Source organism: Triturus cristatus, chromosome 2_2 (assembly GCF_964204655.1).
Source record: "Triturus cristatus chromosome 2_2, aTriCri1.1, whole genome shotgun sequence".
Taxonomy (NCBI): Eukaryota; Metazoa; Chordata; class Amphibia; order Caudata; family Salamandridae; genus Triturus; species Triturus cristatus.
In genome coordinates this window covers 1,011,757,331-1,012,045,688 of record NC_140582.1, presented here as the reverse complement: position 1 = coordinate 1,012,045,688, position 288,358 = coordinate 1,011,757,331, and the positions used below count along the sequence as shown (strand labels likewise).

Here is a 288,358-nt window from a genome sequence, read left to right as displayed (position 1 = left end):
CCTGGGAGATGGACCGCCCTGACCGCCCCGCTGTGCCCCCTTGCTGAGTCCCTGACTGCCAGAGTCCGGGGGTGACACGGGAGAGAGGAGCTGTCGTTGGCTGCCCCACGCCCAGAGGAGCTGTGATCCGGGCCCCGGATGGCGGTGATTTCGAGGTGAGCCGGGACGGGTGAAGCTGGAGGGGCGCTTCTTGGGGGTGGCGAGGCCCCCGTCGGCGGGCAGGCCGGCCCGTGCGGAGAGACCCAGGCTGGTGGGACGGAGCTGTCGCGTTGTGGCTGCCTGCGTGGGAACCCCCCCTGTTGGCCCCCCCTGTTGCTTTCTCCTGGCGGACTCCCGGTGGGGTGACCGGGGGGTGCAGCGCTTGGAACACTCATCTCTTTTTGGCGCCAACCTGTGCGGACTGCTGTGGTGACTCCCCGCGGCCCTGAGTCACTGCCCTGGGACCATTGCCGGCGGGGAGAGGGACCCCCCCGTCGCGCCCGCTCTCCGGTGCCGCATCTTGCCCCCGGATCTGGGAGGGGGCTGGGCTGTCGGCCCTGGAGTCCCCTGCTGTCCTGGCCGGACGACGCCTCGGTGGCCCCCCGCGGCCAATCGTTGGATGTTGGATGGGCGTTCTAGCTTGAGGCTCCCGCCGTGGTGACGGCGCCCTGGTCCGGTCCCGACGAAGCGGCTGGGTGGTGCCCGTGCCCTTATCCTCGACCTCATCCCTTGTTGACCTGGTGCGGGGAAGTGCACCGTTCGCAGAGCGGGAGTCGCCGGCTGCCCTCCGGGGCCCCCTCACGGATCGGGCCTATATTCCCTCGGTCCGCCATGGGCAAGGAGAAAGGCCCCAAGCTGCTGGGCACGTCCCATCAGACGAGGATCGACCAGTTTGCCAGCTCGGACCCTCCGGGTGGGGGAGGGGCTCCGGCCACGAACAAAGACTTGGCCGTCATCCTTCAGGCCATTGATGCCTCCCGTACCTCCCTGGAGGGGATGGTTGGCGAGGTAAAGGTCGATGTTGCGCTCCTGCGGCAGGATCTCCGCAACGCCACGGCCCGCATTACGGAGGCAGAGTCCCGGATATCCACGGCGGAGGACGACATTCACCTGCTGCAAGACCAGGTCAGAGAACTCACAACCCATTCTAAAGAACTGCACAGGCGGGCAGAGGATGCCGAAAATCGTGCCCGTCGCAACAACTTTTGCCTGGTGGGCTTTCCGGAGGGAGTGGAATCTGGCCGCGCCGATGACTTCCTCGAGCAATGGTTCAAGTCCTGGATGCCGGAGAACGGGTTGTCGACCTGGTTTGTGGTGGAGAGGGTGCACCGGTCTCTGGCGGCCAAGCCTCCTGTCGGGGCTCCCCCGCGCCCGTTTATCCTGCGGGTCCTCAACTTTAGGGACAGAGACGCTATCCTGCAGGAGGCGCGAGTGCGTGGCCCCTTGACTTTTAACAACCACACCGTTATGGTCTTTCCGGACTACACCAGGGAGGTCCAGGAGCAGCGCCGCTCATACACAGAGGTGAAGCAAAAGCTGCGCTCCCTGGGTCTTCAGTACCAGCTCCAATTCCCGGCCCGCCTTCGTGTTGTCTTCCAGGACAAGACTCTGTTCTTTGATACCCCTCGGGCAGCCTGGACCTGGCTCACGGATGAAAAGCCTTTGCGCCAAACCGCGGCGACATTGTCCACTGCGGGGGCCCGGGGCAGGGAGGTACTTGGCGCCCGACGACCACGGCGCAGGAAACGCACGCAATCCCGGCTGCGCCGCGGAGGGGCGACGACCCGGACCCGGTCCGCCAATGCTCCTGAGAGACGTGTGAGAGACTCCTCGGCCTCCTCTGGGGCATCGTCTCATGTGGCTGGGGGACCCCGGCGCTGCCTGTCACCCAGGCCGGGGGGATCTCCCGCCCCCCTCACTATACAGTCTGACTTGTCTGACCTCTCTCGTAGTCCCACCATGTAACTTGTTGTCTGATCCAAATTTCCACGGGGAGAGGTGACAACCTTATTTGAGGGAGGGGAGGAGGGGGCTCTGCACTCCTACGTTTTCTCGCAAACACCTAGGACGCATCACTGAAATCCGTACTTCTGGAGGGGTCCACTACGCTCTTTACACCTGAGCATCTAGGCTTGGGGTCTTGTGACTGTTGGGTTGTTCGGGCGACAGATGCTTCCGTTCTGAAGTGTAGGGTGGGGGGTGGGGGTCTGGGGTTGGGGGCCTGTTGGCCGTTTCCTCTTGGGGAATTGCTTTGTTTGGGTTGGATTTGGTTTTATTTGGGCGTCTGTTACTGCACCACACTCGATACACTGTTGTGCCCCTCCCTGCACTCACCCGGGCGGGCCCCGCCGCTGCTTGCCCTCATGCACGGTCCATTGCCCCTCCCTGGTGCAGGACCCGTGGTCCTGGCTTCTTCTGGCCGCTTCCTCTCTGGCGTGCTCTGCTCCCATCGCTCCCATGGCTGATCTCCCCTCCAAGGCCCATATGCGCATTTTGTCATGGAACGTGAATGGTCTACTGGATAGACTCAAGCGCACTGCAGTTCTTAAATATGCTCAACGCAACGAGATCGACGTACTTCTTCTTCAGGAGACCCACCTGCTGGGCGAGAGGTGTCCCTTCCTGGCCAGATATGGGTACGACCGGGTGTGGCACTCGGGATTCTCTCGCGGATCTCGGGGGGTCGCCGTCCTGCTGCGCCGTTCTGTTCCCTTTGTCTTTACCCGGGTGGCCCATGACCCTCAGGGGATGGGGATCGCTGTCAGTGGCACGCTGGAAGGTCGACCGCTTACTTTTCTGTCGCTATACGCGCCGCCCACCGGGCTGGCCCAAGCATTATCCCATGCCGCGTCCCTGCTGGCCGCTCTCCCGCCGGGTGCTGTTGTTCTGGGTGGGGACTTCAACGCTGTCTCTGCCCCGCTGCTTGACTCAAATTTGTCGGAATGGTGCGGGTCCTCTACGCGCGTCCTCGTGCCCGAGGGCTAGTTAGCGGGGCGTTGTCGAAGCCGTTTCGGATCGGCCGGGGGACGCGGCAGGGGTACCCACTGTCGCCTCTCCTCTTTGCCCTTGCTATGGAGCCCCTTGCTGCCCTCGTCCGCGCGGACCCTCTTCTTCGGGGCTGGGAGTGGCCGGGCCTTGCGCCCGACAGGATAGCCCTTTATGCAGACGATGTGTTGTTGTACCTTGGCGACCCGGCGCGATCTGGTCCCCGTGCCCTCCATCTCTTGGGCCTTTTTGGCCGTGCGTCTGGCTTCTATTTAAACCCGCATAAATCGGTCCTTGTGCCTCTGCACCCCTCTCGGGAATGCTTTGACTGGCAGGACAGGATTCCCCTCCGCCGGCTGTCGTTTAAATACCTGGGTATCTGGGTCTCCCTGCTCCCGGAATTGAGCTGGGCCCTTAACGTGGCTCCCCTGGTCACAAACGCCAAGGCTGACCTGATGCGCTGGCAACCGCTCCCACTCAACCCGCTGGGGAGGGTGGCACTCTACAAAATGATGATCCTCCCCCGGTTCCTCTACGTATTACAAAATACCCCTGTGTCCTTTCCGAGGCCTTGGTTCCGCGAGATGGACGGGTTGGCGATTCGATTCCTCTGGGGCGGGGGGAGGCCACGGCTGGCTTTGTCGACGTGTCGTCTACCCACCTTTGATGGAGGGTTCGGTATGACCAACCTCTACCTCTACTATTTGGCCACTCGCCTTCTCGTCATTCACGATTGGTTCGGCGGGGGATGGTCCGACCCGGCCTACAGGGTGGAACTAGCCGATTTGGGTTTCCCCTGCATTTTGGATCGCCTATACGGAGCTCCCATCCCCGCTTCCTGCCCCGGAATCACTAGGGCGGTTTTCTTGGCCTGGCGAGCGGCGCTTCGCCATACCCGGTGGACAGGACGGCTGACTCGCGCCACTCCCCTTTGGCGCGGGGCGCTGTTGCGGGACGTTACTGCCTTGGAGGGCTTTCGGTAGTGGGACCTGCTCGGCATCTCCCAGCTGGGGGACGTCTGGCGGGGGGGGCGCATGTGCTCATACGCGGAGCTGCAGGAACGCTTCTCCCTTCACTCGTCACAATTTTATAAGTACCTCCAGCTGCGCCATGCCATACGCACCTATACTCCTCTAGATGTTCGATTGCCAGACCACAGTCCCCCGGAAGCTCAGGTCTTGCTGGGTAACCTGGGGAGGGGGGGTATTTCCCGTATACACCGCTCTCTTATTAACAATACCCCCGCGGTTCAGGACGGCCTGAGGGAGAGATGGGAGGGTTGGGTGGGACCCTTGGATGAGGTGGATTGGAGGGATGCCCTTATGGCCCCCCGGCTGGTGACGGCCTCCGCCAAGTTGCGGCTGATTCAAATATACTATCTCCACACTGCATACCTCACACCGGCGCGTCTACACCGCGCGGGCCTCTCTGTTGACGCATCTTGCCCCCGCTGTGGCTTTGATCCGGCCGACTTTATCCATATGGTGTGGTCCTGTCCGGACCTAGGAGATTACTGGAGGGGCATAGAGGCTGACCTCACGGAGGTGTTGGGCTGGGAGGTACCACACAACCCTAGACACAACCTGCTGGGCATCACAGATGGTCTACATGGCACCCGCGCAGAGAAGCTGTTTCTTATGACAGCGTTTATGGTGGCAAAAAGAGACATTACAGCGGCATGGAAACATCCACGGCCGCCTACTTTGGCTAAATGGAGTGCTGGTGTGGACTGGTGTGCGGCCCAGGAACGAACTCTCTATCAGGCGAGGGGCTGCCCCAAGAAATACCGTAGGGTATGGGGGAAATGGTTGGGCAATGTACTTTGATTGGGCGCTTTGGGGGGGCAGGGGCGGGGGACGGGGCTTCGGGTGGGGAGGAGGGGGACGTGATCTCACTCTGTGTGATTGTTCAGTGGTGGTTTGTCAGGCGCAATGTTTTCTTTTGCTGTGTTTTCAAAATCTCCAATAAAACTTGTTTATCAAAAAAAATACAACTGGTGAATTTCTGTGTTTTTTTTAGTTCAAAACGGTAATGTTGTCACCAACATATTCACCTAACTATAATGTTACTTTAACCTTTGGTTTTTTTCAGTGAACTTCCAAGGTTTAAAAAAAAAGGCAAAAGCAGATCTTTTTTATCATATCTAACTATAACATTACTTTAACCTTTGTTTATGTCAGTGAATTTCTAGTTTTTTTTCGTAACGTAAAGTAATTATTTTTTTCCCATACACTCAGCCATTCTATGGGGCCAAATATAATAAAAAAGGGAGGGAGGCCGCACTACCCCTCTCCCTGAGTCTTCTATATAGCCCCTACCCCAAGCCTTAGTAGACCCCGGGGGACCCCATCCATCGTGGGCAAATACAATAAAAAAAGAGGTGGGGTGCTGCTAGGCTCCCTCCGCAAGCCTTATTGGGCGATGTGGACCCCATCCCAGGGGGCCATACATTATATTTTTGAAAGTGAAGGGGGTCACGCAGCCCTCCTTCATGAGCCTTCTCAGGTCCCGGGGACCCCATGCCTCAGGGCCCAATGCACTTAAAAAGAGAAGGGGAGCATGGGGCCCAACTCCTGGGCTTTCTTAGGGACCTGAACCCTCGGGCCAGATGTGGATGTCCTGGTGCCCACCTGGGGCACCCACATACCATAGATTGAAGGCCACGGGGGCCCTTGCTGCCCCAGCCAGCTGCCTGTATGATGCGGGAGATGGCATTGCTCCCACCTGAAGGAAATAGCTATCTTTGCATGCTTCCATGGCATGGAAGCATGCGTTTTACTCCGCCTTCGCTTGATGGGTCACCCCAATACTTTCCATGCTCAAAGTAGGCAAAAGAGAGAGCTTTTTTAAAAACGTTTTGTGAAGAAGTGTCAAACGGCACCAAAGTTATTAGTAAATCAATAAAGGAATTTCCTATGGATACGCTGACCTAACTATAACTATCCAGTGGCAAACGCCACTGGTGTGGGTAATATATATTGGCCGTGCACAGCAGATGATGGGCACAAAGGCCAGACCCTGCGCTCAACCCACTAGCCATTCCCTGCTGCTCATGGCTATTGGGTGATAAAGCTGAGGCTTTGAGCCCTGCTGCCAGTGGCTGCTCCTCCGCTATGGCGGAGGAACGTTGCTCCACTGCTTTCAAGCAGTGCGAGAGGGGAAACATAACATGATAATAACTTCCAGTTATTATCATGTTATGTTTCCTTTGCGGGCAGGAGGTTGAATGGGGCTGCTCTGCTCACGGAGCAGGGCAGGGGCGGAGTGGTTTGCCACTCAAGTGCACAATGACTGCTTGGTCGGCCCTCTCGGGCCGTCCAAAGCAGTCAGGCATACTTCCCTGCTCCCCTGCTTCCCTGCTCTCGACACAGGCTGCATTGCAGCCTGCATGGAGAACATGCTCACCCCTACAGAACCTAGTTGAGCGCCATTTTACGGCGCTCTTACCAATCCCAACTCTGCATTGCAGTGTTGTGATTGGCTTAGGGGAGGAAGCCTGGATGCCTGCTTCCTGTTCCTGGAAGCTGACTCAGGAGAGCAGGAGACAGAAGACGTGGACCCGGCCTCGAGGTAATTAAAAAAATAATAATTTCTAAACCCTGTGAAACCCTGCGTCACACCCCCCTGTGACACCCCCTGCAAAGAGCCATGCAGGCTGCCCCTGCCTGCTGACGTCCAGAAATCCTGTCTCAGACTCTGTGAAGGCCACAACAAATCTTTTTTAATTTCAACTTAAGGAGAGGACCCTTTGGGGTCTACAGCCTGATATGGAGTGCTAGGGAAGGCTTCCTTGTATTGCTCCTTTCATTTCTTTAGAATCTGAGGACAGTGTACCAGCATCCTGCATTGGCAGACGCAACAGATTTTCTCTGTTGCAGCCTGCCTATCAGAGCCTAGCGGTCCTAGGACCGGCCTCTGGATCTCTAGTCTCAAAATGGATGATGAGAAAAAGGTCCTTCATCCAATAGGATTTGAATACTTTTTTCAATGAATCCATGGATGGTCACCAATAATAGGGATTCTAGAATGTTTGTTTGATGATGTCTGCTGGGGTTTTGAGATCTATTCTGACATCATTCACTGAATGGCCCCTTTAAATAACTTTAAATAACAATATTACAAATGGACAAATATGCAAAAGCACGGGAACTTTACTTAATTTGCTGCTACTTGTTAATTCTATGTTCTGCTGCTACTTGTTTTTATGCAATTTTTATGTGGAGTGTGTTATACTCCTTTTAATCTTTATCGGGACTCGCTTGGTCCTCGCCGGCCATTTTGAGTTCCCCACACGCTGACTGCGGTCAGCGCTCCACTCATTGCATGCCGCCCGGCCAAAGCCTTTACTTAATGGCCATAGGTCGGACGCGCAGTGGATGCGCTTATGGCGCACCAAAGGCTCGCCAAACGCAAGCCCATCTGCGCCCGTCCGAGACCGCACGGGACCAGGGGCCGCAAACTCTGCCCAAATATTAGTTCCTCCGGTACAGTTAATCCAATATTCAACTGAGCAACTGTTGAATCTTTGCGGTAAGCACCACCCTGATTGTAGTCTACTTCATCCTTTAGATGACATTATCACTCGTTCCTGTTGTAATTTTACCTTCTGCACAACACCCTCCATTAAATCAAATAGTGCAGTCATAGACAGTGCTCCCTTTCAGCAAGATCACTGCCTCTCCCAAGGCTGTAAATCCTCTAACAAAGTCTTTGACTTTTGGAACATTAATTGTCGATCCGTCCCCAAGCATAAGGAGGATATTTTTAATCTATTAAGCAGTGAACAACCAGACGCAATTTTTTTAACTGAAACATGGTTACACACAAGCTCAGGACCAGATGTGGCCACAGCCTTACCAGCTAATTATGCTATAGTCAGAAAAGACAAATTCTTTAATAAATCTTACTCATGCAAATTTGAGGATCTGCCTCTTGCTGGTTGTGAAGCAGCTTTATTCAAACTTACCCTGACTTCTCAATTTACTTTCTCTGGTGTGCTGGTTTATCGGCCCCCAGGACCGTCTGGTCCTTGGGCGTCGTCACTCCCAGACTTGATTGCCCCCTACCTACTTAAAATGGCTAACTTCACCATTTTAGATGATTTAAATCTTCATGTTGATAATACTGAGTGTACAACAAGCAGCGCATTGATCTCGGATCTGGCTGCAATGAATCTACTGCTTTGCAACAGTGCCCCGGCGCATATGGCAGGCCACTTATTAGATCCCATTTTTTCCAATTTATCTAACATTCAGTGCCCTCCTGCCCTTCCCTTATGTTGTTATGATCATTTTGTGGTCAAGTTTCACTGTACAGCCCCAGTGAATTTGTTTGCACCTGCATCTGGATCACAATCACAATCCAGAAACTGGGGAAAATTAGATATAGACGTTTTTAATCAAATCCTGTCCAACAGTGCTCCTATTATTGATTCAATGTCGACTTCTTCTTTGAAATCAATATACAGTTGGATTTCTAATGCAATTGATGACTGCCTCCCACTTTCCATTAAAAAATTGTATAATCATCGTCCCCCCGCTCCTTGGTTTACGGAACAACTAAAAAACGAAAAAAGCAAATGCAAAGCATTGGAAAGATGTTGGAGGAAAAAGTATTCATCTGAATCTAAAATGACAAATAAAATCGCTCTAAAAAACATACCAAGCTCTATGTAAACTAGCTCGAGCGGAATATGTTTCCTCCACTATTTCCAATGTACAGAATTGTTCACGTACTCTGTTTACAATGGTTAAAAAATTAACTGGTTCAGACACACAGCCCACTTCTCCTATTCTAGATGAATTACAATGCAACACTCTTGCTAATTTTTTTATAAATAAAGTGGAACAAATATACTTGGCACTTGATAAAATTAGGCCAACGGCTTCTATTCAGTCAGTTTCCTCCCCTGAGCTCACTTCTACGGCCGAATCCTCCACAAAATTGGAAACGTGGGCACCTCTTAATATTAATTCTTTAAAAAAAATCTTAGGCAGCATTAAATCAGGGTCTCCCTGTGATCTTCTTCCAGCTCCAGTACTTCAGCAACTTGAGTTGTCATCCATGAAAATTGTTATGTAGCTACTTAACGCTTCGCTCCAAGAGGCCATGGTTCCGCCTGACTGGAAACATGCCATGGTCCTCCCACTTTTGAAAAAGGCTAATGCTGATCCTGCCCAGTCCTCCAATTTTAGGCCTATTTCCCTTCTTCCGATTGTTTAAAAAATCTTGGAAAAACATGTAAATTTACAATTAACTAAGTTTATTGAATCTTCTAACTTCTTCCATTCTTCTCAGTCCGGCTTCAGAGCAGGTTTTTCGACCGAGACGACTCTTCTTGGTGTTACTGAAATGCTACAGCAACGTCTAGATACAGCTAACACAGTGGCCCTCATATTGCTAGACTTGAGTGCTTCATTTGACACGGTGTCTCACACCGTGCTAATTAAATCTTTGCAGTCTATTGGCATTACCGGTACAGCACTTGGCTGGCTGTCTTCTTTCTTATCCAAGCGGACCTTTCAAGTTTTTTCATCTAGGGCTATTTCTAAAATCCATTATTCTCCTTATGGGGTACCTCAAGGGTCGATTCTAAGTCCTCTTCTGTTTAATGTATATGTACAACCTTTGGCAACGATTGCAGAAGAGGCTGGGTTGTCTCTTTTTTCTTACGCCGACGACACCCAAATAATTTTTTCCCTTTCTGCGGAAAAGTTGCCGGGACCTTCAACTCTTCAAGTGGGTTTGAGTAACATTGCATCTTGGATGCAAACCAATCTACTCAAACTCAATGGTGAAAAAACTGAGGTCCTTATTCTAGGGAAAAATAAAGACTTTTGGGGCCCCCAACATTGGCCCAGCGTAATGGGTCCTCTACCTTTGCTCACATCTCAAGTCCGCAACCTGGGATTTATCATTGATAATAAATTATCCATGAAGCAACAAGTGGTAAAAACTGCAACCACCTGCTTCACCATTTTAAAATGGTTGAAGAAAATCATCTGGATGCTCCCTAGTGCTACCCAAAAGACCGTAGTCCAGGCACTCGTAATATCTAGACTGGACTATGGGAATATTCTTTATTTGGGAGCAAATAGGGATGTGTTACGTAACCTTCAGGTGGTGCAGAACTCCGCCGCCAGATTGCTTTGTAAAATCCCAAGAACGTCTTCTACCTCTATGCCTTGAGAGATCTGCACTGGCTTAGAGTTGAAAATCAGGCCAAGTTCAAAGCCCTGAACTATATGTTTAAGATCAAGGCAGGCACTGCTCCTCAATACCTGCAAAATCTAGTCCGTCCCTACCAGCCCTCTCGCCTGTTGCGCTCCACGACTCAGGAAAATTTGTGGTTCCTACGGTCAAACTCACAAGAATGAGTGGTCGCTCTTTTTCCTATCTTGGCCCACTCTTATGGAATTCTCTCCCCACAGTGATTCGCAAAGAAACACTCTACACGAATTTCCGTAACCTACTAAAAACCTGGTTGTTTAATCAATAATCTCTAATTTCTTTGGTTCCTTCAGGTCTGCGCTGGGAAACCCTTTTTGTGTAGCTGTGCGCATTATAAAATATTTTAACATAACATAACATGGTAAACATCAAGTCTGCGTTAATATAGCAATTCACTGTAATGTGCACCTCCATTAAGAGTAGACAAAGCTTCTGATGCTGACAGATAACCGTGACATTATTATTTATGTTTTCTTTAGAAATAGATTTTACTTTGACTAACTACCATATTAATTTACATACAACTATAATGCGTCTAGTTCAAGTCTGAGAGAACTGAAGAGCTTCTGGACAATAATGTGCAGAATTAAAAGATATATGCTCCAACCTGGAGCAGCATAGATTTCACTGCTTGGCCTCGAGATCCTCAGTTCCACATTAACAACATATATGGGATGTATGTTCAAACCACGCATACATTTACAACGTGGTTTGAACCACGAATGCGTCTTTACAATGCATTCCTTGACCATGCAAGTTATTACAACAACTTGCCTTGGGTTAAGCACTGGACTTTGGAGTAGTATAATTTACTATTCCAACTCCAGTCTGCGCAACAGTAGGGAAAGTGTTGGACTTAAAGTCCAACATCAGTACAAAAACGCTTTCCCTAAGGCAGGTCATAGTAACGACTTGCGTGGTAAAGAAATGGGTTGTAAAGACGCATTCGTGGTTCAGACGTGTTGTAAAGGCACAGCATGGTTCGAGCCGCGTTGTAAAGGCTGTTTCTCCATATATATGACTCATCACCAATCACGTAGGCTGTGTGCCACTCAGAACAAAGAAGACATGGATACAGTTCATCCTAGTATGTCCCAGTGAATACAGAACTATTCAGAAGACTGGCTATGTCCATGCAGTGCCCCAAACAGAACTAATGAATTTCAAAGTAGTGGGAAGTCCGAGAAAGAAGTTCAACTTCGAGGTACACGTCAAACAATTGAATAGCTACAAGATGGGATGGAAATACCAATACATTTCATTGCACACAGCAGATTGAAAAAACATTGGCAAAGCCTATGGGTCTGGGTTTTATGTACTAACACATGTAAACACAGGCATTCACAAATGCTATCTACATGTGTTACATATATGAATGCAGTTTATCACATAAAGTCTGCACTATTGGCTTTGTCAATGAAGGGTAAAAAGTGCCAAAAAAGAATTGCTTTAAGTTCAGAAGGACATAAAGAATTGAATGTGAAAAACAGAGCCATGACTGGGCATGCTATCCAAATGTAAAAGAGTCCCTCATGTATTCCAATGGAAGCACTTCCTGAAAGGGTGGAACGGGATACCAACTAGCCAATAGAATTAGGTGAGAGAGTTATACTCATCTGGCGCCAAAGCCCATTCTATGTAATTATAAAGCACAGGCAAAAACATGTCTTGCAGACTTGTGTTGTGAAGGCAGACCTAAAACGGAATTGCTCATTACTTTTTATTTTTTTATTTTTAACAGAGTCTCATTATTATGAAAAAAGATTTCTCTGGGTAACCTTGCTAACGTTGGAACTTCGATTTCACTGGCTAACCTTGGAAAAGGAGAGTTACTTGAGCCCTGAGTGAATTGAATAAAGAGAAGAAAAGGGACACAGACTGCGGAGCCCATTAAAACCTCTGATCCCAAAAACAGAACAATAGAGTTACTTCTCGTAAGACTCATAAACGCCATTTAGGGGGTCGGCAGAGTGACTGACAGCTACGATGTGCACCGTGGGCTTTCTGCAGCCCCCAACGCGAATGTAAAACATACAAATTCAGCAGTGCAATGGAAGCTCTCCTGAAAAAATGCACATTTTTAAAACGAGAATTTAAACTCTTCTTTAAAAATCTTCAAAATGACAACTTGCTGAAAACATTTTCAATTCTCACCCTAGTATTACTTATTGTTTGAAAGAACCGTTGGGAAAGACTTTTGTCTTTTGACTTTCTGAACTTTGAAGGTGTGTTTTGTGTGTGCACCAATCGATACTTTTTACTTGCCCCTTTAGGCTCTCTCATCACAATTCTTTATTTGTTTGATGAGCTTGAGTAAGTCAAACAGTGCTGTTTGCTCAGAGACGTAATACAAAGCACATACCTGGCACAGGTGGGTAGTTTCAAGTTAAGAATCTAATGTCAGTTGGTAAACAGTAGCATTACTTTGTTGTAAGAGCAGAGCAAAGTTTAGTATTGGTTTTATGGAGAGGCAAACTATATCTTTACTTGTATTTCATGGGCACCTACAATAGCAGCTCACATGGTCATGAGTATAACTGGTGGAATGGGCCCCAGGTTTCACCAAATATGCAACTGATTAAAGTTTAACTTTTCACACGGCAACATTCCCATGGCACAAAAGTGGCTACAGAATGTTTGTGTGGGAGATGGGATCCTACACGCTTTATTGAGGTGCGAGTTCATTTTAATTTTACTGTGCGCTTGGCTCAGTGAGTTGTAATATTTCGGTCTGCACTTTTGTACTGTTTTGGTATATTGCTGCCCTGGTTAATCTTTGATTTAAGAAGTTACATGCGTGCCAAAGGAGTCGATGTTGTGCTCCAGGTTCATGTGTGTGGGAAGTATGATTGTTTTTTTAAGACTATGTTCAATTAAGTGGAAAGTAAAGGCGAATATACGTTCAGAAAATCAACCCTTGACCAGGAAGGAGCTAGTGGTTTCTTAATACAAATGCCATACATTCCATTTTATATCTTACTGTTGGCAATTAAAGCAAGTGCTATCATTTTAATGCATGGACAGTGAAGCATTCATTCATTGATGGGAAGGTATATTGATACTCTTTATGCAAATAGCTGCTGCCACCTTGCAATGTAACTGGCAAACCTAAGTGTGGAAATGTGACGTTGCTGTAGGTGCAAGGGATGCTACAAGCGCCATTGCATCACACTTGGATACAGGCACACGGAGCAGGCAGGGCGAGAGCTTGCTGGTGCCTTGTTCAATTCCCCAGCAGAGTTTTCAGCATTTTGTTTGAACTATCACATTGCTGTCATCAGTCTGGCACGGAGCAGCACGGTGGAAAGCTGAGGTGAGGAAAGATTCACCAAAATTGATTGGTAGAAGTTCCCCCTTTCTCCGATGCAAGCTCATGAGATCGGATAATTATCCGCAATGAAATAACGAAGCAACGCCATTTCAATCAAGGAAGGTCAATGTACCTGTGAAATTCCCCAACTTGGGAGGACTTAAAACTAGTGAATAGGCATACCACCCTATCCATATTTCTTGAGTGTAGTAGGGACATATATATATTTTTGGTCCTGATGAGTAAAGCAGTGGGGCCTGCTTACGAAACATGTTGACCCAGTAGGGAGTATCTAATTGGTATACACCCCCTACGCAACCCCATTTTTTAACCATTCTCAGCTAGGGAATTTAATAAAGTTTGTTTTTTCCACTAGCTAGAGGATTTTTAATTTTTTGCATATTTCACTCACTAACCCTATCTCACTCACCATCACTTTACACATAGTTTTTCTTCCTTCACCTAACAACAGTGCTCCCATATATCTATTGGTTGAAGCACGCCCCGCCCCGTAGAGGGACGGGAAGACCCCCATGATGAAGCATGACACTATGGGAATTCATAGTGTGTGAGGGGTATTTTAAAAAAACATCAAGTGCCTTTATCTGAAATCACGGAAGGCACTGCTTTATTTGTTTATTCACTATTTAAAATAATAAAATACAAAAATATATTTCTATATCACATTGAGTAGAACCACCTTGTTTAGTTGTATAAGAGTAGCACCTTGCGTATGAAGACCTGACTGAAACCCAAGCGGGGAGGAGATAGAACAAAAAAGGCTAATCTAAGGTATCGAAAACCTTGGTAGCATCGAGTAAAGCAGCCACTGCCGGAAGCAATGGGTTAATCTGATGCAGGATGGAGAAGATAGTTCGTAGGTTATGACAAGTGGCGCGGCCGGGAATGAAACCAGATTGGTCTGGGCGGGTGATGAGTTGGCATGATTGGGAGTAAGCGGGAGGCGAGCAACTTGGCAAAGATTTTATTGTCTGTGTTGATAATTGAAAGGGGCTGATAGAAATCCCTCAGCTCAGGGGGTTTGTCCGGCTTGAGAAGTAGTGTTAAGGAAGCCTCAAGCGGCGATGGTGGAACTGTCCCGATTCAACGGATTCATTATACATAGCGGCAAGATGTGGGCTCAGTATAGGGGTGAAAGCCTTATAAAAGGAGGCCGGCAGACCGTCGGAACCAAGGGCCTTGTCACCCAGCATGCTATTTATGGCAGCTAAAATCTCCTCCCTAGAGAAGGGCTCATCCAAGTATTCCCGATGCATATTTCCAAGCCAGAGGAGTTGCAGAGTGTCGAAGTATTGGTCAAGTACATCGCGAGGCGGGACCGAACCGGCTGTGTAGAGTTGTGTATAGAATGCGATGAAGAGCGCTTTGATGTCTTATGGGGAGGTGGTGCGAGATGGCCCACCATCTTGCAGGGCAGTAATGTACGATGCTGCGCGAGGCCGACTAAGAAGATTAGCCAAAGTTTTACCGGGGCGATCACCCTCACCAAATCGGCATGCTCTTGCCTCTCTTCCGAGAAAGGCCAGCTCTCTATTAGCCTCATCGGAGAATTCAGTGAGCTTCTCGCGTATCTGAGCAAGTGTATCAACGTTTGGGTAATGGGCTAGGGAGGCGACCAACGATTTGATCTCCCCTTCAATCTTGTCCAGAGTACCACGGATGGAGCGCAAGACCCCGGATTGCTTAGCGATACGCTCCTCGCGAATAACTGCCTTGAAGCCTTCCCAGAGCATGGACGGGGAATCTACAGAACCCTCATTGAGCTCAAAGTAATTCACAATAGCGGTCTGTATCTCATCACAAAATACCGAGTCACGAAGTGCGTTAAGCGGGAGCCGCCACGTGAATGTGCGGCAAGGAGAATGAGGAAACCGGAGCGATAAGCTGACGGGAGCGTGGTCAGAAAGAGTGCGTGCCATATGGTCTACTGAGGTCATCCAAACTAATGCGTCAGGGGTGGTGATCCATAAATCCAGCCGGGACCAGCACCCCCTAGATCCCGTGACACACGTACCCTCATACGCCACTGGGTGAAAATGGTGCAATGCGTCGTATAGTGAGTTGTCCAAGAGGATGGAATTAAGAAGTGAGGTCACGCGTGGGTGGGAATAATGAGTACCGGACCAGTCTAGAGCGGCGGATAAAGTCACATTAAAATCGCCCCCCCAGAGGAGAACAGCAGGGCCAAGAGATGATATGCGGTGCCAGACTTGAGCAAAGAAATCTGGGTCATTGCAGTTGGGACCATTTATTGCCGCAAGTATCAGAGGCTGGGCCCGCAGGGTGCCTTGAAGTATAACAAAACGCCCGCCGGGGTCGGTAAACACCTGAGAAGTCTGCCATGGGAGCCCCCTGCACAGTGGTGTGGGCACCCCCCGGGAATAATTAGAGTAAAAGGAGGAGTGGATTTCGCCCCAATGGCGGTAGAGGAGTCTAGTAGCAGTGAGGTGCGTCAGATGGGTCTCCTGCAACTGCAAAAAAGCATATGTCCACCCTATGACGAGTGAAATGGGCGTGTACCAAGCATGCCTTACGGTAGTCATTCAGCCCACGGACGTTCCAGGTCCAAAGTGTAGTGTAAGTCATGGTGCTGGAGTCGAGGGAGGGACGTCTGGGAGCAGTGGCATGATGGGCAGAAGCTGCGTGTGTGGCCGAAAAGCGATGCAATGGGAGATGTGAGAGAAGAGCAGTGCACTAAATAAGGGAACATTTTGACAAAATATAGGCAGACCTATTTTGCAATCTCTGGAATAGACCGATGATACAAACAGAACTGGCCCCTTATCCAGAAGGAGCTCAACCTGAAGAGGAAACCTGATTACAGAGAGGACATAGGTAATCGACTGTGCAAAAAGAAACAACAAGGCTTCAGAAGGATAGATAATCGGATGGGTTTCAAGTAATGCGGCATGCGTTGGCGCCCACTCGAGTGTACGTAGTGTATGTGGAGGATAACAGTGCGAAACGGTGCAACAGGCAGAGGGATGACCCTAAACCCCCAGGCAGACACAAGGCCTTTAGAATACTTGATACAGGTTGCCTGTGCACACATGAAAAATAGAGGCAGAGCAAATATTGCAAATCCAGAATATAGATATGTAAAAACACAACAGTCACAGTAGTCCAATGTTGTATTTTGTTCTTTGTTTAATGCTGATCAGATGCCCAGCCAACACGTGTTTCGTCAGGGTGATGGACCCACAACTTCTTCAGGGCTAAGAGGGCTGATGGGCTAGGAGGGGATAAAATCTCTCCACCGGTTGTACTTCCGTCCCGGCTGATGAGGGTGAGTGACTCCAAAGAACAGAGCATCAGAGAGTATGGTGGTCGGGGCGTGGCTTGGCGCCCAACAGATATGGCGGCACACCGGTGAAGCTCTCCGGTGGGTCTTGGAGTTGCAATGCTTCCAGACCGTTCCGCGAGTCATTGAAGACAACTGCGGACAGATGAAGGTCGGGTGAGAGATGTGAGACCCTCGGCGCCCTCCTTCGTACCCAGCAAGCAACTTTATTTTCAAGGGCTTTGCTCCGAATCAGTCGCGTATTTTCACGGCTGCCATTTTGAATTGTTGCCGCGATCGCGGACATAATATAATTGGGGCCGATTTTTGTACAAAATATTTTTTGGTGCATCCAGTGTACCCTAGCACCCGAGCCTTGCATGATTCCTCTTCAAGGCATTAAGGTATGATGTTGCATAGTGCTGTTGCGAGATTATTAAGAGATTTGTGGAGAATGTGTTTGGCGGCCATTTTGTGATTTCCTGCGAGCCCTCACAGAGAATACCTGCCTCTATTACCACACTGCTGACTGGAAGTAAGCACTATGTATCAACTAAGACTTACAGTAATTGTTTTTTGATGCACACTGCATTCTCCAGCATCGGGGAATTGCATGATTTTTCTTCAGAATATTGGGGTACGATGTAATATATTGCTGTTAAAAGATTACTTAGGGATCTGTGAAGAAATGTGTTTGGCTGCCATTTGGTGATCTTCAGCGAGCCCTCTTAGAGAATACTTTTCTTCATTTTCTCACTGCTGACTGGAGGAGGGAGTGTTCGGTCAGCGTTATATGGGCAGAACAAAGGCAATCCGTCCTTCTTCATCCAAGAAGCATATCTTTATAAAAAATTCAAAAATGTTCACCACATTTTCTAAATTTGAGGCCTCTCTCTTATCCATGCCTCAGCACTTAAAAACAAATATGGATCCTTCCTCTGGAACTCCGGGGAAATCTGTTACTAAGCGTCTTAAAAAAGACCCTCCCTCACCACCTAAGTCAATCTCGCCTGTATCTATGGAACTGTTGCTTGAGGCAATCAGGGCCCTTCGACCCTTTATGGAAGAGACTAACACCAAGCTGCAAATCTTAACGGATAATTGGTCTCAACTAGACATGAGGGTCTCTGCAATCGAGAATACAGTTTCTTCCTCAAAAGAGACATGCGTAAATGTTTCTCAATTACATTCTCAGGTTTCTACACTTCAGAAACAGGTTGAGGATCTCGAAAATTGTAACAGACGGAACAACTTCCGTATCTACGGCCTGGGAGAAGGACTTGAAGGTTCAGACTCACTTACCTTCTTTAAATCATTTCTCCCTAAACTACTTCACATGCCAGAAGGAACTATACTCAACATTCAACGAGCTGGGACGTGCTCCATCTCACGTTACTCCCTCACAAAGACCAAGAGGAGTCATCTTATACTTCTTGGAATATACAGATTTGTTGAAAGTACTCTCAGCGGTCAAAGCTTCTCCAAGAATTACATGGTCAAGCTCGTCTTTATTTTTCTCACAGGACTATGCTAAAGCTACTGCTAATAGACGTAAGGCTTTCCTTAGCATGAGAGCTGATCTACGTTCCATGGGAGCCCGATATGGCCTTTTTCATCCGTGCATCTTCAAAGTTACGTACAATAACAGAACAACGACGTACGAAGATCCGACACGCTTACAAAGCTTCATAAACTCTTGCAAAACAGATGATATGGATTTTTCTAGGTCCTCTTCTTCTTTCATCACTTGATAAATGTTATTTCTTTCTTAGGTTGTTCAGACTCTATTTTCTTCTCCAAAGTATCCCGCTACTTAAGAAATGATTCTCTACAGTTTTTGTTATACTTACTGTTCTCACAAAGTTACACTTTATGTCAAAGTTGTTTAATTCTATTGTTGGTATTCCTGTTATCGATTGATCCAATATATGTTCCAATTGTATGTTCTAATAATTATCCTAATCCTTATTATTTGTCGTCTTCACAGATTTTCTACCCCCATATCGTGGTTTCTCCTCGATCCTCTGTTTGGCTGACACCGGATGTGTTGTCTATTCCATGTGGTTCCACCCCCCCCACCCGTGTATCCCTGAGTCTCCTTTTTGTAGGTATGTTATCTTCTTGCATTTTCTTAGGTTTGTTCTCCGTCATGTCTTTTGTTTTTTGTCTTGCTTTGTTAGTTCGTATTTTTTCTTTTGCCTGTGTCTCCTGTTTCTTCACTTCTTCTTATCTTTCCATTCTTATCATTATTTCGGTCATTACAACTATGAATATTTTTATTTCTTCACCCTCTTATTACCTATCTACCTGGTTTTTCCTTTTTCTTATTCTCGTATTCGATTCTCATTCTTCGCTTTGGCTATTTGATCTGTTTGTTTTTCTTTACTCTGATATCAAATTAATCACTTACCTCTTAATTTCCTTCTTTCACATTCCACATTGTTGTTACAATGAATTGGACTTCTGTTTTACATTTTTAGTTCAATTTGTTTTTAATTACTTATGTCATTAAAATTCTCCCATCAAACGGCAAAGAATCCTGACCCACTTTGCCAAATTAGATGCTGACATTGTATTTTTGCAAGAAACTCACCTCTCGGATGCTGAATCGTTCGTTCCCAACAAACCACATAAGTCTTTTGTTCATGCTATCACTCAGCATAAACTCCTGGATGCTTGGCGTCTTTGTAATCCGACCACTAGAGAGTCCACTTTTTATTCCCCATCCCATCATACTCAATCAAGAATTGATTATATATTTGTCTCTCATACCATTTCGCAAACTCTTACAAATGCAGAGATTGGTCCCATTTTATTGTCAGATCATGCTCCCGTCTCAATTGGCCTTGACATTCTACCTAAAGTTACAGGTCCCAGAAGATGGCGTTTTAATAATGCTCTCCTCTTAGATCCAAAATTTACTGCTTCCTTCACTACCTTTTTTAACGAGTTTTCTTAGGTGAATCAGACCCACTCCATGCCCTTCTCAACTTTATGGGATGCATTCAAAGCCTCAGCGAGAGATTTCATAATAGGCTTTGTTGCAAAGAAACAAAAAAATTCCCGTAAATTCACTAAGGATCTCCTTCAGGATATTAAAAGACTGGAGCACTCTTATTACACTACACACTCGAAGGATTGTCTTACAGCTCTCATAAATGCCAAAATGCAATTTAATAAAAAGTCAATGAAGGATGCCTCATTATATTTGTTAAAGTCCAGCGCAAAATTTTATGGGGGTAAAAATAAAGCAGGGAAAATATTGGCCAATTACTTAAAAATCAAGCATAACAAGCTAAATATTGAATCTATCTATGATGATAAATCAGATTTAACATTTAAAGATGCTGACATTTTGAATGAATTCTCTCTCTTTTACAAATCACTATATGCTTCCGAAACACAACCCTCTGATCACTCCCTACTGCACTTTTTCTCTAATATCCAAAAACCTCAACATACTCTACCGGACCTATCTTCCCTGGAGTTAGATCTGACGCACTAAGAATTATTAAACGCTCTTCAACACCTTAAAAAAGACAAAGCACTGGGACCGGATGGTTTCACCGTAGAATTTTATCAACACTTCTCTAAACTTGTAATGCCCAAGTTACATTCCCTAATAAATTCCTTTAGCACATTAGGTGGCTCCTCGGGTTCTTTCTCAGAAGCACATATCTGCCTCATCCGCAAAGAAGGTAAAGACCCCAAATATTGTAAAAATTATAGGCCCATATCCTTGGTTAACATCGACTACAAAATCTTCTCCAAAGCATTAGCTATACGATTAGCTTCCTACTTACCTGATTTGTTGGGAAAAGAACAATCTGGATTCGTCAAGGGTAGATTCATAACTGATAATACACGACTCCTTTTCAACATATTATCTAAATCTTTCCATCTAAATCAATCCCTTGCGGCGAAAGCATTAGATGCAGAAAAGGCGTTTGATAGAGTCGAGTGGACTTATTTGTTTTACACCCTCAAAGGGTTTGGTTTTGGTCCTAAATTTACATCCTTAATCTCTCTTCTCTATTCCAACACTTGTGCGGCTGTCTGCGCCAATGGTTTGGTTTCTCCATTCTTTGATTTAGGGGAGGAGTACGTCAAGGATCCCTCTTTCCCCTTTCCTTTTTAATTTAGCTTTGAAACCTTTTCTCTCTAAATTACGTCGAAACCCAAATTTACACATTGTTTTCAAACATTAAATTCCCATATTAAACTTGCAGCTTACGCTGATGATATCTTGCTTTTTTTGTCAAAACCAAGTGACACAATCCCGGCCTTTTTGGCGGAAGTACAAGCCTACTCGAATATCTCTGGTTACAAATTGAACAACGATAAATGTGAGATTTTACCCTTAACTAAGTACACTTTTAAGTCGGATTTCAGTGCTTCCAACTTTACTTGGAGCCCTAACCACATTAAGTATCTAGGATTGCACGTTACTTCTTCAATATCGGACATAGTAGCATTATGCATGAATAAATGCATACAAAAGATTTCGGATTTATCCACTAAATGGCATCCCCTCTATTTATCCTGGTGGGGCCGCCTTGACACTATAAAGATGATGTTGTCGCCTATAATTCTTTACACCATTTCTAACATCCCGGTCCCTATTCCTACTAAAATCTTAAAGAAAATTAACTCCACCCTTTCTTCCTTCATATGGAATAATAAGAAGTCCCGAATGTCTCTACTTAAACTCATTCACCCTAAAACAGAAGGTGGGGTTAACTTTCCTGACTTTCAGGCGTATCAGAAAGCATTCCTCTTACGTCAAGCCTCACTTTGGTTGCTTGATCCTACAGAAGACTGTCCTTTATGGACTATAACTGAGTGTCTTTTTTTATCCCCATTTTCCTTTTATGAATATCTTTCCATCTCACGCAAACCACAGACCTTGTCCACTCCCATAATCAAACTGACCTCTAAACTCCTGGAACCTGCATTCCTCCCTGCACATAGTACTATTGATTCCTTCCTCAACTCAACAATTTGGCATAACAAAAACCTGACTATTCGTAATAAACCATTCTATTGGAAGACTTGGCGACAAAAAGGTTTAATATGGATCCATCAGTTATTCTTACAATTGGATTTTTTACCTTTTTCATCACTTAGTCAATTATTTAAAATCTGCCTGCCTCATTTATTTTTAAATACAATCTACTTAAGAAAGCCGTGATGGATAAATACACCCAATTATCTGCCATATCTACTGCTTCCAATATCTCGGATCCTTCCTCACAACTTCACACTTTGTTAAAAACTACACCCAAAGCTTCCACTATATACAGTTATCTACAAGGTAAAGACACTGTTAGGCAGAAATCCAAAGTAGAAGAGGCATGGGAACGAGATCTTATGTTATCCTGGCCAGTGTCTTTATGGAATAACTTATGGACCAAAATAAGTAAATCATCCAGAGCAGCTAACATAATGCAAACGTTGTTTTTTGTTTATAATAGACTTTTATTAACACCGAATGCTTTAAGCAAAAGATTTGTGACTGTGCCAGATGCCTGTTGGACATGTTCCTCTCCAAATGCTGACTTATTTCATATGTTATTCTCCTGTATACAATTTCTGGAAACAAGTATGGTCTCAAATTAACCTAATGTTTGGAACTAAACTTTCTTTTTCCGTTACTCATGTTTTCTTAGGAAGTCTCTCATCTTGCTGGGAGAATGTTACACTAAGGTGCCGATTCCGATCCGTTAAAAAAACCGTCCGACTCGTATCCGTCTTTTTTTATGTACGAATTGTACAAGTACCGTACAAACTGCGAAGTACGATTCGTACGTGAAAAATACATAAGAATTGCGTCGGGAAAATGGTCCGAGAGGGAGCCGTAAAATTTTACGTCCGAATAGCGTCGGGAAAAGGGAGGGTCCGATAGGGAGGGACCGATAGGGAGCCGGAAATTTTTACATGCAAATCGTAAAACAGAAGTCCGAGCGCACTAGTACGATCCGTACTGCCCGTCCGAATACACAACCGCATGTAAAAGGCCCCGTACGGAGTGAACGCTGTAGCCTTCATGTACACGGGTAAACTTGTGCCCGAATACGAGTAGTACAGCCCCCCTCACCCCGCACATGTCAGCATCGTACCCCCGTACGTCAGCACCATACCCCCCTCCGCACCGTACCCCAACACCGTAGCCCAGCCCGTACCAGTACGCGCCGCACCCCAACACCGTAGCACAGCCCCGCACCTGTACGCGCCGCACCCCAACACCGTAGCACAGCGCGCACCTGTACGCACCGTACCCCAACACCGTAGCACAGCCCGCACCAGTACGTGCCGCACCCCAACACCGTAGCCCAGCCCGCACCAGTACGCACCGCACCCCAACACCGTAGCATAGCCCGCACCTGTACGCACCGTACCCCAACACTGTAGCACAGCCCGCACCAGAACGCGCCGCACCCCAACACCGTAGCCCAGCCCGCACCAGTACGCGCCGCACCCCAACACCGTAGCACAGCCCCGCACCTGTACGTGCCGCACCCCAACACCGTAGCACATCCCGCACCTGTACGCACCGTACCCCAACACCGTAGCACAGCCCGCACCAGTACGCGCCGTACCCCAACACCGTAGCACAGCCCATACCTCTACGTGCCGCACCCCAACACCGTAGCACAGCCCCGCACCTGTACGCGCCGCACCCCAACACCGTAGCACAGCCTGCACCTGTACGCACCGTACCCCAACACCCTAGCACAGCCCGCACCTGTACACACCGTACCCCAACACCGTAGCACAGCCCCGCACCTGTACGCATCATACCCCAACACCCTAGCATAGCCCGCACCAGTACGCGCCGCACCCCAACACCGTAGCACAGCCTGCACCTGTACGCATCATACCCCAACACCCTAGCATAGCCCGCACCTGTACGCGCTGCACCCCAACACCGTAGCACAGCCTGCACCTGTACGCACCGTACCCCAACAGCCTAGCACAGCCTGCACCTGTACGCACCGTACCCCAACACCGTAGCACAGCCCGCACCTGTACGCACCGTACCCCAACACCGTAGCCCAGCCCGCACTTGTACGCACCGTACTCCAACACCGTAGCACAGCCCGCACCTGTACGAGCCGCACCCCAACCCCGTACCCCAGCACCCTCACCCAGCATCGCGTATGTACGGACCGTACCTACGCGAAAAAGACTCGTACAGAACCAGGACACAGTAAAACAGCACAAGGAGGGTCAATTCGACTCGCACAACACCACAAAACCCGTCAACATGACAAAATACATCTCTATGACTGACCTGCCACATCCAAACTGCCAAACAGAGGACCAAATCACAACCACCTCTTATAACACACCCACCACAAATTCAAACACAGCCACACCCAAAAATTGGACCAATAAAAAGGGCCCACACACACAACCCATGAGCCATTGCAACAGACCCACTGCTCACAGACACCACAGACAAACAACTGCACCTTACTCACACCTAAACTACACCTTCAGTTACACACCTTCACACAACCTCCTTCACAAACACCCCCTCTTCACCTTCACACACACACCCTCACATTCACACCCACAACCATCTACACCCACACCCCACACCATGCCCACTGACAAGAATCCAAAGTTCACTACGGCGCAGCTGGAGCTCCTTGTCAACGAAGTCATCAGAGTCGAGCCACAGCTGTTTGGAACATTGGTCCAAAAAACCAGCCTGTGGCAGAAGATCGTCGATAAGGTGAATGCTGTTGCGCCCATCCGAAGGACCAGGCATGAATGCCAAGCCAGGTGGTACGATCTGCGCAGGGCAGTCAAGAAGAAGATGAATGAGGAATACGCCCAGAGTAACATCACTGGAGGCGGGCTGCCCCGCAGACCCGTATATTACCATCCCTGGGAGGAGAAGGTGATGGCCATGCTTTCGCCAGTGGGAGTACATGGAGTCGAAGGAGTCGCAGAGCCTGGTGAGTACACAAACAACTCACGTAACATGGGGGGAATGGCATCCACACCCCAACTACAACAAATGCACACACCTACCCCCAAGCCCTCACCGCACACAACCACACCCTAAAAACCACGCTCATGCCACTAACGTCTCCATGCCCCATTCACAAATAAAGGCAATGCCATGTCCCAGGCCACACCAACCACAAACCCAAGACTGGATGTCCGGGATGCTGAGAGGGTTGGGCCCACACAACACATTGTGCAACTCAGAACCAGACACCAATGCCCACAGCTCATATGGCCTAGGTACATACCCATGCACCATGCCCAATGTACAGGGACTGGCAAAGTAATGACAAGGTAGCTGACACTTGGCCCTGCTGTAGGCAGCACAAGGCCCTCCTGTGACCACTGTACACTCAAACAACTCCACTAGCTCACATACCCAGCACAGGAACTCACACACACTGTCATGCCAGCATGCACCATGAGGGGACAGACACATCACCTGGGAGACCCAATGACAAATCACACTACACACAACAGGCCTGGTCACACCCCCCCCTCACACAAGCACACACCCCCGGGGCAGGCAACGGATTTACCCACTCTCACAATTGACATGTGACACAACAAGACCAATCCATAGCCAAATAAGCATCCCAGCAAAAAAACTACTGGCAAACACTCAGGAGCACATACCAAATTGTCCCCCGCAACATACCCATCCCCAAGTGTACATTGAGAGGAATGCTAGGCACATCCAACCACCTGGAGGAACTGTGACTACTTGAATATGTATGAAACATGGATGTGGCATGAAACAGCATTAACATTGTCTCTCTCTCACACACAGGGCAACGTCATCGACCTCTCCCCAACAATGGGGGGGAAAAATCACAGTCCCAGGCTCAGCGTGAAGATGACCCCACCGGCAGCGACGACTCTCACCACTCCGTGGATGACCCCGACCAACCTGGCCCCTCTGGTGCCCAAGCCCCTGCAGCACCTGCGTCAGGTACATCTGTGCGAACCACCACCCCCATTCCTGCCACATCCCAGGAGACACCCAGGAGCCCTGCTCGCACCGAACACAGCCAGTCTGACCAGGAGGGACAAGGTTCTCCGGGCACCCAGGAGGAGGCAGACGACCACGCTAATGCCATCCCTCAGGGGTCCCGTAGACCCGATGTGCCCACAACGGCAGGCCCGGCTCGTGTGGGCAGGGGTGGTGGGAGTGGAGGCAGGCGGAGGCGAGAACCTGACCAGCCAGCTGAGGGAACCGGTATAGCACACATGCGCCACATCCTGGACACATACCGGCGTGATACCAGGGGCATCAGCCAGGTAGTGGCGAGCCTCAACGAGATTAAGAACCTGCAGGCCGAGCAACATGCCAGTCAACAACAACACCAAGGACGGATGGAGGCAAGACTGGCTGAGCTCCTGGCGGTGCAAACGGACATGAGCCGGTCACTCCGTCGGATTGCCGACAACATGGGCAACCCTCCCTGTACACCAGGCGAAGACCAGCACCAGCCACAGGGAGGGAGGAGGAGGATTCCTCCGACGGAGCATCACAGACATCGTCAAGGCCTGCATCTGAGGGTCCCTGAAGGAAGGTGGGTCGTCCACGGAAAAGACCGTGAGAGTCAGCGGACCATCCACATCTCCCAGATCACCTGGCCTGGCACCTGGCCCTCTGGCGCAACAGCACCACCTCACCCAATGACATTCTCTGCCACATGGACTTGCTGGTCACAGTCTGACCAATGATGACCAACACTGTGGTCTGGACTCTGATGACTCCAACTGACAAGGATGCCATCTCCCCCTGTGAACTTTGGATTCTATGCACCCGGTAGAGCACCTTACTTCATCCACCAAAAGACTTACCCCACCAAAAATAAATACTTAAGTTTGTCATGAGATGTTGCTGTCATTTGGCATTATTCACCAACATATGTGTGTGTAAATGTCAAACTATGCCTGAGTGTTGAACTAACTCCACACATCCATACCCTGGGAACGGAGTCTGGTACAGGACACACATGGGTCACAATGTATCATTCAATGCAGACATGGAGCACAATACTCACCTGTGATGGCCTCAAGCTACTGAGGGGGTGCTAGGGAAACTGTGAGGACACACCTATTTGGAAGAGTAACAGTAAGGCATAGAGGTCATGCCTCATTTGGAGGTTCCCGGGGAGGGAGTCCCAGGTATGTGTACCCAGGTGGGAGAACTATGCCCTGCATGCAGGAGTACGGTGGATCAGAAGAATGGTGGCCAGGTCAAGGTTGGATGCATGGAGATGGCACTACGGGGTCTCGGATGACAGTGGTACAGGGTTGGTTTTGGGTCAGGGTTGTGGCCTGCCTCCTGAGTGTGGGTGAGGAGTCTGAAGGTCATCCTGCAGCACACAGTGATCACTTGCAGCTATCTCTGCTGGACGGTGATGTGGCTGGGGCGCGGGATGTTGACGCTGATGTGTGCAGATGCAGCCTGGATGTGGACAAGTGTCCCTGGATTTTGGATGTGGCTGCACCGTAGAAGGCAGGGCAGTATTTGACACGGATGTTGTCGTGGACCTGGGGGATGGTCCGTCTTACCTTGGAGTGGATCTATCTGGGGATCATGTGCATAATGCTGAGGGTGTTGCAGTGTGAGGTACAGATGCTGGTGATTACCATGGCAAATTAGAGCAAGCAATCCATGAAGCACAACATCTTGTGTGCGTGGACACTGGGTGCCTGTGGGTGGGACACAAGCAGTTGAGCCAGCTGTAAGGGGACAATCCTCAGATGTTGACCTCAGTCCTGTACAAGTCCAGCCTCAGGTGGCTGCTGTTCTGCCATTCATCTATGGATCCCCTGCAATCTTGAATATTGGAACTGGAAATGTCTGCGTCCTTGGTGAGGGTGAGGAGCGCCTGGCTGTCAATGGCATACGAGTTGATGATGAGGGCGTGTGCGCATGTGATGGTGGATAGGGGGGTCCTGGACACCTTGTAGATTGACATGCTGAAAGATGATACCTGTGCCACGTGCCTCACGACGAAAGCATACTACATGCAGAAGCCTTGAGTCCCACTCCCATGGCCTTGCAGGGGTACAGATCCGGTGGGGAGTAGGAGGGACATGACCTGGTGGGTGTGACAGGTCCTGGAAGGCGTGGCAGCGCTGTGTAGGCAGTCGGAGTTGCACACTCATCATGCAAAGGTGTTGTGTGTGCTCTCAGTGCATTCCTGAGAGCAGGCGGGAGATGTGTGGATGGACCTTGCTTGGAGGGTGGCTGCAACATCACACTGTAGTGTGATGTGGGTCATGCAAGGACATGAGGGTCGTGCAATGTGCACGTTGCATGTGCAGACGGGCCAGCCTTTGGTACCGCGTGGCAGCAACTGTGGCACAGACAAGCCGAAGACAGCCAAATTAATGTGTTGAGGGAGGAAGGGAGGAGCACCTTTGATGTGTGTGCGTTGCCAAATCTGGAAACTACGTGTGCCCTTGCTGCAGTGGCTGCAACAGCAGGCGGCATGTCCTGGGAATTATGCCACAATATCCACACAAAGACTAGGATGTCAGAAAGGACTACTGCAACAGGTGTATGTCAAGGAAGGAGTAACCGGTTTGCAATGGCACACCCAGAAACAAAGGATGCACAATCACCAAAGATGACTGACACTGGATCATGAAACTGAAGGCCGAGCTGCGCACAGGAAACACACCACAGAAGGTGTTGACGGCCCGTGGGGGGACTAACATGCCAAAACACATACACAGCCATGGACATCATGCACAATAGAGAATCAAATACATGAAGAACAGCATGCAGGTTGCTAATCTACACATAGACTCATATGCACAATCCTTGACAACCATGCCAGAGATGCCGCATGCACAGTGGCAAGAGACCTGCATTGACAGAGCTGAGGCACCTTGGAGGCTGAGGAACACCTTTATTACTCAGGATCACACCTATGCAAAAGCATCAACAGTAACAGACTCACAGGTCTATTGGATTAACATGTGGGACCTACACCGGACACCCCCTTAGCACCACAGATGCTGAAAATCCATTGTACTGGCACACAAGTGAAGGGGTTGAGCCAAACAGCCCCTGCTGCACACGGAGAGGCTGCAATTCCCCATTGAGCATCATATGGGGATGCCCCGCAATATGTCCACCCGTAGCCTCCCGTATATTTCTGAGGGAAGTTGTACACACATTGATGCCTTCATCACAAACCACAATCCCATTACAGATGACTGTCACGAAGTGTGACTATCAATTCATGAGAGTCATGCCACATGTCATGTACCCCATGGTGAGTCGACATGTATGCATAGTAACATAACCTGCACAGGAGCAGTGCCCACACATTACAAAACAACTACCACACCCAAAAAGCCTTGCTGCAATCCTTACCCAAAGTAGAATTTTCACCATGTCCGTGCATGTAACGCTGATTCAGCATACGTTGCATTACTCATGAGGAATAGCAGGAGCACAACGATGCCACGAGCAAACAGCATGCGCAAATACCTGGGGATGAGAGACACACAAGAAGTCAGGAAAAACATAGTCATCCGCATGCATGGTCATGTACTCCACATGAATAAGGTTGACACCATGCCAGTTGTCAATTGAGTGTGTCAGCTAAAATGTGTGGAATGACATCAGCACTCGAGTGACACATCAGCACACACCTCAAAGTCACTTAGCTTACAGTCAGCTGGACACACACATTGCAACACATGCCACACAAGGCTCAAAGCGTGCACACTCAGACCCAGGGACTCACTATTATGAGAAGAAGTTGCGTATGAGCTGACTCCGGATGTCCTCCTCCTCCTCCTCCTCACTTTCCTCGTGACCAAGGCCGTCATCCTCCACGGGTGGATGTTCCTGCTCATCGGGATCCAGGATGAGTGACACAGCTTTCTCCACTGCCATGTTGTGCAGCATACAGCACACGAGGAAGATTTTGCAGAACTTCACCGGTGCATATGGGAGGGACCCGCCGGTCTTGTGGAGGCACCGGAATCGGCTCTTCAGGAGGCCAAAGGTCCTCTCAATCACTCGCCTGGTCTGCCCATGGGCGTTGTTGAAACGGTGATCTGCAGCTGTTCTCGGGTTGCGGAGAGGCGTCACCAGCCATGGCATGTTGGGATAGCCAGAGTCCCCTACATGGAAACATCATGTAAAGAAGTGGATCAGGAGATGCCGTCACATACAAAGATAACGCTGAATACTGGACAAATTGAGTCTACTCACCAACAAGACATGCTCGTTCGTTGTGCAGCTGCAGCATCATTTCTGGCACCCTGCTACGCCTCATGATGTAGGCATCGTGTGCTGACCCTGGAAAATGTGCACAGACATGGGAAATCAGCATGTTAGCAAGACACACCGCAAGGGCATTAATGGAGTGGCAATGTTTACGGTTACGGAAGGCTACCTCCTGTGCCTGTGGTGGTACCAAAGCCACATGTGTCCCATCAATGGACCCAATTACATGGGGCATCCCTCCCAGGGCATAGAACTCACCCTTGATACCTGTCAACTGTTCACGAGTTGGAAAATGGATGAATTCATCCAGGTGCTCCAACATGGCTTCCAAAACATCATGCAGGACACGGCTGAACATGGTCTGAGACATGCCACCCACATCAGCAATGGTCAATTGAAACGTACCGGTGGCAAAGAAATGTAGGGCTGCCATCACCTTCATCTTGGGGGTCAGCGCAGTCGTATAACTGTGTCGCGGTTGCAGGTGTGGTGCCAGCCTGATTGTCAGGTCCACAATTAGCCATTGGGGGAATCGGTAGCGGCGTATGCAGTCACGTTCCCTCATGGCAGCCAAGTCTGGCATTGGTCAGGGGAGAGGCGGTGCCCTGCAAAAAATAGGAAGGAATAACGAAGATTGAGTACATTACTACACCAATGTCAATGAACTGAGCACATGTTCAACAGCTAATACACATATGCCACATACAGAGTCTGGTCTGTGCAATACATCCTGCACACGTATGCCAGCCAGGTGCTACTCCTACCAAGAGCCAGCTACAAACATGGATTGTCAAGGTCTACATGAAATGCCATGAAAGTAGCTGTGGGCCAGTGTGAGTGAACAGCCAGACACATTACAGGAGTGACATATATCCACATATGTGCATTTGAAGGATGTCATCTCATACAGACAGCTGCTGGCAAGCTAGACGCACAGGTCACATGTAATGGAAAAGAACAGCCCACACACCTTGCCATGAAGGGGTACATGTCAAATATGATCACACAGACATTGAGACTACGCAGATATGTCCTAAGCTCGCAAGTCCCTGTTAGATGCATACAGACACACGTCACGTGTTATTCCACATGTGTCCTGGTGTGCGTAATAGTGTGACGTGGCCATCTACACACAGATGCAGCTACAGCAGATGCCGTTGACGGAACACCAACAGCAAGATCATGGGAACACATGACATAGTCACATCGTGGCACGCTGGTAGTGAGATGTCAGGTGTCATCATCCGTGTACCTGGCATCAGGGGACATTTGCGGGTGTTGGGGACTGTGCCATCCAGGTGATGCAGTGCTTGACAAGTTTGAAATACATGCACACATGTAAAAGGTGTGAAGGGGAAGTGCGCCACATGGTGCCCCATCACACATGACATGTGTACACAGGTCATCACACAACTATTGGGTTAAAACATGAGGAGACATGTGCCAGCTCACAGCCTGACACACCTAGGCCCTACACATGATGCACTGCACTGACAAAGACTTGATGTCCATCCTTGTGTGAGTCATACACCTCCATTCCTTTCCTGTGTGCCTCCTATCACCAGTTTAAGCTGTGAAATGCACCGTAGACACACTCTGAGGGCGTGTGTACGGTCGTATCACAATATGGGGTTTGGGTAGGAGTCCTATCCTCCCGTAGCACTAGGGTAGTGTTGCCGTAGGCGTACGCCATAGTGGTACGGGACGTACATAGCCGGGACAGAGCCGTATCTCTATGGCGTACGCCTACGGCAACACTACCATAGTGCTACAGGCCCTACACACGCGGGTACGGCCCGTAGCACTAGGGTAGTGTTGCCGTAGGCGTACGCCATAGAGATACGGCTCGTACCCGCGTATGTACGGCCCATAGCACTATGGCGTACGCCTATGGCAACACTACCCTAGTGCTACGGGCCCTACACACGCGGGTATGGCCCGTAGCACTAGGGTAGTGTTGCCTTAGGCGTACGCCATAGAGATAGGGCTCGTACCCGCGTATGTACGGCCCGTAGCACTATGGCGTACGCCTACGGCAACACTACCCTAGTGCTACGGGCCGTACCCGCGTGTGTAGGGCCTGTAGCACTAGGGTAGTGTTGCCGTAGGCGTATGCCACAGAGATACGGGCTGTACATACGCGGGTACGAGCCCCATCTCTATGGCGTACGCCTATGGCAACACTACCGAAGTGATACGGGCCCTACACACGCGGGTACGGACCGTATCACTGGAGTAGTGGTGCCTTAGGGGTACGTGTGGAACGCACCGTACCTGTGTGTGGATAGTGAAATTAAATAGGGGACACATGAGGGACAAGTATAAGGGCCTAAATGCATGCTGGTTGTCATGGAGACTGAGTTTCCAGTTCAAATTTTTGCATCAGGTGACCAGCAAAAGTCGGTTGGAGACAATATACTATGTTGCAAAGTGGTTGTTGACTTGACATCATGCTCAAATTTTGAACCATGCAAAGGCCCTCACTGGGGTAGGTTTAAAGGGATTGGAGGAAACGTAGGATGCAAATGAGATTGACCAATCACTCTGTACTCCTGTAAATGAAACAGCCCAGCAAGGGAGATATAAGGCAGCCAGGACCCATGAGAGAGCACTTGCCTGCACAACCTTTCATTCCACACCACTGCTGCTGCTCGTGAATCCTCTGGCACCATGTCCAGGTCTGTGGAGAGGGCCCAGCCATTCACCCAAGAGGAGAATGAGGCGTTGCTGGATGTCATCCTCCCACAGTACCCCTGCCTATATGGGAGACCAGGGGAGCAGGTGAGTGCTGACTCCACTAGCTGTGACTGTGCCCCTTTTTTGTGTCTGTCACTTCTGGCATTGTGTCCATGTGTGACAGACATGCAATGTTGTTCATGGTGGGTCCCAGGGGGGGGGAATGCCTTATGTCTCCCATGCAGAGCCTGATGTGGTTCATATCTGCACTCCTCACTTGCATTGTGCTTACTGTGACAATCACTGCATGGTGCATGCCACATTCAGCCTGGCTAATCCCCTTGGGAATGTTGTTTCCATAGTCCTGATGTGATTCTGTGTTCCACCCAGTGTGACAGGTGACTGTACCCACAGATGTGTGTGAGTTGAGTGTACCTGTGGTGATAGTGTCCAAATGATGTGTACGGCCCCTGGACATTGGTGTGTGTGTGTGTGTAAGTCCCCTGTCATGTGGGTGAGTGTCTATGTGGAGTGTTGCACCCCAGCTGCATGGAGGATGCATATGCCCTACCCATCTGATGTGAGCAGGTAGCCGTGCTGTGTGTCTGACGTGCTGAGCTAGGCCCACACCTGTGACTCCCCCCAGTCAAGTGGCACATGTGCAGAGTGATGTTTGTACCCACAGTTGCCAATGGCAGGTGATTGTCCTGTGCCTGTGTGTGTCTGTGTACTCCACTGAGGTTGCATCAGTGGCCTGGGGCATGTGACTGCTTTGAGGTGCTGCCCATTCTCCTGGTGTTGCTTGCTCCCTGAGTTGGGGTGGTGATAATGTGTTAGGTGTCTGGAAAATGTTGTAGTGTGCTGCTCATGGGGAGGGCCCTGGTATCTGCGTGCCATCACAAGGTCTCTGTAAATAGTCTTTGGTCATGTAAGCTCTTACTGTATGGTGACATTGTCCCAAGGAGTGTTCCTTCCTCTGTGGCACCTGACTTCTTCCCTGCAGGGTGTTTCCCAATTGTTGTGCTGACCTGTGTCTACAGTTCCTTGCTGTGTGAGGGATCCCTTCAACTTTGCCCATGAGTGCTCAGCAATGTCTCCGCCTGCATCGTCTGTGCAATCCTTGGTAGTCACTGTACTTGTGTATGGAGTATGTTGCCATGGCTTAATGTGGACATGGTCCCTTTTCCGCACTATGCATGTGTGTACTCCCAGCCTAGCACACATGTGTTACTTGTTCTGCAGGGTATTTGGGCACCTGACTGACAATTGTGGGCATTGTATCTGTGGGTACTCCACCCTTTTCCTTCCATGGGAGGCAACAACTTGTTGGCTGCCCCAGCACCTGTACATTCCTATCAGTCCTGGAATGTGGGTGACAGTGTGTGTTCCCTTAGGCTTTCTTAGTTTAGTGGGGTTTCACATGAGGATACAGTCTTGTTGCATGATCTCAGTGTGTGTATTGTGCTGCCACCGCAAGGGGTGGGTATGCATGTGTAATTTGTCATCACACCCACATGTGGTGTGTCATGCAGTGGGGGAAGGACATCCATCCTCATGGGAGTGGGACACTGCTGTCAGTGATGTGTTGTCATGGCACTATCAACATAGTCGCACATTGTGGATGCCTTCATGCACCCATGGAGTTTTGCTAATGGGAGGATGATGTACACACCCCCATGTCTCTGTCCACTGATGGGAGGCCTCTGCACCCACTCCTCATATGTCTGGGCACTGCTGGAAGTCCTCTGCACCCACCCCTCATATGTCTGGGCACTGCTGGGAGTGATAGGCACCCACCCCTCATATGTCTGGGCACTGCTGGCGGTCCTCTGCACCCACCCCTCATATGTCTGGGCACTGCTGGGAGTCCTTTGCACCCACCCCTCATATGTCTGGGCACTGCTGGGAGTGATAGGCACCCACCCGTCATATGTCTGGGCACTGCTGGGAGTGATAGGCACCCACCCCTCATATGTCTGGGCACTGCTGGGGGTCCTCTGCACCCACCCCTCATATGTCTGGGCACTGCTGGGAGTCCTCTGCATCCACCCCTCATATGTCTGGGCACTGCTGGGAGTGATAGGCACCCACCCCTCATATGTCTGGGCACTGCTGGGGGTCCTCTGCACCCACCCCTCATATGTCTGGGCGCTGCTGGGAGTGATAGGCACCCACCCCTCATATGTCTGGGCACTGCTGGGGGTCCTCTGAACCCACCCCTCATATGTCTGGGCACTGCTGGGAGTCCTCTGCACCCACCCCTCATATGTCTGGGCACTGCTGGGGGTCCTCTGAACCCACCCCTCATATGTCTGGGCACTGCTGGGAGTCCTCTGCACCCACCCCTCATATGTCTGGGCACTGCTGGGAGTGATAGGCACCCACCCCTCATATGTCTGGGCACTGCTGGGAGTGATAGGCACACACCCCTATGTCTCTGTCCACTGATGTGGATCGTAGCACGACACCCACCCACCCGCCCACACGCTCTGAAGCCCTGGGTACGGGCCGTACCACCATTGTTGGGGTGCCGTAGGGGTATGGTCCGTACCCAGGCCTACAGAGCGTGGGTACGGGTCGCACCACGCGTACCCCTACGTCACCCCAACAATGGTGGTACGGCCCGTACCCAGGCCTGAAGAGCGTGGGTACGGGTCGCACCACGCGTACCCCTACGTCACCCCAACAATGGTGGTACGGCCCGTACCCAGGCCTGAAGAGCGTGGGTACGGGCCGTACCACCATTGTTGGTGTGACGTAGGGGTACGCGTGGTGCGACCCGTACCCACGCTCTTCAGGCCTGGGTACGGGCCATACCACCATTGTTGGGGTGCCGTAGGGGTACGGCCCGTACCCAGGCCTACAGAGTGTGGGTACGGGTCGTACCACGCGTACCCCTAAGTCACCCCAACAATGGTGGTACGGCCCGTACCCAGGCCTGAGGAGCGTGGGTACGGGCCGTACCACCATTGTTGGTGTGATGTAGGGGTACGCGTGGTGCGACCCATACCCACGCTCTTCAGGCCTGGGTACGGGCCGTACCACCATTGTTGGGGTGCCGTAGGGGTAAAGCCCGTACCCAGGCCTACAGAGCGTGGGTACGGGTCGTACCACGCGTACCCCTACGTCATCCCAACAATGGTGGTACGGCTCGTACCCAGGCCTGAAGAGCGTGGGTACGGGCCGTAACACCATTGTTGGTGTGACGTAGGGGTACGCGTGGTGCGACCCGTAGCCACGCTCTTCAGGCCTGGATACGGGCCGTACCATCATTGTTGGGGTGCCATAGGGGTACGTGTGGTGCGACCCGTACCCACGCTCTTCAGGCCTGGGTACGGGCCGTACCCCCAATGTTGGGGTGACGTAGGGGTAGGCGTGGTACGAACCATACCCACGCTTTTAAGGCGTGGGTACGGTGCGTACCACAATTGTTGTGGTGACGGGACACGTCCAAGTCCACTTCCGTTGTGGCGGGACACAGGCCTTGGTGGACACGCCCCCCCTCCCAAGTGACCAGTCCCTGGAGGTACGGTATGTACAGGGCATGTATACATTTTGCCTTGGGTGGGGGTTATGTTTCCTGCCCCTGCCCCCCACCTTTGCCCCTGGGTGTTGTTCTGACCTTCTGCGGCATCTGCGTCGGTTCCTGTGCACCAGGTCGTAGGCTATGAGGGCCGGGATGACACGTAGGATGGGGTCCATGGCTGTCCGTCGGGTACAGGTGCTCCTTCCTCGCGTCGTCCTCAATTTACCTGCAGTTTTTGGCTCCCGTAAAAAATGCTACGTGCGGAGTGACGTAGGCACGAATCGTACTTGCTGGTTCGTAAAACGCTGCCTGACTCCGTCCGGACGTCACGTACGCGGTGTCCCAGATCGGAATTGTGGGTATATTTTTGCCGGTCGGTGTTTTGTACGAATCGTACGGAAATGGTATTTCTGTACGAATCGTACTTGCGGGTTTGTAAGGTGGTTTTCCCGGGTACGAGTCGGACGGAGAAAACGCTCCGTACGACGGTTCGTACCCGGGTTTTACAGGATCGGAATCGGCACCTTAATGTTAGAATTATTGATTTGTTAATAGTGTTTGCATTTCTGAAAATCACTGTAAATTGGAAGAATTTCACAAACATTTCTTATAAGGCAGGGTGGTATGCTGTTTGCCATAATCACAGGTTGGACGCCTCCTTTGTATATCCCATACATATGGCAACAAAACGTCTGGATTTGTGGTCACCTGTTACACTATACCTGGATGCATCGGCCAGCCGATGTTCCCAGCTACAACCATCTCAGCAAGAAGTTTTAAAACCCCCTTGAATCCCCCAAACGTTCCTAGAATATTTGTTATTCTACTGTTTTTTATGATCCACTTTTATCGTTTTAATCTTATTATTGTATTCATAAGTCCGATTCGGTTATCTTTATTGCAACAAATTCTATTGTAATGACATGAATTTAACATTGTGAACTATGTATTGACACCTTTATTTCTATCAATAAAACTTTTTTTTTTTACTTAAAAGAGAGTATGGTGGTCAGTACCATCAATGAATATACTGGTAGCACGTTTAAGGATGCAGCGAGTACACCGACAGAATTCTCGGACCTGCAGGAAGGCAGGAGCTCAACCTGAAGACGAAACCTGATTACAGAGAGGACATAGGCTATCGACTGTGCAAAAACAAACAACAAGGCTTCAGAAGGAAGCCATGAACGTCCAACCCCAAATTTCCATCCCCAGGAGCCCACCTAAAAAACCAAAAACCCCAGGAGCACCACCAAACCCCTTCACACACCAACCCCCCAATCAGGCTGAGGTACCACCCAGACCCACCCCTGGAATCCACAACTTGGAGAGGGAGAATCCGTAACCATGATGGGAATTATCCCATGGGGGCATGGCGGAGCCCGGCATACACCCCTGCCTAAGAGACAGGGTGGTCAAGCCACAAGCGTGCACAGGCGTAGGAGAGACCTTTAAAGGATAAAAGAACGGAATGTCAGAGACAAATAGACTGATAGTGATGCCACAAAGGGGCACCTGAGCCAGAAATCTATATCAGAATTACAGACCAGGAAAACAAACCATTCACAAGACATGACCACAAAGGACACAGAATAAGTCAGTCATTATCACTGAGGTTATCATCAGCAGTAACTTGGGAAGTGGCCGGTGAGGAACGGTGAGACTTGTCAAGTTTTTTAGCGAACACCAGTGCCTCCCTAGGGTCCGGAAAGATGAGAGTCTTAGTGCCTGTTTGACACGCAGTTTAGCTGGGTACGCTAGCGAGTAGGGAATCTCAAGTTTCTGTAGGATCCGTTTAGCCGGTAAGAACTAGGTTCTCCCCTGGTGGCAAATGTCCCCCTTTTCCCTGGCCACCCGGAGGATGGTGTCGCGGTCCCTGAAGTTCAATATTTTGGCAATGATGGGACGTGCCGGCAAGCCAGGGGCCGGACGAGGGCCAAGGGAGCGATGAGCGTGCTCAACAATGAAAACCGGTGAGAGGACGTCACCGAATAGCTCCCGAGCCAGCTGTTGCACGAAGTCCTCCATGCGAGAGATATTGGTCGACTCGAGCACTCCAGTGATGTGAAGATTAGATCGCGCTTCCAAATCCTCGTTTTTGTTGCGGATAACAGCAAGTAGCTTGTCCATCTGTAGCAGTTTCTGGCGGTCTTGGGTGGCGGCGTCCTCTGCGTCAGACACCCTGGTCTCAACATGAAGGAGCCGGGCATCGTGGAAGTCTACTCGGGCCTTCACCGTGTCCAGGCGGGCCGACAATTGGTCCAGTTGTGTCGCTATAGTGGTGACTGTGGATTTAACATCAATGGTGGATTGCGCCATTTCAGATGTGGCCAGGGGGTCGCTACCGTCCGCTCCGGCAACCTCCTGGCGCATTTGGTGGCGCTGGTCAAAGGCGATCTTGGGCTGCTTGGAGTCGGTTCTGCCCATGGCCATGAATGCAGGCAGAGGGAGCAGCCCAACGGCAGGAGGGGAGGCCGCGAGCAGAAAAGGGGGAACAGGTGCAGTCAGCTGGCGGAAGCCCAGGACTCAGAGGGCATGCTAGTGGGAGAGGAAGGGATCTGGTGGGCTATCAGTCCGGAACCAGGCGGCCCCCGCGGTCCGGCAGCCGGCCAACTAAAGTGAGGGCGGAGCGGTCGAGTCCGGCTCATGGTGGGTGGGTCGAGGCGATTAGCCCCAGGCGGCAGGTACAACAACGAAACCAGTGCTCACTCAGATGTGGATGCGTCCAGGAATATGCCAGTGAACCACGGCACAGCAGGGATGAGGAACACGAGGCAGGGTGGCAGGCTGCTGAGCCAACAGGAAGAGAGGTGGCCAGGCAGACACTGGGCTGAAGGCAGGTCGGGGAGCTCTACCGGTTCAAGGTCCAGAGGTGCGTTGCAGATCAGCAGCATGGTCCAACCGGCGTCTGATGCAGGGGGAGAGCCCGGCGCCGCCGGGAGTGTGTGCCGATCCACACGAAAGGAGGCAGCGGGCCGCGCGGGCCAGCAGGGGTCCAGGCGATAGGCAACGAGTGGGGCCTCAGCACCAAGCCGACCCCAAGGGATCACCGCAGCGGGGCCACAGAGGTCTTCAGGGCCAAAGTCAGGAGCTTGCAGTTGCCGTCACTGGGGAGCTGGAGGTCGCGACAGGCGGGGGGGCGCCCGCAGAGGGCGGGTCCAGGGCACCTCACCAGGCCTGATGGCCGAGGCATAAACCCGGGACGCCAAAGGAGGAGTGGGGGCTCCCGGGAGTACGTAGGCTGGGCCGGGCGGTCCGACGAGCACGCCCCCAGCCTCGCCGCGAATCGCCCCCGCAGTAGCAGACCTACCGGCAATAATGTCCGCAGGGAAGAGACGCTGCTTCAGGCGATGGTCTGGTCCAGGTCAGAGTCGCACCGTCGGCTCCGGGAGGGCCCGGCCTCGCACAGTGGCAGATCTCGACTCAGCTGCGACCCAGGAAGATGGGAAAGGTCTCAAATCACGCCTTCTGAGCAGGTGAGTAGCGATGGCGCTGGTATAAGTTGGCGATTAGTGAAATGCCTGCAGGATTTTGAAGGATGTTGGGCTTGGTCGGCAGAGCCCACTCAGAGTGTGGCCATTTTGCAGCCGGCTAAGCCACGCCCCCATAGTTTAACATATGTGACAGCTCATTCTGATCAATGACAACAACCTTTCTTGATAGGAAGTTGAAAAATCCTACAATTTCTACCACTCCTAATCATTAGATCATGAGCAGGTTTCGAAAAAGGCCTAAGGGGGTAGCAGAAGTCTGGGGCATCTTCAGAGCCGTGTATCCAGGCCTGGTGACTCAGTGGACCAATGCATTCTCTGCATGGATCTGTGTTTAAGGTTCACCTAGCATTTCACCCTTCGAGGTCCTTAAAATGAGCACCAGTTATTATTGACAGCTTCTTTGTTGTGTAAGACCTCTCTTAAATTCTGTTCCCCTGAAAAGCTCACCCTAGCACAAGGGTAGACGACCCATGAGAGAACCAGGCACAACATTGCCTGACCTCCCTTAGGCCCACTCCCCACATTGTGTATATAAACTAAATACTCTTGTTGCCCTTCTATCTGGTCATCCATGGATACGTAAAAGAAAATGAATTAATATTTGGCTTCACACCAACCTCGGTGTATGCCTTCATCTACCAGGAGTCCTGCCATCATGTTCCACCAAGCCCTTGGCCTCCCAACCAGGGTGGCTCCTCCGTAATGGTGGAGTAGCGTCGCCCCACAGCCAGCGCCAGCAGATGATAAATAAAATGATAATAACACAATTTTATTATCATTTTATTTATGCTGTCTCTCTGAGCCCCACAATAAGTATAGGGCGGGGTGGGGCTGGGCAGGTCAGGGAGGAGTAGTAGTGTGCACTTATAAGTAGGCATGTGTGTTTGGCCTGCCATCCTAGGCCGACCAAACATACATGAGCACTTATGTTTCTCCAGCCCAGCTGTGTTACACAGTCGGTTGGAGAAAAGCCACAGGCTCCAATTCACTGTCTGAGCGGCAAACGAGGCCGCTCAGACCAATCCTGGTGCTACTCACATGCTATGAGAGCAGCGTCTGGATTGGGAGCGGAGCCTGTGCCCTGAGAGCCCATCCCCTTCCGGCCCGATGAGAGGAGCAGTGAGGCGGCCATCCGCAGGAGCAGAGCACAGTGCCAGCAGAGCACAGTGGCAGGTAAGTCTTTTCTTTTTTTTCTTTTATATTATTTCTACTTCCCCCAACCCCCGCCCTCCCCCAGAGGCCACCCTACCACTTTAGATAGGCGTCGGCCGCCACTGCTTTCAACCTGAGTGCTGTGGTCTCAAAATATGAAAACCCGCTTGTTAAGATAGAAAAGGTTCTTCAGAACAGGTGATGATTCAAGCAGTCTTTATTAAGTCAGGGATAAAGACCACCAGTCCAGACGCAGGTCAGGTTACAACTGACTCTAGCAGACTCTATATTCTAAATGGAATATTCAAGTTACGAGGTAACATAACAAAGGGTTAAATTAAAGTGGTAATGTTCAACCACAACACATCTCCCTCCCATGAAAGGAAAAATACAATAATAGGAGAAAAACATACAAAAGATAAACTTGAATGAATAAAACAAGGATCAATATTGTAATCCAAACTAAACTTACTTTAACTCAAAGGAACTCACATAAAATACTTGAAACAATAGAAAAGTACAATTTACCAATGTGAGTACTACATCATAAGATAATCACGATGCCAAACAGGAGGAGACCTTGATCTTCTAGTAGTGTGTCCCCCAGAACAAATCCCACCAAATACATTATTAGATCGAGCAACAGGACCAGAGGCTTGGTCACTTGACAAACTTGGTAATGAAGAATGATTATAAGCAGTCTTAAAAGACCTGGTTTTACCACCATTCCACTTGACCAACCTGGACATAGTCCAAACATATCCAGAATTAAGACGTACACCATTTTTTCTTACTTCCACAATCACAAATGGACCCATAAACCTGGAAAGACCCTTTGTTAGCAAACCTGGTCTTCAGACCAAAACTCTATCTCCGACAGACCACCCTTTTTTACATATTCTATTTTTACAATCATATCTGACTTTATACTTCCCTTGATGAATTAATCTTCTATACTGTATTCTCTCTTTAGATTGGCACACACTTACACTCCTCCTTTACCAAGCTGGATTCAACTTATCATGAGGTTTTCTCCCTCTCAAGATAGAAAAGGTTGACATCAAAGTTACATTATTAGGAGTATTGCGATGAGACCAACATGTCTCCCTGAGCAAGGATTTTAGAGAAGATTGGGTCTGCAAAGCTCTCTGAGTACAATTCTTCACAATTTTGATCATGCGTTCTGCTAAACCATTAGCTTGTGGCAAATACAATGCAGTTTTATAATGTTTGATAGACAAATCTTTAAGAAAAGTACACATTTCTTGAGAAACAAATTGTACCCCGTTATCAGTAATGAGACACTTAGGAATACCTTCCCTGGAAAATTCCTCTGTAAGGAATTCAATCACGGTTCGAGTATTAACCATGGGCACACATTTGGTTACAACCCATTTGGAAGTATAATCTACCAACAACAGTACATAACGTTCATCCTGTCGCATCAGATCAAAAGGTCCAGCAATATCTAAACCCAACTTAACCCAGGGTTCAGTGGGAATTTCCACAGGAGAAAGAGGAGCTACATAAGTTTTCTTACTTTTATCATTGTTGGAACATTCCCAACAATCTTTAACAACTTCTTCCACTTGACGATCCATACCAATACCCACCAATACCATTCACGGACCCTAGCCTTGGTCAGATTCCTACCTAAATGTCCTTCGTGTGCTAAGTTAATTAATTTACTCCAAAGACTGCGAGGAGGTATAATTCTCTCACCTCTGAGTAATTTCTCATCACTTATGCATAACTCATCTTTCACCTGCAAGAAAGATTTGTAAGTGTTTGGCACCTCTTGGTCCGAAGGCCATCCTTTGACAATCCAATCTTTAAGTACATCCCATTCCTTGTCTTCTCGACAAGCTTGAGCCCATTCATCAGCATGAACAGCAGATTCACAGACCCATGCTACCAAAGAGTCTTCAACTTCATCTCCAACACCATCTAATGGCATCCTAGATAAACAATCAGCTGGTAAATTGTTTGAGCCTGGAACATATTCAACTCTAAAGTTAAACTCAGATAGTCCTTCCATCCATCTTTTGATGCGAGGGGACAGATTTTCAGCCTCTCTACAAGAAAATATCTGACAAAGTGGTCGATGATCTGTTTTAACCAGTATAGGTATACCCCATAAGAAAAACTTAAAATGATGGATGGCCCAATATACTGCCAAAGCTTCACGCTCTACAACGGAATATCTCTCCTCAGCACCTCTCAAAGAATGTGAGGCAATTGCTACTATTTTAGTTTCTCCATCAACAACTTGAGACAATACCGCTCCTAGTCCACTCATACTTGCATCTGTAGTCAAAATGGTCTTTTTGCAAGCATCAAAATGTCCAAGTGTGGGCATTTTGCCAATAATTTCCTTGATGCTGTTAAAAGAAATTGCACATTCTTGAGACCATTCAAACCTAGTATTTTTTTTTAACAACGATCTTAACGGTAGAGACAAGCTAGCAAAATTTGGAACAAATTTTGAGCAAAATTCAGCAAGCCCCAAAAAGGATCGCACTTGGTCCTTATCTGAAGGTACAGGTGCTTTAACTACACATTCAGGTAGGTCTAGTTTTGGACTGATCCCCTCTCCTGAAATTGTATGCCCAAGATAGTTCACAGAGGTTACACAAAATTTACATTTTTCTTTCTTGATTACAAGCCCTGAACTTTGCAATCGAGAAAGAACCTCTCTCAAATGTTTGTCATGTTCCTTCTTATCACAACCATAAATTAACATGTCATCTTGAAATACTAATACTTTATGTAAACCTTCCAGAACTTTACACATGACTCTCTGAAAGCAAGCAGCTGCCGAGGCTAAACCAAAAGGCATGCGGATAATAAATCTGTAAGCCCCCATGGGTGTGACAAAAGAAGTCAGATACTTGGAATCCGGATGGAGCTTCACTTGGTGGTATGCCGACGATAAATCCATCACGCTGAAAATTTTTGCATCTTTTATTAGTGCCAGAGTCTCTGAAATATTTGGTAGGGGTTGTCTATCCACCCAGATGTGTTTATTAAGTTCCCTCAAGTCCACACACATCCTAACACTCTTTCCACCATCTTTGGGCACTAAAACCACCGGAGCCAACCATTCCGAACGGATGTATGTCGTTACAACGCACACTTTTACAACGCATGCACTTACAACGCATTTTTTACAACGCACAATCCATTACAACGCATGACATTACAACGCAGGACACTACAACGCATTTCTAAAAACTACCTTTACAACGCATTTCCATTACAACGCATACTACCTTTACAACGCATACCATTACAACGCATAATATTAAATTGCATTTAAGGTAAGTATTAGATAGTATAGGGGTAAAAATTACTATTCTAACTCCAGGGGGTGCAACAGTAGGGTAAATGTTGGATAGTGTAGGGGTAAAAATTACTATTCTAACTCCAGGGGGTGCAACAGTAGGGTAAGTGTTGGATAGTATAGGGGTAAAAATTACTATTCTAACTCCAGGGGGTGCAACAGTAGGGTAAGTGTTGGATAGTATAGGGGTAAAAATTACTATTCTAACTCCAGGGGGTGCAACAGTAGGGTAAGTGTTGGATAGTATAGGGGTAAAAATTACTATTCTAACTCCAGGGGGTGCAACAGTAGGGTAAGTGTTGGATAGTATAGGGGTAAAAATTACTATTCTAACTCCAGGGGGTGCAACAGTAGAGTAAGTGTTGGATAGTATAGGGGTAAAAATTACTATTCTAACTCCAGGGGGTGCAACAGTAGGGTAAGTGTTGGATAGTATAGGGGTAAAAATTACTATTCTAACTCCAGGGGGTGCAACAGTAGGGTAAGTGTTGGATAGTATAGGGGTAAAAATTACTATATTATGCATTGTAATGGTATGCGTTGTAATGGTAGTATGCGTTGTAATGGAATGCGTTGTAAAGGTAGTTTTTAAAAATGCGTTGTAGTGTCATGCGTTGTAATGTCATGCGTTGTAATGGATTGTGCGTTGTAAAAAATGCGTTGTAAGTGTAGTGCGTTGTAAAAGTTGCGTTGTAAAGGTTGTTCCCCATTCCGAACTCTCTATCTCCTCTATGACACCAGCTTGAAGGAGTTTTTTGATTTCACGTTCTAAGGGCTCCATCATTAAATGTGGTACTCTCCTCGCTTTTGAGACAAAAGTTTGAGCTCCGTGCTTCAGAACAATCTTGTGTTCAAAATTCTTCAATAAACCCGAATTATCACTGAAAACCGAAGGAAACTCTGTACAAATGTCGTCAGATAACTGACAGGTAGACAGCAATAACACTTTTTCAGGCGAGTTAGGATTCAAAGTGATACCCATATCTCTCTGATGTCTCCACCCCAACAAGTTATCTCCTCTTCTTGCCACATAAACTTTACCTACTGTTTCTCTGTCCTTAAATTGAATTTTCATCACAACATAACCTAAAACATCAATCTTTTTACCACCATAACCAACTGGGTTAATGTCAGGTGGGGAAAGCTCTAAATTTTCCTTGTCAAATAATATTTCCCAATTCTTATCTCCTACCATTGTATAAGGCGACCCAGAGTCAGCTAAAACTGGTAATTGTTTTCCTCCAACAATGATGTTACAGACAGGCATCTCCAAGGTATCACCGTCCACTACACCATCTTCTTCTTTAACACTTAACAAAAAATTTCCCTGTTCCTCAACACAGTGCACGACTTGAGTCTTAACACAACAACACATACGTGCATAGTGTCCCTTTTTGCCACAGTTTTTACACATTGCAAATCTTGCAAAACAACTTTGACTATTTGATAGATGTCCTTCACTTCCACACCTAAAGCACTTGAAACCATTTGGAAAACGCCCTGTATTTTGGTATTCATTATTGCTAAATTTCTTACGTCCAGCAGCACTGTTTTGTTTCTTAACATCACTAACCTTGTCGCATGCACTATTTTCAACATTGCTTTTGTTGTCATCATCTTTTTTTATTTCATTGACAACCACTTCTTCATTAGACACTGCGTCATTCTTAACATCTTTCATTTCACGTAGCCACATATTAGGGTTTTCTAGGCTTTCAACAATAGCTATTGTTTCTTTGAGATCAGGATTTTTAGCTAAAAGTTTTTGTTGAACTTTCACGTCATTAGTAAATCTTACAATCTTATCCCTTATTAAAGAATCTGTAAGTTGTTCAAAATTACATGTGCGAGCTAAAGTTTTTAAGGTCGCAACATAGTTTCCAATTTTCTCCAATTTGCCTTCAACTCTAGTGAAGAATTTATGTCTTTCTAGAACAACATTTATCCTGGCTCCAAAATGCTTCTCTAACATCATAACCGACATATCATAAACATTCTCAGTTTCACCTTCACCACACCCCAAAACAATCTCATCTAGGCTTTCATAGACATGTCTACCCTCAATTCCAAGGTTGTGTAAAAGAATTGCCTGTTTCCTAAGAGCAGAGAATTTTTCACCACCAATGGCCAACAAATATGAATCAAATAATAATTTCCATCTACTCCAAGGAAGAGTAGGGTCACCTTTGTCTGAGAGAAACTGTGGAGGTTGGGACATGTTAGACGATGACATAATAAGTATGCACAAGAAAGGTAAACTACCAACAAATAAATAAACTGCAAAAGTTGTATACACAGCAGCAATCAATGTCACATTAAAGTAGGTGGAAACATAGGAGTAAGAATCTTTATAATGGTACGTAGTTACCCACTATAATGTTTAGAGGATTCAAGATTTTACCGAAGAATTATGGCATGCATAGTCAGGAAGTTTTAAATCCACGAAAAGGTGTGCGCATCACCGCGCATCTCCAATGGTGAATAATCAATGAAGGAATTAGATGTGCACTTCACCACGCTTCACCGCGCTTGTTGTTCGTGCAAAATTGTAATTTGGTGTGCGCGTCACCGCGCATGTGCAGAGGAGTAGTGGACTTCAAATGGTGAAGAGCGCAATGCTGTGGAGGCTAAACCCATGGTGTGTGCGTCACCGCGCATGAGCACATTACAAGGAAAACAAATGTACCCCGGAAGCAGAGAGTGGCTTTATCAATGCGTAGCACTTCCTGAGAAGCTCTTGTCGCGTTGCGTCACGCCTCCTCAAACAGCCGTACGTCCCAGAGGCTGCTAGACAACAACGCTCGCCAAGAGCAGCAGAGATCTGGTGATCACGAGAGGCCACGCCATTTGAAACGATGCAGGTAACGGTCAATCTTGAGAAAATCCGATTTTTAGTAAATATAAGTACCGCGAAGACATAGTTTCTTGAGATTGACTTACAGTTTCTATGATGAAGTTATTCCTTGAAAAATAAATGTTTCGTCAAAGCTGCTAACGTTTACTCTTGAATCCGATCCGATTCAATCCGAATCCGTGGGTTCCTCAGGGAACTGGTGGTCGATGCTCGAATACCTGTTTTCCCAATCGTCGCCAATGTTAAGATAGAAAAGGTTCTTCACAACAGGTGATGATTGAAGCAGTCTTTATTAAGTCAAGGATAAAGACCACCAGTCCAGACGCAGGTCAGGTTACAACTGACTCTAGCAGACTCTATATTCTAAATGGAATATTCAAGTTACTACGTAACATAATAAAGGGTTAAATTAAAGTGGTAATGTTCAACCACAACAGTGCTGACAGCCAACTTGGAGAGAAATATCTTGGTTGCTGTGGGTCTTCACAGACACAGGGCTGATAAGAATGTGGCAGAGTCAGAGTGGTACCCATGTTTCCCTGCCTCTTTGCAGCCTCTGGATTCTTGAGGGAGCCAGGCAAAAGAGGGTGAGATGACAGACCATCATCTTCTGGTCCACTGCTTTGCTTTAGTTTCTGTAGATTTGGATGAGGCAGTGAAAGAGTCAGAAGTGACTGCTTCCCTGACCAATGCCACAGCAGTGACAAACAACTTTACTTTTTCACGTTTGCGTCATTACTGTAGCCTAATAGCAGTCAGCAATCCCATTCGCATGCCCATTGCTTCCTTCAGAATGAAGGCCCAGATGTACAAACATTAGGAATACCGATTTCCTGATTGCGATTCTCTCTGAATAGCAATTAGGAAATCAATATTCCTAATGCATGAAACTCATTGACTTTCATTTAGGGTCTCCTTGTGGGTCGACAATGGACCTACCTCATGAATACTAATGAGGCAGGTCGCAGTTTACGACTCATTAGAACTCACAGCCATCACAGGGGATGGCGGCCTGCTGGGGTCATCAGACCACCATGTCTGTGATTGCTTTTTTAATAAAGCAATTTTTTTTTCAAATGCAGCCCCCTGTCCTTAAAGGAAAATAGTATGCATTTCAAAAGAAATAATGAAACCTTGAAGTTTATTTTTTTAAGAACAATGGACCACTGCCTGCTCTCAAAACTGTTATGATTTACATTCTCAAAGGGGAAGGGGTCTCTATGCAAATTTATTACCACCAGTTTTAAAATGGTGATAAAGTATTACTGTTTTGCAACCGGAATTCAGTCGCAAAACAGTAACTCTTGCCCGTGCTAAGCAATGACCTGAACAAAAAAGATAGGTTTATGGCAAAGTCATGAGTCAAAGTCATGAGATCCTGGCTAGAAGGACATTGTAAATAAATGAATGAATGAGACAATGGCTGGATTTTTGCAGAGGAAGAGGCAGAAAAACTGTAGCAAACGTGATAAAACAGGTAACAATGTAGGTATTTAAAGGGCATGCATTACTACTTCATTCAACATATTATATGTATTTACTTGTTGTTGCAATGTAATCTTGTGTGCCCTGTGCACCTCTATTTTCTGCTGAGTGGTACTGGTGGTAACTGATTCTGACTCTGTCTAACCAGGCCCTCGGCCAGTACTATGTTGAAAACGCAGTAACAACATACACATTCATTAGGGTACACTATGTGGAGGGTACACCAATAATTGGTATGACCTACCCTAGAAGTCCCTAGTAGATAACAGGGCAGGGGGATTAAAACTACCTTTAAGTCCTTAGTATATAATAGGGCATAGCTTTTTAGAGACCAGCAGCCTTTGTTGCACTCGCACGTGTGCACTGCTGAGAGCCTGAGGTAATTTTAAAAGCAGCCGTACATTACACACCTGTTTTTAAATGTAAATCAACTGCAAACTCGACTTTGGTATCAGGGGCACTTAAAAAGTGATAATCTACATTATGTTTACACATTAAGTACCCCCAGGGTGTTCCCTAGGTGTCCCCGGGATGGGGGGGGAGGTGATATAATTATAAGCAGGGTCCTTATAAAAGATGTTATATTTGCCCTGTGGATAGAGAAATTGCACATTTCACTTCCCCCATTGTAGTTAAGTGCCTCCCAAAATCGACTTTGGTACTAGGCGCACTAGGGAGTGTAGAGCAACATGTGTTTTGATTATTCAGAACTCCCAAGGTCTCCCGTAGGTGTCCCAGGGGTGCCGGGTCCTGTAACTATAAGTAGGGGCCTAATAAAATATGTTTTATATGCTCTGATGATGGAAAAATTTAACATTGCAGTTTCCCCGTTGTAGATGCCTAGCCCTATAGAATAACATGGCAATATTTTATGAATGCATAAATATTGCTACAAATTAAATAAAATACCATTCAATGACTTAGGAAAATAGTATTGATGAATCCAACAGTATGCCATTGTTGAAATTATCCTAAAATATACAGAATTTTTTTTATAAGCTTTTCTTGTCTGTAAGCCAAAATTCAGCCTTTTTGTTGTGTTCCCTGTCAGGGTTAACAGGATTAGCCAGGCTGCTTTGATGAAGTGATAAGTGCCTTATCCACGTAGAGGCTATCTGTTGGAGCGAGTTCTGCTACACAGGAATGCCAGAGCAGGGAGGAAGGGTCGCGAAGTATGAAGCTTCAAAGGAGGAGTAGGACAGGAAGGGAATGTCAGTTCCTTTTACCCCTATCCCGTAAGTAAGGAATCAGCAGATTTTAGGTGGAGGAGAGCTGTGGAAAAGAGACATACTGGAGGTTGGTTTAGCTAGTTCTTGCTCCTCTGCTGAGATTTCAGCTATACTGAATTTCGTAGGAATATCGCTTTCTGGGAGAAGACTATGCCACACTTTGGAGAAAGTGGTCATGAGAACGCTGTCGGATTGATAGGCTTGGATGTACTTTCCCGTACACCTGGAAGAATACACAAAATTACTTCTGTGGAAACTATTTTTATCAAATTTTGGATGTCTGGAATACTTGCAGAACTTTCTGAATTCTTTTACTGGTCGATTTGGGAGCGATTTTAAAATCACTAATACATCGAGTGAGGCCCGAGGAAGTCGGTGGCCAAGTGAGAAACACAAAAGAAAGACGTGTTGGGTACATCTATATACGTGAAGAAATCTTTTGGAACTGAATAAAAGATGCAAAGAATAACAACAGTGTTTTGTGGATAAATGACACTACTGGACATTATTGATTGGAAAACTGTATATATTGCTCTCAGGACTTCCTGATAAAATTAGGGTGGTGGCTACCCTATTTCCTTTGTAGCACCAAGGGTACAACCGTTGAACCTTATATTGGGTACTCACTTGATCTGCGCAAGTATACAACCAGCCACAATTCTGTATGTGGTTGATACTTGTGACCCTCTGGGATTGACTGCCAGCAACGGAACTGTGGCCTTGAATGGACTAAAGACTTTTATCCCTGTGTTTGCATCACAAACAAGAAACATTTGGATTGCATTGCCTGCTCCTTCCATGACTACCTCACAAAGGGGCATATGTATGAAAGCAAAAATTAGTCGCAAACGCTGCGAATCGCAAAAAACAGCGTTTGCGACTGATTTTTCGCAATTTCATATGTATGACACACATCCACACTGAAAACTAAGAAATCGCTAAATTAGCGATTTCTTAGGCTGCGAAACATGAAAACTGCGATTTTACTTGCGAATACTAAATTAGCGATTTTTTAACTTAGCGAAAATCGCTAAAAAGTAATCGCAAATTAAGAATTCGCTAACACATGTATGAAAAGTCGCAAATTGCGATTTCAATAAATTCGCAATTTAAGAAATCGCTATTAACACCAATTGCATGCAGGTGGTAAACTGGTGCAAGGTACTTAAACCACCCCACAATGCAACAGACCAACCCACAATGGCAGCAATGTTCGTGATAGCCAGGAGGCTGCGTATTCGGGCCCTTGCACAGAGGAGAATGAGACAGGAACGTATATTCAGGCTGCGCATCACTCTGTTCCAGCACACTGAAGAGGACATCTATGACAAGTACAGACTGCACCCACAGACCATAATGGACCTGATTGAGGAGCTGAAACCCTACTTGGAGCACCCTACACGCAGGACACAAACAATTCCCACACATGTGCAGGTCCTGTGCTCCCTGCACCTCCTGGCGTCAGGGAGTTTTCAACGGGTAATAGCGGAGGTTGGTGGGGTGTCACAGAGTGCACTTTTGCGCTTCTTACATGCCTTTCTAGTTGCAATGCTACAGAGGCTTTCACATCACATTTACTTCCCCACCACCCAACAGGCATTACAGCAAACAAAACTGGACTTCTACCAGATTGCACGTTTCCCCCACGTCATTGGCTGCATCGATGGGACCCATGTGGCCATCACACCCCCATCAGCAACTGAATATGTCTACAGAAATCGGAAATGCTACCATTCCCTCAATATACAGATTGTGTGCAACGCAAAGTATATCATCACTGACATCGTACCAAAATACCCCGGCAGTACACATGACTCTTTCATCTTCAGACACAGTGGAATACACAGACGTCTGAGTGCTGGGGAGTTTGGGGAGGGATACCTGCTAGGTAAATACATGGCACACATCAATACATCCACTACATCACTTGAGGGGGGGGGCATTGACTTACCTATTGTGTCTGTCCCTGCAGGTGACAGTGCCTATGCAGTGCGGGACTTCATCTTGACCCCATATCTGGATCCTGCAAATGCAAGTGAGAGGAGCTACAACAGGGCACACAGATCTACACGCTGCGTCATTGAGCGTACCTTTGGAATCCTGATGAGCCGCTTCAGGTGCCTGCATAAAAGTGGAGGCGCACTGCAATACAGCCCTGAGACCTGCTGTAAAATCATGGCAAGCTGTGCAATGCTACATAACATGGCAATAAGGAAAGGCACCACAATTGATGTGAGCGATACAGACACATCGGATGACGAGCGCCCTGCTCCCCCTGCCAGACCTGCAGCAGGAGTTGGGGCAGCTGCTGGACGCCAGAGACGGACTGAGATCACACAAAACTACTTCTAGGTGAGTAATGATGAAATGAGACAAAAAAGCTAGATAATGTGTGCAGTGTTTAATCACACTTCACAATAAGGGAAATTGTAGCTGTCCCCTGCACATGTTACGCACACAGTGCAGGTAAGGCACAAGTAACTATGCAAACAGCATTGTAGGGTTCAGTCACCCGTGTTGCAGTAAGTGTCACCACACATGTTCACCTCCTTCGGTGACGTCCAGGCTGAGTGCCCCCCATGGTGTTCCCTTGGCCTGCACCCTGTCTGGCACTGCGTCGTCTGTTCCCTGGCAATGTAAGAGTGATGCTGCTCCTACTGGAGGTGTCTTCACTCTCGGCAGCGGCCATGAGGGCACTGCCACCTGCGTTGGCCGTCTGCAGCTGCTCCACAGCAGTGGTTACCTGTGCAAGTCCTCGGGCAATATCCTGGCAGCAGTGCGCCATTTCGACCTGCATAGTGACGCTTCTGCGTGTGAGGGTGCTGGTGGTGGTGCAGAGGCGGTTCACGGCCTTTGTATAGTTGTTGAGGCGTGCATTGGCACGTCGGCCAGCCCTATCACTGGCGGCTTGGTTGTGCCGCAAAGTGTCGCATAGCTCACGGATCGCCCCTGCCAAGGCCATGAAGCCCTCCCCCATGTTCTTGTGGTTCTTGTGTATGCGGCATAGCTGCCTGTTGATTGACCTCATTGCTTTGCTTTGCAGGCGCTGTTCCTGCAGCATGCTATGTTCCAGCCCTGAGAAGACGGATCCTTCGCCTTCAGTCGCAGTGCTGCTCCTGGGCCTTGACCTGCGTGTGTCATGTGGTCTACTCCTTGGCCTTTCTGTGTCCTGAATGTGCATGTGTGACACACCCTGACTCCCCTCTCTCCTGTCACTGTCATCCCCTGTGGCAGGTAATTCGTCCTCAAATGGAGGCAGTGGGGGCACATGTGCGCGTTTCCTGTGCTGGATTGGATTCTGCTCTGGTGTCCTCAGGCTGTGCAGACTCCTCTCCCTCTGCGCTGTCTTCCCGTGCCCTGGATTGTGCTGTGGATGTAAAGGGGACTACATGAGTTTGTGTCTTGGTCTGCATTTGGCAATCAATAAAGTTCCTACAGTTTGTTTTGGCTAACCTCTGACACTGTATCATTCACTTATCCCCAACCCACATGTTGCATTAAATTTCCTTTGTCTCATGGACACACTGTCAGACATAGTACTACGAGTCCCATGATGCATTGCTGGGTGTGCTGTAAGACTTGGACTGGAATGACATTTTGGGAGGTTACTATGTGCATTTGGGGAAAGTGTGCATGGGATGGGGATGAGTGCAGATTGATTTTGCATGCATCTTACCTTGGCTGTTGGATGCAGGGTCGGGGCTGTCTATGTCAGCCACACCACCAACGCTCTCAGGCAGGAGAGTTGACTACACAAGCTCCTTGTGGGGAGTTGGCTGCTCTGCTGTGGATGGTCCTCCTCCAGTCTGATTTGCGTCCTTCAGTCTGGCTGCCACCCTCTCCTTGGACCTCTGGCGCATGTCGTACCACCGCTTGCGCAGTTCTTCAATGGTACGAGTGGTCACCCCCACTGCATTCACCTTATTTTGGATGTCCAGCCAAATTTTCCTTTTCCTCGCCTCTGGGACACGCAGTGCCTTCTTGCCAAAAAGGAGCTCATGGCTGCACACCATCTCCTCAATGAGGACCTCCTGCTCCTTTTCTGAGAACTTATGCTTTCTCTTCCTCTTCTCTGCATCCTTGCCCTCCTGTTGTTTGTGGGAAGCCATTGCTGGTTGCTCTCTCCTGGGATGCCTCCTCTCACTCTCCAAGCCGCCTCTGGGTGTTGCTCAGGTGAGCAGGTGCAGGAAATCACTCCAGTTTCCTGTTTGTGATGTCATCAGGCTGCACCTGGATTGCAGATTCCCGTTTTTGCGATTACTTAATTAGCGAATTTCGCTATTAAGAAATCGCAAATGGGGTTTCTGAGAATATTTTGCGATTTTTAAGAAATCGCGAAATATTTGCGATTTATTTTTTACATCCCGTTTAGCGAATCTCAATTTGCTAATCGCAAAATATCGCAAATTGTGATTCGCTAAACGGAAGTATGATACATATGCCCCATAGTTCTCAAAGGGGAAGCAGTCCAACGGGGTCAGCTTCCTCTTTGTGAATTATTTATCACCTCCTTTGAGGTGTTTGAAACCTTTCAGTGGTTTGGGACCACAACTGCATCACAAACCATTGACACATGTCATTGTGAATCGCAAATAGGAGGGGTTGCCCCTTTCATGCTTGCAAAGCCCCTTTTGTGATTTGACAAGGCTTCTCTAAATCATACATGGGAGGTTAACACTTTGTAAAAAAAAACATGTTGCTGGCGCAAACCCTGGGATTTTGAGAATTACAGTGTTCAGAACCACAAAATGGTATTGTATAGATTGGCCACAGGTGAATCTATCCAGTATTTGCATGACTCTGAGATAATATATAGTGCGTTTCCACCTGACAAATAATATTCCCACTCTTCAAAATACCTAATTGCAAACCATTCTTCATCAGTAATAGTGTACTTTAGCAGTACTGGTATCATATTTTCATAGAAATAAGATACCGGGTGAATCTGTTCAGCATTCAGATCTCTCTAAGATAACTCCGCCGCCAAAGGTATGATAAGAAGCATTTGCCTCCACAATAAAAGCGCATTCTAAATTAGGGTGTTGCAAAATAGGGACAATGTAAAGGCCTGGTCCATTTCTTTTTGTCAACGAAAGACTACTCCTTTACATAATAATTTAGTAATCAGTTGTACAATTTCAGAAAACCGATGAATAAACCATCTCTACAAATTTGAAAAACCCAAATAGCTCTGAAATGCCTTCACTGTGATAGGCAGAGCCACTGAACAATTGTTGAAACCTTCTGAGTTCCCTCTAGTGTAATTATCTACCCCACAAGTTTACAATAGTAGTATGGAAAACACATGTATTTATCCTGGCAGAGTTCATTATCTCTTAATTGCTGGAAGGCAGCTGGAACATTTTGTGTGTTTCTCTATGGAATCTGAAAAAATAAAAATATCATCTAAGTAAACAATACTGAACTCATTTATAAATCCTCACAACATTCATCAACAAGATATTGAAATGATATAGGGGCATTGTAAAGTCCAAAAGCTGATACTCAACCAACCTAAACTTGTAGCAAGACGTGGGCTTCAATTCATCTAAGTTTGTGGACTCTGACAAAATTCGAAGTTTGTAAATATCTTCTCATTATGGAGCTGATCTAGTAGGATTGAGATCACTATTAATCAATCATTGTGATCCTAATGGAGGCTCTATGATCAATATGGGTTCCTAATTCACCCCTTTTTCAGGCATGAAAATCAATGGAGAAGAAGCAGGTGATTATGAGTGTATACATTACCTGTTGGATTTCCTGTTATTAGTGTTGAAGGTATTCAGTGTCTGATTCAGGAATGCCGTCCAAAATAAGATCAAAAACTGATTCAAGACATCTGTTTATTAAAGATTGCAGGAATCTGTTAGCATGAGCTGAAAGCCATTTTGCACTTGGCAGCCATTTTAGTTAGCTATGTGCTAGCCATTTTCTTTCTCCCTCTTCCAGAACTTCGCACATGCTCAGAAAGGCCTAGCTAGTAGAATGCACCTGCTCTTATGTTATAACTATCAGGCTATTCTTGCTGAATATCTCTCCTCCCACTTTGTTGAGCAATCAAATTCTGTATAGCTATATTAGTCAGTAAGTATTCTTGTATGTGCCAGGACCTCCCCTTGGTTTTATGATGACTAATGTAACCTATGCATATATAATGCCCCTGTTCTCTGTACTCCTTAGAATGCCTCCTACAGTGACTTGAGGGTATTGTGTGACGCAATCTCCCTCATGTGAGGTTTAATAAATGCATTGTTTTTATATTACAGCTTCTGTGCCAATCTCTTCTTTGTTGGTTTAAAAGGACCAGGTGTATCAGTGAAACCCCTGAGAAGGTTTATATTTCTTCAATTGGCGCTCAACATGGACCTCATCAGAGAAGTGTCTATCCAAGGGAGTGGTCTTGATGGGAGACAGGAATCTACTGAGGAGAACAGAACAGGACTCTATTAAGGAGGTATCCTGCACAGAGATTCTCTGTCTCTGCAGCCCAGTATATTCCTGGTCTTCCTGATTTGACTCCTCCAAATGTTTACCGCTCCTGACTGAGAACCTTTTTGGCGGGAGTATTCTAAAAACGACCGTTAGGTCACTCAGAACTTAGCACTGAGAGGTTGGAGATTTTGTGCTTGGTAAGGTCGTTTGTTGCGACGCTTTTTGGAATTATATGGAAATTGGCCAATATTTGGAATTTGGAAATATGTAAATTGCAATTTATGTAGGAAGGTAATGAGAAACTTTTGAAAACTTGATTGGCACACTTTGAGTTAAGTGCTACTTTGTGTATAATATTGTATATGCTGCAATATTCTTGGCATACCTGTTCTTAGCACACATTGTAGAATGTGTTGCTTTCTTGGAGGTACCATTATGGAACTTGTATGGAATCAGCCGGCTCCCCTAGAGGGGATACCTAAATAGGTTTAGGTATAAAACGTATTTCTTCCTTGGTGACTAGTACGCCAAGGAACTAAATATGTACATAAAAAGGATCCTGGTCTGCGAACTTAGTAACGTTCATAAGTGGTGATATGCAGAGCGTTTTTTGGTGTTCTGCCAGCCAAAACTAGCAAATTTGGTGTATTTTGGCTTCTTGAAAATGGAACAGTCTTTTGGGCTGTTTTTGAACTTCTTTTGAGAGCTTTTCTTGTAAATATGACTTACAATTAATATTTACAAATGGTTTGGTTTCAGTACGGTCTGTGGGCTGTCTTTTGTTTCTGTCCTAAATGTTGATTTGTGGGTTAATTGTGTGTTTAAATGTCTATGTGGTTTTTCATTGGTGGTACTTGTGTGAGTAAGTAGCGATTGCGCTCTATGTGTAAGAATGGCTAGCCTTAAGCGCGCTCTATTGCGTGTTCTGAGTGTATGACCCCCTTCTGAAAATGTCTTGGATGAGCTCAATGTGTTTTTTTTGTCATCATTCTCTTATGCAAAATATCATTACAATAAAATATATTTTAAAATAATCCAGCAATGAATTATGTAATATATGCTAAATAACTGCACGCTATCATTAAAATTGACAGAGTAAGACACTATACATGTGTGCAAATTGCCACAATGCTAAAGATAAAATTAGAATTAACAATCAATAGGAATAAAATAGGCATCATAGAAAGGAAGAAAAAACGAAATTGTGGGCTTTACAATAATTTGGACTAAGATACAAAGTGTCACAGCATTTATCCTTATGTATTAGGTATTAAAAGGCTTTCACATTATTTGAGTGAGTTGGTTGTTGTTGAACTAAACACACATTACAGAACAATAGATTTGTGCTGGCTTGAAAGGCGTGAGAATTCGACGCCTGCTGATCACAAGCAACAGCTGTGTCAATAGCACATGGCTATTTCTGACTGCAGGCTACAGAGGGGAAAATGCTGAGTCACCTAGATTTTAAGTCAGTGTAAACTTGGTATAAAGGCTTGCATTAGAGACTGCTGTTTTAAAAGTTAGAAATACAGTTTCATTATTTTGGATAACAGAGAAAAGAGAAGAAGGGATTTCCTTTCTTTTTTTTTTTTTTTTGGTGGGTAAAAAAGCTTTATTGTGCAGAGAAAAAGGGTACAAGCACGGGCCTACAACCTCCTGGGCCGGCCGCTAGTATTCAGAGATGTTCAAGCAGTTCAAAAAACAATGACTGGCCCACAGGGGCTCCGCTAAATTACAGGAGATCAGACTGCACATAAGGGACGTCAGGATACACCCTTTTTTAGAATAAATAAATAAATAAATAAATAAATAAATAAAAAACCAAAAAGCAAGGCGAGAAACATTGAAAGGGCGTCTAACCACAGCAGAGGAACTCCACACCCGACCACCATAGGGTGGTCAATAAAAAGGGGGTCTGAGAGGGAGGGGGGGGGCCACGGGAAAACCAAACCTATACACAGATGAACAAGGGATTTCCTTTCTTAATGCCTTTTTACATAAGCACATCCGTGGTTTTGATGTTAAATAATAACTGTCCTTAAAAGTGGCGCAGACTTTCATGTTTCAAGTAAGGCTTCTGTGCTTAGCATTATAAATGAATGTGTTTAAATATGATAGGAAAGGAATGGCACTTGCTTTTCATATGTGCAACCATAAAAAGGGTTGGAGTTATTAAAAAACATAATAAAAAGGGGAATTGTGATTATATAAAATACATGTTATTAAAAATAAGTGCATTAAATTTGTTTTTTAATCTTTATAATGCCTAATAATAGTACTGTGAACTCCTAGCATTAAAGTTGAATTTAAGCACCATTTACAGCAATGGGGGGGGAATTAAAATGGAAAATGTCACTTTACCCAGGCGTACAATACTCATTTTTATAAGGGTGTACCTTTTACATTTCTGATCCCCCATCTCTGGGATATGACAAATATGCCAAAAAATTGTAGGACATTCATTTTTTAGGTGCCCCAAACATCAATGTCGAAATTGGGCAAAATTCACCTTTTAAAAGCAGTTCTGCCACTCAGAGCAGCTTTCAAACTGATCCCAGGCTTCAGTAAATGCACACATTTAAGTATAACACAAATAGCTGACCTCTACACTGCTAGACAAGCACTCCGCACACTGCTTACAAATATAAATAAATATAAAAACCCAGCAGAAATTATTCGCTTACCTCTGAATTACTGGAAAACAGGAATACCAGGACTGCCTTTCAGCTGTGATTCTTCATAGTCACTTTCAATTGAAAAACCGCATGGAACGCCTTGCACACAAAATAGGACAGCTGGTAAAGGGTTAAAGGTCGAGTTTTACATTTAGAAGCCTAGCAGGGCTCAGAGCAAGGTTTGCTTTGACACTTCGACCTCTGAAACATTTTGAAAGACGAGATGGCAGCACAGGGAGAGAAAGAGAAGTTTTGCTTACTTTTTTGGGAAAAATCTAGTTTTTATGCACTCATATGAACAGAAGGCAATATAATGGTATATGTGAGCTCTGATTCAAAGTATAGCCCTTCCATGTATATAAAAATAATGTTTTTAGTTTGAACATTACTGTGCAAGGGCTGGGATAATGGGATTTAGTTTGCATTCATGCGCCCTCATGTTACACTTGTACATTTGCTAAAGGAATTGGTGGTTGGGTATTCATGTTTTTTTAGCTAGCTCAATGTGCTATTTACCTCCTATAACTTTGTTTATACCCAGTTGCTACAAATAGGGGTTGATAGTGTCGACAGAAGTAAAACCTGTTTCAGGTTTTCCTATTGTCGAAATAAATGGGGGAAGGAGGCTAGCTCCTCTACAAATTAAGGGTAGGCAAATTTATGTTTTCTCTCTCTTTTTCTCACTTTTGTTTGAGCCTGTCTAAATTGTCTAAGAAATAGCCATGAGACATTTAATTGGCTATTCAGTAATACTGTTTTAAAAATTGTTAGCATTAATAAAATGAATAAATAAATATGCTATGTAACTGCCCATCTTGTCTGATGAAATTATGAAAGGATGAGTAGTCTAGATCGCTGTTCCCTTATTTGATCTTTAAGGGGAACTAGATGTGGGTAGTTTTTGTTCTAAAATTCTCAGGCGATAACACCATTATTGTTTATGTTATTCTTATGCTACATACAGTTTTGCAAGGGCATTGCTAGTCTTTTATTAGCTAGTCTGTGTAAATAAACTGACAGTCCTTACTAGAGCTGATGTTACATAGTTTGGATCGTGAAAAGTAGAATGCAGGAAAGACGCCCATGTGATCCTTAGCAAACATTTTTGAGGAAAATATTGTTTTATAGGAGTTTGTTTGTCTCAACATGTTCTGCTGGAGAAATGTATGTACCCACTAAGTTGAGGTTTTTAGTTCTTTATGTAATAGGAATCCCTGTTAAATTTGCAGTTTTAGATTTTCTTGCTGCACCTATAACATGAGAGCATGGTCATAAGCGTACAATGTAGGTGCTTTTATAAAGAGAAATCATGTTAGAAGTATCTGCAGTCCTGTACAAGTAATGCAAAGTCTATGAGTAAAAGTGTAGAACATTTCCTTTTTTCTTGAGGGTCTTCAGATGAATATTATAGGAATACACAAATGTAAGGATTTAGAGTATGTCTGTATTGTTTTTCTCTTTTCCTCAGAAGTTAGTAAATGAACACTGACTTCCTTAGCTGCTTCAAATAGAGTAATAGGTCCAGGGTTTTTTTACTCTCAGATAGATGAAGTGGTTCTTGGGTGCCTTGCTAATATATGAGGCGCACCAGGACTTGGAAGTATTTTGAGAATATCCTCTCTGTTGATAGATTATTTCTATGCCTTGTCTAAAGACCTTTTTTTCTGTCCACCAATAGATATTTGCTGCCTTACAACCATTGCCAGAGGGGCCCGGACATCAGATCCAGCCTGAGGAGTCAGCACCAGTCCAGCTTGAAGTCAAGGTGAATGTAACCAGCACAGGCATTGCTGGCAACTAGGATCTCAGTGAAGGTAGAAGGCCGAAAGCACTGGGATGTGAAGTGTGTACCCCTGCCACTGTCTTGGGCGAAAGACGGGGTCACAAATCAGAAAGCAGAAATCGTGGATCAAGTTTTTGATGCCCAGCTGAGAGTCATAGACCAACCAGAACGGCAAGGAAGTTTTTGCTTGAGGTGACCCCCTTTGAAATAAGCGTTGCTTTAGGTATACCGCATCACGCTCCTAAATGCTGGCGGTAAAGTCTGCGTCTTTGTTTGTTGATCAAGAGATACCTGGGCACACTGGATACAATCTGTGGACCCAACGAAAGAGCAGTGCGCCAGCAGAGCAATACAGGAGTTAGGGAAGGACTTGAGTTCAGGGTACAGGTGCTGTGCCTTTGGTGCCTGTTAGATTGAAGTGAAGAAAACTGGTTCACTGCCTGAGACACTGAACAGGATCGCTGAGGGCATTTGCCCCAGAAGGTGATTGCCCTATCCTGAAAGAAGAAACCTTTCCCTTGAAACTGGGCTGTGATTCCTGATTTGCGAGTTGTGCAGCTCCACGGTGGGAACAACAAGAGCCTGCCTGTGAGGCTCAAAACAGACACAGGGAGAAGACTCCCCTCTGGCTGGTTGTACAGCGGCTTCAATTTCCCTAAGGACTTCTTTTTTTTTAATAATGTACCCTTTTGGACGTCCCATTTTTGAGGAGGAGCAGCCCATTGCGGCTCCTCATCCTAATTCTCATGGCCCTGTGTGGTCCTCCCGGTCCCCTAGAACCAGGATTGTTTTTGTAATAATAATTCTGACTGCTTTAATATTTGCATCAGGAATAATGTTTATTCTGCGAGACAAAAGTTCATCAGAGCAGTTGACAAATGTTACTTTACCCTTTCCTTGACTATAATGATTGATACTCGAGCCCTCATAAAAAGAACACTGGAAAAGTCTATTGAAAAGGTTTTTTACATAGAATTGGACTAGATGGTTCTAGGATTTGATTTCTGCTTAGGGTTGAAAAATATTGGTAGTCATGTTTGTGATAATAGTCATTACTCTCTCCGGCCCAATGACCCAATGCTCTGTTCCCCTTGTACTCCTGCTTATACCTTATATATGCCTACTTAACAATATTTAGAATGAGAAATGCCCACCTAGCAATGGATTAGAATATTGATGACTTTATGAGAATAAATGTGCAAAATATTTTCTATGTTCCTACTAGATCATAAGAATGTATTTAGCTCATACTAAAAGGACTATCTGTTAAAGATTGCAGGAATCTGTTAGCATGAGCTGAAAGCCATTTTGCACTTGGCAGCCAATTTGCTATGTGCTAGCCATTTGCTTTCTCCCTCTTCCAGAACTTCGCACATGCTCAGAAAGGCCTATCTAGTAGAATGCACCTGCTCTTATGTTATAACTATCAGGATATTCTTGCTGATGTAAGGAGAAATATCTCTCCTCCCACTTTGTTGAGCAAGCAATACTCTGTATAGCCATTTTAGTCAGTACGTATTCTTGTATGTGCCAGGACCGCCCCTTGGTTTTATGCTGACTAATGTAACCTATGCATATATAAGGCCCCTGTTCTCTGTACTCCTTAGAATGCCTCCTACAGTGACTTGAGGGTACTGTGTGACGCAATCTCCCTCATGTGAGGTTTAATAAATGCATTGTTTTTATATTACAGCTTCTGTGCCAATCTCTTCTTTGTTGGTTTAAAAGGACCAGGTGTATCAGTGAAACCCCTGAGAAGGTTTATATTTCTTCATCTGAGGCTACTGAATAAATTAATAACTGAAAAAGGGCAGGAGCATTGCACAACCCAATTCATATTACTCAATATCCAAAATGTCTAAATAGTGCATGAAGAAACATGCATGACTGCACAGCGAGGAGAACTCCATCGTTTCTTAAGCACATTCAAACTTCAGTTCATTCTTGACATGACTCTTGACACATACGTAACAAGTATTAAGTGTACCACAGTGGCACCTGGTAGAGGTGCAAAGTGACAGTGGCTCCAGTGTTGCCGTTTCACTGTGAATGTTCAACTAGCTCCTAGAGGTAAGTGCAGTACAGTCCAGTGAAGGAAAGTTGTTTGGTGGTCCCACTGTTTTCTAATTCCTACTCTGAATGAATTCAATAAATGCAAGGTGGCTGGTGACAATAAATGCTGTATATGGGCAACTGATTACACTGTTACACAGCAGCACCTCAAGAAGCACTCATCGCATAATTTCATTGTGAACCTGATGAGCAGATATTTTGGTTTCTGCTGGTGCCTTCTATGGTACTAGGGTGCTTGATTTTACAGATTAGTCAGACAAACGAGAGTGGGTTGTTGAGTGTTAGTGAAAGCTGTTCATCCTCTGATAACTACAAAAAAAGGACTTTATGACAAGAAATAGAAGTGAAAAGGGAGAGATCCAAACTTTGTTCAGGTGGACTGACAAAAAGAGCCTTACAAAAGAAGAAAGAATAGCACAGGCATCTGTGAAATCAGATAAGTGAATTTTCTAAAGTTCTCCTTGTACTGTAGTTTCTGTGGCTAAGTATACATCACCTTGGAGAAGAGATTGGGGGAGGACACGTAGGAGAAGAATGGGGCCCAGAGTTCATAAAAGGACTAGGGGTGAATGTCTCTCTCTGCCTTCAAAAGAAAATAGCCATATGGAATTATAGATGGGTAACTGTTAATAACGGAGATAGTTTTCTCCTAGAGGTCTTGAGGGATGTCAGATGGACAACAACAAGGTGTCTATGGTGTCATTGAGAATCCAGAGGTGAAAAACGTCCCCAATATTCACCTTTACCATCTGTAATTTTATGTTATGTATGGCTCAGTCTGTTCCTATTCTCCTGCTCTAATGAGCAAAGTAAAGATAGATGAGTTACAGTGGAGTTACAGGGGAGTCAGTCATTACGAGTTCTGCCACCCTGTCCTACTACATACAAAAATAAACCCCTACTTGACATCCTGCTACCCTCCCCACTAACCTTCTGCAATACCCTCCCCACACCTTCATAAACAAAACTGCATATCCTACCACCCTCCAACTTTGTCCTCTTGTCCCACATATATATCTATATTTAAAAAATCACCTCTCTTGGACTGAGGAACGCAATGCAGCGATTTGCACCGTGTTACGTTACTCTTGATTTATCAAGCCACTCGACAATGCAATGGGCCTTGCGTGGCTTGATAAATTGCATCATAAGCTTTGTGTAATTTTTATACCCCGTTGTGTGGCACAAAAGCAAAGCAAGCCCTTGCTTGATAAGTATACCCCTTAATGTGGTCATCTGCTCTGCTACTTACCTCTCTGCACTGAAACTGATGACAGACAACGCCAGAAGCTACACCATAAACTAATGAGTTTCAACTTTCTCTAGCCATATATTATAAACGTATAAGAAGGATTTTGAAAAAATATTTTATGCATGTAAGGCCCATAATGTAGGAAGCACAAACTGAAAGATCAAAGTAAAACTAATGAAACTAGAGAAAGCGCAGTGTGAGAGCAACAAACTATTGCAACCCTAAAAAAAGCACAAAATCAATCTCATTATAAAGTATGAAGTTAAAACTAAAGTCAAACAGTAATGTTTGAGTATAAAACTTGATTACGAGTAATGTGGACACTCTGGGTAGCTGGAATTACCGTTGCTGATCAGAATATTTGCATTGAATTTGTGCAGTTTCATGTTAAATACCACAGAATGGACTATGGAGGACCGCTTTTCACTGCCTATATTTTGCTCAAAATTATTTCTTCAAGAGGTTTAAAGACCGCGTTTACCACCTATTGTGAAGTGAATCCAAGGGTTCCTGTTTGTGCCAGAGTGGGAGGTGATCGGAAATGTCTGGGAGTGAAGGGAAAAATGTTACCTGGCAGGGTTGAGTATTACATGCTCCTCAATGCTTTAGCTGAGATTTGGTGGGGCCAAGAGGCAGGTCTGGGCAGCAATGTAGGCCTTTTGGAATTAGGGCCTAAGTGTATTGTGCATAACCAGATGTCCTAGGCCTATTTTAAATCATTTATTGAAAACAATGATAGAGCGCAGATTTTCTCTGTCATTTGTAGGGTTGCATTATAATCATGGGTAGTCCGCACCTGCATATAATCTTTTATAATGTTAACATTTGTGCCATTAGATCATGTATTGTAATAAACGTGCAAGGTGAAGTGATAGGTATATTTTCGTATAACGTGGAGAAATCAGCATTTCAATTATGTAGGATTAGATGTAAACCTTAATGTGAAGAATTGTACATGTGACTAATGAACTTTATAATTCGTATGCTTATGTAACGCATTGATTCAAATGTGCTCAGTAACCATGATCATGTATACGTGTTTTTTATGAATTTACATGCTGTTCTTATGTTCGACGAATTCTGTAGGCCCAACGTGTATTTATTCCTGGTGCTCTCATGATAGGTTTGCTAGTAGAATTCATGTGTATGCAGAACTTGTTCTTTCTCACGTTTTCCATAGCAGGTGGAGAAATGCATCTTTGTTAGTTAGAATAATGTCTTTGTTTTAGGAGTTAGGCTTAGGGAGAAGGAGATACATTGAACGGCAATGCTGATAATGTGGGATGGTGTTTTTCTCACCGGAGAGAGCCTAGGAATCAAGGTCATCGAGCCAAGGCCTGGGAGCATCTCTGTCGCATGGAAAGTTGCCTATGAGGAGGTGTCTTGCGTAGATGGGGTGATGTTGGCCAGCATTGTGGGAAATCTTGTACAAATTCTTGTATTGAGTTAGGGACAGAGTCCGGGGACTTCTGCCTTTCTTTGAGACGAGAGAGCCTCTTGGAACGAGCTCTGTAGCTTTATGCTACTTGACCCATTCAACTTGAATGGTCTTCTTAGGAAACCTTCACGTGCTGACACCTTTTTCAGAACTTGGGAATGCTAAGTAGGAATGGCACGTTAGCAATAGTTTAGGGACAGACTAATGCATTTTACCTACAAACCACCAATGAAGGGGACTCTTGACATTGGAGCTGTTATTTTCTGTGTCCTGATTCTAGAATTAGTTATTCTGTGCATGCTGCATCGTCCGAGCTTCACCCGTAGGTTTGGCTTTGTATTAGTTTCAATGTATTTCTACACCCTCGTTTTGCGGTGTTTGTATGTCCAGCTGTTTGTGGCTTTCTAATAAACTTACTAAACTTTGGCTTGAGAGTCTGTGATTCTTTGGTGTCATTGTTAATTGAAACACCGATGAGTAAACTGACAAACGATTCTTTCTCCCCTCTACACTTTCAAGCAGACAAAAAGGGACATCTGCCAGGGGTTCCAGAGTAAGTCTAGAACGTAGAACCCAGCTCCTTCAACAACATTTGCAATATTTACAACAATTTGAAATCATACTGTGTTGTTCAGCAAATGCAAACATTTCGAGCACAAAAACATTGAGTAAAGAAAATATGATTCTTTGGAGTTTGGTAAAGACAATGGATTCAACAAAAAGTCTCTGCAACCTATTAATAATTAATTGATCAACTATCATATCGTGTCCAAGTAACTTTTAATAGAATACAGACGACGATCTTCTGTTAGTCGAGTTGGGACTTTGCAACTGTGTTTTGCAGTGTCAGTGAGTAAAATAGAACCCCTTGAAAAAGAGGGGTTGTGTGAGGAAAAAAAAGGAGCATCAAGGGAAGAATTGTAAGATTAACAGTGGCCTCTGATTCTCATCAGTGGCAGGGCCGTACTGGCCGTATTTTGCATGGCAGCCATGGCCCATGCAGGTGAGAGCGGTGGGGGGGAATTCAACAGACGACAAGAGGGAAAATTAAATAAATAATTCATTTTCCTTTGTCGTCTGTCGAAATCCCCCCCCCCCCCCACCCGGCTTCACCGCTCTTACCTGCATGAGCCACAGCCGATGCATCGTGCCTTTTCCAGGGAGGCTGGAAGGGTGAGAGACGATTTTGGAGCGATAGGGGCTGGTTTTGTTACTGGGGGTCAATTTTATAGCGGTGCTGTAACGAAAGCAGTAAGCAAGCGTTTACAGCCTCCTAGGGCCAGGCAGGGGGGTTGGCCCGAGAATATTGCCAGGGCTGCTTTGGGTCGCCAGTCCGGTCATCATCAGTGGTATTGCTCATGGAAGACATAAAGCTATCAGAGACGTAACTACCTGTATGTCCTTGAACGTCTGTCAAACTTTCTCCAAGGCGTGTCCCTGCTAAAGAATGGTGGCGTCACCGCCATATGTTGCATGAACTTAAACAATTAGCTTCAACTTCAATGTGCAAATGGCATGATGTATGAATGAATATTAAAATTTGCAACTCACCTTGTGTACATTTATTTACTTTCATGTACTAATGTTATGTTATGTTAATATAACTTATTAAGCGCACGAATACCCGGAGGTGTCTTGGTGCTAAACCTGAACGTAAGCCCTGAGGAGTGAGCAAGAATTTTTTTAATTTAAAAATAGCCATGTTTTAAGACACCACAGGGGGTGTAGAGAGTGGTTATTCATGAATAAAAATGCCTATTAAAATACATGAGCACCACAAATGTTTGGATTTATGGGCTTTCTCAAACTTATGGAATGCACCTTCTCACCCAGGATCAGTGGCGGCTCCTCCAAAAAGGCGCCGTCCCACTGATTTTGGCAGTGCAAAGAAGGGCAAATAAAATGATAATAACTTGCTGTTATTATCATTTTATTTGTTCCTGCTGCTTGGCAGCTTTGTGGGCGGGGCTGATCTGCTCTCAGAGCAGGGAGGAGGAGTGTTGGGCACTCTGTAAAGTGCGCAATGGCCATTTGGCCGGCCAAATAGTCATGCGCACTTTGCATGTTCTCCACCCAGGCTGCATTAAAGCCCGAGTGTAGAACATATCCAGGCACCCATTATTTGGCTGAGCACCGAACCACAGCGCTCAGACCAATCACAACGTTGTGATTGGCTATGGAGAGCTTGGGAGCCCGGATGCTTTCTGCTTGCACAGAAGCCAGGAAGAAGACCAAGGAGAGGCGGCAGCAGCTGGCCAGCCGGCCTGCCAGCAGGTAAGTTAATATTTATTTTATTTGCCAACTACCCCTCCTCCTTTTCTCCCCATCCCTCCCCACTGCTGCTTCCTGGGAGCAGCCGCCACTGTCCAGGATACAATCTGACTTTCACTCATGTCAAGGGTGGAGTAAATCAGTAATCACAGTAGGATTGGAGGTGAACAACAAAGGTGGTTGTAGAGGAAGAAGAAAAAAAAGTTAGCATTTGTACCTTTAGTAGGCATTTACAAAGGTATGAATTTGCACCGTGTACGTTTATGGCTCTGTAAATGGTTACAAATGTGGATACTACTGGAAAGCTGTGACTGTTAGAGCTTCTCAGGATCACTCTGGCAGTTGTTTGTGAGTTTCCCAAAAAATAAATGTTCTTCAAAGGCAAGTGTGAACATGGGAAACAACCTTTACAACACAGTCATTACATCGCACTACCTTTACAACGCAGTCATTACAATGCAACATCCTTTACATCGCATGCCATTACAAAGCAGCCATTACATCGCATGTCACTACGACGCATGTCATTACAACGCATGTCACTACAATGCATGCCATTACAATGCAATATAAGGTAAGTAATGGGGAACAGTAATTTATACCCCTCCCCTATCCAACACTTACCCTACTGTTGCACTCACTGGAGTGGGAATAGTAATTTTTACCCCCTACACTATCCAACACTTACCCTACTGTTGCACTCACGGGAGTGGGAATAGTATTTTTTACCCCTACACTATCCAACACTTACCGTGCTGTTGCCCTAAAAGTAATATGCGTTGTAATGGAATGTGTTGTAAATGTAGTTTCTGAAAATGCGTTGTAATGGTATGCGTGTAAAAACATGCGTTGTAATGGATGTTGCGATGTAAAAACTGCGTTGTAAAGGCATGCGTTGTAAATGTATGCGTTGTATCGTCATACATCCTGTGAACAAATGGATGTTTTGTCTATATGGCCCAACGGCTTTTCCACCACACTAAATCATAATTTCTTTCTCATTCGCTTCGTCGTTTAACTCTGCCCATTGTAGTTCAGCAGTCCTTACTTTATGTCTACGTCGACACAAAGGTTTGGGGCATCAAAGGGTTTAGAATGTATTTTCTTGGTGGCATCTGTTTCTCTATTACTTTTATTCCTTGCGCTGAACTACCACTGGTAGAGCCCAGCTATGCCACAACCAACATCTGTAGAATATCCAGTTGGTTAATGGGTAAGAATGTTAGGCAGCGGCGTTATGAAAAATGATTGGTCCTTCTTGCAGAATTTGAAGAGGGGCCACTAACTCTCCTATATCTCAACGATATTTGTTAGTCTTGGGGCAGAATGGGGCCTCCTGAAGTGTTTAGGGCCCCTAAAGGGTTGGGGAGCCCCTGCATTGCATGGGCTTGTGCTATGCCCCTGACACTGGGGCTGTTTGTGGTTGTGGTACAGCATCTGAGCTTACATTGGTAAAGACTTAGCATTCCCATTTGTGCATGACTGTGGATTCTTTACTAGCAATGAGCAACTCTTCGATTGCCCAGGAATTTTCTACTACATCCCAACAGGTCATCAATGTGAACAGGAAGATTCTACATGTGTTGCTTTTTATTTCAGCCGTATTACAGAGCTGTCTCTGAAGCAACTCATCATTCTTCAACTTTCTATAGATTTCTTGGCTAAACCATAGAGCTTGTGTGAAGGATCTTGTGGGATATGTTTTTACGCCTTGCAAATGGTACAGAGCTTTTTGTTATCCTTTCTCTCACCATTCAATCAAATTCCAAGAGCCTCTTTAATCTTGCAATCTCTTTTCACACTCTGGCTTGCTATGGGTTGTTCATGGTTTTGTATTGGTGTAATTACCTTGCACATCGTAAGTTGTTCCAAATTACAGTGCTTCAGTTCTATACTCCATTGAGGACCCTGGTTCTGTGCCACAGGCTATGCACATCTGTCTACTCAAAGGATTCAGGAAGAACTTATAATTCGATGAAATCATCTGTAGTGTTTGCCCATGTGAGATTACATAATGCTGTGGGGGTGGAGGACTTGCACAGGCAGCCTGCACTTGTTTCACTGCCAATGCCAATGTGTGTGGCAGAGTTCACACTTGGGAAATTATGCTATGTTGCAGTGATGGACTTGTGACAGTGACAGGCCATTTGATTCTTTGACATAGATGTGTGCGTGGCACGTTTCACCCTTGGGAGTTGCAATGGTGGACTTGTGAAGGTGGCAGCTCACTTGCAACCCTGACAATGCCAACCTGTGTCCAGTTGGTGAAAGGTGGGTTATTAGTAGTGGTATGTAGGCACCCACCACTGGCAATAAGGCCACCGACCCAGTCTTCCCTTGGTAACTTGGCTGCGAGCAGGTATGCTTAACCTAGGAGACAGATATGTAAAGCATTTAAAATCAACAATCCAGTAAATAGGTAAGACACAACATACAATAACAATCCCACACCAATTTATAAAAATAGGAAATATTTTTATCTTTAAAATAACACCAAAACGACAAAAATCCAATGTAGGGATCTGGAAATATGAATTTTTAAAGAATAAACACTTTCTAGCAATTAGTCCACTTATAGAACTTTTTTCCAAAGTTGCTCCAAACTTCTCCAAACTTCTGGAACTTCTTCCTGCAGTTCCCTGAGAGGGTCCAACGACTCCAAAACACAATTCAAGGGTCTGAAAGCTCCAGGATGGTCTTTGAAAGTTTGGGACCACAATTCCCACAATTTACCTGGCCAAAACCCTTAAAAGTCAACTGGATGCACTCTAGGCAGGGGACCCTTGGTGGAGTTGATGCAGGTGATCTCTGGTAACCTGTAGCTTGCGGGGAGTCCACTTTTTAATCCTTTTGAAGCAAGGTACATCCACAGGGCTGTAATTCCATATTGTGCTACGGCACAGTTAAAAATGCAGTCAGAATGCAGGGTCGGGTGGGGCAAATCAACTTTCCAGCATGGCATTCCTGCTTCCTCTCTTAGTTTCAAGTAGCAGATCTGAGATGCTCTGCACAACTCACATATTTATTCAGTGTTCTCTGACGTCAAGCAAGGGAGCACCGCTGTCCAATGAGGTGCAAGTGAACACCCAAAGCATGACCACTTCCTCCAGTGTGGCATAGTCTTGTCCCAGAAAGCACTATTCTTCCAAAATTCATGATATCTGAAATATCAGTAGAGCATAAAGAGCTAACCAAAGTAACTCTCAGTATGGCTCATTTCCATAGCTCGCCACCTCCTAAAATCTGTAGATTCCTTCCTTAAGCCTCCTATCTGGATGGGTTAGAGGGGATGGGGGTAGATGGACTTGGCATTCCCTGCCTGTCCTGTTCCTCCTTTGAAGCCTCATGCTTTACGAGCCCTACCCCTGCTCTGGCACTCCTGTGTAGCAGAACTCTCTCCAGCAGATAGCCGCTTACCTGGTGAGCCACTTATCACTTCACCAAAGCAGCCTGGCTAATCCTGTTAACTCTGACCAATCAGGGAAGACTGCAGGGAGGCTTGGCTTACAGACAAGAAAGTCTTATAACTTTTTTTCTGTACAATTTAGGATAAATTCAACAGTGACATATTGCTGGATTTATCGATTCCATTCTCATAAGAATTATATTTTAATTCAATTCCGAGCAATATTTATGCATTCATAAATTCTTGCAATGTTCTCCTATGTGGCTAGGCAACTACAATGGGGGAAATTAAATGTTCAGTTTTTCCATCACCAGGGCATATGAAACATCTTTTATAAGGGGCCTGCTTATAGTTACACGACCCTCTATTCCTGGAACACCTATGGGAGACGTTAAGGGCCCTGAATATGGAAAGATAGTGTAGATCCTCACTCCACAGTGCTTATAGCACCAAACTCGATTTTGAGAAGCCCTTTACTACAATGGGGGAAGTGAAATGTGCAATTTCTCTATCCCCAGGGTATATACAACATCTTTTTTAAGGACCCTGCTTATAATTACATGACCCACCCCTGGGACACCTAGGGGAGACCATGGGGGTACCTTATGTGTAAACATAATGTAGATTATCACTTTTAAAGTGGCCCTACCACCAAAGTCAAGTTTGCAGTTAATTTACTTTTGAAAACAGTGCTGTAATGCAGGGCTGCTTTTAAAATTACCTCATGCACTTAGCAGAGCACACATACAAGTGCGGAAAGGTCTGCTGGCCTCTAAACTGCTATGCCCTATTATATTCTAGGGACTTATAGGTAGGTAGTTTTAATACCCCTGCCCTATTATCTACTAGGTCATGCTAATTGGAAGTGTACCCTAATACATAGTGTACCCTAATGCATGTGTGTGGGTTTTTTTTCAACATAGCATTAGCCCTGGGCCTGGTTAGACAGAGCCCAGGGATAGTCAGAGTCAGTTACCACCAATATCAGTCAGCAAAAAATGAGGGGTGCACAGGGCACACAGGATGACTTTGCAACATAGCCTCCCCTTTAAACGAAAGGTGATGGGTCACTAACCCACACTAACCTACACCCTGGTAGTCCTCATCAGCTACGTGGGAAAACCTGGAATGTCCACCAGCATTGGCAAGGGCAACTCCAGGTCTGTTCTCCACTGTGAAGTCCATTCCCTGTAGGGAAAAAGACAACAAAAGCTTGGGATTCTCCCCCCTCATCTGCATGAGCCATCTGAGAGGTCTGTGATCAGTTTGAACAGGAAAGTGAATACCAAACAAGTACGGTGTCAGCTTTTTCAGGGACCAAAACCACAGCAAAGGCCTCCCTCTTGATGGCACTCAATATTTGCTCTCTAGGGAGAAGTTGCCTGCTAATGAAGGCAACTGACTGATCAAGGTGCTCCTCATTCACCTGTGCCAATACTGCCCCCAATCCCTTGTTCTGAAGCATATGTCTGAACAACAAATTCCTTGGTGTAGTCAGGGGCCAGTAACACTGGTGCTGAACACATAGTAGCTTTCAGAGTGTCAAATGCCCTCTAACACTCCGGGGTCCAAGCAACTTTCTTTGGCCTCTTCTTAGAAGTGAGTTCGCTCAGGGGAGACACAATAGTCCCGTACTTCTGAACAATTTTCTATAGTACCCAGTCAGACCAAGGAATGCCCTGACCTGGATCTAGGTAGTAGGAGCTGCCCAATCTTAATATATAAAAATAAAAACTGGACACCGAACATGTTTTTTTCATTCAAAAGAGCAGGCTCCCAGTGAACATGACACTGACATTATACTCTTTAGCAGGTTTTCATCCCTCAGTTTTTTTGTAGGTCCCTACAAGGTTTTCATTTTAATATGTAAAATAGGACCTCCAAAATAACTGAGAAATGAAGCCCGCCCCAGCGTGTTATGATAGTGTCATGGGCTTTGGGGGCCAGTTTTTGGGTAAAACAAACACGCTTAGTGCCTGGTCTTCATTTCACCTGGATATGATTAAAATACTCTCTTTTACCACTAAGAGACAGCTGAATAAGGATAAAATATATAAATACGTGTTGGTAAAAGTATAGGCGCTAGTCAATAAATGTCTATATAGGGTCTTTGGGAGCCCATCTTTTGAATGAGATGAATACATGCATTGTTGCATGTGGTAATCTAAATATGGATGTCACCAAAATAAGTTATTTAAGTTCAGTGATGTAGCTGAATGGGGGCAATACATACAGATAATGATGGGCAGAAACATATATGCTTACTCCCAAATCAGTGCATAAATACACCACAGAATGTTGCAGAACGATACCGGATGTAAAGATTGGGCTCTATTTCTCCTAGGAGGTGCCAGATATATGAATTATATAAGAGCGTATGAATATGGAGTTGCATATTGTTTTGTATTTATGGACTATGATGATACTTACTCTTTTTTCAGGACCGTAAAAGGTCTATAGCCACACGAGATGGGATCATTATAAGATAGGTACTCATTGGATGTCTAACCAGAAAGAAGCGAGATCTTGTTGCATCTGTATTTAGATTTGTAAAACGCATAATGCCCATAGGCGTCAAAGCGCTGCCAACGGAAAGATGCTGGAGAAAGAAGATGCAATTATAAAAGGAAGAATAGCAAAGTTTTCATCTGGTGTTAAAATATAATTGACTCAGGTATCTATAAAGTGCAATAACTGAGTATTTTTTTTTTTAAATAATATATGGAACTTTTTAGGAATGTATGTATGAACATGTACGTAACGAGTTTAGACTCAGAATGCATAATACAGGGCATTGTGATTTAATTGTGAATGGTGTGGACAATGGTTTTGTTCTCTCTGTAAATCGAAAAAAGAAGCTTGAAATGCTTTTCCACATAATTCCAAATTAAATATAAATGTATTTACACAAATAGGTTGAACTATTCTTTGTGGGGTTCTTTTTAAATGTATTTTGTAATTGTGTAGTGATGTGAGTGTTTTGTATTTTTTATGTTGATTTTAAAATATGTATATGTTATATATATATATTTAGTAGCCCTGAAGAAGTGCCTTCGAGGGATGAAATGCAGTGGCTACAGTGAAAAGAAGTTTCAAAAATAAATTTGAATAAAGAAAGAACTTTTATAAACAAATGTGAGGAGTCCTGGAATCATATGACAATGAATTTCTTCTTGTTTTGTTGATCTGAGTTTTACAGATACCATTTGATAAATTGTGTTTTACATAGAAGAGCATAGGGGTGCTGAATTTTATGGGTTTTTACATACCTCATATATGTGAAAAATATGACAATGTAAACTCTTCACTCTGTAACATAGGTGTGCCCAGCAAAATGTGCATGAGGGACACAGATATTCAGATTTTCGCTTATACCATTGAATATGTAAGTTACTGTCACTTTGACTCCTTGTTTTATTAATTATATTTTACATAGTAGATATAGAGCTTGCTTCAAGAAGCAATAAAGTGCTTCACATCTCAAACATGAGATGCGGTGCACAAACTAAGAAGCTGTATGTGCCTGGTTAATATAAGATTACAGCAACTAGGATTTAATGAGAGAGGGGCCAGATCTAGACACCACAGTGCACAGATATCACAGATATCACATTTAACACCACACAACATCTGTTTATGGTTTAAGGCACATGGACATAACATGATTTGACCAGAATCCTACTCTTTCTATTTGGCAAGGTCTGAGTGAAAACACCGATCTGTGCTCTCCTTTGCATGTGCATACCCTCATAATGAGGCATGTATTAACCCTTACGGCCCAACATTTGCCCCAAGTCTGTAAGATGGAGCCATAATACTGAAGAACAGTCTTGGTCTAAAACCAATTTTAGAATCTGAAGGCCATCTTCAAAGCAGAGAACTAACTATGGGAAATCTCGGAGCTACTTCTATTGAAGATGAGTGAGTGCATGGAAGGTTTCTACACTTTGCAATTATTTTCTTTCTCTCCATTAGCTTATATACTTACTTCTTTCTTGTGTAGTGGGAGATGGATACCGATGAAGAAGACATTTTATCATCCATATAAATATATATTTGTGTCAAAGAAAGAACCACGTGATATAATTGTTGCCTCCCACACATAAAATAGACAATTAAAGAGGAACATGCCAATTCACACAAAACCACAAATAGTAAAGGATGGTTGAATGTTGAAGTCTAAATAAGGTTCAGAGTACATATTGATATTTTCTTTCCATTGGTAAGATGTTTAAAGAAAATAAACCTTTATTTTAGCATCAGAACATTTGTAGTCAACATTACTAGCGGTTAGATCTGCCACCTTTGGAAAATGGAGATCCAGGTTCAAATCCAGGCCTTGACACTTGATTCATCATGGTTCTGGGCGAATTATTAAGGGCGTGATTAGGAGTTCGGTGGTCTTACCGCCATATTGCCAAAGTGGCGGTGCCAAGAAGACCACCATGGTGGTGGTCTCCTACCAACTGTATTACGCTGTCACCGCTGGCCCAGCAGCGGTGTTTCTGATGGCGGAGAATATTTTTTCTAATGTGTGTTCATGCAGGTATGTATTTTTAGACTACACAAGTGTTAAATGTACACGTATGCATGACACGTGAAAAAATACCTAGCACGAGTACTTTCTCATTGCCGGAGTCCGAACCATATGTGCTTAGTCCCGTCAATGAATAAAAAGTGCAAAACAGATTTACCTGAATTTCGGCACCAACAGGGTCGTTTTCTTCAGGGTCAAGCTACTGCTGTGAAGGAGGGCCTTGGAGGAAGGGATCCATGTGGAAGACTGAAGGGAAGAAAAGGAAATGAGTGAGTTTGCACCCCATTTCCTTCGATTCTGCAGACTCAAAGCAGGCGGTCTCATCACCACAGTCAGCTTGACAGAAAGCCAACTCGTAAGTCAGTTGATGGTGACCATGTCTCTACCGCCCTCTGGCAGCTGCCTTTCCCCTACCGCCGTTGCGGCGGTCTGTGAATGGCTGGCGGCATAGGTGGGACTCCGGCAGTCTTTCCTTCAACGGAACGCCAACATCCTAATTCGGTGGGCAGTGGTGAATCCAACGCTATTTTGACGTTAGTTCCCTTACCGCCAAACTCATAATCAAGCCCTTAACCCCTCTATGCCTAAAAATGTGAAATGTAATATCTATCAAATTTATTTTTGTAACCTCCACTTTATGTACATGATATAGATCCTTTCACAAACCCTCGTATAATGTACAGCACTCTGTTTCTTCCTAGATAGGTTTGTGCTACATTCTTTGTTTCTTTTACGGTGACTAACCCATAATGATTTAAATAGAAGAACTTCAAGACTGATGGACATCTTTTTAGTTTCAGATCACAATGTTCCACCGTCAATATCAACAGTCCCATCCTTAAAAATGGAGAACTTCAAAATGGATGGATCGCCAGTACCACTGCAGATCACTGTAGCATCAGCCGCAATGTGGAAGGTTTTTCACTTCACAGTCGTACTTCACAGTCGTAATTCAGGCTATTCTGGACAGGCGCCACCTTTTTTGTCATTCGGTTTCATAGCAAAATAATCAACAGACTCGTAACACGTTGAAGCCATCTGTTGAAACATATAAGGATTATTGGTTAATTTAAGTGATAATATACATGGGTATTTGTATACAATACATCAGCTTCATATATGATCGCATTAGATCGCGAAAGTCTTTTATTTTTCAGGATCATGAAAATCAGTTTCACCACTAGCAGTGTCAATCAATCAATCAATCAAGCATTTGTATAGCGCGCTACTCACCCGGAGGGTCTCAAGGCGCTTGGGGGAGGGGGGTCCGCCACTGCTCGAACAGCCAGGTCTTGAGTTGCTTCCTGAAGGAGAGGTAGTCTTGGGTCAGGCGGAGGTGGATGGGGAGGGAGTTCCATGTCTTGGCAGCCAGGTAGGAGAAGGATCTTCCTCCTGTTGTGGCTCTTCGGATGCGGGGGACGGCGGCGAGGGCGTGGCTGGTTGATCGAAGCTGGCGGGTGGGAGTGTAGAATGTCAAGCGGTCGTTGAGGTATCTTGGGCCTTGGTTGTGGAGAGCTTTGTGTGCGTGGGTGAGGAGTCGGAACGTGATTCTCTTGCTGACGGGGAGCCAGTGCAGGTTTCTCAGGTGTACGGAGATGTGGCTGTGTCGGAGAATGTCCAGGATGAGGCGTGCTGAGGCGTTCTGGATGCGCTGGAGTCGTTTCTGGAGTTTGGCTGTGGTTCCGGCGTAGAGGGAGTTGCCGTAGTCCAGTCGGCTGGTGACGAGGGCCTGGGTGACCGTCTTCCTGGTTTCGGTGGGGATCCACCGGAAGATCTTACGTAGCATGCGTAGGATGTTGAAGCATGATGCGGAGACGGCGTTGACTTGTCTGGTCATGGAGAGGGAGGAGTCCAGGACGAAGCCCAGGTTGCGTGCGTGGTCTGTTGGTTTGGGTGCGCTGCCAAGGGCAGGGGGCCACCAGGAGTCGTCCCAGGCGGAGGGTGATGATCCCAGGATGAGGACTTCCGTCTTATATGAGTTCAGTTTCAGGCGGCTGTTCGTCATCCACTCGGCTACGTCTTTCATCCCTTCGTGTAGGTTGGTTCTGGTGGTGGCGGGGTCGTTGGTGAGGGAGAGGATCAGCTGGGTGTCGTCGGCGTAGGAGATGATGTTGAGGTTGTGTTGGCGTGCGATGGCTGCGAGGGGGCTCATGTAGACGTTGAAGAGGGTGGGGCTGAGTGATGATCCTTGTGGTACGCCGCAGATGACTTCGGTGGCCTCGGATCTGAACGGGGGTAGGCGGACTCTCTGTGTTCTTCCGGCGAGGAAGGAGATGATCCATTCCAGTGCCTTCTCCTGGATACCGATGTTGTTGAGGCGCTGCGCTAGGGTGCGGTGGCAGACCGTGTCGAACGCCGCGGAGAGGTCCAGGAGGATGAGGGCCGTTGTTTCCCCGTTGTCGAGCAAAGCTCGGATGTCGTCGGTGGCTGCGATGAGGGCGGTCTCGGTGCTGTGGTTGGCTCGGAAGCCGGACTGCGAGTGGTCGAGGGCTCCGTTCGTCTCGAGGAAGGCGGCCAGTTGTCTGTTGACGGTTTTCTCGATGACTTTGGCCGGAAAAGGAAGGAGCGAGATGGGGCGGTAGTTTTTGAGGTCGGTGGGGTCCGCTGATGGTTTCTTCAGTAGGGCGCTGAGTTCGGCGTGCTTCCAGCTCTCTGGGAAGGTGGCGGTGTCGAAGGAGGCGTTGATGATGTCCCGCAGGTGGGGTGCGATGACGGAGTCGGCCTTGTTGAAGACGTGGTGAGGGCAGGGGTCGGTTGGAGATCCTGAGTGGATGGAGTTCATCGTGCGGATGGTGTCTTCGGTGTTGACTGGGGTCCAGGCGCGGAGGTTGGTGGTGGGGGGCGTTGTTCCGGTCGTAGGGTGCGTTGGCTGTGTGCTGAAACTGTTGTGTATGTCTGCGATCTTGCTGTGGAAGAACGAGGCGAGCGAGTTGCAGAGGTCTTGCGAGGGCGTGATGTCATCGTTTCCGGCGCTGGGGTTCGAGAGCTCTTTGACGATGTTGAAGAGTTCCTTGCTGTTGCGGGCTTTGTTGTCCAGTCGTTCCTTGAATGTGGATTTCTTGGTGGCGTGGATCAGCTGGTGATGTCTTCGAGTGGCGAGCTTGAGGGTGGTCATGTTGTCTGTAGTTGGGTCTCTGCGCCAGGCTTTCTCGAGGGCCCGGCAGTTCTTCTTGGAGCTCTTGAGTTCGTCGGCAAACCAAGATGCTTTCTTGGTGCCGGGTCTGGCTGGGGGGGTCTTCAGTGGAGCGAGGTCGTCTGCGCAGTTGCTGATCCATTTCGTGAGGTTGTTGGTGGCTTGGTTGGGGTTTGCTGATCTGGTGGGGGGTTCTGGCTCAGGGATGTGGTGAGCTGGTCGGCAGTGATCTTGTTCCAGCTTCTGTGGGGGACCAGTTGCGGGTGGTGGTGAGTCGTGGTCCTTCTGAAGCTGAAGTGGACGCAGCTGTGGTCTGTCCAGTGGAGTCCGGTGGCATGGCTGAAGGTGATGTCCTTGCTGGAGGAGAAGACGGGGTCGAGCGTGTGGCCGGCGTAGTGGGTGGGGGTGGTCACCAGTTGCTTGAGTCCGAGGTTGGCGAGGTTGTCCAACAGGGTGGTGGTGTTGCGGTCATTGTTGTTCTCCAGGTGGAAGTTGAGGTCCCCGAGGAGGATGCAGTCAGCGGAGGGGAGGGCGTGCGGGCTGATGAAGTCGCCGATGTCTTCGCTGAATTGTGTGCGAGGTCCCGGGGGTCTGTAGATGAGGGTGCCTCTGAGGGTGGTCTTGGGGTCGGTGTGGATCTGGAAGTGCAGGTGTTCGGCGGCTGTGAGGGTGTCTTCGGAGTTGGTCGTGATGCGGATGGTGTTCTTGTGGACGATGGCGATGCCTCCTCCATTCTGGTTGGCGCGGTCCCTCCGGGTGATCTTGTATCCATCCAGGATGGCGATGGCGATGTCAGGTGCTGTGGAGGCGTTCATCCAGGTTTCCGTGAGGAAGGCAACGTCTGGGCATGTGGCGTCGAGCAGGTTCCAGAGTTCCACTGCATGCCTGTGGACGGAGCGGGTGTTGAGCAGGATGCACTTCAGGTGCTTCAGGTGGTTGCTGTTGGTGCTTGGCTTGGCGGGTGCGGTACGGGTCCGGATGCAGGAGATCTTGCAGGATTGGCAGGTGAAGGGTCCGTGGGTGTGTCTTGGGGTGGCTCTGCAGCAGCCGGGGCTCCGGCCGGTGTTGAGTGCGATTAGAGTGGCGGCGTTGTGGGTCTTGCGGGTGGGCTGGTATCTGCGGGGGCCAGGGGGTCTGGCGCTGGGCGCGGGCCAGGCGCGGACGGGTGCAGACGGGCTTGCCTTAGGCGCGCCTTCGGCGCGCCAGCGGCGCGCCCACTGCGCGGCCTCCTTATGAGTGGGAGAGAGAGGGAGGAGCAGCTGGGAGGTGGGAGCGGGGCGGCCAATGGGGTGCGGGGGGCGGAGCTACGGGACGCGCCGGCCAATAGGGTGCGAGGGGGCGGAGCTATGGGACGCGGCGGCGGGAAACGGGCGGCGAGGGGGAGACGCGGGGAATGACAGAAGAAAAAAGGGACACAATCTGGGCACCAAAGGAGAGGGGGACAATCAAGGCAGCAAAATACACAGGTACAGTGGGGGAGAATCACTCACTCGTGGGTACAGAAGAGAAGGAGGGCACAGTCACTCTAACGCAGGCAGACACAATGCAGCAGCGGTCAGTGGTCACACAGGAGGCTGCGTGGCGGTGAGGGGAGCGACCTGCCTGGTAAACAGGGTCAGAGGTCGCTCTCTCAACCGCTGCGCGGCCTCCATATGAGTGGGAGAGGGAGGGAGGAGCTGCTGGGAGGTGGGAGCGGGGCGGCCAATGGGGTGCGAGGGGGCGGAGCTACGGGACGCGGCGGCCAATAGGGTGCGAGGGGGCGGAGCTACGGGACGCGGCGGCGGGAAACGGGCGGCGAGGGGGAGACGCGGGGAATGACAGAAGAGAAAAGGGACACAATCTGGGCACCAAAGGAGAGGGGGACAATCAAGGCAGCAAAATACACAGGTACAGTGGGGGAGAATCACTCACTCGTAGGTACAGAAGAGAAGGAGGGCACAGTCACTCTAACGCAGGCAGACACAATGCAGCAGCGGTCAGTGGTCACACAGGGGGCTGCGTGGCGGTGAGGGGAGCGACCTGCCTGGTAAACAGGGTCAGAGGTCGCTCTCTCTACCGCTGCGCGGCCTCCATATGAGTGGGAGAGGGAGGGAGGAGCAGCTGGGAGGTGGGAGCGGGGCGGCCAATGGGGTGCGAGGGGGCGGAGCTACGGGACGCGGCGGCCAATAGGGTGCGAGGGGGGCGGAGCTACGGGACGCGGCGGTGGGAAACGGGCGGCGAGGGGGAGACGCGGGGAATGACAGAAGAAAAAAGGGACACAATCTGGGCACCAAAGGAGAGGGGGACAATAAAGGCAGCAAAATACACAGGTACAGTGGGGGAGAATCACTCACTCGTGGGTACAGAAGAGAAGGAGGGCACAGTCACTCTAACGCAGGCAGACACAATGCAGTAGCAGTCAGTGGTCACACAGGGGCCTGCGTGGCGGTGAGGGGAGCGACCTGCCTGGTAAACAGGGTCAGAGGTCGCTCTCTCTACCGCTGCGCGGCCTCCATATGAGTGGGAGAGGGAGGGAGGAGCAGCTGGGAGGTGGGAGCGGGGCGGGCAATGGGGTGCGAAGGGGGCGAAGCTACGGGACGCGGCGGCCAATAGGGTGTGAGGGGGGCGGAGCTACGGGACGCGGCAGCGGGAAACGGGCGCGAGGGGGAGACGCGGGGAATGACAGAAGAAAAAAGGGACACAATCTGGGCACCAAAGGAGAGGGGGACAATCAAGGCATCAAAATACACAGGTACAGTGGGGGAGAATCACTCACTCGTGGGTACAGAAGAGAAGGAGGGCACAGTCACTCTAACGCAGGCAGACACAATGCAGCAGCGGTCAGTGGTCACACAGGGGGCTGCGTGGAGGTGAGGGGAGCGACCTGCCTGGTAAACAGGGTCAGAGGTCGCTCTCTCTAGGGTAGGGGCTAATCATTTTGTGGCCCTTTATAAGGGGTAGGAGAGGGTACTGTGGATTAAGTAATACATTACAATATATTATCACTATTCTATACAAAATGAGGTTTCCGATAAGTCTGAATTATGTACAATTTCCTATGTGGTTTTCCTGAGGACTAATATTACAAAGCCGTGGTCAGTGGTTCTGGTGCACGTGCATCGACAATGATGCAACTCACCACGGCAGACCATGTCACCAAACAATTATGACAGCACATAATTATGAACATATGTATGAGGTTTCAATATGTTATAGCCAAATTTGCGATAAGAGACTTCACTCTTAAATCATGCCAAGCCTATTTTTTAAAACATTTTTATTGAGTTTAACAACGTATTCCATTGTAGCATATTCACTGCAAGGTCACACCTTTTATACAGCATAATAACGACTATTGATATCCAATACACTTAACTGACATGACTAACATTGCTGTGCACCCTCTAGTATGCTATTGTTTGACAAGTGGTTGCTGTAGGAAAGGAAGGGTCACCAGGAGAGCTCCCTTTTGCCCTAGCAAAGAGAGGGAACTTTTAGACTACGATTAGTGAACACTTGACCTTAAGTGTTGTATGGGTGTTATGTTATGTGTATTTGTATAGCGTACAACTCATCCAGTAGGGAACCCTGGCAGTGAAGAAAGAGCTGAATGGGCTGGGCCATGGTCGGGGCTAGGTAAAGAGCCAGATCTTCAGTTTCCTGTAGGATTCAAGAACTGTGAGGCCATAACAGCTTTATGGATGAAGTTACACCTGTAGATGCCAATTCTTTATTTTCCTGTGCACGGTATTCCAAGTGCCCCATATTACCATGTATGCCCTATGCTTTATCTTCTGAAATAATTTCTTCCCAGGCTCTTTTATGAACTTGCTTACTCAACCCTTTATAGTTTTCCTTACGCACTGTCTCCAATTTAATCTGAAATAAATGCATTACAGACTTGATCCAGTTCTGCACCCTTGGGCCCTCTGGCGCTAACCCACATTTACCTAGGACCAATGCCAGGCTTAACAATCTATTTAGCATTTTCTTGGGTTCCAGAAATGAGGCAGTATTTTGGGATGAGGAGGGCCAATCTATTTAGAGTACCTTCTCTAATGCCTGTTACTTTGCCCCAGTAAACCTCTAGTATCAGACAGGGCCACATCATGTGGAAGAAGCCAGCGTCAAGTGCATGAAAGCGTGGGTATCATCTGTCTGATTATGAGGCCTATTCTCTTGGGGATCAGGCACGGCCTATCCAAGAAGAACTGCTGTCATTTGAATTGTGCGCTACTAGAAACCCTAATAGGGTGTTGCAGTGCTCTTTCCCATTCACTCAGTGATGTCTACTTCCAGGTCTTGAGTCCACTTTGATCATAATTGACTGAGTTCCCCATCTAGATCATCCTGAAAGACCCTGTACAAATGTGTGATTGCTTTCTTTTTTGACCCTATGCCCCTCATAGCTTGGAGTGTGCTACTCTGATTTAACTCTAATGTGACCGTGTGCCCCCATAGATTTTGCATTGCCCTAATAAGTTGTTCCATATGTTAGGAATAGCCCTAAAAGTATTGAGTACATTTCTGTACTTCTAGTGAAGGTTTTCAATACCCCATCTCGTATAGGTCTCTGACGTTTGCTATGCTGTATTGCCCGCAGTTCTGTATCTTGCTCTTCATCCCTTTTATCAAGATTCTGAATGGAATATTAGGCGAGTAGTAATATTATGGGGCTGATTAAGACTGCGGTGGTCCATTGGACCACCGTAGTCACGTGGCGGTCTGTAGACTGCCAGACTGGCGGCCCACCCACTGCATTCCGAATTTGGCAGTTGGACCACCACTGGACCGCTGCAACTGCTGGGGATTCGTGATATGGTGGCGGTGGCGCAGCAGTCAGGCAGAGTAATATGTTGGCGGTGCCGCTGCGGCACCGCCAAGCATATTACAAGTTGCCTTTTCGCCAGTCTTTCCATGGAAGTGAGCACAAGTTCCTGCATGACATGGTGCATTTCTTTCCATGCATGAACTTGCTGCAGCAGTCCCAGGGTGGTGACTTTCTATGGCTGTGTTTTGAGCCTTAGAAAGGCACCGCCATCGGACTGCCTCAGCATCGCCAGCCCGACCTGGATTCAAGTCTGAATCCAGCGGGCAGTCTCACCACTCATTTGGCAGTCCTTCCCTCTGCAGGAGGGCTGCCAAACTCATAATTAGGCCCCCTGTCTAGGACAGGGGTCTCCAACTTTTTCTGTAGTGAGAGCTACTTCTGATCAAGGAAAACCATCATGAAGGTCAAGCAACTCGCTCTTTGTTACCTGACACCACGATGTCCTGTTTCATTCACTTTAAGACAAATGTCCATAGAGAAAGATACTATGGCTTGAAGAAAAATACTTTGACTAGGTGTGTCAGTGAGATGATGGTGTTTGGGGATATATGAACATGTGTGCGTATGAATGTAATATATGTGCATGGGTGACTGAGAACCTGTATTGTATGTACTTTTGGCACAGGACATGATTTAAAATGCAGAAAATTCTTCTGCAAAAATGTTCATTATGGGACATTTTCTGAACTTTAACTTTCTCCCATTTAAAATAATGGCTGTATATTTCAGTTATAAATATGGCACCGTGTCATCCACCCACCGGGATCAAGATGCCTGCTGTGTCTAAAGGCGACGCTTTGAAACAGGAAAACATTGAACTGAAGAGTTAACTTTATGTTTCTCTTGATTCCATAAAAATCATAATCCAAAACTCCCATTTCAAAATGTTACGTTTACAAATAGCAGGCATCTTTCACCCAATGGCCTGTGGACACAGTGCCATATTTATAACAGAAAAATACAGCCTTTTGATTGAATGGGGGAATGTAAAGTGAAAAAACATGCTTCAGAAAACATTAAGATGCAATTGGCCCTATTGACAGTGGAGAAAAACATTAAAACTTAGAGCCTGATTAAGATCATGGCTGTCAGACCACCAGGCCATAGCATCAGTGGTCAGGAGATCCCAGTCAAGTCAGCAGCGTCCCGACTGCTGTATTATGACATGACCGCCGCAAAGGTGGCGGTCTGTCAGCAGCAGCATACTCAGGCTCACTATGTGAGCCTGAAGGCAATGCTGCAGCAGTGCAGCATTTGCACTGTTGTATGCGCACTGTTACCATGCACCGTGTAATGCATGGCACAAAGTGCACGCATGGAAGTGCCAGCAAAGAGGGGCACAATTTGAGCCCCCAGGCATCCCTCCCCCAGGCTGAATTGCAGGGAAAGGGGCCCCAAACAGGGACCATCCAAGTCCCTGCCATGAACAGCCCACCGGAAAGATAAGTCATGAGCTGCACGGCGGTGTAGCACCACCACAGACCACCGCTGCTGCATGGCGGTGTAGCACCACCACAGACCACCGCTGGCCGAACCACAGCTTGTCGGAATCCAGAATCCAGGTGGAGTCGGCAGTCTTGTGGATGGATGGTGTCGGTCCAACTGCCAAACTTGTGATTTGGAGGTTGGACCGGCGAGGTCGCGACGGTCAATCCACTAACTGACACTAGAGGGCGATCAAACCATCAGGGTTGTAATGAGGCCCTTAATCTTTAAAAACAATATTTTTCTTCACTATGATTCTCGCATTTAAAAAGAAAAAAATGTATTTTTCAGTTACAAATATGGCACAGTGTCTACTGGCCACCAGGAGCAAGAGACCTGGGACCACATGTATCAAAGGGTTTTGCCCATTCTGTGTCTATGGGGGAATGCGTTGATACATACGGCCCTTGATGTTTGTAAATGCAACACTTTGAGATGGGAAAATATTAAAATGAAGAGTTAACTTAATCATAAAGTTAACTTTGCTTTTTTCTTTTTAAGAGCATTTAGAAATATAATTGTATTCTTATGTTCCAATATTGAGTAGAAAAGGACTTTTATTAAAGAGTTAAATACCTCAGTGTTTCAATTCTTCAGTTCATTTTTAAACAAGCACAGGGTCACATTTCCCTTTTCAAGTTAAGGGAAGGCTGTATTTATTTTAAATTATTATTATCAGGCTACAGATAGCAGAGCCTTACAATGAGCCAGGCTGGGGCACATAGGTGAAGTAGTGAAGCACTGAGGTATTTAACTCTTTGATAAAAGTCCTTTTCAACTCAATATTGGAACATGAGAACAACATTATTTTTCTGAATGCTCTCAAAGGGAGAAAATAAAAATTAGAGTTAGCTTTGTGATTAAGTTAACTCTTCAGTTCGCTTTTCTCCCATTTCATAGTGTCGCATTAAAAACATCTGGGGGCATATGTATCAAGCCCTTTTTCCGTTCGCAAACGGGCCGATTCTCAGAATCGGCCCGTTTGCGAACAGGAAAAGGCCTTTTGGGATGTATCATCCCAAAAGGGCATCGCAAATTAGAGAATCGCAATATGCCCCTGGGGGCATATGTATCAAGTTCCGTTTTTGCAATTCTCAAATAGCGATTTTTAGGGAATCGCTATTTGAGAATTGCAAATCGGGATGTAATAAAAAATTTGCAACTGTTTTGCGATTTCTTAGCATTCCTTAAATGCGATTAGCAAATTGCTAATCACAATTAAGGAATACCTTCCCATTCATTCCTATGGGCCAGGAGGCCCATAGGAATGAATGAGAAGACATTCTCAATTAGCGATTCGCAATTAGAGAATCGCAAATTGAGAATAATTTCAAGGGTGCAAGGGTGTCATAAGGACACCCTGATGCACCCCTGAAATGAGCATGTGTGCACATGTGGCGCACATACATGCCCTAAGGTCATGTATGTGCGCCACATGGCACTTTGAGAGATACCAAAAAGTACATCTTTCAAAGAAATCGCAAATTACCACCAACTTGAAGTTGGTGGTAATTTGCGATTTCTTAAGGAGAAATCGCACAACTTGGGTGCTTGTTACATTGCATTTAAGGAATCGCAATTTGCAATTCCTTAAATGCAATCGCAAAATAGAGAATCGCAAATTTGCGATTCTCTAATTTGCGATGCCCTTTTGGGATGATACATCCCAAAAGGCCTTTTCCCGTTCGCAAACGGGCCGATTCTCAGAATCGGCCCGTTTGCGAACGGGAAAAGGGCTTGATACATGTGCCCCCTGGTCTCTTAGTGGCCAGTAGAAACCGTGCCATATTTATAACTGAAAAATATAGTGCAGAAAAATATTTTTATGAAACATGAAGGGCCTCATTACGAACCTGGCGGTCGGATTCCCACCCAAGTGTCGGTGCGGGTCCGACCGCCAAATCTCGGCGGTCCGACCACCCGATCACAAGTTTGCCAATTTGACCGCCACCACCCATCCACAAGACCGCCGACTCTGCCAGGATTCTGGATCCTTACGGGCCGCAGTTCAGCAAGAGCTGGTCAGTGGTGGTGGTGCACAGCCGTGTAGATCGCGACGTGACTTTCCAACGGGCTGTTCATGGTTGGGACCCCACCATGAAAGGTCCAGCAGAAATGCAGGGAAAGGCATCCTAAACAAGGCCCCGGGTGTTTCAGCTCGGTAGGGGCATGAGAGCACATGTTGTGCCCTCCTTTGCTGGCACTCTTGCGTGTGCATTGTGTGCTATGCATTACATAGTGCATGGTAACAGTGCTCACATAACAGTGCAGGCGCTGCACTGCCGCGGCAAAGCATTCAGGCTCAAATATGTGAGCCTGAGCATGCTGCTGCTGATAGACCAGCAGTCATGTAATAATATGGCATTTGGGATGCCGCCAGCTTGACAGCGATCTCCTGACTGCCAACACTATGGTTTGACTGTCTGACTGCCATGATCGTAATTGGGCCCTAAGTCTTAATGTTTTTCTCCCTTGTCAGTTGAGCCAATTACGTCTTAATATTTTAAGAAGAATGTTTTTCATTTTAAATTACTACCATTTAAACAAATGGCTGTATTTTTCTGTGATAAATATGGCACTGTGCCTACAGGCCACTGGGTGATAGATGCCTGCAGTTTGTAAATGTGATACTTTGAAATGGGAGTTTTGAATGATGCATCTTGCTACCAGTGGCGGGATGACATGGTGCCATATCTATAACTGAAAAATACAGCCATTATTTTAAGTGGGAGAAATGTATTTAAATTGCAGAAAAATATTCCATATAATGAACATTTTTGCAGAGTACTTTTCTTCACTTTAGATTAAGTTATGTCCTGTGCCACAAGTACATACAACATAGGCTCTCAGTCGCCCATACATATATGTGCCATTCATACACACACATGTTCACCTATCCCCAAAGACCACACTCTCACTGTCATAGATGGCATTTGTCTTAAGTGAATGAAACTGGACATGGTGGTGTCTGGTAACAAAGTACAAGTTGCTTGGCCTTCAGTACCTAGGGAGGGGGCGCTGACCTCAGCGGCGGCTGTGCTTAGCAATAACTTACAATTTCAAAACACCTTCTACAGAGTTCCCTGAGCATCAAGCTTTCAGGCAGCAATAAAAATGTCAAGATAACTCTTGTGACTAAAGTTCCTGTTAGAGAGAGGGATCGGGATTTTGTCTAGTGGCATAAAGTATTGCAGAGGGTTAATATCCCTGCTTTAAAGAACATGTACCGTGCAGACCATAAATCTATATTTTTTATAGATAGTTGAGTGGGTTACTGCTTTTGTCACTTAGGGCCAGATGTACGACCAGTATAAATTGCGACTCGCAATTTGCGCTAGATTGCGACTCGCAAATTTGGAGTCACAATTTACAATGTGCAACAGTGTAAGAGACCCTGATGCGATTCCCAATTGGGTCGCAAAATGCGAGCCTCATGAATATTAATGAGGCACTCGCAATTTGCAAACCCATTGGAAATGGCTGGCCCTCCCAGGGCTCGCTCAGCAGACCTCCATGGCTGGGACTGCTTTTCAATGAAGCAGTTTTTTTTTAATGCAGGCCGTTTTCCTTTAAGGAAAACGGGATGCATTTAAAAACAAAAATGATAAGTTTTTGTCTAATTGTTTTAGGGCAGGTAATCAATCAATCAATCGAAGTTTATAAAGCGCAGCTACTCACCCGTTAGGGTCTCAAGGCACTGGGGAGGGAGGGGGAGTGTAGCGTGTGCCGGTGAGGTGGATTAAAAAAGCCAAGTCTTCAATTCCTTTGTGAAGCTGGGGAGGCAGGTGGTTTGTCTGATGTGGATGGGTAGGTCATTCCAGGCGGTGGCTGCGAGGTAGGAGAAGGAGCGTCCTCCTGTTCTGGTTTTCCTGATGCGGGGTACTTCTGTGAGAGAGAGTTGGGCTGAGCGTTGGGCCCTGTGGGGTACGTGGAGGTTTAATTGCTGGTTCAGGTAGGCTGGTCCAGTGTTGTGGAGGGCTTTGTGTGCGTGGGTGAGGATCTTGAAAGTGATTCTTTTCTCTATGGGGAGCCAGTGCAGTGTAAATAGGTTTTGCAAAATGTGGCAGTGTCGGGGTAGGTCAAGGATCAGTCTGGCGGCGGCGTTCTGGATGTTTTGCAATTTGCGAGTGAGTTTTTTGTTGATTCCAGCGTAGAGTGCATTGCCGTAGTCCAGTCTGCTGGTGATAAGGGCGTGTGTGATGGTCTTTCTATGTTCAAGGGGGATCCATTTGAAGGTCTTGCGTAGGAGGAGGAGGGTGCGGAAGCAGGCGGAGGTGACTGAGTTGATGTGATGGTTCATGCTGAGGTCGCGGTCCAGGATGATTCCGAGGTTGCGGGCTTGGTTGGCGGGAGGTGAACGGGTTCCTGAGGTTGGGAGGCCACCAGGAGTTGCTCCATGCATTGGGTTGAGGGCCCTTGATGAGTACTTCTGCCTTGTCTGTGTTGAAGGCAGCTGTCTCGCATCCGGTCGGCGACTGCTTTTATTCCTTTGTGGAATTTGTGTCTGGCCTTGTCGGGTTCGTTGGGACCGCCATGAAAAGGCTCTAGGAAATGGACATCGTTATCCTGACGGCACCGCCTCCATTCAGGATCAGGATTCCGACCACTGCCCCATCGTATTAGTAGATCCTGGGGAGTGCGGCAATTGTCCACTGAGATTGAAGGGTTGGACCTCCTGCATCCTAATGCAGCGGTCAGCCTGAAGGGCTGTTTGTCAGTGGGACTGCTACCGATGGCCTGTAGGTGGCGGTCCCACTGGCATTGTGATGTGCCCCCTAGTTACTAACTAAGGGCCCCATTATGATGCCAAGTGGACGAGCGTCCCACTATCATCGTGTTAGAAACGGGACCGCCTGACAAGGAGCTGGCGGTCCCGCTTCCCTAATTAGGATGTGACCGCCTTCACGACGGTCGGAAAGTGCATATTTCGTATTACCGCTTGTGCTGCTGGCTGCAGCACAAGCCACATTAGGAAATAGGCAGTTTTTAAAAATCCCTGCACCGTGTGGCAGGCACCATGCTGAGCCTGCCACACAATACAGGGATGTTGGTGCCCCCCAGGCCACATAGAGCAGGGCCAGGTGGGAAGGGGACCCTTCTGGGGGACCACAAAGTCATTTTATGCCTGCCTTTTCAGGGCGATCGGACTGCCATGATAGGGCAGGTAGAAAGCAAAATCGTGTTCCTGATGGCAGAGCCGAGGTTGGCTATGGCGCCATTTGGGGATTACTTTTCCGACCGCCGCCCCTAGGGTCTCCGTGAGCCCATCAGAAGCAGAGCAGAATTCCACCGTGTCCCTCCGACCACCAGCATCGTAATACAGCATTCTGATGGAAACCTCTGATGAAGGAAGGAATGCCGCTGTCGGATAGCTTTCCGCACAACATCATAATGAGGCCCAAAGTAACTAATAAACCTTAACAAAGGTAAACACTACCATAACTTAAGGATTTTTAAATAAATATTAAACAATATATTTTTACACATCAGTATAGAAAACATAGAAATAATGTAGAAAAAATTAAATAAAAAAAATTAGTTTAATAATTAATTAAAAGTCAACACATCAACAATCACAAAGCACATTAGAAATAAACACAAAATTAAACCAACTAAATCCAATACATGGAAATGTAAAATAATACATTACAATAACAGCAAATACACAGATAATAAAATATAATATGTCCCTGACACAACACAAATAAATAAATAAAATAAACGTACAATTCTGTAGCTGTAGATCTCTATCCATATCCACGTTCTCAAAATAGAATACCCAAAAAAGATAAATTGTAGTTCAAAAACGCCCAAAAATATGTAAAAATAAAAACATTCAAGGCAAACCCATGGTAGTAATCTAAAGTCAGGCGAAACCATAAAACCATGAATAATCAAAAAAGAAATAAAAAATAAAATATTGGTTAGCTAGAAACCAAATTAATTTCCTTTTTAAAAACACGCAAAAGCCACAGGTCCACAGGAAACATCTGATCCGTAAACCTGTAAAAAAGAGACTACGCACCCACACAAACCGCTATGTTCAAAAACAACATGAACATAACCTTAGAAATGTAAAAAAAACGCAAATTGTAACATTACAATATCTAAAATAACACTACACTACTACCAAGCCCTAGGTAGGCCTAACGCATAACACATCTAAACAGGAGAAAATAAACTACAATTAAACCTTAAAATCAAATGTGACTCTGTATCTCACTTTACTAACTCTACCTACGTTCTACCTATCCCTAAAATCCTTTAAAAAAAACGTATTAGAGGGTATTACCTTATCCAATAGTCAGGAGCAGGTAATCGCAACGAGCTTCCACCAAATCTGATGAAAAGTGACACAAATAGACCACAAAAGTAGACTTAGGTCTTTAGACTGCCGTACCATTGCTGGTGGTCTAACCGCTGCCTCCTCGTTGGTCTGATAATTCGGCGGTTGGCCCAATTATGAGGAGGGCAGTCGGACTGCCACAACACTACTGCAACCGGCAGGATGGGGCAGCAGCATTAGGGAAAGCGGCACCGATGTCGACAAAGCCGTTCTGATTACGATCTGGATTTTCGCTGACATTTTGCCATGAAAAGGTCAGCGGAAAGGCAACATAAGGATTCCCAAACAGGGTACTGGGTGATTTTGCCCATTGCGCATTGTGGCTGGAGGCATCTGTTGTGCCCCCTATGTCTGCACTGTTGTGCGCACACTGTGTGCCATGCATGACATGCGGCATGGCAACAGTGCGCACATGACCGTGCAGGTGCTGCAGTGGCCTGGTCGTAATAAGGCCTCTAGCGTAAAAAATTTGTCACTAAATGAAAACAAAAAAAAGACTATCGTCCTGTAAAAAACAATGGAACGTAACAACATTTTTTTATCAAATGTTTAAAAAATATGCAACAATATTAAAATATGCCAATAAATGTATAATGAAAATGTAAATACGTAAAGTATAACATATTAATGTAATATAGTACGGTTTATAATATATTAAAAAAATTATATCAAGCTTGTTCTAAAATTAAAAATGCATGTATTACAAATTTATATGGTTTAAAAAACGTACCATATTCAGCAAAATGCTGAAAAGTACAAATATGTGAAACAATGTAAAGAACTATATAACATGTTTTGTGTTTTAAACAAATTTCAGAAATATCTATATGTTAAAAAAAGTTAGAAAAATATATAAAATGTTATGTGTGACAATAAAAATCAACAATATTTTGAAACAATTAACAATACTTTTTACGGTACAAACATATATGTGTATAAAACACTAAAGTCAATTACATAAAGTATAAAAATGTTAATATAAAACTAAAAAATGGTGTCATTTACTATGCTATTAAAAAATTCAATACTAATGATGCATGACACTAAAGGGGTGACATTTTACTGTTCCCACTTCTATCTACATCACATAGGGGACGATTCTGAGAAACCGGACCTACTGCTCCTGACCGAAACTTGGTACTGTGACACCTCCCTCCCCGTTCTCCTGGCCACCCTACCCTCCACCTATGTGGCCCTTCGAGCCGACCGGCCGGCGGGCAAGGCAGGCGGTGGGGTTGCCCTGATCGCTCGGTCGGAGTTGAACTACCAACCACTTCCCTCACCTCACATTCCCCCTGCTGACTTCCTGGTAGCCCGCTCTCTTTCATTTTCCCCCCCTATTACCTGCCTATTAATGTACCGGCCTCCCCAGCCCTCGCCCTCATTTTTGCCGGCCTTTCAAGACCTATTGGCCAACTTGACGGTCAACTATGCCTCGGTCTTGGTGCTAGGGGACTTCAATTACTGGCCCTCTGACCCACTCGAGTGCTCAGCCTCAAAAGAGTTTACAGATTGCCTATCAACCCTTAATTTCGTGTCGCACATATCTGCCCCCACTCACTCCCATGGACACACATTGGACCAGGTCTGGTCCCTCAACCTCCCCGTGGCCTCGGCCACTGTTTCGCCGTGCCCTTGGTCCGACCATGCCCTCATTTCCTTCTCTATTCCTCGCAACGTGACGCCTAAAATTCCGTATGCCAAAAACACCTGGGCACGGAACTGGAATAGATTGGATTACCCCTCCTTGACCTCCATGTTCTGCGACTCTACTCCTACTCTTACTGGCTTAACATCTACCTCTCAAGCCAAGGCCATTAACACCTGGCTGGCGGATGGCTGCGACTCTGCGGCGCCCCTACGCCGCATCTCCGTCCGCCGACCAAAGGACTCTAATAGATGGTTCAACGACCACCTAAAAGCTCTCAAACTGAGCGCCCGTCAGGCAGAAAGGCATTGGAGGAAAAACTACGATCCCCTATTAAAAACCCACTTCTCATCAGCTCTGGACAAATATAAATCAGCAATCCTGGCTGCTAAGTCCGCCTACTTTTCGTCTAAAATTACATCTGCCGAAAATAAACCCAGGGTAATCTTCGAGATAGTGAATGACCTGGCATTCTCAGACCGAACCTCGCCCATTATTCCTCCCTCCCAACTTCTCTGCGACCAGCTTAATACCTATTTTTTGGCCAAAATAGCAACCATCAAGCTTAATATCCCTCCACCCTCCTCTGCCTTCGTCGATCCCGCCCCCCCTCCCCTCCCCCACCTTCTTACCTCTATCCCCCCCCTCACGCAGGACTCTTTTCTGGAGATACTCCCTAAAGTGAAGTCGGGATCTCCTGCGGACGTCTGCCCAGCACGAGTCCTGCAGCAAATATACTCCAGCTGCCCTGACCCCCCCATTGCCTTCCTCAACAGCTCCCTGGCACAGGGCGTAGTGCCCTATTCGCTTAAAGCAGCTACCATAGTGCCCATCCTGAAGAAAGCTGGCGCTGACTCTTCTATCTCGGCTAACTATCGCCCCATCTCCCTGCTACCCTTCCTGGGCAAGGTGATGGAACGCCATGTTACCGCGGTGCTCAGCGCCCATGTGGAGGCAAACGGGGGACTGGCTTCCCGCCAAGCCGGATTCCGTCCCAGGCATTCGACCGAGTCAGTCGTGGTCTCAGTCTTGGACAAACTCAGAAAGGGTTTGGACGAAAATAAACACCAGGCACTGGTCCTCCTTGATCTTTCCGCCGCCTTTGACACGGTGGACCACACCATCCTACTCACCCGTGTCAAGGCGGCCGGTATCGGGGGATCAGCTCTGATCTGGCTCTCCTCCTTTCTGAGGGAACGCACTCAGGCGGTCCGGTTAGGCGACTTCACGGCCACTCCCCTTCCTGTCACTTGCGGTGTTCCCCAGGGATCCTCGCTCTCCCCCTTACTTTTCAACCTTTACATCTTTCCTCTCATCTTTGCACTACAGCAGCTGGAGGTCACCGTCTATAACTACGCGGATGACCTCCAGCTCATCTTTGATCTGTCCCCCTCTCCTCTCTCGGTCTCCAATTTCCAGTCAATCCTGACATTCATCAGTGACTGGATGAACCACAACCATCTTAAGCTGAACCCGGATAAAACCGAGCTGGTTCTCACCGGTGGTTCATCCAGTCCCTGGAACTCTCTCTTCTGGCCCCCTTCTCTTGGCCCTGCACCGACCCCCTCCACCACAGTCAAAACACTTGGTGTCAAAATAAACAACCAACTCACTCTCCACTCACAAATCAGTTCTGTGGTGTCCTCCTGCTTCTTTTCTCTTCGCACTATCCGCACTGTCTCCCGCTTCTTTTCCCCCCAGGCACTTAAGATTATTATGGCCGCACTCGTGATATCAAAATTGGACTACGCAAACGCTCTTTATCACGGTATCCCCGCTTCCAGCTTGCGTAGACTCCAGATCGTCCAGAATCAAGCAGCTCGGCTTGTGTTCGGCCTCCCTCGTTATCACCACTCCACCCCCCTTCTTAGAGAGCTTCACTGGCTCCCCATAAAGGAACGGGCCCTATTCAAGATCGGGTGCATGGTCTTCCAGGCCCGCCAGGGCTCCGCCCCTGCCTTCATCTCCTCACTAATCAAGTCCTATTTACCCACAAGAGAACTTCGATCTTCCTCCAGGTCCCTCCTCCAGATCCCTCGCTTCACTCGCAAAAAGTGGGGCGGGGCTAATTTCTCCACCCTAGCTCCAACCTTCTGGAACTCACTCCCTGACCACCTCCGGTCTGCCACCCAGTATCTCCCCTTTCGCAGAGATCTGAAAACGTTCCTTTTTAACCAAGCCTTCCCCATTTAAACCCTTTCAAATTTCCCTTTCTTCTTTTCCTGGTCTTCTTGTTTTCACCTCAGTTTCCGATCTCCCCAGCGCCAAGAAACCGCAAGGTGTATGCTGCGCTTTACAAGTATTTTAAATTAGAAATTAGAAATTAAAGGGGTGACATTTACTATTCCCACTACAATCAAAGCAATTTAGAGGAAGGTGCTGGATACTAAAGGGATGATATATACTATTTCTACTCCAATCTAAGGGGGCCATTACGATGGCGGGCAGACCTGAATCCGTCCGCCATCGTTGCGGTGGTTGGGACCGCCCGCCAGTCATGCGGCTGTCCCAGCAACCAAATTACGATGTGTCCACCAGTATGGCGGCCGCATCCAGGGGCTTTACTATTGCGGATGGTGCTGCTGGCTGCAGCACCGTTAACAATGGTAAGTGTATTTCCCTGCACTACGTGGCAGGCACCACGCGGTGCCTGCCACTTAGTCCTGGGAAATGTCGGGGGTACCATGGGTACCCCCCAGTGCATCCCCCAACACAGAGGGGGCCCGCAACAGGCGCCCGAATCCAAACTCCGCCAGCCTTTCCATGGCGGTTTCACTGCCATGTATGTATGTATGTATGGATACTTATATAGCGCACGACTACCCGGAGGCCTCTCGGCGCTTGTACGAATATCGCTGTGGAACCCATCCTGGCTTTCCCTGTGAGGCGTCCACTCCTGGGCACCCCCAAGGTGGAGGCCAGGCATCCTTAGCGTTGTGGGGGCCGTTGTGGAGATTAAGCAAGCTAATGCCCAGAGTTGCAGAGTGGGACTCCATGATTGGAATGGCACCGATGCGAGAATTATCAGGTCCGTGGAATTTTTTGAGCCCAAGACCCGCCGAGGCGGGGAATTGAACCCTGGTCCCGGGCTAGACCTCTACATCAGGGTCTGCCGCTCTAATCATTGAGCCACACTTCTCCACTCCACTTCGCCATGAATAGGCTGGCTGAAGCCAGCATTGTAATCTGGCTGACAGTGCCTGCTAGGCACCGCCACCATTTTGCAGGTCCTGTCCGCTCTGCCAGGCAATCGCAACGATTGCCTCTGGCGGAAACGTGGTGGGCGCCCGCCACCCTTGCAGAATGATTCCCCCCGCCATCGTAGTATGATGGGGGGAAAGTGGCAGTCAGATGGTGGAGGGCCCGCCACCGCACGGTTGGCGGTGGCGGTGGCGGGCCTTCCGCCATCGTAATCGGGCCCTAAGCCATTTAGTGGTAGGTATTGGACACTTAAATTTTGATAGTTACTATTCCTACTCCAATCTAAGACATTTAGGCTCCAATTACGAATCTGATGTTGCTCGGAACACCAGAGTCATGGTGGGGTGGTTGTGGCTGTCTTCCCACCACAACATAACCTTAGTGGTCCTTCTGCCCTTGGACCGCTGACACCGCCGGGGAACTGCCGTTCGCTGACAGTGGCGCGGTGGTCCAGAAGCCCCAAAATGCTTGGTAGGATCGCTGTGCTCCCGCCAAGCATATTAAGTGTTTCCTCTCCGCTAGGGTTCTCATTGCAGTTCTACCACCATGAAAACCCTGGCGGAGAGGTAACAAAGTGTGCCCTAAGGGCCCTCTTGTGCCTCATGTCCTGTGTATGCACACAGGGGGGCACATCATGTGCCCCCCTTTGTACATGCACAGATGATCTTGCATGACATGGACATTTTAGTCCATGCCGTGCAGGAACTGTTTTTGCAGTGCCCATTGCAGTGCCTATTGCGCTGGCAAAACTCGCAATCGGGCCATTAAGAGGATGGTTTGGGACACTTAAGGAGTGACATTTACTATTACTACTCCAACCCCCTCATTTAGGGGAAAAGTCTGGACTCTAAAGGGTTGACGTTTACTATTACCATTCCCAATCTTATCCATTTAATGATAGGTGATGGACACCATAGAGATGACAATTATCATTCTCCCTCCTATCTAAGCTATTTAGGGGAAGGTTATGAACATTAAAGGGTGAAATTTACTATTCCAACTCCAGTCTAAAATATTAGGGGAAAATGTTGGATAAAAGTGAATACATTACCTATTCACACTCTAATGCAAAACACTAAACATAACACATTATTTGTTTAACACTCCAAATAAAATTATGATAATATTAAGTAAATAATATTACATACAAAATATTAAAAGTCAAACATTTTGTATTAAAAAATAAATGTAGAAATATTTTTAACAAATGTAAAACATACAGTAATAATATATGTACTTCAAAAATATTTTTTATTTATTGAATACAATATATACATATATAATCAGTTAACATAACACATACAAAATAATTCAATAAAAAACTCAACAAATAACAGAATATATAAATAAAAGACAATCAATTTACAGAAAAAATTGGTTCTTTAAAATTATAAATAATGACAATTTAATTTTCAAATACTAATTTAAAAAACATAATTTACCATTAAACCTATAAATTATTTAAAAAAAATCTTCTTCAACACACTTCAGAATAATATCACTCATATAAGAAACATATATTTTACGTTTATAATGAGATATAAAAAAAGTATTCGTAAAAAATAAAAAAGATAAAAATTGTGAATGAACATAATATAAACGTTTATAAATATTTAATAAATATAAATAGTAGTAAATCATTTGTTTAATATTTAGATGCTTTTACAAACTTACAAAAATATACAAAATGTAAACATTTTAAGTAATATAAACAACCACTGGAAGGTCAAGTTTCTGAAGTGTCGCTAATAAACAATGCCAGGGAGTCAGAGGACTTTTCGGCATCTAGCAGAGCAACTGCAGCTTGAACATCTGGGATATCCTATTCAGTATGGTAAACAATGTGCACAGGTTAATAGAAGTGGATCAATGTGGAATAAACCTGGATTGGAGGGGAGAGATAATGGTTTAATGATGAAGAGAGAGTCTAGTGGCAAGTATTTTCGCAAGGAATTTATCATCAAAATTCAGTAGCGATAGTGGGCGGCAGGATTGGTAAGCCTTGGGGTCCTTGCCAGGTTTCACCAAAATTACTACAATCACCTCCCACAAGGTAGGGAGGAGAGTACCCATCTCCAGCACATTGGCATACAGTTCCAGAAGATGGGGTGCAAGCAAATGTTTATACGTTTTATAAAATGTTACCGTCAGTCTATCGGAGCCGGGGACTTTAGACTCATCAATGGAGTCTATAGCAAAGACAATTTCTTCCACTGTTGTTGATTCACTAAGAAATTGCTGTTGTGGGGATGACAGCCAGACCATTGCCTCCTCGGAAAGGTAATCGGCAAGTGCGTGGTCTGCCCCTGCGCATCGGAAGGTATAAAGTCCAGTATAGTAACGCAGCAATTCTGCCAGAACTTCATCATTATACGAGGTCTGAGTACCGTCTGCATGGGTACAATTTGGAATGTAGTCTCTGCCCCTCTGTGGACAAAGCAGTCTTGCCAGTGTAAGACCAGGGCGCTTGCCCTCACCATACTGTCGTTCCCTGGCATACTTCACATGGAAGTTCACCTCCTATCTGCAAGGTCATAAATCTCTTCCAACATTTGAGCCTGGAGCTGTAATTGAGCATTATTGAATCCCTAGGCCACGGCGACGTCCATCTGCTGAAGAGCAGACTTAACCAACACCAGGGAATGGCAGATAGCACGAAGTATACAGCACTTTTAGCTATTGTTACACCATGGATATAGACCTTAAAGGCTTCCCAAAGTTTGGCTTGGGTGGAGATGGTGCCTTCGTTGAGCGCAAAGTATTCAGTTATAGCAGATAAGAGTTTGTGCCGAAAGCCTAATAGGGAAATCTCCGAATATACTCCACCCCCCTCCTCCCTGGGAATGGAAAGGTTAACATTATGTACACAAGGGCATGATCTGACAACGTACGGGGGAGGCAGTTCATTTTACCCAGCCATGGCCGGAGCGATTTCAATAGGATCCAATAATCTAAAAGTACTGTGTGATGCCGAGATGAAGGTAAGCCCCAGGTTTACCGCATGCCGATGTTGCCATGCCTCCCTAAGGGAGTATGCGGTACATATATCCTGTAACACCTTAAGTGCATGGGGTTGACCACCCAGGCTGCTCCCCGTTGAGTCGAAAGCAGGACTAATGCATAAATTAGGTGACCCCGCCCCCTTCATGATGAGATTTACATCCACCCTTTCCAGTACAGACAGTAACTCTTGGAAAAAGTCCAGCGAATCTACATTCAGTGCATATACATTTAATAACAGCACCTTCTGGCCCGCTAGGTTGCCCGTGACCACTACATACCTTCCCTCCCTATCACTGATGTAGTCTATAAGCGTAAAGAGAACTGAACGATGTATTAAAATACAAGCCTCTCAGGAGTATTTGCTGTGGGTGGAAAATAATCGATGTGGGCCCAAAGTGGAAGCGTAGGACAAGGACGAACTAGAAGAGAGAGATGTTTCTCCTGTAAAAACGTTACCTTCACTCTATGCGGGACTAGGTATTGTAGTACTAGCTTGCCCTTTCCGGGGTTATTGATCCCCTTAACATTCCAAGTCAAAAATTGAACCATCACGCCTTGGTCGTCACATTATGAGATATGGGCTTGCCTTTTGGTCTCCATGTAGAACCTATGCACTCACAAGTCAAGATTATCCTTCCAATGTGGTATACAATCATATCTGCCATAAACAATCCTAGCCCGATTTCCACCCCCGCCCATCTCAGGCAAAAAGGCACCCAGTGAATTCCCACATTATACCAAAACAAAAAGAAACAAACATTGCAAACAAATACCCATAGCATTGTACACCTTGGAGGGTGGGCAACGCCTCGACAGGCAATCCCCAGTGTATATTCTGAACAGCAATTATAGTACCAGATAAAGAATCACATGAGAACAACATTGGAACCATCAATTAACTGGAATAACCATGGTGGTGGAATATAACATGACAGTATATAATTGCAAAATATCCACTAAGCAAATAAGCAGATATCCTAGTGTTGAACCTCCCGCTGGGTAGTCCCCACAGGTATTCTGTGGGGAATAAGTCTGAACTGTTCATAGCATGGAGGTCCGGGGGTGAGCATCCAGGAGAGTTACCAGTGTCTGGTCGGCGTTCCCTGGCATATTTTTTTACAGAAGATTTGAATATCCGTGGCGGAGTTGAATAAACGCGGTTTACCCTGCACATTCACCTGTGAGAATCCCAAAGTGCAATTTTCTTTTTGAAAATAATAAAATAATATCTCCCTAGCCATGGGAGCCTCCCATGGAAGAAGAACGCTTTGAGCACTATTGGATGTCACCTAATTGACAAGTTTTTCCTGGAAGTGACAGGCACTGAAAATTGGCTGTATGTCTGCCCATCTGAATTAGGTGGGCGGACATATAGTTAAACCTCTGATGGCTCGACAGAGTGAGGTCCGCTGGAGAGGTTTGAACACATTGAAGACGGAGTAGTTTCCGCTGTTGTCAAACCAATTGTCAGCCCGAATTTTAATCGGGCAGGCGCACTATAATGTTGGTGGGGAGTGGACTTCGGGGTTCCCTCTCTGCCAACATTAAAATCGGGACCTTAGTTTCTTGGTGGTTTACAGTCGATGCTGTGCAGGAACTGTTTCTGTTTTTTCCCATTGTGGTGCCCATTTTCAGGGCAGCGCCATGGGAAAGTAAAAAAAAAAGCCCACCAGGCACGAGAAACACTTCTTATCTAGTGGGTGGCATGACCACGGGGTTGGTGGTGCATCTGCAGGGCGTACCCAGCACCGCACTGCCAACTCGTAATCAGGCTCTTAGTGATTGGCTACGGAAGGGTGTTTACCTTCTGCACAACATCAGCATAGCCCTGTTTAAAGAAGGCTCCTCATTTAAATGAAATCAAACCTGGCCAATATAACCTCCACAGAAAAAAGTGAAGAACCAGGGAGTAGAGGTTTTGGAGATTTATTTCTTAAGGAACTTTTTGAGTTTGTGTGCACCTTAAACTCCATTCACAGTGTTGGCAGTAAAATGCTCAGAGTTTCTAAGATAGTATTTTTTCTACATTCGGAGCATCAGAGGGGTGTTCCGCAACTGTTAGTGCTTCTTATCCCGCACATCAAAAGGCAGCTTCCTCCAGACTAACCTGCCAGACTTTTCCCCCCAGAGGGCCAGATACCCCCAGAAGTTCCTATCATGAGATCTGGAACTGAATACTTACAGATTGGTGCACTTTAAGATCTCACTTCAACCCATGTAAAGAAAGCAGACTTCCCCTTTTCAGGGCACTTAAATACTTGAAATCATTGGATTTTGCATTTGGTTGGTGCTTACCACACAGATAAGAAGCCTGTCTCAACTCTACTCACGACCCCATTCCTAACGTTCAGGTGTCTAGTGCAGATTATAGGCTTTAGACAAATGCATCTCCTGGTTTCATCAGTTCTTTCCCCCTGTCATTAGTCTGCCTCCTCCTAACCATGTGTGGTCAGCCATTTCAAAATGGAATGGGATGCGCCTCCTACAAGATATCACGTTACAGGGGATTTTCTCGCCATGGTAGACCTCAAAGATGCCTACTTGACAGTTTCCATTTGACTTCCATGCAATTTCCTCTTTCAGTATTAATGGATGGGCAACGTCGGATAGTTTACTTGACTTCTCAAAGACTACATTAACCTCACTGGTGTTTTTCTGAGTTGATACTGCTCCCAACTGGTTTAGTTCCCACAGGATTCGCCTGTACGATATCTTTCTCAAGGCTCAGTACCTCTCTACTGCAGGTGGCCACAGGCCAGTATGGATTGCAAGGGATACATAGCAAGTTTATTTTGTAAAGTGGACACATTGCTTAAAGCAAATTCTGAAATCACTTACCCATTCTGCTGAGCTTGATGAAGAGTCAGTATCTCTTCGCTCACCGTTGTCTTCTAAATGGAATTCATGTATTTCAATCTCTTCAAATTGTGCTTCCTCTGTAATCCTTCTAGCTGGAATGGTAAAGTTAATATGTTTATTTAGAACCACATTCATACAACGTGTATGAGCGGAGTATGCGTTCGAAAAGCTAGTGCCCCAGTGAATTGCTTTTAATATTTAATAATATTTTTAATCTCCTAATACCATGAATGACTGGACAATTAATATCATCTGACATTAATCAGATGCTCCCTAGCTACATTTGTGCTATATAAGTGCCCCTACTTACATATGTGGACGTAATAGAGCGTAGCATGACGTAACATAAAACATAAGATAACATATAACATAACATAACCACTTCATAATGCAAAAGGATGTTTGATTTGCATATTGTGTGTTAGGATTTGGTTTAAGGAACTGATTTGGAGCCATTGGTATATATAGGAATAGAGACAAAGGGCTTGAGTAAGCCTAGGCAGGCTATCCTCCAAACCATTGTGGGCATTGCTGCGGCTGCCTTAACGAGCCAAGGCGTGTCCGGGCCACGACATGCAAAGTTTTCTTCTGGGTCAGCATTTTCTTTTAACCAAGGCAGTTCCCGTGACCATGGCTTTGGTATCATCAGCAAAAAAAATGAGTAACAGCCAGTTCACCTGCAATATCTGTATAAATGACTATCTGGGCTTTTTTTTTTCATTTTCAGGAGTTTTCTTGGAGCACCTGGTGGACATTTGTTTATAGGTTCCTGACCAGGTCCACCATAGTGTTCATGAAGGACCCAGACAGGAATAAAAAATAACGATATGGTGTTGGAAGTGCCACCATAAAAGGACTGCCCTTCTGATGCCATGTCAGCCTCCAGATGTCACACACTGCGAAGGTTTTTCCCAATGAGGTGCTGTCTGCAGCTCCACCATCAGGACAACAATTACCCCCAACCTCTGAACGAGGCTGAGATGTAAGGGATAGGCAGAGTGGATGGCCTCCATTTGTTTTTGCAGACGTCCCATTGCCATAGGAGTACCTTAGAAGACCCTTTCGGTTTTGAACCTTGAGGTGGTCGGAGTGGTTGTGACATTCCTCAATCAGCATATGCGACAGAGGATATGCCCTGTCAGGAACAGACGGGGAAGACCAAGATATCTCAACAGAGGAGACAACAGCCCTAAATGTCCTGTGCTATTGGTTTCAAACTACCTTGCAAAAAGAGGGGAATCTTCGGAACACATGTTGCCTGTATTTATACCAATTCTACGTGTATTTACATTAATTTGTGAGGAATGTAATGACTTAATGAACTGGATGAATACAATTTCTTGAAATAAGGAATTTATTTGGATTGAAACTCAAATGGAATGAGACTATTCGTCTGTGAGGATACTATAAATTTTGCAACGCACCATTAAGGTTTTGGTGCAGGAGGAAAGAAGGCGCGGAGCTAACAATCCTTTTACCTTACTATTTGATATTGCATAGTGGTTGTACTGTTTATGTGATGCTGTACACTGCAACTTTATCCATGGACATAGTTTATACAGGATTGCCTTGTCACCCCTTGGGGCTTGTCCTTAAACGTCAGCAAGGTGGAGGCATCTGGTGTTGCAAGAATGCATTGTTTGAAAGGTGGGGAGGCAGGGGAAACAGCATTAAATACTTATGATAAGAAAGATCCCAAGGACCTTTAGGAACCCATCAAAAACCCAGGACATCTACCCCCAGTCTATGGAACTGAAAGCCACATCCAATTGCTGAAGGTTTGTGCTACTCAAGGAAGGCCTTGGTTGTTCAGTGTCTGTGAGATAACTCAGCAGCTGGTCACTCCTGCTATTGTTGCTGTGTCATGCTAATAATGTGCGGTAAATTCTTACAGGATTCAAACACTGAAAAACTCTGAAAAGGTAAGAGTGTAGAGACATTTTCTATAGAAATTCTCTTTTCTGTAGGGGTTTTCTGAAGATAAATCTTTATATTTAAAAGCCATGATAACTAATCCCACTTGCAGCCATCCACTACTAATACTGATCTGGCCATGGCATCTGCAAAATAATTACCCTCCATCCTGCAGAATGTGGTGACAGGCACTCCAAGAGTCACATATCTCACATAAACTGATAGGTCCTAGACTATATGAGGGCCCCAAAAAGGACGAGGGGCCATTTGCACAGCAGGGACTCATGGTATGCCCCTTGCAACTACATTTGGTCATGAAATGTAACTATCTTGAAATACAAGGCTCCACACCGTGCGTTATTGGGCCTGATTCACAAAGGTATACTTGCACATTTGTGTAAGTTTACGCTTTTTCGGTATTCACAAAACTGCCTTTTAATAGTAAGTTTACGAGTGCAGAGGCTCCGCAGTTGTGGCAGAGAACTCCTGTGTGTGTGTGTAAGTTTACGCGTTTTCAGTGCAGAGACTCTGCAGTTGGGGCCGGAGAGCTCTGCACATAAAAAGTTAGAACTGGCCTATCTTTTTATGCGCGGGGTTCTCCACCCCAACTGCGGAGTTTTCGCACTCGTAAACATACTATTAAAAGGCAGTTTTGTGAATACTGAAGAAGCATAAACTAACACAAACATGTAAGTTTAACTTTGTGAATCAGGCGAATAACATTTATATTTAGGCCATAATTAGGCCTGGGCTGTGAACTTCGCTCCGTTCGCGGAGTTTGCAGAGTTTTCTGCACTCCGCAGTCCGCGGAGCTCGTGGAATGCAGAATACTCTGCTTTGCGATGTGCAGCAGAGTTTTTTCTCTGCTCACAATTGCGAACGGAACATTTGCGATCACGAACGGTAAGTTTGCACTGCACTCTGCCATTCGTGGAACTTCGCAGAGTATTTTGGTAACTTCGCGGAGTTCCACATAGCAAAACTCAGCTAACGGAGCCCAGGCCTAGCCATGATACTGTAAGCTTCCAAACTTTCTTTGCTCCAAGTTAAGGTAAATTAGTTCACTGTGGGTTGAGTTTGTTTGGCCATGGCTCAAAATGCACCTCTTGGTTGGTGATATAGCTATAGCTACATATTTCACTTCATCTTTTAACTGTTTTGGGTGACCACTGGGAGTTTGATTCATTATAATTGTGCTGGTGAAGTTTTACAAAGGTGACAGGGTATATAACTTTGGGATCTTTTTAAAAGTCTGGCGCCTTTGCAAAACATTTGGCTGTGGGTAAAAATCTATTCAAAACATTTTTGCAAAAGAATTGTCCCATCTAAAACTAACTTTTTGTGGGAAAATTCTTTCACTCAAAGTTGGATTTTACGAGGAGTAATGAATATTTATTTAATAACCTACTATTTATGTTTTTTTCACGCAAAGCTTCAGAAAGCTTGCAGAGTTTTGAAAGACCCTCCTGCTGAGTAGTGAAACCTTCTCATAATGGATACTCTAGTAACCACTCAGTAGGCTAAACATCGGGTTTATCTCATCGTTAGATCCTAAGACATCTTTAATTGTGCCTGTGACCTAGCCTCAACGCTCACAATTAGATTAATGCAAAGCCTTGTTTGTTAATTTAAAATTAAAGTTACCTAAGGCCAGGCAAGGCAGCGACTGACCCAATAGACTCTGGGCGTGCCTTAGTGCTCCACATGACTCAGGGGCAAGACATGTTAATGCTCTCCTACTAGGCAAGGGAGTTCCTGAGTGGTTGAATATCCGAGGAAGGTAGTGGGAGTCCATATCCTAGGGAATGAGAGTTACAATGGGGAGTGTACTTATACTTGTATTCCCTGTGAGTTACAGCCATTATAATTTGAATATTTGTTTTGTTGAATCTCTTGGTTTCATTATCATAAATTAGGGAGATTTCCAGAATGAAATAACATTTATAAAATTAAATCTAATATACTCTCCAGCATCTACTTTGTATTTAAAAGGATCATTTCCACTACTCTGCTTGTTTCCTCTGCATAGGGTTAGAACCAAAGTAAGAAGCATCCTTTCCAGTATGGGGTCTGATGAAGTGGTTAATCCATGTTTGATTTTACTATGCACGTAGTCAGCATTGACAATGTTCCCATGAGCCATGTCATGACTCTGGGTTATGTTTAGTATTGGAAAAAGAAATGAGAAACAACAAGGATTTTTAAAACTTTGACTCAAGCCAAAAACATCTAAATCACTGTTAGTGAAATCAAAAGATCAGCAAGGAGACATTGACATTCAAAGATTACACTTTTGCTACACCCTGAATTCCCCAAAAATTGCAAAAAATGCAAACTTAACAACATCAGTAGAAGAAATCCTGGAGTAGTACGGGGCTGTAAAAGACAAATACCCTTTTTAGGAGTTGGGTAGATGGGTCGGTATACCCTACCTGGTCAGCGAAAGCCCACCTGTCCAACTTTGAAATAGCTTTCCCTCCCTGCCTGGTGGGGATCACTAAGCCTAAAGTGAGGCCACTGGTGAAGTGGATGCACTGATGATTGAGGTAAGTCTCAAAAGGGGACATATTTTTTTGACCCAGTTCAGATTTTGTTTCTATTTCAAAAACAAGCAAATAAAGCAAACCTTTTATTTTGAGAAACAAATAATCAATGATAGGCAGGGAGCTTTTTCCCTGCCCATCGGGCTCATTCCCTGCTGAGACTGCAATGAATGCACATAGCAATCCGTAGCAGAGACAATTAGTGTTCATTGCCACACTAAATAGGGCGGGCAAACTTCACTATGTCCTGTCAGTCAAGTCAATGATTTGTGATGGCGGAGCCACCTAACCCTCCACAGGTGCGAATCTAAGTGTTCTGGGGCAACTGCAGGTTTGGTGAGGCGAGTGAAGTGCCAATTTATGGTTGAGCAGCTGCTTCTTTCAACTATAAATGAGGGCCATAACCAGGGGAGTAGCTTAGTCGTTGAGATTTAGTAAGTAAGTGTTTTATATAGCGTGCGATCACTGAGGTATCGTGGTCCCAGAGGAGCCCTAAAAAAACAGTTATCCAACAAAGATTAATTAGAAGAGGTGGCAAGTCAAGTATTTAATTGAGGGGTGAATCTCAAATTTCCAAACTAAAAAAGTGGGAAAAACCAATAAAGACGTAGCAGTTGACTCTTGGGACCTCAAACCCAACTACACAGCCAACAATGCATTTATTTGGGGGGGCATCACACCCCAAACGCCCTAGCCTGAAGCTACACCCCTGGCCATAACATGCTCTAGATAAAAACCCTGGCTCAGATGGCAATGCACGAAGGTGGCATTCATTCATCCACAAAGACTTTTTTCCAGCTTTAGTGTTCTGCACAGCATATATTTAGGAAAATGTAATTGCCCTCAAAACACCTCATGGGCCAGTTATTTGAGAAAAATAAACAATTGATTAAGACCCTGACAGGGATTAACAATATAAAAAAAAGATTACCACAATCATGCTATGAGCCAAGTGTACATATACATAAAATATTTAAAAAAAGATTTTAAAAATGTAAATACATTTCATAATACAAATTAATTTTGTGGAAACCTTATAAAATGTACCAATTCATCTGTGTTTGTTAAATTAAAAATATAAAGGAGTTATATAATGACGATGCACTTCTGAGACTGTGGGATTAATATTAAGTATATGACTTAATTCTTGAATTTCCAATGCAAAGGCAACCATTGTAAGCTAGTTTCTTAATGTGTGGCCCCTTTAAGAAGATCAGGACCTCTTTGCCAACTAAGTAGCACCTGTTTTAGGTTATCAACAAGATATATCTTCACTGTGGAAGCTGAGATATTCATCTAAAAGGCAAGTAGATAATTTGAAAGTATTTAAAATTGCCAAATGTACAATCCCAAGATTATAGGAACCCTGTATCTAAAATTGCTATTGCTGCTGTTCAAAAAGTAATCGCCGAAAGACTTCAAAAGGTTAAAAATATTTCTTATATCAAATGTGTCCTCCAAACTGGAAACTTCAATAATTTGACATGAACCATCTCTAATCAATACATTCTGCATCCTATTATCATGCTTCTCAACAGCTGTATTTGAAAGACTTCAAACTGAAGCAATAGGGCTATAAAAGACAACACAAAAGATTGTGGTTTGTAGCACACTGTTGTGGGCCTACAGGCGTAGTCTGGGTATGAAAATAAAGAGTTTGGGGTCTACTAAGGAGTGTTCTAAGTAACATGGATTGGAAACCTCTGCAAATCCCTTGCTGAACAATGGAGTGTATTGGGGTATCCAGCAGTGCAATGAGAAGTTATGTGCTAAGGAAAGTCATTGACAAGCAGAGGGAGTTGGACTCAGAAAGTTCATTGGAATGGATGGAAGAACTTTCCCATAAGAGCGAGCATTAGAAGACGTAGGAACGGATGGATAAGTCAACAGAGTTAGGAACACACGAGAAGAGAAAAGCCATTAAATAAGCTATGTTAAGGTTCCATGTTGTATTCTTTTTTTGTTGATATAGACTTAAGTTTGGGGAAGTGACCTGAAATGAATACAGGCTATATTGGAAGCTATGCAAGCTCAGTCCATACTTGCAAATAGTGTAAATTAATTGATAATGGTTTCAACTCCACAGCAAAAGCTATAGGCATAATACTTCTTAACAGTCCAGACATGCATAATGTTGCTGCAAGAACACCATTTGAAATCAGATAGATGCACAGATTGAAACCTAGGATCTTCCCAACACAGCTACATTCTGCAACAAGCAACAAACGTGTGATGTAGGGGTATTCAGATATTAAGATGCTCTAACAGGACATCTGACAGATATAATAATCTGGGGATGTAGATGGAGTGGTGCTTAATCATGATAATCTTGATATAAGCTCTATCAATATTTTATCTAGTTATGCATTGGTAAGATTATCAGGGGTTAAATAGTCCCTGTCATGAGTGAAATCAAGTAATGGATGCTAAAGAAAATAAATCTGGGGAAGAGAGTGACCACAAGAGTAGCCTTGGTGAATTCTAAGAATGTTTGAGAAATATGGACTTGCATGATGTATGGAGTCTGAGTATATAAGTCTTATATAACAGACTGTTAAACCAAGGCTTCCTAGTTTCCAGCCTGGAATAACAAACATAACCCTACTGGAGAAAATACCAAATTAAACATTTTTGAAGCATTAAAGATTTAGATATACACCTCATTGCGTAATAACCAAGTGGAAAGGAACGAGGGCAGATTTTCTTTTTATCTTTAGTGGAATGTATGCAGCCAGATAGTAAAATGGCTTGACTCCCTCTCTTGTTGTGTCTATTGTAGGTACATGTAAAGGTTTTTTGATGCTGGTATAAGCACACTGTGTTGCACAGGCTTAACAGGTTTGGATTAAAGAAAAATAGACCAGTGTGCCATTTGTACAGCCATCACCCCTTAGCTGCTGAGATTTTTCCTGCCCCTGTGCTAATCCATTTTATTTATGTTTCGGGCACTTTGTGCTTCATAACCTTTTTCCACAAGAGGTATCCATGCCACATTTGTGTCCTTTTTCCCTCATGCTGGGTATTCTAGAGGTAACCAGGGTTTGTGGAGTCCTCTGGAGGAAACCAGTAAAATAGCCAAAAGATAGCATAACTATTTTTTGAAAAAATGGGGAAAAGTCCTGTGCAAGAAAACCAATGTTGGCATCAACATACCTTTACCCTCAGACCCTTCTGTTCACAGGGATATATAGTGTTGGTTGATTGTCCAAAATCATGCATTTCCCAGAGCCAAAAACTTATCTGGCAGTTCTTTGTGAACCGGCCATGCAGCAATTCATATGGTAAAGTGTAATGAACAAAAAAATGGGTATGCAGGAAATCTATGTATTTTTTAAATGCACATTTGATATTGGGATACTTATACTATGAATATTAATCAGATGGCATTTGGAAAAATGTGTTCTTTATTGTGCACATTTATTTGGAAGGCAAAAATGGAGAATAATCCAATTAGTAATAACAAATGTTCTTTGATTCTGTGTTCCCAAACTTATTCCGATAAAGTGGTACCCCACTCTTGTGCCTGGCCTAAATGTAACATTGAGACATCACATTTTTGGCATGAAAAACGACCCCTTTTGGCGATGTGGGTAGCTGCAGAATTTAGGCCCAGACTCGGCCACTACCCAGGCAATCCTACTAAACCTAGACATGTTGCAAAACAAGTCACCTAGGTGACTCCTGGGTGGTGTTACGTACATGGTTACCACTATGTATTTTTTCTTAGTCACAGTGCCCTGCATCCTCAAACCTTGGCTAAAATCACACATTTTCCCCACATTTCTGTGAGGGGAAAGTTTGAGAAAAAATGCCTACCACTCAGTGTTTTCACATTTCTCCTGATTGAAACAATAGCCAACTTGTGTTGCTGGACATAGGACTCACAGAGATAAGGCCACCAAAGCGTGTTGTGGAGATATCAATTTCCTGGCATGAAAACCAACACTTTTTTGTGAAGTGGGGGGCTGTGGAATTTGTGCCTGAGCTTATCTCCCACATAGAAAAACATACCAAACCCCACATTTTCTGGAAATTGAACACACAGGGAGTCTAAGATGGTGTGCATGGATCCCACTGCGTTTTCGTACCTAGAATGCTTGCAAACTTCAAACTTGGGCTAACTCAACATATGTTTTCACATCTCTGTGAGGAAAACATCAGGATTCTGCATAGATACACAGAATTACTACTACCCAGCGTTCCCACACTTCTCTTGATAAAACTGTGTGGCTGGCCTAGTGCATGTAACAGAAATGGAACAAACCAGGGACCGTGCGAGTCTTGCATGCTAGGGCCATTGACTGGTATCAGGGTTTTTTTGTTGTAACGTCAGCATGCACAGCGTGCTGCACTACTCTACTGTTCTGACTTTGATTTTCAAAAAGAAAATGGTTGATTTTCTTTTGCGGTGCAGAGAATGACCTTATACTACAGAGGTAGTGTGCGGAGGACGTCAACGGGTTGTCCTCTGCACTAAGGGGATAAAGGCTACAATTTCTGAGACCGGAATTCTGAGATAGCTTGCCTATCTTTTAGAAATTCTTGACTTGACTCACAAAGGTAAACTTTTACTTCTGTGTAAATTTATGTTTGTTTTGGAATTCACAGAACTGCATTATAATAGCAAGTTTACGAGTGCTGCGCCTCTGCAATCGGGAAGCAGAACTCTGCACATAAAAAAAAGACAGCATGCTTAGCTTTTTTTTTGCAGAGTTTTCCGCCCCAACTGTGGAGACTCCGCACTCGCAAACATACTATTAAAATGCAGTTTTGGGGAAATTTCAAAATAAAGGTAACCTTAAACAAAAGGGAATCAGGCCCATACATAAAAGCTGGTTTTTGAACTGGGAATGTGCTGCCATGTTTAGTATCATCTGCAGGCCACGGATAAGCTATTTCATAAGTCTCAAACAGAGATAATACTCATACTCAAAACTTGACAATACTGTAGTATTTACAAATGCTTATATTCTTTGTCACAGGAACAGGAGAAAGATTTTCTTGAAAACCCATTGCAGTTTGCTTACTAGAGGTGCCAAAAATAGTTTACTGTCAAGTAAAAATCTAAAGCATAATATTCTACAGTTCCGTAGGGATTATGTGTTGTCAAGCTTCAATCGGTTGTCAGCCATCCAACTGTTGTGTTTCGCTTTAGATGTCTGTACATAGGTTTCCCTGAATCACGTCCTTATATAGGCACAATTCGCATTGCCCTTATTTAGGCATAGAATCCTAGTCCTTATTTGGGCATTAGCCATGCAATCCAAATACAGGCATGGTCACCTACATCCGTCCATCCCCACGTCACAACGAGTTCTTAGAAACCAGACCCTTAAGCCATTGGGACTTTCCCTAGCTAGGATTATTGATTTCTGCAAGAACTCATCTATTATGCATGAACTACTATTCCTTAGGGGTTCATTCATGACGTCCTCCTCTGCCCGACTTTACGTCAATGCAAGCATTCCTAAGTATCTTCCCGGTATAAATATACCTTCCCTTACCATGGCAAACCACGGCTCGGCTACACAGCTCGATACGGCTCGCCACGGCAAGTTCGGAAGAATTCGAGTCCCCGCCTGAAGCACTGACTAGACGCTGTCATCCCTGCTCGCAGAGAATCCAGCTTCCAGTGTTCTGACTCCCTTCACGGGGTGTTAGAGTTTGAGATTCGGAAGGAGATTCCAACTTCTCTCATTCTAAGGTATGGAGCTGACAAGAACCTAGAGGGACTCTTGGCATATAAACTTTGTATATACTATACTATAGAAAACAGCACCTACTTCTTACCTTGTACTATACTTAGGTTAGGTACACTGGGGTAGAACGATTTAGAAGCATCAGACGAGTATTCACTTTTTAGCCTGTGTTATTTATGTGTGTGTATATGAATATATGTCATAGCTAAAAGACAATGCTATTGCAGTATTATTTCTTCTTACTGCTTACGCTGTGCGTATTATATCTTGCTTACTGTCTAACGATTGTAACAGCTCATATCTCTTACACAAGAAACAATTCTGTTCAATAAATCCTTTTATTGAAACGCCTATCTATTTATTTCTGTGTAACTCTGAAGAAACTAAGCATGCATGATTGACTGAGTGAAACTGCTATCAATTGTTTCCACGATTCTGAGAAACATTCCGATTCTAAGGGAAACAAAGTTGTTATGTTTATGCGGTTGTCAGAAACTACTCCCTTCTTGTTTATTCGAGAAGTTTCTTGAGACCTCTGAGTTAGCTGGTACACAAGTAATTAAGTTTAATGTACTCGATAGAGGCATACTGACCTTAGTCCTATGCCACAACTATAGTCTATATTATTCCAATGCACAGAGCCTATAAGGGAAATAGGAACTACACTACATGGTGCCCAACGTTTGGTAAGGCACTAATTTAATGCTAGATACTGAAGTAACTCAGTCGTGCTTTTCTCAGAGACCCCTATTCATAGTACTCCATAAGACGTCTGGAGTGGGTAGGGTTAATATCCGCCATAGCTGAGTAGGAGGAGAATCCAATGTATTAGCGGTTTGGTTTGTTCAACGTTGAAGGATGCAGTATTCCAAAATATTGGCCACCTTATCTTTGTTCCCTTGAAACTTGTTCTACATTTTTCAAAAACAATGTCCCAAAACGGGAAAACAGAGGCTACGGCTGATCCAGTCGTAACAGCTTTTAATACTACAGGTTTAAATGAAACCGATGAGGGTGTTATAAACATCCCTCCAAACTTAAGGAGAGCCATCACTCTAAAACTTATAAAACATGGCCTAACACCAAGAGGTGGTACAGCAGTTTTTGTGATAGAGGCACATGAATCTTTTCAGACAGAGGTGTTCTATTCATGGATTGCATTCCCAGAATCAAATCCAGTAACACATGTGTTTCACTTCTTTAAAGAAGATGAACCACCTGAGGAATACGTTCCCTTCGAGGATATTGAAATTCCACTCACATACCAGGAGCATCAGCTCTGGTTTAAATGTGCCCAAAAAAAATTACAATCACATTACCAGGCTCGGTCCACTAGGTAGACCAGGAGCAACATGGCCGATTTTAGCCGGCTACACACCTCATCCTGACATTGAAGCAATGTCAGACGAGGCATTACTTAATCAAATACAAGAATTAATAGAATTACACAGTTAAACCACAACTGTCTGAAGGTCCTGAGAAGGATTCAAATAAACACAATCCTACATCTTCTAAAAAGAAGTGGGAAAATAACAATCAACATTCAAAAGAAAAACGTTCTCAATCCCGAGCTAGGTCTCCTCAAAAGGAGCCCTCTGAAAGGAGGTATAACCTCAGGAATAGGGATAATTGAAAAAACCTGACAGGTATCAAGATACTAATACATGTTGCTCTTGTACCTTTCAGATATCGTCACAGACATCCAAAAGAAGAGGACGGTCAGATCACAAAGAAGAACGCGTGAAGTCCAAAGACGAACAACACGTTCAGAAAAACAAACCGAAACCTCAATTCTCTAAGAAAAAAGTAGCAGGTCTGAAGATCAGACATGCCGAAAATTCTGAGAACACAACTCAAGACCGGAGAATGGGCTCAGACAATGCTGGACAGTGCAGCAGAAGTAACAATAGCTCGCCAGAACCTGAAGGAACTTCTGGAGATAGTGGACTTGAATGAATATATCACAGTTGAGACTGTAGACACTAGGGTTAGTTCTCCACAAAAGTTATATGAAATAACACTCCGGATGGAGGGAGACATACCAAGAAAAGTGAGAACACTCTTTTGGGAAAAAATTTCAAGGGGTTATGACATACTTCTAGCAGAAAGGGACTGACCACCTGAATTTTTTAGGGAGTGCCCACATGGCGAAGACATCATTATGCCGGCTTTCTCCAACCACGTTCCTATAAATCTAAAATATACATATGCCAGGAAATGGGCTGTAGCCCAGGCCCCAGCATTATACAAAAATCATGTAGGATGGGATGAGGACTCACCTCACCATAAAATCCAGTTAAAAAATCAACCTACTGCACAAAGGCAGTACCCAATTAAGCAAGAAGCTAAAAAACAGGTCAGCGAGATCTTAGATCAACTTGAATACCAAGGGGTGATTGAAACATGCACCTCATCAATGAACAATCCTTTGTTTCCTGTCTCCAAACCAGACAATACATATCATCTAGTTTTGGATTACAGACACCTGAACACTTGTTATAAGACATTTGCAGTGCAAAATGCACACAGTACAGCATTAATGAATACCATTTGTCAAAACATAGCACCTGAAAGTAGGTATTTGACAGCTTTCTCAATAATGAGTACCCACCATCACTTTTGTCGACTCCCACAAGGGTTCACGAACAGCCCGGGGTTATTCTCAGCACGAGTAACAGAGTTACTACAAATGTATGATGACAAGGCATTGTCATATGTCGATGATATCTATCTGACAGACAATGACCTGGATAGGCACTTGAACTGGGTAAATACCATTATACTGGGATTTGCCTCTGAGGGCAACAAATTCAATTTAAAAAAAAATCAAGAATTGCCCATCTCGATGTCCTTTTCCTAGGATATGAACTTTCAAGTGAAGGCAAAAGCCTGGCAGCTAACTTTTTAGAAAGGTGTGCGCTGCTCCAACCTCCAAATACGCTGAAAAACTTACAGTCGATTATAGGCTTCTTAACTCTTGGAAGAACTTACATTCTATATTATGCGGAAAGGGTTAAACCTCTCTACGAATTAATCAAACCTGATTTTAAAATCAAACATTGGACACAGGAACACACAGATATCCTGCGTTCACTTCAAACTGACATGTTAGCAACAAATCACTTACAAACACGCGTAAATACACTCAATTTAGTGATCCGAATAATTTCGGGTCAATGCGGATTCACATACTTAACTTTTAATGAAGGTGAAAAAATACCAATGGCATAGAAATCACATTTGTATACAAAAGCCGAAATGCGATTCACTTCGACAGAAGAAATTCTGACAGCAGTTCAAACAGCTGTAGCAAAAGAAAGAGCTCTAGCTCAGGGGAAACGCATTATTGTAGTGACTCCGGTACCAGCCTTAGAGGCAGTTACAAAAGCGAGCATTCCAAATGCAAAAGTATTACATCCAAGATTGATACAATGGGTTAATTCTCTTGCTGCAACAGATGTTGAATAAGTTTTTGATCCTAATTTAAAAACACAAGCATTCCTGCAATACGAACACGAATGTTCTCTGCCTATTGAGATTCTCCCTCTTGACCAGTATGAATTTATAATTTATACTGAGCACAACCCGCTACGGAAAGTAAGCAAGCTTACAGTGCAGCATGCGCGATCGTTAAAGGTCGTATGCGCAATGGTAAATTCCGACCAATGTTCACTAGAACACAATCTCTATGTGATTGTACAGCTCAGCGAGCTGAACTACAAGCATTCAAATTGGCACTTAAAAATACGGATCGCGAATTCCCTACACTTATAGTGTGCGATTCCTTTGGCTGTAATAATGAATATTTACAGAATTGGCTTCAAAATGGTTTCAAAGATGCAAAATGTGTCACAATAAAGCATAAAATGCTTTGGGAACAAATAGTTCAGTTGCGAAACGGACTACAAAACATTCACGGGATACACACGCTGAGTCTTCAACGTGATGGCGTTCACGTTGCAGGGAATTCATTGGCTGACGAAGCCATGAAGGGGGCTGTGCAAACGGCTTCCGTAGCTGCGATCACTCGTTCAAAAACGAAAATAGACAGTGAGATATTGTTGGCTGTCAATGCTTCAAGCAAAGGCAGTGGTGCAGCGTTACCGAAAAAATTTACACTCAAATACTCGTATATAATTGATGAGAACAACGTTCCGTTTGCTAAAATCCCTGGAGTGGGGGATAGAGTAATTCCAAACATGGAACGTAGATTAGGACTAATCCTAGCAGCACATGAAGGGATAGCCTCTGCCCATGCAGGTGTTTCCGCCACAGTATCGTTATTAAAACAGAGATATTGGTGCCCCGGCATTAGGAAACAGACCAAAAACTATGTTTTGGAATGTGAAATATGCCAAAAGATGAAAGTCTCTACAGTAAAACGTCCTGCGCAGACACCCTTGTTAATCTCAGATAAACCTTTAGCTTGTGTTTACCTGGATCACTGTGGTCCCTTGCAAAGGGATGGTAACTATAAATATATCATGGTCACAGTGGATTTGTGCTCAAGGTTCCTATGGATGTGGCCTCAGCGCTCGGCTGATGCTCGAACTGTTATGAAATATTTGCGAGTCTTTATTGGCACATATGCAATCGGCATGCTACACTCTGACCAGGGCCCTGCGTTTAGCTCTCGGACTTACAAAGAAGCCATGGCCAGTTTGGGCGTTGCATTGCGCTACTCCTCTCCATTCCATCCTGAGGGAAATTCTGTTGTGGAAAGGAAAAACCGGGACATAAAGAGGTCTATAACAGCTATAGTATTAGGTTCGGGTGATGGGTGGGTCAAACATCTTTATGGGGTCCAATGCTCATTAAACAATTTTCCAAGAAGTTCTCTAGGGGGGGTCACTCCATATGAGGTCATATCTGGGACAAAAATGTGGGTTCCTGATCTCGAATGTAAAGGCACAGTGGTGGAAAATAAACCATTTGATATCATAGATCGTTTGGCTGTTTTACAGGACTTAAATTAACTAAGATCGAAACAAAACAACGTGTTCCTGAAGCCAACCACAACTGGGCAAAATCCAGCCGTCCCAGCGAGGCCTGTCTGGATCCCAAAGCTTGGGGATCCAGTCAGAGAGAAGATTGCAGACAAGAAGGAATTTGGACCTTCTTACAGACAACCAGTACCTGTCCTAGCCGTCCACAGGACAAGAACAGCACTTCTGCCGCCCCTTGCTGGTAAAAAGGATAAAAGATTTGTGTTGATCGACCTCATCAAACCACACTATGTGGCCAATACTAAGCAGTAGGCCATGTGGGCTCCGACCAAGTAGCAGACGCACTCTTCTAGCTACTATACAAGAGGTTCAAACTGAACGACTCATGACCATTGATAGTTCAACAGTATGAAATGAAGGACTAAGCAACAATGCTATGGGACACATTCCTCTTGAAACCCAAATAACAGTTCATCCTGATATACCTGTCTACACCAACGTAACACGTGATCAACTCGTTCCAGCGAATTCAACAAATCCTGATGCAATTTCAACCATTGACAAAACTGCCTCTGGCTACTTCAATAACTTTGATACGTTTTCTGAGGATCCAAGCAGCCTGAAACAACGCCAGAAAAAAGAACTTTCAAAGAACAAGAACAAGATTTCTTTCATCACGTAAAAAAGACTTATCTAGTTTCACCATGGATTGAACTATGGATTACATCTGGAATATTTTTCTTTCTGCTTTGGCTAGCTTTAGTAATGACTCTGGGCATGCTGATAAATGGAAGATATATTCACTTGGACACAGAAATTAAAAAGGTAAACTTACTTGTGAAACCACACGAATCATCTCATCGTGAAGCAAGAGACTTGTCCGCAGTGAATATCACAGCAGTTCCTATACAAGATGGTATAGTTTGGGCCAAAACGGATTATGATATATTCGGCCCGTCGGAGCTCTTGAAGATTCCACACATATTTAAAATTTCTTTAAGTGACTTTATTACCTCTAGTACCTATTCTGATGATTGGGACTTTGAGACTGTTAATAACATGATGTTTGATCTAGAAAGATCTGCTGCATTCTTTAACTACGAATACTTAGAGGGTTCAACAGATTATGAAAAGCTTTTTTGTAATAACCACTATGGTCATCATTTCTTGCACAAATCTGCAACACCTAGAAATGTATTTATGTATAACCAATGGGAACATTGTCCTACACCACCAAAGGGTAGCGCAAAAACGTTTGCGATTAAGTTTCCATATTTTTCAGGGTACAATACATCCAATCCAGAAACGTTTTACTTTAAAAATGTGAGCAAAACAGGAACAAAAAATATGTTAACCAATACGAAACAGATTTATTCTGCAGCCTTTCTTGCCCAACTGTCTAGACAAGGTTTTGATTTTTGGAAAAACACAATTGACACAAAATCTGTCTGGGGTACAAAAGATTAGCAAGTGCAGGGAATTGAAGCTTTGTTTAGAGCCTGCATCCTCCCACAGCAAATAATGTTTTTGAATGGCACTGTCCAACAAACGTCTTGCCTTGGGTTAGCCAAGATCAAAGACATGAACACACCTTCTGTACCAACTCCAGGTAGTAAACTGAACAGGGAGCGGTGACAGTAGACACACTTTTACAAAACAACAGATCAGATTCCGAATGGAAAAAATGGTTGCTCTGGCCCACAGACACAAACAACTGTCAAGAAAGATTCCTAAAGAAAATGCAGGGTTTTACTATCAATAGGCCAGACCCACGTTATGTTCAAAGACAGCATTCAGTGGTAGTAACAACATACAGTGTAGGAAAATTATGCCTTGATTGGCTACAGACATCTACACTAGAGGATGTGAAACAACACTTATCTTTACTTAAAGAAGACGCAAACCTTAGGGATTTCTTGCTAGGTCCAAGAAAACCGTGTCAAGAACGTTTCATATATGCCATCATCTATGCTGCTTATAATGAAATATGGAAGGTTACCCAAGCATACGCCGCAGAAAGAATACGAGAAATTGATCGTATTAATTTAGAGAAATATCTCGTTGTGGTCGACAATGGGTTAACGACTCTGTCATCCAGGATATATTCATTGGGCAACATTGTATCCTCTGCTATAGACATTGTGGAACAAGATTTGGTCCTGCTGCGACAAGGCCGGTCTCAATTACGTTCTATTCTGTTATTAGGCTGGACGCTACAAAACTTGCGTGCAGGCTATGTGCCTTGGCGTTTCATCAACACGTCGTCTCTGTTTTCAGAATACAATCTCACTGATAAACAGATCAAACTGGCACAAAGGGGAACAAAGTATACAGTGCTGAGCACTGAAAAACTGGAAAAATTGCCATTTACGGTAGCAGAAAAACCGGCTACAGAATGGATCATTCATGGCAAAATAACTCTGCCTGTTTCAAACTTTCCATTTTCAGTATTGCCTCAAACATATACCAGCAGGCAAATATGAAAGGTTGGGTAAAGAATACATCAAGACATCCTGGGATTTACCTTACACACACAGATGTTGGAGTGGGGGGGTGAAGTGTTTCTTAGCGGTACACACTGTGAAAATGCACTGAGCGGTTCACTCATATGTCGGGACATTAGTTTACACGGGGCCTGTAGCAGTTCTACTACAAATTTGTTCTGCCACCTGCAAGGTTCACCAGCCGCTGTGATTAATCCAACGTTTGGCCAACTTTCAAATGGGAGTTACCTCATGTTGAATGATCAGAGCTGTTGTGGCATGTTGCCAGGTATCCCATATCCAGTAACGGTTAGTTCCAGGGTCACTTGCTGTATGCATGTCTTGTTCCCCCAAATAGACACAGTCAGGGAGTCGCCTTTATGGCCTTCACTGAACATCTCTTCTAAACGAATTGATACTTTAAGCAGAATAAAAGCCATTCTTTTACAACAAACCGTGGCTTTGACCTCGGCCAAAGAAACATATGATCTACAAGTTGCTAGGACTTCGGCTGAGATACAGGCTCTGTTAAGGACAAACTGCCCTACGCACTTCAGAGAAATGTTGGGACGTATCTTAAACATGTCTCATACGAGCGGTATTGTGCATGTATTTAAGACCGTATGTTCAGGACTGTTAACACCTTTTCAAGCAGTCCCCGGAATCATTACAAACTTCGTGCACTCGGTGTTTGGTGGCCTGCCGCTAATTCTAGCACTCGTTGCAGGAATCCTATTTTTATTCCTACTACTACGCTATGGCAAGCCAATCCACCAGCGTCACTCCTGGCGACTTAGAGAAAGCTCTCCTGGAGAGGAAGTGTCGTAAGCGCATAGTACAGCTATTGGGTTTACCTCGTCTTCGAGAACTAAATACCACATGGTTTCTGTCATTCAGACCAATCTGGCAAGATTGCATCTTACCTGTTCTACGCTGCCTGCTTTGCGGTGAAGAATATGTGCTAGACATCTGTCTAACACTCCCATCAGTCATCGATTCTCTACTGGACCCGATAACGGCCCATGCTCTGTGTTGTCCCCAGAGGCATTCATTGACGCATTCATTGAGGCATTCATTAAGATCTCACAGACACAACATGCTACTGCTGATGACGGCATTCATTGAGATCTCACAGACACAACATGCTACTGCTGAGGTACAAGATGGATCAACAGGCACATGTGTAACATCAGTAACGAACACTGCTACAGACGATGAGTAACATCTATGTGCAGTTAGTCTTCTAAACAAGGTAATCGACCTATCACCGACAACGGTAGACGATTTTTTGTCTACAGGAATTGAGGATTTCAGGTTTTCACCGGCATCTTACACTGACTTTTTATTTTGCTCACAGTGTACCGGATAATCTATGAATTTGGCCTGCATTTTTCAAAACAAAAGACACATTTTGAAATTCTTTTTTTTTATGGCTAAAACAACTCTGCTTACAATAGAACTATTCATAGAGAACAGACTTCTTTGAATCCTTCCAGGGACACATTGTCACCTTTACTTCGCATTTATGTAATCATGACATTAAATGGCTCTGAACTATTTTTCATTTCTGTAAAAATGGACCATTTCATTGTATATGTGTATATTTCTGTGCATACATTTAGCATTAAGCATCCATTGTAAACATATGCTTCAGATGGAAACGTTACTTTAAATATGTACAGCACCTTTTGCATTCCATGTTTACCTGAGAGTTTTTAACATGAACTTATTTTTTAGTATGCTTTTACAAAAGTTTTAGCGAACATGTGATACTCAATTTTATTTGTTTAGCATGTTTAGCATTTAGTAATAATGATCATTCGTCGATGGAGTGGGTGTTGTGTTTCGCTTTAGATACCCGTACATAGGTTTCCCTGAATCATATCCTTATATAGGCACAATTCGCATTGCCCTTATTTAGGCATAGAATCCTAGTCCTTATTTAGGCATTAGCCATGTAATCCAAATACAGGCATGGTCACCTACATCCGTCCATCCCCACGTCACAACGAGTTCTTAGAAACCAGACCCTGAAGCCATTGGGACTTTCCTTAGCAAGGATTATTGATTTCTCCAAGAACTCATCTATTATGCATGAACTACTATTCCTTAGGGGTTCATTCATGACGTCCTCCTCTGCCCGACTTTACGTCAATGCAAGCATTCCTAAGTACCTTCCAGGTATAAATATACCTTCCCTTACCATGGCAAACCACGGCTCGGCTCACAGCTCGATATAGCTCGCCAGGGCAAGTTTGGAAGAATTAGAGTCCCCGTCTGACGCACTGACCAGATGCTATCATCCCTGCTCGCAGAGAATCCAGCTTCCAGTGTTCTGACTCCCTTCGCGGGGTGTTAGAGTTCTAAGGTATGGAGCTGACAAGAACCTAGAGGGACTCTTGGCATATCTAATTAGTGTATACTATACTATAGAAAACAGCACCTACTTCTTACCTTGTACTACACTTAGGTTAGGTACACTGGGGTAGAACGATTTAGAAGCATCAGAAGAGTATTCACTTTTGCGGTATTTATGTATGAATATATGTCATAGCTAAAAGACAATGCTATTGCAGTATTATTTCTTCTTACTGCTTACGCTGTGCGCATTATATCTTGCTTACTGTCTAACGATTGTAACAGCTCATATCTCTTACATGAGAAACAATACTGTTCAATAAATTCTTTTATTGAAACGCCTGTCTATTTATTTCTGTGTAACTCTGAAGAAACTAAGCATGCACGATTGACTGAGTGAAACTGCTATCTATTGTTTCCACGATTTTGAGACACGTTCCGATTCTAAGGGAAACAAAGTTGTCATGTTTATGCGGTTGTCAGAAACTACTCCCTTCTGGTTTATTCGAGAAGTTTCTAGTGACCTCTGAGTTAGCTGGTACACAAGTAATTAAGTTTAATGTACTTGATAGAGGCATACTGACCTCAGTCCTATGCCTCAACTATAGTGTATATTATTCCGATGCCCAGAGCCTATAAGGGAAATAGGAACTACACTGCTTGCAACATCTGCTACAGTTCCTAAATCCATCTTCAATGCGACCCATGTAGCCTAGTTACAGTTTGGGTTATGTTCACGAATGGTTCAACCTAATTTGATGTCATCCAGTACTGAGAATAGGTCTGCCTTCAGGCCTTTTCTTTCTTGAACCTAGTTGTGCAATGTACTGGCACATGTGTGGGTCATAGCTGGTTGTCTGCTGTCTTCTTGTGTGGATAGTAGCTAGATTGATCAATAGTTTGCAGAATACTGTAGCCTAGTGAAAAGAAGCTACTTACAAGGCACATGTGAGTAAATGAGAGTTGGAGGAGCGGAAAACATTGCGAAGCTGGCTGGCAGCTCCCTCTTGGAGTTACCATATTACTTGAAGGAAATATATCTACTTTACTCACATGTGCCTCGTGAGTAGCTTCATTTCACTGGCATCTTAACTCCAGGAGGGAGCTGCCAGCCAGCTCCGCAACAACCTCTGCTCCTCCAACTCTCAAGCCTAACCTACATTTTAACCAGCCCCCACATTCCAATGGAATCTCAACACGAAAACATGTAGTGTATCTGGAGAACCCAGAACAAACCCAGATACAACACCTAGACTTTGATTATTTATTAAAAGCATAACAGCAGCTACTATGAAAAAGATCAAACAGATCTGAAGGAAAAAAATCATACACTAGTTCTGCCTGTTTAGCTTTTGTATGTGGCAGACATTTAATTTGGATCCTGCTTTTAGTTATATCAATAATATGTTGACTTTTGTTACTAACATGGAGGAAACCTTTATTGGTAGTGGAAAGAGTGTTAAAATACTGATTTGTGACAGACATATTTTTGCATGTTTTCCTGAACATCCTGATTCATTGTCGAAAATAAATGCAATAAACCTTTGCAAACAGCTTGACTTTTAGGAATAAAATTTTCTACCAGCATGGGCTGTTTGGAAGGCGAACCAATGTATTCACAATTTGCAAGACTTCCTTCAATGTGTTCCAGAGATTGAGTAAAGAGAATTGGCAATATTGAGATCTTTTAATCTTTGTTACTTTGTGAATTCTATTATATGCCGTTTGTGTAGAGGAGAGGGACTCATTTTTTTCCCAAAGGGAGAATCTCCTGGGATCAGGCTGCAGGTAGGATATTGGATGGATCACAGTGTCTGATTATGTCCGTTTGACAGTGGACCTGTAATTGCCTGAGCCAAAGACGAGAAGGAGATTGCTGGGCCAGTATATCATTGACGATGTTGCAACAGGTTAGGTATGCACATTTACAATGGGTGCTCGAAGACCATGACCAGTGATCTTTTAAAAACAGTTATTATGGGTAAGACATTGTGCATTGCTTCAAACCATTACTTACCCCACTATTGATTGATAGATCAGAGAAATTACTCCTTGTATTAAAGCAGTATTTCTGCTAAGTTAAACATAAAATAGATCACTCTAATAAAGACCAGTAACAAAACACTATTGTTCACACTGTCATATAAAGAGTACACATTTAAAGCTTTCCATCAGGAATTGTGTACTGTTAAAAGGCAAAGATAGTAAGTCAAGAAGAATAGCTGATGAATGGCAACCTAATAGGGGTCACAGTAGAAAAGAGCATACTGTTTATACAGTGATTAAAGAGGTATTCAGCCTGAGGATGACAAAGAGACTCAAACTTTGTAAGACTCCATGACCAGCCAGCCTTAAGGGGACATTCATAAATATTATGCATAACTGTAGTGGATTCATAAAGCTCTTTCAGCTTTCAGGGCCTGATTTAGAGTTTGAAAATGCAAAGCAGCTTCCAAAAAATGGCAACTGCCTCATCGCCCAACTTTATGGTTCCCCGTCACATTTAGAGGTAGGGGAACTGCAGGGTTTACACTGGCAGATCTTTAGCTGGCTATACAAGTAGAAACCCACCCAAAATAGTGGTCACAGTAGTGGTTGTCCTGAACTATTTAGGATGGTCTGACACTCAATGGATTTTCCTGCATGGAACCACAGTTTTAAGCATGGCAGGGATAACACAGAATGGTCCTGAAAAATAGGAAGAAAACCTTCTGTGCATCAGGGCTATCTATTGTTTTATTGAATCAACCTACAGTTTGCTCCCTCAGTGGAAACCCTTATATGACAAAATTGCTCATAAAATCTCAAGTGATATAATGCTGTAACAAGCTCCACAACCCACCAGAATACAGGCATGGAACCCATTAAACCCCAGAGTGTTAGAGTACAGCAACTAAGGAGGGAAGCATGGAAAACACTATGAGAGACACAAAGAGGCAAAGCAAATGGCTACTGGGGAACCTATATTGAGGGAACTGAAAATGGGGAAAACAACAAAGGGTATGAAATGCCTTGTCACAAAGTCATGGAAGCGAGATGCCGGAAGCAACTCACAAGGCATTACCTGGCAAAGGTATACTCTACAAGATCCCTTAGTGTTCTGGCTCTGGCAACCCTGCTCTGGAAGTGAATCAGGCTGAGGCAAAGGTCCCGCCTTATTGTGTTCCTGAATGGCTAGCCATCACAGGCCCGTTTTCCACAAACTCCAGGCTTCTTCTCTGCTAATTCTAGAGGCAAGACAAGTGTGATGTGGATGTGAGGGACTGGCATTGGTAATATATGTCACTCGTGTTCCTTGCTTCATCCTGAGCTTGAGATCTGACAAGGGCCTGCTACATGAAGTAGGAAAATCAAACTATGGCCACGATGCACTGGGATAAGGTTCACTGTATGACATGGCCACTTATTTTCAGTTTTACGGAAAAATGTTTCCTGAGTGTGGTCAAAATAGCATGGTGCCTGCTCAGCAAACTGATTTTTTTTTTTTTTTCCAAAACCTTTATTGATCATGAAGAAATAGTACACAGCTGTACGCCTACATCCTGAATGAACAGGCCGGCAGCGACAACATGCAGTAGAAGCATCAAGAAGCGCAGGTTGAAAAGCATCAACTGGGTTACACAGCATGTCGCCTACAACCCAGACGGGCCGGCCGCGTAGTATTGGAATTTGAGCTGTTTAAGTATGCAGTAGTAAGCAATCATAGCAGCAAGAGGTATTCAAGCATGAGAAACATGAGGTTTCTTTCAACTGTAGTAACTAACCAAAAAGTGCAACATGAACTGTGCCCTCCCAGAAGATATCCTCCATACCCAGTATGAGGCATATAAGGCAGTGCGGCGCAGGGCTGTGAGGGCAATACATCCCACTATGGAGTGCAGTCAGTAACCGGAGCGGTGACGCCCTACGCCCCAAAGCCCCATCAAGTGATCTGGGAGGATATGGCAATGTCCCAAGTAGAGAACATGACATGATGCTACTTCCTGTAGTGCCGTGCATTCTATGCCGTCGTGGGGGTAGACTCCACCCCCACCTGGTCCCGGGGGGGACGATAGGCCCGCAGCTCTCCCCACCCGTGTAGCATGTGGATGGTGGGTGATCCCACGGGATGTGTATAGCCCTGCCGGGTGTACCAAGAACGCATGCGCATTATGTATGTGAAGCTAAAGGAGTGCGGGAGGGGAGGGGATCAATCAGTTTCAGTTGCTAATGGAATAGGTGCTGGAGCTAGCGTGGTGGACCGGCCCTCTACTGCCCCGTCATCATTCGCGCCGGTCGTGGATGCGTCTGGGACCTGCGCCCGTAGGAGATACGCAGTAAGGGGACCCCAAAGGTCCCTGGGGCGCGATTTGTGAGGTAAAAGGTCCGAATAACTGTGCAGTTGTTCCTGCCAAGTTGTCATCGTATCCAGCCAAGTTTTGAATTTAGGCGCTCGCCCTCGCCCCCATCTGCATGCGACTTGGCGCTTTGCCAACAGAAGTCCCAGCGCGAAAAATGTCCGGTGCGTCTTAACAGCGGGGTTGGAGTGGCCCAGCAGGGCAATCTTAGGACAAGGCGCAGTGCTTACCCCAATCATTTCAGAGAGAGCCGCAAACACCTCCACCCAATAGGCGGCTACGGCCTGGCACGACCATGCCAGGTGCATGAAGTCCGCCCCTGGCCTCCTGCACCGTAGGCAGCGATCATTGTGCCGGAGTCCGAAGCGGTGCAATTTGGCCGGGGTAAAGTAGAGGCGATGCAGAAATTTAAAGTGAACCAGTCGAAGGCGGGCATTACCTGTCACCGCGTTGGTATGAGAGCAACTCTCTTCCCACTGAGCATCCGACAGTGGTTCCCCCAGATCGCTGTCCCAGTCAGTGCGCGCTCGGAGAGGGGGGGGGGGACGGAGCCGCCTGCGCGTGGTTATATAACATGGAGACCACATGTGTCGGAGTTCCTTTCTGCAGCCGGGCATGGAGGGGCGCCACGGTATCCGGCTCAGGCGGAAAGTCGGGCGTGACCGCCTTGATATTTTGCCGGATCCGAATGTAAAGAAAGGTATCCATAACCGAAGGAGTATTGTCCCCGAAGAAGTGTGTCGCCGTGCGAAAACTCCCCTGGTGGTATAGATCCCCCCAAGTGTGAATCGCAAGTTTTGTGAGCATTTTACGGCCGATCTCCTCACGGGTAACACTCAATCTGGGATCATGTACCAAAGCCATGCGAGGAGAGTATAGGAATTTCACTTCCATATGCTCCGCCAATCGCTTCCAGGCACTGACAGTGCAGTCGACCGTGGTGGGGTCCCTATGTTCTATTCGGGCTGTCATGTATAAATATCCGGAAGGTTGTTCCGGCCTCATATATCCATCTTCAACTGCCAGGTGCGCCATAAAGGGAGGGGGGTGGAACCAATAGGCGGCGAAGTGACCCTGTGCGCAGTCTTAGTATCGTTGAAAGTTGGGTACATCAAGCCCCCCTTGGTGATAAGGTAACATAAGGGTCCGCAGCCCAAGCCGGGCCTGTTTCCCCCCCCAGACAAGTCGTGACAACTGGGAGTTGAGGGCACGGAAGAAATATGCGCCAGGGCTGTATGGTATATTTGTGAAAAGGTACAGCAATTTGGGAAGGACCACCATCTTAATCAGCGAGATCCGACCCGCCATTGACAGCGGGAGACGGATCCACTGAGTGACTTTGTCCGTGAGTTTGTCTATAACAGTCCCGTAGTTGGCTCTAATCAGGGCTTCCCGATTTCTGGTCACTTGAATGCCCAGGTATTTTATCTCATCTGGTTCCCACACCAGGGGGTAATCCAGAGGGAACTGCGTAGTTTTGTCAGTCAAGGGGAACAGGGCCGACTTCGTCCAGTTTATTTGAATCCCCGAGATGGCGCCGAATTTAGTGACCTCACGCAGCAGAGGGTTCAGATGTTCACGCGGTTTATGCACATAAAGAGTCATGTCATCCGCATATAGTGCAATGAGTAGTTGGCGCTCTGGATAGATGAGAGATCGGTGTTTGTGATGCTGCCGAAGTTTGGCCGCCAATGGCTCTATGGCGAGTGCGAACAGAACCGGGGAGAGGGGACACCCCTGCCGGGTACCCCTGTGGATCGCAAAGGGGGGGGAGCGGGCACCATTGAGCAGAACCATTGCTCGAGGTTGGCAGTACAACAGCTGGTTCCAATCCAGGAAATTGAATGGCATGCCCATCCATTCCAGCAAGGCCAGAAGGTAATCCCACTCAAGGGAATCGAACGCCTTAGTGGCGTCGAGAAAGACCGCGGCCGCCTCGCTCGCAGGGTCAATATCCTGTATCACCGCCTGTAGCGTGCGCAAGTTGTGGGAAGTTGCACGATTGGGAACAAACCCGGCCTGGTCCGGGAGGACGAGGCGCTCCATCAGAAGGTTAAGGCGTGTGGCTAGGACCTTCGCTAATATTTTAACGTCCGTATTTAACAGTGAAAGGGGCCTGTATGAGTCACAATGTTCTGGCGGTTTACCAGGTTTTAACAGAGACGTTATGAGGGCTTCTCGCATTGTGGCAGGCAGGGAACCCTCCTCTAATGCAGAGTAGTACACCTGCTGTAGAATGGGGGCCAGTACATGCTTGAAGGCTTCGTAGAAGTCAATCGGTAACCCGTCCGATCCCGGCGCCTTTCCCGACTTCATGGACATTATTGCATCCGTTATTTCATCTAGTTCCAGTTCATGATGGAGGAACTGCTGCTGGGATGGGCCCAACCATGCAAGCGCAGTGTCGTCGAGGTACTCATGCAATACAATCGGTGTGGTCCTGTGGGAGGTGTAAAGTTTAGTGTAGTGGTTTGTGAGGACTCTGAGTTGGTCAGCAAGATCCCGCTGCGGGGTGCCATGCTCATCTAGCAAGGAAGTAACGTAGTTACTGTATCTAGGGGGGCGAACTGCGGTGGCCAATGCCCTGCCAGGCCTGTCACCCTCGCCATACACTCGAGAGACAAAGGGTCTCCCCAGAAACTTGCATTCTTTGGCTGCATCCTCCGTGTATTCATTTAGCTTCTCTCGAATCTGCGCCGCAGTGCTAGACCCCCGCCTGTTCCGCTCCATTTCGCTCTCTAACTTTCGGAGTTCAGCCTCTAGCCTGCGTAAATCTCCGCGCAGAGACTTAAGGACACCTCCCCCCTTAGCTATGCACCAACCTCTCACGGTAACTTTAAACGCCTCCCAGACTGTAGTGAGGCTGGATACGGAATCAATATTACGCTCAAAAAAGTCTTTTATGTCTTGCTCTAGTTCCGCCTGAAACACTGAATCTGTGAGGTGCGCAGGATTTAGTCACCAACTCAGGTACGGGGAGACCTCAAGGGGAATACGTAGGGACAGCAGGACTGGAGAGTGATCAGAGAATGTGCGAGCAAGATGAAGCGCTCCGCCCATCCATGGAGAGAGGCCTGACGACAGGAATACGTAATCAATACGTGCCCAAGTGGAATGTACTGCGGAGTAGTGGGTGCCCTGCCGGAGCGAGGGGTGGTAGTGCCTTCAAGCATCGACTAAGTGGTGCTCGTCCACTATGTTTAACAACGCACGCTGTGTGTGTGTGTAATGCGACGCCTGCGAGTGTGACCTGTCTATCTCAGGTTTGAGTGCAGTGTTGAAATCCCCCCCCAGTAGGATGTGGGATATACCTAGGGACTGAATCTTACCCCACATAGTGAGGAGCGCGGACGGGTCATCCGTATTGGGGCCATAGTAACAAGCAAACAGTATTGTATGTGAGTGCAATGTCCCCCAAGCCATGCAGTACCGCCCTCCAGAGTCCACTTCGGTTCCCGCCAGTGTAAACCCCATCCCTCGTCTCACTAGAATGGTCATTCCTCTTGCGTAACTCGAGTAAGACGAGAACACCCTACTAGTAGCCCACCGTGATGCAAATGGGGTGGCTACCCCCGGTTGTAAGTGCGTCTCTTGGAGCATGGCTACGGACACTCCCTGCCTAGACAGGTAGCTCAGGACTTGCCTCTTCTTTCTTGGGTTGTTTAACCCGCGTACGTTCCATGAGATCAACTGAAAGTTCAGCGCAGGGCGCGTGTCAGCTAAGTCCCCCATTCACCCGGATAAAGGCATATGTGGCATGTTCTCATAACTTGTAATTGCACGTAGCACTCAGTATCGGATTCCAAACCAAAACCCCAGTTAACTACCCCACCCACCCGACTTCTCGCACCTTGTACTGAGAAGTCAAAAAACCCAGATCAAAGTCGGTGTATCCGCCCACCCACGCCGGCAACCCCAACTGGCCGGGTACACACTGCCCACCCATCCCCTACCCCCCCATCAAACCCAACCCAACAAACAGAAAAAATACAGTAACCACCCCTGCCTTGATGAGGAAAGGGGTGTATTGGGGTGCGCCCATTGGGGGATCGAACTCTAGGGGCGCCAGACCTGCCAACCACCTCCCTACTTACACCCACAGGAACCCAGACTTACACCAGGCCCTCAGTGTGGGACGGAGGTGGGCGACCGGGCACAGAATATAACAGCGACCAAGTCAAGTGTCATTTTCGTGAAAAAAGAGAGGTACCTCACCAGGAATGACGGTGGCCCATTCGGGCAAGTGCAGCCATGGCAGCAAAGTGAGTCAGGGGGGGCGTCCCCTCGACACGTTCAGTCCTGTTGTTCCATCGGTGAGGGCGATCGAGAGAGCCGCGGCCCCGCGCCCTCTTTGGCTGAGTCCCTCCTATGCCGTTTGAGGAAGTCCTCCACCTGTTGCGGCTGCTGGAAAAACAGTTGTTTGCCCTGGTGCGAGACCTTCAGTTTCGCAGGGTATAGCATTGCATATGGAATCTCCCGGGCCTGCAGTTTCTTTTTAACCCCAGCAAATTTCCGACGGGCTTCCTGCACAGATGCAGTGAAATCAGGGAAGAATGACAGCGTAGTGTTGCAGTATCGCACTGTTCCCATCTCCCGCGAGCGTCTGAGCACCACATCCCGGTCCCGATAATTAAGGAAGTGCGCAATGATGGGCCGCGGCTCTGCGCCAGGGGGGGGGGGGCGGGCAGCAAGGGACCTGTGGGCTCTCTCCACGATGAAGTGTGGGGAGAAGGACTCCCGTCCGAACAGTTCAGCCACCAGGTTCTCAATGAAGACCTCCATTTTCCCGATGTTGGTGGTCTCCGCCAGGCCCAGGATGCGGACGTTGTTGCGACGGGACCTCGCTTCTAGGTCGTCATTCTTATCTGCAATTATCTTGAGGAGACGGTCCATTTGGGTTACATGCCGGTCTGTAGATGTGGCGCCGTCTTCCAATGTGGAGATCCTGTCCTCAGTCTCTTTTATGCGGGCATCTTGATGTTCCAGTTTGGCCACCACGCCATCCAGCCTGGTAGTGATGGTGTCAATCTTGGAATCTATGGTCGTCAGGCTTTGTTTCAATCCCAGCAGGAGAGATTTCCAGTCCTCGTCTGGAGGGCTGGCGGCGGAGGGGCCACGCTCGGATGCCGTCGCGGGGGCTTTCTTGGTGTCAAACGGTAACTTGGACTGCCGTGCGTCGTTGCGCCCCATGACGCCAGGAAGACGATCCAGCCCAGCACACCCCGCAGACAGTTCGGGCGAGGAGAGGGGCCGCACCACCTCGACCGACGAGGGTTCCGCCCAGGTCCAGCCGCAGCCGCGTGGGTAGATAGGGCCGGTGCAGCTCCCAGGCTCACCTCGAGGAATGCGGAACCGAGGAAGGCGGCCCCACCGGCCGGCCCAGGGGCACCTCACACGCGGCTGGTCAACCAGGGAGGGCGGGGGTGACTCCACTGCCAGCAGGTCAGCCCCGGCTCATCTGCACGCCACCAGAGGACGGGGGGGGACGATCCGGACGAGGCAGCAGCCCCAGGGCTCCGTAGGTCGCAGCAAGCGCCCGCAGGGTAACGGGGGACGTCCGGGGCGCAATCTGCCCGACCCAGGCGGCCCCCCAGAGAGGCCCACAGCAGCAGGGCTCGGCGCGGTCGATAGTCCGCAGGTCAAGGTCCTCAACTTGCAGCGCAAGGCCGGGTGAAGGTCTCCGCACAAACCCCGTCCCCGGAGGCGCAAACCTCCACCTCTCCGCAGCTCTCGCTGCCGAGGCGGGGGCAGCAGTTGTTCCAGCTTCACAGTCCGCCTCGCCGGTCAGGGGGGGGATAGCGTGCGTCGCTCAGGCCGCAAGTCCCCGGCCTCTCCCAGCGTGTCCCCGCAGCCAGGTGCCAGGCCTCAGGCAAGTGTCTCTCCGCCCGGGGAAGCCAGAGGGGATAGGACGGCCCCTAAGCCTGTTTCAGTATATCGAGGCGAGTCCAGTGTGCTGGCGAGAGTAGTAGCCTGCAAGCCCGAGTCCCGGGCGCAGGCCCCATCAGGCGGAGGACGAGCGGGCGAAAGGCCCCCCAGAGCGTCCCGATCCCAGAGGCGTCCCCGCCTACCTCTCGCAGACTTCTCAGCCCAAGCAGGGACAGCCGCTGGTCGTCCGGCGCCAAGTTCAGCCTCGCTGGTCGGAGCTCTCTAGCGTCGCGCAGGCCTCGCAGCACCGGGCTCTCGTAAAGCGCGTCTCCCACAATGTACCGGCCGCAGACGAGCACTCCCCCCCGGCCGGGGGAACAACAGCGGATATCTCGGCACTCCGGCAGGCTCTACAGACGTGGCGGGCATCGGGGCGTCGCGCAGGGCACAGCGGAAACAGCCATGAGGGTGAGGCAAAGGATAGCGCGGTCAGGATATCGGAAAGGATTGTGAAAGCGCCCGGTCCGGCGGGAGCCTCACTCTTGTGCGGCCATCTTGGTTTGGCGCCCTCTAGCGCCCCCCCTCAGCAAACTGATTTGTCTACAATGCATCCTTACCTCTAGATGCACTGTAATTAGTGAGAACCAGGTAGGCAAGTAGGGATCTAAAAGTATGGTTACCTGGCAGTCAGGTTCTAATTGAGACACTTAGGTCAGTGATTCTTAACCTTTTGACTTCTGGAGGTCTTCACTTAATGAATACTGAAATTTGGGGACCCCCAATAAATCATTGTTGGAATCCGGAGCCCCTCACTGAGTCATTACTGGAACCAGTGACCACGGCTAAAGGAATTCAATTGATTTGAACTTCAAAACAATACACAAAAATACAGAAAGAAGCATTCATGAGACAAATACACAAATTATCAAATATTTTATTTTAATGGGAAGGTTGGGTTTTTCTAAATTCAACTGAAGCCACCCATCGTTGATAAAATATCCTGTTCAATGCATGTGCACTGCTCCCACAAATCAATCTGGGGACACCAACTTTGTTGTTAGCCTCCAATTTCAAATCCCTTAACATTTATCAAACTTCTAAAAATGTTCAATGTACATTTTGCTTCTTTATTAATATACACTTTCATATTCTGTTAATATTAGTTAATTTTCTAAGCAGCCGTGGATCCCCACGTAGGTGTCATGGACCTCCATGGGTTCCTGGACCACAGGTTAAAGAACCGGTGCCTTAAACTATCTTTTCTCCTCAAGCCAGTGAGGCATTTCAGTGCTGGGTCAAGGTATTTCATTTTCTCTAATCTAAAATAACTGGATAACTATTTGAAATTGGGCAGCCTATATATTCTGAATAGACTTTGATACATCCTAACATCATAAAGCACACCTTCTAAAGAAGTCTTTTACTGGGTTGTAAATATTTTGTAAGAATTGCTTTTATTAATTAGGCTTCTAATATTGGATCAGGTGAGGCAGGGAAAGCTTATACCTTTGACCATTTTACATACTGTTGTTCTTCGTAAAATATTTCAAAGATGCACACATTTTTTTTTTATTTTAAACCTGAATTGAGATAGGCCGGCTTGGACGTCATGTTATTTCAGTTTGATGGAAATTCCATATTAATTCTTGTCACATTTATGTTTGGTGGTATTGAGATGTATACCTTTGACTTACAGTTATTAAAACATTGTTAATTTAGTTTTTTTGAAGGTTTGTTTTTAGTCTTTTATTTTTTTAGTATTAAATCAGTTTTTATTGACAAAACACATGACAGGAAAAGATACAGTGCGTCGTTGCCTACAACCCACTGGGCCGGTGACCTCACGAGCAACGAATATTAAAAAAATGGAGCTTATGGGTCATGAGACAACGAAACAGGCAATTAACACAGCATGTCGGCTACAACTCGATCCTGGGCCAGCCGCGTTCAGATTCATGGAGCAAGCAGGAAACATATTGCGTCATGAAAGAAACCCAAAATTGGTCTGTAGCACCACTTGTATGTATACACATGCCCATGCTATAGGGACACACCGTAGCTTGTTTGAAGCGGGTTTGTCTGCTTTTAAACAAATCAAAAAAGGAAAGAAAGGGACAAGAGAACAAACCAAGTGACTAAACATGCAAACCCAGACCCTCCCCCACCCCTACCCCTCCTCTCTCTCAGTGAGTCCCGTACGTGCAAACAAACCCCTATAACCTCGCAAAAAGAATGCTAGTCCCCCCATGAAAAAGCAGGTTCGGGAGGAGCCGCCCACCTTAAGTCTCCTCCTGGCTCTCAGGTATCAGCTTTAGAAGGCGTAGATAAGCAGGGCACATGAGCTCCCGGAACTCAGAGGATAAGATTGTGATGAAAGAAGCCCAGAACTTAGAATATTCAGACGTATCCCCATATGTAGCCATAGACAATCGCTCCATACCTAAAAGGGATCTTTCAGCCCGCAAATAAAACACGGTGTGCGGCATTCAGAGCCAAGGCGATTTGCTTACCCTTGACTGAGTGCAAAGGGAAGGTCAGCGCGTTGGGGAGTCCTAAGATGGTATAAGCCGAGAATCTCGGGATAGTAGTGTCAAAGGCCCTATCTATTTCATCAAGAATTTTATCCCAGTAACTGGTAAGCTTTGGACAGTGCCACAGCAAGTGAAGAAGGGTACCCGGGCTCCCGCACCCTCGCCAGCAGAGGCCATCACTCCGAGAGCCCCACTTAGAGATACGGGCCGGAGTATAGTACCAATAGGATTAAATTTTAAATGCCGTCTCTGTGGGACCCATAGAGTGTGCGAAGTGATGTGATCTATAAAAAACGTCCTCCCACTCTATCCGAAAGGGTGCGACCTATCTCTGTCTCCCACCTTCTCTGTCCTTTACTGAACGAGCTCCCTTAACTCCCTGCGCAAGGAAGGTGTATAGTTCAGAGATGAGCCTGCGGTCATCCTTTTTCAGAATAAGCCATTTTTCAAATGGTAGCACCTGTCTACCAACCAGGGGACGCACCAGACGGTATGTAATGCCCCCCGTCACCCAGTCAAAATCAAATTGGGTCTGTAAAGCATCCATAGTGGAGGGCTTCGCAGTGAGATTCAACACCTTTGCAAATTCATTTTAAACCCCAAGATCTGGCTGAAGGCTTGTAGATCCACAACTATGACTGGCACAGAGGTTAGCAGATGTGCCAGTGAAAAGATAACATTGTCGGCGTAGAGACTAATTAAGTGGCGGTCGGCCCCAAAGGGGATGCCCTGCGCCAGTTGATTGTCCCCGAGCCGCTGGGCAAAATGCTCCATATAAAGGGCAAAGAGCAGCGGCGAGAGAGGACAGCCTTGTCTGGTGACCCTTTCCACTGCAATGTCTCCCGAGAGTATGCCATTGACCCTAACCTGCGCTGTGGGGGCACTATAAATGCTCGCCACCCAGTTGCGAAACTTAGGCCCTATACCAAATCTTTCTAGGGTGGCAAATAGGTACGGCCAGTGCACCCGGTCAAAGGCCTTCTTGATGTCAACTGCCAGCAGAAGATCCTCCTCCCTTGACCTGTGCACCTTGACAATTAGATTACAAATTATTTAAGTGTTGTCCCCACACTGCCTACTCAGGATAAAACTGGACTGGTCCGGGTCTATCAAGCCGGGCGTGAGCGGATTAAGTCTGTGAGCCAAAATGTTTGAGAATAACTTTGCGTCTATATTGAGCAGAGAGATCAGTCGGTATGAGCTGCAGAACTCCGGGTCTTTCCCTGGTTTAGGGATGACGGAAATCTTCGCCTGGAGCATAGAAGCTGTAAGTGTTCCCGAGTCAGTAAAGGAATAAAAAAGTCAGGTAAGCATTGGAGCCAGCTCCGCGCAGTAGGTCTTATAGAAATGGGCACTAAACCCGTCCGGGCTAGGAGCTTTCATGAACTTCAACCGAGCAATAGCGGAGGCCACCTCATCAATTCAAATCGGAGCTTCCAAACCGTCCGCCTTCTTAGCCGGAAGAGGGGTAACCGCTGCCTGTGTAGATATTCGAGAGGATCAGCAAGGGTGGGGGACTCGGTGGAATAGAGGTTCACATAGAAAGTGCGAAAGGCCGCAGCAATATCCGGGTCCTCCGTTACCATCAATCCCTGGGCCCCCCGGACCGCTTTCACTGTTTGGGCCTGCTGCTGACTACAGAGGCAATGTGCCAACATACAGCCACCCCTGTTGGAGCCTACATAATATTTATGTTTCAATCGGAGCACTGCATATTCAGCCCTATCAAGGTTCAGGCGTTTCAGCTGGAGCCGTTCTTTCTCCAGCCGACGCCAAATTCAGGGAGCACCGATGCGTTTGTGGATGGCCTCGAGATCCTTCACCCGGTCCTCGAGATCCTGACGCTTGTCCAGCCTAGTTTTATTTTTGTGGGCCTCCTTAGCGATGAGAGCCCTCTGCACAACTAACTTAAACGCCTCCCACACGGAGGCCAAGGGCATGGTACCATTATCATCAAACGCTACACAGTCAGTCAGCGTACGACGGAGATCCTCTACCACTTACGGGGGCCGTAGGAGTGAGTCCCACAGCCGTCAGTGTGGCTGGGGCCGCTGTGCAGGAGGGAGGTGCAGCGTAAGGGTGATATGTGCGTAGTCTGATAAAGAGCGGGCCTCTATAGTAGAGGCCTGGGTGCAAGCCCACGCTGCCAGGGAGTCTAAAAAGTGGTCCAGACAAGTGTATATCTTATGGGCTGCAGAGTAGAAGGAGTAATCCCTGTCACTCGGGTGTAGGCAGCGCCATGCATCTCTAAGTTCACAGTCATCAAGCCACACCTTCCCATGCCCTGAAATAGCTCCCGCTCCACCCGATCGAGGCCAAGGGCGATCCAACCCTGCATCCATCAGCAGGTTCAGGTCTTCCCCCACCACCACCCGGGAGTCCGGTGTATGCAGCACCTCGGCTGTGGCATTCAACAGGAATTCCTCTTGATGTTCATTGGGGCGTAAAGTGAAGCAATTGTGATGCAGGTGGTTCCTACACGCAGTCGCAGCGCGAGAAGACTTCCCTTAATCTCCGCTACTGTACCCACCACAGAGCCTCAAAAGTGTTTGGAGAGCAGGATGGCCACCCCCCCCCCCTTCTTCTGCCTCCCCGAGGACCAGAACTGCACAGAAAACCCCCTATGTTACATGCAGTGTGTATCACTGTGGAGTAGATGAGTTTCTTGGAGTAGGCACACGTTTCCCTGTGTGTCTTCAAGCATGGAGAGCACTGCTTACCTTTTGGTGGGATTGTTAAGGCCTTTGTCATTAAAACTGACTACCCGGACTGCCATCAGTGGGAGGAGAGCCACCATATGCTATGACTAAGGCGACGGATCCTACAGAGGGGGGCGAGTCTCATAGAGGACAGAGTGTGTGCGTGTAGATGATCAGGCCCTATCAAAGGGACCCAGGCTGCAAGGCTCACTGGAGTTAGGACCCACCCTACCCTAGAACAAAACAACACAAACCCCATAACAATGAAACCATACAAAGTCCATCTCAAAAGCTGGGTAGTAATCATAGGGGACTGCCAAAGGAATGAGGGACATCACCAAAGAGAAGCAAAGCAATCTCTCCACCCCCGCCGGACCCACATAAGATGCTGAGACCACAAAGGCGCTTTACTCTCAATTGTTTGTGTCCAAAACTCCCCCTTCTGTGCCTGTCAGAGTCGAGCAGACCATTCTTTTATGATGGCGGCCGTGTCAGGACGAAGGCGAACTAGGTTTCAGCTGCCTCGGGGCCCGCGGCCTGAGGGCTTCTGTGTAGCCCGCTCCAAGGCATCTTGATGATAAGACAGATCTTCGAGGGACAGCTTCAGCACCTTACAGGCGTCGGACAAGGAAGGGACCTGGTGCAGTTTCCCATCGAGACGGAAGATTAGGCGAAAGGGGTGACCCCAGGCATAAGAAATATTTTGTGAACGAAGGTGATTTGTAATGGGGCCAAAGTCTCGTCTCTTCTGGAGGGTGCTGGCCGCTAGGTCCTGGAAGAGCTGAGGGCTGTGATCCCTGAAGTGGAGGGGCTGGCTGGAGCGAGCAGCTTGAAGGATTTCTTCCTTCACCGTGTAATTATGGACGCAGATCAAGATGTCCGCAGCGGGGCAATTCGACTGCAAAGGCAGACCCACCCGGTGACAGCGGTCTATCTTTACTGCAGACCCCGCCGAGGTGCCCAGAATAGTGCGGGTTAAGGTCCTGCACATAGCCTACCAGATCTTCTCCTTCTGCCCCTGTTGGAACCGTTCGGATGTGAATATTGTTCTTCCGAGACCTGTTCTATAGGTCTTCACAGTGCCTTTGGAGGTCTAGCTGCTGAACCCCTAGCTGCAGGACTTCTTGTTAGAGGTTGGCGATCTCCTCATCCCTCGCAGTTGCGGAATCCTCCAGCGCGGCAACCCACTCTCCCACCGCGTCTACATCTCTCCGAACTTCCTGGAGGTCCGCCTGCAGATCTGTTTTAATAGCCAAAATATCCCCCCTTTGCGAGGTAAACAGAGAATCCAAAAACTCCCTGGTGACTGCATCGTTTGGCCCTTCCCCAACGGGCATCGTACCAGTGCCCGGGCCCTCCCCTTATGCTTTCATTAGGAGCTCCCTCACTGATCTGTCTTTTTTGTTTTTGGCCATAGCCATCGTGGAGTAAGCAGGTCCAGCTGTCCAAGCGATGTGTAGGGCCACCAAAGAGGGGAGACGCTGTTGTCGGGCGGCCGCCGGTGGAATGGGGGGGGGACACCCCGACTCTTAGGAGAAGGACCGCCGTGGCATCGCTCTACGTGCGCTGTGCTTTATTCTCGCCACTGGGGGGGGGGCACTCAGCGATTGTCACTGCAGGGGATGACGGAAATCGGAGAGCCCCCCACGTCCCCCAGGGGCAGTCTGTGTACCAATGATAGCGAAGAGTAGACGTCGGGGGCCACTGGCGTAGCTTTCAGCCTGTCTCCCTGTCGACCATCGCCCCACATGAGAGAAGTGCTATCCAGGTGGCCCCTACTCCAACTAGTGTACAACCAGTATCAAGGGGCCAGGCTAAGCTCGCCTCCAGTTGCGCTGAGCTGCAGTGCTGTCGGAGCTCCTAGGCATAGTCACGCTCCGCTGGCCCCAATCAGTCCGCAATCCGAATGTGGGCACGTCAGAGGCCCCGTTAGGCCCAGAGACCACTGGTGGGAGAACTCATCGCTCCTTGAGCTCTCCATCGCACTGTGTTGTTGCAGTACAGGCCCCAATCACCTCTGGGGGCCGGGCAGGGGCTCCCAACGAGCCCACAGAAGGGCAACAACCACCACTCCTGTCGTGCCTGGAATGTGCCTGGCCCGCAGGCCCCGAGTAGGCCTCAGCCAAAGGTCAGACCCAATGTCCGGCCGGGGATCAGGAGTGTAAAAACAACAGCCGGCCCGGGGGCACTCACCGCATGCCACCAGGCATCAGGGCAGGCCTTGCGTGCTTCGTGGGGGGGGCCGCACCCAAGTCATCCTGCGGGTCCCCAGATGTGCGTGGACGTTCCAGCCGACACACGCCACACTACAAGATTGATTGCGTTGCTGGGCGATCACCCGCCGGCGGGTGCCCGGGGAAGACACAGCGGCGGGAGGAAGCACCCACAGTCCTGTATCTATGCTGGATGAAGGCTGGCCGTCCAGCAGGCCCGGCACCCCCTCACTCCCTGCCGAGGTCTCGGGCGATCAGCGGTCCCCCTCTCCACCGCCGCCAACCATCCAGGCACCTCACCGCACGCGGCCCCCAGGAGCGCTCTCCTCACCTCTGTGGGTCGGATCTGGAGGCCCAGCGGATCCCCAAGCTCACGTAGATGCCGGGGCCGGGTCAACCACACCTCAGGTCCAAGGCAAGGCCCAGCCAGCGACAAGGGCGGGGCGCCCGCACCGGAGCTTACCCCAAGGTCCACGGGAAACGCAGGCAGCCTGGCATCCCCCGGGGGCCCATCAGTGGAAGTGATGCAGTGCCGTCGCCCTCCACAGCTCCTCAGCTAGCCTTGCCACAGGTCTGGCCTCTTCCCGACACCGGCACCGGAGCCAAAGGTCAGTCGAGATCGCCCTAGCAGGCGGCCGGGGCAAAACAAGGCAGACCGGGATGTAGTGTCCTAGCGTGGACACGTTTTAGTGTTCCAATGTGTGTGTAATACACTATACACCCACCCACCACCTACGTCACTGGGTCAGGTGACGAGGGTAATAAAAAGGCCGAGCGCACGTGCTCGAGGCCATTACCCACTACCCCAACTATGTGTCTGGTGTCCATCATTCTACCCAGCATGCGGGCCTAGGGCCCAACATTACAATGGCGACGAGGCGGGTACTCTACCCCGCGTGTGCAGTCCCGATCTGCGCAACGCAAAAAAATAAAAAAATAAAACGAAGAGGGAGAGAGGACTGCCCCCAGTGAGGACACCCCCTCTGAATTAAGGCGCAATGCGCCGAGAAGCCTGCAGGGCGAGGCGGAGCCCGCAGCGTGTCCCGTAGCGACCGGGAGCCTGCCGCTGTGATTCCCGGTGAAGGAGGAGAAGAGTGGACCGATCGGAGCCCACCCACATCGGCCGTGGCGCCATGACCCTACAGGAGGAGGTCGGGTGCCCACCCCGACGACCCTGCCGCTGTGCCCGGAGGTGCCCTGAAGGAAGGCAAGCCGAGCGGAGCCCACCCACATCGGCTGCGACCCCCACAAGAGGCGTGTACCACGCGGTGCCCACCCGCGGAAAGAAGGAGGCCCGCCGGCCGAAGGTGAGCCCCGCGACGGGGAACACGGTGAAGACGAGGAGGTCGGGTGCCTACCCCGACCCCAGTGGTGCCTGCCGCTGACTACACCCCCTGTGACGACTGTTCGCCCGACGCGCCGCGCTGCGGAGCCCACCCGCATGGCCGCGTTGAAGCGCCCCGAGTGGTGAGGAGGTCGCAGCGGGTGCCCACCCCGCGCTGAAGAACCTGGTGTGCCCTCCGGCACGAAGGAAGCTCCTGGTCCGTGGCGAGAGGAGCGAGGTATCAGCACCCCCTTCCCGCGCGGCCCGCGAAGTGTGGAGACCGGCTGCGGGGAGGGGGCGGAATCAACGTAACAGTAAAAGCGGAGCCCACCCGCAGCACAATACACCGGTTCTACTCTTTCTCCCTCCCCCCGCCCGCGCAGGGAGGGAGATGCCCAGGGAACTGTAGGCGGCCAGCGCCGCTCACACTATTAAATAAATAAACGCCGGAAGCGGTGAGGAGCTCCGCGAGTGCACCCCTTCCTGCCGCGCGAGGACTGCAGGAAGCTGCCGCGGGCAGGGAGGGCGAAAGGAAAAGTGAAGAACGGCCGCCGCCGGCCATGTGGGTCATGCCCCCCACCTCGCAGGACACGAAAGAACTGCAGACAAGCGGCCAGCGCCGCCAAAAGTAAACTACAATTAGGTGCGCGAAGGCAATGACTACTGATATGCTCCCTGACAATGCCTGTGCCCCCTGCCTCTCAATAAATAAATGTAAAAAGACTTACCTGCTGTCAAGCCCCGTGTCCTGCACTCCACTGCTCTGCTGTGGCTCCAGCCCTTCTGCACTCTACCGAAGCCTGGAAAAGTGAAAGAACAAGGAAGAAAAGGTTAGCAGCAGAGAAGGTTGCTGCTGAATGGAGTGAAGAGCATACCTTGCACTGCCATCTAGTGGCCGGAGAGCAGTATTGCACCAGCTGCTGGAAAAAGAATAGAAAGGCTAGAGAAGAGGCAGCAAGGCACGTACTGCAAGGTCTGACTGATGCGCGATGGTGAGCGCACTGGAATGCGGCTAGGCGACGGTGGCGATACATCACTGAAGAGGTACGGTGCAGGAATGCGCCAGAAGCGCAGGAACGCGACAGAAGCGCAGGAAGCAAGTAAGCCGCAGGTAACGGGATACAGCGTCAGGAACCCGCAGAACAAGGAAGAACAAAAGGGTCAAGCCACATCCATCCCAGCGAGGATCGCGCTGTCGCCGCATCAAGTGGCGCGAACCCTCGAGTGAACTAAAAGACTCAGCGCAGATGTACCCCGGACGCGGAAGGTACACAGCAGCGCCTACAGGAGAGGAACCCCCTGAAGAGGATGGGCGCAGCAAGTAGTCGACACTGACGGGCAAGGATGCAGAGGCACACCCAGTGGCGCCAAGAAGCCACCACAACAAGAAACCACACGGCGCAAGGCGCAACGCGACACTGAAGATGTACCGCGACGGTACGAAGAGAAGCATGCACCAGCGCTCAACAATTCAGCAAACACAGGTAGTCACACGACGTGGCGCACCTCGTGAACACAGGTAGTCACACGACGTGACGCACATCGTGAAGCCGACCAGCCAAATGGTCGCACCATAAAGGCCAAGCCGACCAACTACATGGTCGCACCACAAAGCCAACCCGCCAGGGGTTGCACAAGGAGGTGACCGACGCACGGGTCAGTGAATATACGACCAGCCAAATGGTCGCACCACAAAGCCAACCCGCCAGGGTTGCACAAGGAGGTGACCGACGCACGGGTCAGTGAATCTACGAAACAAAGGTCTGACGGAAGACCGAAGGTATCCTGCCAGTGATCGGCAGCGCGGACTGTCAAGTGGTCCAAGAAGAACGAAGAGGACCAAGAGTATGGTCCCACGAACTTCAACAACCAAAGTAACTGGTGAAAAGGAGAAGACGAAAAGAAGGTCATGACCCTAACTCGGAATGCTGAGGAAGATGGAGAGAGTGCCCTCGGACGAGGACAAGACCAGGGGGAACACGTGCAGAGTGCGCGCGCTGCACGGAGAAGCCTGGCCAGACCAAGTGGAGAACAGAAACGGTCCAGAGTAGGTCGTGAAGCGAAGGGAAGAAGATATCGGAGTGGCACGTTTGCCACTACAAGAAAAGAAGGAAGATGACATCGGAGTGGCACGTCTGCCACTAAAAGGAAAAAGGGGAAAGAAAGAGATCTGAGTGGCACGGTTGCCACTGCAAGAAGAAGGAGAAGTCAGAGTGACTCGACACCCTCACGGAGATTAGAACCGAGGAAAGAGAGAGGAGTGTGGCAAGACTACTCACACCTCGAAGATAAGGAAGGCGACAAGTGCCAGAACATGGAGAGCAAGTCCTGAGTACACCCGTGGCACGGAGAGAAGACCATCTGCTTGGCGGTGCTTTCAGCGCACCTGGGATCTGCAGGGGTGAGCCGGCTGGACCGTTCGGAACATCCACCTTTGGGGTCACACGGTCACTGGACGACGCCAGCCATGGTGACTCAGGGGCAAAGGCCTCAGGGATGCCAGTGAGAGAGAGCATCCCCGCGACGAGAGATGGTCATCAGCCGCCCTTCAGCAAAGGTCCCAGGAGGGTGAAGACATCGCGCGCAAAGACAGGAGCCAACAGCTACCCTCCAGGTCTGACTGCGGAATCTGAGGTGAGACTCGTCGTCTCCTCCGCACCTGCACTTATCGGCATGGGAGTAACACGATACAGGACACTCAACCCAGGACAGATCTGATGGAGAGGGCCTCAGGGATATCCCGTGGCAGGGGAACACCTGCGAGAGGGGCATCATGGTGAGAGGGGTGTCTTGCAACCAATCCGTCTTTTGCCAAAACAGAATACACGCCACAGATGAAGAAGAGGACAGGACGGAAAGATGAACGGCAACAGCTAGCGGTGAACCACAAGAACTTTAACTGCGTTTGTCACCAGGGAAGTAAAGTGAAGAAAAGACTGTGAGTACAACTTCAAGGCAGAGTCGTCAACAGACTGGATCCATCGAGCACCCATGACTGGTGCCACAGTGAACTGGTGGTCTCCGCGACAAGAAGAACATCGTCTGGGACCCCAAGCAGCGGAGGCGTAAGAGACTCTGCGGAAGTTTTGGTCACTGTCTTAAATATGTATGGGTTTTCTTTCTCCCACAGGTTGAACTTAGACTTTGCGTTTTTGTCATTAAAAATTGGGAGGGATGTAGTGTCCTAGCGTGGACACGTTATAGTGTTCCAATGTGTGTGTAATACACTATACACCCACCCACCACCTACGTCACTGGGTCAGGTGACGAGGGTAATAAAAAGGCCGAGCGCACGTGCTCGAGGCCATTACCCACTACCCCAACTATGTGTCTGGTGTCCATCATTCTAGCCAGCATGCAGGCCTAGGGCCCAACATTACACGGGACTCTCCGCCGCCGCCAGCCAATTGCCCATAAGCCTCTGATGGGGATTAGAGTCTCAGGTGCGCCATAGATAATGATGTTGGGCCCAGCGGGAGCGGAGCTCAAGGAAAACGTGTCCACTCACTGCGCCATCTTGGCCACGCCCCGTCTTTTATTTTTTGGGTTACATTTTATAGTGACTCCTTCATTGTTTTTGCATTGCATAATGTTCATCTGTAAAGCTATTGCAGTGATTGGTGGCAATCTTAGTAAGAATAAAAAAGTCCTAAAATTGGCTGGTGTTATTAGATAAGTGGAATGTTCCTCTACAAGAGTAAAGCTAGGTACACTACTCTTGATGGAGATGATTCTGACAGACATGAAAAGAAAATGAGAGCAAATAACATGTTTTCCAATCAAAATTATAACTATATATACTTTATTTCAATATCGAAAAATTGGGAAGCAGAGACAGTGAAAAAATCTTAATTAATTTAGATAATAAACCTGTATATTGAAGCCAAGAAATAGCCTTTCAAATCAAAGGCACAAGCCACAAATCCATTGTAGTAATTTGTCTTCCGAAATGATTCTGTGGCTCCAGACACTTCTTGTGAACACATTAGTGTCCTTACCACCAAGTTAATTTAACTTCAATTATCTCCAGTTGTTCTTCTAATATAAGGGGTTCACAGGTTACAATACCTCAGAGAGAAACATGAATTATGAGTGTCTGGCTATAGAACCTACTAAATCCCAAACTAATTTGTTTCATAGGTGAAATTCTCTGGTCTCTCTATGATAATATGAAAATTATCAAGCAAAAGCTTCATGGACAGAATAAGAACCAATGAACTTATTTGGAAACCTTCCTTCCTTTCCAAAAAGGGGATACCTCAAAGTTTGTCACCATTTATTCAAGAGGCAAATCTTTGGCCTTTGTTCTAGATGTTATCTCAATGAGAAATGAATTAATTAGAAATCATTATTTTGACCTTGATTATTAGATATTTCAATGTTGAATTATGTCAGGTATAAGCTAAGCAAGGCAATGAGCAAGCAAGCAATACCTATATATTCATAGATAATACATCAAAACTCCTAATTTTCCTGATACAACTGGCATGACAAAGCTTATGGAAAAGCAAAATGCGTTTTTTATGCTGGGGGTGTATAGGTTGCGACCCACACTGTGGGATAATCATGACACCCAAAAAATAGCCAGACTGGTTTTCATCAGTTAAAGGATACAGATAGATAATAACAGATTACATTCCCTATGTAATATGATTTGTAAATGACTCTTATAATTTCAGTGCCAAATATTCTGACTTAGCTAGGGTGGTCCGGAAAGAGAAATATTTCTTCCAAAATATATGTCTAAAAGTATGCATTTTTTAGGTCAACACATGGAACTTGGCAGAAGTGTTATTTTTACCAAAAATATAATTTTAAACATTGTAGACACTGGCCCAAACAGTCACAGCCACCATGTTGAAAAATAGCCGCTGACATATATTTTTTATCAATAGCGCCTGAATGTATCAACAGAATTGACTTTTTAAAATTGTTTAGCAGTCACTTCTCTGTGAAAAGTTGACAACATTTTCAATATGAGGCAACATTGCATCTCAATATCATGCCAAAGTACTGATATAAGGAATTCACTGCCTTATAAGGGTTCAATTCTATGATTTGTGGCTTAATTACTCCATTGCAGGTCGGGACACTTACACAACAAAATAGTGGTATGACTGAGGTAATAGATTATTCATTTGTTGCGCTTTTCTAACAGAATTTCCAATAAGTAAGTCTGTTATAGTTTTAACAAGTATTCAAAACTCCAAATTCAATAAAAGAGAAATTAGTCAGACTTTTACCTGCCTGTATTGGATGAATCTATAAAGAGAAATTTTAGGTTAGTGGAATGTAATAGTGTAATATTTTTTTTATCAAAAACTAATAAACTACCATGTCCTGCTGATTATGCTGCTAGGGGCATGGCTGTAAGATATGAAACTATAGAGACAAATCTTCAGACTCTCGAGTCTTTAAGTTGCCTTCCTGAAGAAAATTAAGGCACTGGGATATTGAATGTTGGTAGTGGAAATAAAGCCACCCTCCTCCAGTTTAAAGCTAAATTCTACAGAAAGTACGATGTGCGCTACAATCAAAAAGAACTGGACTGAGTCCTCATTGTTGGAAGCAAAAAACTCAACAGAAGCATCCTTTGGAGACTAATATTCACAGATTTCAGAAAGTGATTTTGATGCCCCTTCCACCAATCAGTTTAGTAGGGGAAACAACGTTTGTAATCTTAACAACTTAGAAATGAAATGCTTTTTCTGTGATAATATATACCCTGAAAATCATAAATAAACATTATCTCTTGCGTCGCATTTTTAAAGTGGATACCTTTCTAAGGCAGTATAAACCATGCAATTTGGCTCACACTTTTCCTTTGTAAATTTAGTAAACAAGAAGCCAGAGAGGCAAAGGATGAACACAGTGCTTAATATTCAGGAGCACATTTGTAGAGCTTATAGTCTTCATTCAAACCAGTCTAGAATATGAAGAAAATACACCAGTTTTTAAACTTTGTGAACTTAAGCAACTCGACTGTAGAAGAATTGAGCAGCTAGGAGGAAACTGATTCAGTGTTCATTCCACAAGGTTAAAACACCAAATTCTAGCTAATGTGCATGAAATTGAAACATATACAGAATGTTGTGCTGTTTTAATAGTTGTAAACAAAGAAGCTGGACTCTCTCTGAGGCGAAACTGTGCTCTTGATGATGAATCAAGCAGTAATATTAGAACAAGCAGCAGCGATATTTCACTGAGGTATACTAAAACAAATCATCTTTTTCTGGCTCGTTCACAGAAGAATAGGAAGAACAATCCGTCCTTTCTACACTCCTAACTCCAACATCCATATTAATGTATGAGAATGGAATAATATTCGAGATAACTTATGGATCACAACCAAGTTTTACTATAGCACAACTAACCTCTTCCAATATCTTTAGCACAAGTGACATAATTTCAATTATTTTCTTCTCAAAAACAATATATAAGGATCTTAAAGACATCAGTGTCATAAACCGTGTCTGAGCTGAAATAGGCAACTCCACCTTTTGCCTCTTTCTTCCACCACCCAACACTTTCTGTCTTCTACTTACTTTTGCATGTTTTTTCATCCCTACTTTTGCCCTTTGTCATGATTCTCATATCTTTTTCCTACTCCTTCAATTTCTGCCTTTTCTGCCTTTTGCTCCTTCAGTCAAGGTCAACGTCCAATGATAAAAAATGAGTCCAGGCCCCCAAAAATGAGTGCTGGTGCCAACCACCTACACAAATTGCACCTTCACAAATTAAACACTGAGTCCAAGGATATGGAATGACGGCCGGGTGGGTGACTGGCTAGTTCTTGCTTCTGTGATTAGTGGAAGTGAACCTACTGCCATACTTGCTATGAGTTTTGTTAATTCTTCCCCAAATCTCTTTGCCTATGTTATCTAACTGTCCTGCTGACTTTTCTATCGAGGTCGTCTCTACTGCAAGAGCCAGATAAAGTTACTGAAGTGCTGACCAACTTTCAACTATGTCTTTTTATGCACCTTATTTATGTACTCATTACTATGTGCCAATGTGTTCAAAACTGCCTTTAATGCTCAATGAATTATTATAATTCATTGTTCATAAAAAGTGGCTAGAAATGCATCACATTATGATAAAGATGCCTTGAGGAACAACATAAAACTCTCTGCATAATTATGTTCTATTCTGGTCTCATCACTTTTTACTGCTCAGAGGTTCTGGTGAAACACCATTTGACACACATTTACTGGAAAAAATCTCAATGTTCCTGACGCTCTGTGCTGTAAGATGATTCATGGACTCTTAATTATGTCAATAGTAGAAAAATGATAATACTTTAAAAAATACTGCAAAATGTGCTGTGTTTCAAAAATCCCACCATATTGTGATATGTTTAAAAGATATTGTGATTGGTATCTCTCAACGGCAAGACCTCTTTCATGCTGTACTTGTTTCTTAGGCCATGCACCCAAAAACATTTACCCCTGCTTATGACCCAGTATAACAATGTACAGCTTGAGATTTCTGCAAATCCCTTGATATGACGGTGCCAGTAGTCGGCGCAGGCAGGCAGTGGTCAACGTGTAGGTGAGGGAAAAAGCTTAGCAATGGAGAGCTACTGCATGGGCAGTATAAATGCTCTCATCCTGAATCAGACATGGATATTAATATATTCTTGAGGCAATATGAGAGTCATGAAAAATGGCCACCACAGTGACTGAAACGTACATGAGCGCTCAGTTTTTAATTTCAAAATATCATTATTAACCATTATTACCTTTGTTTCTTGGCTTTTGCATCCTCTTGCAATAGAAACATACTGGTATTCCCAGGAGAAATATTAAAAGAATAGCCAATCTATTGTAATGCTTTTGTTCGCCATTTTCTGCAATTAAATTTTAAAGATACAATGAGAATTTCAATATTAGAATTTAAAATATAAAACAAACACATTGGAACTTATGTCATTCAAATGTTCAATTGAGTAATTTACAAAAAAATAAAATAAAAACAACAACATTCACATTAGCAAAGTATAATGAAATATATATATATATATATATTATCTACTGGCGGTCGCCAGTAGATAGTTATAGTTAGGACCGTGTTTCCATAGGAAATCTGAAAATTCTATTTTGAATAACTTTGGCGCCGGTTGACGAATCCTCGCGAAATTTTCAAAATAGGTGGGGCGCTCCGCTCCGCTCTTACCCTGAAAGTCTCAGGGGGATTCGTCAAGCGGGGGCTGAGAAAAAAGGGGGGTCCCAAAACACGTTTTCCCCATGCAATTTTCCATAGGGACTTTTAGTCCAAGGTACAGCCCGAACGGCTGAACAGAATTACTTGAAATTTGGCAGAGAGGTAGTCCTCAGGTCAGTGATGTGCCTTTTGCAGGTCTGGTGTCAATCTGTTCAGTAGTTCCTGAGAAAATAGCATTTAAAAGCATATAAATATCTATAGGCGCGCACCGTGCGCGTACGGTAAGCATACCGTACGCGCACGCTGCCGTGCACGAGCGTAATTCTGATTGGTGGTTACATGACAGTAAACATTCCAGTCGGTCGAAATCAGGAAGTGTCTGCCGCCATTTTGTGTGTCTCACACTGAAAAACAAAGGTAAAGAACGTGAAAAGGTGGCAAGGTAGAGAGTTGCAGACCCCCTAGCCTTTGTCAGGGGGTCCAAAAAGGACCCAGAAGTGTGAAAAACAATTTATTATTATTTTTTTTTAAATCGCGACGTACGCGTACCGTGCGCGTACGGTACGCGTACGGCGGAAAAAAATGAATAAAAAAAAATAGAATTAAAAATCAAAATTAAATGTTTAAATGTTGGTTGGCTCTAAAAAGAGCCATTGTGTTTATTGAGTGTTTTTTTGGTACCTACAAGTAAGTACCGATGCAGAGTCTAAAGTTCAAGAGGAAGACTCTGTTTCCTTCATCATTGAAATGTACACCATCTCCTCTATAAATGTCTTGCATGTTGTAACGCAAGTTGTTGTGGTATATATAACCCATACCATAGTCTCTGAGGAAAGCAGAAACAGACTTATTGACGTGCTTTCTTGCTTTGTCAATCTGCGGACAAAATTGGTTGGACCAGTTCCACTTTTGCCTTTGGCATATATTAGAATATACAAAGGCAGTTTGTGGAAAAAGTGACATCAATTGCACAAAGGTGTCCTTAACAAGCATTTCCAGACCTACCCCAGTTAAAGTGCCTAGGTCATTTCCACCACAGTGCACAATAATAAGGTTAGGCTGTGGGAGATGTAGAAAGGTTTTCACCAAAGGCATTAATTGGTGCCACTTTAACCCTCTCTGACCAATCCATTTAATGTCTACTTTGGCAAAGCAAGGTCTTTCACAATACCTCTTTTTTCTGCAAACTTTTCACTCCAGATGACATAGCTGTGACCTACAATCCAAAAAAAAAAAAGAACTGATTGGCTGATTCAAACCATTTTACACTTAAAACTAGGCTGTATGTTTAGATTTTTACAAGCATGTTTTGTATTGGCTTAGAAAAATGTGTACCCACAGAACATTACTTTGGATTTGCTGTTAGGTTTGAAAAGTCAAGCACTCTTGCTCTTTGGATTAGAAACATTGTGTGCTGAACTTCTGACCTCTCTGCTCACACCAGTGTTCCATGAGCTGTTGCTATGGTAGCAGGCAGAAGTCATGTTGGGGGAAGGGATCATTTGGAAAAGGGTTGAAATTTGCAACCAATAGAAATGTGTGATTCCATTTGAAAAAATGTGGGAAACACTGTGATTTGAAGTTAACATGTATATGTGTGAAAAAAGAGAGGGAAACATTGCCATTTACTGGTTCTGCTGAGAGGTGTACAGTTCAGAGATTCTGGCTCTGATAATCTGCTGTTTGAGTGCCACATTTCTTTCTGAACTAACTACTTTTAAAGGTGAGTTATGAATTTGAAAGGGAATGTATGTGGTGCATTTTGATATAAATAATAGAAATGTGATTGTTCTTTTAAAGCTGTTTTTCACATTTTGTGTTTTGGGAGATATTTAACTGTCTTGAACTTGTGAGATATTATTGAGAATGTCTTCACCATAAGTTAAGGTGTACTGGTATCACCCAGGAATAATGTTTTCTGCCTAGAGCACACCATGAGTCTGTGTGCACACAGGAATTGTTATCAGAGATTTAATTCGTGTTGCTCTTGCTCTGTTAGCCTTGCACTCGCAGGAAAGGGGCAGTTTGTTTTTTTGAACTGTGATGGTTAGCATTCAGCAGAAATCACTTTCTCACAAATAAGAGGCAAATGCAAACACATTTGAAAATAGCATGGTACATTTTCCTAGCACTTTAAAAGTTGTGTTTTACATTTTATGTTAAGGAAGATATTTAAGTGCCTTGAACATGTTAGATATTATGGAGTATGTCTTCACCATAAGTTAAGGTGTACTGGTATCACCCAGGAAAACTGTTTTCTGCCTACAATCACACTATGAGTCTGTGTGCACAAAGGAATTGTTGTCAGAGAATTAATTTGTGTTGGTCTGGTTCTGTAAGAATTGCATTCATAGGAAAGGCGCAGCTTGTTTTTTAGAACTGTGATGGTTTGTATTCAGCATAAAACAGCTGTTTGGGCATGTGCTATTTTCTGTTTCTGAAAAATATAATGAAAATGTGTCAGACTGTTACAGTAATTATCACTTGCTCTACCACAGTAGTAAGTGTGCTTTGAAATTGCAAATCAAATTTCGTTTTCTGCCTAGAATCACACCATGAGTCTGTGCGCACACAGGAATTGTTCTCAGAGATTCAATTCGTGTTACTCTGGTTCTTTCAGAATTGCATTCGTAGGAAAGGGGCAGCTTGTTTTCTTGATCTGTGATGGCTACCATTGAGCCCAAATTAATATGTCACAAATGAGAGTGCAATGCAAACACATTTGACATCAAAATGGTAGATTTTCCTTCTACTCCTGCAATGTGTCATGTAGTTTGTACATGTTCAAAAGTCCAATTAACCCTTACCACACATGTAGTGTTACATACATGTCTACAATGTTTATGCAGTTGCGCAAGCGTCCATGCAGATCTCTTTTGCACCTGACAGTAGACAGTCTCCAGAAGCACAGTCTTAGCAGAGAGCAAACTGTTTCTCATGTACAGTCATGCTTACTATTCAGCGCTGTGTGGTGTTTCAGATAGCAGTGAGTAACGCTAATACATTGAACATCACCAAGGCTCATTTCCTTTGCTAGAGTGTAGTACGTCATTCAGGTTGCACATGTTCATGGTCTCAAAAAGCAGTTTGGGCATGTGCTGTTTTCTGTTTCTGAAAAATATAATGAAAATGTGTCAGACTGTTAGAGTAATTATCAGTTGCTCTACCACAGTAGTAAGTGTGCTTTCAAATTGCAAATCAAATTTCGTTTTCTGCCTAGAATCACACCATGAGTCTGTGCGCACACAGGAATTGTTCTCAGAGATTCAATTCGTGTTACTCTGGTTCTTTCAGAATTGCATTCATAGGAAAGGGGCAGCTTGTTTTATTGATCTGTGATGGCTACCATTGAGCCCAAATTAATGTCACAAATGAGAGTGCAATGCAAACACATTTGACATCGAAATGGTAGATTTTCCTTCTACTCCTGCAATGGGTCATGTAGTTTGTACATGTTCGAAAGTCCAATTAACCCTTACTACACATGTAGTGTTACATACATGTCTCCAATATTTATGCAGTTGCGCAAGCGTCCATGCAGATCTCTTTTGCACCTGACAGTAGACAGTCTCCAGAATTACATTCGTAGGAAAGGGGAAGCTTTAATTCGTGTTGGTTTTATTGTGTTTTTCACTTGTAGGAAAGGGGTAGATAGTATTATAAGATTTGAAAAGCACAAAAAAAATATAGTAATAAATTTAAATTACATAAAGGTATTTTTTTTTACTTTCTTTCAGATATTGCTGACCAACAGTGAAATAAATTAAAGATGCCTATAAAATCAAGGAAGAGAAAATAACAGAAAAAACATTTATATTTGAAGACAACTGGAGGACTCAAATTAGTTGAAGATGCTCATGTTGGAAAAAAGAAAAAGTCTTCTGGTAAGCAAACTAAGGAATTTAAAAAAAATATCTTCAAAAAAAGAACAAATTTGAAAAATGTCCCCACTGCAAATAGAGTTTCAAGTAGAAAACAACAGGACAAAAGTGAGAAAGTACAAAATGCTAATGTCCAATTAGAAGCAATAAAGATTGACTTAAAAAGAAAAACAGCATTTAAAGACATTCGTAGAAAAATGTTTCAGAGAAGAGTGATGTCCAATTTGCTAAAGGATGTGAAAAAATATAAGAAGAAAGCGAAATTTTATAAGCAAAAAAAAGATATTGAATCAATTGTAGCTAAGGCTTTAGATTTAAAAAGAAAACTATTCATTTTAATTTTGAACAGGATCCGTACATTAGATAAAATGGTCAATGTAATGAAGTCACAAAGCAAAACGAAAAGAGTAGTGAAAAGAAATAACTTTTGTAAAGTGTTTTAAGGAGAATGAATGCATAGTTCAAGTACTGAACCATTTTTTAATGAAGAGTTATCTTCAAAGTAATAGTTTGCTGCATGCAGTTGACACCAGTGGCCGAGCTTATGAAGTTAAAGATGGTTGTATAATGGAAAAGGAGAAAATGGTTCCAAGAAATGAGGAAGAAGTGTTAGCTGATGAGGTTATGGGGAGACGTCCTAAAGCCCCAGTGTACACTTGGAATTGTAGTAGTATTTGCACTGTACGACAGGAATCTATTGATAAATTACGTGAGTTTTTAAGAGAATTTAGTAAAAAAGTGTTAAACAGAAGATTAAGGTGCTTCAAAGACTAGATCCATGTAGAGTGAGAGAGAATACTGGTTTGCAAGGACATTCTCTGGCTTGTCTTTCTAGGAAAGTTTGCCAAAGTGTTTTTCACCATTTTAGGATGCTAGCAGTTCATCATACTGAAATGAGAAAGTTTGTGAGAAGATTGTATTTTGCTAAAAGTCCAGCACTAAAGTTAAATGAGTTGAATAGGGCTCTGTTCCGTGGATCTGTATCAGATGTAGAGAAGGTTACTGATGAAATTCAGTTTTGTTACTTTGGTCCAGAACAAGAAAGTGCAGGTAATGACACAGTTATTGAAGAAAATGTGGAAGAGAATGTAGACCCACTGTTAGTAAAAATTTTGAAGATCAAATGACAAAATTTACTATCATCTCTAATGAAAGACCAAATATTACTTGTATTTGTTGCCGGAGATGCCATTATAAAAATCAAACAAGGTATGTTGATCTCTATAAAAAAAGTGAAAAAGAAAATAATACTAAGTGGTTGGATTTTGCTACATATTTATTTCTGGAAAATTACTTTGATTTGGGTGAATATCACTGTATTTGTAAATACTGTTATAACAAGTTAGAAGAAAATAAAATGCCAGCAAGAGCTGTACATAATAATTTAGAATTGGTTGAAATTCCTGCAGAACTTAGTGATTTAAATACGTATGAGTCTATACTCATTCAATGTGTCCATCCTTTTCAGACTATAATTCGTATGGAGCCCAAAACAGGCAAATTACCTCCTTCGGATTTACAAAGAGGTTTAAAAGGAAGAGTTGTCTATTTGCCATTGGATTTGAAAAAAAATATGGAAACTATTGATGCAGATAGATTGGAAACTGAACCATTAGTTATTCTGGTTAATGGAGTACCAACAAAGAATAAGAAAATTTGGCAGGAGCTGGTAGATGTACGAAAAGTACAAAGAGCAAATATATATTTGAAAAGAAATAATAAATGGTATGAAACAATTCATATGGATGAAGATGAAGAAGTTTTACTACCAGACTCAGGAATACCAGCTGGGCAAATTGAAAAAGTGGATAAGTCAAAAGAAGAAGAAATTTATGAACATTTCAGCATACATCCTCTTCATTCAAAAGAAGTTATGGCAAACACTATTGATCTGTTTCAGATGAAAAAAGCACAAGGAACTCCTGTGAGTGTATGGGAGGAGAGCTTGGAAGCTCGTTGTTTTCCCCAGCTGTTTCCTACAGGAAAAAGTGGACGATATGATGAACGTCCAGTACAGATTCCTGCTTCTGAGTATCGGACTACAAGATTATATGCAGAAGATCCCAGATTTCGTCAAAGTATTCCTTATTTGTTCCATCTTTTATTTGAAAGTGACTTGTCAGCACTATCTTATGCAGTAAATCACATTTTGAAAACTGGAGTACATCTACGTAATGTGACTGCAAAGGATTTTATGAACAAAGTGCAACAGCGAGATGATCATTTGGAATCTCAATTGATTAATCTAATGGCTTGTCAGCATGGGACTAATGAATATTGGTACCGACGCCATGGAGAATTGAAGTGTATGTTACGGAATTTAGGAACTCCTACATGGTTTCTCACCCTAAGCTGTGCTGAGTTCGCTTGGGATGATCTTCTGGATTTTCTTCGAGAGGCAAATTCAAATATTGAAAACATCCAATACAAGACAGCAGGAGAATTGTGCTCATTGGATCCGGTTAATGTTTGCAGATATTTCAATCATAGATTTGAGGCTATGATGTCCTTCATCTGCAATAAAAAAATCCACCTCTTGGAGAAGTTGTGGATTTCTTTTGGAGAAAAGAGTACCAAGCAAGAGGTGCTCCTCCTATTCATATGCTGTTGTGGATCAAGGATGCCCCAAAATTTGGAACAGATTCTTATGATGCAGTTTTAAGTTTCATCGAAGAATATGCAACATGTGCTATACCTAAAAGCACAGAAGAGAAAAATTTAAAAGAGCAAGTTTTACGTTTCCAAAGTCATCGGTGTGGAAAATACTGTTGACGAAAGTACAAGAGTAAAGACAAATTCTACCCAAAATGTTGATTTGGATTTCCACGACCTGTTCTTTCAAAAGGAAGAGTAAACAGTTTTATGTCAGCTGTGCGACATACTATTACAAGAAAATCGCCTAAAAATACCTACAACCTAAGAAGAAAAGAAGAGTCAAAATATATAAATGACTACAACCCAGTCATTTTATCCATGTGGAATGCTAACATGGATATACAGTATGTAGCTGATAATTCTATTGCTGTTGCTCGGTATGTCACATCTTACATCACTAAATCTGAGAAAACGGAATTGAAAGAAATGTGGGAAGAGATTTCTCACGAGAAGACTGTCAGTAAAAAGCTATACAGTTTCAGTTTAAAGATGTTATCGCATCGAGAAATTGGGTCATACGAATGCTCAGATAGGTTATCATCTGCAAGTCTGTACTCCAAATCCAGAAGAATAATTTGGGTAAGTTTAGGCCTTGCAGGAATGCGAAATCGGGTATTGAAATCTATTCGAGAAATTGAATATTTAGCAGAGTACAGACATTTTAAGAACAAACATGTTGGACACATATTACCCAAAGAGAAGTCATCATCTTGAGAACATGTGTCTCTATGAAGTGCTGCAGAACTACATTTTTAAACGGAATACCACAGAAGACATCAACAATGGAAAATATAAAGTCATTGGTGAGGAAGGATGTTTGGTAAAACAAACAAAAGGAAGTTTGATTAATCACAGAAAGCTGAGTTGCGACACTACTGACAAGAAGGAATTTTACTACTTAGCACTTTTACAGTTGTTTAAACCATGGCGTTCAGAGGATGAATTACTTGGACATTTTCAAAGCTATGAAGATTCCTTTAATGCATGCAAAGATACCATAGAATGCAGTACTTTCACAACTTATGTACAAATGTTAAATGAAGAAATTGAACAAGAAGCAACAATTGCAGCTGAAGTAGCTAGAGACAGTTCTCAAGACAGTCAAAGTTCTGGGACGCTCAGTCAAGATCCTCTAGGACAACCAATCGTAGAAAATGAAGCTGCAATAGCCATGACTGAAGTGGAAACAGCTATGAATCAAGCTCAGGAAGATTTAATAAACTTACCAAATTTGGAACAACAACTGAATGATGAACAACAACAAATTTATGAGGAAGTCACAAAACAAATTGATCATGGATTACTACATGAAAATAAAGAGTGCTCATGCACATCATTTGAACCAATCAGAATGTATGTGAGTGGACAAGCTGGAACTGGAAAATGTTTCTTAATTAAAGTAATTAGAAGCTACCTACAGAAAAAACTGATTCAACTTTGTCTTGTGTTGTTACTGCTCCAACTGGGTTAGCAGCATATAACATAAAAGGAATTACCCTCCATCGTTTGCTAATGTTACCAGTAGAGCATGAGAACAACATACAATACCACAAGCTAACAGGAGAAGCATGTTTTGAAGTTTCAAAGAGTATTGAAAAAAATGAAAGTTCTCATTATTGATGAGGTAAGCATGGTGTCAAACTTAATGCTTGCCTTTGAGCATTTAAGAATGCAGCAAATTCTAAAGACAGACTATGACGTGCTATTTGGAGGAAAACATGTTATAGTTTTTGGGGATCTACTGCAGCTCACTCCAGTTAAAGGACAACCAGTATTTCATACTCTTACACATAAAGACACGAAAAAGTTGTTAGGAAGTATAGGTAATGTGAATATTTGGAGATACTTTGAGTACAAAGAACTCATTACCAATACGCGGCAAGCAAATGATGATGATTATGCAAGTATTCTCAAAGATATCAGAATTGGACTACTTACAGAACATGGCAAAAAAGCTTTACAGAGTCGATTGCTATGTAATGTGTTTCCAACAGAACAAATAGTTCCAGAGAAAATATACAAGAAAATTGCAGGAAAAAATACTGTAATCTGCTTAATGCCATCACTACATGAATGCTCTATATTCAATCAAGAACTTTTGAAATTGGAAAATGAAGAGATTATAAAACTGGAAGCTGTGGATAAAATACAGCATGAAGGAATAACTATTATATTGACAAGCAAATTGACAACTAAATTGGATTCTCTAGAGAAAAACATATCGAAAACAGCTGGTTTAGAAAATGAATCTTTATGTATGTATGAACTGTCGAGTAATTTTAAGACGTAATTTGGATGTAGAAAAAGGTCTAGTGAATGGAGCTATGGGTAAAGTTGTGGGTTTTGTAAATTACCAGAAAAAAGATGGAATTGAATTTTTAAAAATAAAATTTGATCAGATTGAAGAGGTTAAAGACATTAGTCGTTGTTCAGTTCGTTTCTTGCTTGTGAAAGACTTATATGTACGTAGGAAGCAGTTTCCGTTTTCTCTAGCATATGCTGTAACTATTCACAAATCTCAAGGATTAACTGTAGATAGTGCTTTTGTAAACATTGGATCTAGTGTGTTTAACCCCTTCGCTGCGGCGGGAATTCCGCCGCAGCGCTGGGGGGGTTTGGGGGCAGCGCGGTGGCGCTGTGCTCATGACGGAGCCACTCCGTCATGAGCCACGGTTGAGCTGTGCTCATGACGGAGTGGTTCCACTGCGCTAATCGCCCGCACAGGCGGGGAATCAGCGCAGCGTGGGAGAAGCGGCGGCCAACGGCCGCGGCATGACGGAACCACTCCGTCATGAGCACACGGCACCCGTGGCTCATGACGGAGTGGCTCCGTCATGAGCGCTGAAGGGGTTAAAGAAGGTATGGCATATGTTGCTTTGTCACGCGTGAAAAAAATATCTGGTTTATTCATGATAGACTTTGATGAGTCAAAAGTTAGTGCTGATGCAAACTGTGTAAAGGAGTATAATAGATTAAGAAGAAGCTATGCTCCTCATTTAGGTCAGTATCCTGTGTTTGAAAAACGTGTTGTTTGTCGGAAAAGGAGAATTGAGAATATCTGTAATGAGGATGTACAGAAGAGTAAACAAATAGAGACTGATGTGATTGCAAGCAAAAAGAAAAAGGACAATGCTGAAGAGGTTGTTGGTTGTCATTTTGAAAATAGCTCTGGTGTCAACTGCTATGCTAATGTAGTGCTGAATGTTGTATTTTATCTTGAAATTTTGAAAGAGCAGATAATACTAAATCATGAAAAAAGATTCTGTTCTCTGCTGAGTTTCCTTTATGAGAAGCTGAGTAATGATAAAACTAAAATAGAAAGTGCTTCTGATGTTAGAAATCTTTTAGATGTATGTTCTGGATGTACACAGTTTACTCAAAATGTCCAGCAAGATGCACAGGAATGCTTAATGTATATGCTTATGGTACTGGAAGATGAAGGGGTAGAATAGAAAATATGTTTGGTCTCTCTTATAAATGGGAACATTGTTGTGAAAACTGTTTGAACACATGCAGCTCTAATGTTGATTCTGAAAGGTTCATATATTTAACACTACCAGAGAGTAAATCAGTGACTTTTAGTAAATTAGTTAAAGATGCAAATCACAACATGGAATGTTCTCAATGTAAATCAGAAATGTTATCAACGTTATTTTTAAAGAAATATGGACAGTATGTAATTTTAATGATGCAACATTGTAGAGCTGATGGAACAAAATTGGACACTTTAATAAAGAAGTTTACAGGAAATCAATTATCAATATCAGGAAAGACTTTTGTTGCAGTTGCAATAATTTTCCATGATGGACCTTGTATAACTTCTGGTCATTACACAGTTTATCTAAAATGTGAAAAAGGCTGGACACTGTGTAATGATTCACAATTGATTTTCAAGCAACGTTTGCCTGCAGAATTACCAAATTCCTACTTAATTTTTCTAAAACCAAAATTTTAGATACAAATTGCAGCATCTGAAGAAACCATTATTTCGATTTAATTGGATTACCATTGGATATTTCACCAAAAAAGAATTTAAAAATTACCGTTTCGCCTCATGGAAAGGTAACTGTTTCTATTGTGGACTTCTTTGACAGATATTATTTTGGTGTATGTGCTTAAGCAACAAGATTTACAGATGATATTTATTGCAAATAGTTATTGTTCTTAGAAGATATTGTTAATATATATGTTACATTTCTATCACAGTATGTTTTACTGAGGATAGATTCAGGGCTTTTTTTAAACAATCTTTCAGATTGTTAATTTTTTTGCCCGCTGTTAAGTGATGAATGCAATTGATATCACTATTTTCAGTGAAATTCAATATATTCTGAAAACAGCAAAAAAGGGCAAAAAATTACTTTGTTAAATATGAAAATATGTGTACTGTATTCTAAAATGTATTGTTAAATATTAATACTTTTTTTCTTTTTTTTCAGATCGAGAAAGAAAATTTAGGAAATGTAATCCTTTTTTCTAGCAATTAAAAAAAACCATTTATTTCTAATTAAGTTATTTTGTTGGTCAGGTAAGTTTAAAATATCTGTATTTCTCACCTCTTCACTTTCATGCTCCCTTTTCTTCACTTCTCCTCACTCTGCTTTTCTCATTCCCCTTCCCTCTCTCTTCTTCCTCTACTGGTCAGTGATGTCATGAGTGATGTCATTTGAGATGTCATCAGTGATGTCATGAGTGATGTCACTGACCATGTCATGAGTGATGTAATATGTGACGTCATCAGCAATGGATTGCGGGCGCGCGAGTTATAGTTAGCTGAACTAACTATAACGGGGGAATTTCATTGGTTTTTTACGAGTGAAATGTCCAGCTAACTATAACATGTGTGAAACCTATGGTTATTTCATTTAATTTGCAAGGTTTTTTAAATGCTAATTCCTAACTATAACGTGTGTGAAACCTATGGTTTTTTCAGTGAATATATATATATATTTTCTCTTTCCTTCTCACAACGACAAAGATTGACGACGCTATGTTCTGGCCAAGTATTTTATTGGGACGGCTTGGAAGGACGAGTTTCGCCTGCCCAGCAGGCTTGTTCACCAATAGTTTAACCATTTTGAGATCGGCCATTTAAACCGCAGTGCATGAATATATTATCACGTGATACAACTACAATTGCAGTGTGTTAAACAACAGACTAGTAGTTCTTAAATATCGAACACCTCTAGTTTCAGCTGATCGTTACATGAAAAAATTAATACATGTATTTGTACATTGGTTAGGTAGTTGTTTATACATCAACACATGCAAGTTAAAATATTGAGCAGATCACAAGTCAAACTATGGTAATGTTTTTTTTTTTTGGTTTCAATAAAACTTTATGCAACCGCATAAGTCACACGCACACTTCTTGTTGGATTACGCTAGCACAAAAAATTCTTGCCCTAGTGGGTAACACTTGCTGAAACGCATCAAAACATTTAAACCCTAGTGGGTATGACACATTCAGTTATCAATGAAAACGACAATAAGATTGTTACTGACGCGTAACAGAGATATCATTCAATCTAGTTAAATTTAAATTGATACAGCCCCTGTGGGCATGAACCCATTTGTTGCACGTTTTTTTTTTGCACGGTTTTTTGATATATAAAAAACAGCTTATATCCAATTTAACAATGCGTGCGTGTTCCTAATTAAGATAACATATGCTCTTAATATCACTTTATAGTTGATGCTATACCCAACACTAACCTCTATATCCTAGACAAAGTTCTAGTCACAGATCAGCCTTAATAGGCCATTGTGGCACGTAAATTATTCCGATCCTGCTACTAGCCTGAATGTATGTATCTCCCCGTGAAATAACTAAAAAATGTGCAAAACTTTAAAATAAAATTGAAAAAACTTAAGAAAAATGGTTAAAACCAGAATCTAAAAGAGGTTTTAGCATGTATCACTTTCACTTGATTGACAACTTCTATGCCCACAGTTCTACAAATGTGTTATCAGATCCTCTTCCATATTTAGGCCCATAGGGGCTTTCGTGTTCAGTTCTATAATATAGTGCGGTTCTAATCTCCTGAGCTTTCTTTCCCGGTTACCGCCTCTGATATTAGGAGGCACACAATCTATCACAAAGTAACTTAACTCTTGTACATTTTTAGCATGGTATAGATCAAAATGCCGTGCCACTGGATATGACTTATCATCATTCCTAATAGCTCTCAGGTGTTGTAGGATTCTAACATGTGCTGGGTGAATTGTACTGCCCACGTATTGCAGGCCACATGGGCACTGCAACACGCAGACAGCATATTCTGTCTTACACGATAACAGACCTTTGATCTTTTTCTCTCTTTTGGAGAGTCCAGGTTTATAAGAAGAAGTATTTTTCCCATGGCTACATGCTTTGCATTTTGTGCATTTTAAAAACCCTTCTTTCCTTCTTAACCATGTGTGCATCTGTACATTTTGTTGTTGTGGTATCATGTTACTGACTAGCATCTGCTTGAAAGATCAAGCTCTTCTAAAGGTAATTACTGGTCTTTTTTGTACTAGCTCACCTAAAACTGTGTCATTCCTAATAAGGTGCCAGTGCTTGTTAAGAATATTCCTTACTTGACCATGCTGTCGGTTGAAGGAGGTAATCATTCTTACTTGGTTATTCTGTGTTCTGTTTCTCTTGATCTTACTCTGGCTATCATAAAACAGAATGTCCTCCCTTGTCCTCTTTTTTGCCTGTTCAATAGAAGCCTGAATATGTTCCCTTTTGTAACCTCGTGATTGGAATCGTCGTTCCAAATTCTCAAGTTCGTTTTCTAGGATTTGCTGGTCACTACAGTTACGGATGGTCCTAAGACACTCACCATACGGAATGCTTTTGATTAAATTTTGTGGATGGAAACTCGTTGCATGTAGCAACGTGTTCCCTGCTGTCGGTTTCTGATACATCTTAGTGTGCACTTTGGAGTCTTCTATGTATACAGTCAGATCTAAAAAGTTGACCGAAGTACTGCTGATTGAACTTGTAAATTGTAAATTTAAAGAGTTTGTTTGTATTCTCTTAATAAAGTTTTTTGCAGATTCCTCCGTTCCTCTCCAAATAATAAACAGGTCGTCAATAAAACGACTCCAATGTAGGACATTTTCCTCCCATTCTTTTTGGAACTCGACCCGGACCGACTGCTCCTCCCACCAGCCCATATGCAAATTAGCATAGCTGGGGGCGAAGCAGGTGCCCATCGCGGTGCCACAGATTTGATGATATAAATCATTATTGAAGAGAAAATAGTTATTTTTCAGACACATAGAGACCATTTGAAGCAACATTTGGGTGTGTGACCAGAGGTTAATTGGTCGTCCACTCAAAAAATGTTTTATGGCCTTTAGGCCATCGTCATGCCTAATGCTTGTATACAGCGTGGTTACATCGATAGTAACTAATAGCATATCATCCTCCCAGGGTATATCATATATTCTTTTTAGGAAATCACCCGTGTCCTTTATATGCGAGGGCAAAGCTTTAGTCAGTGGACACAGAAAAGAATCAATGTATTTAGAGGTGTTTTCTAGGGCCCCTCCAATTGCAGAAATAATTGGTCGCCCTGGCGGGTTTTCTGCATTTTTGTGGACTTTTGGTATTAAGTAGAATACTGGTGTTGTGGGATTAGACACTTTTAAAAACAATTTTTCTTCTCTTGAAATTAAACATTTATTGTACCATTCATCAAGTTGTTCATTATATACATCAAAACTACCTTGCATCACTGACTGAGTTATTTTAACATAATTTGTACGGTTGTTGAGTTGTTTATGAGCTTCATTTAGATATTAGGCCCTGTCCCAGAGGACAACATTCCCACCTTTATCTGCATTTCTCACAATACAGTTACCTTTAGATTTTAGTTTTGTAATTAATGCAGAGTATTCTTTTTCATGATGTGTGAAATTTTTATGTTGAACACTGGTACACTTTTCCAAATTTTTTAAGTCATTTATGACTAGCTCATTGTACACATCAATTGAGTCCCTTGCAGTAGTTGGCATAAATTTCGAATTGAGCCGAAAATTAGTGGATATAGTTCCTTCAATATCTAATTCTTGTTCTCTTGCCAGTTGCATTGCTTGACTGTTTGATAAAGAACACATTTGATCTTGACTTGAATCCACTGGTACATCTTGCAATTCTGTATTATTTTTACGATCTCGGTCCATATTACCCAACTCAAACATTAAATCCATGTCGGATACCGCAAGACTGCTTGTTTGCATGGATGAATCTGGTGTCACTTGAAATTTGACATCTTTTTTAGTTTGACTTTGTGCAAAGAATTTCTTCAATTTTAAGGATCTTATAAATTTGAAAGTGTCTACCCTGGTTGCCACATAGTTGAACTCTGCTGGAGGGCAGTATGACAATCCCAGTCGCAAAATATTCTCTTCTTTTTGTGTTAAGCTGACATCTGTTAAGTTTATTATAGAACTTTCATTGGCCATTGGTTCAGTGCTTTCTATTTGTTCCCTTTGGCGTTGGACATACTGGCGTTGTTTGGCCCCTTTGCACCTCTTTTGCCTCTGCCTCTTCCTCTTGGTTTGTTTTCGTACTGAGGATTGGGTCTGGGTCGAAGATTGAACTTTCTTTCTTGTTCTAAAAAACTGAACTCTTCGATAACAGAAGGTACAGCTTTCAATGGTTGACGACTTTGTCCTTCCTCTAAATCAGTGTCGATTTCTGAGCTCTGTATACTGCTCGCCTCTGATTGTATCTCTGCTCTTGCCTGCGACATCGGGTTCATTCTCTGTTTTCTCAAGGTATCAAATTTTTTGGCAAAGGTATAAATCTGCCCTCGATCGTAGTCGTTCTTATCTCTGATGAATTTTTGTGCTTTTCTTTCCTTGATTGTTGTTTCCAACTTCTTTAAACGTTCAGACATTTCTTTTGTAAATTTAATGATAAATTCTTGATCTTCTTTTGACAGCATTTCAAGAATCTGGGCTATTTCTTCCAAGATTTTCTTCCAGTCAATATCAGCATATTTAATTAAAATTGCTAACATATTCCGTGATGCGTCCTGGTTATTTTCTGCCCATTCTAATAGCATGTTGGGATTAAGGTCTTCGTACGTTGGTGCAACTAAGATGCGTAGTCCCCGCGTGATTCGTTTCACCTCAAGGTAACGTTGCAGGGATTTCGCCCCCCACCATTTAGAAAGTTCACTCCGCTTAAGTTTTTCTAAGCACCTCAATCGCGTTAAGGTATCTGAAACTACTTCAGTAGCTTTTTGACTTCCTGTTTTTTTTGTAGGTACACTTGTGTCATCAAAAATGGAGAGTGCAGCTTCCTCTCTTTCTTTTAATTCCGCCGCTGACATTATGTATTGCAAACTTAGGCGTGAATGCCTATGGCCAGAAACCGCCAGTCTCAATAAGCTATCTGCTGATATAGAGTGTAAGTATTATCACTGACTTCCCCGTTTCCCGCACTGTGCTCGTAGGCGCTTCCTACCTGGGAATACTGTCGCTCCTCGTGCCGGGCCTCCGACTCAGCTGCGATCGTTACCAGCTCCCAGGAGTTGTTCTGCCAAGTAATGGATGCTTGCAATCAGCTTCCTCCTTAATCCACAGTGCGGGGGGACGGCGAGCACAAACATCCGCTTTTTTTTTCCTCGGTACAGCCGCCGCTCTCCAAATCAACGGTTGTGTCGTCGAAAAGGACCACCCAGGAAGGGTCCGTAATATTTTCTCTTTCCTTCTCACAACGACAAAGATTGACGACGCTATGTTCTGGCCAAGTATTTTATTGGGACAGCTTGGAAGGACGCGTTTTGCCTGCCCAGCAGGCTTGTTCACCAATAGTTTAACCATTTTGATGTCAAAAAAGGGGGATTAAAGGAGTTGTAATAGGTACCAAAATAAGGCACATAACAAAGATGTTTTCGCAGATAGTTAACTTATTAACAATAGTATAGCCCCATATCGCCGCTCCATACAGGGCTTCGCTTTGGGCTTTTGCACGATAGATTTCCAGTGCTGGGGAGAGGGGTTGGGAGTAAGATTGTTTGTGGAATCTTAGTATGGATTTAGATCTTTGACATAGGTTTAAATAGCTCTTGTTTAACTGGTATTCTCAGCTGAGAGACTCATTCAGACCTATGCCTAGGTAATCAAAGTTTTTTACCCGTTCAAGACGGTCGTGTGTAATCCTGATCTCCCGTAGACCTCCACGAACTTTCCCAAACACCATATATATTGTCTTGGAGGTGTTAAGTGACAATCTCCTGTCCCTGAAAAAATTCTCGGAATCTACCCAATAAAATTTGTATGGCAATAGGTGTTTTAGATATTAATAGGGAGTCGTCTGCGAAAAACAGGATATGGACTTTCTCACCGTTCAAGGAGGATGCGTCGTTCCTACAGGCCATCAAATGACTCACCACATCATTAATGAATAAAGAAAACAACGTGGGGGCGAGGACACACCCTTGGCGCATCCCTCGCTGGATCGGTATCTTCTCTGTTAATTCGCCATTTTTCCCCCATCTAACCTGGGCATAATTATCCTTGTGGAGTCTGGCTATCACTGTTACCAAATCCGCTGGAGCACCTTGGTTGCGCATGGTCTTCCATAACAAGTCACACGGTACTAGATCAAACGCAGCTCGCCGATCCACAAATGCTACATAAAGCTTCTGTTTCCTGAGGACCGCATATTTCCATGTTAATAAGGTGAATCTGAAAGCTGGGTCACACGTGTTTATTTTGGAACAAAAACCCACCTGGAATGTGAACAATATCATGTTATCGTCCATCCAGCCATGAAGTTTATCTAAAACTTGCCTAGCAAAGATCTTTTGTAAATTGTCTATCAGACTGATCGGTCTGTAATTGGAGGGGATAGCATCAACACCTTTTTTATAGATGGTAATTATCTCGGCTCCCTTCCAGGTTTTGGGAATATCCCCACCAGCCACTATGCAGTTAGACAAAAGATTTATATACAGGGCCATATCATAGATTCTGATTTGTACAAATCACCCGGTATCAGCTCGGGGCCAGGGGCTTTACCTGCCTTTAGTCTGTTGATCGCTGACAGGGTGTCTACTAAGCTGAAGGTCAATGCAATGTTGTTTGCATTCACCGCAGGGGCAGTAATTACAGAATTTTGGGTATTTAAACTACCCTGATCCTCGTCCTGGAATATACATTTGAAAAATGGGCCACCCAAACCTCGGGTTGGATGTGATAACTAAGAGTGGAAGCATTTTCCCGGCTGCCCTTTTAAACGATGTGCCAAAAGAGGCGGTTATCTCTACATTGAGCAGCTAGGACCAGATCTTGTCAATTATTATCAGCATGGTCTCGCTTTGCTTTACTTATCGCTACTTTATAACTGTCACGTGCCCTGGTTTCTTCGTCTCTTGTGCGCTCTCTAACTGCTAGTTGTAGAGCCTTCTTGGCTCTCTTGCATTCATTATTGTACCATTTGTTTCCCCCTATGCTAACAGGCCTTCTACCAGAACTAATTTTAGTAAAAACAGTTTGTAAAGCTTCAAAAAACTCTTGGTGCACCAATGTGATATGCATTAATTCAGGGGATTTTATACTTCCCACACTACTACACAAGTTAGGTAAAAACAATACAAAAAGCTTATATATTCTAGTGTATAGGTCCCGATCAGATTTGACCTTGGGCCAGGTGACTCTACGGAAGTTATTGGTTACATGCGGCTCTTCGATTTTAGAAATGTGACTAGAAAGATTCCTGTCCAAATCCATGCCCCTCATTTTTAGTAGAAAGGAATTGTGATCGCTGTCAGTCCTTTGTTCAATAATCATATCTTCCACTAACGACCACACTCATCAATCAACAAAAATGTAATCAATGATACTTGTGTAGGCACCCCTTTTAAAAGTGACCTGACTTCCTAAATCAGATGAAGTTCTCCCATTACAAGCCCTCAGACTCCTGCCTGTGATTATAGAAGCAATCTGTAGGGAGACATTTGATAAACGTTGGCCATATTCTCCAGCAACCAGGTTAGGGATACCCCATAGTTCATCCCCGGCAACTATAATTTTTGAGTAGGATTGATAAATTCCCACCAAATCGTCTAGCAGTGAAAGTACAGGAGATTCGCTGCTATATGATTCTGACCCAGCATAAACATTAAACAAGGTCAAGATGAGTCCGGTCAGGAAGACAAGCTGAATCCCCAAGACATCTTGTGAATTTATTGGTAATTGCTTATATTTGCAGGGTAAGGTATTTTTTACAAGGATTAGCTGCCCGCCACTGGCCCTACCCATTTTTTTGGGTGGGTTAGCTTCCACACTGTAAGTGGTATAGCCGTTTTTGTGCACCCTCTCTACGGCCCAGGTCTCTTGAAAGACACAGATATCGTTTTTCCCTATGTAGGAGAACCATTCTGGGTCTTGAAGTTTAGAGTGGATTCCTGCCAAGTTCCAGAATATTAAGGATAGTCTGTTATTTATCTCATTTTTGTCTAAGGGTGCGCACCCATGGGTATCTGCACTACGTGGTGGATCGTTATTGCTGGTTGAATCGACGGAGCATGAAATTTGATGATATTGCAACGAGGGCATAATCATAGCTGTACTAGTGGTATTATTAGTTAACACGTCAGTATTTGGAATCAATTGCAGTTTACTTATAACGTGTTTAGTAATGTGACTATTACCCTGGAGCCCAAGGGTTGATACATTATCGATGCTTGAGTGGTCTATGATTAGTGCCCCATTTAAGCCTTTGCCCTATATGACAACTACCAGTAATACATTTCTCATGGGGTTCCCTTACAGTTATTCTGCACGGAGACTTGGGATCAGGGGTCTCCTGAGCTTCCACATGATCATTAGATGTTATTGCAGTCGTATTGCCCCTTATGACGCCTGCATCAACAGCTGATCCCCAATTCAATGGGGCCAGTCATTATCATCTAAGGGATTAAAAACGTCATAGTAGTTATTCACTGGAATAGCGTATCTCTGGTGTCTCCGCACCCCCCCTAAATTCTCGTCTTGAGAAAACTGTGTAAAGCTGTGCGGTTTATAAAAGTAACCAAGGGGTAGGATGCTGATCCTCATTTGTTCTACAGACCAATTACCTATCCTTTCTAGTATCGCTTGTACTAAATCTGGTGACCCAAATTATAGTACTACACAGTCACCTTCTAGAGATTTTTTTGATCTCCCTATCCAACTGACCCGTCTCACCATTTTGAACTCTGAAAAAAGAAGGTTAGAGTCGACTGGGTAGGCAAAAGATGGCGGCCGGTTTCCTGGCCGGTTGAGCTGGTGTGAGGTCCCGCTCCGTCCGACCCATAGTCCGACCCATAGTATGGTTGGCGCTAATGCTAATGCGTTCCCTGAGACCCGAGAGGCGCGGTGAGCACTAAATTGATTAAACGTCTTTCTAGCATTTCATTTTCGGAACATTTGAAATGCTGTGGCGGCGTATACTACAGTTGGATTTTACACCGCTGCTGGTCAACAGGATTTTGACTTACCGCTCCGGCCGGGTGGTTCGTAATTCCTGGGTCTGCCACGCCTCTCATTTCTGTACCGGCTCTTCCTTGCTCCCGACAGAGATGCGGCTGAAGAGTGCAGGACGTCGTCCCCAGGCAAAGTGTGCTCCGACATTGAGAGCAGCAGCGGGTCGAGGCTCAACCCGTTCCGGTGGTCCTCCCGGGGCGGCCAGCGAGCCTGACTCCAGTCTGTTGGATTCTACATTGCCGATTGCTGTCCCGGGAGCCGTTGCTAGTGGGGATCAGCCGAGAAAGGGCAAAGGCAAAGGCAGAACATTACAAACTGTGCTATTGATGTTTCGTAGGCCATTAGAGAAGACTGGCTCACCGCAACCTGTAAAAGGTAAAAATGAACGCGCAGAGGCAGTTGCTGTGACGGTGCTTATCACTAATCCAGTCAGTAAAAATGGTGCTAACTCACTGACTGAATCTAGCGCTAGCTCTGCTGTTTCTGAAGCTAATGCACAACTGGTTCAACCATGCAATAACCAGCAGCACTGTGGCATTCTGGGAGGGGTAGACCTGGAGAATAGTCTAAAGCTATGCGGAGCGCCGTCGAGGGAGGGGATGCATTATTTTCCTTGTCGGACCACACAGTGTCTTCGGAGGAAGAATTGGAGGGTGCGAAAGAGTGGTCAGATGACAGTGAGACTGGGGAGTGGGGGAGCACTGAGAAGCTCCTCCCAGATATTGGTACAGTTCCAAAACCTTTTAAAAACTCTGACTATGCGCATCCTGATGTAGGATCTCCGGCTTGGGATTACTCTTTCTCAGGGCAGCCAGCTCCTGAGGCCTCCCCTATTGAAACTGGGGCAAATCAATCTGCTAATGGCTTTGCATCCCTGGGCCCTCCTACAGGTGAAATGACGCTGGCAGTGATTTACCAAACAATTATGGCTCATCGCGAGGAGACTCGGCAGGAGAGCGCCCGCACCCAAGGGGCATGTCGACGGGTGCAGAACTCCATACGGAGGGTCGCTAAGACCTGTTCGGATATTGCCTCTAGAATGGGAGTGGTCGAGGAGCGAATTTCTACGCTGGAGGATGATATGGTCGTACAAAGGGATATCACTGAGAGCCTCAAGGCACAAAGAGAGGATATTGTCTGGAAGTTGACAGATCTCGAAAATAGATCGCGCCGGAACAACCTTCGAGTTCTGGGTGTTCCAGAAGGGATGGAAGGTTCAGACGCCAGGTTGTTTATCATAGAGCTGTTCACGGAAGCTTTTCCGGAGGTCAAACAGAGGGACTGGCAGAGCGAGGTTCAGCGTGCTCACCACTTTCCATTCAAGCAGAAGCCTGGTCAAACTGAAGTCAAGCCTCGTGCCATCCTCATTTGTTTGAATAATTTTCTGGCCAGAGAAAAGATTTATGATTTGGCCAGACCGGATAGGAAGCGATCAGCAAATGGCTGCCAATTTTTTGTACGGCCTGATTTATGCCCCGCCACTGTTGAGCAGAGATGGCAGCTTCGCCAACTAATTGCCCCGTTTCAGTCGAAGGGGGCTCAGGCTTTCTCGCTCTTTCCTTCCGAACTTAAGATAATCCATCAGGGACAAGTGAAGTTTCATACGTCGGAAATCAAAGCAAAGGATTACCTGCACTCACTCTGAGAGAATCATGATATAGATTCAGTCAGCCAGACAGCAATTCACTTTCTCATGACCACTCTTTGTCGGGGGGAGGGATGGAGGGGGGGGCAGCACAAAAGGTCATAAAAAAAAGCTTGTGTTTAGTCTCTCAGGGTGCATTTTAGTCGTTAAGTTCGGTCTCAATCCAGACAATTGGCTTCTTATACTTTTTTCAAACAAGGAATTCAAATTAAATAGTCGAATCTTAAGAATTTGCCAGCAAGTTAATGGCGCAATCTAAGGTTCGTATAATATCCTGGAATATCTGTGGGTTGAACGACGGGAAAAAAAGGGCGTTATTTTTTAAGATAATTCAGGCTTTGCATATAGATATGATTTGTTTACAAGAAACGCATGTTGCATGGAATGACCGAGGTTTTTTGCGCATTCCAGGATTTGAATTAGTGGGGTGTTCTCACCAGTCATTTAAGACTAGGGGGGTAGCTATTTTGTTGCGGCGTGGGGTTGGCTCATGTAGGAAGACTAGTCAGGATAATGCGGGAAGGTGGTCTATTTTAGAGATATTAATAAATGGCAGGCCTTTCACAATTTGCACGGTTTACGGCCCTAATTCAGACGATCCTGAAGTACTGCACCATTTGAATGTAGAACTGGCACAATATTCTCATCCTTTACTGCTGTGTGGTGACTTGAATATTAATTTACCTGCTAGCTTTGATCTTTCTACGGTACAATCGTATGTGGGTAAGAAGCCTAGAGTTCTCAGGGCATTGAGGGCTTTGGTCCAGGAACATCTTTTGATTGATTCTTGGTTTTACCATAATCGTTTGCAGGATGGCTTTACATATTATTCGGCACCTCATAATAAAATGGCTCGCCTTGATTATTTTTTTCTGTCTGAGCAGAATTATAAAATCAAAATCAAACCCTTTGGTTATTGAATGTTTTATTCCAAATACGTCCCCGAGCTCAAGGGCATGGACATTTGAGTGGAAACTTTTGTTAGAACAGCCCTATGTAGATCATATTAGGATATAGATGGAGGAATTTTTTAATTTTAACGTTGGGTCAGCCTCAGATTTGGTGGTCTGGGACACTTTTAAGGCTGCTGTGAGAGGCGAAACAAAGAGCTTTTCATCTCATCGTCGAAAATCTGCTCATCAGCAAGTAATACAACGCTTGGCCAAACTTAGTGAAGCTGAGATCTCATTAATAGATGCGATTAAGGAGGGAAGGGACACTAACCATAGTCAGGCAATGATTGCTAAAATTAGGTCATCTCTGTTGGAGTTTTTTGGTCAGGATCTAGCGGCTAAATTTTTGAAATATTGCTCTGAGATGTTCGAGCTGGGGGAACAATCGGGCAGGGTTTTGGCCAAGCGGCTTCAACAGAAGAGTCTGGCTAACCGTATCTCGAGGGTGTGTAACGCCCAGGGACAAGTTATGGAAACACCCGAAGGAGTCTTAGGGGTGTTTCATCAATTTTATAGAGATCTATATAATGATGATGGTATAGGGGAATCAGGCTTGGCCCAACAGGCGGCTCTGTACTTGTCAGGCATTCCATCGACCCAACTTTCGGATCGGCAGAATGAAATTCTTGCTGCCCCTATAGAATGGGAGGAGGTTGACCTAGCAATTAGGTCTTTGGCTAACGGCAAAGCAGCTGGATTGGAGGCCATCCCGTTGGAATTCTATAAAAGATTCTCGCATGAGATTCGTCTGGTTTTTCTACCTGTTCTTAGAGCAGCACAAGAGGGCTCAATACCTGAATCATGGTGCTACACCAACATTATTTTCTTTAAAAAAAGGGGTAAACCTGAGCTGGACTCGTCTTCGTTTTGGCCAATTTCACTTATTAATACAGACAACAAAATATTTTCAAAAATATTAGCTTCCAGACTCTCAGCTGCAATTGCCCCATTGGTATCCTTGCGTCAGCACGGATTTATACCCGGGAGGGATACAGCTAACCATATTTCTCGCGTAGTGGCACTTTTCGACTGGGCCCAGGCCACTGAGTCATCGGTTGGGGCGATCCTGTTGGACGCCAAGAAGGTGTTTGACAGGGTCTCCTGGGCCTTTCTTTGGATGGTAATGAAGTGGAAGGGATTTAGTCCGGAATATATATTAGCAGTGCAATCTTTATATATTTCCCCTAAAGCAGTAGTTTCAGTGGCGGGGTTGTCTTCAAAGGCATTCAGCATAAGTAGGGGGACTCGCCAAGGTTGCCCTTGCTCCCCCCTGCTTTCTGCTTTGTATATTGAACTCTTTATAAGTTTAATAGAGAGCGCCCAAAACATATTGCCAGTTACGGTCAACTTTATTGATTACAAGGTGTTACGCTGACGACCTTGTAGTTTTGACTAGGGAGGTGGCGTCCGCATTCCCTGCAATTATAGTCCTAGCAGATCAGTTCAGGAAGCTCTCTGGCTACAAACTTAATACATCCAAAACCCAGGTAATTCAATCTGCAACCATGCCCATCTCAACCGCCCCAACAGTACAGACCGCTACGTATCTAGGGATCAAAATCACCCCACAGGTAGATCTTATTCCGGAATTGAATATCTTACCTATGATCAATTCAGTTAATTTATTGCTAACTCGTTTGGATAATTTACATCTGTCACTATATGGTAGATGAAAAAAACAACGTAAGAGTGTATATAGAAAGAGGTACAACCAGCTGGTTGATCTCTTAGATAATGTACTGAGTGCCAGTGAGACAAAATCAATCTGATATTAGAATAAAACCCTCACTCACCAACATAGTTGGTGACATGCTTCATCATGGGGTTTTACCAGAGGTGCACAAGGCACTCTTACGTTGTTTTTTTCATTGATTTCGGGGGAATAAGAGTGTAACTCGACCCTCTCTCTCTTGTTGTTTCTAATTACTATATGGTAGATGTAATGTTCTTAAAATGTTAATTCTTCCCAAATTTCTATATTTGTTCTGTACTATCCCTTTAGAATTTTCTCTACCAAGTTTAGCCAAAGCAGACTCGATATGTAACAGGTTTCTGTGGGGTTATCGTCGTCCACGTAGGGCGGCAAAGTGGATGCGTTTACCCCGGCAAAGGGGAGGCTGGGCGGTCCCCAATCTTTTATATTATTTTTGGTCCTCCATAATCCAACATTTTGGACTACCTCTGCTTGGGGATATTGCTGGGCCACCATTATCGTGTAGGCCCTCAATTTTTGAAATAGGGCTAGGTGCAAATGCAAGGGGGATTTTATTGCGAGTACTGGAACCTAGCTACTACAAGAAAACTAAGTTCAAGGTGGCATGGTCTATGTTTTCAGTATGGCGCAAGGTTTGTCGAAAGTGGGCGGTTTCTAACCTGAATTATTATACCCCTTTTTCAGCTTGTTCATTACCTCCAGTTTTTCGGGATCAGGTCACTTTTAAATGGATTGAAAGAGGGTTGGCAAAGCTGGGTGATTTAGGTTATGACGGCCGTTTGGCATCTTTTTCCTGGCTTAAGGATAGGTATCAGCTTAATACCCAAGATTTCTTTAAATATTTGCAGCTCTGAAGTTTCATAGATAGATTGAAGGTCAATCCAGAGGTACTGTTTGACAAGATTACATTGCTGGAGCTGATTTCCAGACGTTCGAAAATAGGGGTAATTTATCAGCACTTACTTTCAGGTCTGCCAGATGACATTGCTGCGCATACTAGTAAACTAGAGGCCAAGCTGGGGGTAACAGGTTTGGATTTACCAGAAGCTCTTGCACTGGCCGGGAGTGTTTTAATCTCCGGGAGTTTGCGGTCTCAGTGCTATATGGCCATGTATGACTTATATTACACTCCGGCTAAGATTTCTAAGTGGGGGGTAATGGCCTGAACGGATGCCCCAGATGTAGGCTAATTGCTGCAAACGATGTCCACATGTTTTTTGAATGCACAAAACTCCGGCCTTTCTTGGGAGATGTTGAGCAATTTATTAACTTAAGGCTTCAGATACCTGTTACTCTCGCCCCTGAATTGGTGATTTGTGGGCTTGAAAGCAGTATGCTGTATGAAAGACCTCAACATACCTCCGCTTTAGTGCTAATTGCAATGGCTATGGTTCGCCTGTGTATAACCTTGGATTGGATCAGTCCTGTGGCTCCCACATTTTTTAATTGGAGAGCAAGGATGTTGTCCTTGCATAATATAGAGACTGCCGTATGGAAAAGATGGGGCAGACGAAGATTCGACTATGGTAAAAAGATTTGGACCCCTTTTGAAGATTGGTTAGCCCAATAGGGGCTTAGCAGTGTTATTGACTTAATGTAAAATTATTGTAATTGCGTGGCTTATGCTTTAATGTTTGTTTTATAAAGGCACTATGCTAATTGTAAACTGCTATATTACATACATGTGAGCAAGCTTTAATAAATAAATAAAAAAAGAGGGTTAGATTGATGTGTCCTTATGCTTATCTCGTGTAGTGATTTGTTTTTCAAACTAGTCCAATGTTCCATTGCTCCATATGGCAGTGTAGGAACATTAGCCAACACTATAGCGTAAGGTGTTGCTTCTGAAGGTAGATGTACAATATTAGCACCTGTTGGTTCTCTCACTGTCTTATTATGTTGTCCCTGGCTGCTATGAAGCTGTACTTCCACCCTTCCTGCACGATTAAGCCTATTGGTGGGAGGTGCTTTTTGAATGTTCAACAGCCGTTCTTGAATAGTGCTTTGGGTATGTGCTGAATCATTTGGCCTCCCCGTTGCTACCCTGCTGCGGTTATTGGATTGGGAGTCCAATGGGGCAATATGGGGTACTGACACTAGGCTAGGATCAAGAGTGCTGGGCTGATCATTTAGACGGCTAATGGGCCTATTAGGCTGGTCGGTCTTGGTGCTACAATGACATAGATTAGCCTGGTGTGGCTGAGGAGACTGGGTGTTCTTATGGCTTTACTGACTTACATGTCCACCAAAAGACTGCTTTGATACGGTTTTGACTCTCTTCATTTTGTGCTTGGCTATCGCACCGGACCAACTTTCTAACATTGGGACTGGAAGAAAACCACACATGTCAAATTGACATTGTCATTATGGACTAATCTTAACATGGTGACAAGTGGAATAGCCGAGAATTACCAGCTTGTTGGAGATTATTGATTACGTCATATCGGATTGTCACTCATATAATTGAATTTCGCCATACAGATCATTTATTTGCCCTGAAGAAGTCCTAGCATAGTAGGACGAAACGCGTTGGCTGAAGGGTTGTTTGGAAAATAAAAGAAATTACAAATCACCGATTGGATCAAGTGACCTCTCGTGCATTAACTTGATTTAATGGGAATAATATGGACATTTAAGAAATTTTGCAAAGAAGGGTGGTGCGGTTCTGATTTAGTAGTAAGTTGTTTGTTTCCTGTTTAAGGTAGCACCCTTGGACAGAGGGTGCCTTCAGAATCTGCACACATTTTCAGATAATTGTGTTAAATACTTTTGGTATTACTATCCATACTCGTGCTGCGTTAGTGCTCTAAACCCAACTCTCCTTTTTATGTAAACACCTCACAATCTGACTGGGAAAGCTTCCTAAATCACACATTGGACTCATTTTGCCCTCCTTCTCTCCATCTCTCTCCAATCCTTTTGAATTCCGCTATGGCAATATCTTCTCTTTTTTCTTTTGGAGGTTTGTGATTGGGTAGAGTTTAGTTGGGTTTGACAGAGGCCCACCCCTTCCTTACAATCTGACTCTTCCATTCTTTTCCTTGTTTGGAGTCATGGTGTTGTCCAAGAGATCTTGACAGAATTTCAAGTACATGAATAGGCCAGCATTCATTCCTAGTGATCCATCACCCTACCCAACCATGGTACCCAAACTAACACGCAGCTTTATAGTCGGTTAAGCACCTTTTGTGGGGTATAGAATGTTAACTGTTGTGTCACCACGAGAATACAGCATGGACATGACGGTGTCTTAGCTTCTACTCTCCACCTACTGCTTGTTTATTGTGCTGTTTTGCAAAAACAAGATGGGTGCATATACGCCCTGTAAAAGCCTTACCATTTTTGGGCATACAAAAGGTAACCTGAGAAAGGCATCTACATACTTTCCAATTCTAGTCAAACCTGGATATCTAAAGAGCATACAATAATAAATGCAATCTGCAAGCCGATACTTGCAAGACAGATTGAGTTACAACAAGAGATTCGAGTGACACAAGAAAACATTGATGCAAATTATAACATGATAAGCTATGGCCTTGGAATATATCAATTCATCAATCCTAAAACCCACAATAAAAAGTGGAGGAACTGAAGACATGAGACTGAGATATGGAAGATGGGGCTACCCATATAACAATGTTTTGTAAACAGTCGCCATGGTCCCAATCCCAGATATATCACCTGTTTCACCCTAACGCCCGATCACCGAGCCCATCGCAGACCTGTCTTGCCCGAGCACACCGCTGCTATAGGAGGGCTTGTATCTCACCAGAAATACGATCCCTTATGCCCCGCTGCTATTTTTTGGGGGGACACCTAGGGGTAAGATGGGCACCTCTAACGGGGCGTTCGGGAGCTATTACGCAGCAGAACTATGTACACTGGGTGACCTATATGCTGAAGGCACCCTGATACCTTTCAAGACCCTGGCAGAGGACTATAACCTGCCTGCAGGGCAATTCCTGCTACACAACTCCACCACGAGGTCACTCTCTGCAGCATGGGGTGATGTAACCTCCGAACCGCAAATGCACATCCTGATACAATACTTACACATCATGGGTAAAGGATCCCATATTGTACACTGGCTCGCTGAGGCGTTACTCACCCACACAATTCAGCCCATGACAGCCCTTCGTTTGCGATGGCAGATGGATAGAGGACAAGAGTGGACAGACCATGAATGGGACATGGTATTAGCAAACCCCATGTTCATACCAAGAAACTCCAAATTATGGCTCATACAGACATATATCACACATAGAGCATACCTATCCCCGGACAAATTAAAATAAATATTTTCACATGACCACCTAGGCATGCCCCCACTGCTTTCAAACAGATGTGGACTTCCTCCACATGCTTTGGTCCTGCGACTCCTTACATACAAATTGGAAAGAAATCACCTCTGCACTCGCAACATGTACCGACAGGCCTACATTGCACACAGTGGAAGCATGTATACTAGGTTTCTTCCCCAGATCAAGGAAACACAAGGTTACGTTCAGGTTTATTGACCTAGGCCTTATAGTAGCAAAGAGATTGATTACTAAGCAATGGAAACAACACTAGTCTCCCTGCTGTCAACAGTTGGAAAAATTCACTCCTTGTGTGGGCACAGGCAGAAATGCACATCATTGCATAGGGAGGAAGTTGCTGGGCAACGCAAATACCCATTAGCACAGTTTTGGAATACTATCCTCGGGGACCTGACACGTATGAATGAGGAGACCAGGAATAGTCCCTCACAAGATGCTGGTGCACGAGAAATAGATACAGACATTCAGACACAAAACACCTCAGGCTCCGGATAGGATAGGGGCAGATAAGGAGGAGGGGACAGCTCCCATGATGCATGAACACCGTAAGAGGGGAAGTCTCACTGCCTACTCCATTGGGCATTGCAGAAGATGGCACAACGAATTTGACACATTTGCAGCAAAATGGTAGCACATACCCGATACATATATCGACCCAGGTGTGATATTCCAATGATGGTTTCATTTGATTGTTTGATTATAAATGGCATCAAATTTTGCTTTATCCTGTATTTCCAAATAGGACAACTAGATGCAGAATGAGTGTGAAATGCCGGTTGGTTGAATTTACAAAAAGTAGCATTAAAACGGGACAGAATACACACTATGTCACTCCAATGGATATAAAAGTACATTTCTATTGACAGCTGTACGCGAAGCAATATGAGCAGAACATATAACTGTAACTTTTCTGATGCATGCAATCTGTAGTGAAATCAACTCAAATGTTTCAGCAATATGTGTGACACTGCTTATTGAATATGCTGCAACTATTTGATCCCTGCCTCATATATGTTTATTGTTATCTGTATGTCTGGCAAACAGGAAAAAAGAAAAAAGAAAATAAAGAGTATGGGAATGTCATTCAAATGCTAAAATGTAAAACTGTTGACCTGGTAACAAATTTCAGGAGGGCATACTCAAAACAATTTGCTATACCAGAGGAAGCTGAAGTACTGGACCAAACATTTCAGGAATTTTCCACAATAAAGTGCCCAGATTTAAGTATTAGGATCTATGATATGAAATCCAGAATTCGCAGTTAGTGGTGCTTAGACCACCTCACATTAAAAGGAAAGGTACGTGCCTCATTTTTCTGTCTTTGTGCCTTTATTTTGGTGTGAGAAACTATAGCTGTTCTGGTACAAAGTAGGAGAGCAGTGCACAGTCCTTGTTCAAAGTAGAAAAACACATCTGTTGTTTCTGTTACAAACAACAGGAAAAAGTGCAGTTGCTTCTCAGTGTTTTGTGTCCCCACTAATAATCTTCTTTTACCCCTCTATTTTGTCGATGGGGGCACTGGAAATTAAGGAGTGGTTACAAGTTCTGAGCCCTAGAGCCATACATTATGCCTTTTTCCCTCAATTTAATGAATGAAGAATGAATGAAGACACCTTCTGCCGACCTGACGAACCTCAAGAACTACAGACCTGTCTCTCTGCTCTCCTTTTCAGCCAAAGTCATCGAGAAGGCCATCAACGCCCAACTCTCTGAGTGCATCGAAATGAACAACAGCCTTTACCACTCCCAATTTAGATTCAGAAGCAACCACAGTACAGAGACCGCTCTCCTCACCACCAAAGACGACATCCTCCTCCTCGACAGAGGCAAGACCGTAGCACTCATCCTCCTGGACCTCTCAGCCACCTTCAACGCCACCTCCCCCACACCCTCTGTGCAAGACTCCACGATGACAGCATCCAAGACAAATCCCTAGAATGGATCCACTCCTTCCTCCGTGCCCGATCTCAGAGAGTCAGACTTCCACCGTTCTACTCTGCGGAGTGCCTCAAGTATCTTCCCTGAACCCTATCCTCTTCAACATCTACATGGCCCCGCTTGCAGCCATCATCAGAAGCCACGGACTCAACATCGTCTCGTACGCAAATGACACCCAGCTGATTCTCTCACTCACAGACCAACACACAGCCGCCAAGAGTAACTTACACGATGATGGGATGCAGACAGTAGCCACCTGGATAAAGAAAAAGATGCCTCCATCTCAACTCAGACAAAACCGAAGTCCTCATCCTGGGCTCCTCACCCTCCATCTAGGACGACTCTTGGTGGCCAGCAGAGCTCAAAATCCCCCCACACCGACAGACCACACAGAAAACCCCAGCGCCTTGAGACCCTCACTGGTGAGTAGTTCATGCTTATAAGATTACTGATTGATTGATTGAATTTATATTCAAAATTATATTTTCTATGATTGTGCCTTTTGAGACACTTGAGTATTATGAGGTAATGTTTTATTTGCAAATAAGTAAATATTCAGCCTTGAAAAGCATTTTCAGAGAGAGCAACAAGGGTCAACAGAAGGAAAAAAAAACTTTTAAAGTTATCAGGCCCTGTTCAATTCTAGCAGCCACGTTGCTTTTAAGGAGATGCATGTACTTAATTATAGAGGGCGAGGGGCCCAGACTCCTAAGAAACCAGTCATCTTCCAGTTCTAGTAGCCACACCTGATTATTTATAACATTTTAAGAGTAAAATAAATGTATCAACTCTGACCTCTTCCTCAAATGGACCTTGTCTCCATAACATTTGAGTACTTCTCCAACTCTGCTTTTCACTTTTTTCTTAAAACATGCTTATTCATATATTTAATAATTGTGCTGTAGTGCACTTAATGTTTCTTTTTTATTGTACCTTTATTTTACTTTGCTTCTCAATCGTCAACACATTTTATCCTGTTCAGCACTCTACTGCACATGGGTTAAAGACATAAAAATATATACCATAGTGAAAGTCTTTATGCCCTTAATTCACTTAAAATCTTCATTATGCTCCCTTTTACTGAGCCTTCGCTCCTGAGATCCTTTTTTTTAACATTTTTATTTTGCCTTTGTGTTTTTTAATAATGCACACATTTTAGCTTGTACAGTTCTCCATTAAAAATTGACTGAATGCTAGTTTATATAAACAAGAAAATGCAGCAATCTATGTATCTTGTCTGCATCTCCTAAAGTTTAGAACAAAAACAACTCGTAAATTTCCTAAAATGCTTAGATCCTAGCAGTGCTCTTCCATCAGGCTTTTGGCCACCTGGCTCCCCCCAGTCTAACCTTAGTAGTGATAGCCCTGATTTCACATGCGTTTTATCATATAACTCCTGTATTATCGTTCGTGACAGAAAAAAATTAAGTAATCAGTGCCTGAATTACCTGCACATTGATGTGCATGTCTAGATTGAGAGTATGCAAAAGTGCATCTTTGTTTCACAAACGTTTCCAAAAATTAAGCAACATTACGCAAATGGTGAGAACATACATACGTGCTGGAAGACGAGGTGCTGGGGGTGATCCATCATCCCCACAATTACAATGCTGGAGTTTCAAAGATGAATCAGCTATAAAGATGCCTTTAAATTTAGTTTTTATCTTGTAACATGTGCTGTGCATCCATAGACAAGGGTCAAATGTCAAGCTATGTCTTCTGACAAATAGCTGCCTAGTCTTTTAATATGGTGATTGGTGTTTACTTTTTTCTCTGACTGCAAAGTCTAAGGATTTTGTAAGGTGAACTATGTGGCAATCTTGTTGCTGTACAGGAAATATGGAAGGAAAGGCGGTATGATGATCGTATTTTTCAATCAGGCAGCAACATTTAAATACCTTCAAATTAACTTTACAGACATTTTAAAATATATCAGTAGTTAAGAAAGAACAAATGATGCACATTTGTTTGTAATTTTGAAGTGTGAAGGAAACAAAGATTTCAACAAAATCAAAACAAATCAAAACCCATTACTTACTGATATGAAAATAATAAATATTTGCAGAAATCAGATTTCCACGCATTATTGTTTGTGTGCTACATAGTTGTATCAGTAAAACCGAATGTCAATGCAAATTTTGTGGCCATTTCGATGGAAAATGTGCAGTCTGTAAATGACAGTGTGCTACAAAACCATGCTTTAGTGATATATTTACGACAGTGTGCTCTGAATTAGGCCACTGGCTACATACCACACCTTTACCACTCTCTTGCTGAATTGGTGTGACCCATTTGCTATACTTATTTGTAAAACCCTTGGATTTTTCACATTTCCTATGGCTTCAGTGATGTAACACTGATGGCAGCACCCCCATTCTGAAAATTGTTCCAGCACCACTGGGTGTGTAATGAGTTTTGTAGGATATAAAGTGAAATTTTTACACCAAGGCACAAAAGGGAATACCTTACTTAAACAAGCATTTACAATGCAATGGTCTCAGCATTGGTAAAGTTAGAGCGATTGGCATAGCTCATGACATTATTTTTGTTTATGTTTTTGTTTTAAAACATTTAAAGAAACGGCATTGTCATGAGCAATGCCAATAGCTCTAACTTTAACAATGCCGAGACCGTTGCATTGTAAATGCTTGTTAATGGATGTGAATGCCTTCAAGGAGCTTTTCGCACGATACGTCTTTCTACAGTATGCTAAGTCTTGGGAATGCAGCTATAGTAACATAAAACCAGTCCCCTGTCTCCCCTTCGGCTTAATATTGCTCAGGAAAGGCATTTTAAGGTTTTATACATATATCGTCACACTAAACTAGCATGTGATATGTGTATTTATGGAACATAGTTTCCAAATTTAGAACATGAAAAAAGTGAACAGACAGCATTGTCCCTTGCTCGTACAGGGCAAAGCTTGGGAAACGCCGCTTTTCCCCGCCCTTTTTGTATTCTGTACCCTCCCCGCTCCCGCCTCCCAGCTGCTCCGCCCACCCGCGCACTTGGCCTTAAATGGCGACCGTGCGACGCAGGTGAGTGTGACCCACTTGTGGGACACCCCCGCGCCGCACGGCCACCAGCTGCTGCGTGTGCCCCTTGCATCCCTGTGCCTCGCTGCTGCCTCGTTCCTGATTGCCGCCGCTGCGGTTGTTTTGCCCTTTGTTTTCACGTGAATTTGTGCCTGCTTGTCATTAACCCGATTTTTCCCTGGTTTTGACGATTCTTTGTGCCTGTTTTGTCTGAATTTCGTTTTCCCCGTGTTTTGCCTTCCTTCCTTGTTGCCCGCCGCCCTCCGCCCTCCCTTCCCGCCAAACGCCGCTTTTCCCCGCCCTTTTTGTATTCTGTACCCTCCCCGCTCCCGCCTCCCAGCTGCTCCGCCCACCCGCGCACTTCGCCTTAAATGGCGACCGTGCGAACGCGCAGCGTTGACGCGCAGCGGGCGCGCCGATTGTGCGCCGAAGGCGCGCCAAAGGTAAGCCCGTCTGCGCCCGTCCGCGCCTGGACCGCGCCCAGTGCCAGGAACCCTGGACCTCGACGATCCCGACCGACCCGCCGGACGTACACCGCCGCCACCCTCACCGCTCTCAACACAGGCCGACTTCCAGACTGCCACCAAGCCACTCCACGACGTACCCACGGACCTTTCAGCTGCCACGCCTGCAAGTTCACCTGCACCCGGACCTGCCTCGCACCAGCACCCACCAAGTCGAACGCCAGCAGCACCCACCTCAAGTGCATCCTGATCAACACCCGCTCCGTCCACAGACACGCCATCGAACTCTGGAACCTCCTAGACGCCACAGCCCCTGACGTTGCCTTCCTCACGGAGACCTGGATGAACGCATCCTCAGCTCCCGACATCGCCATCGCCATCCCAGAGGGCTACAAGATCGTCCGGAGGGACCGAAACGCCAACCAGATGGGAGGAGGCATCGCCATCATCCACAGGAACACCATCCGTCTCACGACCAGCACCGACGACACCCTGACAACCGCCGAACACCTGCATTTCCAGATCCACACCAACCCGAACACCACCCTCAGAGGCACCCTGATCTACCGACCCCCGGGACCACGCACACAATTCAGCGAGGACATCGCCGACTTCGTCAGCCCGCATGCCCTCCCCTCCGCTGACTACATCCTCCTGGGAGACCTCAACTTCCATCTGGAAAACAACAACGACCGCAACACCACCACCCTGCTCGACAACCTCGCCAACCTTGGACTCAAGCAACTGGTGTCCACCCCCACCCACCTCGCCGGACACACACTCGACGCAGTCTTCTCTTCCAGCACAGACATCGAGTTCAGCCACGCCACAGAGCTTCAATGGACGGACCACAGCTGCGTCCACTTCACCTTCACGAGACCGACGACCCACCACCACCAGCAACAGGCCGCCCGCAGAAGCTGGAACAAGATCACAGCAGACCAGCTCGCCACCTCCCTGAGTCAGCACCCCCCTGCCAGCTCAGCAAACCCCAGCCAGGCCGCCGACAACCTCACGAAGTGGATCAGCAACTGCGCGGACGAACTCGCCCCTCTGAGGACCCCGCCTAGCAGACCCGGCAGCAAGAAGGCCCCATGGTTCACCGACGAACTCAAGAGCTCCAAGAAGAACTGCCGAGCCCTCGAGAAAGTCTGGAGAAGGGAACCGACACCGGACAACAGGACCTCCTACAAACTGGCCACCCGGAAACACCACCAGCTGATCCGCGCCGCCAAGAAAACAGCATTTAAGGACCGGTTGGACAACAACGCACACAACTACAAGGAACTCTTTAACATCGTGAAAGAACTTTCCAACCCCAGCGCAGGAAACAACGACGTCACCCCATCACAAGACCTCTGCAACTCCCTCGCTTCATACTTCCACAACAAGATCACGGACATACACAGCAGCTTCAACAACCAACCAACGCACACCGTGACCGAACAACCACCCCCCACCACCATCTTTCACGCCTGGACCCCGATCAGCACCGAAGACACCATCCGCACAATGAACTCCATCCACTCCGGATCACCGACCGACCCTTGCCCTCACCACGTCTTCAACAAGGCCGACGCTGTCATCGCACCCCACCTGCGAGACATCATCAACACATCCTTCGACACCACCATCTTCCCGGAGAGCTGGAAGCACGCCGAACTCAGCGCTCTACTCAAGAAACCAACAGCGGACCCCACCGACCTCAAGAATTACCGCCCCATCTCGCTTCTCCCGTTTCCAGCCAAAGTCATCGAGAAGACCGTCAACAAGCAGATGGCCGCCTTCCTCGAGACGAACGGATCCCTCGACCCCTCACAGTCCGGCTTCCGAGCCAACCACAGCACCGAGACAGCCCTCATCGCCGCCACCGATGACATCCGAGCCCTGATGGACAATGGAGAAACAGCGGCCCTCATCCTCCTGGACCTCTCCGCGGCATTCGACACTGTCTGCCACCGCACCCTAGTACAGCGCCTCAGCAACGTCGGAATCCAGGACAAGGCGCTGGAATGGATCATCTCCTTCCTCGACGGAAGAACACAGAGAGTCCGCCTACCACCGTACAAGTCAGAGGCCTCCGAAGTCATCTGCGGCGTCCCCCAAGGATCATCTCTGAGTCCCACCCTCTTCAACGTCTACATGAGCCCCCTCGCGGCCATCGTACGCAAACACAACCTCAGCATAATCTCCTACGCCGACGACACCCAGCTGATCCTCTCCCTGACCAACAACCCCGCCGCCGCCAGAGCCAACCTGCACGACGGGATGAAAGAGGTAGCCGAGTGGATGACGATCAGCCGCCTGAAACTGAACTCGGACAAGACGGAGATCCTCATCCTGGGCTCCTCACCCTCCGCCTGGGACGACTCCTGGTGGCCTCCCGCCCTGGGCACCGCACCCAAACCGACAGACCACGCACGCAACCTGGGCTTCGTCCTGGACTCCTCCCTCTCCATGACCAGGCAAGTTAACAAAGTCTCCTCGACGTGCTTCAACATCCTACGCATGCTACGGAAGATCTTCTGGTGGATCCCCACCGAGACCAGGAAGACCGTCACCCAGGCCCTCGTCACCAGCCGTCTGGACTACGGCAACGCCCTCTACGCCGGTACCACCGCCAAGCTCCAGAAGAGACTCCAGCGGATCCAGAACGCCTCAGCCAGACTCATCCTCGACATCCCACGAACCAGCCACATCTCCGGACCTCTGAGAGACCTTCACTGGCTCCCCGTCAACAAAAGAATCACCTTCCGCCTCCTCACCCACGCACACAAAGCTCTACACGACCGAGGCCCGAGTTACCTCAACAGCCGAGTCAACTTCTACGCTCCCAAACGCCACCTCCGCTCAGCCAACCACGCCCTCGCCGCCGTCCCCCGCATCCGAAGAGCGACTACAGGAGGAAGGTCCTTCTCCTACCTGGCCGCCAAGACCTGGAACTCCCTCCCCCCCGACCTGCGCCTGACCCAAGACCACCTCTCCTTCAGGAAGAAGCTGAAGACCTGGCTGTTCGAGCAGTAGCGGCACCCCCCCCCCCCCCCCCCAGCGCCTTGAGACCCTACGGGTATGTAGCGCGCTCTACAAGTGTCTTTGATTGATTGATTGATTGATAGTAACATAAAACCAGTCCCCTGTCTCCCCTTCGGCTTAATATTGCTCAGGAAAGGCATTTTAAGGTTTTATACATATATCGTCACATTAAACTAGCATGTGATATGTGTATTTATGGAACATAGTTTCCAAATTTAGAACATGAAAAAAGTGAACAGACAGCATTGTCCCTTGCTCGTACAGGGCAAAGCAAGGAAATATTCATCCAGTGATAGGAAGAAACCTCCCCACTTCACCAAATTGTGTGATACTAAGCAAATAACTTTACTTCACTATCCCTCATTTGAATTGAGCATCAAATCTGTGACCACCTTTAAGACATTCAGTTCAGGATGTTTGCTATACAAAATCCTCATGTAGTTATGTTTTAATAGAGCAAAACAGAATCTACATATATTAGATCTATGCAGTGCACGTGATAAGCAGGTATCCAGAAAGGCAACCCTTGTAATCTTTTGAAATCAGTTCCTGTCACTGTAGGCATGACAGCAGGAGAAACCCCATGTAAAACCCCATTAAATATTGTTTAAATTCAAACACACATATATGAGCTATGCACAAACCATGTCTCATCGGGATGAAGAACCGTACACAAACCTATACACCAGCTATTCGGCGCTCAAAAAAACATGGCATAACCAAACTACTGCCAGTGTCTCTCTAGATTCCAAAACATTACATTCATACCCAATCCTGGCCACTTAAACTAAAATTCCTAAATCCGGTCCCGTCACGTGCACCTTAAAACATGTGACATGCCTGAAGTCAGCTGTGCGGGATCAGGGTGGTGCTATGATGCCTGCCCCTCTGAGAAGGCAGAGGAGTTGGGACAGGGGAGGGGCTTGTAAGGACACAGAGTCGCCATGGCGGCTCACTGCTGGGACGTGTAGTTACCCGGCATGCCTTGTCATGCGCCTCCACGATCCTCCTGTCAGACTCAGCCATCCCGTCCGCGGTGTCGCCGGGACTCCTCGTCTTGGACTCGGTCGCCTGCCCGCACCCCTCCTCGCTGCTCATGGAGGCTGCAGAGTACATGAAGCCGGGGGCCCGCTGGTGTCCGAGGCAACCTGTCCCCGCACGAAGTACCGGCGCCACCGCCTGCCAGCGGAAAGGGTACATCCAACTGGCGAGGACGGCCCGGGGAGCAGCTGCATCAGCGCGGCTGGGTCAGAGGAGGGGCCTGGCGTGGCGAACATTACCCCGCTCTGACTTCCTGCTGTCGTGTTTTTAGGGGCAGGCCTGGAGAGCAAGAACGCGCTCCCTACCTGCTCTCAGTAAAGTAGTTTATTCCTCCCTTCCTTCCGTGGGGCTTGCACAAGTCTTGTCCGGCGCAGATGTTAATTTCAAAGATTTGGATTTCTCTCTCTTTTGTCCAGTCACAGGGTAGACTTCTCGAGTACGTAGCGAACAAGTTTAAAGTAGATTCTAGGGGTCGAGTGGTAGCACAACGTTTTTGTGTGTGTTTTTTTAGGCAAGGCAGCACCGGAAGACACAGACGCCTTTCTCCGAGGCAGAGCAGAAATGCCTCGGAGAAAGGCAGCGTCCTTTTCGGATTCAGGGGCGTGTTTTGCTGTTGTCTCCTCCTTGAGACTTCTTGCAAAAAACACGCCCCCCGATCCGAAAAGGACGGGGCCTGTTTGGAATGACTGACCTCTTCTCCAATGGCTGGCCAGCATTCAAGAGGCCAGCCAATGGAGAACAGGGGAGAAGAGGGGCGGGTTCAAGCCCCTCTTCTCCAAGTCATTAAATCTCGGAGCGAGACTGCGCAAGCGCAGCCTTCGCAGCAAAGACCTAAAAAAAGGTCACATGAAATTAAGGCAACACACATCGGTACCGCTATTTAACTTTAATTATAGCTATATTTTAACTAAATTGCTTCTAAAAATTGACTTGTGGGGAAGCTTTTGAAAAGTGTTTGTGCTGTATAATTGTTATTGTGGGTGGAGGGCAGAAGTCGTTTTTTATCAGTTATAGAACAGTGGCTGTGTTCAGAGTCACTAGCTGGTTGCCTCTACCAATACACTAAAACCAGCATTTTCGAACAGCAGTCTAGTCACTCGGCCACAGTCCGTCTCGGTTTTTAAGGCACAGCGCAGATGAGATTCCTGCAACACAAGCCGGTACTTCTGTTTAACGTTAATTGCTGCTATTTTTTAACTGATTTGCTGCTAAAAATCGACTCAGGGAAGTGTTTTAAAAGTGTTTGTGCTGTATAATTGTTAATGTGAGTGGAGGGCAGGGGCCTTTTTTATCAGTTTTAGAACAGTGGCTGTATTTAGAGTCACTTCCTGGTTGCCATTACTAACAGACTAGAACTGCCATTTTGGAGAGGGTTCTAGTTGCTCAGCCTCAGTCTCCTCCCCCCGATATTTGAGGCACACCGTGGCTTGCCAGAAGCAAGCCCATCTGCACCTGTCCATGTCCAGTCGGGGTCAGGGCCAGAGACCCAGTTTGCTTTTTAAGATGAGGATAACTAACACATCAGAAGAGCTGTTTCAAGTTAACAAGTCTAAGATAAAAGAACTGCAGGAATGCAATCCCAGTGCTTGATTTACCTACCATTTGCACGATGTGCAACCACAAACTAGGGAATCATACAACACTGACTGTTAGCACCAGACCTCTAACAAAGTCATACCATTCTCATAAGATACAAATGAATCTACTGCATTGCAGAGCTCTCCCAATACACAGTGCTAAGCTATTCATCTTCCTTGGGGGTGAGTCAACTCCATACATAGCTATAGCTCTTCCGTCTGGCTATTCGCTAGTGAGCCACAACAGAGAGGATAGAAGAGGTGGTGGAGTAGCCATAATTTATAAGGAGAAATATTTTGGTACATTCACTCCCAATGACATGTTGGGATGTGAGAGTCTCCATTTCTCACTGGAGTTTGCCCTCACCGTTACCCTCTCTGGTCCAATAGAAGTTTGTGGAAGGTGAAGGTGATGGAGTAGAAGATGAGCATGCCACTGCCATCAATGCACTGCATACACTTTTCATAGCTTGCAAAAACATACCTTTGGAGAGACACAATTTCTACAAAAGAACTCAACTACCTGGAGAATCTGCTTCAAGTTATGTTGATGAGTTGGGCATTTTAGCGGCCTCTTGTGATTATAGAGCATTCAAAGAAGAAATGATAAGGGACCAACTAGTTGAAATGACAAGCAGTAGGAAGGTACAAGAAGCCCTGTTATCCAAACATTGCAAGAGGCTTTAGACATTGCCACGAGGATTGAAAGCACAAGCTCATATATGGAGCAAATGACGTTGTCCAATGGGAAAACTCAAGCACAGAATGTTTTGGCGGTCAAAAGCATGTACAAAAAAGCGAAGGAGATCCAGGGAAGGGCTGACAAAGGGGGCAGTAATATTAATAACGCAGCTAGGAAGAGATTAGAATGCTATAGGTGTGGTAGTACTAATCATCTTGGTAATGTCAGAGTGTGTCTAGCAGTGGACACAAAATATGCCAAATGTTGAAAGAAAGGTCATTTTGCAAGAGTTTGTAGGTCAAGTGGAAAAACTTAATCTCGAAAGCGGCACAATGTGGAACTAACCACTGAAGGGGAGTCGTCATCCGGTGAAGTAGACCACATTTTCACAATCTTGGACATGGAACATACAGATGACATATCCTGTGTAAATTCACAGGGATTGAGAAGGCCATTGTGTTCTGTGAACATAAATGGTGTAAATGAGAGGGTTCAAGCTGATTCTGGGTGCCCACTCACTTTAATCAGTGAGAAAGTTTGAAAGGAATCATTCCAAAGCCATGACTTAAGAGAGTCTTTCATCCACCCTGTGTGTTACGGAGGAAAAATCATTAATGTTATATGTGAATTTGAGGCTGATTATGAGTTCAGAGGGGAGTCACATTCGTAGCAAATGATGATTCTTTCCTGTTAGGGTGGAAAGATCAGGGTAATCTAGGTATAATATTGGATCCCAATAATAAATACCCATCAGGTTATACTGAAAAAGGAGTTTTTCCAAGTGCAAGCAGTCTGAGAAGAATCATTGGAGTTCATGTACCCTGAAGTTTCATGCAGGAACTAGGCATGTTTAAAGGTTTTAAACATAGAATAAGGTTGGGGGAAGGAGCCCAAGCAATTGTGCACAAGGTCAGGAGGCTGCCCTTGGCATTACAATCAGAGTTAAAGCAAGAATTGGACAAATGTGTGCATGTGATGTAATAGAACTCTGACTGGGTGTCTCCTGTGGTTCTTGCTAAAAAGGCCAAGGGTGCCTTACGCATGTGTGTGGATCTGCGTGATCTTAACAAGCATATATGGGTAGACCAATATCCGTTATCCAACATTACACAAATGTCATCCATGCTCAAGGGTGCTAAGTGGTTTAGTTTGTTGGACATGGCATATGTGTATCACCAGATTGAACTTCACTCTGAATCCAAGCATTCCACTATGTTCATTATTCCGGAGAGTGTCCTTCAATTCAAACTCATGCCCTTTGGTCTGCTTCCGCATCAGCAGTTTTCCAGAGAATCGTTGAGAGCATGTTCAAAGGGATGCCCAGACTAATGACTTTTCAGGATGATGTGTTAGTTTATGGAGCTGACTAGGACCAACACAACTAATGATTACATCAGATTTTAACCTTGTTGAAACAAAGAGATGTGACACTAGATGTGGATAAGTGCAGATTGAATGTGACCACTGGACTATTTAGGGTATAAATTGTCATCGGAAGAGGTACAGCCTAAATCTAGCCTAGTTAAAGCAATTGAAGATTTTTGCACCCAGTGTGACAAGGATCAATTGAGGTTCTTTATGGGACTCGTGGAATTTTATGCCAGATTTGTTCCCAATTGCACGGCTAAGACCTATGACATGAGATGTCTTCTTAAAAAGAATGTCAAGTTCAGTTGGGACAACAAATGCACCAAGGAGTTTGAGCAGATTAAGCAGGAGGTAGCGCATGCAGGGGTTTAGGTCCTGTGCTCATGCAGCACAGAGAGAGAAAGGATGAAGTGATAGCATTTGCTTCTAGGAGTCTGCGGAGAGCTGAGTCTACCTATTACGTGAATGAACGGGAAGCTCTTGCATGTTGGTGGGGTATCACTCATTTCAAGCCTTACATGTGGGGTTCGAGGTTTGTGGTGCATGTTGATCATAAATCGCTGGTCCAATTTTTCACCACAAGAGGGAGGGGGAGAAAGCAACTCCCGGGATTGCCAAATGGCAATATAGGCTTATGGAACACAATTATTGTGTTGAGTATGTGCCCAGAAAACAAAGTCTTTTGGCGGATTGCTTATCTAGGCTAACCAGTTGTCGTGATAACAGTGTAGGAGGAGTAGACGTAAATGGGGATTGTGAGATAGTGTGTAGTGTAGAGAGTCATTCAGATGGTGCCATAACAGAGCAGGAGTGGAGAGAGGCCTATGAAATGGATCAATAAATCAAGGAAATGCTGAAGGTTATAAGCAAGGGGTGGTCAGGAGAAAATGGTGACCAAGGTTCTGTCAGCAAGTTTAAACATGTATTTGATGAGTTATCAGTTGTGAATGGGTTGTTGTATCGATCGTCTTTATTGGTGGTCCCTGATGCCATGAGAAGCAAAGTACTTGTGTTGGCACATGAAGGCCACATAGGTATGTGTGCCATGAAGAGGAGAAGAGGAGAATAGGAGAAAGTTTCTGGTGGCCCACTTTAGACAAGCACGTAGAACATTTTGTGAGGGATTGCATGAGTTTTGCTGTTAGCGACAAGTCGCAGGCAATGATCCCCAACCTTGTAGAGGCAACTGAAGTACCCAGCAAGCCATGGGTTAAACTGGCTATTGATATTATGGGTCTCATGAATTTATCAGATATTGTACCAGAGTATGGCATAGTCCTCATGGACTAGTTTAGTCGCTGGCCTGAAGTTACATTTGTGAAAGCATCCAATCCTGCATGTGTGATTAAGTTTCTTGAGTCTAATTTTGTGAAGGTGTGCCTAATGAGCTACTTAGCGATAATGGTTGTCAGTTTACGTCCACACCTATTCATGGGTATTAAGCATGCCAAGACGTCCCTATACCACCCAAGGAGTAATGGTCTTGTTGAGTGATTTAACAGTGTGATAAAAGAGAAGATGCAATTGTCAAAAGCCAATGGACTCAACTGTAAACTGGAACTCAGGAAGCTGTTGTGGGCAGTGCACACAACTGCTAGTTCTGATACTGGTGTGTCACAGTTTGTTTTATTGTGAGGACGTGTACCCTCTTCCAAGTTATTGAGGAGATGGATGGGTGAGGGTGAGTTTGTGTTGCCGGAGAAGAAAATGGAAGATGTCAGAAGGAACAAGGCACAGAACAAATATGATCAAACACACGTAAAACAGGGTTCCAGGGAGTTAAGAGTGGATATGGGCAATGTGGTGAGAGTGCAGTGTTCCAGGATTTTGCCCAAAGGAGAATCTAGGTTCTCCCATCTCAAGAGAGTGGTGAAGATTAACAAAGGTGCTGCGAAATTGGATAATGGCAAATGGTGGAACAAAGGGAAAATATCTATGTCTAGACCATGATTTATGAACCAAGTCCGAGAGGAAAGTCATGGGGAAACAACTGCCATGAGTCGCTCCCCGTCTTCTAGGTCTACCAGATTCCCTTCTAGGTTCCAGGACTATATTTTACAGTGCTGTCTCTTTATCTGTAGTGGCATTATTCTCCATTCCTTAATGTCATAATTCAAAGTTCTATTTTATGTTTTATTTGTGAAGCTCCATGTCATTTAGTTGTCATACGTAATTAGCTAATTTTAGGATTAATTATTTACGGTTTTCTATTCAATGTAAAGGGGAAAGAGGTGTGAGGTTGTTCCGTACATTCTTCTGGCGTCAGCTGCTTCTATGCGTGCCAGGAGAATGTACAGAAGGCAGTGGGGGGAGGATTCCAGAATGTGAGGGTGGCCGGTTGGCTTTCTGTCGTGAGGAGGATATGTATATGTCCTTCTGACCTCAATAAACTTTTACTTTGAAGATCGACGTCCGCTTCTTTACACCTCCCTATGGCTTGAAGACCCTGAAACAATAGTCAAATAGCCCCCCTCCTAAAACCTAGGTCGATCATGGTCCAATCTTAACGTCAGGGAATGGACGGATGCTCTCACAGGATCAACTCCCACTTTAAATGGCGACACGACGGAAAGATATAATATATTTGAGAGATGACTAAACAATACACTGGATCCCCATGTCCCCTGCAGATTTCCTAAATCCAATCAGACAAAAGGGAGGACCCCATGGTATACTGCAGAGCTGACCCAGTTAAAAATAGAAGCAGAAAATAGGGAATGAGAATGGAGAAAATCATACAATGACAACCAGAAGAACAGCTACAGAACAGCTAAAATTACAGACGAGCCAGAAGACAGGCCAGAATATCTCACTTTTACGAAAAAATAGAGAACGTCCCTAATTCCTCCAAGGAACTGTTTAAGTTTGGTAAACAGTCTCATGAATCTACCCTCCTGCTCCACAGTCCCCCACCTTCAGAAGAACATTGCAACATGCTTGCTAATATTTTTTTAATAAAGTTAATACGATTTTGAGCTTCCTGCCTGTATCTGTCACACCGAATGTTACATCTCTGGTAAGGCAGTGGTCAGGACCCACCCCTGTCTGTGTTCCCTGCACTTAGCCACGAAGCTATGGAATGCACCCTAGACTCAATCAAATCAGGATCACCATTGGATCCGGACCCTCCTGAGATTTTAGGTCAGGGAGGAAACACCCTCCTGCCCATTCTTATGGACATTCTTAACAACTCCCTGACAAGGTGCAATATTCCCCCCGCATTGAAATATGTAATAGTAAAAACACCACTAAAAAAACTATGGCTAATCCTCTTCTGGCAGAAAGCTACAGAGCCATCTCCCTGCTTCCGGTAGTAGGCAAATGATTGGAAACATATGTCAACAAACATCTTTCCAGTTTTCTGGAAACTCATGACATTCTCCACTTCACCTAGACCTCATTTAGATCAGGCTGTAGAAAGGAGACCGCACTGTTTGTGGATACTTAGGAACTTTGTTCAATTCTGGACCAAGGTGGATCAGCAGCCATTTTAACGTTAGATCTAAGCACAGCCTCTGACACTGTCTCACCTGGCTACTGAGGAACTCTCTTCAATTCTGGACCAAGGTGGCTCAGCAGCCATTCTAACATTAGATCCGAGCACGGCCTCATCCTAACCTTATCCAGAAGACAAAGGAAGTTGGAATCAAAGGGGATGCCATTAATTGGCTGGAAGCCTTCTTGGGAAATAGAAGCTTCCAGGTGTGCGAAGATGGTCTGTACTCAACTGCCCATCCTCTGCGGCGTGGAGTTTCACAGGGTTCCTCACTGAGCCCCACACTTTTTAATCTTTATATACTCGCCCTAGCAGAGATCATACAGGCACACAGATTAGCCTGAGTGTCATATACATATGATATTTTATAGATCATCATGGCTTTTACACCTGATGTCAGTTGAACTTCCACCCAACTTAACGTATACCTCAAAGAGGTCACAGACTGGATGTCTCCAAGTAGCCTAAAACTTAATGGCGACAAAACTGAAGTAATTGTGGTTGGTAACAACAGGTCAAGATGGTTAGAACTATCATGGCCAGAACAATTAGGAGAAATACCTATGCCTGCCCAGGCAGTAAAAAGTCTGGGTTTCTGGATAGAGGACAAACTCACTATGGAGATACAAGCCTGAAAACTGTCTGGTTCCTGTTTTGGCATTTTGAGATCCCTTAGAAAATACTTGCATATGTTACCAGCATCCGCTAAGAGGGTGGTGGTGCAGGGTTTAATCAGTTCACGTCTAGACTATGGAAACTCCCTTTTATTAGGGAGTCCAAAATATGTGATAAAAATACTTCAGTAGTCCAGAACTCTGCTGCTAGAATCCTTAACAAAATACCCAAGCATCAATCAACCAGTCCAGTCCTAGCAGCCCTGCACTAGCTACTGGTTAAAAAAAAAACAAGCATTTGGAATGCAATAGGTCTCGCATTTACGGGAGTTTGAGGTGTTGACATTGCAAATAATAATGCCTTTAATTTTGGTTTTTGTTTTAAAAACATAAATAAAAGGCATTGTTATTTACAATGCCAATAGCTGAAACTCTCGTAACTGCGAGACCTATTGCATTGCAAACGCTTGTTTACACTAGCCCACTGTGGGTTAAGTCCAATGCAGTGCACGATGGCAAGAAATAGAAATGCACACATCAGCAAAACCTCCCCCCTCCTTCCATGCCTCAGGGGAAGAAAATAAACAACTTTACACACCAGTTAAAAACAACAAGAGAAACTTTATCATCCGGAACAGGTCTTCTAGTCCCATGGGGAGGATGCCAGCCAGTAGCACTCCAGGGGAGCGAGGCTGTTTAGAGGACGGTTAATCATTTACCAGATCAGCCGCCATCGCTGCTTGGTCGCCTCATACCCTCCAAGGATGGAAGTACCACAAGCACATGCGCGCGCGAGAGCGACGCTGGTTTACAAGAGCGAGCCAATGAGATCACAGGCCTCCGAATCCCTCCTCACAGCCCTGGATTCTTGAGACCAAGGAAGGGGCCAGAAGTCCACGGGAGCGAGGTACAGAATGTTTTGACTACAGTGGCTACTGTGTGTGAAACGCCATTAAAGCCAAATGGGTCACTGAGCCAGTACTTCAGAGCGAGACACCCGTCACCGATGAAAAGACCCTGAGTGGCAGTAATATGAAAGATGCTGGGGTAAATTGCTACTATGCAGACAGTAGCGTTTTACCTGGGTTTGGATCAGGAACAGAGACAGTTGGGTTTAATCCAAGAGAGACGCTGTAACTGTATCCGCCCTGGACTCCGCTGTCATTCACTTCTGCATCCAAGGCCAAGTCACTGCCCATTCCATTTGGCCTCCACAGAAGGATGGAAATGCAAATATTAACAGACAGTAAGTAATGCAGCTGGGTTGTCAGACGAGCCACACATTGGTTTGATTTAAAAAAGTTACAGGCTCCAGAAGCAAATGAGGATTTGTAATAGTGCGGCTGCAGCAGGCACAGTGAAAGGAAGGCCTGCATGAAAGAGACAAGGACAACTTCCAACGGCGCATGCGCGTCCTTGGGTTCATGAGTGCGCAATATACTCGAAATCACAGCTCTGGCACACGGTGTTCTTAAGACAAATGCAGGCTTGCCATAGTCACCCAGGGACTTGCAGCCAGACTGTCGAGACAGCAATCATAGAAGATGAGAGGTGGGACTCCCACAAAAACCCTTGACAAACAGTTGAGAACAAATTACCCCTGAACGTACATTTTCATTACATGAGTTCGCTAACCACTTCTCACTGTAGGCGCGCCCTGCCTTGCAAGGTCAGACAGCTTTTGTCTAAGTGAAAGCGCGCCATGCGCGCGTTGTGCTCAAACGACGCCAGCCGTACACGTGCACATCGCCTGTCCGGGCGCGTGCACATCTCCTGTCCCCCTTCTGCAGAAAATCGACGACAATAGATATCGCCAAGCGAGAACCGCATGCGCTGCGTCACTAGGCGAGACCTAAAAATGGGGTGGTTCGGTCTGCTCAGTAGTGGCAGCTAAACACTGGTACAAACTCCCAGTAGCTCTGAGATCCATCCCTGACTTTACGACCTTTCGTAAACAGCTGAAAACCCACCTGTCCAATGACTAATCTGGTTCCCTCTCCTCAATGCAGTGCCAGGACACTCTTAACAGTAACTGTGCGCTCTACAAATCCTAATATTCATTAATTCATTCAACTGGGACACTAGACTGTGTTTTTGGTTGTCAGAGTGTCTGTTAGTGTCTAGTTACTAGTAGACATTATTTCTCCAAAGTGAAGCCTCGGATTGAAAGCAAGTTTGATCTACACTCCTTCTCTTTATTAGACCTGACTTGTGCAGAGGACACACCCTTTCTTGCTATGAAGTTTGAACATTAAGCTTGGATGTCTCCACCATCAATTATGTATCCAGCTACTCATGATGCATCCCTCCCTCCCACGTGTTGTCAGCAACTGTATTGACACTTATAGGAACATATTCTGTGACTGTGTGCATTCTTCTTTGTAGTCCATGTGTGTGCCCTCTGTGTAAATGTGGGCTTGTGTTTTATATATGTGACTGCATCTTTTTTTACCTGTATGCACTGGTGTCTGAATGTCTGTTGGTCTGTACGCACGGGTACCTGTAGTATGTCTCTATGCACACGGGCCTATATGTCTTTTGGAAGAGTGCATGTATGTCTAATTGTCTGTGGATAAGAACGTCTGCAGGTATGTCTGTTTTCTATTTGCTTGTGCACATGTACATCTGTTTGTATTTATGCATTCAGTGCTTGCATGTCTTTGGTCCTTTGTGTGTGGATGTGTTTGTGTAATTTGGTCTTTACGCATTACCGCCTGCCTGTAAATTTGTTCATTTGTGTGCATAAACTCCTTTGTCAGCTGAAATCTGTGCTCTTTTACGCAGCGTAAGCGTATATAAATGTCTGTTGGTCTGTCTGCCGTGGGTATGCTGGTATTCAGAAGGTCTTGTAGCTCTACGTGAATATTTATATACATCTATACATGTTGTCTTTCACTGTATGAATGCAGTATACAACAGTCAGCGCTGCATGCTTTGTATGTGCTTGCTTTAACCCACGTCACATTAAAATAAAGACTCCCTGGCAAAGCATAGAGGTCAGTGGCGACCCATGGGCTGGTTGTGTCAGTGACCAAAATTTGCAAGACTTTGTGACTAGGATTCCACATCTGGAATGAGGTAGGGCAGGGGAACACACAAGAACACACACAGGTTCCGCATATGAATGCTTTTAGGTCCTGCCCAAGGGCAGAGGTACAAGGGGAAAGCAATAACCGCTCCTCTGTGTTGACTTGTGTCTCAGCCCAGAAGGAAGACGGGCGAGATAGGCAAAGACGTTCATTCACCACAGTGTATCTGCAAAATGTTTATTCACCACAGTGTATCTGCAAAATGTTTATTAACCGCAGAGTATCTGTGTTGTGCTGTACATAATAACACAGATGCGACTGCGCCTCCCTGTTTGTATAACGCAGTTTCCCCCAGAAATTAGATGTTTGAGACGACAGCTGTTTTTGTGGTGAAACTGGCAATGTTTTACCAGCGGGCACGTAAACGTATATTTCTGCCATACATTTTTTTAAAGTTAGGTTACAAAGATCCCTTCGGCACGTAGGCCCACCTAACCCGGTGTTTTTATTCCGCCCGGATGGAACACTGGAAGGCCGTCTGAGAATGCCAGAGGGCGCAGCCGCACTATATATAAAAGAGACAAATACGCAGCGTGTCAAAAGATAACAAGCGCTCGCCATTGGGGAAGGCAGCCTGGTTTATATTTGCATCGCGCTTTCACTTTAGGTGAAAGCGCAATGCAAACATTGAGACGACAGCTGTTTTTGTGGTGAAACTGGCAATGTTTTACCAGCAGGCACGTAAACATATATTTCCGCCATACATTTTTTTAAAGTTAGATGACAAAGATCCCTTCGGCACGTAGACCCACCACACCCGGTGTTTTTATTCCGCCCGGATGGAACACTGGAAGGCCGTCTGAGAATTCCTGAGGGCGCAGCTCGCACTATATATAAACGAGACACATACGCAGCGCGTCAAAAGATAACAAGCGCTCGCCATTGGGGAAGGCAGCCTTGTTTATATTTGCATCGCGCTTTCACTTTAGGTGAAAGCGCGATGCAAACATAAACACGGCTGAGTGAAAACACATGGCCCTCATAAAGATAAGGAATTGCTTCACTACAGCAGTGAAGCAGGAGACCCAGTCCAGATGGTCCGGACAAAAAGGAGAATGGGCGGTAACACAGACGCCTCATTTTCAATGGAAAGCCACCGTTTACCATAAATGGTGACGCTACCCAATGAAAATGAGGGGCGGGACTTCAAGCCCCCTTCTGAAATATACTCACCCACAATATGTCTCGCAGACGTGAGCAGCGCATGCGCGCTGCAACGCAGGTCTGCGAGACCTAAAAAAGAACATCGCTCAGCCGTGGGAAAGGCCCACTCATCCATAATTTACTCACCCTCTATGTTCCATATAGGGTTATTCGGTCTAGTAGGCAAGGACTTGTAACGCTACCTAAGGTTAATCGAGCGTAAAGCGGTGGCCGCTCCTTTGCATATCTTGTTCCCATACTTTAGAATCCCCTTCCCACCACCCTGAGATTTTAACAGTCAAAAGTCTACTTCGGAAAACTTCTCAAAAATCTCTTCTGAAGACCAGTTTTTGTCAAAGGTACATGCTGGTACCGTTGCTGCTATCAGCAGGGTGAGGCCCGGTTGGGTAGCTACGCGCTGTAGAAAAACAGCTGAATTGAACAGCAATCCCAGCAGGAGACAGCTTTGAGAATATTTTACCTACACCAGTATCTCGTGGACAACAAATGACAAGGCGTAGCCCTTTGAATCAATACTGAAATAAATACAATTTCAAAACATTTAAGCAAAAGGGTAAATCAGGTGGCTTTCTCAGATCTGGGCACATAAACTGATAAACATTGTCGTAGATTGGTCAATACCAGCTGCACAGCAGGAGTGGCGTTCTTACCTATTTCTTTTACTGTTAAACTAGTCCCATTTCCGATGTATTTTTCAACTGGAGGCGGCAGTTCAACAAAAATCTTACACCAGTAGAGTCCAGTATCGCCGGTTTTTAAAGATTTAAGATGGAGCATGGTTTGGCCGCTTTGGTTGTTGTCACATCTATAGCTTGTCATCATTAAAACTTGTCCTAAAAGAGCAGGGCATGTCTCCCTATTTTGAATTATGTTAATTATAACTGGTGAAATGTTGCTTTCTTTAGTTTCACTGTTCAGTGGGCTTGAATCTGAAAGGTTTCTCTTTAGCCACTGCACCCAGATACTCTGCACTCCTTGACTGCATTCCCAAGAGCACGTCAGTGTGACAGAGTTACTCACTGATGCATTTACCACCTCTGGTTTCTGTATGATATCTATTTTCCGTCCTCTGCCTGAAATAGAAGAACAAATAAGTTTGAATAATTATTCTCTATCAATCTTTATTCGATTATTAATAAAAATTAATAAAAGAACAGTGCAGTAAAATGATGTACAAAGCAATATTCGGTAAAAGTCCAATCCATAAAAACAGTAATGATGGATAAAAACTGTAACATGAACAAGTTTAGTGTATTTAATTATTGTTAAGAACAACATGACTTTGTGACGGATGGCAGATTTAACAAGCATTTGCAAAGCCAATAGGTCTCTGCAATGGCCGAGCTTTTGGCGTTGTTAATATGAATGTTTTTAGCCATATGTGTGTGAGGTTGCTTATGTGTTATTTGTGCTTGTTTTCAAATGTGTGTGATTCTACTTTTGAGGTGGTGCCTATGTATTATGTGTGCACAGTAATATTTATAGTCCTTTCTGTAGCACTATGTGCGCTCATGAAAAGTGCTCTTAAAGAAATGACAAGACGGCATATCTGCCAGGTAAAAGGGAGTAAATAAATAGCTAAGTGCAAGAAGGAAGTGAAAGGAAGACGGTTAGAATAAAGAACGAAAAAGGAAACGGCTAAGGAATGAAAGCAAAGAGGAAAGAAAGGAGAAGGAATGGGAAATTAAACGAAAGATGTTAGGGATTGATTCAAAATAAATGGAAGTGAAAAAAATAGGACCTTGTTAAGTATAATTAAAAAGAAACAAAATAATCGTTAAATAGGGTAACAATTGGGTAAAGGAAGGGAAATGAAAAGTAAGACAGAGCTCGAAGGGAAGGGAAAAAAGATAAGGGAAGAAATTAGAAGACGGAAAGGAAACATGTTAAACAAAAGAAATAGATAAGGAAGGGGAAGATATCAGAGAAGAAATGTGAATATGGCGGGAAAGAACGATTAGGAGAAGGGCAGATTGAAAGCAATGTTAAGGTGGAAAAGAGTGAAAGACGAAAGAAAATGGAAACAGAAAGTATGCTAGAGAAAGGATGGAAATGAAACGGACACGGAAGGAATCTGGGAGAAGGGGAGAACTGGGGTGTAAAGAAGATATTGGGCAAAATGGAAACAGGGCACAATAAAGATAGAACGGCAAAAAAAGAAGTCCAAAAGATGTCCAAGTGCTAACGAATTAAAGAAAGAAGGAAATAAAGGGACAAAAATAAACATGAAAAGAAAATAACAAATGAAAGCAGAGCAGTACAGAAAAAAGCACAGTGGGTGCAATGGAACAGATAGGTGTGGATTGAAGCAGAAGAGGAGGGTTGGAGTTATAGGATGGGGAAGAAAGTTAAGAAAATAAAGAAAGGGAAGAAAACTGAGATAGAAGGACAGTAAGTACAATTGAAAGGAAAAGGGTGAGAAGTGAGGCAGAAAAGGGTGTGAGTAAACACGAGGTGGAGTACAAGGGAGAGAGGATTCCAAGTTTGGAGAAAGTCAGTTAGTGCCAGATAGAGAAACAGTTGGAGCAAAGTGGGGAAAATAAGTCAGATACAGGCAGCAGTGAGATGACGTGGGTGTGTGGAGAAACGCTGCCCCAGTGTTGCGGTGCTATGCGTGTGTTTCAGTCTGAGGGGGACTTGACCCCTCTCCGCTGACACGTCATGGCTTTGGGGTGGTTTCAAGAGGTGCCTCACGATGTAGCACTTGATTGAGATAATGCAGTGTAGAGCTGCATAACAGGATTTTAGAAGTGCTAGTGAGATCTCAAATCACCGACAGTTAGATTTTAAGTATGTGTCACACACTGACTGTGTGATCCTGTGGAGCCGAAATCTAAAAATAGTCTAGATTTTTAGTTTCCTTTCTTTTTTGTTTCCCTAAAAATGGAGAGCTATTGGCAGGTCCGGGGACAATATCGGCCATTTATTTGTGCCCTTCTGGAGGGAAGGACTCTATCAACATGATATTGAACACCCTAAACTCCAGTACATTAGTGATAGCAGCATACATCACACTGCCTAAAAATTGCAAGCTGCATATGAAAGTGTTTATTTTCACAAAATAGAATTTTCGTTTATTCTCTATATATTCAACCAGAAGAACTCTTTGTTTCAAAGGTCCAGGAGATGGAAGATTTGAAAGAGGGTGGGTAAGAGAGGGATTTGGAAGATATGACTAGGTGTTATATGGAATAAAATACCACCCCGTAAAAGGATGATACAAGTCACAGAGGAGCCCCATCCTTCTAGAATGAAAGTCTACTTTCAGTCTTGTTGGGTGGACACAATAATCTACGGTTGACTGCAGCATTCTGAAAATGTACAGATGGGGTACTTTATCCCATATATTATAGGTCTGTCTCTACTCTAAAGATTCTTTTAATTCTTCCTCTTTCTAATTTTTAATTTGTGTTTCTGTAGCATTACCCAGAATTTGACTGTGAGTTAAAACATCCTTGACTTCGTGAATTAAAGTTAGTAATTTGAGGACCATGCCCATGTGAGAATGTAGAAGTGAGATATTTTATCAGTCTCACTGGTGCAGGGACGCCCTTAGTCTACGTGTTCACAAAATGAGGATCAACACTGGAGTGGAAACAAAATGCAAGTTTATTTCACTCATGAGAGGAGTCCAATCATTCAGACACTGCAAGTGCCCAAGAGAGGGGGCTAACAAGTAGAAGCTCAAGCATGGCATTTATACTTTTCGGTGCCTCATGAAACACATTGAAACCACTTTGTCATTGTTACATAATGCTTACATGCTGAACTCTTGAATCCTGATAAAACCCCTACCCACGTCACTTTCATTGATAGGCAAGGGAGGTTACAGGAGTTGGTGGGCTAAAAGATTAGACCTCTATGCACGTAGGCCCTTCAGCAGGGCAGGGCTGCTTACTGTGGCACGCAAGTATTATCAGTACAACCAGCTTTCCAGTGAACATGTAACTTCTGACTTTACGAAAGTCCCCGCAGAAACATAAAAATGGGGGCTGGTAGAAAAAATGGTAGAGGAGTAGAGGCTAACTTAACAGAATATATGTTTTACTGTTCAACAAAAAGGGTTGGGCAAGAGAGTGTTGTGATGAAGTTTTTCTATATGGGTCATTTGGTAAATTAGCTGCACAAACCAGATTGAATCCAAAACAATGCCATTCTAAAATATTAATACACCATGGAAGTAACATTACACTTCGAATATGGATCTGGAATTTATTTAAAAGAAAATAGGTTAAAATCAATGTGGTGGTGAGGAAAAAAGTAAACAACGATACAACCACTGTACTATTGGGGAGAAGAGAAAAAGACCACTTAAAAACTACATCCCGCCCGCCAACTGCCAAGTTTTTACCACAACCCCATGGGACTATCAGAAGTGGTTTCATAATCACGCTATTACTAAGGAAAGCCCGCTTTGTGGCTGACATCAATAAGGTGACCTTGTCAGCCAAAGACTGACACTCCTCAAAATACATTAACAATCACAGATGCATGATGCTCCGCTGGGTGTTCTCAGGGCGAAGCACTGATTGTGCTTCGATGATAATGAAGTCTGAAGAGTGGCCAATACCACAAATGTTTAAACACAGCCGAGTCAAAAATGAAAAAGCGCACTACTCATTAAGCTATTGTTTAGAATGCGTACCCGGGTGGAAAGACACAAGTGTTTTACTTATTTTGTTTAATAGTTAAACAGATTAGATACCAGTCCAAGAGTGCTGTACTGCTGCGCAGTATTACGAAAACATGATCTGTGACGTCATGCGCAGTTCGCCGGAATTGACTGTTTTATTGCCCTTGGTGAAGAGAGAAAAATGGATATTTGAATATGATTGCTATAAATACTGGGTATGGCATCTGCCGCTAAAATGAGACTGCACAAATTTCTTGAGACAAAAGGACAATTACCAATAGAATTTGTGCCATGACCTACAAGTATTGGAGCTGCCATAGTAACAGGGTTCCCCAGTTCCAAGGTGTTGCAAAGATCATGCCTCTTCAAGTAGTCAAGGTCCCTCTTCTATTCTGAGCACTAAGGGACATATTTACAAGCCCCTGTCACCACAGAAAAGTAACTTTTTTGACGTTGTGGTGGCGATGGGGGCTTTGCCTTATTTACAAGGCGGCGTTAAGCCACTTAACGTGGCTTTAAGCCGCCTTGTAAATAAGGCACTGAAATATGATGCAAGTACATACGTAGGCAGAGAGTGGTTTCAAGCTGAGGTTTATTTAAATGCAAGGCAAGCACCCATGACCTGGAGCGTCCGACATGCGCAGATCTCCGCCGCAACTGAAAGGTTGCTGGGAGACCCGCAGTTGCCATTCCGCTCCCCGAGCGTGGAACTATAACCATAAAACAACAATAAGCTTCTTTGCTAACATTGGTATCAAGGAAACCCATACGCCTCCCTCACGATGAGAAAGGCAACTCATTACATCACATTTCCCCCTTCAACAAACATAAGGAAGAAGAAAGAAAACAAAACAAAAAAATAAAATTGAAATGCAATACAGAAGTTTGTACAATACAACATTTATTATGCAGGTGTAACAAACTTTGTCTTGCAACCCAGAAAGTAAATATAAAAAGTTATTCCAATATATAATCTTCAAATTTGCAAGGTAGTTTCCTAGAGCGAACATTCTCTCTGTTGACTGTTACTTCACTCCAGGAAGTCACAGAGTACAAAGCATCTTGGGGTGTCCTGGAATCACCTTCAGACATTGTGGTACCAGCAACAGTATTAGATACTACGGTATCTTGTAACCAATTATAAGATTGACTCTGATCCGCATTAAAAGCAGAACACTTCTTGATGATGTCTGCCTGTGAACCAGTGAGTAGGACCAAACTCCTCTTGTTCCACCAACGCCTGTTTTCTAACAGGCAGAATCTTTGCTTACCTGAATGACTAGTGCAGGTGAAGAGTTCTTAGATTAAGTTCCTTTCATAATTCTTTTGGGATTTTTTATTAGAACCCAATCACCCACCTTCAAAGCCTCTTCTTTAAAATGATTACCAGAGTCAAAATGAAACTTTATAAGGTTTTGTTTAGCCTCAACCCTGGATCTAATGGAATCCAGAGATTTAATGCCTTGACAATGTTTGCTAACAAGCTAATTAAGCCACACGTTGGAGTGCACTTTCCTTCCTCTATGCAAAGTAAATGGTGTGACACCAGTGGTACTTTAAGGTGTGATATTGTATGACCAAATCCTGTTTTTTTTTGCAAATTCTTGAATATCTAAACCTGAGGACAATGCGGTCTGCACCCCCTTCTTGACAATTCAGTTCCCCCTTCCAACTAGGCCACTGGAGGAGGGTGAGTACAGAGCCACTTTAAAATGTTGAACATCATTGTGCTCTAAAAACGTTCACATCTGTTGTGAAATGAAATGTGTCCTGTTGTCTGTGACAATTGTTTTGGTGGTCCCTCCAATTTGAAGTGGAGAAGTGTGGCTCAGTGATTAGAGCGGCAGACCCTGATGCAGAGGTCTAGCCCGGGACCAGGGTTCAATTCCCCGCCTCGGCGGGTCTTGGACTCAAAAATTCCACGGACCTGATAATTCTCGCCTCGGTGCCTATTCCAATCATGGAGTCCCACTCTGCAACTCTGGGCAATAGCTTGCTTAATCTCCACAACGGCCCCCACAACGCTAAGGATGCCTGGCCTCCACCTTGGGGGTGCCCAGGAGTGGATGCCTCACAGGGAAAGCCAGGATGGGTTCCACAGCGGTATTCGTACAAGCGCCTTGAGACCCTTGCGGGTGAGTAGTGTGCTATACAAGTATCAATTTACAAAACATGTTCTAAATATTTTATGGCATTATCAGAAGTGGGACCATCACAGAACCAGTAAAACATCTCTTTTGAAACTATTAAAATTAAATATTTGTTCTCAATAGGTAACACCTCAAAAGGACCAAAAAAGTCAAGACCAACTTTTTTCCCAGGGACATTTTGAAAATGGTACAGGATGTAGGGGGCATGTTAATGGTTTTCCAACACTTGTCAGAGAGCAGGCATCCCGCACAACTTTCAACACTTGATCTAACTTGACTCTCCAGAGAAGGCCACCAATTGTATTGTTTAAGATGCTGAAATGTTTTGGTGACCCCCAAGTGACCATGATGAGCTGTCTGAATGATTTCTTTGTGTAGACTTTCTGAAGGAATGAAAAGATCATGACACATCACCATCTCATCAACAATTGAAAGTTCAGGCACCACAAAAGAGACATTTTTAATCTCACCAGAAAGAGTTATACTTTCTGGTCACCCTTTAATAACACATTCTTTGACCTTAATGCGGTTGGGATCTTTAGAATACGTTTCTCTCCAGGTTCCTTCAGAAATGGGAGCACACTCCAGAATAGCATCCACTGCAGCAACAACACACTCCATATCTTTTATTTCATTCTCTTCACACTCAAGAGACATGCAGGATAAGCAGTCTGCTCTAATGTTCTTCCCACCAGGTAGGTGTTTGATGACAAAATGTTACTCTTGTAATGTGGAGAGTAAACGCACTAACCTGGTAGATACCTTATTGGTTCCTTCACCATTGAGAATGTACATTTGTGATCTATAAATACTTCAAATTCACAACCCCAAATGTACGACCTGAACTTGGGAACTGCCCAGACATATGCAAGTGCTTCTTGACTGATAGTACTGTATCGTGTTTCAGCGGGTTATAGTGGCATGGAAGCAAATGCAACGGTGTGTTTCTTACCACCTACCCTTTACCCAAGTACAGCACCAAGTCCTGAAAGACTTGCATCTACATTCAAAAAACATTTGCATTCAACCTGAAAGGGTTGTAAGGCTGGTGCCTGCTCAATGATGAGTTTGACCTTGTCAAATGTGTTGTGCAATTCTTTACTCCCTATGAATTTAACACCTTTTCCAAGTAATGCTCTTGAAGTTTCTACTATTTGAGCACTGCCATGCACAAATTGAGCATAATATTCGGCCAACCCTAAAAATAAATGTAAAGCATCATTATCTGTAGGCGGGACGGCTTCACGTATTGCTTTTATTAAAAAAAAATTGTGTTTGAAGCCTTCGGGGGGTAAGGTGTGTCCTAAATAGTCAAGTTCTCGAACACCAAACTTGATTTTTTCGTGTCTAATGGTTATCCCAGTGCTGCACAATTTAGAGAGCACTTTGGACAATGTGTCATTGTGGGCCTCACAACTACTAGGGTGCACCAGAACATCATCCTGGTAAGCTTGGACTACAGGAATGTCCTTGAAAAGAGTATCCATGAGCCTCTGGGAAATGCTAGCAGCTGAGGCCAAACCATATGGCAGCCTAAGGTACTTGAATGCACCAAACGGAGTCACGAAGGTTGTAAGTTCCTGAGACTCAATGCAAAGGGAAATTTGCTGATATGCTCACCGCAAATCTATTAAAGAGAAAAAATTGGAGCCCCCCAGACCAAAGGTTCATGAATTCTGGGGAGAGGATGACAATCCACGAGAATATTGCTATTTAAGGAGCACACATCGGCACGAAGTCTCACCTCCCCAGACTTTTTCGTACAACTGCAATGGGAGATAACCAGGACAAAGAACCAGATGAACGATAAATACTTCAGAACACAGATTCTTCAAAACTTTTTTTAAATCATCTCTGACACTCAGAGGCAAAGGTCGAACCTTCTGTACCATAGGTTGAGCATTTGCTTTTAAATTGATTTGGTGCTCAAAACCTAGCACAGTACCTATTTTGTCAGAAAAAACTGTTGGAAATTGGCTAATGATGGATTAAATATCTGGAGAGGTAACTGGAAAAGGTGGTTTGCTGGAGTCTACAATAACATCTACAGTACACATAACATCTTCTATGTAACCTTCTGGAAGATCACCTACCACAACAAGAGAATCCAAACCCGGTTTCAAGTAAAGTCCCATTTTCCCTAGGTCTTGCCAACCTAAAATTTTCCTCCCTTTAATGGCTACGTTTACTTCAGTAATGGTATGTCGGCCTAGACATACTACCTTTGATTTAAAATAACCAAGCATGTCAATTTCAGTTTCCCCAAAGGCTTTGGGATTAACATCAGTCCGATAAAGTATTACAGAACCTTACCATTTCTCCTGAAAAAGTAATATCAGATAAGATTGTAATTGGCGATCCAGAGTTGGCCATAACTTAAAGTGGAACACCCTCAATCATGGCAACACCATGGCCTCTTTGCATTCCGTACTCCACTTATTGTGTTGCATTCAATTGTTAAAATCACATTACTAAGTTTTTCAGAACAAATGTGAGCATATTCAGTTACGTCAATGCTGTTGATCTTGGTAGATCTTTTAGTACTCTTGCAAATAGCTTTGAAATGTCCCATTTTTTGCATGACATGCACTTTAGTCTAATCGCGGGACATTATTAACATATTAGAGATTTCTTGTATGGTAGTTTTCCAGGATTGTTGCCAGCAGATATAGAACTGATGGTATCTTCGCCGTGTAGGTTGACTAAGTTGACCGATTGTCCTTCATGAATGGCTCTAGATGAAATCATAGAACGTTCTATACCCTTTTCCAAATCAATTGTTTCAGATAAAGTGGGGTTCCTGCAACTCAGAAGTCTTTCATGAATTTTTTGAGAATAACATACAAAGACAAATTGATCTTGCATAGAAATATCCATGCGTACTCCAGACTCAAAAGTTGAGGCTAGGATCCTTAGGACTGCTACATATTCCTCAACAGTTTCATCAGCGCTTTGTTTCCTTTTAAAGAATTTGTGACGTTCAAGCATAATTCTTGGTTCTTCATCATATTGTTTGCCCATTCGTGCCAGAGCTTCCTTGTAGGGATCCCAGTCATCCCCTGATACCCCTTGTGGTATAAAGCATGGTAAGTTGCCAAAAACTTGCTGAGCTGCTGATCCAATGCAAGTGTATAGGGCTGCTGCTTTACATGTGGCATCAATTGCCACCAAATAGTTCTCAAATATTCTTACCCATCAGCGCCACTTGATAATTGGTTTGCCAGGTGCTTGTAGAAAAGTTGGGGGCAATGTGATCGGTTGTGTTGAGGCCATTAATTAGGTAAAAATTAACCTCACTTAAAGAAAGTGCAAGGTGACACTAAGTAGCAACAGAGTAATTGTAGTCAAGAATAATGAAGAATCAAATAAAATAAAATAAAACAATAACGATTTTAAAAGGCCCAACTGACCAGTAAATATTTTCTTTGAACCCAAGAAGGTCCCAGCATATCACACAGAGAACAGAAAACCAAAAAATCAACAATACCTTTATTTCTTGAAAAGCCTTGTGAGTGCTGCCATACTACTCCACGTCTCGGTAGGTTGAGAGAGCAAAACTGATGCACAGATACAGTAGTAACAGCCTGTGGTGGAGACAAACACCAGCAGGCTGCACTGCACTTGCGTGAGTTGGGAGAGGCACGCGCTGACGCTGAGTGTGCTGCAGCAAGCACGCTCACACTCATGTGATGTGCTGGGCGTTGAGGACTCGGTGATGAGTAGAAAAGCCTCTCACTGATCAAAAGTGAGAGCAGCCGGGCTCCGCGGGGAAAACAAAATCCTAACGTCAGGAGTGCAGCGAAGTCGGGCAACAATCAAATAAGCAATGACTTCGGCGAGGTAGGGGACCGTCGACAACAGCGTGGTCCAGTGGAAAGGAAGAAGGGTGAGTGGTGGGTGTGTAGAGGCCACCAAATCGTTGCCAATATGAAATATGATGCAAGTACAGGCATAGGGAAAGAGTGGCTCCAATCTGAGGTTTATTTAAATGCAAGGCAAGCACCCACGACCTGGAGCGTCCGACATGCGCAGATCTCTGCCGCAACTGAAAGGTTGCTGGGAGACCCGCAGTTTCAGTTCCGCTACCCAAGCGTGGAACCATAATCATAAAACAACAATAAGCTTCTTCGCTAACATTGGTCTCGAGGAAACATGAGGAGAAAGGCAACTCATTACTACACAAGCACCCTTTCACGCTATATGTAGGACTTGGTCTTTTTGGCTAAAGTTCCCTAAACATTTTGCTTTCCCCCCTAGACCGTTTTCCTGACATAGAGTTGCCAATTTAGATGCTTTGGGTACTTTGCCACTGCTGATCAGTGTCAAAGTACAAGTGTACCCTGTGTAAAGTGTAATGGTAATTGGTTTGCCATGATTGGTATGTTTGCCTTACAAGTAAAGTCCCTAGTGATGTGCACTGTGTGTGCCTGGGCTAGTAATGCAAAGATGTGCGGTGAAGGGAACTCAGGCCTGCACTGTAGGGCCTTGCTGCAGTTTGCTAAATTAGCATGTTGTCCTGACAAGTGCAACCACTTGTCAGGCCTTACTTTCCCTTTTGCGTACACAGTGGGCACCCCTGTGGTAGGTCCCCAGTAACCCCTGGGCAGGGTGCAGTGTAAGTAAAAGGCATGACATATACTGAGGTGTGTGCTATGTCCTGACAGTGATAAACACTCCATTTCAAATTTTCACTGGTGAGAGGCCATCCTGCCCAAAGAACAGAATGAGAGAGACTGGATATTTTGTTTTGTTAGCCTAGTTTCCCATACGTTTAAAATGAAGAGGTGAAGTTTAGTATGTATAGAACTCACAGTGTCATAACACGTCTTTCTATGAAAGTGGTTTTGTCACTGTGTGTTCAGAAACCACTCTTTTAGAAAGTGGCTGAGTTTCGTGCTTTAAGCATTTCTGTGTGTCTCTGCTGAATGTGGATTCTCTGTCTGGAACTGAGAGTTGAGAGGAGCTGGGGGTGTCTTGACCCAAGGGAGGGTTTGAGATGGCACCAGGCTGACCGGCAGCTGGAGAGTAGGTTTAGGAGAAGCCCGGGAGGTGAAGAGGTCTGGGTTGCTGCTATAAAACAATTAACCTGTCTCCTGCTGAGTGATTAAGCATCTGGACCCCCAGTATCAAAGGGAGAAAGGTGACACTGGGAGGGAGACACCCAGAACTGATTTAGGCAGGGGTCAGGGACCCCTGAGCACAATGAACTTCAAAGACATTTAGGGGTATAACTATGAGAGCTGAGACCCCTGAACGTTGGAATAGAAATGGATTGAGACTGAAAAGGCTTGGACCCATTTCGTGGTCTAGAGGAACCTCTGCTAAGGAAGGAGCAACTGAAGAGACTGCTGGGAAGGACCGACCCTTGCTTCATGATCTGGGGCTGGTCTGCAGTTTGCTGTTTTAACCAAGGAAGAGGCTGTTGGGGCTGTGCTTTGTGCGCTGGGTCCCCTGCTTGAAGAAGACTGTGCTTTGTGCTGTGTATGGCTCCCTGTTTGGAAACACAGGAACATAAAATGTTCCCGAGAAGTTTCAAGCGATGCAGTGAGCGCGTGTTGTGGCAGCTTGACACCCTCGGAAGGTGTGTCCTGTGATCTTTGACACACGGAGAAGTGAGACTCGGACGCACTGGGTGCGTGTCGTGGTGCACCGGAGGTGTTAGGGAAGAGCGCCTAGTCAACGTGTGCATCGAAGGTGAAGTGAGTCTCGGACGTGCTGGGTGCGTGTCGTGGTACACCACAGGCGTTGGTGAAGAGCACCTGGTCAGCGTGTGCAGTGGAGGTGAAGTAAGACTCGGACATGCAGGGTGCGTGTCGTGGTGCACCGCAGGCATTGGTGAAGAGCGCCTGGTCATCATGTGCATCGGACACGCAGGGTGAGTGTAGTGGTGCACAGGAGGCGTTGGTGAGGAGCGCCTGGCCAACGTGTGCATCGGAAGTTGAGTAAGTCTCAGAAGTGCATGGTGCGTGTCAGGGTGCACCGGAGGCGCTGGTGAAGAGCGCTTGGTCATCGAGTGTACCGAAGGAGAAGTGAGGCTCGGACACGAGAGCGTGTCGGGGTGCGGCAGAAGGCATTGGTGAAGAGCTCCTGGATATCGGGGCACCGGAGTTGGAATGAGTCTCAGTGAAGCAGTGTGGGTGCTATGGTGCAACCTGGGACTGTGGAGGTGATCGGCTGATCATCGTGTGCACCGGAAGAAAGTGAGTCTCTGCAGCGCGGTGTGCGTGTCTTGGTGCCAACTGAGACCGCAGGAAGGAGTGCCTGGTGAACGTACACTCGGAGTCGACGTGAAGTCCCATCAGCGTTGTGTGTGTGGCTTAGGGCCAGAGGAGACCTGGAGGGTGCTCTGGTGAACGTGCACCCGGAGTAACGTAATCTCAGAGTCGTGGGGTACATTTGCCCTGCGGCCGTCTAAGACCTTCATAACAGTTGCGGCCCGGACCAGCAACCCCGGAGGAGCTGAGCTGCCAGGCCAAGCTACTGAGGCCCATTGAGAAAGTTCTGCACAGAAGGCCCAGTTCGCTGAAGGAGGAGAGTAGAGTGGGGTCGCGCCCCCAGGTAAAGTGGATCACTACCTGGGCGGGGTGCGTGCTCGGAGGGACATTCTTTCGGCCTCTCAGTCCTTCTGGCGACGTGAGCCTTTGCTTCGGCTCAGATTGGGGCCCGTAGTGACCAAAGGAGTGGCAGTACTGGGGCCAGAGTGAGAAGCTGTACTTTATGTCATCGTTGATACGTGTAGGGGCAAATGTTATCGAAGAGGCTGAATGTCGTAATACACATTGCCAATATTGCTGCTAACGAACTGCCGGACTGTTTTATGACGCCTGACATTATTTCTGCATAACGAAGTACACGATTGTAGCGCTACGCATTGCATTATTTCTCCATTGCAAAGTACAAGATTGTAGCGGCCCGCATTGCATTATTTCTTCATTGCAAAGTACATAATTGTGGCTACGCATTGCATTATTCCTTAATTGCAAAGTACATGATTGTAGCGGTGCGCATTGCATTATTTCTTCATTGCAAAGTACGTGATTGGGGTGTGACGAATTGCATTATTCCTTCATTGCGTAGTACATGATTGTAGCGGTACGCATTGCATTATTTCTCCAATTGCATGGTGCCGGGGTGTATCGTTACGCATTATATTATTTCTCCTTTGCCAAGCACAGGATAGTATCGTTACGCAGTGCACTATTATTTGTCCATTGCAACGTGTGTGATTCTAGCATTACGACCAGCATAGCATTTGGAAAGCGGTGGTTGGGATTTGAACCTACCAGCCAGCCGGAACGAATATTACCCTTTATTATATGTTGGCTTTTGTATCGTGTGGTCTGATCGTATATCTTTTTATATAAAGTTTTTACTCGTTTTATCAAACTCGTGTGGAGTCTATTTGTGGTGTCACCAGTGGGTTGCTGTGAGTGTGGTTGCACATACTGTACACTCGTGCCTTGGAGATAGGCCTGGCTGGTGTGCCAAGCTACTAAGGGGGTGAGCAGGGCTATCTCAAACGGTGTCCTTACTTGGCCTAACGTTGAGTGAGGAGTACCGGGTCTCGCATTTGGTGACAGCGGTGCGGAACTGGGACTCCAGCTTCAAACACTATTAGCGTGAAAAGGTTGGGCAATGGGTGTTGGTATGGGCGTTCCGCTGCAACACCTATTGATTTTTACGTGGCCTCATATTTACAAGGGTGGCGTAAATATGGGGCAGCGCCATATTTAAGACCAACAAGAAACCTGGTCTTAACATGGTGCAATAGTGAGAAATGTTTTATTTCTCCTCGTTTTTGCTCTTTCTATGTATGCTGCATTGTGCAACACAGAAACAGCAAAATGACATAAACAATATTTTAAAAAATGACGAGTTGCATCTTCTATGTATGGTGCACAAAGAAGCACACATAGAAGTTACAAATCACCATTTAAGATTGATACGTGCTGGAAGGGAAAACTTCCTGCACATAAACAATCATTCCCCCCAACGCAGGCACCCTTGCACTACAGTGCAAGGGTGCCTGCGTTGGCCCTAGGCAGCTGTAATTTGCCCCAGCACAGGGGGAAACGCAGGGCCTCACTGTATTGTTGTGAATACGGTGCAGCCCTGTGTTTCAGAAGTGGTGGAGGGGGGCGTTAAGCCAAGAAGACTTACGCTGCGCTCCATCACTTTTTTTGTAAACATCCCTAAGTGAAAGATCTTGATCTTCACGAGTAAACGAATTCACAGATGGAAGCACCAACTTGGTATTAAAGTCAACTTCCACTAACAGATTGTAGCCCATGCCTAGATTAACAGTAGAGTTTGGCAAATTATCTAAAATGTCAAACTAGATGGATATGTTACAGGGAACTTAATTCGAGAAGCCACCATTATAAAAGCCAATCAAGACTAAGTATTACACTCCAGGCCACTTTAAATAAAAGGCTTGTATGAAGGAACACTATACAGGTATAGGGGTTATAAGGCAGGGTAAGGTGGTTCGAAACCAAATAGACAACCCAGATTTTGCACTGCCTGAGGGAGATGGAATTTCGTGTTTAGAGTAGCACATATAATCGCAATAAGTATCTTTAGATGTCTATGCTTCCTGTAAAAGCAAAATATCAAAATTAAGGATAAAGTCCCATCAAGACTCACCATATAGTTTGGAGGAGACACCTGCAATGTTCCTAGTAATCATGGTTCTCCGGGCAGGTCACCCCCCGAGCACACTCCCCGTGAGTGAGCCCGTCCCCTGGTGCCGCCTCTACCCTGAGCTGTGCCCTGTGCATCTCTGCTGTGCCCCGCCCGCCGGATCCGCTTGGTCCGCGGATCTCCTGCGCCTCCTGCCACCAGCTGTGCCCTCTGCTGTGCCCCGACCGCCGGATCCGCTTTGTCCGCGGATCTCCTGTGCCCCCTGCCACCAGCTTGCTTCACCGCCTTTTTCGTCTTTTTTTCCCGCCGTTTTGCCCTAGCCCCCTGTGCTCCCCCCCTCTCTCGCCCAGCCCCGGCCGCGTTTCCCGCCACCTCCCCGCTGCTGCCCCCCTGCGGCCCCGCCCCCTTCCCTCGCTCGCCCTCCCCATTCGCCACCCCGCTCCCCCTCCCAGCTGTCCCTCCCTCGCTCCGCCCCCCCCACTCTCCTCATATGGCAGAGTGGCCAACGCGCAGCGGGCGCGCCGATTGTGCGCCGAAGGCGCGCCAAAATTAAGCCCGTCTGCGCCCGTCCGTGCCTGGACCGTGCCCAGCGCCCGAACCCCTGGCCCCCGAGGACCCCAGCCCACCCGCCAGACGTACGACGCCGCCACCCTCAACGCACTCAACACCGGCCGAATCCCGGGATGCTACCGAGCCACCCCGAGACGCACCCACGGACCCTTCAGCTGCCACGCCTGCAAGTTCACCTGCATCCGGACCTGCCCCGCACCAGCACCCGCCAAGCCGAACACCAGCAGCAACCACCTCAAGTGAATCCTGCTCAACACCCGCTCCGTCCACAGACACGCCATCGAACTCTGGAACCTCCTCAACACCACATCTCCAGACGTTGCCTTCCTCACGGAAACCTGGATGAACGACTCCTCAGCGCCCGACATCGCCATCGCCATCCCAGAGGGATACAAGATCACCCGGAGAGATCGCGACAACCAGACTGGAGGAGGCATCGCCATCATCCACAGGGACACCATCCGCATCACGACCAACACCGACGACACCCTGACTACCGCCGAACACCTACACTTCCAGATCCACACCGACCCTAAGACCACCCTCAGAGGCACCCTGATCTACCGACCCCCGGGACCACGCACACCATTCAGCGAAGACATCGCCGACTTCATCAGCCCGCACGCCCTCCCCTCCGCTGACTACATCCTCCTGGGGGACATCAACTTCCACCTGGAGAACAACAACGACCGCAACACCACCACCCTGCTTGACAACCTCGCCAACCTCGGACTCAAGCAGCTGGTGTCCACCCCCACCCACCTCGCCGGACACACACTCGACGCCGTCTTCTCATCCAGCAAAGACATCGCCTTCAGCCACGCCACTGGACTCCACTGGACGGACCACAGCTGCGTCCACTTCACCTTCAGAAGAACCACGATCCACCACCACCAGCAACAGGTTGCTCGAAGAAGCTGGAACAAGATCACAGCCGACCAGCTCGCCGCTTCCCTGAGCCAGCACCCTCCCGCCAGCTCAGCGAACCCCAGCCAGGCCGCCGACAACCTCACGAAGTGGATCAGCACCTGCGCGGACGAACTCGCCCCGCTGAGGACCCCGCCCAGCAGACCCGGCAGCAAGAAGGCCCCATGGTTCATCGACGAACTCAAGAGCTCCAAGAAGAACTGCCGAGCCCTCAAGAAAGCCTGGAGAAGGGAGCCAACACCGGACAACATGACCACCCTCAAGCTCGCCACCCGGAAGCACCATCAACTGATCCACGCCACCAAGAAAACAGCATTCAAGGACCGGCTGGACAACAACGCACACAACTGCAAGGAACTCTTCAACATCGTGAAAGAGCTCTCCAACCCCAACGCCGGAAACAACGACATCACCCCATCGCAAGACCTCTGCAACTCCCTCGCCTCCTACTTCCACAACAAGATCGCTGACATACACAACAGCTTCATTCCACAAACAACGCCCCCCACGACCGCACCAACGCCCCCCACCACCACCCTCAGCGCCTGGACCCCGATTAACACAGAAGACACCATCCGCACGATGAACTCTATCCACTCCGGATCTCCGACCGACCCCTGCCCTCACCACGTATTCAACAAGGCCGACGCTGTCATCGCACCCCACCTGCGGGACATCATCAACACCTCCTTCGACACCGCCACCTTCCCTGAGAGCTGGAAGCACGCCGAACTCAGCGCTCTACTAAAGAAACCAACAGCGGACCCCACCGAACTCAAGAATTACCGCCCCATCTCGCTCCTCCCGTTTCCAGCCAAAGTCATCGAGAAGACCGTCAACAAGCAGCTGGCCGCCTTCCTCGAGACGAATGGATCCCTCGACCCCTCACAGTCTGGCTTCCGAGCCAACCACAGCACCGAGACCGCCCTCATCGCTGCCACCGATGACATCCGAGCCCTGCTGGACAACGGAGAAACAGCGGCCCTCATCCTCCTAGACCTCTCCGCAGCATTCGACACTGTCTGCCACCGCACCCTAGTGCAGCGCCTCAGCAACGTCGGAATCCAGGAGAAGGCACTGGATTGGATCATCTCCTTCCTCGACGGAAGGACACAGAGAGTCCGCCTACCACCGTACAAGTCAGAGGCCACCGAAGTCATCTGCGGTGTCCCTCAAGGATCCTCGCTCAGCCCCACCCTCTTCAACGTCTACATGAGCCCCCTTGCGGCCATCGCACGCCAACACAACCTCAACATCATCTCCTACGCCGACGACACCCAGCTGATCCTCTCCCTGACCAACGACCCCGCCGCCGCCAGAGCCAACCTCCACGAAGGGATGAAAGACGTAGCCGAGTGGATGACGACCAGCCGCCTGAAACTGAACTCAGACAAGATGGAAGTCCTCATCCTGGGCTCCTCGCCCTCCGCCTGGGACGACTCCTGGTGGCCCCCCGCCCTGGGCACCGCACCCAAACCGACAGACCACGCACGCAACCTGGGCTTCATCCTGGACTCCTCCCTCTCCATGACCAGACAAGTCAACGCCGTCTCCTCGTCCTGTTTCAACATCCTGCGCATGCTACGGAAGATCTTCCGGTGGATCCCCACCGAGACCAAGAAGACGGTCACCCAGGCCCTCGTCACCAGCCGACTGGACTACGGCAACGCCCTCTACGCCGGAACCACCGCCAAGCTCCAGAAGAGACTCCAGCAGATACAGAACACCTCAGCCAGACTCATCCTCGACATCCCCCGAAGCAGCCACATCTCCGGACATCTGAGAGACCTGCACTGGCTCCCCGTCAACAAGAGAATCACCTTCCGTCTCCTCACCCACGCACACAAAGCCCTACACGACCAAGGCCCGAGCTACCTCAACAACCGCCTCAACTTCTACGCTCCCAAACGCCATCTCCGATCAACCAGTCACGCCCTCGCCGCCGTCCCCCGCATCCGAAGAGCGACAACAGGAGGAAGGTCCTTCTCCTACCTGGCCGCCAAGACCTGGAACTCCCTCCCGACCGACCTGCGCCTGACCCAAGACCACCTCTCCTTCAGGAAGAAGCTCAAGACCTGGCTGTTCGAGCAGTAGCGGCACCCCCCCCCCCCCCCAAGCGCCTTGAGACCCTCCGGGTGAGTAGTGCGCTTTATAAATGTCTTTGATTGATTGATTGATTGACGTGACTGCCCCCTCCAACCGCTCGCAAGGTAAAACTAAACAGGCGGAAGATGGGGTAAAGTCTTCATTGTGCCAGTTGATAGCCCCTAGAACTGTAAGGGGTGCAAACCGATTGCTGGTTCTGAATTCAAGAAGTTGATTAAGACGAGGTCAGGGGTCTGCAAATGCTCATTGGAGGTGCTCCGAGGGGTTTTAATGCCTGTAAAAAAAATAGGTGAGTGGTAGAGGCCTAATGTGACTTGAAGACAGGTGAATGTAGGAAAGCACATCTTTAACAAGATGAGGGTATCTACAGTTTGCAGTCACACAGTACCCTGCTAGAGTTTTAGCCAATGGACCGATCCAGGAAACCCTTCACACCATCAACATATACTTGCCATTTCTTAAAATAAACATTGCGTTCTTTCTGAGCAAATGAGTGACTTTGTTTTTTGACTGTACGGTTGTTGTTTCATCTGAGATATGGGTTAAGGGCTGGACGCTACCCAATATTACGACAAAAGAGCAAGCGACTGGAGGTAAATCAATGGACTGGGGTACAGGGCTGACCAACTGCGAATCTGCCGTCGCTGGTTGTGATTCAGGCCCAGTGTTCACACTTACATGGGACAGATCCACCGCCACAAGATCAGCCCTCTTTTCAGATTGCGCAGATAGGATTTCCTTCTCTTTAATCTCCTCTGAAATGCAAATAGAATTGTCATTCATAAGCATCACTCAATCCCCTCAAGATGCAGTGCTAACGAACGCAGGCTTTCGTCCAATAGATGTTTGAATTTCCAACTAAGTACTTCTGATTGGTCATGTATTATCGCTTGAACAGCTGCTAGATCGCTATGTGGGCAAGGGAAGGTTGTGAGGCACTGCTCATTTCTCGGGGTGCAGCAGGTTTTGGTGATTTTTTCTTCCTCTTCCGTGCAAGTTCAGATGCACATGGTGAGATTAAAGAGACTGTATCTGCAGACGTCGTGGGTGGGGGGAAACATCCATTACCACGCGTACATTGCATCGCAATGCCTTTACATCGCGGGTAATACAACGCAAGTCGTTGCGACCTGCGCTGGATGGCGCTCTAACCTTAGGAATAGTATGATTTACTATTCGAACACCTTCCCTACTGTACGTAGATTGGTGTTGGAATAGTAAATCATACTATTCCTAAGTCCAGCGCCCTCCAGCGCAAGTCATTGTAACAAATTGCGTTGTAAAAACTGCAATGTAACATTCCGCGATCATTTTGATCGCGTTGTAACGTCACATATTCGCGGGTGGGGCAATAGCAAGATCAAATGATATCATAGAAATATTAGAGGGAGTGTGATGGACCTGCACAGACAGGTCAGTAGTAAGTGAGAGTCGCATCTCAGCTTGTTCAATTTCACATGAAATTGCGTCCACAGCCCTCACAAAATAGTCATCAATAGTTGAGTTATTGGCCCCACGCAGGGTTTTTTCTACAGTTTTATGTTCCCCCATTTTCGGATGTATTTGCAATGCATTAGGTCTCGCATTTGCAAGAGTTCGAGCTACTGGCTTTGTAAATGACAATGTCTTTCATGTATGTATTTTTGTTTGGAGTGGATGTATGCGGTGTGGAGTGGAATTATGTGGGTTGAATTGGAATTATTAGTTGTGGCATTGTATGAGTTGGAATTGTGTAGTGTATTTGTGTAGTGGGATTATGTGGCATGGTAAATAGATAGGGGTGAGAGCTGCACAGAATAGATAATTAGGAAGATAGAGAAGGATAGGTACTTTGTGCACGGTAAAGTAACTTAACTTTAGACAAAGGAGCAGAAAGAGTATGTGAGCAAGCGAGATAGAAGCAAGAGAGATAGAAGGGAAAAGCAGGCTATAGAAGCATAAAGAGGGAGCTCTTGTGCACACAGAAGACACCCTTTGAAGATGAGAAGAGCGTGTATTTGCGTAACGGAAATCTTGAAAAGGCACGGGAAAGAAATTATGCTTGAATACCTGAAGTGAACCATATTAGAGAGCTGGTAAGAGTGCGTGAGAGAGCTAGAGAAGTGTGTGAGAGAGAGAGAGAGAGAGAGAGAGAGAGAGAGAGAGAGGGATGAGTGGGAGGGGAACCTGGGGGAGGGGGAATTTAGAGGCGAGAGATGGAACAGTGCACAGCGCAAGAAGGTTCATGAGGGTAGTATGTACGGCAACGTACTACCCACCACTTCCCAAGGACTGAGACATGCAAACATCCTGTCCAAACAATACCACATACAAGCCCCCACAAAGAACAAAAATAGGGCTAAAGGGAGAAACAGAGCCATGACTGAAGATGCAGTATAAGGAGGGAGTCACCTAAAGAGGTAACAAAATGACTACAAATAATAAAGCACAATATAAGAAAGAGAATGTCTCACAAGCCCCCTTCTTGCCCGGACCCCCATAATCCCCCATACCAAACCCCAAGACAGTAAACACTTAACAATAGTCTGCGATTTGGTTAACCTGTAACAGAAATAATGAGATTAAGCAAATGTAAAAGGCATCCCATGAACCACTGAAAGCAACTGAGCCTCCCCGATCCCCTAAAGCATATATAGAAAAAGAGCTTTGCAACCTGAGAAGGAGCAAGGAGAATAAACAAATCTGTATAGGCATGGCAGCGGCTATTCAAACCAAATCATCAGCAGATCGAGAAGTAACACCCAGCAGAACGTCTCCAAGGCCAGGGAAAACAGAAGTCATAGAATCAGATGCGGTGGAACAGCTTGCCGGGGACACCGACCGGGTCAGTCCCGCACTCGACCCCAAAGCAGCAGCCATCTCCACCACCCTAGATTGTTTCAATGCCACTTGGGAGCTGGAAGGACGAGCTGCTCCACGCCTCTTGGACAGCTGGTGTCCAGGGCGTTGATTGTGTTTGTGCCCTGGTCATGCAATTCAATCCAGTCCCAGGCAGCTGATGGGTCCGTAAAGAAATGCACAGTGTCCGTAAGCGGGCCTGGAAGAGCAAAGAGTATGGGAGTCCCAATTCTCGCAATTTGTTTTTTACTGCCAAGAAAGAAGCCCTTTGCATTTGGACTTGGAACGTATAATCTGGATACAATGACACCTGAGCCTTATCCACTATGGGCCAATGGCCAGGGCCAGCTGCAGAAGATGATCAAGGTCCCGAAAGTGTAGAAGGCTCCAGGCTGGGGCTCCCGTGACTGGACTCTATGCACCCATTCCAGGGCATAGAAGCAAGAGAGCCCCTCAGGTGCCGCAATCTCCCGCAACCAGGATTCAAGGAAGGTCAGGAGAGAGAGTCCCCCTTAGCATGTTCGGGCAACCCCACAACAAAAGCATTGTTACGTCTGACCCGACCCTCCTGGTCATCCAATTGATCAGCCAAATGCTTTGTTTGGGTTTCTAGAGAAGTAATACGTTGGTTTGCCGACCTGACCTTCTAGTGAAACTGAGCGTACCGTGGTCGAAAAACCAAAACCGTCTCCGATAGCCTATGCGAATCCTCCCAGATCCGGCCCAACTCCAAAGGCAGTGAGCCGAGTTTGCTCTCTAGGCACTCACCTCATGCATCAATGGTGGCTATTGGGTTTTCAAACTTGTCATCCATATAGGAAGTGTCATGTCCACCCCCACCCTGTTTGAACTCGTGCAGGGGGGCGCTGGCAGCAACATCATCCCTGGCACATTGAGTACACCCCTTTATGACTCCAATGCAGCAGCAAGGTTTGGGGCTCAGAGCTCACCAGGGGGCAGAAGTGAGATCAGTAGGCAACACAATAGAACCACTGGGGGAGGGACGTAGCACACAATCAATGGCCAGGTCACTGCACCCGTTAGGAAGAGGGTCAGCCCGGGCAATTAGCTCTGAACAGCAGCTCCAGAACAGTCCTAGCCCTCCACACAAATCAATGGATTCCAGGTCAGGCTGATCATGCAGTGGTATCCCAGCTGTCGGGTACACCCCTCATGGGCCAAATCTATGCTCCTTTGCAGATGTCCGTTGCATTATTTCACAAGTTTTGCCAGAGAAGGAGACGTTCCCCCTGCCAGTATGTGCCTCCTCTCTCTATGGTTCACAAGGGAGCACCTCGATCGACAGCCATGTCACAGTGAACCCCTGTGCCCATGGGCCAGCCCCCAGCATCAGCGGATTCCAGTGCCTGTTTAGTCCAGCACTCAGGTCCTCATCCCTCAGGAGGTCATGCAGATCATGGGCCCTATGCAAAAGATGAGTGAGAATGGACCAAGAACCAGTCCGGAGGCACCTCAACCACAGCGTAACCTAGGCTGCTGCGTCACCACGAACTCCCCCGGAGGCTAATCTACAAAGTTGAAAATCAAGGATCTCTAGGGGTTCCAATAAAGAAGACATAAATAGCCCTATTTCAGTCACTGGCAGGAGGTAGATTAAATGCAAAGGGACAGCCACACCCAGGAACTCTGTCAGCCAGGCCACGGGGTCCCCTGGAAACAGCCCCATACACACCCATTGAGGTGCTGACTAAACAGTAACTGTCAGGTGTGGGATGGGGTGACAGGGAATACCAATGGGAAGGGGTAGAGTGAGGTGCATCACAATACAGTGGGGCATGGTGTCACATGACGTAGTTACAACAACTGTGTAAGCAGGCACCCCCAGCATGCCCAAAGCAAGGCAAGGTCACCGCCAAAGAGCAACCCGGGCAGACGCCACTCTGGGTAGAGCGAGCCAGCACCGGGTCGATCCACGCCACCAAGTCCTGGTCTCCCTCACAGCCTCAGTGTATCCGCTTCAGAGCTGGGGCCAGGGAATGTCACAGGAAGACCCCTGTCTCGTGTGTCCAGTCTTCCCATGTTTCGGGGATCTTCAGCGTTTGGGACTGGGTGGGGTTCAACCTTCAGGCCGCAGCTCGTAGGGGTGCCATCTTATGCAGGCCGCCATGCATTGGGCCGATATGCACCAGTCAGCCATGGCCCCCCCACAGCCCCAGGTTCATCCTTCTGTGGGCAGAAAGCGAAAAAAACTGAACTGCGGGGTGAGTGGGGAGCAGGGTGCAGGTACGGGCAGGATATGTGCAGGCTCGCCCGGAGCTTGGCACAGGCGCGTCTTGCCCGCCCTGCAGTCTGCCACCCCCCCCCTTCTTTTCTTCTTGATGGCATACCTCTTTTATAGCTGGATGTATTTATACCTGTACCTATACTATTTGGCACTACAGGAATCTGAAAGATTTTTTTTCTCTGTTGCTGTAATTATGCTTCCACTTCCTTTTTCCCCTGAGTGAACCTCTGCATAAAACATGGTGGAAAAGGTTCTGTGAACATTTAAAAAAATCTAAAATCTTTTTCTATTGCTTGTTGGGTTCCCTGAGGCCATCTATTTTGGTGTTATGTGTGTTAGACCCCCCCCCCCCTCCCCAACATCTATTGTTTGATAGATGCAATGTTGGGTCTATCATTGCATTGAACTCTCCACCTTATATCAGTGTTACTACCACTATCTCACTAAAATTCCAAAATAATCTTTGAAGAACTTGGACTTTTTTCTCTGTAGCTACATTTAAGCAGGTCAATGTCACTTGTGTTTCTTCTAACTGGTATTTATATATAAGCATCTGACCCTCTTTGTCTTTATAAGTAGAATCGGCTTAGAAGCATTACTCTTTTCTGGATATTATTGCCCTACCGCTTGTTTTTTTAAGGATTGGAGAGTGCTAATGCTCGTTTCATAACTTATGGCCACAAGCATCGTCCCAACCACAAAAACCCTTTTCCATCTTCTTTGTCATCTTATGTATATTGTACATCTATGGAAAGGAATACCCTTATTAATCTGCAAGAAACAAAAAAATCATGAAATAATGAAATAAAAGAAAAGTATAAACATAATTAAGAAAACATTTAGTAGAACATCCAACAAGTACATTACTGTAATATGAACTGGGTCGCCAATCCAGAAGTGAAGGGTCAGCATTCGAGCATTTTCGTTGGGACCAGTAGCTTCAGTACTTCAAACAATTATAGAATTGTAGCACTACATAAGAAGGAATTAGTTACTATTTTAATAGCAGAGAGAATCTTCTCTCTTTGGAATGGTTTAAATCAATTCCTATGGGACTTTCCTTTCTAGTGTATCAGGATTGAAGGGAACTACACCTTGATTCGCTAATTAAAACTTTTGGAGCTGTCATAGAATGAAGAAAGGAGCGGGGAAAAGAAAAGGCAGAAAATGAGAGTTTTTGTATTGTATCATCTCAATTGCATAATAGAATAAAAATTTAGGGCCACATGCATCAACGAGAAAACTGGTCGCAAACGGGCAGATTAGCAGAATCTGCCCCTTTGCGACCGGTATTTTTGCATTTGGGATGCATCATCCCAAATGCAAAAATCGCAATTTAAGGAATCTCTAAATAGCGATTCCTTAAATTGCGATTGCATTTAAGGAATCCCAAATTGAGATTCCTTAAATGCAATGCATTAAAGTTAAAAAATTAGCGATTTCGCTAATAGGGGGAGCAAATTACCATGAAGTTGAACTTCATGGTAATTTGCAAAAACTTTGAAAAATGCACTAAAGTGCATTTTTCAAAGTTCCATTTTACACACACACATGACCTTGGGGCATGTGTGTGTGCAAGATGTACTCATATGCAGATTTCAGGGGTGCAACAGGGTGTCCTTTTGACATCCTGACACCCTCGAAATTGCTTGAGCAATTTGCGATTCTCTAATTGAGAATCGCAAATTGAGAAAGTCTTCCCATTCATTCCTATGGGCCCAATGGGGAGGTATTCCTTAATTGCGACTCGCAATTTGCGAGTAGCAATTAAGGAATGTTTAGAAATCGCTATTTTGTAAGCGATTTCTACATGCATAGCCTTTTGCTATTCCTTATTAGCGAATCCTTAATTTTCGCTATTAAGGAATAGCAAATGGCATTGTTGATGCATGTGCCAGTTAGGAATGAAAGGCATCATGAGGTGTCGCCTTTCACACCTCATCCGAGAGCCTTCTAGTTTGGGACCGATCCGTCACATTCTGTAGTGCCCTGATTGACCATTGTTGTGTTAGGGACCTCTGAGTCTGTCAGTTTATACTGTTGACAGCCACAGTTGCACCAGCCTGTTGAGTCTCGGCTTCAGGCTATTCAAAATAAGTTCAGTTTCTTCAGGGGGACTGTGTGTCATTTATTTTGGAATGAGAACAGCAGACTAAAGGGAAAGCCCCAACTCTATGATACGTTGTAACTGCCTTAAACTTTAACATTTAGTTAAGGTGTGAAAGGAAACATCCTAAAATAACATTATATCATCTCTAAAGTATATCTTCTCCAGTTTACAGGATGCAAGTAAACCTCCTCTTTTTATCAAAAAAATGAATGTTCGTAAGAACATCAGGTGTTAAATATTTCCTCCACTGGAACTCTGAGTAGACCTATGTCTCCTATGTCTGAGTTGACATATGACTCAGAGTTCCAGTGGAGGTTTCCACCTCTACAGGGTCAATACCAGCATGTGAAATAACTTTTGAATGTGATATTAAAACTCTGATTCCAGGATGTGTATTTCTCTAATACGAAGACTGTTACGACGCTTGGGATTTTCTCCATCATCAGCTTTATCCATTATTCACCGTTGTGATCTCTCCAGAGCTGCTACTATGTCAAACAGCATGTCTTGTTCGCAATCTGGCTCTACAGCAGAACCCTTCACCTTCTACACTTGCCCTTACAGTTTTTACATATGGTAAGCTGGGAGAGGTGTGGCGCAGTGGCCAGAGCGCCAGACTCCAAAGCACGGGGTTTGCGGGTCGATCCCCGGCGGTAGCTCAGCTCAGCATCATGTGACTCTGGGCAAGAGCTCACTTAATCTCCCCGACAGCCCCCGCGCCTTGAGACTCTTAGGGGTGATTAGTTTGCGCTTTACAAATACAGGATTTATTTATTTATTTAAGGTAAGTTGCTGATAGATTTTTTGATATCATGTCTCAATTCAGTAATTTCTTTATGAAACTCTTGCATCTACGTGTGGACCTCACCTACTGCTACTGGTGCCAACATCTTCTGGGAGGATGGTGGAGATGCATCTGTCACTGATTGTTCTCTGGATAATGTATTCTGTTGGTTCTGATAAAGGCTTCTTTGTTAGTGACCCCTTTTGCTGCCTTCCCTTTATTAATCATCATGTTCGAGTCTTTCCCCCAATAGCCAGAGCATGTAGTGAATACAAAAGAAAGGAAATACTTTGCCTTGGTAATATGATAGAGCGCCATGTTATTCTGAAATTTGTAGGGGTGCATCATAATCACTGTTAGTCCGCACCCACATATTTAGGGGAGCCATATTAACGTGTGACTTAGGGTTGCAATACTAAATGTAGCATTTATTAGAACGAATTTAGAAATGTAATCATGTCATTTATGAAGAGCAATGTTGAACTTAATTGCAAATGTATTTTAGTCAATGTTTAATGATTGGTTTTCATGTAATGTGATGCATTAGGTTTAAACGTGCACTATATTAAAGTCTGCACGTGTAGTTTGCTTATTCATATATGAAATGTAATGAAATCAATGCTTATAGAAATGTGTGTTTAAATTGTGTAAAGGCCTGATCGCATATACGTCAAGGAGAAAGGCCTGTTCATTTCTTATGTTAGCTAAATGTTGTAGGCCGAAATGATTTCCCTTGGTAAGGCTTTGAGTTTCAGAGACGTTACAAAATCTCAGAGAAGTGGAAAGTTTCTCGTTCCCATGTTTCTGTTGCAGGTGCAAGGACACTTAGCTCGTTAGAGAAACTAACCCTTTGTTTTAGGAGTTAAGATGGCATGAGAAGCCAAGACAGGAGTGTACTGGAATGCAGGGATGATACTTTCGTCGGAGAAGGTGCCTGGGACCCAAGGTCAAGTTAACTGTCATTGGATGAGAGACAAGTTTCAGTGGAAAAGTACTGGAAGAAGACCTGGCTGAAGAGGTGTGCTGGAGGGCGTGGTCTATGATTTTGGGGTTTTGAGTTAGGGACAGTGCCCCGTGGGTTGAGCAGTTGAGGTCTAGATGGGAAGCTAGAAGGAGCATCTTAGAACGAGTTCTGACAAGTGAGTGTACTTCTAAGGAAGTCTTCACTTCTGACACCTTTTTATCCTCTTGTCTGGGGAAGGGAAACGCTAAGTAGGGATGTCACTTTAGAGATAGAGTAGGGATAGACTAACTGATTTTCTTTTTAGGTTAATGACTTTTTTTTTTTTTTTTTTTGAAACCGTTTATTACAATCTCGAATATATACAGGTATGGGCCTACAACCTTCCGGCCGGCCGCTAAAGTGACAGCAATTAGTGACATATATACAATCAGGCACTTGGCGTTACAGAGACGCTAAAGCAGGAGGTATCAACAACGTGGGCCACATGACTCTGAGCCCACAATACGGTTTCGTTTTATACAACACTAACAACATAAAACCACACCCGCAAGGCAACCCGAGAGCAAGAGAGACAACATATGCTCCTCAAATGGGGGGACCCCAACCATATACGAAAATCGAAGGAGGGGAAGGGAAATAGGTCCGGGACTGGGAAAACACTGTGCCCGGGCTTGGGGGAGGGGGTCATCTAGGGGGACGGAGCTGGTGAAGCGGGAGGCAACAATGGCGGCTCGCAAATACCCCCGCGGTAGGCGTTCCAGGGGCCCCACACCTTCAGCCACGCCCCAGGCTTACCCCGCGCCACATACACAACCTTCTCTCGGAACATGCACCAATCCATGTGTTCTTTCCAGGCCGACACTGCCGGGGGCCTCTGGGATCCCCACAGTTGAGCGATGTCCCGTTTAGCAATCATATAACCCAGCGTCACCCATCGCGTCTGTGGAACCGAGTAGTCGGTTGGTTCCCACACATTCAGCAGGCATCTCCTTGCTTCAGGCACCAGCACGACATGCGTAACCGCTCGCAGGACCTCATGCACACCACGCCAGAATCGCTCCACCCTCGGACATTCCCACAGAATATGCCCGTAAAGGCCATGATTAATTGCAGCTAATTGGGAGGCCCAGTAATACCGCTTAATATCCGGGAGGGCAATCCCTCCGTCATACCACGGGAGCGTCAACTTTGCCAGGGCTATACGCAGCCTCCCGTCCCAGAACAGGCGGCGCTGCAAACTCTCCACCTCACGGAAGTAACGCGCCGGGACCAGATCCATCGAGTTCTGGAGAGCATACAAAAAACGCGGCAAGGACATCATCTTGAACAATGCCGCCCGGCCGAGCGGTGAAAGCGGCAGGCGCCGCCAGCGCGCGACGTCCTCCTTCAAGCGCTGGAGGGGGGGAAGCAAATTCCGCTCGTAGCGGGCCACCGGGTCCAGTGTAATATAGACGCCCAGGTAGCGAAACCCCTGCGAGGCAATCTGGATCGAGCAGCCCCGCGGGAGAACAGGAGCCTCCCCGGAAAGAACATAGATACAGGATTTAGCCCAGTTGATGACAAGACCTGAGTTACGGCCGAAGGAGCGCAGAACATCGACCAGGACAATCAGTTACTTACGCGGGGAGGCTAAGTACAACAGGATGTCGTCGGCGTAGAGGGACACGCGGTCCTCATACTCAGGGGTCCAACGGAGACCACGGATAGAAGGGTGCCACCGCAGCCACTCCGCCAGGGGTTCCAAGGCCAGTGCAAACAGGAGCGGCGACAGGGGGCAACCCTGTCGCGTGCCCCGTCCCAGCACGAATGGGGCCGAGACCCGACCATTCACCACCACCTGCGCCAATGGGTCGGAGTACAACAATTTGACCCAGCTGATGAATCCCGGGCCAAATCCAAATTTCGCCAACATCGCCCAGATGTACGGCCACTCGAGCGTGTCGAACGCCATGGTGGCGTCCAAGGACGCCAAGACGGCCGGCTCCCGCACGAATGGAACACGCGCGAGCACCCCGTGCAAGCGCCGCAAGTTAAGAGCCGTGTTGCGATGGGGAATGAAGCCGGACTGGTCTTGGTGGACCAGATCGCCCACCACGCCGACCAGCCGGTTGGCAAGCACCTTGGCGAGGATTTTAGGCTCCGCATTCAAGAGCGAGATCGGCCGATAGGATGTAACACGGTCTCGCGGTCTCCCCTCCTTGTGGATAACCACGATGGTAGCTAGACGTTGGTCCGGCGGGAGGGAGCCCCGCGAGTGGGCCGCAAGGAACATCGCACGAAGGTGAGGTGCCAGTACATCCGGTCGCAGCTTATACAATTCTATAGGAAGGCCATTCGGGCCCATGGCCTTGCCCGAGGCGACCGAGCGTATGGCGAGGGCGATTTCATCCGAGGTGGGAGCGGCATCCAACGAATCCCTGTCCTCCACTGAAAGCGAGGGCAGCGCGATGTCCCGCAGCAGGGCATGGGAGTCCTCCTCCGAGCAGGGAGAGACCGGAGAATATACCTCGCGGAAATAATCCGCGAAGCAAGAAACAATGCCTTCCGGCTCAGTAATTCGTACACCATCCATCCTCTCAATCAGCGGGACCACACGACTAGCTCTCTCCTTCTTATCCAACCACGCAATCAGTTTGCCAGCCTTATCACCCACATCATACAGTCGCCCCTGTTGCTCTCTGCTAAGGCCCCTGGCCGCCTCCGTGACGAGGGCCCTATAGGCCGCCTGTTTAAGGTGTAGAACATGCAGCGCCGCGTCAGTCACCCCACTCCCCAGATCCCCCTCCAATTCAGTAATTTCGGCCTCCACCCGGGTCACCTCCTCCTGTGCGCGTCTGCGGGCATGGGAGATAAAGGAGAGGGCCTCCCCTCTGAGAACTGTTTTAAAGGCTTCCCACAGGGAGATAGCCGACGGAACGGACCCCACATTCTCCTCAAAATACCGTTGCAATGATTTAATCAGGTCAGCGCGAATAGTGGGGTCGCGCAGGTACCAAGCATTGATTGGGGCTACCCTGCCCTCTCCCCTCGGGAAGACACCCAAGTGCAACAGGAGCGGGGAATGATCTGAAATACCCCGCGCCAGATGGCGCACCTCTCCCACCCTCCCAGCATAGGCCGCAGGGACAAGGACATAATCAAGCCGCGAGAGGCTACCATGGGCACCCGAATGGAAGGTGTACTGCCGCTGGGTGGGATGCTTTAAACGCCAGCAGTCCACCAATCCCAGTGTGTCCAAAAGGCCCGCTAACCACGCCTGTGCCCGGGGGAGGTCCCTAGGGGGATGACGATCCATATTCCCAGAAGCCACCGCATTGAAATCCCCCCCAACCACCAGAAGCCCCCCCGGGAGGTCAAGAAGGAGGCGTCCCAGATCTGCAAAGGTGGTGGACTGTAGCCCCGGTGGGACGTACACAGAGACAAAAACAACTACCCTGCCCTCCATCCTCCCCACCAAGACAGTGTAGCGTCCCCTCTCATCATGGCGCACCTCGTCTATTTCTAGCGGGAGCGAGGTCTTGATCATGATGCCCACCCCCCTCGAGCCTGATGTGAAGCCCGAGTGGGCCACCAAGCGAAAGCCACGGCGATTCATGGCACAAAAGGAGTTACCAATAAGGTGTGTCTCCTGCAGAAAGACCACATCAGGCGAAATCCGTTTCAAGTACTGCAGGACCACACCCCGCTTGATCCTATCACCCAGTCCGTTAACATTCCAGGACAACAAAGTCAAATCCCTACCCCCCATCACATAACGAAGCCATCATTTGTCCCCCCCAGAGCATCTCAAAAACAACAATACAAGAACGGGTTTGCCTTGCGGTAGAAACGAACCACACCCCACCCCAACCCACCCAACCCAACAGAACTCCCCCCACCCTGCACCCCTGCATGAGCCCAAACAGCCCCCCCAAAGTGCAGTGTGCCTGTCGCCCCATAGATAAGAAAACTAACTAGTCCCCCAGAGGAGGAGGGAGATCCCCCAAGAAACCCCACACGACCTCCACAGGAGGGGAACTTACCCTAACAGTCAATAGTGACAACAACGCAGTCCAGAGCAAGGCCTACTATTAGTCCCTCAGTCCTGATCCGGCGGGCCCTCCCCACCAACCGCACCCCCCCACCCCCCCGGTCCCGACCTCCGGGCAAAGTGTCTAGCCAGTCCCCGGCCACATCGGGTCGATCAAAAAAGTGCGTGTGGCCATCCACCTCCACTCTCAGCTTGGCTGGAAAAAGCATCGCATATTTGAGATTCCGGTCCCTTAGGCGACGTTTAACACCGAGAAAGCTCAGTCTCTGCTTTTGGACTGCCGGAGTGAAGTCAGGATAGAAATTGATGTCCATATTGTCAAGTTTGACCGGCCCTTGTAGCCTGGAAGTCTGTAGGATAGCGTCTCTGTCCCGAAAATTGAAGATCCGGGCGATGAGAGGCCTCGGAGGGGCTCCAACCTTAGGCCTACCCCCGGGGACCCTGTGGGCACGCTCCACCGCAAAGAATTTACTCAGCCCCCGAGGCTGGAGATGGGTGAGAACCAGGTCCTCAACAAATAGATCCGCTGCCTCCGCCTCGCGTCCCTCCGGCACCCCGATAATGCGGACGTTATTCCTCCGGGCCCGACCCTCGGAATCCTCCAGCCGACGATTCATCAGGGCGCTCGCCTGGCCAAGCCTGCGCACCTCCTGTTGGAGGGCCGCTACGTCCGTTGTGAGGCCCGTGGTAGAGTGGGCCAAAGAGTCGACCCGGTCGTTGGTTTTAGACAAATCAGCCCTCACGAGGCCCACATCCACGAGGACCGAGTCAATCTTCTGCGCCAGAGTGTCGAAGCGCTGGTCCACCGAGGCCTTCATCTCGGCGATGGCACCCATGACGTCTCGGAGGGTCAGGTCCGTGGGCAAAGCGGAAGCATCAGTCGGGCCCGTGGGGGACCTACGCGGCGCCTCTGGGGATCCCTTCTGGAGGGTGTAGCGGTCCATACTGTTGGATTGCTGGGCCGCGCCACGGCGGGTCGATTTTATCTTAGCCCGATCGCCATCTTGTTTTGTGGACATGGTTTCAATCCCCAAGACGAGTCAATCTCCTCAAGAAACGGGGGGCCGACAATCCAGTTCAAGGGGTCCAGGGGGGAGCGACCACCGCTCCGCAGGACGGACCGCAGCTGGCGGACAGGCAGGGCACCCCAGCGAGACCACACCACCGCACCCCGCCCCGCAACCCAACCTCGCCTGGCAGCAAGGAGGGCGGAAAAGCGAAAGTGAAAGTGCGGGGCACGCGAGTCACCCAGCCTTGCCCGCCGCTGTTGTTCACTTTGTGTCCGGATCGCCCCACAACTCCAGTACGGGGGGCCGGTGTGGAGAAGGCCGCAAACCTCAATCGATGCTCCCGACGGTATCCGAGGTCCGATTTAAAAACGGAAAACGGGCGTCACCTCTGCTCGGGCTCACAAATAAAGTCCCCTCATCTGAGACAGGATTCTGTCAGGATTTATGCAGGAGGTCGCGGAGGTCCTCGGGAGCCTCGCACCTACGCGGCCATCTTGGTTGCGCGCTAGGCTCCTCCGGTTAATGACTTTTAATATAGAGATTGGAGTTGTTATTGCCTGCCTGATTCTTCTAGAGCTGACCATTCTACTTATCCTCGGATGAGACTCCTGCATAGACTTTTCTTTGTATTAGTGCCCATTTATTTCCTTAACCTCGTGCTGAGGTGCTTGTATGTGCAGTTATTTTTGGCTTTGTAATAAATCCCTAACATTTTTAGATTGGGAGTCAGCGGTCCTTTTAGAGTTCAAATTCATTTTCCTTGATTATGTGTTAATGTTGGATTTCCTCCCCTCTACACTATTTAGCAGATAAAAAGATCCTGGCGACCTGAGAGGATTCTTGGTGATGGTAAGACAGATAAGAATCCGGCTTTATCAGTTGGTAGCAGAGTAGGATGGTTATCTCTGATAGTGAGGGGAGATCTGGATCAAGATAAGAGATTTTAGAGGCCCATAGAATTCGAATGATAGTGACCCATTGGATGGTGAGCGGCAGACAATGGCAACTGATGGAGACTGACGGAGAGTAGCGGTGTGGCGGAAAGCAGCAGTTCGTGATGGAGTGAGTATGAATAGGGTGATGTGTTTTGTAGATTGTGGTGTTGATTTGATTGTGTGATGTCTTGCGGAGTTGGAATGACAGTTGATTGATTGTGAGATCAGGTTGTGAGCGTGCGTAGCCCGGGGATTCTTAGGCTCGATGAGTAGTTTGAGAAGTTGCGGTGTAGAAGACACCCACGGTAGATTTTGTTGACCAGTGAAAGGGAATCGTGAAATGTCATCGATTACCCATACCGAGATAGGGGGAGCGAATGCGTGAGAGTGTGAATAACCGACACTGGTCGTGGGTGGTTGCATATTGAACTTTGAGCGTTTGAAACCTATCAGTTGAGGCGATTGTCCGGTCGTTTCGCGGACAATTGCCAGGTCAATAATTTCGAGAGACTGCCAGAGGCAGTCAGAGAAGTGATTGTCCGGTCGTTTTGTGGACAGATAATTACTTCAGAGTGAATGGGACAAATGCAAGAGTGAGAAGCGAATTGTGAAGGAGGGGAACTGCTGCGAGTGGAGGATGTGTGACGTCAGAAGGTGTCGCTCTGCTATAGGTCGGTTGGTGTGAGTCGCGCTGCTATTGGTGGATTGACATCCGGAAGTGGACAAAAATATTGTGCGCAATCAAAATTTTGTTCATCATGAAATGTTTTAAGGTTTTCCGAGAATTTTGTAGAGGTGACAGACATGTGGTTACTCGGGGAGGAGAAGAGGCCCCTCCCGAGGAAACTCCAGCACATTATATGGCAAAGAATGTGGAATTGCATACTATAATTTGGCTTGAAAATTGGCATAAGATGACTCATGGAGAGGGAGAATTGACTTTCCCACGATATGGTACTTTCAGGTTGGATGTGTTGTATCAGTTGAAATCTGTGATGTCTTCCTTGCGACCTCTGCCTAAACCTATCCAGTTTGAGGCATTACATGCATGGATCAGAGCCGCATATGACAGGAAAAGAGACAGAAGACAAGAAAGAGTGAAGAAGTCGATTAGGGCATTCCAAGATGCGAGGTGGGATGATCTAGAGAAGAGGTGGAGAGTGGAAACCATTGAGGGGGGATAGATTATACCCACCACTAGAGAAAACAGAAAGTGCGAAGACAAGGAGTGCAGAAGAGGATGATAGTGATATGGATGACAGCTTGGTGGAGAGGTTGTTGTCGGAAAGACCGCCTCCGTTCAATCCAGATTCCTATGAAGGAAAGTCGGCTCCAGTGGAAGGGACTAGTGGACTACAGACTTCGTCAGATGTGAAAGTAGTAGGGAAAATCTCAACAGTAACGGAGGACCTGAGAATCCAGTCCCTAACAAACACAGAATCTGCGAGAGGTGTGAGATTACCGGATGCCTTAAAAGTACCGGTTACTATTGGACCCATAGTTTCAGTTTATAACCCAGACCCAGAGAAAGCTGGTAGTCCGGCACAGTCAACTGCTGGACCAAGACATGCCGCTGAAGGAAATGGGACAGTGAGTGAGATGGAACAGGCTCCGAGACCTATAGAATGGAGTACGCCATTGCCAGCCACCGCAGACTCCTCTAGAGGACAGGTGGATGTGAGACCGATAAGACCAAGGTCTCTGGCCGAGTCAAGATCAGATCTGAGAATGTGGGTACCGCCTGCGAGAAATCAGAGTGAAAGAACCGCAGGGAATGATGAGCAAGATAATTCAGGAAACCGACCAGTCTCTAGGAACATAACAGAAGAGAGTAGGTCTCGAGATCAAAGCTGCGAGTACGATGAACGGAATGGGGCAGCTTGTCGAGAAATACTGAAAGGCACCGTGAGGGCACGAATGTTAGATGTAGTGAGGTTGAAAGTAGACGTGGGTGAGATAATCAATGGGAATTTGCCTTTGGACAGGATCGAGATCTATGAACAAGATGAGTTGCTCTTTGTGGCCAAGGATGGACTCATAAGGCAAAGACTGCACATGAGAAACTGACCGATTTGGCCAAGAAATACGAGGTAGATCTATCTAAGATGAAGTCATTGCAAGGGAGACATACGTTGCAGTATGGTGACCAAGAACTGGAAGAGAAAAGGGTCATAGGACTGAGGACACACATCAGAGACCTGATTGTAGGGATGCGTGCATGGATTATGCTTGACAAATGGGAGGAAAGGAGGTCCAAGAAGAAGAGCTCCAAAAGAACCATAGGAGAGATGCCGCCTCCAGGTGGAGGAACACTAGGCGTAGGGAATTACCCTTTATGAGAGGTACAAAATGGAGGGTATGTACATGTGCCTTGCAGTAGGGGTGATTTAGCTGCATTTACGAACGATTTTCCTCGGCTGAGGGAGAAGCCTGTAGAATGGTACAAGCAGGTTGATCACTTTGTCAAGATTTCAAAAGTATTGTGGATTGATTTGAACACGTTGTTCGACATCGTGGTTCCAGGGGATTTATGGTCTGCAAGTAAGATTGCTGTTGAATGGCCAACTTCAGAGCCAGAAAGGGATCCTGTCACGAATGGCCCGTCACCCATAGTTATGAAAAAGTTTGAGCAAGTGATCACATGGTTAAAATCGAAAATCTCGCCTCAAGATATTGATTGGGTTAAGATAGATCGGACAGTCCAAGAACCAAAAGAGACGGTGCACAAGTACTATGAACGTCTTTTGCAGGCCTTCAAACAGTACAGTGGATTAGATGCCTTAGATTCGAAGGACATGGGACAGTTTGTTTTGAAGTTTGTGTTGGGACTGAGGCTGGAGGTTAGCCTTATGATACAGCAACATTTGATTTGCTGGCAGAACAAGCCAGTAGATTAAATCTTGCGGTATGCCAGATACTGCAGTGATGAGGTAGATTCGAAACACAGGAAGTTGAAAGACAAACTGATGCTTGTCCAGATGCAAACAGCCCAAGCTTAGCCTAATGGAGGGACATTAGGAAGAAGACAGGGAAATAACCAAGGAGGAAACTAGAATGTGAAAGGTCAGGAAAGAGCAAAGTCTGTCGATCCCAAGACAGGATTGGATGTGGCGACATTGAAGAAGACCACTGCGTGTCATCTTTGTCACCAGATTGGACATTGGAAGCGCTAGTGTCCCTTGAACTCGATTAACCAAGTACAGCAGGAAATAGAGATAGTTCAGGTACCTGTTCCTGAAGCGGTCCCTACAGTGACTAGACCAAGGTCAATGAAAGGGGGGACGTTCAGTCTGCAGGTACAAGTTCCACAGCCACCGAGGGTTCAGCAGGGAACTTGGACTAACCAACAGATGCCCTTGTTTGAAGGGTATGGCGAGTACAGCCCAGACCCGTTGGCAAGACGGTGCCTGAGGGGGAGGAAGACTGCACCTTTGGAGCAGTCTTGGAGGTAGACCAGTGGGGACCATTTGTGGAAGCAGATGTTGATGGTCACCCTACCACCTTTTTGGTTGACACTGGTGCTACCCGTTCTACTGTGAGATCCGCAGTAGTCCCTAACCTACCCCTCTCGGGACAATCGATCCAAGTGGTTGGAGTGGAGAATAAGAAAATGACTAGTCCATTAACAGAGTCAATCCCTGTGAGAATAGGAACTTTCCGAGATCTGCACCAGTTTGTGGTGTGTGACTCGAGTCCAGTCTGCCTGTTAGGAAGAGATTTGTTGTGCAAGTTAAATTGTACCATCTATTGCACACCAAAGGGAGTTGAAGTACAGACAAAGGATGATGATGCGACCTTTAAAGTTGCCAATCAGCATTTGTGTATAGAAATGTACTGCGCTGACAGTGGAAGAACTTCCACCTGATCTGAGAGATTCAGTGTCACACGAGGTGTGGGATTTCACCGGAGAAGAGATTGGGTTGATCAAAGGTGTAGAGCCAGTGAAAATCCAGGTCAAGCAGAACGTAGAATTTCCTAGGACGCCCCAGTACAATTTGTCACCCAAGACTATTGCAGGAATCAAACCTGTAATCGAGTCCATGATCAAGCAGGGAATCCTGAAGGAAATTATGGGTAGTCCATGTAATTCACCTATCATGGGATTGCAGAAACCGAGTGGGAAATTCAAGATCATGCAAGACCCGCGAAAGGTCAACACGATAGTTGTTCCATGTTGTCCAGTGGTACCGAATCCATCTGTGATCCTGTTTCAGATTCAATGTGAAGCTGAGTGGTTTACGGTGATTGATCTCTGTCAAGCATTCTTTTCGATACCACTCCATGAGGAAAGCCAATTTCTTTTTGCTTTCCGGCTGGAAAATTGTGTGTTAACGTGGTGTTGTATCCCTCAAGGGTATACCGAGAGTCCATCGATTTTTAATCAGATCTTGAAGAAGAATCTTCAGAGTCTTGTGTTGCCGCAGAACTCAGTTCTTGTGCAATACATCGAAGACTTGCTCATTGCGTCAGAAACAGAAGATGCTTGCAGGATTGATACTATCGCTCTACTGAATCATTTGGCTGAGAATGGACACAAGGTGTCTCCAAACAAATTGCAGTACTGTCTGAGTGAAGTGCAGTATTTGGGTCACAGAATTGAGAAGGGCAAGAGGAAGGTGTCACCAGATCGCATTGAGGCAATTATGAACATGCCTGTGCCTACCACCCAGAGAGAGGTCAGGATGTTCCTGGGGAAGGTTGGCTACTGTCGCCAATGGATTCCCAACTTCTCCTTTGAAGCGAAGCCTTAACAGCGGCTGACGCACAAGGATGTGAGTGATCCGGTACCATGGGACAACGACTGTTTAATGTCGTTTCTGAAGCTGAGAGAAGCCATGTGTCACACTTCAGCTTTGGGAATGCCTGATTACAACAAGGCTTTCTCGTTGTTCTGTTGCGAGAGAGAAGGTTGTGCATTGTCAGTTCTGACTCAGAATCATGGAGGTGTCCGTAGACCAGTTGCCTACTTTTCAGCTACTTTAGATCCAGTAGCTTCTGCGTTGCCCGGATGTCTCAAATCCGTTGCTGCATCAGGTGTCAGTATTGAAAGGTGTGAGAGTATTGTCATGGGACATCCACTTACAGTTTATGTGCCACATTCTGTTGAATTGTTAATGACGGGGACCAAAACTCAACACCTTACGAACAATAGATTAATACACTATGAGCAAGTTATACTTGCAGCAGAAAATGTGACTTTGAAGAGGTGTTCTGTTTTGAATCCTGCGACACTGATGCCCATTCCAAATGCAGATGGTGAAGATTGTGAGGACCATGATTGTCTTGATGTGACTGAACTATGCACCAAACCGAGACCAGACATTGTTGATGAACCACTCCCTGACCCTGATGAAATATTCTTTGTGGATAGTTCATGCTTAAGGGACAATGTTGGTCGACTGAGAGCAGCGTGTGCTGTATGTACCATCACTGGAGTGGTTGAAGCTGCTTGTTTAGAATGAGTACGCTCCGTACAGGTAGCTGAAATCATTGCTTGGACCCGTGCCAGTTTGGCTGCTGATCAGATTCGGATAATGATCTACACTGACAGTCAGTATGGTTTTGATGTGGTTCATGACTTCGGGCAGTTATGGTCACAGAGAGGTTTCATGACATCTTCAGGTTCGCCCATCAGAAATGGGGAATATGTAAGACAGTTGCTGGAAGCGTTACAGTGTCCCAAGGAAATTGCAGTTGTCAAATGTTCTGCTCATGGGAAGGGAACTGATTTTGTTTCATTGGGTAATAACTATGCGGATGAAGTTGCCTGTTTCTGTGCAGATCAAGGATGTATATTTACAGGAGGTTACACTGGAGAAAGCCAAGAAAGAACCGAGCTCCGCATGATGTTAGCAATGGCAGACACTTGGGAAGAACTAAAACGATTGCAGGATGAGGTTACCGACCAGGAACGAGATGGCTGGATAAGATCAGGATGTGAGAAAGGAGATGTGGATGGCTTGGTCTAAAGTGATGGCCGAGCTGTGTTGCCGCAAAGTTTGTTGAGCCCAATGGCAAGGTTGATACATGGTGCAGTACACCTTGGCAGGGATGCAATGGTGCAAGTGTTTAGACAAACTTGGTACAATCCGAAGTTTCGTGCGGTTGCTGAAGCTGTATGTCAGATGTGTGTTACGTGTCAACAGATGAATGCAGGAAGGAAAACTGCTGTAACTTTGAGTCACATTGGGAGGTCCGGAGGACCTTTCAATAGAATGCAGTTGGTTTTCATCGAGATGCCAAAGTGTAATGGGTTGAGGTACAATTTAGTTGTGGTGTGTGTTTTCTCAAGATGGGTGGAGGCTTACCCAAAACGCAGATGTGACACTCTTTCTGTAGCTAAGCTGTTGTTGAGGGAGCTTATCCCGAGGTTCAGTTTCCCAACCTCTTTGGAATCAGATAGAGGGACACATTTCCACAGTGAGATCATGAAGTTACCCTGTGCTGCATTGAATGTGGATCAGAGACTACATTGCAGTTACCGACCAGAGACTTCTGGGATTGTGGAGCAGGTTAATGGAACTTTGAAAGCACGGATGGCAAAAGTGTGTACAACGACGTCCCTGAAATGGCCTGATGCATTGCCCCTGGTCCTTACGAGTCTTCGTAGTGTCCCAGACAGGAGGACTGGGTTATCACCACATGAAATTCTGATGGGGAGGGCAATGCGACTGCCAGCAATACCTGCTACCGCTCTGATTAGCATCACTGATGACTTGATTCTTGATTACTGCAAAGGACTGGCTGATGTGGTCCGTTCTGTGTCTCATCAGGTGCAAGCAGCAACTGTTCCAGCCTCAAGTGACCTGTGCCACGACCTGTGTCCGGAAGATTGGGTGCTTGTTCGTAAACACGTGAGGAAGAGTTGCCTGGATGTTCATTGGCGTGGCCCGTACCAGGTAATACTGGTCATGAACACGGCAGTAAAGTGCAGAGGGTTGCCGAACTGGGTGCATGCCTCCCATACCTACAGAGTTCCAGCAGCCTTGGAAGAAACAGCCCCTCTTGTGAATGAAAATCCAGCTGAGGTGGCAGGGCCATCTGAGAGGGCAAGTCAAGCTGTGAGGGTTGCTGACGCAGCTGGTTGTGCACTGGATAGAGCTGAATGGGGTTGTGTCAATCAGAGCCCCGAATTTGACTCGAATGGAGAAAATATGGCTGTGGGTGGAGTAGAGTCAAATTCAGCCGAAGAAGGAAGTAGTGCACAGGGTACCCAGGGAGAGAGCAGAACTGCGACGAGAGCCGAAGAGGTTTGGCCCGTGAGCCAGAGGCGGCTGAATCTGAGGTTGGCTCCTGAAAGATCTTGCCCCAGTTTCTGAAACATCTGAATCCGAACAGAGTGATGAAGAACAAGCTCGGGGAGGCCTGAGGAGATCCAGGAGAGCAAGAGTGCCGTGTCAGAGGTACGCCACCCAGGAGTGGATGTACGTTGTGACTGATGTCAGGAGTTCTGAGTTCGGGGAGGTTGAGGTTCGTGACTGTGGTCAGCAAGATGTCGAATGTGAAAATAGACATGGGATTGGTAGTCCCAGGTCTCGAAATCGAAGGAGTGCTGACCCTGGCTGTTCCGAATCCCCCACTTCTGAGTAAAGTCAGTGAACTGATACTGCAAAGATTGGTCTTCCCAACGTTTGGATTTGAGGCACCGACCCATGAGGTGATTATTCTTCGTCTTGAACTTTTGCAACATGTTTAAGAGATTCTGGAAGCTGATCTTATTTTGGACTGAAAGTGAACTTTGTTGTAAATAAAAGTCTATAAGAAGATAACCTAGACCCGAGTGGAAGAAGAATAAATTTAGGGACTTTCCAGAGAGAAGTTGAAAGAAGGCTAGGGAAGTCTTTTTGTGGACGGTGTAAATAAGGAACTGAAATTGTCAGGGGATTTCCAGCTTCTTGAAGTATTGTTCGAACTGGTTAGCAAGCAACATTTGGAGGAGAAAAGAGACTGTTAATTGTTTGCTGCTGAAACTAAGAACTTTTGAGAACTTTACGAGATCATGGATGCTGGAAATACTCATTGTAGGTCCAAATTAGTAGTAGGTACACTTGTAGGTGAAGTGATAGTCTCTATAATCATAATAGTTGTAGCTTCGTATATTGTTTCACATGACCAGGAAGCGGAGGTACAGGGAACACCTACACCTACCACTTCTAGCCAACGGTTTATTATGTGTGCGGAAAGAATGCCTATGTCAGGTTGCCTGTGAATTGGTATGGTACGTGCTATTTTGGAATTATTTTTCTGAAGATTTACCATGCAGAGGATTTGGAGTTTTTGGAGGATGGATAGCATTCAAGGGTGAAGAGAGCTGCAAGTGCAGGAGCAGTGATTGGAGATATTTTTGGAGCAATGATACCGAGTTTGGGTGTAGTTTTGAATGATGTGAAGATCAGACGATTGGCAACTGTGGTTGATGAGTTGTCGATGAATACAGCGAAGTCATTGATACTTGTGGATGGAGAGATGTTATCGATAAGGACAATGGTTTTGCAGACCCGCCTTGCTTTAGAAGTATTATTAGCAAAAGAGGGCAGAGTCTGTAAATTACTAGAGGTTCAGGAATGTTGCACGTATATTCCAGACAACAGCAAGGATCTGGAGAAATATATAAGCAACATTACTACAATCTATCGTGAGATAGAGGATTTGACTGTAGAGGGTGTGTGGGAAAAGATTGGTAAAGAATTTGGTCGAGTGGGGAGTTGGTTTGTCAGCCTAGGAAAGGGGTTTCTTGGCTTTGTGCCAAGGCCACTCATCATTGTTGTGGTTTGTTTGTGGGGATTCATCAGAGCATATAAGTGGTATAAAGGAAACAGAGTTGAGAGAGCTCTTCGAGCGAGTGAAATGCAAATGGCCAGACTGCAGGACAGTCAATATCAGAACCTTAAGAATATTGAGAGACTTCGACGGGGGAGGATGGCAACAAGTACTGTTTAGGTCAGTTCTTTCTCCAAGGGAATTGTGAAATGGTGTGATGACACTAGTCATCAAAGGGGGGGAACTGATAGAGCGGCATGTTATTCTGAAATTTTGTAGGGGTGCATCATAATCACTGTTAGTCCGCACCCACATATTTAGGGGAGCCATATTAACGTGTGACTTAGGGTTGCAATACTAAACGCAGCATTTATTAGAATGAATTTAGAAATGTAATCATGTCATTTATGAAGAGCAATGTTGTAGTTAATTGCAAATGTATTGCAGTTTAATGATTGGTTTTCGTGTAATGTGATGCATTAGGTTTAAACGTGCATCATATTACAGTCTGCACGTGTAGTTTGCTTATTCATATATGAAATGTAATGAAATCAATGCTTATAGAGTGATTATAGAAATGTGTGTTTAAATTGTGTAAAGGCCTGATTGCATATACATCAAGGAGAAAGGCCTGTTCGTTTCTTATGTTAGCTAAATGATGTAGGCCGAAATGATTTCCCTTGGTAAGGCTTTGAGTTTCAGAGATGTTAGAAAATCTCAGAGAAGTGGAAAGTTTCACGTTCCCATGTTTCTGTTGCAGGTGCAAGGACACCTATCTCGTTAGAGAAACTCACTCTTTGTTTTAGGAGTTAGGATGGCATGGGAAGCCAACACGGGAGTATACTGGAATGCAGGGATGATACTTTTGGCGGAGAAGGTGCCTGGGACCCAAGGTCAAGTTAACTGTCGTTGGATGAGAGACCAGTTTCAGTGGAAAAGTACTGGAAGAAGACCTGGCTGAAGCGGTGTGCCGGAGGGCGTGTTCTATGTTTTGGGGATTTTGAGTTAGGGACAGTGCCCCCTGGGTTGAGCAGTTGAGGTCTAGAGGGGAAGCTAGAAGGAGCATCTTAGAACGGGCTCTGACAAGTGAGTGTACATCTAAGGAAGTCTTCACTTCTGACAACTTTTTATCCTCTTGCCTGGAGAAGGGAAACGCTAAGTAGGGATGTCACTTTAGAGATAGAGTAGGGATAGACTAACGGATTTTCTTTTAGGTTAATGACTTCTAATATAGAGATTGGAGTTGTTATTGCCTGCCAGATGCTTCTAGAGCTGACTATTCTACGTATCCCGAGTCGTATGAGACTCCTGCGTAGACTTTTCTTTGTATTAGTGCCCATTTATTTCCTTAACCTCGTGCTGAGGTGCTTGTATGTGCAGTTATTTTTGGTTTTGTAATAAATCCCTAAAAAGTTTAGATTCGGAGTCAGTGGTCCTTTTAGAGTTCAAATTCATTTTCCTTGATTATGTATTAATGTTGGATTTCCTCCCCTTTACACTATTTAGCAGATAAAAAGATCCTGGCGTCCTAAGAGGATTCTTGGTGATGGTAAGACAGATAAGAATCTGGCTTTATCAAATATATGTAGTTTATTGACTGAATAGTGTCATATCAGTGGACTCATCCTCCTACAGCTTTATGGTACCTGTATGAGGTGAAAGTCTAGCATCAATCTTAGGGAGATAATCCAGGCCCCAGACCTCCAGCACCGGATAGTTGGCTGTTAGTTTTTCTAATTTTATATCGAGTTAGTCTATCTGATCGGCAGTTTAAGGTTCGAATAGTACTAAAAAGTGCGGATGACTGAGCTTTTAGTCAATGAGTTCCCTGAAATAATTCTTGTATTTAATCTTGCATCATGAGGCTGAGCGTGTGGATATCTGTTCTCTTTGGGGGCTGCTGCTTCCTCCACGGGGTCCCTGCCGCCTCTATGGCCAGAACCCCAGCAGGGGGGAGGAGCAGGAGATTTCCCTCCACCAATGTCAATCTTTTGGGTCTTACTTTGTATTGAGTGCTCATGCCACCGTTACAACTCTTTCCAAGGTAGAACGGTGGCATCTGGAATGTTGGGGCGGTTGGTGGCATTTGGTTCTTGCTGCCTGCCCTGACCGGTCCATTTCCTGTGAGCTAAAATAAATGGAGGAAACCACTTAACTGTTGTGTGTGCCTCGACTCCTTTCACAATCCTCTGTCTGGCCCCCAGAATCTCTACTAATACCACCCCCACACACACACCCGTAGCGGTAGCCCAGAGAACCATCAGCTTCTTGCGCTCACCCCTCAATGAGCCGTTCACCCTTGCATCACTCTTTTATGAGCCACGCTCAGCTTCCGCACTCAACACAGCTTGAAGCCCCCATGAATTCGAAGATGATTCCAGGTGAGACTCAGACTCCTGATCTCCGCCTATGGAAAGCGCTCAGCCATCTTGATTTTCTTTCGGTCCAGGTAGCGTTGTGTTCTGCTGTAATCAGCCTCAATCAGCTTCAAATATGTTTGTTCATCTCACTATGTCGCTGAAATAAGCCTTGGGATAGCTCCATCCTCATGCAGTATTACTTTTAGGAGCTATATCGGCATTTTAAAAATACATTTGTTGTGCTTTTTATTGTTCTGGTCTTGCGTCCTGCCTCGCGCTGTCCCCTTGCCCAAGGTACTATGACGTTCCCTAGTTCCAATGTGGAACCATGGGCAAGGGTGGCAGTTGGTGGACAGTTGGAGGAGGACTCTTGTACTGATGAGACGCCTACTGGTGTCAGAGCTTTACTTCAAATAAAGACTGCTTCACTTACCTGATCTTGGTGTCGTGGTCCTTACAAATTTGGTGACAAGTGCCCTGACACCACAATGAGCCTGCGTGTGTTCCCTACACACCTCTTCATTCTTCGAGATTGTTATCTCAGTGGGCGTCAAGTGTTTCGGTTCGCATGCTGAGGTGCCTGCATTTATTTTCTTCGGACTTCGAAGCTGCACCGACTACGTGTGTGAGCGACACCTGCTTCCAGCTCTTCACGGTGAGATCTACGCTGTTTTAAGCAGTTTGGCCCCCTGCGCTATCTGTTCTTTGGCATTGGAGAGCCTTCCTTGGGCACTGACTTCATTTCACTGTGCCATACTAGACGTGCACCCTTTGCCTGCGTTTTGCCATAGTTTGATGCCACGCTAAGAGGTGCCCTTCTCTCAAGACTTCACCTCTCCTGAGGTGCTTTTAATATATTCCGCTCTGTGATGTGTTCCCTGCGTTTGCTGAAATGTGCATGATTGCTGAGCTGCGTTTTGACCATCCTGTGAGGAAACCTTGTATTCCGCCCTACGCGACGCCAGCATATCTCCTCAGACTCCTCCTTGAGGCACAGTTGCGCAGTTGTGACGTCAGTGACCTGCAAGTACGCGTCGGCCATTTTCCTTTGGGCTATGCATTCACCACGCAGCAGCCATTTTGGGGATATTATTTCCGACGCTACTGCCATTCTACAGTGATGCGCACACTTTCTTCTGCGCAACACAGTGCGTTTCAGTGTTCATTTCCGGTTTTTCCGTGATGCTAACACTAACTAGTGCGTCTCTTTGTCAGTGATACGCAAACTTTGCACTCTAGTTGCCATTCCTTGCCAGCATTCTGCACTGCAGTGATACTTCAGTGATGCAAACACTTCGTGCATCTTCCAAATACTTATTCTACAATTGAAATTGTTTATCATTTTTCTTCCGCACTACTTTAATTTTTTTTTTCTTTTTTTTTTCTCTGCTATTCACTTGTCCTCTACCCTTCGCATACCTTGCTACTCCTTCTATACTACATAGGTATTATTCTTCTTTCCGTCTTTCGAGGAAGAAGAAAATTCTGCTGCACTGCTTGGGTGCAAAAACGATGAAAATTTTCAACCGCATCAATAAAAAACCCAGACCTGCATGTCAAGACGACGTCTATGCAAATGCCCTAGAGGATCTGACAAATTATTTTAAACCCACTGTCTGTGTATCAGTCCATAGGTACAAATTCTTCCATCGCAAACAGAGTTCGGAAGAGTCCATTGAAGACTTTGTCTCTGCACTTAAGAACTTAGCATTATCCTCTAGATTTGGTGAATTGCATGACGAATTTATTTGCGACCAGATAGTTATGCGAGCTGCCAATCGTGAAATCCAGGAAAAGTTGTGGGCTAAGGGAGAGGCTTCCCTCCAAGAAGTCATTGACATTGTCAAAAGGGCAGAACTTACTGGTAGGTGTGCTAAAGCTGTCCTTTCGGAAGACAAGCATAAACCTGAAGGAGAAGAACAACCTATAGTGGCCAGGGTAAAAAGGTTTAAAAGCACCGCTCAAAAATCCATTCATGATTCTAGCCAAAGGAAAGATTTGTCTTCCAGAGCCATGTTGACTGGAAACAGGAAATGTTTTAGGTGCGAAGCAGATTCCACTTAGCAAACGATAAAACATGCCCTGCCCTCAAGCAGAAATGTACTAAATGCGGAGTTCTTGGCCATTTTGTTAAACAGTGTCAGAGCAAACAAAGGAGGAACTATAATGTAAAAATGGTTGTACCTGAGGAATACGATGAATTGGATTCTTCCGAAGAAGAGGGCATGAACCTCTTTGTACTACTTGTTAGTGATGTCCTTAATGTGAAGGGCAAGAGTAAAAAGCCTATGTGTGAACTAAATATTGGTGGGTTGGACATTTCTATTGTAGCAGATTCAGGGTCACCCTATAACATCGTAAACAAGAGTGTCTGGGAAGAAATGTTCGCACCTGTGTTGGGGCGTAAGCTCACTAGTCCCGACATCTCCCCTAAAACATTTACAGGAGAACCCATTGATGTCTTGGGCTACAAGGAACTACCTTTCCTGTTCAAAGATCGACACACCGTAAGCAAGTTGTATGTATCTGCCGTCGGTCCTTCTGTACTAGGGTGGAAGGACCAGGGGAAACTTGGAATAATCCTGGACCCTAACAGCCCGGATACTGTACTTTCATTGAAATCCGAGGATGAGTATAAGAAGGTCATAAAAAAAAATTCCCGTGTATTTTCTGAAAAAATAGGGAAATTGAAGGGATTCCATCATAACTCAAAAAGGATGCAGTCCCCTGCATACACAAATCCAGGAATATCTCTTTCTCCATCAGAGAGGAAGTCAAATCTGAACTCATTAAACTACAGAGGGCTGGTATCATTGAACCTGTGGAATCTGCAGAATGGGTCGCACCCTTGGTTTGCGCCAAAAAAATCCAACGGCAAACTTCGCTTGTGTGTAGACCTCAGCAACCTTAACTAAAACATTCTCATTGACCAGTACCCCTTGCCAAGAATCAGCGAGATGTTGTCTCATACAAATGCCATTAAATGGTTTCCAACTGTTGACCTGACCGCAGCATTCCATCAGGTTGCACTACACCCGGACAGCAGAAGCCTCACTACTTTTGTAACACCCTTAGGGTGTTTTAGATATAAAAGGGTTTCCTTTGAACTGGCCTCTGCTGCGGCCATGTTTCAAAGACTTATGCACATACTATTTAAAGATGAGCTTAACCTTTTGATTTTTCAAGACGACAATATGGTCATGGGAGTCAGCAGGGAGGAGCATGATGCTAATCTAAACAGAGTGCTACGGACTTTGGAGAATTACGGTCTCACCGCTGACATTCACAAATGCAAATTCACTGAGACCAGTGTAATCTACTTGGGACATGAGATTTGTGGGGAAGGCATTAAGCCAAAAAAAGAGTTGTTATCCGCTATAAGAGAGGCTCCCTCCCCCAAAAACAAAGATGAAGTGAAGACCTTTCCGGGGTTATCTGAATTTTATGCAAAATTTGTTTAAGACTTCTCTTCAAAAACCTTCTGACTCAGACAACTTGTGAAACAGGGGTGTAAATTTGTGTGGTCTGACAATTGTGAGGAGGCATTTACTAACATTAAAAACGAAATTTGCAATGCCCCACCTTTGCAAGGTTTTAACCCCTCCTTACACAGTATAGTCACTACGGATGCTAGCGGTAGGGGTTTAGGAGCGGTTTTGAGCCAGATTGACAACTTTGGCAATGAAAAGACTGTCGCATTTGCCTCACGCTCTATCACACCCACAGAGGAGAGATACTCTGTCAGAGCGTGAGGCTTTGGCATTTGCTGTAGAGAGTGATGCTTGGCTAAGTGACCCTACGAGCGGGTTTTCCCAAGACGACCTCACAAATGACACTCCCGTAGAGGAAACCCTCGTTAGTACTCCACTTGACCCTACACTCACAGTATAAGTGACACAACTCAGGCTGGAACCTCGGACATTACACAAGATAGTTCACCTCCCCATGGTTTCCATGTCGGTGGGACTAAGGTCAAGGAACCTGTTACTGGCAGATATGGCAGAGAAATAATTCTACCAAAAAAGTTACAAGATTTTGTATGTGAATAACCCCCTTCTCTCCTAGGTACCTCTCTTTCCCTTGCTCATCTTTCCCTCCCCCATTGTTTCATTCTACAAAATGTTGTAAATGAGGAGATGTGTTGTGTTTATTATTGTTCTGGCCTCGCGTCCTGCCTCGCGCTGTCTCCTCGCCGCACGCCCTCACCCATGGTACTATGACATTCCCTAGTTCCATTGTGAACTGTTGTACTGACGAGCCCTTATCTTGGTGTCATTGTCCTTACAACATTTACCAATCCTGGGAATCAGAGCTCAGTTAGGACAAATGCGTCCAGGTCCTCCCCCTGGCCACATCCTCCGCATTGTTTTTAAAAAAATAACTTTGGTGCCTTTTGATGACTCTGCACAAAATGTTCCCAAAAAAGTACACTGTAGATTTGTCAACTGGGGGCCAATATAAAGGGAAGTTTCAAAAGGTAAATTTATTATTGTAATTCCCGAAGAAAAACTGCAGAACCGAATTACACCAAAGTAGGCATGGAGGTAAAAGTTCACTCAAGGAAGTGCCTTTCCTTGGGTTGGTGTTAATCCTTTTAGTAGTTTAAAAAACATAGCATTTACAAAAGGGAAAAGTATGAAGGTTGAGAGATATCTGGACTGGAGGAACCACAGCACTGAATCGACACTGATTGCAGCACCAGATTCTATTCGCCCCCAAGTGGATCAGGGAGGCACAGCCATTCTAGTTATGCTAGACCAATCCGAAGCTTAAACACTATATCTCCACTTTGGCTGGTGCAAAAACAGCATCAGGGAGGGCTAAGGGATTTTATATTAAATCTCCTAGAATCCTTCTCGATGAATAGGTCCCAAATGGTGAGCTGTGGGAACTTCAGGGCCAAATCTTTCCGGTTTCCCTGTGGAGTCCAGACCCGGTCCACCTTCAGTCGTAATTTAGTCAACCTTTATGTGGTCCCATTGACAAAACGTGTTCAGTTTTTTGGTCTTCAAGTATTGTCCTATGAAACTATATCCAAATCATTGTGTCTATATCCGGTGAGGAGTAGCGGACAAGTTCAGATCATGTATGGTTGAAGTCATTACGTGGATGCACGAGAATTGGCTTAAAATGAACCTGAGAGTATGGTCTTTGAGGTGGAGAATTCAGTTCAGACAGACCATTGGTTGGCTCAGTCATAAGGTACGTCACTCCACAGGGAGCCAATAAATCTGGTGGTGATCTCTTATAACATGCTGACATTTGACTCTCAGGTCAATAGAACAGTGAGCTAATGCTTCTGGATTATTAAGAGCCTTTTGATGAATTTCCTGAGTCTGACTGCCAACCAGTATTCGCTGAATAAACTTCAGGTCATTCAAAATGCAGTGGCTTGGTTGGTGTTCGGCATTCCTAAACATCTCTCATGAAAGAGGGATTGTAGACACTCTGTTGGCTCCCAGTAAGAAAGTGGCTGATCTTTAAAGCCCTGTGTCTGGTTTATAAGGCCCTCAACCAGCAGGGCGCCTACTGTCTGAGAACAGTCTTCTGAATAGACAGTTGTGCTTGGCAGGTCAGAGGAAAGTGATTTTTCCCAGGTTCAGGAAGGTGAGATGGAGTGAATGTGCTTTTCTGTGGCAGCGACCAGGCTATTGGAAACTCTCCCCACACCTACTGTGAGCTTAAATTCTTATTCTGCATTTTGCATGTACGTGAAAACGTGGGTTTTTCGCAACCTTAACTGCTGCATCTTTTCCACTATCGTACTCCTCCCGGGTATAACGCTTTGATGCCTTTTGGTTTTATGAGTTTTACAAATACAGATACATATATATATATACATACGTTAATCCCAAGATCGCCCAAGGATCTGCAAAAACATGAAGGATTTTAAATTTTTTTTAAAAAAGCCACCCTATTGGACTACAGAGCTTTTTCTATTGGGATCCATTAAAGATTTGGCATTGACTTGTGAATCCACCCTTTTCTGAATTGGCTGGCCTTCACTGAAGCATTTCTGCTGTAGTCGCCATTACTCAACACAGTGCTCTGTGCTGTGCTCTGTGCTGGGAAAAATAGAATAAAAATGGTCATAATGATTGCAGGATTTGAGGGTCCCATACTGGTTGTGTGAATCATAGACCTTCCTGGGCTTCAAGATTTGCAAACTCAGATTGGGATCTGATAATTTTATAAAAAATGAGGAAAAAGTATTGTGTGCACTACTGCTGCACGTGGCCAAAGGCCACATTCGAGGGTTGGCTGCTTTCTGCAGGCTGGGAGCAGTGCCTAGTTGCCATCCAGACCTAGTGGGCAACTTTCCACTGTGCATGGCTGAAGGCTGTGTGCAGCTGGGGTTGGTTGCCACAGAGGGTTTCGATGCAGACCCTGTAGCCAGCTCATGCTGAGGGCTGAGTGAAGGGCCTGTCCATAGTGGGGTGGCCACTGCTGGGGCTGGGTGCTCATGGATGATTGGAAACAAGACCTGGTCAGATGATGGCCAGAGGCCAGGCCATGCACCTAACCCCACTCCACATGGCTGAAGAAGGTTGCGGCATATGGGCTTGATGCAAAGCCCTCTGGCTAAACCTACTGTACATAACAAAATGCCATGCACAGTGAGTGTTGGCTGCCCACGGAGGATCGCAAAGAGCATTGCCACTTCAAAGACTTTTGAAATGTACCTAAGAAACACACAGTTAAAGTACAGATGTGTTTACAATTCAAAACCAAAAATTCACGAGTTGTGGAAAGGAGCACTTTCCATAATTTGCACAACAGCAATGCAAACCATAAACGCTGACCAAATGTATAATTTTTAGGTAGCAGGGCATTTTGCCTGCATTTCTCCCTTTTTCAAACCTGGGCAGGAGGATGTGGAAACAGTGGATTTGCTAACAGTTTCCACCCTTCCATGCACACTGATTACAATTTGAGACTTTGTCCCTCATTTTCATGCTTTAATGTCAGTCGGAAAGCCTCCGACCGCTTTCGACCAACAACTTCGGTTTCACTTTCGACCATTGTATTACAATGACGGCAGTCAGAAGTGAAACTGCCCAGTCATTCCGGCAGGCTTTCACCCATCGGCCAGTCGGAACTGGCACGTAATTCCTTAAGGACAGCGTTTCTGCCGTCGGGATTATGATATGGGTTTCCCACAGGCTTTTCATGTCGGGCTTTCCCAAGAGGACTTTTTTTTTGTTGAAATGGTAACACTTCTAGCAGTAGTAGGTCTTAACGATCTCCGTGGGAAGTACCAGGAAAACAGATTTTGGAGGTGTAGAGGGCCTAAGGCCTTTTGGGCCTGGCATAAAGCATTACATTTCACTCTGTCTACCACTGACAGCCAGTGTAGCTCCTGAATCTTATTTGATACAGAGATGAAGTTAGGCAGCTTCAGGAGTAGTCAAGCTGCTGTGTTCTGCAGAGAATTAATTTTTCCGCTGAAGGACTTTATTTATCCCTAGGTACAGGGCATTGCAGTACTCTCTCTTTGGGAGGATCAGTGCCACCGCCACAGTTTTTTGCAATTCTCATGGAATGAACCTAATGATCTTCTTTAACATCTAGCAAGGCAACGTAATATGGTTTATCTGGTTAGAAAAATTTAGCTGATCGTAAAATAGGACCCCTAGATTTTTAGTCTTCTGAGTTGGGCAGGAGGAGGGCCGAGCTCCGCCGGCCACAAGATATCATTCCAGGATGGGGCATTTTTGCAAAACAGGATGACCTCTGTTTTTTCTGCATTTAGCTTTAAGCAATTAGATTGCACCTGGGAGAGACAATGATTGAAATTGCTGGCTGCTGCAGTTCCATCACCAGGAATTGATACAATGATTTGTGTATCATCGGCGTAGGTGACAGCAGTCAGGCCAAACGATTGGATCAGTTCGATCAGCGGAGAAATATATATGTTAAAAAGTGCCGGGGAATGGGAGGACCCCTGTGGGACACCACATTGCAGAGAAAAGGCTGCAGATTTAAAGCGGCCTTATTCAACAGTTTGTTCTCTCTTTGACAAGAATGATTTCAGCAAAGCTAAGACAGAGCCTCCTTTCATTTAGCCTGTTGATAAGGATCTCATGATTCAAATGCAGCGGAGAGATCCAGAAGGATCAGGACTGCCCCATCTCCCTCATCAACAAGCCTACGGATCTCCTCCAAGGCCATCATCAGGGCTGATTCTGTACTGTGCTTTGCTATAAAGCCATGTTTTGTTCAGAAAGTTAGTGGCATCAAGATGGTTGCTAACATCCTCATTCAATGCTTTTCCAGGATTTTAGTGGGAAATGGTAAGCAGGCGGTAGTTCTTTGTCGTCGTGGGTTCTAGGGAGGAATTTTTCAGAAGGGGTAGAACTGAGGTCTTTTTCCATGCTACTGGATAGTGCCCTTCTATTACAATAATGTTCAATAGGTTGGTCAAGTGAGCTGCTATTATTTCAGGGACCAACCGTAGAACAAAAGGCGGACATGGGTCTGAGGGAGAGCCTGATTTAATGATCTCCATTAATCTGATCACTTTCTCCACCGTGAAGGGTGGAAAACTATTCAAGTCAGCTAAGGGAATCTCCCTGGTTCATGACTCAGAAGATGCAGGCCTGGGGGCAAACACCTTGATGCTGCGAAACCTTTAACAACATTGTTATCTTTCTCTTGAAAGAAGCATGCCATGTCGGTGCCAAAAAGTTGATTGGGGATAAAAGTGTTACCATGGTTGCTCCGAGGAGGAGTTCTTTGCTACCTTGATTTTGGCAGTGAAGTATGGGGTTTTTACTGACATGGTACGTTCTTTGTAGTCTTTACATATATTTATTTTTCGCCTCTAGATCATACTCTTTCCTCCACAGTTGTTCAGCTGCTCTACATTTTTTGGGGAGTTGCCTTAACTTCGGGGTATACCATGGAGCTGATGGGTTTTCCCTAAAGCTCTTAACAGATTTCTCTAGGGCTAGTAATTTCATAGCCGAGTCTCTCCAATCTTTGAAGTTGGACGTAGCTGAATCCACATCACCTGGACATGGACTACTATCGTTGAGAGTGGCGACTAACAGCGGAGCTTCAATTTTTCGCCAAGAGATACCTCATTGCAGGGGCGTGGCCAGCCGGGCAACATGGCGGACGCGAGCGACTGAGGCTCCGACCGTTACCTCCCGGACATCCTGTAAATTATCCTGAGGAGGGAGCGGACCGGACCGACGCGGGGCAATGCGGAGCAGCTGAGGCGGCCCCGCGAGCGGCAACTGAGGGGCGCTGTGGCCCAGCGGAGCTCGAATGGCGATGAGGCGCGCGGCGGCCTGTGAGGCGGGGCCTGCTGCGTGGCCCGGCGGGGACGCTGTGAGACGGAGCGGGAGACGGCGCTGGCAGCGAGGTTGATCCCCTGGCGGCTGTGGACTCTTGGAGGCTGGGTGCTGCTGACTCCGGTGACCGCGGGCTGGTGGGGGCCCTGGCGAGTGCTGAGGAGCTGCGGACACGTGGGGCGGAGCGTGGTGCCCGGACCCTGCAGGCCGCGAGATCACCACGCATCACGGAAAGCGGTGAAGGTCTGCGGGGAGGCGACCGCCCGGCGGGGCCAGTAATCGGGGGAGCCACGGGACCCAAGTGGCGAGACGTGAAGGGCTGTGCTGGGCGCCTGCAGCGGTGAGTCCAGAGGCCGGAGTGCGTGGGAGCAAGCGGCGTGAGGCGGAGGGTCCCGAGCCGAAGGGGCCTGTGCGGCTGAGTCTACGCCGGTGTGGCTGGGAGAGGACAGTTGACGCGCGGGAGGACCCAGAGGCAGCGGAGCGGGCACTAAGGCCTGGGGCTGACGCCCTCCCGTGAGAGGCGCCGCACTGAGAGTGACCGGAGCGGCGGACGGCGCGCTGGCCATAGAGGGGGCAGCCTGGAGCGCTACTTTGGAGAGGTGAGACGCTCACGCCTGGGACACTGGACGCTGAGCCGTCGGGAGCGTGACCCCGGCTGCGGGACTGGCTGGTGCATCTAGCGGGGCCAGCAGGGGCCTAGACTGACCGCCGGCTACCTGGAGCGCTGGTGCGGGGGTGCGGAGCCCTGAGGGGAACTGGAGGACTGCTGCCTGTTGGGTCCGTCCTGCCGGGGCCAGTTGCCATTTTGGACTGTGGCGGGGCCCCTGATCATTCCCCCCCACTGACTTCGACCTGGCGGCTGCGCCTCGGGGTCTGACTAGGGGCCGGGCGCCGGAGCGGGGGGCCGGCGTGGCTTGGAGGGCCCGCGGCGGGTCGCGTACGCGGTGCCTGGCAACGACCTGTGAATGCCGACCGCTCAACAATACGCGATGGGCCGACTACGAGACAAGACGCAGCAGGGTCAGCTACGGGCCGGGACTGCAGACCCCGTGCAGAGTCGGCCGGGGGGGGACGCGGAGTCGCAGGCGGCGGCCCTCTCGACCAAGATGGATACCATGCTAGCGGCAGTGGAGAGGCTCGGCGCCACCCTGGACCAGACGCGGGCGTCCCTGGAAACGAGGATGGACAAGGTCACGTCTGATTTCACCCTCCTCCATGCTGACCACCGCAAGCTGGCCGAGAGAGTGGAGTCGCACGGCCAGGCGCTCAAAGAACTACAGCCTACCGCGCGGAGCCATGGCGCGGCGTTGCAGGATGTATTGGACCGGGTCCACGCGCTCAAGGACAGGGTTGACGATGCGGAAGGACGATCGAGGCGCAACAACATCCGCGTGGTGGGACTCCCAGAGGGAGTGGAGGGCAGGCACCCAGAGCAATACGTTGAGACCTGGCTGAGGGGCCTCCTGCCCCAGGGGGTGCTGTCTCAACACTTCAAGGTGGAAAGGGCGCACAGAGTGCCGGCGCAGAGACCCCGGCCGGGGGCCCGGCCCCGACCATTCCTCTTCAAGCTCCTCAACTACCGGGACAGGGACGCGATCCTCAGTGAAACTCGAAGAACTGGTGACCCGACCGTGGGCAGTAGCCGAGTTATGCTCTTTCCTGACTATACCGCAGCCGTCCAGCGGCGACGCAGCAACTACATGGCGGTGAAGCGCCAGCTGCGAGAGTTGTCTCTCCCTTACTCCCTGCTGTTCCCGGCCCGCCTGCGAGTAGTGGCAAAAGAAGGGGCCCGCTTCTTCGACTCCCCGGAGGACGTGTGGGACTGGCTGGAGGAGTCGGGACAATGGACAGGGGCGAGGCCTACTGGTTCGGAGGCTGACAGCCGCCCGGGGAGGCGATCTAGGAGACGAGGGCGCCGAGGGGCGCGGCGGGAGGCGCAGCTGGGACCGGTGGCACCTAGCCCAGAGAGGATCCGGATGGAGCGGCAGGGGGCGCTGGAGGCAGTGGCGACGCTTGGGACGCCGCCCGCCAGGGACCACCTGGATGCCTGCACGCCCAGTGGGGCGGGAGCGAGTGGGGCGTCGTCCCCGTCCACAGTGGTCTCGGAAGACTTGCTCCTGCCAGTGGTGACCCCGCAGACGGCGGACCTGATTGCGTGACCAGATGGCGAGATACCGAAGGTTTGATAACAGCTGCGGGCACTGCCCTGGGGTCACAAGGCGGCCTTGGGGCTGTACTGGTCGGATTCGGGATCCTGGACCCACTTGGGGGGCAGCGGGCCCAGAACTGGAAGAACCTGGCCCTGCGGGGGTGGGCTGGGTGGTATATGTGCGTCCCCTAATATTGTAGCTGTGGCAGCCTCCCACGGGGGGCTCGCATTGGACCTGCACGACGGTTCAGCTCCGGACCTGATTCTGCTCCTTATTCTTCCAGTTGGGATGGGGGAGGGGTATTGGTCCCAGAGGTTGCTATGATTGCACGAACCCCATTTATTATCACACAACAATAGCCTAATTTTACTTGGCGTTACTGAGGTTTGGACGGATGCCCCGTTGGGAATACGCCCTGATTGTTATGCTGTTCCTGTTGGTTTTATTGTTTATCTGGCAGCGCGTTAACATGCTCCCCCCTGACTGCGGTCCCCCTTTCTCCCTGGTGGGGGCGCCCTGGCCCCAGTCCGGCTTGCTCATCTCGGCCTGTAATGGCACACACTAATATTGTGACCTGGAATATACGGGGCATGCACACACCGTCCAAGCGCTACGCCATCTTCTCCTATCTGCAGCGACACTCAGTCGGGATTGCCCTCCTACAGGAGACGCACATGTCCTCGACGGAACTGGGCAGGCTTTCTAGGCGCTGGAGGGGACACACGTACGGCACTGTTTATTCGGCGCACGCGCGGGGCACGCTCATCTGGGTGCGAGCAGGAGTCCCTTTTGTCTGCACGGAGGTGGTAGTGGACCGGGAGGGGAGGTACACCTTGGTGCGGGGGAAGTTGAACGGCCAAGAGCTGTTGCTAGGCTCGCTGTATGCGCCCAACGTGGACCAGGCCTCTTTCTTGGCGCGATTGACGCAGCTCCTACACCCTTATGCTGGGCTGCCCTGGCTGCTGGGAGGGGATTTTAACATGGTACTAGACGTCCAGTTGGACCGATCCTTCCCACCCCTCCGCGCCACGGCGGTGGAATCTAACGCCCGGGCGTTGGGGGATTGGCTCACGCACTGGTCGCTGCAGGACTTGTGGCGTACACTTCACCCGACGGACCGGCTGTACTCCTACTACTCGGCGGTCCATGATCTCCATGTGCGACTGGACAGGGTAGTGGGGACCCAGTCGTTGCTCCCGCTTATCGAACAGTCGGAATATCTGGGGCGGACGCATTCCGACCACAACCCCCTATGGCTCCGGATCTGCTGGGTGGCGGACCGCCCGCCGGTGCCCACCTGGCGACTTCAGCCGAGCGCTCTGGAGGACCCGGAGTTCCGTTCCTCCCTTGGTAGGGCCGTCCTGGCCTACTTTGATGCCAACGAGGGGACGGCGAGCAGTGCCTTGGTGGAGTGGGACGCCCACAAGGTGGCCATCCGGGGGCACTGCCTGGGGGCCCAGTGGGACATACGAAAGGCCCTATCGGACTCCCTGGTGCGCCTTGAAAACGACCTCCTGCAATACGAGAGGGAAGGAGAAGGAGGGGGCAGGCACTCGCGCAGCCTGGAGGATCTCCGCGGGCAACACGCGGAGCTCCTGGAGCGGCTCCGCTGTCATAATTATGCGGCGCACACCGCCAGAACACACGCCAGGGCGGATAGGGCGGGCCGCCTGCTGGCCTGGATCATCCGGCAGGAGGATCGCAGGACCCCGATCGGAGCAATCTGTGGGGAGGATGGAGTGTTGGTACACACACAGCGGGCAATACATCGGGCCTTCGTAGGCCACTACAAACGCTTGTATGCGGCTCAAGGGACGGGCCCCCGGCACCTCCTCGGGGAGTTCTTCGCTTCCATCCACCTACCCGTGGCTACCAGGGAGCACAACGTGGCACTCAGTGGCCCCCTTTCCCTAGAGGAAATCGGGGAGGCGATCCAATCGTTAGCGACGGGCAAAACTCCGGGACCGGATGGATTGCCCGCGGAGTACTATAAGGCATACCGCGAGACCCTGGTGCCGCCGCTGCGCGAACTTTACAGCAAATCGCTGGAAGAGGGGTCGCTCCCACCCTCCATGCGGGAGGCGTTCCTGGTCTCCCTACCTAAGCCGGACCGCGATCCCACGGCCCTGGGCTCCTACCGCCCTCTGGCGATGCTCAACGTCGACTACAAAATACTGGCGAAGGCCCTGGCGGAGCGATTAGCGCCGGTGGTCCCGCACCTGGTGCACCCTGACCAGAATGGGTTTGTCCCAGCGAGGTCCACGTCGCTCAATCTCAGACGATACTTTAGGGTGGCCGGCGAGGCAGTGCACAGATGGCCCAGAGCGGGGTGCCTCCTCCTCGACTTGGAGAAGGCGTTTGATTGCCTGGAGTGGGGGTATCTGTCCACGGTGCTGTTGCAGTACAGACTGGATGGGGACTTCCTCCGGATGGTTGATCTACTCTACAGGAACCCCACGGTCCGTGTTCGGTTGGGCCCTCATGTCTCGGAGGCGGTGCCGGTGGGCCGGGGCACCAGACAGGGATGTCCCTTGTCCCCGCTGCTGTTCGCCCTAGCGATGGAGCCCCTGGCGGAGGCTCTGCGGACGACCCTGGGCGATGGTATACCACTGGGAGACGCGGTTCACCAGGTGTCGCTTTACGCGGACGATCTGCTGGTGTACGTACGAGACGTAGGTAGTATGCCGGAGCGCCTGGCCCCGCTACTTCGGTCATTCGCCACTATTTCGGGGCTTCGCGTGAACGCGGGTAAATCTTGTCTATACGCTTTCAGCGAGGAGACTGCGGACCCGGGTTACAGCCTGAATGGCACGCCGGTACAGTGGAGGGGCGGTACCTTCCGATACCTGGGGATACACATTTACCGATGCCCAATTGACTTGTTTGATGGCAACTTGGGGAGGGCGGTCACGGCGCTTGGGTCGCAGGTGGCCTTCTGGAATACGCTTCCGCTAACCACCACGGGCAGGGTGGCGCTCGCCAAAATGGTCATGCTCCCCCGTCTACTGTACTACTTTGTCAACCTGCCACTGTACGTCCCGCCCGCCTTCTTTGGCAGGCACAACCGGATGCTGCGGTATTTTGTCTGGGGCAACTCCAGGCACAGGTTGGCGCTAGCAAAGCTTTTCCTCCCTACGGACAGGGGTGGGCTGGCGGCGCCCTGCTTTGAGCATTACTACCTGGCGGCACAGCTGCAATGGATTGCCCGCTGGTTGGCAGACAGGGGCAGGGATGACACAGCCACGGGGGCTGCCCCCTACTCGCTAGAGCGTGTGACCGGGCTTTTCCACCCCTTGGCCGCGGTGGCGGGGCCGATGCCGCTCCTCCTGGCGGTGGCGCACAGGTGCTTTAAGGGGGCCTTGTACCTCACACGTGCGGTGGTGCCCTACGCGCCGGCGATACCCCTAGAGGGTTCTCCTGGAGGTGGGGGGGTGCTCGCGGCCCCCGTGCTGACGGACTGGTGGGCGGCGGACGTGCACACGCTGGGGGACCTGTACAGGGATGGTGAGCTGATCCCATATGAGACCTTGGTGTCGGAGGACGGGCTCCCACCCGGTGGATTCCTCTTGCACCGCTCACTACTGGCGAGCCTGACCGCCAAATGGGGGAGCATGGCCACAGAGCCTGCCCAACATCTGACCATGCAATATCTGCATGTCATGGGACGGGGCGGGCACTTGGTCCGCTGGTTTGCCACCTCGTTGCGGGAGCACACGGCGGTTGATCTGGGCCAACTCCGTGGCAAGTGGGAACTGGACCTGGGACGGCCGCTGACGGACAGGGAGTGGGAGAGGGTGCTCAGGAGCCCAGTGCGTATCCCCCGCAATCTGCGGTTTCGCCAAATTCAGCTGTTCATAGTCCACAGGGCCTACCTCACACCAGAGCTGATTAACAGGTACTTTCACCGCGTGGATGCGCTCTGCCCTCGGTGCCGCGAGCTGGGGGCGGGGCTGCTACACATGCTGTGGGGCTGCCCTGTGCTGCACGCCTATTGGAGGGCGGTTAGTGGGCAGCTGCAGGGGAGTGTGGGGCGCAGCGTTCCCTTTGACTGGCCCGAACACATCTTACACCAATTTACCAGATCGCCCAAAGACAAGGTAGTGTCCAGATTCCTGGACCTGGGCCTCGTGGTGGCGAAGCGCCTCATTACCAGGAGATGGAAGGCGCCCGACCCGCCGCACGCGAGGTCCTGGAGTTCATCGTTTCAGGCATGGGCCAGAGCAGAGGGGACGGCCATCCGCAGGGAGGACACACTGGGGCTGCGGAGGGAGCCCATGGCGGACCGCTGGGACCAGTTGCTGGCTGAGTTCCGGCGCTCGGTGGGGGAGGGTACCACAGGCGACGGAGGTGAGGCCAGGCAAGACGGCAATGGCGCAAGCGGCGGCGCAGTGTAGGCAGCCTCGCTGGCGAACCAGTATAGCCCCCATTGTCCTAGGTCCACTGGTGAGGCGGTAGGGAACAATTGGGGATATCTGCGCCCATTAGGGCTTGGAGGGGTGCCCCTGGGATTGGAGGGGGGGGTCGGGGGCGGGGCTGGGGGTGGGAGCACACCAAACGCGTCAATGTACACGCTGCCTTTGTTATGGGTTCTTTCCTTTGTATTGCATGTAACCTTTTTGATTATATCGACACCTCAGTTGCATAGGCGAGTTTAGTTTTCCTGTACGGCTCCATGGCTGGTGGGTGGTGGGGTTGGCCCCTTCCTACGAAATGACATCTGAACTCCTAAGGATGAAGGGACTGGGCCTCGGGAGGGCGGTGGCGGGCGCGCTAGCAGACACCAGGCTGTCCTCCCCCCCCCCCCCCCCGACAGTTGGCATGATTTACCAGCATGTATAAATTCCTGCCTCGATGTCTGTGAAATGTGATGCCGTACGATATGCTCATGTATTATGATCTAAAAACTTAATAAAGTAGATTTGATAAAAAAGAGATACCTCATTGCAGTGGGCCCTCGTCATTTATGACCCAAAGTTAAAAGGGGGTTTGAGGATCAGCCTATATCATTCATTCAAACTGGTCCAGTCAACCATAAAAAATTATTTCTCTAAAACCTGCACACACCAGCAACAATACAGAACATCAAGAAACATCATAAAACCCCCCTTACCTCCACAGGGAAAAGAGTCGGAACAACCCAGGCAGAGCCATGTGCGTTCCGACTACGCAAGCCCTACCATGCTTGTCTTAACCACGCATATGTCTGATAAAGTACATAGTTTCTTGTGAAGTGCCCACCAAGCCAAAAAGTCGTACAGCCAAACAATGCATGAATGGCAAAACTAAATGACAAAAATACAATTGTTCAATTATTCATAAAGGGGAATACTGATAACTACATTAATTGGTAAAAAACCCAGACGGACAACATGAGAGGTGATAATTATTATGTCACAAGTTAAATAGCTCACTGGGTCTGTACGGGTTGAAATTTTGTCTAAGGCAATGTGGTAGTTAAATGATGATGTAGTAAAAATTTCTTCAATCCCCCTTTTGGGAGACATGCACACTGGAGATGACCCTTTTCATACTCCGGAAGCTTTTTTAGCTACTCACTGCTCTAAATCCCTGCCCTGCCTTAATAAGTTTAGCTCGTTGGAGGTAGATTTGGTACAGGTCCTGCTTAATCAGACCAAGTCCAGATCACCATTCGACCCTTGTACACCGAAAGTTCTATATCCGTTATCAGGGATTGTTGCTAACTATCTTAAGGATGTCTTTAATAAGATGTTCTGTGAGGGGTACTTTCCTAAGGAATGGAAAAGGGCCTGCATCCTCCCTCTGCTAAAGAAATCTAACCTTGACTCAAAAGACCTCTTTCATCTCAAACAACAATCTAGTAGATTCATCCCAATATGGTTTCAGAAGTCAACATAGTACAGAACCCGCCCTGATCACGGCGGCGGAGGAAACAGGTTAACCATGGATAAGGAAGGGAGAGCTGCTTTGATCTTATTAGACCTGTCTGCAGCCTTTGACACGGTTAACCACAATATCCACATTGACCGTCTTGCAGCCATAGGGATCGGAGGTAGGGCCCTAAACCTCCTGTCTCCTTTCTCTCAGACAGAGGCGTTTTCGCTCCCATGTGAAGTTCTGCAGGGTTCATCCCTGAGCCCTACGTTATTTAATATCTATGTGTTGCCGCTAGCCAGGCTTATTAAGACATTCGGCTTCTTTGTGGTCTCTTAAGCCGATGAAACACAGATTGTGATGTTACTGACCGGCGATTTGGATACTACGGCTCTCAGATTTCGGGATTGCATGCGTGCAGTGGGGAAATTGATGTCAGGAAAGTTGAATACTGGGAAGATAGAGATCATTTTGGTCACCAAGGTGGTGGCCTGCAGAGATGGGAGAACCCCCTACACCGGTTGCAAAGGTAAAAAATCTAGTTGTCTTTTTTGACGACAAACTCTCTTTTGAAGGTCAAGCAATACCATAACCACCTCTTGCTTCCTAACATTAAAGATCCTCTGGAAAATCTTTTGTTTCATCCACTTGGAGCTTTGGAAACCTGTCATCATTGCCCTAATCCTATCAAAACTGGACTATTGTAGTGCCTTGTTCTTGAACATTCGTATCAAAGGCCTAAATAAACTGTGGGTTTTTCAAAACGCAGCCGCTCGACTGCTCCTTGCAAGTCCAAAATTTCAATCTGTTTCTCATCTCTTACCACATCTACGCTGGCTCCCTATGAAAATACGAATTCACTTTAAGTCTCCCTGCATTGCCTTTAAGGCACAGCAAGGCCAGGGCCCGACTACATTTCACAGACATGCTCCCCCACGACAACTCATATCTTCCTCGCCTTCAAGGGAAGGAGATGTGTTGTAATGCAGAACCTCCTTATGGCATAAGGAGGTTCTGGAAAGGATTGTCGTAACTACGTGAATCTTCCCTTGGCAGTTGCTTCGTGGCTGGCGATGGGAAGGATCACACCATTGCTGGTGTTTCTATAAAACGGACCTCTAACCGTATTACCGTGTCTTGGTGGTCACTGTTCCCATGTATTATACATGGCCTACAATCATTCAGCTGCCCCACAGCAACACCGATGGCATAGACCTTCATTCAGCAATAAAGTGTATCATTAAATGTCTTTTAACTGTTCAAGTAATGAAGGCGTCCACTTGGGACTCAACAATTTCACGAAAACTGCATATTTGCGGGTCATTTCCACTGTACAATGTAGTCTGTCATCTGTATTCCAAACTGCTACTCGCATATGATAAATTCAGATACTGTGCGGTTGAATTACCGAAGCATTTGAGTCTCACAAGAAGAAGTAATACAAGACTACTCTTATGTACCCTTACATGACTTTAGGATTTAGCTCCAAAACTTCCAACTTCCTATTAGTGAAAACACAAAGTGGGCAAAGTATTATCTATTTCTATTCTTTCCTTTAAGTGTCTATGAATATTTTTTATAAATATTATAATTCTTATTCCCATTTTAGAAATGTAGGGACCAATTCACAAAAGCATTCAAGAGTGCATACACAGTAATACTTTATGTATTGTATAATTCCTTTATGAATATGGTCCTATTAACTTACATGGAGCTCATTTCGTTATTCACAGGTTAACATGAAAATGTGGCATGGTTTTGGTCCTCCTGCATCTACTTTCAGTGCCTTATCTAAATATAGAACCTATAAAACAAGCATTGGCTTCGCCAATAGGTCTCGCTTTTGGGACCTTATAAGTATTTAGTTATGCAGCACAATATCCTTGGTGCAACAATATCAACTGTTGCATGGCTAAACACTTATAGGGTCCCAAAGGCGAGACCTGTTGGCTATGCCAATGCTTGTTTCATCAAGTTTTAAACGTGTGGGTTCTCTTTCGCTTGCATGTGGCATCCGTATATAGGGTTCATTTAACCACACATGGGTGTTATGACTTACTGTAGAGGAGAGCAAACACCTTTAGAAGGACAATAAGAGCGACCTCTCGCCCTGGCTCTGTTTTATGTTCATGTCGTGTTTGCTTTTCACTACACTTATGCATTTATGGGAAACAATGATTGAGTTCGTGTTCGCAACGAAGGGTGGGGGCCCGCATATCTATTGCACGCCCATAATATGCAAGTTATGCAATGTAAACCTGCTTGGTTTTACCATAAAATGGATGTGTAGTTTTTGGTGGGATGCGAGGTTGCATTTGACAACAATTGCCAACCTACTTCTTCAATTATCATTTCTTCGCCTGTATAATATTGAAATGTATATATTTTTTTTTAATGCAAATCTAGTCTGGATATATAACGGCAAGTCAGACCCAGAAGCATAAATAAATGGTTTCAGGTCACTGGCTTGTGCTAGGGCACCGTCAAAGCTTGTAAGTCAGTGGTTTTACGTGCATCTATGTTCGAAGCACATTGGTTCCTTTAGGTGTGTGTGCTGTTTTTCCCTCTGGAACTCTAGGTAATTAGCCTTTAAGAGATGGGAGCCTCTGAAAACCTGAGCAGACAAAGGACATAGAGCTGACTGCTTGTGGCACGCTCCAGTTTTGCCCCTCAGTTCTCCACCGTGATAACATGCGAGGCAGTAGCGCTGCCTTTCACTCCAAGGAGACAGCGTACCTGGAGGGATTTACAGCGGCGTAGCTAAGGAGGGGTGGGGGGGGGTGGGGGGGGGGTGGGGGGTCTGCGGCGGTGGGGGCGGTCCGCCCCAGGGGGCACTATTTTGGGGGCGACAAAGGCATTCAGATAAGGCTCAGCTTGCTTTTGTGGACGGGCAGAGAAGCAATAGGACTCGGCAATGTCCTCTTCTTTTTTTTGTGCTGGCAGCTGTCCCCCCCTCTCTTCCTATTATTCCCTCTCTTTCTGTCTTGCGCCTCACTTACTGAAAACTGTAACTTGAAGAAACGGTTCACAACCTCTTTCCTTCTTTTATTTAGTTGCTTCCCTGTGAAATGGATCCAAAAAAGAAAAACACTCTTGCGGGAAATGCCCTTTTTCGGACATTTTTCTATTCCAAAGTGCAGCCTCGGCATGGAGAGAAATAAAAGGTTTTAAATAAGAAAAATAAACACATAACTAAATAAAGCAAGACAGAGTGGTTGCAAAGTGGCTAGATTGGTTTTATTCACATCCAAACACATCAGCCTCACTTTACAGACTTTGCAGTGAAGCGCTACTTTTGTTTTCTCGTCTTTCTTTGAACAGCATTGTTGTCCCCAGGTGGGGAAGTGCACCCATTCCTGGAGGTACTGCAATACCTGGTTGATGGGTGGATTGGAAAACAAAATGTGCACCATGGCTCTGTTTATGGATGTGATCTTTTTAAACCATACTGCTTACGTTTATTAAGGATATAAGCAATGGACATTGAAACGGTTCCCTTCAGGGCCCTGTAGTCATGTCCTTAACTTTTCAGGTAAAACCACTCGCTGATTTCTGAATAGTGAGTGAGAGATCGTTAAGGTAACCATGTTGTTTCTGCTTACATTTCACATACTTTACTTAATCTTGCATTCCCAATGAGTGTTTGCTTTTACTTTTTTTTTTAAGCAGCATATTACTCTTATCAAGTGCATAATTTGAATTGAGCCACATCCAAGTGTTTATAGCGGGCACAATTAGGTTGTAGCTGAAGGCAGTGCGAGTTTCTCTCAGTGGGGCAGTATGGTGTTCAGTGGGGGAGAGGATGCGGCACTATGGCCAGAACTGTCGAATTTGGAACTGGGGAACTGGGTTCCACCTTCATGACCAGTCCACCAGACCACTCTACTGAGGGAGCATATTCCCATGCTAGACCTTACAAGGCCCCACTAGACCTAAGAAGGCTTGATGTCTTAGCACAAACAGGTGTACCCTAGTGGTGTCAATTGTGAGTTAACCTTGAAGGCCTGTCCACCACAATCCATAATGAAGTTCATCTCCAGTCTTGCGGGCAGGCCTAGGAAGCAGCACACCCTAGAGCAACAGTGATCCAGTCACTGTGACTCTGTCACTGAGGTCACATGAACCTTGAGCAGGTTAGGGCGGTGCAAACGGTGTGACTGCACTGGGTATCTATTTCGGGTGGGGGCGTAGTGTTTGCAAGTATATTATCGTTTAAAAAAAACTTGCTGCCACCTTCCTGGCCTCCAGAAATTTTCAGAAACAATAAAAATGTCACGATAACTTTGGTGATTAATGTTCTTCCTAGAGAGATATCCGAGTTTTGTCTAGTGGAAGGGTTGACTCCTGGAAAGGTAGCACAGAGGGTTAATATGCCTGCTGCAAAGAACATGTACCATGCAGATCACAAAGTGCACTGCTTTAATGGGGGGACCATGATGAATGGTCATTTAATGTCCGCTGTAGATGATGGATCCCTGAACAGTGTCATGTATGTGCATGTTTGCATTGTGCTGAGGGGATTACCAGGTAATTGTTCATGCAGCTCTCTGATGGATGTCACATGCGGTTTTTCTGAGTCCCCAGATAGCTCATGCAGTCTGTGTGTTCTCTTTTGTACTACCAGTCACTGCCAATCACTGGTGTATTCAACTGTGTAGCCTTGGACCGTGTCATGTATGTGCATGTAACTTGCATGATCGAGGTAACTATTAGTGGCGATACTGCGTGTCTCTCGCTCCTCTTTCAAGTGCTTGCCGTCCTTCTTCCCCAGCAACCCCCCCCCCCCCCCCCCCCCCAGGGGCGGCAATCTGAGGGATAGCCCCGGGCGCCACAAGCTCTAGCTATGCCTCTGGGAGGGAAGGCTGCATCGGAACTTAAAATGTAGGTATTTTCCTTTGTTAGGCATGCACAGATTATTCTATAGCCTTAGAGGAATAAGCTACGGTAGTGTCTGTATCATATTTGTGTTCTGATAGTCCACGTTATACACTGGAACTTTTAATAAGCGCCAGCTATAGAATAGAATGACAATGTAGTCTGTAAAATCTGCAGTATTCGAATTATTTTCTTTTTTTAACTGGGCTCGTTTTAATGAAATAGGCCCTAAAATGTAATAGCACTAGCAGTTGACAAACAAACCCATCTATCTATCTATCAATCTATCAATCTATCTATCTATCTATCTATCTATCTATCTATCTATCTATCTATCTATCTATCTATCTATCTATCTATCTATCTATCTATCTATCTATCTATCTATCTATCTATCTATCTATCTATCTATCCATCCATCTATCCATCCATCCATCCATCTATCCATCCATCTATCTATCTAGGTAGGTATATATCTATATATAGATGCGTGAGTCTGCGTGTGGAGGAGACAATATGAATGAGACTATGCTAATTACTGGGAGAATTTTGGGGGAAGGGGGTGGAATATCACTGTTTATTGCATCACCTGTCAGCAGTGCCCAATCAGCACGGGCTTTGGGGAAATTAACTGATGGCAGTGTGTCTTGGCGATCTCAGTTCGCTCTGTCATATTATTTGTAGCCGAGGCAGAAGTGGGAATAGCAGTTGCAGTTCCTTTTCTGCCCCATTCTCACGGTGCTCAAAGGGGCATCTGACATTTAAAGCACACAATACAAAAACATGCAGGGGCACGTTTGGAACACGGAATGCTCTTTAGTTTTTTTATATTTTTGTACGTTAAAACGTGTTTTTTTCCTCCTGGACTTTGGCAGTAAATTGCACAGAAATAACAGTATGTTGTTCTATTAGCAGGATGTCTTGTCAATAACAACTGGCGAAAAAATAAAAACGTATTTGATAGCGTTGACTGTGGGAATAAATTCGGTGCAAGATATGAGAGATCTAAAATTGGGCTTTGAAGAGGTGGACGGCGTTAGACTCGGTTATCTAATTATCAAAGGAAAGCAAATGTTTGCCCTATCCCAGGTTTTTACGGACCTCTTGAAAAACATCCCCAGGACTACTGTCGACAAACGTATGGATCACTTAAACGTAAAAAAGCACCACTGCGACCTGGAGGAGCTGCGGAAACTTAAGGCAATCAACACAGTGGCTTTCCAAGCTGCCAAGTGCACTCTGATTTCCAGGGAGGACGTGGAGGCTTTGTACATCTCTTGTAAAACGGAGCGAGTTCTTAAATCAAAAAGGAAGAACCCGAGTCCTCGTCTACCGGCGGTGGAAGTGCTAGCGGAGCGAGCCGAACCCCAGTCGAGCTTCTGGAAGCAGAGAAATATCTGGCTGGGTTTGAATGAACCTGCCCCGTCGCTCCTGATAAAGCAAAAAGGCGCAGAAAGTCCGGGCTGCGGCGCGCTGCCTCGAGCGCCCCATCTACCTCACTTTCTGTGCAAATACAGCGACCGAGTCTACCCGGAAGTGCCCCGGCCCCCCTCCAAAGTTCTCCTAACCTACGAAAATGCAGCTATAACCAACAACTATGTGGCATTTCACCCCAGATCGCCATTCTTTCGGAGCGTGGCGTGCAGCCGGCGTCCTGCGGGCTACAAAGCGGCCGCTGCTAACCAGCCCAAGCTCTGCCTGTCACCAGACCTCCTGCGCAGGCACAGAAGGAGGCCCCGCGAGGGCAGCAGGGACTGCACCCATGGCCTGCTACTGCTGCCCGAGGTGTGCGCTCTGAAAGCCTTCCCCGGGGGCTTGGAGACGCTGAGACTCCAGGAGGCCTGTGGCACCCAGTTGTTGCTTCCAGCTGCCCTGGGCCCTTACAGCAGCGAGTCCGAGTCCTGTTCGTACTCCGACCATGCCGAACGTGACTCGGACTTCGGCTCCAGCCTGCCTAGCAGCAGCAATTCAGGATCCTCCGCAGAGGAGAGCCCTTCAGACTCCAGCAACTCGGACGAGGAAATCCTGGTGAGATTTTGAAGCAGCGCTTCCCGACTACCTGGAAAAAGTACAAAATACCACAGGAAAGTTTGTTAAAGTCATATGAAGGTTGATGCCGTCTGAGAAAAACAAGTGGGAGGGGTGCGGGGAATACGGATGGGACACGCAGCGTTTACCTTGCGGGAGCGAGCGTGATAATTGCTAACACATGGCGCTGCTCGCTCCCGCAAGGGAATCGTCAAACGTGCATGCGTTGCCATTCAAAGCAATGCAACGCGTGCACGTTTTTGACTGCAATACTGAATCGATTTCAAAAGGTATTTTTTCTATGTAGCGCATGCGCGCAGCGTAGGCGAGACCTAAAAAGGAATACAGTTGCCAAAAAGAAAAAGCACTGGCAAAGGCAATAGGTCTGCTTTGGCTTGCTAGTGCAACTGTTTTTTTAACTTTTCTACTGCAAGCATATGCCACAAAAAAAAGAAAAAAGGAAACATGTCACCACCTAAATGTGTTGCCATAAGCATGCAATAAAAAAAACATCACTTATACGGATCTTTTTATATATATATATATATATATATTTTTTTTATCCAGGCCTTTCAGTTTTGCCATGCATTTTGCTATTGTTTTTGGTGATCGACAAGGAAAAATCAAGCACTCAAACTACATAGAGCTACAGTGTCAAAATGTCACTTAAATACTTTATAATAGTGAGAGCGCTAGGTGGCGCTAGCCAAGATGGCCGCAATGGAGTGAGGCTCTTGGATGCTGGACCCCTCACATCCGCGTTACATCCGAAGTGGCTGTCCTAGGCTTACACAGACGGCAGGCGAGTGTGGGGGAACTGCTGCCCGGCCCCCGGATCAACTTTGAGCCGTTTCGGCGTCGCCGGAGCTGAGCTGGACAGCCCGTGGGCCGCGCCGGAGGGTGAGCCGCGCCCTCCCGGTTCACTGGGCGGCAGTGATTACCACGAGGGTCCCCGGCGCACCACGAGGGGCGAGGGCCGCGCGGCCACCGGTGGACGCTTGAGACCGGAGGAGGCGCGGATTGGATCAACGCTGGTGCCGGACCTTGTGTGGGTCGAGGGGGGCGGCGGATGGTACACGCCCCCCCCCGGTGCCGGAGAGATCCCGTTCGGCGGGCAGATCGGCCCGACCCACAATGCGCTGACCGAGTCCGGCTGAGGGACCAGGCGCGGCCTTGCCTCTGCGCGCGCCCGATCTGTCCCGGCGCCTGGGCCTTCGCTTCCTGCGGGGGGCGGCTCATCCTGGCCCCCTCACCGCTTGTCCTGCTGCCTCCTGTCTGGGGGATCCTGGAGGTGGCGCGGGTGAGGACTGCAGGTCCAGCGGAACCGGAGGGCTTGCGCAGCGGACCCATGCTAGCTCCGGACCTGAGGTGAGCTGGGGGAAGAGGCGGCTGGCGGGCACCCCCCCGGGGGTGGAGAGGCCTACTCGGCGGGCAGACCGGCTCGCAGTGCATTGCATGGACGACCTGTCGCTGCTTGTACCGGCCCATTCCCGGGCCTGGGCCGGGGCTGACTGAGGGAGGCGGATCCCCCTGGCCCCCCTGCTGCTTTGCCTTGGCGGACTCCTGTGGGGGTGACCCCTGGAGGTGGTGCGGCCTTGACAGACCCGGCGGGCGGCCGCCGCACCAGGGGCAGAGTGGTACTCTTGGCGGCCGCAGCACTGACTTGAATGGGCGGCTGAGGTGGGTCTCCCTGGCCCTGCACCGGTATCCGGGAGCCCTCGTCTTGGACTGTCTTCCCCGGTGCTGCCCTTGGCCCCCCGGGGCTGGGGGAGGATCGGCTGTTGGCTCCGGAGTGGGGTGGACGCGAGGCCCCCTGGTGATTTGGCTGTGCCGAGGGGCCGGGGTGTTGGCCGGCGCCCCCCAGTGGCGTGCAAGTTGTACATCGGCTGTCACAGGTGCGGACTGTAGCACGCAGCTCAGGACGTTGGGACGGCAGCTCTGCCCGGATCCAAGGTTGAGGACGAGGAGCGCCTTTGCCCTTCCCCTTCTCCTCGCCCTTCCCCTTCTCCTCGCTCTCCCCCTTCGTTGGCCTGGTGCGCAGGGCTGAGTCGCTTGGCGAGTGGGAGCCGTCTGCTGGTTCGTTACACCCGCTCTCGTACCCGGCCTGTGCTTCAGGGGTCCATCATGGGCAAGGATAAAGGCTCCAGACCATCGAACGCACCCCACCAGACGCGGATTGACCAATTCACGAGCTCGGACCTGCCGGGCGCGGGCGGGGGGGAGGGCTCCAGCCCCGAACAAGGACTTGGCCGTCATCCTTCAGGCCATTGATGCCTCCCGCACATCCCTGGAGGGGATGGTTGGGGAGGTGAAGGTCGATGTTGCGCTCCTGCGGCAAGATCTCCGCAACGCCACAACTCGCATTACGGAAGCGGAGTCCCGGATCTCCACGGCGGAGGATGACATTCACCTACTACAGGACCAGGTCCGGGAGCTCACAACCCAATCCAAGGAACTACACAGGCGGGCAGAAGATGCCGAAAATCGCGCCCGTCGCAACAACCTTCGCCTGGTGGGCTTTCCGGAGGGGGTTGAGTCTGCCCGAGCTGACGACTTCCTTGAGACGTGGTTTAAGTCTTGGATGCCGGCGACCGGCCTGTCGACCTGGTTCGTGGTGGAGAGGGCGCACCGGTCGTTGGCGGCCAAACCTCCCGTGGGAGCCCCCCGCGCCCTTTTATCCTTCGGATCCTCAACTTTAGGGACAGGGACGCTATCCTGCGAGAGGCGCGGGCACGAGGCCCTTTAACTTTCAACAACCACACCATTATGATCTTCCCGGACTACACCCGGGAGGTCCAGGAGCAGCGCCGCTCCTACACGGAGGTGAAGCAAAAGATGCGCTCCCTGGGCCTTCAATACCAGCTCCAATTCCCGGCCCGTCTTCGAGTGGTTTTCCGGGACAAGACGCTGTTCTTTGATACCCCCCGGGCAGCCTGGACTTGGCTCACGGAGGAAAGGCCTCTGCGCCAGCCCGCTGGGGCGTCGTCTGCTGTTGTGCCCCGGGACCGCGATGCGGCTGGCACCCGGCGGCCGGGGCGCAGGAGGCGCACACAGTCCCGACTGCGCAGAGGCGCGGTGAAGGCGCGGACCCGGTCTGCCAACGCCTCTGAGAGGCAAGTGAGGGACTCCTCGGCCTCCTCCGGTGCATCATCCCGGGCGGATGGGGGGCTCCGGGGCCGCCCGTCGCCCCTGCCGGGTGGGTCTCCCACTCCTCTCAACGTACAGATTGACTTGTCCGACCTCTCCCGCAGTCCTACTATGTAACTTGCTGTACGCTTCAGGCATCCACAAGGAGGGGCGGCGGCCCAGGTCGAGGGCAGGGTTGGGGGAGCTTTGCAATCTTAAGATTTCCCGCAACTACCTAAGGCGCGATACTGGAATCCGTGCTTCAGGAGGGGTCCACCACGCTCTTTACACCCGAGCATTTAGACTTGGGGTTTTGTAATTGTTGGGTCAGTTAGGGCGACAGATGCTTCCGTTCTTGAAGTGTATGGTGGGGGGTGGGGGTTGGGGTCCTGTTGGTTGCTTCTCCTTGGGAAGCTGTTTTGTTTGGGTTGGATCTGTTTTCTGTTGAGCCTCATCTGGTGCACTACACACTGCGCGCTGTCACACCTCTCCATGCAGTCGCCCGCGGCTGCTCTGCAGCCACTCGCTCTCCTGCGCTGCCCGCGGGCCTCCCCTAGCGGGGGGCCCGCAGTCCTGGCCTCCCTTGCCCAATTGAGTCCTAATGCGCCCCATTCCTTTCACTTCCATGGGTGACCCCGCCTCCAAAGCTCAAGTGCGCGTCCTGTCCTGGAACGTGAATGGCTTACTGGACAGACTCAAGCGCACTGCGGTTCTTAAGTACGCCCAGCGCATGGAGGCCGATGTGCTCCTGCTTCAAGAAACCCACCTGCTCGGCGAAAACTGTCCCTTTTTGGCGCGATATGGGTATGACCGGGTATGGCACTCTGGATTTTCCCGAGGATCTCGGGGGTCGCCGTCCTGCTGCGCCGCTCCCTCCCTTTTGTTTGCACCCGAGTGCTCCCTGACTCCCTCGGGATGGCGATCGCAGTTAGCGGCACGTTGGAAGGTCGGCCGCTCCACCTCCTGTCACTCTACGCGCCGCCCGCCGGGTTGTCACAGGCTTTATCCCACGTCGCATCCTTGTTGGCGACTCTCTCACCGGGCACCATTGTTTTGGGAGGGGACTTCAATGCCGTATCGGCTCCACAGCTTGACTCCTTAGGTCCGGTGTCGGCGCCCCGCGCCGCGCGGGCGAGGCAGCTGGGGAGCTGGGCAGAGGCTCAGGGCTTATGCGACGCGTGGCGAATCTGGCACCCACACGAGCGGCAATACACTCACACCTCGGCCGCCCACCACACTCACGCACGAATTGATGCGATCTTTGTCCCATCCACCGACTGTGCAGGCATCCAAGACGTCCGTATCCTTCCCAGGGGGATATCTGATCATTCTCCAGTCCTGCTGGGTCTGGGTCCCCCGCCCAGTGGGGCCCGCCAGATGTGGCGGTTCAATGCCTGGTTTCTCCAGGACAAGAAGCTCTGTAAAGAGGTGGGGTCCGCACTGACGCAATATTTTGGCGACAACGATGGGTCGGTCTCCTCGGCGGGGACCCTGTGGGAGGCTTGTAAGGCCACTATCAGGGGGGCCGCCAAGGCACTGGTGGTGCGGCATCGCCGGACGCAACTCCAACAGCTTACCGCCTGCGAGGCCCAGGCATTACGGATGGAACAATCTCTCTCTGAGGGTGGAGACCCGGCTGAAGCCCGGCGGCTGAGGCTGTTGCGGGAAGAGATTCGTCAGCGGTCGCTCGAGGCGGCCAAACTCCTCTGGCAATCCTCGGTGGCGAGGGTCTACGGGTGGGGTGATAAGAATGGGGCATTGCTGCACTGGCTGGCCACTTACCCGAAGGCATCGCGCATCATCCCGGCGGTGGCTGACTCGGATGGCCGGCTCCAGTCCTCGTCCGTGGCAATGGCAGACGCCTTCACTCAATATTACTCGCAATTGTACCGGGCCCGGGCGTCGGACTTATCTTTGGCCTCGCTACTTGCAACTAATAGTGTACGGCTTCCTTGTCTTCGGTCCAGTGACTGGGAGGGTCTGGAGGTGCCTATCTCTCCTGAGGAGATTGGGGACGCGATAGGGCGCACATCCGCGGGGAAGACCCCGGGACCGGACGGCTTCCCCCAGGAGTTCTATGCCACCTATAAAGACATTTTGGTCCCGCGGTTGGGTGCCCTCTATGCCGAGGCGGTGAGCACCGGCTCCTTCCCCCCGGAAGCCGACATGGCAACGATTGTGGTCCTGCCCAAGTCTACGCTGCCTTCTTGTGATAGGTCGGCGTACCGGCCGATCTCTCTTATTAATACTGATATTAAACTTTACGCGGCGGTCTTGGCTCAGCGGCTCTGGCCCTTTCTGTCACACTTGGTACACCCGGACCAATGCGGCTTCATGCCGGACCGTGGCACTCGCCATTGCCTTCGTCGCCTACACGTGGCCCTCGCTCACCGCCATCGAATATCCCCATATCTCACTCTCCTACTGGCCGACTTCGAAAAAGCTTTCGACTCGGTTGGGTGGCCGTACCTATTCGAAGTCCTGACCCACATGGGCTTCGGCCCCAAGTTCGTTGGAATGGTGCGGGTCCTTTATGCGCGTCCTCGCGCCAGAGTGCTGGTTAATGGGGCGCTGTCGAGGCCGTTTCGGATCGGCCGGGGAACACGGCAGGGGTGCCCCTTGTCGCCCCTCCTTTTTGCTCTTGCAATGGAGCTCCTCGCTGCCCTGATCCGAGCGGACCCTCTCCTCCGGGGCTGGGAGTGGCCGGGTCTCGAACCGGACAGAATAGCCCTCTATGCGGACGACGTTTTGTTATACCTTAGCGATCCGGCGCGCTCGGGCCCCCGTGCACTCCATATCCTCGGCCGCTTTGGCCACGCGTCTGGCCTCTATTTAAACCCGCAAAAATCGGTCCTTGTGCCCTTGCACCTTTCCCGGGAATGCTTTGACTGGCAGGACAATATTCCCCTCCATCGGCTGTCCTTCAAATACCTGGGGATTTGGGTCTCCCTTCTCCCAGACCTCAGCTGGGCTCTCAATGTTACCCCCCTGGTTAAGAAAGCCAAGGTAGACCTGGCACGATGGCAATCGCTCCAGCTCAACCCGCTGGGGAGGGTGGCGCTCTACAAAATGATGATCCTCCCCCGGTTCCTTTACGTATTACAGAACACTCCCGTGTCGTTCCCGAGGCCTTGGTTCCGTGAGCTGGACGGGTTGGCGACCAGATTTCTCTGGGGTGGTGGACGACCGCGGCTGGCCTTGTCGATATGTCGCCTGCCCACCTTTGATGGAGGGCTCGGTATGACCAATCTTTACCTCTACTATTTGGCCACTCGCCTCCTAGTCATTCATGACTGGTTTGGAGGGGGATGGTCCGACCCGGCCTATCGGGTTGAATTAGAAGACTTGGGTTTCTCCCGGATTCTGGGCCGCCTGTATGGTGCTCCCATTCCCGCCTCCTGCCCAGGCATCACCAGGGCAGTCTTCCTGGCCTGGCGAGCGGCGCTTCGCCATACCCGGTGGACCGGGAGGCTGACTCGTGCCACTCCCCTATGGCATGGGGCATGGATGCGGGACGTTGCGGCCCTGGAGGGTTTTCGATCGTGGGACCTGCTCGGCACCTCCCAGCTGGGGGATGTCTGGCGGGGGGGCCGCATGTGCTCATACGCGGAACTGCAGGCGCGCTTCTCCCTTCACTCATCCCAATTTTATAAATACCTCCAATTGCGACACGCCATACGCACCTACACCCCTCTGGACGTTCGGCTGCCGGACCATAGCCCCCCGGAGGCCCAGGTCCTATTGGGTAACCTAGGGAGGGGGGTATATCCCGGATACACCGTTCACTTATTAACAATACCCCCATGGCCCAAGAAGGCTTGAAGGGAAGGTGGGAGGAATGGGTGGGCCCCCTGGACGAGGTCGACTGGCAGGATGCCCTCATGGCCCCCCGGCTGGTGACGGTCTCCGCCAAACTGAGGCTTATTCAGGTTTACTATCTGCACACTGCCTACCTCACGCTGGCGCGTTTGCACCGTGCGGGCCTCTCCCCTGATGCTGCTTGCCCCCGCTGTGGTTTTGACCCAGCCGACTTCATCCATATGGTGTGGTCATGTCCAGAATTAGGGGGCTACTGGAGGGGCATAGAAACCGACCTCACGGAGGTCCTGGGCTGGGTGGTGCCACACAATCCTAGACACACCCTTCTGGGCATCACAGACGGTCTAGATGGCACACGGGCTGAGAAGTTATTCCTTATGACGGCACTAATGGTGGCGAAAAGAGACATTGCGGCGGCATGGAAGTGCCCACAGCCGCCTAGCCTGGCCAAATGGAGTGCCGGTGTGGACTGGTGCGCGGCACAAGAACGGACTCTCTATCAGGCGAGGGGCTGCCCTAGGAAATATCGTAGGGTATGGGGGAAGTGGTTGGGCAATGTATTATGAATATGAGATTCGGGGGGAGGGGGCGGTGGGGGGGAGGCTTCGGGTGGGGGCGGGGGGAGTGGGGTGGCCTCATACCGTAAGACTACTCAGGTGGCTTGACAGGCTCAATGTTTTGTTTGTGGTGTGTTTAAAACTAATAAAAACTTGTTTATCAAAAAAATACTTTATAATAGTAACTTTAAAATGAGAGAGGAAATAAATCACCAATATGCATGCTGAGTAGCCGTTTTTAGAAATAATACATAGAGATAACATTTAAGAAAACACACTTTAAATGAGCTTTGTCACTGAATGTAAATGTAAATGTATTTGTACTTATATAGCTCACTTCTACCCAGGGGTCTCGTAGCGCTGTATTCATACCGCTGTGGAACCCTTCCTGGTTTTCCTGTGAGATGTCCACTCCTGGGCACCCCCAAGGGGAAGCCAGGCATCTTAGCGCTGTGGGGGCCGTTGTGGAGATTAAGCAAGCTATTGCCCAGAGTTGCACATTGGGACCCATGATTAGAATAGGCACCGAGGTGAGAATTATCAGATCCGGGGAAATTGAATCCAAGAGCCGCCGAGGCGGGAATTGAACCCTGGTCCCGGGCCAGACCTCTGCATCAGGGTCTGCCGCTCGAACCATTGAGCCACACTTCTCCACAAGAGAGAATCAAAGCATTTTTAAGTGTACTTGACAATGTGCTTTGGTAAGCGAAAGTAAAATGTGAATTATAATTCAACAGGCCAATGGATGAAGCCTCCTGACCAAACGCCCCTTTCTGTATGTATATTATGTTTGATTATTTTGAAAAAACAATAGCCTAGTAAAATAACTATGCCGTTTCAAAGGTCAGACCTAAAATGAGGACAGACCCACTTTTTTTTACTCAACACCAGTATACTGCAGGTTGTTTAAGACAGCTGTATCCCTTAGATGAAGCTACCCTAAAACTTTACTTAGTTTTACAAAAAATCCAGTCTGAAGTGAGTATTATGATTTCCAGCTGTAAGTGCCAGACATGTTTGGAAAAAGCGCCAGCACCACACAGGACTCCAAAATTCTGAATCAGGGGTTCAGCAGACCCTTATGTGCACAGATTACACCTACAAACGCTGAAAAGCTGCAAGATGGACGGACTTTCTTCTCTCATTAGGGAGCACTAAGGAGGGAATGTGAAGTATATATGTAGCATTTACATCGCACAAATGTAGCTGAAAGGCAGTGGAGCACTGTATAGAGTCAAAGGTATAGACACATTAAACGTGTGAATGGAGGGTTCCTCTGTGTGTATGCGATGAATATGTATAGCATACACCTAGCAGAAAGGCTGAAGCATTCCAACAGGAATGCTAGTAATGGGAGTATTCCAAATACTGGGAACAAATTTAGTGGGTATTCACAGACACTTGCAAAGCTTCTACCCAACTGCACTTGTAAAACTACACATAAAACAGAAGATGCAAGTGGGCTGAAAGGGCAGCAGACACCTTCACTTTTTCAGGGCTTATAGAGGAAATGGATTTGTGCAAATGGTAAATATGTTTCATGTGAGGAAATCATGTGAAGAAATCACTTTTGAATAAGTTTACACTTTGTAGTAAACTTACTACTTTCGTTTTTCACCAACTCATAGTGTAAATTTACTACAAAAGTGTAAGTTACATGTCTCCAACCCCAGAGTAATGCAACTGGCTTACTCTTGTGTGTGAGGGTGATGTCCCTGTCTAAACCCTTTCCTGATCCTCATACTCTTTCCTAATCCCATCCCCTTTAGTAGCAAGTCTGCACCTTTTCCCACCCACTCCCATGTGTCCCTCCCACATTACTACTAAAATCTATACTTACATGGAGCAAGACTCCACAGTGAGGGCAGAGAACTCCGCTAATATAAGCATAGGCAAAAATGTACACTTTGTAGCACGTGTTGTACTACCTTTGGTGCCAGAACCACACCGAATTCCAAAATTCAGAATCAGAGAATCTGCAGACCTCTAAGTGCATGACGTGCAATTTAGAGTCAGGCCCACAAATGAACATTTCCGCAAACTCTATACATGCTGACAGTCTGCAGTCTACAGTATCAGGTTTAAGAGACAACGGAGCACACCTGGGAATCTGGAAAAGTCACAGAATTCACAAATGTGACTAGGGGCTTCATTGCGCAGAATTAATAATAACAATCAGCACATACTAAGTGAATACCTATACATTCTGGGACGTACCACTTCTGGGAATCCACCCCACAGTTGCCAAAGAACGTCCTCCAAGAGCTTTAGAGATTATTAAAAGAAAATGGAGCCACTCACCAGAAGAACTGACGAAAAGTATACAAAGAAGAAGTCCAGACAAAACTGCCATTGTGAGTAAGTCAGAGGACCTTTCGTGGACACATTCTGCATCTGTGGCACGTCTGCAAAGGCAGGAAACTGAGAGGCTCGGAAGGGCAGAGAGTATTACATTTAAATATGCCACTTCCCCTTTTACGTGGGCATTTGGTGAACTACTGGACCACAGCACTGTGAACATCAACCAAAGCAGAGTTTCCAAAGCTTTCTGAGTGACACTTTAGTGAATATGTAGAATGTAAAAGTAACTCAAGAAAAATATATCATTACTTTGTTTTATTATAGACTATATACTGGGTGTTTGTACACAGGAAAAGAAGAGGAAACCAGATGCAAAAGCGTACAATTTTTTAAGAGTAATGTAATCTCTACCTATAAATCAGTCCTTAATTTGTAAAACAATAAATAAGTGACAGGGCCCTTCTTAAAAAGCCACTGCAGCCTGCACCACCCATTGCGTGGGTCAGCGCGGCCAGTGACAGTACCAACACCACTACTAACCATTGAACTCTATTAGTGTGACAATTCAGAGTATTTCAGGCCAGGAGGAATAAAAATATCTGTTATAGATCTCTGGGTGTCACGTGTTCATTTGCATGCGCCTGGGCTGGGGAAGACGCAACAACTGGCGACAAGTAGGGGATACGTTGCCCGAAGAGACAAGGCAGTTCTCCCTGAGAGTTTGTAACGGTACGGCACACTGCCCATGTGTGCCCTTGCGCCCCGTATCGATGCAGAGCAGTCTGCGGGTGGCGGATGTGGAGTCAAAGCCCCGTTCCAGCCCATACACAGCTATTGAAGAAGTTGAAGGTCTTGTAGAGGAGCACATTCAGAAAGCCCACCAGAATCCGCTGGCAAGATAGAAAGTAGAGCTACTGTGCCGGGCCGTAGCACACAGCCATCATCCAAACAAAGCAAATACTAAAGGCAGTGGCAATCAGGTACGAAAGCAGAAATGTACTTACCAGCATAAGTGAGTGAAGTGCTATATGACCTCAAAAATCGGACGAGAGGACCATGCTCAAGCAACAAGGGTGTTGCGTGGAGAGACTGCCAGTCCTGCTTCACATGATGAATGCTGTCTGAACAGCACGTGCTCTCAATGGAGAAAGATAGGAATGCACAGTACAATGCTGCTGTGTTCCTGAAACCACCACCGTCATTTGACACAGCAAAGAAGCAGAACACTGGTGTCAGGTGGGTTGCATGGATCGAAACAGTCAATGATTTCATAGATGCACTAAAAGGTGATAAGAACATCATCAAATGTTTGAAAAACCTTGCTGCTGATGGAGTGAAAGAAGTGCTAAAGAAAGTCTACAAACTGATGGAACTTCGTGCCACAAGATAAAATAAGAATTAGAAGCCAAATTCAGTCAGATGCATAATATCTACTATGAAAGGTACATTTTCAACCAAGCACAACAACAGGCTGGTGAAATGATGGATGAGTTTGTTGAGAGACTTGACACACTTATCAAACACTGTAAGTTTTGTGATTTCAATGATGAAGAAGCCATGCGCCTCAGAGTCATCGATGGTTGCATTTCAAACTCTTTCAGAAGACGCACAGAGAGAGAGACACTCAGTTAAGAGAAGATGCTAATGGCTGTAAGGGCATAAAAACGAGCAGATCGACAAGCTACTGACATGGAAGCAGAAACCGTGCATAATCAGCATTGGCCATGAAAAGTAAGCAGAAGCACAAAATAGATCCACACGAGTCAACGTCTCCAAAGAAGAAAATGTTATGCTTCTGATGTGGGTTTTCATTTCCCCATGAAGGTAAATGTCCAGCCATAGGACAGATATGCAAAGGCTTCAGAAAAAGAAAAAGACCTCACAACGGTCTGCAAAGTGAAAGAGAAACCAAATGCATCAGAGCAAAATGAGAAAATGGATGCCAGAAGGTTCCAGAAGCATTCTAGCCATGTCCACAAGTTTAAAATGCAACATCAGTTACAACAAACAGAAACCAAACAAAGTCAATTATCGTCAAGTTCATCATATAAAGGCTCTTCAACATCATATTCAAGTGCTAGTGATGACAACGGATGTGCGTTCATCATATCTACTAAGGAATGATATGCACATGTAGGATTGGCTGCTTGCAAAGAAGATCAAAAGTCAAAGAAGAATCACCGAATGGAGCAACAAAATTCATTTGGATACTGTTAAAAAATTAGACTAAAGGTGTACGGTTGACCCATAATCTTCATTATAGACAGTGGTGCATCGATTAATATCATGCCAGTAAAACAGCTTATCTCCTGTGCCACATCTTACCCCATCAAACATGAAGGTGGGCTGCTTTGAAACCGCTATGGAGTCAAGGGTCATTTATAGCAACCATAAGACATAAAATGACATTAGTGCACGCGCTGATTCATGGAACATCGTCCAGTGCATGCCTACTTAGCTTTGCCACTGCTGCTGATATGGGACCGATATTGCTCAACTGTTACCTCCGTGCTCAGTCTAAAATCGTGAATCAGTTCCCATCATTGTTTCATGGCCCAGTGCAACTTCATATTAATGAGGACATTTGCCCTGTTGCTCAATGGCACAGCAGATTTGCTTTTTACTTAGAAGAAGCTGTTGAGAAAGAACTAGAAACACTGTTGAAATAGGACATCATTAAACGCTTCACTGGTCCTATGCCATAGGTTTTACCCATAGTTGTGGTGCCGAAAAGACAGTGGAGGTGCAGTGTGCATTTGTGTTGATATGTGCCAGGCCAACAAAACAATTGAGAGAGAAAGACATCCTGGTCCCCACATAGCGGACATGATCATGCAACTAAACCGAGCCAAAGTCTTCTCCCGTCATGACTTGAACAAAGAATACCATCAACTTGAACTGGAAGGGAACTGCCTGTACATTACAACGTTTTTGACTCATGTTTGTTTGTTCAGATACAAAAGACTCAGTTTTGGAGTGTCTTCAGCTGCAAAGATATTTCAGGATGTTACTAGCCAAGTAATTCAACCTGTTATACACGTTTTCAATTACTGGTATTTGGGACAACACAAAAGGAACATGACAAGGCTATTACCCAAGTGTGCCAATTACATGCTGATGAAGGTATCACTCTGAATGCAGAAAAGTCTGAATTTCACAAAACCAAACTTAAATTCTTTAAGCACATATTCTCTGATGGTTGAATGACCCCTGACCTGGATAGAGTGCAAGCATTGTCATTTGCTTGCCCCCTCACAAGATGTAACCATGCTGCAATCCTTCTTAGGCATGAACAGTTATTGCTCAAGATACATTAGTGACTTTGCTACAGTGAGTGCCCCATTAAGAGACTAAACAAAGCAAAATGGCCCATTTCCTGTGGTCTCTTGAATGCGGCCAACATTTCAAACAAATAAAAAATGTGATTGAGAATGCAACCAAAATTGCCTATTTTGACCCCAATTTACATACTGAACCCAAAGTACACGCGATCCCGGAGGGGCTGGGGACAATTCTTGCTCAACACAATGGCCATCCAAATGCTCAGAGACGCATTGTGTCTTATGCCAGTTGAAGCCTGTCTGAAACAGAATGTCCATCAAAACTCAGAAGGAATGAGAAAGCTTTTATACGGATGGGCCCTCAACTTACCAAACTGTTAACTAGAACTGACATAAGGGAGGGTGCACCCAGGTCTCCTATCTTTCACCGGCTGTAGAGTTGTATGCATGGCTGTTCCAGTTATCACAAGCGAGTGTGTGGATGGCACCCCAGTAAATTAGTGCCCATGTCACATTCTTTGGATATACATATATATGTGTGGGGTTCTCACCCACAGGTACCACATGTGGCTTGCTTCATCACTGGACTAACACCCAGATCACCTAATGTGAGTTGGCAGGCTCTACGTGTTTGTAAGCAGAGCTCCTTAGGAAGTGGGTGCAGTAAATTAAGTGAGTGCGATAAAAAATGCATATAGCTTCTCTGGTAAACTTTAAATGAGTGAAGTCTAGGGTAATAATAAAAAACAGTGAGATGTCGTAAGGATTCTATGATCCTTAACATCCATAGGTTGACATGTTTCAGCTGTGTAGTTGCCTGTTGGGGTCAGTCGGGTTTCTTCAGGACCTAATTTGGTTTTTACCCTACGTGATATGGTTGATTTTCAACCTATTTAAATGCATTCATTTTCATTCTAAGAAGCATGCATGCAAAATACAGACCTTACTACTAGGACCTTTTCCGGTATGGCCATGGCTGAAAAGAGAATAAGCATCAGGAGAAATTATCAATAGACATTCCTTATCAGGATGTCTCATTATTTCTGGCACCACTTCTTAAAGTGCAGTAAAGCATGCCAAATATCAGTGAAATACCCCTCATTGCGCAAGGTGGCAGATATAATGAGACATCCTAATAAGGAATGTCTATTGATGATTTCTCCTGATGCTTATTCTCTTTCAGCTATGGCCATACTGGGAAAGGTCCTATTAGTATGGTCTGTATTTTGCATGCATGCATCTTAGAATAAACATGAATGCATTTAAATAGGTTGGAAATCAACAATATCATGCAGGGATAACACAAGCCACAGGTGGTACCTACACACACATATATATATATATATATATATATATATATATATTTATATCCAAGAAATGTGGCGTGGGCACTAGTTTACCTGTTTACCTGGGTGCTATCCGCACACTCGCTTGTGATATCGGGAACATCCACGCCTACCACTCTACAGCAAGTGAAATATAGGAGAATTGGGTGGGCTCTCACTTATGTCAGTTCTGACACAGAACGTGCCTATTCTCAGCCGGAAAAGAAGAGTCTGGCTGTAGTGTGGGCCTGAAAACACTTTCATGTGCTTCTATATGGAAAACATTTTACTGTCATCACGGATCAACAGGCGTTGCTCACTATCTTTGGTAACCCAAAAGTTAAGATGCCCCCTCACGAGAGGTGGGAGTTGCGACTGCAAGAAATCAACTATGCGATTGAACACAAGCTGAGGAATGATCAAAACCCTGCAGATTACTCTTCTCGAGTGCCGCTACATCGCCACAGTTCAACATCCAAAGCAGCTGAAGAGTATTTCAATTTTATTGTGAGGTCCAGCATGCCAGCAGCTTTATCCATTGAACAGATTATTGCTGCTACAAATGCAGATAAAGACATGCTTACCCTCAAAGACCTCATTACAATGCAGTCTTGGAAGAAACGTATATTCAACCTTTAGCTGATGTTGAATTCCAGAAATTCAAAAATGTACATGTTGAGCTATCCATCACCTTAGAAAGCATCATATTGAGAGGCTCGAGAATCATCATACCTGAGAGTATGAGACAGCAAATCATTGAGCTGGCCCATGAAGGACTTCATGGCATTGTCACCTCCAAAAGAGCTCTAAGAGACAGAGTGTGGTTCCCTCGCCTAGATGAACGAGTTGAGAAAGAGCTGAAAGCGTGCCACCTTTGTAACTGTTTATTCCCCAAGATGATGAAGCATCCATTGACAATGTCTGACCTTCCTGTGCATGCCTGGGAGAGATTTGCAGTTGATTTATTTGGCCTCAAGGAAATGGACCTCATCTCATGGTTGTCATTGATGAATATTCGTGTTTTTTTTTGGTAGAAAGCTGATCATCAACAACCCATGACAAAGTCATTGAGAGGCTTGGTGACTTCTTTGCTGCATGGGGCATCCACTCTATTCTCAAATCTGATAATGGCCCACCTTTCAATAGCAAAGAATTCAAGATGTTTCTTGTTCGAGTCAATGTCAAGTATCAAAACAGTACATCTCTCTGGTCCCAAGCCAATGGTGTTGTTGAATGATTCATGGTGACCCTCAAGAGGGTAATTCAACTAGCATCGATGGAAGGAATCAATCTAAACCAATCCATGTGCCAAGCCCTTTGTGCCTAGCGATCAACTCTTCACTACACAACTGGTAAGAGTCCTGCCACCTTGCTATTTGGGGGGAGTCATCAGAACCAAACCACCACAATGGACATCTGACTGATCAATGAATGCCAATAAGGTTTGTGTCAGAGATACTTCTCATAAGTGCAAAATGAAAAAATATGCTGACAAGCGCCAACGACCAAGGAAACAGTCTTCGACAAAGGGGACTGGGTACTGGTTAAACAGAAACAGAAGGAGAAAACGAACACTTCATTTGCTGTCGACCCTTTGAGTGCTGTAATGTGTAAGGGACACATGGTGACAGCTCATTGTCCCGGAAAGTCCATCACCCGGGACTCGTCACCCTTTAAACACCTGTCTCGATGTTCGTGAGCTCCCTAGGTCCAGAGTGAGGTGATCCAGCCTAAATGTCCAGATTAAGCATCTGAGTCTATGTCATCGATGTCTAATCAAGGTGCACCTCAACTACCTGATACCAACTGATCTGGCAGACCAATGTGAGCGTCTTCACGACTCAATGAGGAACTATGATGCTAATGGTGTCTTGACTTTATATTTAACAAACGGGGAGATGTAGTGTCTTGATAATATGTATGCTAGGACCCTTGCAGTTCTGGCTGGACTATAAACAGGAATTACGTAATCTGCTGGGAGGTGTTAAAGTGGGGTTATAAAAGTTATGATGAAATGCATGGAGTGTGTGATCTTATATGGAGGAATAAAGACATCTGTTATTGAGTTCCGTGTGTGGCATGTTAATTTGCATGCTCCCAGGCTGGGGAAAACACTACAGTGGCCTGTCTCTATAGCCAGTGCTAACAATTAAGTGCAAAGCTCAAATTAAGCATCCCTACAAAAATGTTTCTTATAATTTGCCTAATGTGCACCAGAACAGGCGTAGAGAGAAGCCCTATCTTAGTAAATAGCCCGGCAATTGACCTAAATGAATGATCCAACCAACTATGGCACACTTGTGTTGGGAGAAGCACCACATGATAGCGGGGCCACAGAAGACATACATCCAATACACGTTTCCTCTCCCTACACCAATTCAAAATGGTGAAACTAGCACAACAGTATAACATAATGACTTCATTGTCCTGCAAAATAACTGGATAAAAAATGTGAAATAAAAGATATATGTACAAATCAATACCAAAGACAGTTCTTCCATTTACATGTTGGTCTAACCTCCATCTGTGGCCGTGTTTCTCTCACAAAACTGCTGTACAGTGGACAAGTCTTGTTATTTATAGCCGGTGTCTGATCATGGGCACTGTTTGTCAGTGGGATGAGACGTCCTACATCATTGTTTTCTATGCCTGGTAAGACATACGTGCCAACCATGCTTGACTCAACATCATCTTGGTTTGCCAATCCATTTTCCATGTTTGCTCTTTATTAGAATAATGCAACTTTGGAAACATTCTAGCTTTCTCCGTTCTCCAGTTCTAACCATGATCATTTACTTTGTTAGCTAGTTTTAATGGATCAAACTAGAATGTACATTGCATTGGTTCCATTGCAGTTTCACATTCACCAATCGCCTGTTTAAATGTTTGTAGGTTTTGTTCTTTTCCTCTCCTGTATTTTATCATTTCTTCTGGCCATAATTGTGTCTTTGTTCGGTAGTTCACCTATTTTGTCCTTCTTCCTCATTGTACACCAGGATATTAGGGTCTTATGTAATTTGTGTCTTTTCCTAAGTTAAACCGAGTCCTGTTTTCAACGATTTAAGCAAAAAGAAGCACAACACCACTTTTCATTACTGGCTATGTCACGTCCTCTTGTGAGTGTGCCTGACATGCGGCAGTACAATCTTGTATGTGAGCTTGATCAGGGATATGTGGACTCATTTAACACTACACAATAATTCATACCACTCTCATTCGGTATGGTGAGATCAGGACCTCTCTGTCAAGAGTATGTCTTCTAGGTGATGCTAGAGAGAACCTCTTGACGTGAAGATCAGGAAGGAGCAACGTAGAAACAATGGTGATGCAACTGGTCTCAGGACAACAGTAAGTGATCTATGTAAGAAAATGGTGAGCCATCTTAGATTGGGGTAAGGTAAGGAAAGAAAATGTGCTTTTTAGCTGAAATGCATTTTTAAATTGAGAACAAATATGTGGTATTTTTAATGTACCCCACAACTATATATGTCCCTACAGAGAGCTGCATGTGGCATATGTCAGGCGTTTGCATGCAGGAATATCTCCCTGGCACCTGTGTGGCACCCAATCCAAGATGGAGGCAGTGTCGGCAGCTGTTGCATCACCACCTCCACCAATAATAACCCCCTATGAAATCTTCATAGGTCGCAAGACAGAGGAGCCAAGAGCCGCCATGGGCTGCTCCTCAGAGAATTCAGAAGCAGCTGTGTGCCACATGGCAGAGATCTCGGGAGCCGCAAGCAACAGTAAGGAATTCCTCCTTACACTCTCTCACTGATCAGACACTGGCCACGGGATCTTGTGCTTGTCACCAAATGTAACAATTATGCAACAAATGAATGGTTACTAAAGTAAACATTTATTAAAGTGGTTATGCAGAAGTCAGTAAGACAAAAGGCCAGGGTTTGTGAATAGCATAAGCATTGCCACAACTTAACAACTAGGTCTCTGTCAGGCATCAACCATGTAGTATCCACTTCCAACACGGCTGGACACTCAGGTAATTTAAAAGTATTTACTATAGGAAAGCAGGCAAACACATCTAATTCTTCAGCCATTCCTCTCAGTCTGGCTAACTGCCAGTTCACATTCCAGAAACCCCCCTGTTCTTGGTAACAATCACCAGGACAAGTTAGGTGCATACGTGGAATACGAATGCCACACATCCTTCTCCTCTATAAAACACAACAAAAGATAAAACTGAAATATCTACACAGTTGAACCTTACGCATTAAATAACTGAACAAGGTATGTCTAACAATACAACATACAAAAGAAATGTGAAACACCCCAAATTGTACTTCCCCAAATTTCCTAAACAACAGTCTAACACACAATGAACTCCTCAAAACATCTTAGGACAAGAAACATTCCTTCCCCCCAATGTTGGTCTTGGACATTTCATTCAGAAAAGTAGTCCTGCCACCACTCCCTTCACACACTCTACAGCAGTCACTCCTTCGCAACCTTGCTCATTACCAGTGGCATGTCCCCTCTGGTTCCTGCAGACACCGCTGTCTCCACTCCTTCACATCCCTGCTCATACCCAGTGGCATTTTCTCCACTAGTTCCACTTGGATTTAAATCTTGGCACAACCACTTCTCAATCAAAAATCCATTTGAACTTGTCCCCAATGTTTTATCACCTTGGTTGCACCTATCCAGCCTATTAAATGCCAGACCGTGCCACCCGACAATTTTGCTGAACAAGCAAAAACCCCTACCACTAGGAGAGGCCTGGAAAGCGTACTACTGCCCTGCTTGACATTTCGATCAATTTTGACATGCATCTAATCATTCTTCTGTAATAAAACACTCTTCACAGTTCTCTTTTTATCATAGTAATCATTGTTGTTCTTTGTGCCAGCAACAAATTCTCCGTTACCTCCGCAAGAGACTATTTACTCTGCAAATCTTCAGACATCCTGGCCATATTATCCTTGGAAAACGGTTCACGTCCTCTCAACACTTTAAATGGACTGTAACCGGTCATCCTTTTCCCAATTCTTTACAGCATTCATAGCCACTTGTACACTACCCATAACCACACGGTTGAACCTCTCCATACAGTAATTCTCTTCTGGATGGTATATCGCTGTGTGCACAGCACACACTCCATTCCTGGAGAGAAAGGTTTCCACTTTGTCTGCCCTAAACTGTGGACCGTGCTCACTCACTAAATTCTTAGGAATGCCCTCCCTCAGAAAGGCCCCTTCCAAAAACAAGACAACCACATCTGCATCCACTTTAGCAAACACTCCCACTTCTGTCAAATGCATAAGGACAATGACC

The 288,358-nt window shown here is 46.5% G+C and overlaps 2 protein-coding genes across 3 annotated transcripts; one reads left to right on the top strand and one right to left on the bottom strand.

Moving 5' to 3' along the window:
• Window positions 1-75,369: 75,369 nt before the first annotated feature.
• LOC146863077 (uncharacterized) lies at window positions 75,370-278,566 on the bottom strand. Of its 2 annotated transcripts, XM_085643339.1 has the most exons (5): window positions 278,461-278,566; window positions 200,038-200,460; window positions 148,822-148,929; window positions 102,148-102,260; window positions 75,370-76,721 (listed from the first exon to the last, which is right to left on the bottom strand). In XM_085643339.1, exons 1-5 carry the CDS (start codon window positions 278,510-278,512, stop codon window positions 76,641-76,643), a joined length of 777 nt encoding a protein of 258 aa, XP_085499465.1. In that variant the 5' UTR covers window positions 278,513-278,566; the 3' UTR covers window positions 75,370-76,640. The 2 variants fall into 2 exon arrangements, with proteins under 2 accessions (XP_085499465.1, XP_085499466.1); XM_085643340.1 differs by lacking the exon at window positions 148,822-148,929 and having other exon boundaries at window positions 278,461-278,556.
• Window positions 264,435-268,669, top strand: LOC146863078 (SKI/DACH domain-containing protein 1-like). The gene is made up of 3 exons (XM_085643402.1): window positions 264,435-264,505; window positions 266,611-266,635; window positions 267,542-268,669. The coding sequence occupies exon 3, from the start codon at window positions 267,626-267,628 to the stop codon at window positions 268,667-268,669; it is 1,044 nt and encodes a 347-aa protein (XP_085499528.1). The 5' UTR covers window positions 264,435-264,505; window positions 266,611-266,635; window positions 267,542-267,625.
• Window positions 278,567-288,358: the final 9,792 nt, after the last annotated feature.

Coding starts and splice junctions, on each gene's coding strand:
- LOC146863078 (XM_085643402.1), top strand. CDS start 267,626: ATGAGAGATCTAAAATTGGGCTTTGAAGAGGTGGACGGCGTTAGACTC.
- LOC146863077 (XM_085643339.1), bottom strand. CDS start 278,512: ATGGCAGTTTTGTCTGGACTTCTTCTTTGTATACTTTTCGTCAGTTCT. Junction 200,461..278,460: donor ACTTTTCGTCAGTTCTTCTG/GTGAGTGGCTCC, acceptor CTTCTATTTCAG/GCAGAGGACGGAAAATAGAT. Junction 76,722..102,147: donor CATCAAGCTCAGCAGAATGG/GTAAGTGATTTC, acceptor ATGTTTCAACAG/ATGGCTTCAACGTGTTACGA.